Raw genomic sequence first — 287,357 nt, 5'->3', positions numbered from 1 at the left:
TTTTGACACAGTAGAGAAATGAGTAAGTCAAAATTATTCACTTCAGATTTCAAAAACTTCATCCAAAGCCACTCTCCTTTAAAAGAGCATTTCTAAGGCAGTAACCCACTACTTTGGAAATGTTATTTATTAGCTTGTTGTTTATCAGCATAAAATCACCACCTTCTTTTGCAGGTACAGCCTTGTGGAATGGAGCTGCATTTCCCAAACTCTTTCTTCTCCTAAGTCTGCTGTGGAGAAAACCAGCCCTGAGGAGAGGAAGTCAATAAACTGTGATTTGGTGATTCAGTAGCTGCAGCTCCTGCGCTGTGATGGGGCTGCTGGCCTGAGGGACCGCACAAATGCCGCACGCTGCCGGCCGTGCTTTCAGACTACAAGACACCATCCCACGCCATTTCCAAAAGTCGGCTGTGTAATGGAGGTGAGATGACTTGGAAAATAATAATGAGGTTTAATCTAATTGAAAATACTTTCTTTACCTGCGGAAGGGTTCAGGTCCCAGCTCAGCCGATGACCTTCAAAATCTGTGGTGGAAAGTCCAACAGCGCTGACGATCATTACATAAATTATCCTCCCCGAATGCAGAATAATCACCGCAGTTAATACAGTTCACTAGTTAAATTTACTTTATTGTATTTCACACAGCCCTATTTACACTTTAAGACCCAATTTGTTCCTGTCTATTAGAATACGTATTGATTTTTTCAGTTTTAGCATGCTGCAGAGCCTCTTGAAGGAGTATTTACCTCTGAGAGCAAGCCCAGCTGCCCTGGAAGATACTCTGTATGGCTGTACATGAAGGACTGCATTTTATAGTAGTTAATAAAAGCCAGAACAACAAGAAAAATGGCAGGTAAGGAGCCAGCAGCCAGTCTATGCACTGATGGTTCTTTTTGTAAGCATTTGTCTAAGGGATTCAGTAAATATTTCAAAATTCCAGAGGAGGATAAGGGGTGATTCCCTGTCTTTGAACCCCCAAAAGTGACGCAGCAGTATGAACAGGGGTGCATTAAAAGACAGTGACTTTCAAGCTGTAATTTGGGGGAGTGCTTTCATACGCTGTCCTTGTTCGCTGTCATTAATTATTAACATTGCCTTCAAACGGGAGATTTTGGAACCGAACCACACTAAAAAATTCAAGGTTTTTAACCCCAATATCAGTTCAAAACATAAGTCACTTCTTAGAAATGAGTAAGTAAACTTAGCCCAAATCTTATTCAAATTCTTAAAAGCGAAGACTAGATGTTCTCCAATGGACAGCGTATAATTTATGTCTCTCCTCATTTTTATTCCCAGTCGACTTGATAATTAAATGTTTGGAAATACCATTATGATCATTAAGGAGCAGCATTCACCTATAGAAGATTCTTTTGATGTAGTAAAGCTGGGGAAGCAAAAACCACTGAGATAGCATCCCTGCCTATGGAGAGCTTATTGATTGCAAGTGAAACACAGAAACCATCGCCATGCTTCCTTCTGGGTTTTCCTAGCATTTTAGCATTTTGCATGCAGCAAAGGTTATTTTTTGGGTAATGATCTTGTTGAAACAAATATTAAAATCTCTGCATCAGGTGCATTTCAGAGGGACAAAACTATGACTGTGAAAATTCCAGTTGAAAATAACTAGAAGAAAGCATGGAATTTTGTCAATTTTTGTCAATTTTAAATATAAAAAGTTTTTGGAAATGTAAAGCATTTTGTCTCAACATGTTCAAACTGCTGTCGGACTCTTCATTTGAAATAATAGCTTTTTTTTTTTCTTTTAAAATCTGACCTGAGCTTTTAATGAAAGAAAAAAATTAAATTGTTTACAGTGGCAATTGTTTACACACAGCAACTGCACTTGCTCTATGAGGGAAAAGATAAAATGTGATGATGATTTAAAATTAGAGTAACAGGGTAACAGACTGGGAGTAACAGACTACATTGCACCAGACATTACTAGTCCCTCCACTTTTCTCGTATTAGCTGTTTAATCCTATGACTATTAGCAGCCATGCAATGACATTTCTTTTCGATTTGAAGCAACCCAGGTTCCTCGAGGTACCATGGGACTGGAGCTCTGTTAGACCTGTTAGTCCCAGCCCTTTAGTCTGGGTCCTGGTGCCCAGCCAGCCCAGCGCCGTGGGCGCTCGCCGCGTCACGCTGGGCAGAAGTTGTCATGCACCATACAAAGGTGGAAATGAGAGGTGAAATACAGATATTGGGATATATGCAAGTGATGTTTATATATCCTACGGCACCAAATTCTTCTTTAGAATATAGTAACAGCCTCACTTGACTATACTAGAAGAGATATTTGCATACTTAAGGGCAGTATTCAGCAACACATTACAGTTTCTATGGAAATACATGGGATTTTTTCTTGATATCTGAAATATAATGGCAGACACTGCAAAATCCACACCAGAGGCTTGGTGCTATATATGGCACCGTGACTGTGTAATGCCCTGCCCTGTGGAAAGCTTTGCTGTGTGATAGAAGGGCTCACTGGTGTTCACCATTTAATTTGACTCCAGGGAAGCACAGAAGACTAATGAGCCCCTGGACAGTTGAGTGCTTACAGTTGCTATTACACAGCTCTTCCTTTCCCTAAAATGTAAAGATTTACATTGGTACATAAATTCTGATCAAAATTGTTTTGCAATATTGCTAATAAAACATGACGATTCTTGCCAGAAGTTATCTACAATTTTAACATATGAGGAGATAGGGAAAATGAGCCAAAAAAAAAGAGGAAGAAAGATGACCGGACAGAAGAGAAGAGACGACGGTGTTTTATCTGATAAATGAATTTCATGGTCAAACAACACATGGATATCACAGCTCAGGGAAAACCTCATTGTTGTGTGCGACTCAAATCTCTGTATAGACTGACACTGGCAATGACCAAGGCAAAATTCCTATTGAAATCCGCAACACTCACATGGATTTAAAATAATCCTGTTGCAATGCACAGAAGACGGTAATTCATTTCCAGAATCAGCAAAGCAACTCAACTTTCTAGAGTGTATAAAAACGTCTGTGTGGGGACAGCCCACAGAAGCTACTCTGCTAAATGAAAATGAGATTGAAAAAAAAGAAATATTCTGAAGGATTCTGGCTGTAAGTATAAATCCCATGTAGGAAGATGCACTGACAGAAAAAACAAATTTGTCACAGATGACTCTTCCGCACTATCAACACTAAAAACCACATGAAAAAAAAAAAAAGAGAAACCTCATCTCAGCTCCCAACTCTTCTCTGGAAATAGCAGCAACAGTAAATTTTAATCTCAGGGCTGATTGCATGGGAGAAAGCAAAAATAAGAACCCTTCCCAAAGCTGTTACAAAGCTTGGAAAAGTAACAAGGTTTTGTCATCAGTTCTAGACTTCCTACTTCCATCAGCATGCAGGTCAGACCCTGAGATAGGGATATCTGTGGGATAAACCAAGAAACAAGGGTGACAATAGCCACTCTGATGCGCCCCAAGCAGGGCTGAACCCTGAATGGCCCATGTGAGCCGAAAAAGCAAACTCAACATTGCAAAATTGGCCTGTTTTCATTCATAGACACTGCAAGCAAAATTATTATGTGATGGTGGTCAGAATTAGCACTCCATATTTTTTTACTGTTTTTTACGAAGATTGATCATTTTGCACAAATTCCCTGATGTTGCCAGCAGACTCGTTGCCCTGTTTAAGACACCGTTGGTTGTGGCAGGTTGTCCCAGGGACTTGCCATGGCCTCCTTCCCAAAGAAGACAGTTCCACAACTATCATGCCAAATATTTTTACGTGCCCTGCTACCATCCATCAGCCACATGTCACCACGGTCTGTTACAGTCCCACGCAGGAGTGGCCCATCCGCGCCCTCCTCTCCCACCGTGTGCAGCAGCCCCCTGCAGCGCTGCCTCAAACACAGCAACGGGCTGCAATAACTATGCTGAATATCAAGTAAGTCTGAGAAAAATCCCTTCCCAGACCATTCCAGCTGGTCTTTTTTAGAGGAGGAGGGGTTTGGATAACCTCAGAGCGGTTGGTGCTGGCTTTCTTGTGCCCATCCCTGCGACGGAAAGCGTTCCTGCATCAGTTTGGATTCTGCAAATTTCTGCTACCCACATGGGGTTGAACTACTCACATGATGAAAAACTTGTGAAAGATTTAAAAATAAATCTCTGTGCACGTGTGCCGATAACACTTAAAATACATCCCCAGAGCTTTATCTGGAGGCAGTCTGAACAGTGTGGTGACAAGGTAATGACCACTCTGGTCTTCATTTCTGCATCCTCAGTCTGTGTGACCAGCCGTGTCCAGAATACAGCAGCATGCATTAGGCCTCAATACAACACAGCTTCTGAGAACATTTCACTCTAAGCAGACACTTAAATCTTATATTAGTATCAGTGGGACATAGGCAGCTGCTTAAACACTTTATTGAACAGGAATAGACTTAAGCAGGCATTTACATGCTTTCCTCCATCAAGACATAAACTAGCTCTGAAGCAAATCAATGGATTTTCCCTTTCTATATGCCCATGCATAAAACATGCACCCGAGCCGAGCGCTAAATCAGAGCCTACTTTCTCCCCCAGTCTAAGTAAATTCTTGTTTGCTCCAGACTCAGGTCCTGCCAGATATTTTTCATTTCACCTCTACTAACAGGCACAGCAGACCCAGCTTTGATACTTTTAACAAAGTTATTCCAGTCGGCACGACAGAGCACATTCTGCATACGGTGCACAGAGGAACAGGTACGCAGGGCCCATTAAAAACCACAATACCAGTTTGCCACAGCAAGTCTAATAAAACAACACAGATGGAGAAATTAGAATCATTAATCTGTCTCTAGATCCGGACTTTTCCCAGTCTGTAAAGGAAGGTCTCTGAATTATGAAACTTTCAGAGGTGCACCTAGCTAATAACAGTAAATTCGCTCTCCCTCTGTGTGTTTTTCAGCCCAGCTGTCTCGTAGGTGTACACAGAGGCACCTACTGGCTTTGCTGCGGCTGAGGCTTTGTCAGCATCACCATTATTAAATCCTGTTTTCAGAGTTTTATAACTTGCCTCTGAAAATTTACTCCAGGCTCAGAGTTGACATTTAAAGTGTCAGCTAAGAAGAGATTAATTCTTGAAGTGTATTTTTGAATGCGTATGGCTGGGGTTTTTTTAAAGTTACATGGAAATAAAGGGAACTGGAAGTTGACAGGTTAGGATGCTTTTCCTAGTAATATTTTCAGCCCTGCAGGGAACCTTCCAGTTTTGTTTTTATTTAAGGCATAGACTTTGCTCTTACTCCCCGAGGGCTGGACCAAAACCAGCTCATTCACTTCAGATAAGTAATTCTGAGGGGGTAGAAACTGGCCTGACATGCCAGATTTCAATAGGGAATCACTCCACACGCACTGTTAGCTCCATCCTCTCACCCAGCAAAGCCCATGCAGAAGATGCTCCATGCCACTAGCAGGGATTGGATGGCTCCAGTACTGACCGCCCAGCTCCGTCCATGGCAGGAGGGAGGTGAGAGGCTGATGGGCAGCAGACCCCAGGTCAAAGCTACCCAGGAGGTTTGTGGCAGGCATCTGTGCTCCCAAAAGAACAGAGGAGCAAAAAACCCCTGCACGCAAACCAGTCTCCTCGCACTGGCGGTGCCGTAGCCTCTGCTCCCAAACTGAGACCCAACTCTGTTAAGCACGTGTGTGAATGCTTCTTACGTGGGTCTCGGGTCTATGGCTGCACTTTCACTCTCCCAAAAGCGTAAAATCAAGGATCTCAAATACACGTGCTTATGAGGAACCAGCAATTAACATTTCTGAGGTATGCAGGAAGGGCCTTTAAGCATCCCATTGATCCTACATGCTCTAAGATGAGGATCCCCTTTTCCTGTACATCACTGATAAAGCCTAGGTGGTCAGACACGCTGCTGTTCCTGCAAGTGGTTTATATGCTGGTGCTCTTAAATCAAGGAGAAGGTTCTGCAAACTGTGCAGCTTCACGAGACCCCGATGCTGATGCAGCACCTCAGTGAGACACCGTGACACTGCTCCTACCGACTGCAGCAAGACCAAGGTTTCGTCCCTCCTTTGTTCGCTGATGCCATCCTCTGTCTTTTGCTGTCCTTGGGATGCAGCCTGGACACCTGTGATATGCTTGCTGGGTATATATCTGCTTTCCAACATGATCTTCCTGCCCCACATTCTTCTCTAATGGTTTTCCTCGATGTGAATTCAAATCCACCTTGTAGCTGTCCTTTATGAGAAGCCCCCTTGCCTCCCAGAGTATTGTACTCATTTTGTGTCTTATAGTTGCTCAGGAATGAATTAATTTAGCCAAGGCCAATCTAAATAACAAACTAAGTTTTTCTCTAGTGGGCATTTAAACTTTTAAAAAAGCAGAATGATTGTAAAGACAGTCTAGAGCCAAGCGTCTGGCAGGCATTGCATTTGTCACTAGGGAGACAAGGGCCATCAATCTAACTAAATTGCTGTGTCTATATGAAATACTTGGCAATAATCAGGCAGTGGAAAAAAACAGAAAACAAGCACAAATTGTAGGCTTTACACCTCTCAGCCTTGCAGGAGCGAGAATGAGAAATTTCTTGTTGCGCCTCTCCCTCTGCCATTTCGGGCTGAGCGCTGCTGGTGCAGCCTGGCATTTGCCACCCACCCGGGCAGCAGCGCGAGCAGTGCACAAACCCCAGAAAGAGACAGTCCCGCTCCAGAGAGCTCCCTGCCCTGACGGATGAGGGAGGCGAAGGCGAGGCGGGACTGAGGAGCTGACCCCGGCTTCCTGAGCTGCAGCCACAAATAATTCCCCAGCTGCCTGTCTTCAATGTCCTAGGAAGTCAGCAGCTCTCTGCCTCCCTCTTCCAAGTGATCTTTCTTTGTGAAACATGCTGGATGACACTGCCAGCTGTTTCCAGCCAAAGGAACCAGCGATGCTCCCTCGCTGCCCACCCCTGGCAGAGATCAGGAAAGCTCGCACAAGGACGGTGAGCACGGCGTGCACCAGAACCAGGGTGCACAAGTTGTGTGATGATGATGAGGGCTGGGTGCTAAAATCTCTCTGCCTGATAACAGGAACATCCCTTCTCCTCAAACAGCGCTATCGGGAGCCTGATTAAATCCCACTGATTTATATTTGCCCAGTACCTCCCTCTGCTGAGCTGGACTTTGTGAGGGGACCAGCTCACGGCAGACATTTTTGCAAAATGCCCCCGTCCCAGGGAGTGTGCACCCAGGGCACCCTGCCACCCTTCAGTCAGATACTTCGGCAAAGCCTGTTGGTAACAAGGCTTTCATACCTACCTCTCAGGGACCCAGCACTGGACTATTTTGCAGTAGCGATGTACTCACTCTGTTCCTATTTACTGGTCAGCCTGCTCCCAGCAGGGTCAGAGCAGTCCTGTCCCTGGTGCAGAGTCCTTTGTGAGTCTGCTATGCTGAGTCGCCCTCCAAATTAGGTTTTATTCATGGCTTGTGGAGTATGCTTCCTGATGGCTTTTGCCTCCTATTCCCTTGCCTTCTTGAATATTGGAACACAAATTTCATTTCAGGCAAACTCGCTCAGCTGCTGCACATTTGCTTTCTCTTTTCTCCTTGTCCCGAGTACTCAGGGTGATTAGATTACGGTTACTTTGAGCATTATTCAGAGAAATCCAGCCTTTGTCCAGCCTTCTGCTTCTACTATATATCCCATCCCTATCCTCTCCCTCAAGCTGCCAATCTGATTTGTAAGTGATATCAATAGTTTCCTTATACCATTTTTGTCTTACTTTGTAAATCATATTCCCTTTGTGGCACGCTGTCAAACGCTTCCCTGAAATCATGATAGATGATGTCCTCTATTACACACTTCTCTAGCAATGCCCCGATGTACTCAGAGAATTCAAACACATTTGTCAGGCAGAAGCCTTCCCGCATGAACGCAGCAGTCACTCAGAAAGTCCTGGTGGTATCCGCTCCAAGCTTGGAGGACATTGATTCTGCTGCAGATTTGCTCTACTTTAGGTGTCTGTTATGTATCATTTTGTGGGGCTCCATTTTTCAGACAGTGAGAAAACAAACTGGGAGATGTACTTGGAGGGCCAGAATTCTTTAAAAAGAAGATAAGGACAACACATCAGGTGCCAAATGCTACTTTTCCTATTCCCAGCAGAGACAAATTACCATTCCTGTCATCCCAACTGTCCTTTTCATCTAGAAGACTTGTATGTGAACATCTCACCAGCACTAGTGGCAATGCGCTCCCCAGAAAGTGTGCAACACCTGCAACCAGGAAATGCCAGCAATTTGGTATGGAAAGGCACATTTTTGGGTGGACAAGGCCCATGCAGTGCTCTGTGTTGGACCTCAGCCCCTCAGGAGGTCCTGATGCCGAGGAGCCCACAGGAGACCAGCAGGGAAGTGGTTAAGAGAAAGCATCTCCAAGATGGCAAACAGCAGAGCTGGAAAACCTCAAAAGCCCTGCAATATGTAGGCTGGCATATGTTGGCTCCTCATATGGCTGGTTGGGTTACACTGTGAGTGATGATGCATTCGCATGCCGAAGTCACCGCAGACATTCGAAGTGCCATCTGTATCCTCATGTGACAACTGTCCCTTGTCAGAGCCTGTCCCACATGTACTTCCTGAAACTACTCGTGTTGCTTATGTAGTTGTTGCTCCCTGGAAACGCTTACCATAAGCGTTCTGTAAATTTGAGCAGTAATTTAGTCTTGCAGTGTTTTTATTCTCCTTTTCCCTCTTAGAGGAAGGAGGTTTGACCCACTTGCAGGTATCAGAATTTGGATCCAGTATATTGCAAATCCTGAAATATATTAAAAAATAACTTCCAGTGCCCTATTTCCTACCTGCCAGGCCCACTTTCATTTCATCAGCAGGTTGGTTTAGCTGATTAGGTAGAATGAGGTCAAAGAAAATCAAAGCAGTATATTCCATGTAGCTTCCTTGGAGACCTCTGCTGATGCTTAGTGGGAGAAAGGATGGCATCTATTCCTCCACAGAGGGGAACATCAGCAACCTCACTCCCAGCTGCGGGATGAGGATGCAATGGGGATGTTTGCACTCAGAGATGTGTTCTCCAGGACAGCTTTTGGTGGGGAAAAGTTTCTACAGCACCTCTCAGTGCAGACTGTGCCTGCAGACAGATTGAGCTCCTGGACGTTTCTGGAGGACAAAAGATGGAGGGTTTGGTGCTTCACTGCCTGATCCAGTCCTGTTGCCTACTGTGAGCACAAGACAGAGGAGATATAGGGTAGTGCAGACCACACCAACTGCCTGTCACATATTATTTGAAACAAATAAATACATACCAGGGCTTTCCACTCTGCTGGAAAAGGTGTGCTGCCCACATCTGTGGTGCTTACAGAAACTTCCCAAAGAAGCTCTGAGCATGCAGCTCAGCATGCCTGAAAAAGTTATCAGGCACTGCATGCCTACCTGTTATTTTTAATCCGTGTTTTGCCTGGAAGCCATTGTCCCCAAAAAATGAAGACAAAAATAAGACGTGGCCTGTATTGGGTACACTAAACCTAAGGGGACTTCCAGACCAAACCTGCACATGGTCTTGGTATAGATAACTGCTCCAGGGGCAGGCTAGCAGGGTTTGGTGGCACCCTCTGAAGACTGGCATGTGAGTTCAAAACCATCTGACGTCCTTTGATCTGAACTGAATTATTCATAGTGAGAGCTGTAAGGAGCAAAAACCAGAAAATGCTTTCTCAGAATGCTCCTCTGTGAACTCCAGTGTAAGGCTTGTGTGGGGACCAGCCCAAGGACGGCATCCCATCAGTGGGAAGTGGATGGATGCTCTGACTCTGCTCCCTGCCAGCTCTCTTGGGAAGTCAGTTGAGCCCCCGCAGCTCACAGGCTGCTGCCTGCTTGCTGCCCCCGATGTACTGCCTTCTCCGTATGCTTTGCAGACATCCAAGGTGGGTGCAAATTAATGTATGGAACAGGTAGTTTCAGATAGCTTCTGGGAGCAGTTGGTTTGGGAACAGAAGAGTTTTTTAATGACAGATTACAAATTGAATTTTAATGGCAAACAAATGGTGAGTTTTGTCACTGCATCAGCGGTCTCACAAACAGGCTCTTGAACTAATAAATAAATGCTGGTTAATCCTCTGCATTAAACCAGTTAATCACCAAGCAGCAACTCTGCATTTGATACCCCCTCCCCATAGATACGCCCATTTTGGTGCACCATCTCTGTGGTGTATCTGGATGGATGTCACACTCCTCTGAGGGACAGGGTATCCTTGGATCAGTGCACATATCCCTTAAGCTCTCATCAAGTGACAGAAGCAATAAGAGCAATTAAACAAAGAGGTCTAATGGGAATTTTCATCTTCGCTCTTCTAAATGATGATGGATGTCAGCAAAGAGTATGTAGAAGAGAATATTTGAATAAGCTCCCTATGCTGTATCTATCGTTATGAACAGGTTTGAGTTCATGTAAAGTTTATCTGATATAAACAAAGCACAGTACTTAGCGGGACCAACCCACAAGACCAAACATGTTTCCAACTTTTCACTAGTTGCAGTGAGGTTTCATCTTCTCAGCAACCTGATCTAGTCAGGGATGTCCCTGCTCCTTGCAGGGGGGTTGGACTAGATGACCTTTGAAGGTCCCTTCCAACCCTAACCATTCTATGATTCTATGATTCTATCTTTCAATGTTCGATTGTTTTCCTTTCCTCTGGTATCTGTCTCCAGTATTTACAACACAAGGAAAAGCAACACTAGGAAACAGTTTAATTACCTGTGTCCAGTGCAATATTGAGACCGGATTTTCAAAATCACCCGTTGGCTCAGGTGGGCTCTTCTTGAAGTCATTTGGGTGTAACATTTTAAAACTGGACATTTAACTGTCTATGTTGAAAGTTATTCACCTCCCTCTTGACAAAAATACATTAGCTTCCATAAATTTGTTAAAGCTTACAAAATACCTTTTTATTTTAAGTCAGCATTTTGTAGCATACGAAGTGGCATCATCCCACCTCTGGATCAAAGGCCTGAACAGACATTTTTGTGACATCCCAGTTACTCTTACCTCATTCTAGCAGCCTTGTGAAAGTCAAATGCAAAATTCCCTGTTTCCTCTAAGAAAAAAACCCAGCTGGTGATTCGCTGATGGCCAAGAAACAGCTGAGGAAGGCTGTAGTAAGCGGAGCACTGAAGATATTGTTATGGCAGAAAGACTGAGGTAAGCAAGGCACTGGAATAAAGAGGACGTTCAGGTAAAAAAAAAATAATAGCAAAGCTGATTAGTTACAGAGGAAATCTGTGCAAGAACTTACAAGGAATGAAAATAAATTCAGAATGTGAAATGTAGAGAGTCCATTTCCAAATTGGCCTGAAAAGATAATCATCAAAGTGAGTAAAGGCAACACAGTCCCATACCCAGACAGAAATGTCAATAGCAAAATGGCTCAAGTTCAAAGAAAAGCCAAGATGAGAACAAAAACATGGACTCTAACAGAAGAAGACAATGTGAAGTGACAGATGAAGTGTTCGACAGAACTGCAATACACACCAGAAAGCTGGTTACATGAGGAATTAGCCCATTTGAAGTCAAACAAATTGAAGAATCCCAAATTGCTAGGGCTGGGTTTGGGAGCAGGCTAACTTAAATGAGTCTGTGAGGCTACATATCACCTTAACAACGGTATTTATTCAGCAGAAATCTCAGAGACTTGCTGAGGAGAGATAAGACATTGCACCAAGATGTCTATAACTTAGCCACGTTGGTGTCAGATCAAAACAAAATGCATCTTGGTTTTTATTTGCCCTGATCTTACACACAGAAGATCTTCACTTTAGTGATTCATCAAAAACCCTCTAGACAGCCACAAAACATGAAACTTTAAACAATTTTCGCTCTCACTGCTGCCATTAGCATGGAAAATTTAAAGCAAAGGTTAGTCATTCATTCAGACGTGGTCGATAGCCTGCCTGGTGCATGGTGCAGTGCAAGGACCACCATATGCTGAAGTTCCTTGAGACAAGGACTGAGACTTTTTACAGTTTCAGAAAAATCCAACAAAGGTCAGCAGGCACAGAATTTGGGAGAGCAAGGGTGAGTCTATCTGTCCAAGCTTAGGTGCCTAAAATACCTCTGACATCTGCGGTTGTGGCCTGGGATGCTGAAGTGGGATTTGGGATGCATGAGAGAGCAATTTATTCCAAGTGAAAAAACTGGAGTCATTATGCTAAAAAATTAAACTGTAGATGAAATGAACATTCTGGAAGTAGCAGATTTCACTCAGCAATGGCAACCTCCTCTTTCATTCTCCTTCTTGGAACAATTGCCATTCAACACTGAGCAAAGCCATCACCCTTATCTCACATCATCCCTGTCTCCCAGGTTGCAGTTTCCAGGTGTTCATCTCAGCACACGGCCCTGTCCCTCTTCCCATGTGGCTCCAAGCCATCACCACGTTTTCAACCAACTTCAGTGGTTTTCCATTGCTTCCTTCATTGCTTATTTAATTCCAAAACCTTCCTTACCCTCTTGCAACTTTTCTTTCTGGGAAACAATTGCTTCTGGCATGACACACTCTGCAAATAACTTCTCTGATTTCTGCCGCCCTGACTCAGCCACGCCACTGCAATACAGCAATCACCAGCCGCTGGCAGGCCGTGATGGCTTGTGCCACTTTCCCTGCGGTCCTGAAGATGGCTCTGGGCCTGCGACACGAAAGGTGCTGGAGAGCCCAGGGAGCTCATTCCTCTCGCACATCACCAGAGTCTATTCCTCCTCAAGTACTCTCTCCTTGTGACATATTATGACAATTTTCTGCTGAATAGCAAGTGCACCAAGTTTAATAACCATTGAAGAGCTCATAAAAATTTAAACAAAGTCATGAGCTGGTGGTGGGGCAACTGTGGTTGGATTTAATACCTCAGTCCAAGAAAGCTCATTTGTAATTATCTGTCTAAAACACCCATATGGCTGGGTTTTCTACAGCAGCTGAACGTGCTGCTCTTTCCGATGTCTGCTCAGAGCACCTCTGCATCCTGGTTTTGGGCTGGCATTCCCGTTTTATGAAAGCTGCTCCCAGTCCAGCCCTGAAAACCTCCTTGAGACCATTTAAATCACTGACTGAGACTAATGGGAAGCCAGTGCTGCCAGCGGCGAGCTGCAAGGAGACGCCGCTCAGGTGCAATGCCATTTCGCTGTACTCAGGAGCAGGAGGCTGGGATGTGGCTGGGATGGGAGAGGCAACAGCAGCAGTGGGGGCAGCCAGGGCTGCAGCAGGTGCATGGAGGCTTCCCCCATCCCACAGTCCTTCTGCAGCTCCCTCAGGCCAACGCACGTCTGGTTGCTCATCTGCTCTCCCGCAGGACTCAGGCCCAGTCCCTAAGGAAAGGGGACTTGCGCCCAGGCAAGGCTCTCGCTGCCTTATAGGAAACCAACTCCTCTTGAAGCTGACACCTGGCCTCAGAGGTTTCAAGGCAGAAAAAAGTCTTCTGAACCCACTTCAGTAAATAATACTAGTTGTACAGAAGGGTATATTATTAAAATTGCTTGCATTTTCATACCTAGTCATGCCATCGGTGTGTGCACAGCAGTGCAGTTTTGTCCATTGTCTGCTGCAAGTGTGTGCGTGCTCATCTTCTTTCAGACCATCTCCTTGTAATCCCCTGGTAATTCCTGGTGGCAAGGAATCACCTGCTCTGAGGGAAGATGATGCGGGAGGATGAGGAAAAGAAGAAAGGAATTACTTGAGGAGTCCGTTTTGCCTATTTACATCTTCACAAGCCTCAGAACAGTCTAGTAGCCTGACCCAAAACTGAGTCTGGTAAGATTTCTAAAGGAATTTGGATGCTCAAACAGCATGAATTTCAGGGGGATGCGAGCAGCTAAGGGCACAGAGAGCCCTTATCCCAAAGTGCACAGAGACCCCCTTGCACATCTGTATCCACATGTGGCATCCCAGCCCCGTGCAGGTGTACCCAGTGCCTGGCCAAGGGTCTGGCAGTGCCCGACCCAAGCTCCCTTACTCATGGAGCTCATGGCAGCCATGCCCACTTACGTGCCTCCTTACTCGTGAGGCTCGTGGAAGCCATGTGCGACCGCCATGGGGAGATGCATGAGGAACCATCACAGACCTGTCCGCTTCTTCACATGCAAGAGTCGCAGTCACAAAAGGTTATTTGTCTCATCTACCAAACAAATTTTGTATCAAATCATCTTTGCCTGAGGACAGCAAGGACAAATAATGTTTATTCTCTTTTTTTTTGGTGTCGGGAGACCGTTGATTTCCTTAGGGTAACTCATGGCAGGAACGCAGACCAAAAAGGAGAGAGGTCCAGTTGTTGATTCGGTAGTTTTTGTGAAATTTTTTTCTACATTAAACAGAATGTTTTCTTTGGAAGCTCTACTCTTTTTATACTGAACAACAGCTTAGCAGCACTGCATTCTTCCAAGAAAAGCGGTATTGACAGCTCTATTTTAAGCCTCAGACCAACAGGCCAGCAGGAGCCTATGAGCCAGGTAAAACTTTGTGGGGAAGTCAAACCACTGAGGTGCACATCACACTACACAAACATGTCATCTGGGATCAGAAAAGCCCAAGATTTTAGAGGGGTATCAACGGGATAGTCAATAAAATTCTTTCTGTTTTAATGAAAAGTACTATTTTAGTTTAATTTTCCAAGTGTGATTTTCTTTGCATGATGGTATGACAGGGAAGGAATGGCAGAGGGCAAACAAATTATTTTTTTATTCTAATTAATCAAAAAGAAAGGAGTGGGTAACTCTGAGAATCCTGTATGCAGCTGGCACAAGCTCCACTGATTACAAGCGTATACTTGGAGTCTCAGGACAAAAGGGAGTTGCTCTTACAGACCATTTCTGGACAATTCCACGTGTATTTACAAAGACTCTGTAAATACTCAGGTTTATTTGTAAAGGTAGTGTCTGAATCTTGTACTCAAAGTTCCTTTAAATCTGAGTGCAGAACCGAGTACTCGCTGTGCATAATGACTGACTGCTGCCACCGGGAAGCAGGGGTGAGTATCAGGAGCACCGTTAAACAAAATTGTTTCCAGAATTGCTGGCTTAAATTTATGATAAACTACCAGAGCTGAAAAGATCATTTAGAAGAATAGCACACACCTGGCTTTTGCCAAGTCAGGTAGTGAAATGAAAATTTTAGGAAGGGCAGCATTCCCAAGGGGCAGAAAAGAGGGAAGGAGGAAGGATGAAGGTGATGTTTCTCCACCATTACACTGGAGAATGCACCACTGCAGGCGGGGTATAAAAGCTCTTTTAATGGAGCACTTAAAAAGATGGTCTGTAAATCTTCATGAAGATTAGGATGATGATGATGGCGGTGCCACTGCTTGGAGGCCTTGCTCTGTCCCATGAGGATTTACTCTTCTGCGGTCCCAACAGCTGCAGGGACCTCTCCTGCTGCTTAACTCAAAGCCCAAAGCATCCAGTTGGTTCGGGAAAGCAATTCTCCCCATTTCCAGCCTAACTGTGATTGATTTTGAGCTTCTTGTACCACTGGTACCACTTGTACCACTGGTTAATAACATAAATCCAAAGATGCCTTCTCTGGGAAAGCAGTAAAAGTTTGTAATGCTTAGAGAGATGAGCAACTGTTTAAGTAACTACAGACAGATTTATCCTAAAATTAAGTCTCATAATTGCTTGTTGGAAGCTCATTAGAGCCATTCTGGGCCATGTCAACTCCCACTGCTGTCGTGGAAGTTCTTTTGGTTGACTTGAACAGGCACTGGATGAGCACTAGGGACTAACATTGCCACTGTTTGTACACTCAGATACAACGGCACAAATATTGCCCAAGAAATGGAAAGGACAAACCAGCTCTCAGCAATACAGGAAACATGAGTGAGGTTTCCATTTTTTGTCCTGGGGGAGGCAGGGCTATGTCCAGGCTGACAAGGAGCTCAGAGCAATTTGGTGATGGGGCAGCTCAAAAAGTATTTTTCTTTTGAAAAAAAAAAAAATCAGTTTTGAGAAACTGCTTTGAAGATTTGCATCCCAAGTCAGTAAGAAAGGATGCTCATCTGCTGTTGTGGTAATCAAATGGATCACTTGCTCTCATGTTCCAGTAAAACCTCCTCCTGATTATGAACACGTAGGGACAGAGAATTTGAGCTTGGGAACAGCAAGTATAGCCAAGTCATTCTGCTGTCTCTTGACCTCTCCTCCCCTTGCACGCAGTATTTTTTGAAAAGAGGGATTACAGGGTGGTTCTAGGGGATAATTCAAATAATCATTGAAATGCACATGAGACAAGTTGGTGATCAAAGCAAAACAAGTGCTGTCATACAAAGGGAGTGTCTAAAAGCAGTATGATAAGGGCAGCTATCCCTGACCTATTTAAACATTTCTGGCCTTGGGCAGCAAAGCTTCAGAAGAAATGAAATGCATAACAATACCCAAATGAGATCCACCTCTGCAGTGCTAAATATGCTTCAGAGCTGGAATTATATTTATTTTCATTCTGGTATAATCACATTATCTCAAGTGTATGGTATATTGAAAAGAAAAAAAATCCCAACAACTTTATTATACATACCAGCAGCACATGTTTGGATAAAAATCTACATATATATAAATGCGAATTATTACATTACTGATATTTCTCTGAATTTTATCTTTTCTACCTCACTCTTGAGACACAGCAACTCATGAATATATTGCATTTCCTGGATAACCCTGAAGATTAACATCCCAGTTCAGCAGAAAGCAAAAAATAAATAGAAGGATAATGTGAAATTCAGCTCAACAGTGCGAATGCTCTTGGTCTGAAGCTGCCTCTCCCAGCAGCTGTGGCATCCTCAGAACTGGTGATACAACAAGCAGCAGAGCGACTTTTCCACGCAAAAAGTTAGAAGGATATTTTTGAAAACTGATGTCTAAATTCTAGATCCTAAATTGATACCCAGGCATCCAAATGCTAAATAATAATAATAAGAGACACAAATAGCAATAAGCAGAGAAGAATTTCCCCAGCTGGCTGATTAAAGCCCTGAAGTCCAGTGCATGCAAATACTGTATATTCATCGCTGCAGATATTTTAGCATATGACTACGTGATTATCAGTGGTCTGTAGCTCCAGTTTAAAAGTCAAACAGATCTGGGGCATGTCTACATCATCCACAATGCATAAGTCAAGGTCCTGTAAGTCAAGGTGCTTAAAATATATGCTCAATATAAATTAAAAGGTGAGTTTGTGTGCATGTTATGTTATTCCCCTGTAGTTGGGACACTGACACATCACACCTTACCCCACATCTTCCGAGACGCAGTGACTGCCAGTGTATTCTTAGCTCCAAGAAAATTTGAGATAAAAAGGCATTATCATAACCTCTGTGAAAGAAGTCTAACATTGAGTCAGCAAAATTGCATTTTAAATTACACATTTTTGGAAGTCTTGTCATGCTTCGGCTAAGTGCCCCAAAACATAGCAGGCACTTACCCAGAACTGGATAAATTGTAATATTGAATAATGGCTAAGATTTAGGGAAATCACCTCCCCACGGGCTGTACCGTACTCATCGCATTGATGAAGAAGAGGTTGCAGCAGCAGAGTGACTTCTGCTCTCAGCCTTGCGTTTCCAGTCCGGCTATGTACCTCTGTGGGGCACGGATGAGTCACTCCGTTTCACTAACGGAAGGGACATTTCTTTACGCACAGATGATGTTCAGAAAACTGCGTATATTAACTCATTTCTTCACTCCTGACTCAGGATCGGGCTTGAGAAACACAGTGACAAAAGGTTTTTCTTCATAGTCTTCATACTGGCAAGTGTAGGAGAAATTTTGTTTGAATTTTTGTATCTGATTTTTCAAACTCCAGATTAAAGTTAGACCTGAGCATGAATTACAGGCTTTGATTATAAATATATTCCCTGGAAATAACAGGTCTTCACAAATAAAACTGTTCAGGGGAATGGACTAGTTTTGCTGGATTCTTTAGCTCAAAATAGAGGAACTATCCAAAGGATTCGGCGCTGATGTTTATCATGTAGTACAAAATCCTGCACTTCATCTTCCAAGCAATATTAACATCAACTGTGAAGCTGGTTACAGAAATAAAAATTTTAATAATGGTTGATACTGAGATGGAGTGCTTTCAATAGTCTAAATTAATAACCAGAATAGTTTGCTTAGTTTCACCCATAATTGTGTTCAGTTTTTTACATTTAGTTCCAGAGCTTGCAATTACATAAATATTTATATAAATTTCTAAATATATATTTGTATAACTATGTATGTGTCTTATATATGTGTGTGCCTGTGTGCATGCATGTGTGTGCAAATACAGCTATATATCTCTCTGTGTCTCGAAGTGCTCTCTGAGCAGGTGCAGTCTGCTGAAGAAACACCTGGATGCAAATCTGGATCCTCATGCCATGCCCGCATCTTACAGGGTGCAGCTGTAAAGACAAGGTGACGGTTGCCACCGCTGGCCCCCATGGAGATGCTCCTGTTTAGAGCAGAAGGGACTGGGCTCTAGGCTGGGACCGGCGTACACAGCTCCCAGACGTTTAACTCCGAGCACACCGTCACTGGGGTGCATGCAGGAAATAAAATGGTGCTGAAACAATGTGTTGTGTTAAATAAAAATGCCAGCACTTAATGAGCCTCATCTTCTTCCATGAGATAGGCGTGAAGGAACACGGGCAGTGTGTTTTTCACACTGAAGGCTTTGACAGGAATGGAAATGGGAGGAAGGAAGGAAAAAGGATGGAGTAGGGGAACAATATTCAGAATAGGGAACAGCTTGCCAGCTTCCTGTGAGGGCAACAGGGGAAGAGAGAGATTTTCATTAATGGATAACTGGCATTCCTCTACTTTTCAATTTTAACAAACCTTCTAATGATAATTACAGACTTTCTGTATTTATAGAGACCCATTGCGTGTGTAGACAATAGCGTCATCTACCAAGTCCTTTCTTCTGCCGCTATACAAATTCAGCCATTATCTTTCATGGCCTTCATTAAAATATGAAAGGAGATAAGCAATATATAGCTATGTCATTTCCCAGTAGTAGGAGGGGAGGATCAGAATTAACTCTGGCTAAGGAGAACCAAAAGAAAATCAGAAGAGCGAGCTAGAAAGAAAGGTAGGCAGAGCTGTGCTCGCACAAATTCCTGCTGTCAGCACTGGCTAATGCTTACAGGGATGATCAAAGGTGGAAAAAAAAATGAGAGACGAGTATAAAACCAGAATGTTAATGCTGCAGAGAAGGAGACACACAGCCCACAGGGGTCTTGTCTGCATTGGCCGAATGGCAGAATTCCCATATAATCCTTTTCCTTAGTCCTCTTCAACAAACACACACCTTGGTGGGATAAAAAGCTGGGCATTTTTGCAGAATCAGTGAAGTGCCTCCTGTTTGAATTTATGGAGTAAGAAGGGGTAGAAATTCCTGATTTCAGCCCAAAGGACCATAGCAGATGCCCATCATAGCACACACAGTGGACACCTGAGCCAAATCATACTTTGGAGAAGTGCACATTTTTTATTTTATCTAAACTATTTTTGAACTTTCATTAAAAGAGATTTTAAAAAACATTTTTCCCCCATTCTTATATAATTTCCTTTAGTCACTTGCTATTGGTGAGATTAAAACAAAGCTCAAGAAAATTGATTTTAAGAAATTTCTCCCAACAACTGGCATCCCCATGTGCTTTCAGATACCACAAGCTCACAAAATTAGTAGGATTCGTAGAGCAAAGAGTCTTATGCCTGAAGTGTCTGCCAGTCTTGTACGTCTACCAGCACACCAGAAAATTTTCTGTGGATCCTGGACATACTCTCCAAAGCTCAGGCTCCTGGCTGTCTCAGGGTTGTAAACCAGAGCAGTCATCATTAAAAGGCACTTTAATCTTGGCTGTAATTTTTATAGTGCAAAGAGCATTTGGATGATCAATTTGCATTAAAGTAAGTCATCCTAAATATGACACCTGCAGAATGGGAAATTCTCTGCAGCCAATGAGCCTGCGAGGAACACGTCTGGTGAGATCGCCCCTATCCCCAGCCACCCTAAGGGCCCTCAGGCATTTTTCTTGTGCTTTTATTTTATTTTTTAATCATCTCTCTGCTCCAGGCAGCCAGAGCACATCTCCAAATCTTCCCCTTTTTGTTTATCTAAACCAGTCTCCCCACTTCCCAAAGCACAAATCATGCTTCTGGGTAGAAGGCACCCAAAACTTGTTGTCATCGCATTTGAGACTTCAAATACTTTGCTTGCTTTGTAAAATCTGTGAAAATAAAGGGAAATAGCTTACCATCAACTTTCTATGTGCTTATAGACGATCTATAGCATTTTTCAGTAGCAGGGAAGGCTTAGAGGCATCTTCTCTCTCTGGAAAGCAGTAATATGAATAAACTCATAAAAATGATGTCCTGTAGCATTTAAATTGCTTTCTAGCTCTAAAGTGTAAATATTATCATCTTCCCTGAGTGATCCTAGCTGTGTATGGCTGTTTCTTTTGGAGTGCTGAACATTTGTAGCTGATAGCTTGGGAAGAAGATGCAGTCACTGATGAGAATAACCCCTTTCCTGGGGCGGAAATGGGAGCTGGAGGGAAAACTGCCCTGTTTTGCTGAAGAGTCTCTAGATTCTGAGAGCGACAGATCCACTGCAGCAGAAGCGAGGCAGAGCCTCGCATCCTCCAGAAGTGCTGTAGAGGTTGCTTTGCAGTCAGTCGTCGTGTGCCATGCTCCAGTGACGTCGTTCATCACCTGCCCTTCAACAAGGTTATCTAATGATAGCACCTTTATTGATATTCCTAATGGTCACAGAAGAGGACGTTTGGTGGCAATTCTTCAAGAATTGGTTAAAAATAGCAACAGTGCTACAAGGCTAGGCAGGAAGGCTGTAAGGGATCTTACAGAGAATTGCTAATCCACGTCTGCAGTTTCATTCCTCAGTGTTTGGTGACTGAAGTGTTGTTCCCTTCTCCTGAGTTTATAAACTCCATCACTGTGAAAGATTTGATGTTCAAGTTAAGGAAGTTAAGGGACAAGGGGGAACCTAGACCTGACAGCCCATTTTCTGCTTTCTGAAAAATCATAAGAACTTCCAGAATTATTTTTCTGTTTAATTTTGCCTTTCTCAAAAGCTATGAGCGCTTCCAAGCTCGCAGGCATTTCCATTTTTATTTCGTGTATGTCCACTTCGTCATTCTTCAGTTTGCATTTTAATAACATTACCAGAGGAGGCTATTTAAAATGAAAAGTAACTCATGTTCTTTCTTCACCAAGATAAAAGCATGAAAGGAACTCAAGCACAGAAAGTGAATACATTATTAGGGGATGACATTTCTGAGCAGTGTTTAATGATCATCGTGGCTGCGGCTTATGGTCGTCGTCGGAAAGCCGTAGTTGCCAGTTCACTACCACCATAGTCCAAAATTTTGTGGCACAATGGACCACTCAGCAAATGTGTACTGCTCTTCGCTGACTTGTCCGTAGGGGGAAGGCATGCCTTCGTTTGCTCCTCGGCTTCCTCCACCCCTGCGACTGTACCTGTGCAGACACGGAGCAGAGCACTGCGGGGAAGGTGGACACCAGATGCAAAGGCAGGTATGCCTGTTCGAATGCTCAGTTCATGTTACAGCTGTTGCTCAATGACTTCTTTTTGTATTAATTTAACAATTACGAAAAACTGTGTTTCCTGTAGTGCTTTTGTACAGTGATGCACTGTGGTACCTTGGTCTGAGAGCAGATGTCTGGATAACAGTGAATTGCCCAACATGGAGGCGATATAAATGCTCATATGGCCCAAAAAAAGAAGAATTTTTTTTCAAGGGCATGAGTGTGTCACAGTGAAACATTGCTCCTGAGGCTGCCAGGGGCAAGGTGGAGGTGACAGCAGTTATTTCCCTCCCTGTATTGCCGGTCTGAGTCAGAAAGACCTTAGGCAGGAGATTTCAGCCTTTGCTTTCTGCTTCCTCCACACTGGCCACAAGAGCCCATGGGCAGCAGGCCGGGTGTCGTGGCCCTGAGCAAGCACTGCCAGCTCCCCAGCGGTGTCGCGCGTCTCCTCCAGTGGGGCCGGCAGGCTCAGCCCCAGGAGCCCCCTGCACCAGCGCCCGCTCGGCTGCCTCAGCCCTGCCAAAAATAACATTTTGTCTCAGAAAAGCAGCGACGAGCGACATTTCCTGCAGTAATGAGACCCACTGCAGGATGAAAACCACCCTTCATCCTGCCTATCCCCTGCATCATTATTTTTTAATAGCTAGGTTATTTAATTTTTTTCCCCCCTATATATTTTTCTTCCTTGGCTCCTGCTTTGTGCCTGGTGCTGGGCTGTTGAAACACGATGTTACACAACCACCGCCAGCCGTCTGCCTCAGGGAGGCTCACCGTAACCCAGATGTGTCACATGAAAGGAGAAGTTGGGCTTATGACAGTCGGAAATGCTTTTGCCTACTTCTTAAAAAAGAACCTTCCCAGCCTCATCCTCGTAGTAAAGCTCAGAGTAATCCCTGCACAGCGCTCTGAGTGCTGAATGAAAGGGCTTCTTGTTGCTGTTTTATGTTGCTTTTCAAACAAGATTTGGGTAATTAAGAAGAAAGTTGAAAACTACAGCACTTGGAAGACTGAAGCATCACCTCCCACACCCCCTAAGTGCCAGTCACCAGGACTTGATCAGTTAAATTGCTCAGAAGCACTGATCCGAACCGGTTTTGCTTGGGCTCTCCCCACGATGTCCCTATCCAAACACTCGCAGGGCTCGATCCATCTTTTCCCATACAAGGGAGAGCTCCACTTACGCCACTGAGTATGGCAATCCATTCCTGTGTCCAAAGTGAACTAGAATTGATACTAGGAACATACCAGTAGTTCTGACATGTATATCCCAAGGCATTGGATATAGAGTACAACGAATGATCCAGGAAGAAATAATCCTTGAAGTGTAACACAAAAGCAGAAGAAACATCAGAATAAATTGCCACATGAACCAATAAAATTAAGTCAGACCCAAACTTATTTGAAATCAATGAGTCTTCTCACTGATTCAGTGAATAGGCTTTGAATCAGACCATAAATGAACTTCTGTGGCAATCCTGATGTATACCAGAAATAAGTCTGCTAATGAGAACATTAGAAGAAAAATAAATCCAGCTTGAAAATATCTTCCTGTGATTAACTCCTCCATGCCACTGTATAATGCAAACAAGTATTTTTGTTGTTTAGTAAGTCTTTGGCATAGTTAAAAGTACAAATGACTTTTAAGGAAATTATGTTATCCCCAGCTCCAGCTCCACATCTCACTGTAAGTTATTTCTCATCCTAAATAATGACTTCTGATCCTGTTAGCCTATGAGCATAACATTCAGTCTATACCCTTAAAGCAAACCTCCTTAAAAATGAATAAAACCCAAACAAAGTCTGTCTTTATTACATGGAAGGGAAATCCGTGTGTGCACAACAAAAATTCCTAGGTTAAATGACCGAGCGTCATACTACAATTCGGGTCATATTCAGGTCTGTGGCTGGTGACATTCACAATGCAGATAAGAATGCCTGGCAATTACTTCTTTTACATAAATGGATTACCAGCAAATATATTCTTTCAGCTTATTTTCTGATATCATAATCAATGCTGTCACTGTCAATTTGCATGCACAGAAACATTTTCAACTCCGTTCAGTTTCTTGAACAGAAAAAATTCCTTGAGCTTCTCAAGCTGCCAGTAAGCAGGAGATCTTTGGACATGGCTTCCAATTTATTCCACTGCAAAAAATAATTAACAGTCTTATTGCTCCTTCCATGTCCTAAGGATTGGGGCAAGGAGACTACAGCTGCTGAGGAGAGAGGAAAACTCTGAAATCACCAAGCACAAAGGTGAAGCACAGATTATGCCTGTGGTCTGACATCTTGCAAGCACCATCTTTCAGGCCATTATGAAATTCTTATGCTTCACTTTGCTCTCAGGACCAGGGGACACGGAGCACATCATAATAAAAATGGATGAGAACTTCATTTCCACCAGGGTATGGGATTCCAGGGGCAACCCTACAGGCCTGTGATTTTAAAAAATACTTTGGACAGATGAGATAATCCTTCAAGCTTTTCAGCCTCTGGCTTGGTGCTTGGCTACTCCAACAAGAGAAAGAAAAAATAACCAGTGTATGAAATGTGCCTCTCAATAGCATCTATATTCCTAGAAGAGGATTTCAAGAAGAATTTGTGAGTAAATTGGCTGGAATCATCTCAAAATTCTGTAGTACTGGCACACACTATGACATGTCATGGCTGACCTAACCCACAGGTACTGAAGCCTCTCCAGAGCTTTGCCGTTAAATTCAGGATGAGGATGATAAGAAGCAAAGTAGGATGAGTCCCACTCCCTCCCCACAGTCCTGACTCATGCACTTGACTCCCCCAGCCAGGACAGAGAGGTGCTACACAAAGAGTACGGCTTTTTACGTGGAACTTAGTCTTTTATTTCGCTGCAGGCAAGAGAGGCGTCTACCAGTGGGACATGGGGGTGGGCGATCAGCGCGAGGGTCTGATGCCTGGCCAAGTCAGCCGGGCTCCGCAAGGGCCGACACATCAGCCGTCCCTACACACAAGCTTCATCTGAGGCAATTTACCTCCGTTTTTTGGAGGGCTGAGGGTGAGTGGGTGAGAGAGACACCGACGGGGACACACAGGACCTGCTGTAACTGAGTGCCTCTGGCAGCAGGAGGCTGGTGCTGGTGGTCCCAGGGAGATTGAAGCCGGGGGAGATAACTCATCGGGATGACAGGATGCCTGTCAGCACCGGTACTGCAAGGGGCTCTCCAACCACTGCACCACATCTAGGACTCAGTCCAGGAACTCCAGGAATCAGAAAATCAGCCAGACATGTTTGTGAAACATTATCTGACACTCCCTGGCAATAATTCAGTGGTGTCTCTTTCACGCTGCACCATCACTTCTGAAGGGCTCTCTTTTTCCTCTTTGAAAAGCTAGAAAACCGTGTTTCACCATGTCGCTGGGGAGTTGAAGGAAAGCTGGTGTATTAATTAGACTTCCCTGCAGTTTAATCAATCATTGCTCCAGGCTTGGGATGGAAATATAGCAATTAATCTTTTTTTCCTTGTTTTTTTCTCATCAAAAGATAACCATTTGAGTATCCCTTGTTAGCAGGAGAATAATCTTGCACTCAATTACCACAATTATTACCGTTATTTATGGCTTTACAATGTACCTTGCAAGTGACTGCAGAGTCCGTACAACAAAACAAGCAGTGTGATTAGGCCAGTTAAGGCTGGGATTAAATATCAACTTTAATTCTGGTCTTATAACCAAAGGTATGTGAGTGAAGGGAGAAGATAGTGCCATTTGACTGTGAAACGGAGACAGTTTATAACTTATTGGCGTCTAATTGACTCTACTTATTGGTTTTTTTAAAATCTGAGTACTGTTAAAGAAAAATATCTTTGTCCAGCAAAAGAGGAGGAAAGAGCCCAAGCCGTAGGGTGAGATATTGGCTGACGCATACACTGAATCACCATTCCTGTGACTGCAGCCCTGTGGGAAGCCCTTTATGTCCGTATGGATTTTGTGGCATTATTTACGTTCTTCATTCCCATTTTCTCTGGGGAGATGCTGTTAGGCAATTTTTTCCACATCAGCCATAAGGACTGCTGGGTCTGAAGTGCTCTGGGAAGAGCTAATGATCACGGCAAAGTTTTACACGTCTCCCTAACTTACAGGGAAGAGAGCGGCTCGGCTGGCCCCGCACCAGCTCTGCCGTACGCCAGGGCCGTGATGGATCTGCTGCCACATGCAAAGTTCAGTAGCTGGTTTATTCAGGCTGCCACGCTAATGTGTTGTCTTGACACCACCACAATATGCCTGAAATTACTTCTGTAAAAAAAAAGCAGAGTGACTGATAATTCCACAGAGGAATTATTTTAGGCTTGGCACCTTCAGTCCATGCAATTTCCAGCTGCTCAGCAGATTAATATTTTGCATTTTAACCTTTACATCCATCTTCAGATACCATTGTATCCAAAAGAAAATGCTTGGAAAGAAATTGCAGACCTAAGCTGGGTGAAAGACTTTAAACAATGCAAAACTCTTAAAGAACAAAGAGTTCATTATGTAGGTTTAAAACTGTTCATTTATTTGTAACCAGGCCCTTAAAAAAAAAATCTGTGAAGGTATGCCCAAATAAATCACCGCGTGAGTAGCCCTGACAAGGGAGGGATTTTGTTTCCCTTTCAATATCGCATGAGGAAGGCAATCTCAGGCAACCAATGAAGCATTTTTGTGACAGGATTCCTAAGTACTCTCAACAGATTGAAATTAGAAAATGAAAACTGCTGATGAAAAATGAGAACTATAAGTATTGTAAAGCATAACTCGTATTTGCTTTTACTGGCATAAACAGCATATTTCAGCTCTTTATTTACAATGTAAACATTTACAAACGGGAAGCCTACGAATCAGGCTGTTGCTGTTGCTTTGTCTTTAACATCTGATTTCTTCCAGTGATGTTTTGTTCTAGGTATGAAGCAAAGCTGAGGTCTACATTCTACCAGTTTGCTTAAACTCAGACATTGCTGTAGCACCCATTTCTTTAATAGGAAAGGCTCAACTCACCCTACAGTTCTGGAAACCGTGACAAAATTGCTGTAGTGTGAATATTTCCCTGGATGGCCCTGTGCCCTTGTCCATATACAGCTTAGTGAGCTTGGGGCTACATCCAGAGATGTGCAGTGATTAGTATATGACACTTTTATTCAGTTTAATATAATTTTGTGTTAAACACACACACAAAAAAAAGTGGGTCAGAACATGCTTGCTGCCATTAATTTCTGAAGGCAAAATGTCAGCACTTGGATGCAGGTGACAGATGCTGAGCTGAGAACGGTTAATGAATGCGGTGATGCTGCCAGAGCACATGGGATGTGGGACAGACCTGAGGCTGGGTTAGCCCAGGCAGTGGCCTCGGTGTCCCCATGCTCCCCAGGGAACACAGCTCTGAAAGCTTCCAGCTCTGGAGACAGCAGAGATTGGGCGCTAATAGTTTATAATTTATTTGTCATTTTGTTACCACAAGAAGCCATTAGTTGTGCATTAGGTTACCTGATATCTCTGCAATGCTGTCATTTATTAGGTACTTCTCTGGATTAATACTTATTGTTATTGCTGTGTTTATTACCATTCTAATGGTTATTGATATTGTTGTGCTTATTCCATGTATCATGAACTTCAGTGTATTAGCACCTGGAGTAGGGCTAGGTAAGGTCTAGCATGAGAATACTGTGAGCTGCAGGTTTTTCAAATGCTGCCTGCCCCGTGCTTTGACTTTGGTGTGGCCATGAAGAAGTCCTGCCCTAAGGTCAGTTCGTGGTGGCCAGGACATGGCCATCAGGAGACACTGGGAGGGATTTCCCTCTGCTACAATCTCTCCCCAAGGTCCACAGGGAGAAGTATCCCATTTTGCATGGGTGCTGAGCCCCAGGCTGGCTAAAGGGTGTCTTCAAACTCTCCCTGGGATCAGGCTCCCTTGAAAGAGTTCACCAGCTATTCCCACCTGCCCATGGGCAACTGAACTGCAATACGTTGCACCCAGATTGCTGATCAATTAGCTCTTCATAATTGATTGTTGGCTCTTCTCCGTAGTGCTGTTTCAGCCAAACCTGCTGCAGAGCCCAAGACGGTGAACTAAATGAAGTCTGGCTGCTGACCTGGTGGCATGTAGCAGCTCGGCCACCACAGCTGGGTTGACTGCGCTGAATGAGATTTCTGCTTTGTTTTTTTCGCTTTTAATTACTCAGCAAGAGGATGGCTCTCAACCTTGGCTCAGCCCTGTGTTCCTTGTTGTCTGCAGCTACTGCTCAGCCCAACTTCTGAGCATCCCTGGCTGCTTGCAACTTCCAGCTGTAGCAGGCTCAGTGCCGGAGACAAAGCCAGGGACCAACTTAGGATGGGGGCCAGCTAGTAAGTCCATAACAGCAACTTTCTGCCTTAACTATTCCCTAAGGCGGAAGCCTTGTATCTTTTAATATATCCTGATGTCAACTATCGAGGCAACATCCTAAAGACAATTCCTTACTACCTCATATGTCTGTGTCTTATAAAAACCTAGAAATATCTGTATTCTTAATTGTCCTGCAGGAAAAGTTGACCAGTAGATATTTTGATAAATGCTGAGTCCTTATTACAACCCACCAACACCAAGGAAAGTCCTGCTTGCAAGAGGAAAGGATGAAATTGCTCCCTGGTCTTAAATTACAAAAAAAAATGTGTTTAATAGCTTTTAACTATAATGATTTTCTGGTCTTCACTGGCATAAATCATCTTGACAGTGTCACTCAAACTTATTGAAAGCTAGGTCAAGCAAATCATATTAGACCAGCAAATTAAATTTTCTTGTGAAGAGATTGACAGAACTGAGCTCTGCCATTTGTCCTCCTTTTCCCCTCTTCATTACCAGGTGGCCAGAGCTTGTTTTTGCGCTCTTTGCTTGCTTCTTTGGATGGCCATGGTCTGTCGGTCTGTCACCCAAAGGAGCAACCACCAGACACTTTGGTGAGTTTTCCTTTTTTTCTTTTTTCCACAATGATGCATAAGGTAAAAAAAAGCTCAAGAAACTTCAGGTCAGGACATGAGGTGAGACCTCTCAACTTTCTAGCACAGTCACTGTTCAGGCAAAGGGTTTTGTTTTCCTTGTTTTTATGACTAAAGAAAGCAAAAACTCCAACATTCAGACACGTGCCTATCTCATTCCCAGTATGAAAAACTTCTTTAGATATTTTATGGATTTCCACAGCCTGCGATATTCACAAGAGGTTTCACATTCTCCTACGCATTTTTCAAAAGCTGTAATTAAAAAATTTAGAAGAACAAATGCCCAGCACCATGTAATTATGAGACCAAGTGACCTGGGTCTCCCAGCTCGCACCCCCAACGCCAGCTGCATGTCTCAAGGATGCCACTGGAGATTACTTTTAGATCACAAAGGTCCTCACAACATGATACTTCTTAAACACTTTTCTGACAGTGAGATAAGGACGTGGCTGGGCTTTGGCAGCATCCTTGCCCCTTCAGAAGAGGTCAATGCCTTATCCACACTTCTACTCCTGGACCAGTGCTTTTGGCCCGTTGCAGACTCAGGCACGTGCTAGCAAGGCTGCTTTTCTGTGGCTTGTGCTCAGACATGTGTGTGCCATTTGTTCTATATTTGTATCTTCTCCGTGATCGATACATGGAAGAATAAATAGATCTGTCAGTTAATTTCAGAGTGGAAAACATTTTGTTCTAGCATCTTTCCTTCCTTAAGGCAGTTGGAAGAGTGAAGGTATATTATTTTTTTCTGTGCCTGAGGTTACAAGATAATTTAAAATAACAGCGCGTTCCAAATGAGATTGCAATGTATGTATTGGGCTTCTTTCATTTGATTTCTTTGACTGGGATAGTAAATTGAATTGACTAGTCACATACTTCACAAGGCAGTGAGTTACTCACAGGAAAGCTTCAATTGCAGCTAATTTAGCCTCCTGCAAACCCCAGTCAAACTGTTGTTTTCATGAACAGTGACTCAGGGGCTGGAGAGTGGCAATTTTGGATCTTCTGGACTGGATGTCTGCAACATTCAGTACTTGGGGGTCCAGGGCCCTCGCAGGGATGAGGACCTGACGCGAAGCTCAGATGGGATATTGCCAAGGGTGTACAATGGGAGGTTACCCTGCCTTGCAGAAGTACGCAGATACTGGGTCTGGCTAGAGTTTAGCTGGATAAAATCTCCCAAATAATATCTCGCATGCTAACGTGCTCTCAGTGCTTGCAGAAGCAATGAGAACTGGAGTTAAAAGTAGCAGATGCTCAGCTCTGCTGAAAACTGAGGAGACTTTATCCTCCGCACAGACAGTCCAGTGCAAAACAACTCCTTGCTGTAACGGAGACAGATTTCAGTCTTTTTAGAGAAGGCCAAACCCCTCCTGCTCCACACTCGATACATCCCACTCCAGCTTTCCTCTGCGCCGTCGGTGTTGCTAGACCCTCTGTTTCTGTTGTGTACATAAGACAGCAAAAAATAAAGCAGTCGATTCTTGCGGCTCCAATTTTAGCAGTATTTTCACAGTTACTATTATGCCAGAACTCCACATGACACAAAGAAATCTAGTAGGTCAGCAGCTTGAAAATAAAGTCTAATTTTATATTTAGGCAAGTTATATAAGCGTTTGCTAATTAAGAAAAGTGTTTGCCTATCATTCTCCCAGAAGAGAAAAACATACACAGTACTTGAAAAGTCCCTTAAAGTTAAAACCAGAATTGCTCAGAAGTGCCCTTTCCATAAAAGATTTCTAAGAAATTTTCACAGGCCACATCAATATTTAAAAATAAAATCAAGTGTTATGTTTGAAAACATAGTGAGAAATGTGTTGGGTTTTAAGTAGCACAAGATGATAATGTTAGCACCTCTGCTAACAAAATCTCTGAAGCACTTGAAAGGACCCAATTAAATTAACAGAGACTTTTTGTTTTCTGCTTTTCAGGCTGTAAAAGTAATTTGGCTGTCCTCGGCTGGTAATTTCAATGGAGCTGAACCAGGAACGAATTTGTCAGCAAGAGAGAGGCCGTAAAAATTTTTAAAGGCCCCCAGTTTTCACTCTACATGAATAATTAGTGGGATTGCTTTTGGAAAATAAGCTGAATTCTGTGATGCATCTTCAGTCAATGGGGAAAAATATCGCTCAGGACAGCAGCAGAGCTGCTCCCGGCTGGAGGGTGGAGCACCAGGCTGAACGACTCTCAGCATGGCAGGGTTGGAACAGTGCTGGTCAGAAATCTCCTTCTGAGAGATCAACCCAAGCAGAGCGAGGGGGTTGATGGTGGGGGGACCGAGCAAAGTGAGCAGGGGACTGCATTTTTGTACGCAGAGGTGGTGCAGATGCTGTGGCAAACAGCACTTGTCGTTACACTTAATAATAAAGGTGAATTTATAGATTATAAAGAACCAGCTGCTAGTTTATGAATGATTAATCAATCAATTTTACAGACTGTCAGAGTTTAACAACTCAAAAACCTTTTTAAAGTCATAGTCAATAGTTACCTATATTGCATCCTATTGATGGGCTTTAATAACCGCCGACAACGCACGCTCGCTGCCTGGCTGTGCTTTCAGCTACAGGATTTAGCTTCTAGCTACACGGTAAGTAACATGCCCTGTGAGCCAGCTTTCAGCCGATATTAGTATCTTCTTTAACTGGAGATCTTCATTAGCTGTCTGCTCATCGCAAAATATTGGCAGAGGTTGCTGGAAGTTTTCTTTTTCTTTCTTTGCTGCCCTGATGAAGCAGCACAGGTTGTCTTTCTAGTTCAATGATTTTTGTTGCTTGCAGGCTTGGCTGAGCAAAACCGTTGCTCTCCTCCTCCCTTTGTACCACCACTGTCATTAGGGGACTTCCAAACCCTTGCACCACTACTGACGAACCTGGCCACCTTCACATGTTTTATAGTATTTTTTCTTTCCTCAAGGTTTCTGGGTTCACTTAATTACTCATCTTTGTTCCAGTTCATTCTGCTTGATAATTAAGTCCATTTATTCTAGCCAGCTTTCTTCAAACACGGGGAATTCATATGCATGAAGGATGCCTCTCAGCAGCGAGGAAAAGAAGCGGCTGAGTGCTCTGGCCACATTGCCAGCAGTGAAAAATGTCGGTTTTGATTGGCTTGCAGGTACCCTTCAGGAGTCATCAACTAAGGGGAAACTGTTGAAACAGTGAGCAAAATTCTTCTCAGACCTTCATTTCAATCAGCTCAAGTCTTTTGTTTAGGTGACTTCACTAGAAATAACCAGCATTGTCATCATCATACCTTCACTTTCTAAGAAAAGAAAAAACCAGCTGCCTTTCCCAGAACATCCTGAATTTTCTCATCCCTCCAGCCTGCCTGGCCTTTTCTAAGAGATCCTCACTCTGTGCCACCTTACGTCTGCAGAGCTGCTTTCCCCCTCCAGAGCTCGGTGGTCACAAACCCCTCTGCTTTCCTGCGGCTACTTCTGAAAATGAAATTTTCACAACTGCTCACAATAACCCCAGTATCTAAGAGGATATTACTGTTAACTCCCTCCTGTCGCTCTGCTACTGCTATCAAAGTCCAACAACAATTTTATGGGTATCCTTCTTTAATGCAACCCTTTTCCATGTTTTGCTGGCTGGAGAAAGCTTTAAAATGAGTCTGAGCTGTAGCTAATCTTCCCCTAAGGTCTCCAGACCTACTGCGGCACTCCTCATTTGAATGCGCCCCACGTCCATCACTTAATTTCCTCAGCAGATGAAGCACAATGGTTTCTGGCCCGCCTGGCTCTGGAGCTCTCATTACAACAGCAGCCTGGGTATTAAAAAAAGACAAATACCTCTGAGATCCTTGTCAGTCTAATACATTCTTACTAGAACTAATAAAACACACGTAGTTTAATAGATGAAGACTTACTCATTCTCTGAAAAAATATCTTGGTGGGAGTGATGATAAAACTATTCACATTCTCCCATTTTGTGCTTAGCATTATTTGTGTAGCTATGAATCACCGCCGCCGCCGAACAGGGGACGGGGGAAAGCCAGTAAGGCTCCTGCAGGCAAAGGCTTTAGCTGAATTTGTAGAAGGTTCTCTGTGGTTTATGGTTTTCTGGGAAGTATTTGTATTGCTGTCATTCTTACCGAGGCTGAGTACACGGAGAACCTGAACGACAACAGGCGTCATATCAGATCTGCAAAAGTGAACTTCAGTCTGTGCTTCCCACAGATGACAAAAAGAATTTATGAAGAAGACTTCTGATTTATAGTGAGCAATTCTGTCCTTGGGAAAGTGGAGAATTAATAATATTTGGAGAAATTACGCAGATTTAAAGCAGTGGTGATATAAATCAATGCACAGGGCTGCATGTTCTGAAGACGCCCTGCCTGTTCTGCCCGCAGTGGTAAAGAGGGGAGGACCTGATGGGAGAAAATGGATCAGATAGCTTCAAATTATCAGCCACAGATAAATCTTTCTCTTTTTTAAAAAATGTTTTATGCGTTCGTTATGACATTTTCCCTCTTTTCTCCCTCCCTTCTTTCCTTTTCCTGTTTTAATGTTGTCCTTCATTAAATAGATATAAAATCCTGCTCTACATAAAAAACTTAACACCTCTTCATACAATTTGTAACGTTTTTTTTTTAATGCTGAAGACGAAGAGTTCCTGTTCCGTACTTTGCAGTGCTTTATAATGACAAGCCAGCTTTATGAATCTGTGGGCCGTAGAGTAAAACTGAAATAAAAACCCTTTGCTGTCAGGAAATCACACCCGATGAAAAGATGATTGTTTAGCGGGTGTTAAGTAAATTGCTCATCACAGTTTGTGGATTTTCTGTACAACAGGGTGGCTGCCAGGATCCCCATGCACAGAAAGCAGCGTGCCACGGTGCCCGCCGAACAACGCAGCAGGTTAATCTCCACAATCCAATTTGTGATGGAAGGAGGTGACAGCTTTTCCACTGATTACCATGGCCTTCTTGGACATTTCTGAGGGGCAGAGAGCCCAAGTCTGTCTATATAAGAACTGTTTTAAATTTAAAGCCAAATTGTCTGATGTTTGTGTTTGGAAAGTCAGAGAGCTAAGTACTTAATTTCAATAGGGACGCTAAGTTTACATTCAGATATTTCAACGAAAAGAATATTTTATTATACAATATGTTTAATTTTTTATTTATGAAGCTCTTGTTTCACCATCTCATAATTTCTTTTACCCGTTTTGTAATTCAAGCTCTCATCTCACATTCCTCTGGGAAATATTTTTTTTTTAAAAGCAGAGACAGCTCCTTAAAAAGCATTCAGCCTCCACTTCTTTGACTCTTACCTGTAACTAATATAAATAGAGGTATAATTAGACATTTAAAAGTCAACACATTAAGCTTCTTAATTAATTATGATTTGCCTATTGAGTTAATGTCCTTGTAAATTATTCTGCAGGAGACGTGATTGCCTTTTCCAGATATAATTGCATTGTTTATCCTATAGAGGCTTTCCATAGAGTTCTGTAAAGCCGAAGGTACTTATTAATTGTAACATCATCTCACGCACAAAGCAGTCATTTGCACTGTCCTTTCTTGCTCACTACTTCCAGATACACAGGCAATTTCCAAAATCCCACAAACTGCCCACTTGCACCTCAGGCACATTTATTAGTTCTATAATCTAACCATAAACATCCTAAAATCAGGTATGTAGACTTAAGTATCACATGCCATAACTAATAACCTTTGTATATCACATTTTGAGGTCCAGTATTCAGGCTCCAATGTTTTAATAACGCAGGCCATAGGTTAGATGAGTTATATTACAGCTACATATTGCACTACTGAATTTTAAGCTATTTCTCATGGCCGTAGGAAAAAAACAGGCCTGATGAAACCCTTCCAGAGGATGGCAAGATTCCCTGTAAGCACACACACACCATCCATCTGGGAAGACTATTAATTAACAAGGCAAATATTGCTGCTACCTGATACTGCACAGAGTTTTGCAATGAGTGATTAACTTTTAATAGCTTGACAATCAAGTGAAAATTAGGAAGGGGTGGGACTGGGATGTCAGAATCATTAAAAGGTCAGGCAACCTCCCTTTCCAGCCCATTTCCTAGAGCCAGGTGTCCAAAAGGTCTTTTCCTGTAGCTGACTATGCCATGCCCACAGGAGGGTGGGTGAAGGAGCAGAGCAAGGAGACACATTTGCGTAGGTGTGGGGGATCTGTCCCTGTCCCTTAACGACTCCCCATCTGGTGTTCTCCATCTCTCTGTGCTGGGCTGCAGAAGCTGTGTGTCTATCACGGCTCACACAGGAGGGGACTCCTTTGCCAAGCTGCCAAGAGATTCAGCCTCTTGGCTCTTGAGACATGGCTTGGGTTTGCTCCTGAAGGCCAGCCGCTGTCAGGTATGTGCTTCATCAGGGTCTGGGACCACACAGAGCCGAATGGCAGGGTGTCTGGGGACCCTTGGTGGGAGGCTCTGCACCAACCCAGTTGCTTTTTCTGCATGGGAATTCACATACAGTTGGATTGTATGCAGTACTCAGGAGGGAATTCACTGGCTTTATTCTGGTTGTTTGGATGTCTCTGGTGGGTCTTTGAATTCTTCTTGGGGAAGGAAGCCCTCACCTGCACTTGCTGAATCAGGAGGTGCAGGCATATCCAGGTGATTCCTTTCCCATAAATCAGGCTCCATATCAAAGGCAGGGTGTGATGGTAGCTCCATAGCATTGATCTGGGGGAGTAGAAGGGCTTTAGTAGTATCTGTCAGCATTTGAGGTTCTCTCTGTGTTCTATGGTATGCTTTTTGATTCTCTTTTGTTCTCTGAAGAATGTGGCTTGGTGATGAGAAACTTTAGAAAATTTCTCATTGAAATTCTCTTCATTTCACCTTTTTCCCTCCTCATTTCCAAGACTGGGCAGGTCTGCTGAACCCTTTGTTTCTTCCAGCTGATTCCTTCTGCCTCTCCAGTGCTCTCTTAGCAGGAAAATCCTCCTCCTCAGATCCTCCTCCTCTTTTCTTGCAATGTTCAGAAACCACAGTCGTGGGCAGAAGGACTCGCTGTGCTGAGGTTCGTGGGCACTTTCTGTGGTCTGAGTTATTTCTGAGACTAATTATCTTATTAGCACTTCTTGACAAGGTTTGTTAATTGCCTCCTTAAAGAAAACAAAGAGCAAAAGCTTTGAACATTTAGAGAGATGTCAAATTGGGGTTCAAGGCCAGGTAACTCCCCTCCTATAGTCTGGCAAACCCTCCTGCAATCAGATCTTCCCCCAGCACCTGCCTTGTCTCAACCTGCTGTGCAAGACGTGCAAATGTTATTTTCCTTTCTGCTGTCAGCTCTTTTCTCCACATCATTTACTACTTCAAATAATGCTTTGAAAAAGGAACTCTGATGTCTGCTTTCAGATGAAAAATTACAATCCCTGGGTAACCTGTTCAAGCACATTGAGAGGAAAGCTGTAATTTCAGGATGGCATCTTTCCCTCTACAGTCATGAGATTTATTGCAGATGAATGGAACAACTGAGAAGTGATTTCTTAGTCACAAGTTTCAACAGATATGCAAGGAAATGCCCTGATAGCCCATTGAGAAGCTACATTAGAAGTAATTTGTGGAAGTGCTCTAATAGCAGTAGATCTGCCTTCCTCATGGCATGAAATGATGCCTTCACAAGTACATTTTACCAGGAAACCTCAAGGGGGTGGTTTTTTGGTTTTGTAAAATCTAATTGTTTCATGTCTTTTTAAGTTAAGCTACTGTATTCACAATCAGGTATTTTTAGGCTGTGTGTATCTACATGCCTTTGGGTATGACTACAGACAGCCCTGTGCCAAGAAGAAAATGCCATTCTTGCTGTATTTCTGTAGTAGGGCGTTCAGGGGAAACCAGAGAATGGGAAATAAAACCAAAATGTGTAATGAGGCAAGAAAAGGCGGAAAGATGTTGTGAGCATGGGTGTGCACATGAGGGTTGTTTTGCAGCAAATCCAACCAGCATCAAGTGTGGTGGCAGATTTCAAGTGGACCTTGAGGATTTCCCTCATTTTTCAGCTGGGCTTCCTTTCAAATAAGTGGAAAGAAGCATTTGAGAAAGAAATGCTGCCCAAAGTGTACCAGCTTTTTGGCTGCTTAAAAATAGAGATTGTTTCCTAAGAGGCTGAGATCAGCCAGGTGATTTTGTTGGAGAGCTGATTGTCACAGAGACAAAACTCCATGGCACACATGACACAATGGAAGCCCGTGAACGTGGTGCCGTTTTATGCCAGAGTTATGATAAACACTCTGAAAAGCACTTCCAGTTATTTAAAATTACTTTATTCTCTGGATCCCCGAACTCTGATCACTTGCAAATTGAAGTGCTCTTAAAAACTTTAAGTACTCCATTAATTTTAAATTGCTCTAAAATGTACAAGCCCAGAAACCCAAAGCACTCTTGAAAATCTGAAGTGCTACGATTACTTTGAATCACTCCAAAAATGTGGGTTCAAAATCCATTTAATATGTTTATTTTTTCACGTTCATATTTTCCCTTGCAGTGCAACAAACAGAGCACAGACATAACATCTTCAGCCCACTATGAAAAAAAAATCATTCTAAGAGCAAGTCTTTACTCAAACTATTAAATAAAAAAAAAAGGAGCAACTTTGAAAAAAATGATAATACACAAAGATCTCCAGAAAATGTGTGTGCCTTCACACACTCCTATCTATCCCAAATATTAGATATGGGCAGACATGTGCTATGTTGTTTCTCTGTTACTGATGACCATATTAAATTCTTGAAGAGGCTGGTGCTGCTTCCTCGTGCCTACCAGCGGCACCCTGGGCTGTTCCACTGCCACAACATCTGATAGTGATGCTGCTGGGCGCTGGCCACCACCATTTCTGTCCAGATTGACAATAAGCTTCATCCCTGAAAAATGGCACTGAGATTCTGATACAGATTTTAATGAATCCTAGCTGAAAAGAGAAGCAGGGTTGATAAAGTCCTGAAGGTATTGGCAGGATGTGTCCACAGATCGTGAGTACAGGGGCAGCAAACCTGTAATGCTTCCCACCCTTGGCTATTGCACACTCTGCGTACACCGCTGGCACAGCCTCCTGCTGCGGCTGAGACACTTGATCTCCATCCCCATCTCATCCCTGACAAGTGAGCCCGCTGAGCTTGAGCCCCCAAGGCTGGCTGGTTGTGGCCATGCAGGTGTCTGGAGGTGTGCACACCAGTGGGCGTGCTCAGCAACTTTAGGGCTGGTAGAGGCTGTCAGATGTCACAGATTTTGACACGATAATGTCACTGCATTCATGTGTATCCCATCCTGCCTGGGCACTCCCTGTGATCTCCCCTACCCTGACAGTAAACCTTCGAAATACGTCTCTGACTTCCACCCTGGAGGTATTTGGTTTCAAAAGTCCTAAAGCTGTGATATTTTTTAGAGAGGGGAAATAACTTGAAGTAACTTTGTGCAACGTTTGCCCAGTTCCTGATCTCTTTCTGTTCCTGAAGTGGGGGCTACAGGACCATTATGTTGTAGCAGCAGGTTCGGTCTGCACTTGAAGCTACTGGCCATGCAAGTACTTGTGCTGCCTCATTGACTTCAGTGGTGCTATTCCCATGTATGAGCGTCTGCCCGGTAGTTTTAGCGAGTGAGTTGTGACTTTAACTTCATTACAGACAGACTCCGCTATCAGCTGCACTCTCCACCGAGCCGCTCTGGGTTATTGTTGCGTAGCTCCCAGCAAATCCTGGTGGTTAGGTTGTGTCTGAGCCAGAGAGCCCTCGTGTCCATCGCCAGGGTCGTCCCCCCTCAACCATTCAGACTCAACTGAACGTATGTATTTCTATATATTTATTTATGCTATGAACCTTTTATACTTTTGCATCACATACATAAAATAGTGTCTCTCCTTATACATTTCCTGTACTGCTCAGAACGGGAACAAAACTGGTTTACTGTGTCCTGCCTGACTTCCGCACCATTTAATTGCAAGGTTGCAATGGACAAGACACTTAAACATAAATGAGCTCCAAAGATCCTCTCTGACAGGTTCCTGGCATATACTGGGAGCCTCTTCCTGCAACTGGGAGAATACTAGAAGAAATGTGGCAGCTTAAGTGCAGCTGGATGAGAAGGCTGCAGCTCCATCTTGCCTGGCTTCATGCCCATGGCTGGACTGCATAAAAACTGGGGTAGGGCACTTGCTTTTTTGATGCAGATTTTCTGAGGCCACAAAATGAAAAGGAAGCCTCATCCCAGAACACCAAACCAATCTTTCACACCCCAGCAAACTCAGTGCCACCTCTGACCCACCTGGGTACCAGATACTTGAGTAGAGTTTCTCCCACGAAGCGTGTTCCCCACTTCCATGGGGAATGAAAGGAGGAGCAGTGGAAGGTGCTTTCCTGTGACAGTTGTAGTTGCACAGGGTAACAAAACAAGCTTGCATTAACTGAAATACTGGAGGAGTCAAGCTGACAGGTTGATGTGATGCCTTGCACTCCTGCATTTCCAGCCCATGCTGTCCTTGCCCACCTGCTCAGCAGCGGGAGGTGGCAGCGCTGGGAATGTGGTGTTGCAGGGGGGCACTGGGTCCTGCTTTCCTCTTGGCTCTGGGAGCTGAGACCCCTCACCACACTTGGGTCCCAGATCACGGAAGCTGAAGTGACTCTTGTTCACATACAAATGCTCGGCAGCAGAAAGCTTCCCATGAGAAGAGCAGCATCAAAAGCAGAAGTTGTTTTTGAGATTTGTACCCCAAGAGATTGCACAGTGCATTGTGCTGGCTGCCGGGCTGGCTGGGAACTATATATATTTCTTATTACTTATGTATCAGACCACCCTCTCTGCGAGAGCTGGGATTCTCTTTGAGACGCTCAGGCCCCTGGGCTGGGCTGGCAGAGCAGAGCCAGACGCTTTCCCCGTCTCCCTCACAAACTCCCACTTCGTTAGCACAACGAGGGCGACATTTAGGAGGATCCTGCTTTCAGATAATATCGAATCAAAAGGAAATACCCTTTTGGCAAGGCGTAGGAGGAGCAGCATGGCGTTGTGCTTCACTGGGGACAAGTCATGCTGTGATCTTCAGCTGCCGGAGGAGACTTAGGGATGACTAATATGTAATAAAGCAGCACAACAGGTTTGCCCCCCTGGTAAAGCCTTTGATTTCTGTGGCAGCCATTGACAGATGAAACTAAGAAATGTTTCGTATGCTCAGATAAAGCCGTCTGAATAGTATGATAAATAGAATCTTTAAATAGACTTTGCCTTGTGAAGGGGATGAGAAATAATAGCTGTGCAGGAAAGCTTTTGGGGATCTCTGTTAAGTCATTTGTTTTGCATTTGTTTTCCCAGAATTTTTTAAAGTGGTATTTATCACAAAATAAATAATTCAGCACCTTAAAAAATATAAATAAAATCTCTCATCATTACTTCCAAGAAACAGTATCAAATATTTAGGTTTTCCTCCTTTCTAAAGTGACTGTTTCCATCACAGGATTATGGACTCCTGTGTGGCTGAGCAACACAATGCTTTCATCTTCAGTCAAAACAACCATCAAATACTTTTGCAACCCTCCCTGTCATCGGGAAATCTGCTGTTTAAAAGCCACCTCTGCTTTTAGGCTCTGATCTCTCTGCTCTGTTTGTCTGTGGAAAAAAAAAAAAAAAACAATTGGAAAAGCAATTTTTCATCTCTCCAGGGACAATTTCACTTCGGGAGCTCAGCATCCTCAGTTGCCTTTGGCGCAGCCCTAATTCCACGAATACATCAAGGTCTGACCTGGAGCCCATGTGCCCTGCGGTGTCCCCAAGACTGCATGGGGAAGGACGTGGCATCAGAGGACTCGTCTCCAGGGCACCCTGCACGGGATGCCACGTAGCTGGGGGGTTTTCTTGGAGGAACTAGTGGCAGTCCCAGCTGGCACAGATAGCACGGCGCATCCCCAGCAGGTAAAAGCAAAGGCAACCAGGTTGGTGCTACAGTTTTCATCGCTACTCCGTCCTTACTAATGCCATGTAATCAGTCAGTCCACAAGTGCTTAATAACGGCTCTAATTGCCTTTCTTCTCCTCCGACCTCCCACTGGAAGATGCATCTTCACAGAGACACTTTTGCCAAAATCCTCCTGGATACTCCAAGGCCATAAGCATGTCACCCAGCACACCATCAGACAGGGAGGTGAGCACCCTATTTTCTTTCAGAGCTCTGTGTCGGTGCCAAGGACTAATTTGGTTTATCTGCCAGTGATGGGAACATTTTTTAACCTTACAGCTGGCTGTTCACCTTGTCTGTACCAGCCGTGCATCACCCAGGTGAACAGCAGCCAAGCCTCCAGTGCCAGGGTACCCAGACCCCCCCAGCAAGGATCTGCAGGTAGTAATCCAAAGGCTGTGCAAAGTGAGCTGCCTGGATGTAAATACATCTTAAAGGACTTCAGCCATCATCAGCTAGCAGAAAGAAAAATAATCAAAAACCCATTGTTACTGTATGGAAGCCAAATGACTGAAAAAATCATTACATGTGCCAGCTATTAAGTGATGTGTGATGAGGTGCTTCAGCAGTTCACCATGGAAGAGATTAAACCACTCTATGAAACAGAGGGGAAGGAGAAAGACAGAAGAATCTGCCTACACTAAACTGAGCCCTGTCCAAAAGATGAGATACTGGTTTTGTTGCACTGAGGCAGCCACTAAAAAGGAAAACTGCTGAACTTGAGGTTGGAAAAAAGACAGAGATCTCAGTTCAATAGGTAGTGTCCTGATAGCAGCGGCTGCAGTCTCCAGCTGTGCCATCGCTCTAATAAAAGATCCTGGTTTTCACCACAAAGTCTGATGAAAACATTTCCACCGCAAGCGGATCCACCTCAGCTCTTACGAGCATGCTGCTGCGGCCAGTGTCCTCCCACTGCACAATATTTCAGAAATAATTGTATCGGGACCCCCTATGTAGTAGCCCTTTAGCCATTTTAAACCTAATTACCCATCCTCGAACTTAAATTTCTCTCAAGGGCTAATCTCCTGGGCACAGCTCCACCACCTCCCCATTCTGGCCAAGAACAAATGCCACAGTCCCTTTCAGTGCATGACCTCACCTATAGCTAAAAGAAAATGTCTGTGGTTTCATCACATTCAGCTGAGCAGGACACCTGCCCCAGCATCAGGGACCTCTCCTCTCACCACTCACACCAGCATGGGTCAGCAACCAGCCAGATTCAACGGGATTTCACATGCTTTTTTCAGGTAACCGGTAAAACATTGCCTGCCTCGAGGCCAACGAGTGATTTCTATGGAGATCCCACTTGAAACATACCCACATCAACTGGTCTTTGACAGATAATTATTTTAGCTCGTATCTAATTCACTTTGTGTGCTGTGTTGATTTTGTACGGAACTGGCTTCTTGAACGTTACATTGTGGGATACCAAGTCAAATATTTTACAGAAGCTTAAATCAACGATATTTCCTTTATTAAGCAAAATTGTAATCTCATTATAAAAAAAAAAATCCAGTTAGTTTTAGAAGATCTATTCTTCACCAGCCCCTGTTGATGGCCATTAATGGCATTACCCCTTCCTATTTTTTAATTTCTGCAGTTGTTTCTCATTGTCTGGGATCCATTATCTCCTCAGAATCAAAGCTCAGCAGGCCTATCAATATCCAAATCACTCGACTTTCCCTTAAATAGCAGCTTTTTTTTCTCCTGCTGTAGTTTTGCTTGTACTCCATGATCTACGCAAAACCAGCATTAGCAGTCCACAAAAACTAGTAATTTCGCTTCAAAACACTCCTATGCAAATTATTTAGACTGCTGATTTGAAGATGCTTAACTGTTGTTACTACTGCTTGCTCCCCCCTGAATTTCTGCTGTTATGCAAATCATTGTATCATCATCATCTGATGGGAATGCATCATTTGTGGTTGTTTTTCTCCCCAGGTTCAGAACAGGAGTATTTGTTCATTAAAAACATTTGCCTTTCTGCATAATTATTGCCATTTCTATAATTTCAATTTGGTAACAGTCCAAAGACATTGTTTGGCTTCTCTTCATCCCTAATATATTTTAAAGACTTTTTCCTACTGCTCTTTTCTCTAGCTGTAGCCTGCCTCTTGTATTCTTTTCCTTCTCTTATCTAATTTATCCAGTTTCTAATTTCCAAATTACGCTAACTGCAACTTTCCCCTTTTCTGTTTGTTTTCTATTTAGATGCAAACATTGCTCCTTTCATTGTTTCTGAGACACGTCTGATTTCTGTAACCATCTTGGGGATCCTTTGCCAGCGGAGAGACTGGGGCTTTCAGAGCTTTTGCTGCAGTAGCCTACAAAGGTATTTCTGTATTTTCTGAGTTCTGTTTCACAGTTTGCCCAGGTACATAATTGTTTTGCATTGTGAAACAGGCTTTTTCAAAGTACCAAACAGATGTGTGACTTGCTTAGATTTTTTTTCCAGCTTTTCATGAGTTTCCATATGATCAACACTTGATCTTGTGCTCCTGGAAGAATGTCTACAACTCCATCCCAGAGTTAATCCCCTTCTGCTTTAGAGGAAATAGCATCTTGGATGCCACTTGGTTTTGCATTAGGTAACCAAAATAAACTCTAGAGCAACAGTGGGTGCTGGCAGGTATAGAGAGATATCTGCTTTTGGCCAGCACTCCCTAGACACTCTCACGTTTTCATCCCCATGAGAGAGGTGCCCCGAGCTGCACACTTTTGCTGGCCAGGAGAATAAGAGCGCTCACATCAGCAGGAGCTTATTGCTGAAAAGGGGATGCCCCAAAAATGCAAACAGTTTCTCATTGCTGGGATAATCAGCCCAGGGCTTTCTGACTTTGGGTTTTCTCCATGGGGTTAATTTGTCAATTGATGAGCATTTTCTGCTGGACAGGCAGCGCATTCTCTCAATTATTTATGTTTCTGCCTTTAGGTAGCAGACCTAGAGTATCAGAGGTCACCCTACAGCCATTTTTGAGGATGCGAGCCTGGTCCAGCTGCTGCTGTCAGAGCCATGCAATGTTCTCAGTGGTAGGACTTTGAAAGAGGAAGAAAGATTGACAGAAATGTCTTGACACAGGTAACAATTTGGTGATGTGTTGTCTTCCTCCATGAAGAGTGTTCACCTCCGTGGTGGCTCTACCAAAAAATGAGTGAGATGAGCAAGGAAACCTGGCGGCCCATCCAGCATTCAGATGGGTGCCCCAGGGCTGCTGCCTTCCCCAGGCCACTGAGGCTTGCGGATCTGGGGCTGGGTTTGCAAGGGCTAGCATCTCTTGTCCTGAACTTCTCCTCTCTGAGATGCCCCCTCTCCTCTTACATCTCAGCCAAACTCTGGGGAATTGTACTCAACAAGCAGTGACAGTCTTGAGGGAACTCCCTTTTTAGCCACCTCTCCAAATACAGGCACTCCAGGTTTTTTTGTGCATTTCTCAAATAACGAGCTCCCAATGCAAAATTCAGCACATCTGGATAGCATGCAAGTTGGTCACACACCCTGCTGGTGATTTCAGCAGAAGATGAAGGCCAGAAACCATGGAGACAACTCCCTCCTCTCTGATGGAGATGCCTTTCTTTGCATTTTGCTCAGATTGTTTAAAAAATATTGCATCAATTTCCTTCACACTGCACAGTCTGAATCTTAAAAAATAGCACATTGGGGTATGAACAAACGGAGAATAACATGTTACAATCCTGAGAAGTTTTAGTGTTCTAGGATATGGCTACCCACTTTGATAACTGCTCGTTCCACACTGGAGCCAAATAAGTAGCTCTCCGCTAATTTAATGTCACTAGGTTGTAATTTTTTTTTCACTAATAGTCTTGTGTGAGGCTCTATATAAATACAAAAATAGCATCTGTGCTAGGAACTTGCAGTTCAAATGAGATAGAAAGTAGTGCCACATGAACAGACCTAGGATCATGGTGGGCCTTATCTATCCATAGTTAGTCTTCAGACCAGGCTGATATTAGATAAAATTACTTCATAAGTGTCAACTCTGATTGCTCACATTAAAATTATTATAGAAAGTCACATATTTACTAAGCCAAAAAACCCCATGAGTCTGTGTTAAGTTTACTTTAGTGCTAAATACAAACCAGCATTCTATTAAAGCAAAGCCTTGCTCACCTCTTCCTCTTCTTGTACGTTAGTCCATGCATTTCCCAACCATTGAGCTTCTCGGGAATGCTGTTCTTCTCTGTTTACACCAAAACCTTTATGTGGCCAACCATAGCTTGCTCTGCGGCCAGCAGTGTTGAGTGTGCTATCTGCAGTGACCGATTGTCAGGTGAAGGGATGCTCATGGTACCCAGGGGGCAGGGAGGAAGCCACATTTCCAAAGCACGTGGCACTGTGTGCATCTGCAGCATCAAGGTCCTTCCCAACAGGCTCTTATAGGAAGATATTTATTGGACATTTTACATTCTCAATATGATATAAGATCTAAAATGTTGTTCTCTACACAGAAAAAGTAACTGAACAGCATCTCCAGGAGCCCACTCACAACGATGACCTCTGCGTACACAGCAAAATTGATTAAATGTACACTTACTTTCCTGCAGCTTCAGCAAGGCCAGCAGGTCAATCACATTAATATCAGATGCTCTGTTTTATTGGAGATTTCTTCTGGAAATAAATGTCAGTATGGCTGCAGTCCAGAAACGTAAAGATTCACTGGAGAAGTCAAACAGAAATGTATAATATCTTGTGATTTGACAAAGCTTTTTCCGTTGATATTTCTCCCTAGGCACCTCAAGCTATGGATGCGATATGGGGTGTGCTGTATGATTAGGAGAAATGTTCTGTCAGATAAAGTGTCTTAGCGCAACACAGAAGCAAGTGAAATGCAGGCTTTTGGGATGCAGTACATCTCCCCTGACATTGGAGACATTATTACAAGCATCTCTGTCTCCATTAGTGGCATGGGCTTCTTTCATAGCTAAGAAGACAAACGCTGCTAAGGCAGGGGCTATCAGACACATTTAAGATTCCCATCATAAAAGGAGATGGACCGTAGCCTGAAAGCGCCTGCTGTGCTGCAGTCTCTGCAAAAGATGGTCCTTGTTTGTAACGAGCCAGTGGTTTCGGTGATAGATGATTCGAAAGGTGCTTGCAGCAGAGCCAACGTGATGGCCATGGCCCATCAGCCCTTCCACTCTGTCTCCTTTTGCAGACTCCTGTCTGTAGTTCATTGTCCTGCTTCCTCCATCGCTTCCTTGCCCTGAAACAGCCCCTGTGCTGTGATCGGTGTCACTGCAGTTTTGCCATCGTGGGCACATGGGCTGGAGACCTGGAAGCAGGGGAGCGTGGCGATTTCCTCTGCTTTGTGTCCCAAAACAGCTGATGGTTCAACTTCCCTACTGGCTGCAAAACCCAAAAGCTCCAGGCGATTTAAAAGTTTGCAGAGCAGTATATTAAGGACACACCACATACTCAAATGTGTAACTTCATATATCACGCTGCTATAGAATAAGGTGGAAATTAAAGGGAAAGAAAAGGTGAGTGCTTCAGTGGTCCTGTCCTCTCCTGCCCCAGCACCTCACAGGCAGCGTGACACCGAGTCTGTGCAACCCGTCAAAAAGCTCAAGTACCCGTTGAAGGCAGTGAAATGATTAAGACACGAAGCTACTAGCACAGGCGGGGTTTGTATGACTGGCAACTGCTTGCTAAATTTCATGTTTTGTTTACTCATATTCATCCTTGTCAGATTAAATTAGGTTTCAAAATGCTTTAAAAATGTTGGACAAATTCAGTATATCATTGAGGGAAGATTCATTATCTGTGTAGCATTATTAAACTTATATCTTATATGCTTTTTAGCACCAGTTTTTCATGAGTTAATTACCCAAAGCTTTTCTGCACCAAGAACACTAATGAAACCTCTAACGGGCTGCAATCAATCAATTTTTTTGTTAATATAGAAAAGGGCTTGGATTTATGTTTAAAGGCAAAAAACGAAGGGTAGTGGCAGATCTTTGCAGAATATATGTTGTATTCGCATTTTCAGAGGCTGGCTCTGTGTTCCTTGTTACTGTGTTCCTTGATGACTCTTACAGATGGGGTGAGCATGGCTGCGTGAGGACAGCGGCTTGCCAAGGCCCCCGCGGTACCTGCAAATCACAGGCAGCAGCAATTGCTTCTCTTCTTCCCTGCGGGTCTCAGCAATGTTTGCGGTCTCAGCTGTTTCCGTGACTGGTCAAGTGCCAAGTCGCCATTTCGAACAGTGTCCTGTGTCCATTCCAGAGCGGCTGAGCCGGCTGGCGAGGCACAGCCAGGCAAGGTATGGCCAGCTGCATATGGGGGGATTTGTGGGCAAAAAGAGAACATACAAAAAAATGCAGGCAAAAATAGAGAAATGACAAGAAAATGGCCCAGCACTCTTCTCAGACCAGAGCAAAGCAGAAACGGGAGATGCTCTCAGAGGACTCTGAGAACAAGATTGACACATATTTTGCAAAGAAGATAAAGCAACAAAGACTGTAAATACCAGCACTAGGGGGAATGTATTGCAGTTCCCTGTGAGGGAAATAGTGGCTCCATCTTTGTCATGGCCACCTAGAGAGTGCCAGCATTGAGATGCTCACCCCATCTCCTTGCAGAGGCTGCACATCCCAGCGGGCACCAACCCCCTGCACATCACCCCGAAAGCGGGATGCGTAAGCATATGAAACAGCAAATCTCAATAAATGCTGAGGATGGTGAAGTTTTGGAGCCTTCCCTCAAAAAAACCCCTCCCATGGGGCAGTGATGTTGGGAAGGGCTTCCCGGGAAGCTTGGTGCTTCCTGCCTGTGGGGAGGATGCTCTGCCAAGGGGACCAGGAGCAGCAGCTCGTCCGTGAATGACCATGGGAAATTAGACAGCAAGAGGCAGCCTGCTTATGGATGCTGTGACGTACGCTCTCAGAGGGCTTGAAAAACTGCAGAAATATTTGCCTAGCCACCCACTTTCTATTTCAGAGGGGAAAAGGGCAGCAAACTTTAAGGAAAGTGGCCTTGTGAGAGGTTGCTTTCTCTCACTCGTCTACAAATGTCAGACTCTTACAAGATGAGGGACAGTAGGAAGGCTAGAAATAAACATGACACCTTTATTGGTTTATATATTTTTAGACAGACAGAAACATGCTATCTCAGCTGTAGGAAATATATAAAAGAAAGGTGTATTTGCAGTGCTTTACATAAAACAATGTGAAGAAGCCAGGCAAACATTCAGTGAACAATCCTGAGCTTAGCATCTTTGGTACCTTGGGTAATTTATTGCCTTTTAAGAGGTGGCTTGAGCAGAGCCTACACGAGTCTATGCAGAGGGAGTATATGATGCTGCCTAGCAAAAAATGGTGCAATGAAATGGGAGCCAAAGCCAGACAAAAAGCTGAAAAGACAGCACAAAATGTTTGATTGGGACAATATTTAGTAAGCTATGTAGATATGCCAGCTTCCCTCATGCTCCAGGGCTTTGCATCGGGACTGGGGATCCTGAACGAAGGCACTGCTGAAGTGCAGGCATGTTCAATCAGGAACTACTGGGTGAGATTCAGCTTTGGAGGCTGCAGTAAGCCCTGAAAATCCATTCTCCTCACTTGTGGCCAAAAGACATTTGATTGTGTCCTTCGATTTCAGCTCGCACAGTGTCATTGCAGGGCAGGGACAGCAGGGCATCTTCCTACCCCTTTGCAGGGAGGTGTCCCTGCCTACCTGCCCCTGATTTTCTGTTCATGAAGGAGTGAGTAAAAGCCTGGTACCTCCTGCGTAATGGTGGAGCAGCCCTCTGGGGCTCGTCTGCTCAGTGACGGACACATCCCTGCACTTGCAGGACAGCACTGAATGGTGCTGGGATCCTGCAGGGAAAAGGCGCAGCACAAAGCCTCCTCAGCTTGCCTGGGTGACACAAGTGCTGGCTTCTGCTGTGACTGGGGAGTCTGCTGGCAGTTTTTTGTAGTTACGGTTACCCCCAGCAAAGAACTCCTTACCTCCCCCTCTGCTTTGAGCTGTGGGGTTTAGCTGATATTAGCCTTTTTCCAGCTGTTTGAAATCCAGCAAGCAACGCTGCTTTGCTTCTCCCCTCTGCCATTGCTAGCCTCCTTCGGGAGGAATATTTTGGCTGTTTTCCCATCTGAAGATGTGTCTGGAAATTTGGATGAGTCTGGGGAGCAAATTGCCTTTTTCATTCTCATCACAAATACCGCTGGAGTTATTGGGCTTCGTAGTTGTTCCTATCTCCACGTACTCGTGGTAAAACACTGCCCTGCCCTCAGCGCTGGTGCTAACTCTCCAAGGGCTGGTCCTCATTAAAATGAGCTCTCGTTTGTGGCTTTCACGTTGTGTTTTTGCCAGCCCTCCTTCCACAAACGCTCATAGAGGCTGTTGGCACGCTGGCTGGGCACCACGCAGGGGCTGCTGTGCTCATAGCAGACGTGGCACGGGCAGCACAGCGCCTGTACGGCACGGTACACGTACAAAGAGGTGTGTGCACACCGCGGTGTAGCAGTGGTGTGCAAGTACAACACGGTGCAGACAGTGCAACGTGCACACAGCGTGATGTATACGAAGCATGAACGGCACGGTGCGCAGACAGCACCGAGCACATACAGCACGGTCCGTGTACAGCACAGTGCCCAAGACCACAAGCCTCCATCAGGTCCCTCTAGAGCCTGGTGAGGAGATACCTGAGGGGCTCTGAAGGAGCTGAACGCCCCGGTAGCTTCAGTCCCGATAGCTCTGACAGAGCCAGGCTGCCCGGTGCAGCTGGGTGTCTCTCCATCCTGCTCCCAGCCCATCCGAGGGACCACTGGTCATCCTTACACCCCCTCTCACCGTCACAGCATGGGGCTGACTGACGCTGTTTTCTTCCACCCGAAGAGCTGCCGGGGAGGCACGCAGACTGGATCCCCCTGCTCTACACGCAGCAAAACGGCTGCAGTAAATCAGCTCACCAGAGATTATGCCAGCAAGGCCAATAAAGCAACGAGCATTCAAACAGTGTTTCAGCCCTGCTCTTCAAAACCTGCTGTTTAGAAGAAATAAGCTCTGTCTTGATCAGCACAATCCTATAGGAGAAACAAAGTCCAGCTCTGCAAAACTGCTGAAGTTTAGGACGTGTCCTAAAGATGTGTAATTGATTGATGCAGAGAGGGTGAAGAGGGTCCAGGTGGCGAAGCTCCCACCAAGACTGACAGGGAGCTGGTGGGTGTCCTGGAAACCCAGCACCCGTGCAGCTGCAAACTGGGATGCCCTTGTACCCAGAACATGTGCAGCCCTCCAGGCAGTGCCAGATGGGGAGAGACGCATCAGCCCGGGGAGACCGGAGCGGCTGTCCCTGTTCGATAGCAGGGCTCTGCCGGTATCACAGACCAGCTGCTGCAAACCACCGGCTGAAACGGGATTTTTCTGTAGGACAAGCCATGCCATGGCTGAGGGTGGTGGCAGCAAGTCCACACTCTGCAAAATTATGTCCTGTGGTGCTGACTACCTGTTGCAGCTTGATTTGCTGTTAAACAGGATCTTCTCTGTTTCTGTGTAGTACCCCTGCAAACGGTGTTCACTTCAGAGCACCGCCCAACACCGGGGCGCTAAGATGCTCCTGTGAATCACAGACACCATGATACTGGAGAATTGTTTTTGTTAAGTGATTCTTATAATTTATTTGAAATTAGTGTCCAAGGATCATTACAAAGAACATAATCTTCTTAAGTAATAAGCTGAGAGTTCTATAGCAATTTTACTGCTATTATCCTCTTAACCACCACTTACATATAGAAATATCTATTTGTGTGTATATATATGTATATATATACACTGCATGATATCACCCCAGGATCAGGTTTCTCAGGGAAGGAGAAAATCTTGCATCTAACCTGAAAGACACTACTTGCAACAAAAATACCTGGGGACTAACGGGAAGTGTTAAGACTGCACAAGTGCTTGGAAGAGATCCAAACAGATGCTTTTAAACTCTACATCAAACCTGCCCATCCTGTTGCTGCTGCCGTGTGATGTCACGTACAGAGATGTCAAATTACTCAGAAGGCTGAAATCTGTGGAGCTCAGCACCTTTCCCATCAGTAAATTAGAGAATCAAAGTGTAATCAAACTATTAGAGGAGGTTTCCATGGTGTAAAGAAGCATATTTCCCTGCATTAATATGCTTTTAAGGGACAAATTCACCCAGCAGGTACTTTACCAGGTTCTAAAAGGCGCAGCGTGAGCACAGCCAACACACACGGCTGTACACACCCAGATCTCTCGCTGCTCAGGAAAATCCCTTTCTCCGTGCAAATTTCAGCGGCTTGCTCAGTCTGTCATTTTACCAGGGCTGTATTTGGGCTGTATTTCTCGGTGAGCCTGGATCAGCTGCATCTCATCTCGGTGAGCATATCCCTGACTCGGGGCAGGTGGCTGCAAAGGGGTATTTTATAAGACAGAGATTTTCTTGTTTGCTTTTTTGTTTCCATAGCAGGAAGAGTGAGGTGTCAGCTGGACCCCCACGGCAGACCCTTGTCAGAGCTGGCTGCCAGGAGCAAACGGAGAGGAAAAAGTCTGGCATTGTTTTTCACCGATCTTCTAAATTTGCTCCAGGTCCCCTGAACGCAGCAGCCCCCGCCCCTCACACCACAGCCATGGGCTTCATCAGACTCACTGCTGCATATCTTACCCGTCCATAAAAATGCGCGTGTGGCTGAGACATTGAAATATCTCAGTGATTCAAAGTGAAAGGCATGAAGCTGAGTTTCTTTTTTTTTTTTTGTTTTGTCCAGCTGAAGTCTCTTTTTGATCAAACTTGGCAAGGGATTTTTAAAAGCAGCTTTCAACCTCTTTGAATTAGTGGGAGCCTAAAACTTTCCTGGGGGATTTCTCCAGGAATTTCCCAGGGAGCCTGGCTGTGGCATTGCCCACACGAATATTTAAAAAATTATCTCTTAGAGTGGTCAAAGAGGAATTCCTTTGGGAAAACTCAACCAAATCCAGTAATTCCTGAACAGCTCGAGAGGATTCTCCTCCCAATGGGCCTTGGTGTGTCAAGATGCTCACCATCGTTTCCAAAATAACCATAGGATGCACCGCAGCACCCAAGCAGCATCGCCCAGGAGCGCGCGAGCAGCCGGCCAGTATTTGTGTCAAATTGTTGATATGTAAGCAGGGAGCATGCTGTGCATTTAAATCACTTTCATACTAAATTTGGAACAGAAATCATTAAATATTTATTCTGTGCCTAAAATACTGCTCGAGCGTCCTACTTACTGATATTACATATTAATTCACACAGATTTTGCAGTACTGATAATGCATTTATTTTTAAATGGTGACTCTGAGGCATTAATTATGATTGGGCTGTTTAATAAAAAGTGAAATTCATGGCCCCAGAGGAATCCTATCAAGTCACTTCTGTAAACCTGAGCAAGTGGCTTGTGCAAAGGGAAATTCAAGGGTTCATAATTACCGTGAAAAAAGCACCAGCTGGAAGTTTTTAGTGTTCTGTTGAAGACCAGTAAAATCAGCCATTCCAGAATAAAGACACTTGAAAGCCCAGTAGAAATTAGGAGTTATTTCCTTAGCAGTGGGAGTACTGTACATTCAGAGAAGCAATCACTCAGTCAGAGCTTAAAATCCATTGCTACCTTCTCCAGGTGCTTTCCTGAAATGTGAGGACCTGTTGAAACACTACTGCAGGAAACTTAAAAACAAGAAAACTTAAAAATAAGATGCACCTTGACTTGCAGTGACCCAGGGGGATGGCAATCAGGCACTGAATGGCAGCAACAATCCAGCCCAGGTTTTGTAGGAGCCTTGCACATGCTGGAATAGATCAGCTGCAATTATTTCCAGGCTCTGGGCTAGCAAAGTAGGGTACATTTAATAAATCTCCTGTGGTCCTCCTATCTACAATAAGCCTCAGTCATTTTTAATTATAGACGCCTCAAAAGTTGGGAGCCAGTGCTGATTGGGCAGCAAAATATTGCTACAGTCCTCTCAATAGTGTTTGGAAAAGGATTTCGGCGCTGAACCTGACACGGGTGGGATGCTGTCGGTCTGGCCAGAAAGCAGAGATCAACGGCTCACGGTGGATTTCACTGAGTAGCCGCAGACATTGAGTCTGCCCTCTTTCAGGACCTGCTGGGTCAGGCTAATTTGGTGTCATTTGTTTTAACACCTGGTGTAATAAACCTTAGGAAGAGGCTGCAAAGAGGGCCAAGCGCATCCCTGGCTGCGAGCGGGCTCTACCAAGCCCAGGGGAGAGCAGCAGGGCAGCGGGGGCCCAGGGCACGTGGCACATTTCCCACCATGCTGTGGTTAAATTTCCCCACCTTTCCCCACCTTTGCTGCCCTGTTTTAGCAAAGAAGGCCATTCAACTTCTCCTCCCCTGCCCCTGCCCTGATGTCCCTCTCATGGGGCATCGCCCATTCTCTCCCCGCAGCATTTTCTCTCCTGGTGCCTTGGAGGAACTGCAGGTCCCCGGGAGAAGCACATCAGGTGGATCATCACAAGCATCAGCCTGAAGGCACAGAAGCCACCAAAGCTGATGTGCTGGCTGCCTCCTTCCCTCAGGAGCAGCGTGGGAGGCAGGGAGCTGGGGAGCAGCAGCATCGTCTCCAGGGGCCAGGGCTGCTTCAAACCCAGCCACCAGCACCCTCCACACAGCAGCGGCCGCGGCATGTCTAAATCCAGTTACAGGGTGGAATAAGCACTCCTACCTCAGCACGCATGGCTATTTTTGACTCCGGAGCCTGGCTGCTGTGGGAGCTCTCATTTTCCTGCAGAAGCTAATCAGGTTGGGAGAGCAGCAACAAGGAGGAGAGAGGCAGGGGAAAACAATGGCTCAGCCGACTTTTTCGAGGGACCAACACGCCTTCCCAAAGCGTCTTCAAACACACTACCCAGAAAGAGAGGGGGAGGTGACCTCATTGCAAGCCCCAGTTTCCCAGCGGCGTGGGGCTCTCCATCTCTCCTGGCAGGAGGGCTCTGCCAGTCCCTGGTGGGCAGCTGCGGCCAAGCGGGACACAGATAACCGGTCCCACCACGAAGACTGGCCCTCAGCCGACTGGAAGGTGCCCTCTGAGAGGGTGGTTTGCAGAAGAAAGGAAACTTTCTTGCCCAGGTTGTAATTCAGGGAGCCCAGTGCCGTAAATACTCTGTGCGCAGGGCAGGGGTGAGGCTGAGCAAATGCTACAGCACCGGTAGGAGAAACACTGAGCTGCCGCAGTGGCACCCCGACTCATGCCGTCCACAGCTGCAGCGACCACAGAAGGCTTCTGGGTAATGATTTCAAAATAGAGGGAGGTAGATTCAGATTAGACATTAGGAAAAAATTTTTTACAATGAGGGTGGTGGAACACTGACATAGGTTGCCCAGACTGGTGGTGGATGCCCCATCCCTGGAAACATTCAAGGCCAGGTTGGACGGGGCTCTGAGCAACCTGATCTGGTTGGAGATGTCCCTGCTCCTTGCAGGGGGGTTGGACTGGATGGCCTTTGAAGGTGCCTTCCAACCCAAACCATTCTGTGATTCTGTGACCCCCACAACCAGGTCTCTGGCAGTGCCTCCCTTCCTCATCCCACACTTCTCCGATGCTGAGGGTTAAGCGAGGCCAGCAGCTCTCCCTGCTCTGCTCCTGGCGCAGCTCTGATGCAGCCAGGATCCCAGTGTAAATATTGGCTGAGCGTGCGTGGACGGGTGAAAAGAGCACCGTTTTAAGCCATTCTGTTTGAAAGACACAGCCATCAATATAACACTGTTACCAAGAAACAAGGATTGTTTTCTGTGCTATTTTAGGAGACGGTGAAACAAATGGAGCCTAGGACACACCAGGATTTCTATTTCCCCTCTGTAAATCAGTGTTATTACCAAGCAGCAGCGTTTCACAGCGGCGCTCTGCAGCCGCAGACCGGACTCTCCTCCTGCCTACAAGAAAGGATGTGTTGCTCGGACCTGCCCACTCGCACCCTCCCACTACCCAGTGTTGTAACTGCTGGTCTTTCACCTGCCCGCCGCAAGGTGCAAACTGTCGGGCCCCTGGCAGCGTGTGTCCAAGGACATCACGGCGAGCCCTCGGGAGCAGGTACCCTTTACGCAGCACTACTTGTTGCACAGCCTAAGCCAGGCTGGCCCTCAGCAGCTCCTCTGCCTCCTCCTTCGCTTGCTGCTGAAATTTCTCATTTTTATGAACTGGAAGGTATTTTAAAGTAGGCTCTCTGCAACTTACTGTGTCTCTTCTTTTCCCCTTCCCTTGTTGCCTACTACCATACAAAATTCAGACTTGTATTGCAAAATCGCTTTTCCAAAACACGAGGTACAGCTGAGCAAACAACTTATTTCACGTTTTGACAGCCGGGGTTCCGGTAACAGCCAGAAGAACAAATGATCACAGATGCTGGACTCCTATACGCGCTGCAAACAGCAGCCAGCAGACAATGCGTGATCTCGGGTGGCACCGTGCCCACTTCTACGTCACTCAAAATCAGGAGCTGCTCTGTGCATCCGGTCGGTCTCAAAGCAAGGGTGAACCCCAGCCCAGGCCCCTGCACACCCCTCCAGCATTTTCAGATCCATTCCCAGCATACTGCAGGCATCAGGCAAATCACCCCTAGCTCATTTAACCAGCGCCATCCAAGCTGGGCTAGGGACAGGAGCTAGTGCGTGCGGGAAGTGACCGGCGGGGAGAAGCAGCGAGCATCCCAGCCCCAGCAGCCTGCGAGCTCACCTCGTTTTCCAAATCTCATGCTCAGTGCAAGCAACTTTCCATGACCATGGGGGATCTCAGAGGAGACTAAACAGCACCAGAGACGAGCTTTGCTCTCTCTTTTCCCTTCTAGACCATCTCATGATGCACTGCCATCTGTGCACATAGATTTTACAGAGGCACTAATTGCTTCCAGCTTTCATAAATATTCTGGTTTAGGCCTTTAACCAGGATTAATAAAAAGAGTGCGGGTTTGTATGTTTTTCATGCAAATGTGAGCCTCCCTATGGGAGCTATTCAGTTAAGCTCTCCCAAATGACTGCTTTAAATGGAGTTTACTCTTTCGGAGGGTTTCTTCTAAGCCATTGGGTCCTGCCAGCCCACGTGCAAAGGCAGTGCCGCAGCACCAGCACCCGGTGCCGCGTACGCGGGAGCTCTCTTTCCAAAGCCAGGGCCTCTGCCTCTGCTCTGCTTTTCTTTACAGTCATTTCCACAAATCATTATCTACACTGATTTCCCCTGTCTAATGGGAATAAATGGGGAGGGATACGAATGCTACAGCAGTGATTTTTTCTAATATCAGCAGGTTCTTCCCTATGACACGGTACAAAATGGAAACAAATTATAAACCTTTCACAAAATACTTCTAATATTCTTCAACCGACACTGCTTCCAATATCTGAGGCCACCTGAGATCTCCTTCACGCAGCTGCAGTGGCTCCAGCCAGGAGAGGTGAGAAGCCGCCCGCCGTCCGCAGGGATGGCACAGGCGCTGCCGGGCTGGTGCGTATCCGCTGCTCCTTGTTTGCCGTGTAAACACGAGCAGGCATGAAGGTTGAGTATTCCCGCACGGCGCGCATTGCCTCTTACTGGAACCCACAAGAGAGCTGGCAATGCAGGCACTTTGGATCTCATTAGGTAATTATTCTGGAAAGTGTTTCAGAAGAAGCAATTAATTTGCGATGCTGGGAACAAATAGGTAGGGGCAGATTTTTTGAAACCTCCTGGAGCCTGCTCCAAAGTGATAAGCTAGAAAGGACCATGGATTTTGCAGCTACGTTGCATCTTATAAACAAACCACCCAGCATTACACATCCTTTTAACCCAAACAGCCTCTGTTTTGGTAGCCTGAGCAAACAGCAATATGCACCAATACAATACCAAAAATTACTTAGCTAATGCTCTCATTTGTCTACATTCACCCACTCATAAGGGGTAATTACACAATTACCCACCATGAAATATTACCACTGGAAGTTACGCACACGTAATTTTCATGATCACTCCACTCACTTCCTGCACGATGCTGCCCAGCCGTGCCCGTTGCAAGGCTGCTTTGGAGGCTCACCCAGCCATGTTTCAGATTGTCTTTCCACATGCAAAACTCAGGGTTTGCATGCCATTCATGCTTTTAATGGGGCAATATTTCTTGGGATGTTCCAACACCATGGAAGCCCTCAGCTCCTGCAAAATGTGCCACAAAGTCGGGTGCAGGTAGGCTAACACTGAAAGCTTTTGAAAATCCTACTGCTTTTGCTGTCGTCAGAGAGGATCTTTCCTGCAGCTGGAGATGCTGTAATAGAGCCACTTTGCAGTAGGATGCAAACCACTGTAAGTGGGAGATGTTTTAGAGGGAGCTGGATACACCTCTCCAGATAAAAATGGCATTTGGAAAAGGAAAACAAGAGGTGTGAGACTTTTTGACTTTGTTCTTTCCTTTACTCAGGAAAAGGCATTAATGTTGTAACCATACATTCAGACATAACCACTGGGAAAACACAGCTGTGTGAATTAAGGAAAGAGAAAGCATCGATTACTCTGAGGGTGATGTGTCCCTGCTTCTCTGGACCAGAGGCACTTCCAGGTGAACCTTGACTAATCCTTGCCTGGATGTCAAGTCAGGCCCTTTCAAGCACATCCTATTTCAAAGTTCTCCAGTGAGTAAAATCTCACCCGCTAAAGGATAAATATAATTTTGAAAGCTCCTAAAGAAGAACACAATTTTTTTTTGTGGTTGTATGTATCTATTTTACATCAATTAATTTAAGAAATCTTTTCTGACAATCTGTCAGAAAAGTCAATCTGTCTCTATAGATAGATACGTGATGTCTGTGATGTTCCTACCAGCTAAAGTTGCTTCTGTCATCCCAGCTGCTTTCCTCCAGCAAATCCACCTCTGCAGAGTTACTTAAACAGTTCAGAGGAATCACCACTGAAAGAAAATCTTTCATAAAAAATGGCCCAATTTTCCTCTGATCACCTTAGAGAGTTTCATTGCTGTCATGTCTGGGACAGGGAAGATGGAGAGCTGCAGCTTTCGAACATCTACTTCCTCAACGGTGAGGAAGAGCACCTGCAGCCTCATGTCACAGAAGGAAATTTCTCTGTTCTCCAGTACAATAAAGAACATTTCTGTCTAGAACACCCCAAAGAAAAAGGCTTCTCTGTTGTGGGACTACCTATGGATAACACCATTATAGGCACGGCAGCTCGCACAGCAAGCTTCCCGCCAGCGCGAGCACCAGCACCGCACACTCGGTTCACGCTGTTATCCCCGAATGGCAGCCGGGACGAGGGGATGGCTTCTGCCGGCTTTTGTCAGCCCGTGGGTTGGATTGACAGGCCTGGCAGCAGCTCCTGATAAACTGGGCAAGAAAGGACCGTTTCTGGAGGTGGTCTCAGATGGAAGCGGTAGCTGGGCAGAGCAAGCTGTGTGGCTGTTCCAGCTCTAGACATCTCCAGTCTGGTGCGGAGTATTTATTTGGTCTGCTGACTGTGCTGTTGCAGAAAATGCAGCGTTGCTTTCCAAGAGTTGCCAATGAGTGACGCAAACAAGAAGGGGGGAGTGTTATTCCTCCCCAGTCTGAAGGTTAAAAGGGGCTGGAGCTGTGTTTGCCTGGTGTGTTGGTGCGTGCCAGCACCTGGCACTTGTAGAAGCCCACCCACACCCAGTGGGGTCCAGGGCTCCCACGCAGTTGGCACGCTTGTGGATGGAGAGGGCTCGGAACTGTGCCTAGGGCAGTCGTCAGGGATGATGCAGGATGGAGTCATCCCAGGCAGGATGCCCTCCTGGGGGCTGGTCTCCAAAAGACCAAGCCACGGATGTCCCCATGCAATGCCAGTGATGCGAGGTTCTGAATCCCAGCCTTGGAAAACAGGATTCCCAATGGGGAGCACAGGGAAAACTTTGCTCCAGGAACTTGACAACTTTGCTTTTCCCCACAGAGAGCTCAGCATCTCCAGGGCTGCTCACACCGCAGGGCTGCAGCCGGCTGCTGGCCCCGCTTGTGCTGCTGGTCTTCTCACCGGAGAAGGGGCTCCCATGGCGGCAGCAGTGAGCCTGGCCAGTGAGCGTGGCTGTGCCTGCACGCAACCCTGCGTGGGCACGCAGCTCCAGCAGGTACGGCTAACAGAAACAGGGAAAGCCACTTTTCCCCTTCTGCACCAACTTTTCAGCTGCTTCGCAGGGCTTTTGGAAATGCAGGGCCCTGAAGTTTTTCCAGACTCAGCTGCTACGCTAAGCTTTTAATTAGAAGCAGGCAAGGAGCTCAGAAAGCCCAGCTGATGTGAAAATCTGGAAACACGTGGTCTGAAGCAGTACCCGTCTCCACTCCCATGAGCTAATCTCACAGCCCCATCACCAGGATCGATGTTTACCTGTTCTCCCAAGAAGCGAAACAAACAAACATTTACTAACATGTACAACAGGTGACAAGTATTTTGACATTTACAAAAGAAACACTGCTAATTGAGCAGAAAAAAAACCCCAAACCTTGAAACACCCACCCACCACAAATGCACACCTATGCGGAAATTAAGTCTCAATCAGATCTGAAAATCACCAAAAATTGAAATATTAAACACACAGGATCTCTTCACTGGTTCATCCCTCAGAGCTGCTCCCGAAGTCCTCGCTCGCTCCAGGTAATCTTCAAAGCAAAACACCACGGTATCATTACACATGTAATAATTAGTGGCTCGGGTGAAATATTTATTGGCAGTGTCACTTTGCAGTTAAGATTTTAAGCTGCATTGAGGCGCCAGAAAAGCTGCTTGGTGGAAAGCAAACTTGCCAAGATGCCTCAAGTCTGCGGGGATTCGTGTGGTTTGCGTGGCTGTGGGGATACAGCAGTGCCTGCGTGGGGCTGAAGGGACATTAAGGGACAGCAGCTGTGGGGACACGGTGGGATATTTGTGCGTGGCCGTGGGGACACCGGGGACACAATGGTGTCTCCGGGGACGCCACGGGCACACGGATACGCTGGAGCCAGAGAGACGGCGGTGTCTGCGGGGACACTGTGGGCACAGGGATATCTCAGTGTGGCTGTGGGGACACTGAGGACACAGCGGTGCCTGCGCGGGGCTGCGACGAGGACACACTTCCCCGACCACCATGGCGGCACCCCCACCCCCGGCCGCGCCCCGCCGCCCCCAGCGGGCATGCGCGACGGGGCCGCTCCCTCGCGCTGGCTCTCTCCCCACCCCGCCCGCCCCTTCTCGCCGTGCAGCACCACGGCCAGCGCCCGCGCGCGTGGGGCGGGGCGAGGCGGGGCGGCGCGGGGGCGCGCGCGCGCGGGCGCGGCGGCGAGCGCAGCCGGAGCCGGAGCCGGAGCCGGGGCAGAGCCGCGCCGAGCCGAGCGGAGCGGAGCCAGCGCAGCCCAAAGCCGGCCCGGCCCCGGCCGAGCCCAGCCGCCGCCGCGATGCTGGACCCGTCGTCCAGCGAGGAGGAGTCGGAGGAGCTGGTGGAGGAGGAGAGCGGGAAGGAGCCGCTGGCGCCCGCCGCGGCGCGGCTCTCGCCCAGCCGCCCCGGGGAGGGCCCGGGCGGCGGCGGCGGTGCCGGCGGCGGTGGCAGCAGCAGCGGGGGGCTGCAGCCGGGCGGGCGCGGCGGTGGCGCGGCTCGGCCCGCCAGCCCCAGCCCCTCGGTGGCCAGCGAGAAGGAGAAGGACGAGCTGGAGCGGCTGCAGCGGGAGGAGGAGGAGAGGAAGAGGAAGCTGCAGCTCTACGTCTTCGTCATGCGCTGCATCGCCTACCCCTTCAACGCCAAGCAGCCCACCGACATGGCCCGCCGGCAGCAGAAGGTACGGCCGCGGGGGCTGCCCGCCCCGCACGGCCCGGCCTGCACCCCCGCCACCCGCCCCGCCTGCCCCCAGCCCCGGCGCCCTCCTGCCCCACTGCGCGCTCCCCTCAATACCCTCCCGCTCCCGTCCCTGCCTCGCCTCCCGCCTCCATCCCGCTCCCCGGGCCCGCAGCCGCCCGGGCACCCCAAGGGCAATCCTGGTGCAGGGCACCTTGGGCCCGCACGGCTGGGGTTTGCTGGCAGCACCCCCGTCCCGCAGTCGCCCCTCCGCGCTGCTCCCCGCCATGGTCTCCCGCCAACATATGGCATCGCTTTTAGTTACGCAACGTCGGGATTCAGGAACTTTGGGATGTTGGCCATGTAAAGGTTGTCAAAAGGAGAGAAGTGGGTTACGTTGCTGGAAAACACCAGGCGCATGCCCTTGCCTCCTGCAAAGGGACTTGGCAACTCCGTACTCGCTGCAAAGTTCGCTTAACTGGGAGTGCCGGCACTGACTTGGGGAGTTACCGAGTCTCATTTCAACTTCTTGCAAATGTTTATGCGTGGTGAGTTCCCTGATGCCGGCTTCCCAGCAAAACGTGGCAGCAGAGCTTTGCAATGAAGTCGCTGCCACAATCCTGACTCTTCCTCCCTAAGCGCGTCACCGCGGCAGGGCCGTGTGCTGCTCTGGGCAGAGGCTCCTCACCTGGGCTCCCCATCCCAAGCAGCTCTCTTGGAGATTGTTTCTCCACCAAGACATGAGCTCATGGGCCAGGGCAGAAATTAAGTTTCCCCAGGATGTGGAGATGGACGCCTTTCAGACACATGCAGCCAACTTTTTTCCCTGTGGCAGCCAGAGTTAGGTCCGTGATGGGACGTAGTTGTCTGGAACGGCTGGCCAGTTTTTTTCCCCATTTTCAGTTGAGTTTCTTAGACTGCTGTTTTAGCCTTGATACCATTCTGTGTTCACAAATGACCTTTACAAATCAGGCAGACTCCTGGATGTATTGATGCAAACGACATTCAGTTCTGCTACACCACAGGACTATTATTAGTCATTGCAACATACGGAGGTAGGAAAGTGTATCCGTACTGCATGTAGTTTAAAGGCAATATAGGACAATCTGGTGTTGCTGGAAGGTTGAATGATCTGCTTTTGTTTGCTGAGCAAAGTGCACAGCCGAAGATATAGCTAGGTCTGGAGAAGTTTTAATAGATGTTTTTGCCTACAACCCTTTTTTAGCAGACTGTGGATTTTCAAAATCAGCTTGGTGTTTGTTTCCTGTGCAACTTCTTCACGTTAGAAAAAGATGATGGAATTTAAGTAATTGCTCATTTTGCAGGAATTAAAACAAGCAAACAAGCCTTGCAACTATTTCTCACATAAAAGTGAACTGAGGTTGAAAATGAGTTTTTCCAAAGGAGCAGGCAGAGTCTTAATGGTCTGGAGAAGAGTGTCTGGGAAGAAGGGTGATTCATAGTTTCTGAAATCAAAATACAGTGCTATGAAGGGACAGAAAGAGGGGAGGAAAAGAGAAAAGGGGAAATAAAGTACAGGTGAAACAAAGAAATGAGGAGTAATGAGAAATATTATGAACTGGCAGTGATACTCGAGGGAATGGGGAAGTTACACAGGATCTAGGGAGGAAATAATCCATTCCCTGAAATGAGGAACGTAGGGAAATGCGTCTGGCTTACTAATACGAGTAGCTAAAATAGGTGTGTCTCGGGGGCTTCCCGTCTCCCCTCAAACTTAGCAGTGAGATGGAATTGGGAAAGCTAAATTTAACTTGACAACACATGTCAAATTGAATTCACCCCCTTTAAAGGTGAATTCATTCTGGGTTTTCGTCTTCTGTATATCCATATATTCAGCTGTCACGCAGGCCCCTGGGAGTAAATCCTTGCCCTTTTTCCTTAGCTGGGACTTCTATTAAAGTCAATTCAAGGACTGCCAGAGCCTGGAGTTTGCTGCTGGACTCCATGTGCTCCTCTGCTTTCCTTGCGCATCCCTCTGGGAAAGCCCACCCTTCCTTCTCTGGCTTGAGGGAGGGAGGCTGGAGAGGCTGTGGAGGGAGGCGTTTGATCCACTGCGTGCCTGGATGCCCTGGAGAGGTGAGGGCCTGACCCGCTGCGGTCGCTGCCCGCGGGCAGGACGCCAGGGAGCCTCGCTGGGGCTCAGGTGAGGCCAGGATGCTGCAGCTCCCCGTGGGAGGCATGGGGACCAGCCGGGCTTCATATGGGGCTGCTTGGAGCCCACGCCTGCATCAGGGAGGTGCCGAGCAGCCACCGCAGAGGTGCTTTGGTGGAGCTGTGCAGCAGTGAGGTCTGGTGACCTGTCCCCTGCCCTGCTCAGCAGGTCCTGCCCAGTGCTGGGAGGAACAGGAGGAAAATGAGGTTTGGCTTCACCTGGCCCACAGCACGGGAGATGCTGCCACCTCTGAGCACAGCCCAAGCAGGGTGACCATGTCTTTGCAGGCCAGGCTGTCACCCTGCACAGCAGCTGCCTGGCACAACCCAGCACCTCTGGGTTACCTGATAAGAGTCAGCCTGTCTCCACGGGAGGACCACAGGGCCTGAGATGGGCTGCATGCATGCAGCCCCTGCTGAGCTTCCAGAGCCCGAGCTGCTTCTGTAGCTTCATCATCTTCTTTGCAGTTTTCTCAGAAAAGCAAGCAATTGATTTTGTTGCAGTCACAGCACTGAAGTTCATGCCTGGGCTGAAGATCCCCACAGTACCTCCCCTGAGGTGTGTAATCCTCCCTCCTTGATCCTACAGCGCTGCTGTATCACAGCTGCCTGGTACCCTGAGCCCCAGGGCTGCGTGTTACGCAGCGGTGTACTGCACAGGCACCGCGGGGCGGGTACCGGTTGTGTAGCAGCACGCCTGTGCGTAGTGCTTGGGAGCTGGAAGATGCAGCCTGGTGTTCTACAGCGCTTGTGAACCACCTTGGAATGAAGGGAAGTGTGTACTTCAGATATCTTTCTGTTGCAACAGTAACTTCATGTGGTTTGGTAAATTATAACATATATGAGAGCGAAGAGAGCAGTGGAGATGTGTGAGTGAACGGTATAGCCGGGTATATACTGCACATGGGCATGACAGTGTTGCTTGTTTACACCAGTAACAAACTCTATTTCAGATTTCAAGATGAATTCAAGTAAATGCCACTCAGAGCCGGTATTTTTCTGATACTAACACATCAGAAATTTCAGCAACAGAGTAAAAATTAGTTTTTAGATCAGTGTGTTCAAGCCTACACCTCTGCTTCAGGTTTATCTTCATGTTTACATGGTAAGGCTTCACTTGAGTAACTACACATCTGTCTACCTGTAAATTCTTTTATTTACATCTCACTAGCATTGTTTCCTAAGGGGAAAAAAAAAAGTCGTCTTAGAAGGCTGCCTGTGCCGTCTTACTTCCTTCTTGGATTTCTTTTTTAAGCCACTGCTGAATTCCAGGCGCATTTGACAGTGGTCTGCAAGATACTCATCTTTTAAAAGCTTGGTGGAGATTGGGAGATCTGTATTTATCTCCTACCCCAGGTGGGAGGAAGGTGGCAGTGTGCAGGCAGCCCTTACTAGACACTCGGGAATCTAAGCAAAAGACCTACTGGATGCCTGGCAGGGCAGAAAAGCTCTGTCAGAGCTCGCACCTCGCCGGACACCGAAGGCTTCAGCTTGGCGATGCAGCTTAGGAGGAAAGCAGCTTTGCCAGCTCTGTTGCTCTTAGAACACCGTGTTTTAGTACCGCAGATGGCACTTAGCTTGGTAATTGCTTGCCCAGGATGTATTTAGTCTTTTCTCTAGCTCATGCTGACTTGTTGGAAGTGGAGTTGAGAGAACCATACATCCTCTGTGCCTCTCCCCACGTGAGCCCAACTGTCTGGAGCCTTTAGGAGGAGAGCTCAGCCGGCAGCCCAGGAAAGCCGGGCAACGTGTGTGTCTCTGTAGTGATGCAGGCCGAGCACCCTTGGATGGGGGTTATACCTCTTGCTAAATTCCTCCAAAACACAGCAGCCAAAAGGCACACTGCAACCCAGGAATTGCCATTTGCTCATTCAAAACATCATAAACTCAGAGATTCTCTCCAGATTATCACCAGCCCCTTGAAAACACTGGTTGGGAGAGGGGCAGCAGGAGGAACTCGTTAGGAGATAAAATGTGGAGTGCATGTTAGGTCAGGCATCTCTGCAGCTGTGGTTGCTATCACCTGTTTTCCATCACTGCTTTTCCTCCCCGCAGAACGAGGGAGCAGGCAGGCAGCACGTGGGAGAGTAAATCAGTTCCCAGCGGGATAAATGCGGGATGAAAAAAGTTCCAGCTTAGTTGCAGATTACCGGAGCTGCTCCTGGGAGAAGTGGCTTGTGATTCGGGTCCTTGTGTAAGCCTGTGGGATGACGTCGGGTGCTTTAGCAAAATTCTCAGTCAAATTCAGCAAAGCGCTTAAGCTTGTGCTTTGCTGAATGGTGATTGATTTAAACGTGGTGCTTAATGCGGAACAGGTGCGAGGGATCGGAAACTCTGCTAAATTTGTTACGATGCATCTTAAAACTTCAAATTTCTGCCAGTTTGGCATGCATGCAGATACTACAACAGTTAGGAATACAGTAGAGCTAATGCAGCCTTCCAAATAATCACATACTTCTTCCCTATCATGGGTTGGGTTGTTACTCTCAAATTTACACAAGTTCTCTCTTAAAACCACCGACACATTGTTCTTCTGGGACACACTGTGACTCAGGTGGTGTTGGGACTTGTTTTAGCAGCTTTCTGCTGCAGGAACTGTGATTTTTATGGTCAGATTCTGCCTTGCTAGCCCCAAGAAACCCTTGGAGGTGTGGTTACCTCAGCTTTGCAGAACAGGAGAGGTAAAGGTGATGCTCTGCTTGTTTTCTCTCTGTTCCTCAGTGGCTCTCTAGTGCTGTTTAAGAAGGAGATGCAAGGTCCAGGCCAGTCTTAAGCGTGAGCTGGACCCCATGCAGAGCTCTGTAGTTGCAGCAAAGCTTGCAAGATAATTATTAGAGCTATGCCCATAAAAACCTGGAGGAGTAGTCTGGGGCTGCCTTCGTCGCTTGGCTGGCTCAGCGTGGGCATCGGCCACTGCCACCAGCAGATGAGAGCTGTGTGTGTGGCCGGGCTCTCGGCTAGGGCTGGCCCTGGGTCGGCTCTGTGCTAACCCCGAAGATGAGCCTGCCCGCGTTTCAGTGCTGCTTGGAGAGCATCACCGTGGGGGAGGAGGTCTGGCACGTCTGAGGTGCAGTGTTCCTTAGCGGCGTGGAGCGCAGAATGTGGTCGTCATGCTCAAATTGTCTGGAATCTGCAGAAAATGGTTATTTTCAGTTAAAACACTTATAATTTATTTTGCCAGTGCCTTATCTTAATTTAATTCTAGCAGATATTAAATATTTGTCGTACTTTGGCTATTTATATACTTGCAGCTTATTGGATTGGGAACTAGGTAATTAAATAGGCTGTGAGCTTGGTCTTTGGCTGTTGTAAAACTTCGCAGTTCCTGATCCGTAGCCCGGTGATTCAGTTACTGTGGGTGGCACCTCTTGGACCAGAGATGTTGTGAACTAAGAGTGGGGAAGACTCACCAGATTGTGCAGCCCCAACCCCTGCTAGAGCCCGCCGTTTCCAAAAGGTATTTATGGCCTCACTTTACGTAGTCTAGACGCTCTCCCTGAAGCACTTTGCCTTTTGCACAATTTGTAATTCCTTCTGCTGAATGGTGAGTCACTCGGTCTCCATTCATCTAAGCGGGAAGCGGTCAGCAAGTCATTTCCCTGTGTAATTTTTTGTTAGCTGGAGAAGTATTTAATTTGTTTTTAGTGCGGTTTAGCAGCAAGAACCCAGCCATCAGAACCCTGCTACTAGCAGTGAATGCATACAAACCCCATACAGCTCTGTTGATGCTTTAGTCCAGGGGGGTACAAGGAAAACACCCTATTTCTATTTAATTATGTAAACCTGATCGGTATGTTAAGACCAATCAGTAAAGCTGTTCCTTGGTTGGTGTTGATGTGAATTTGGCTAGTGAGCCCTAGCAGTGCCAGGTTTCGTCCACAAAGTGATATCTAGGAACTGTGTATAGTTTAGTGTGTCTTTAAAAACTAAGACTAATTAAAACAATGGAGTTCCCTGAAAACAGCAGATGAGGGAACTTTCCCTGGTGGTGAGCAAGTCCTCTCTGTTTGTCACCCAGGAGGATGGGTAGCTCCTCAGAGGTGGGGTTTGATGGGTGGCCCTCAAAGGTCTTGCCTTCCTGGAAAGAGAGCAGGGTGAGGTGCAAGGGAAGGTGAAACTTTGCTCCCTGGTTCTCAGAGAGCATCGTGCAGGCACAGGAGGACAAGCAGAGCTCATCCCCTTGCCTTGGCCACTCCATACGGCAAGTGGCACCACCAGCTCCCAGCAGGTCAGAAGTGGGCCACCCTCCTACTAGGGCATGCTTTGAGGTCCGGCAGCAGGGTCCAGCTGTGTCTTCATGAGGGTGGGAGAGGAGAGATGCAAGAGATGGCAGCTTCCTGGGGAGTTTCCCTGTGTCATTACCTTGTAGGAACTGGAAAAAATACATGTTTGATGTGAACAACTGAAATTGTTGTTTGCAAAGGTGCTTTTAGTGATAATATTTGGTATTGTTTGTCTGTGATTCAGGCTGGTAGTCAGATGTTTTCTAGAATTTAAACACCTGAGTCAAAATGTCATGCAAATGTTTATTCAGCTTGTGGTAAGCGACGCTGTGTTTGTAGCTTTCATAGTTCAAAACATGTCTGTCTACCACACAGTAAGGTTGGGAGCTTGGACTTTCAGTAGCACGAGGTATATAATGACCCTTGTGAGGGGATATTAGTACAGGTCACCTCCAGCCTGGAGGGGCTGGAAAACTGCCCCTATGCACAACTCGATGACTCGGGCCACACAACTCAATTACTTCACCTATGTGATTCAGGACAGCCGTGTGACCACGACCGTTCCAGTGCTGAGCGTCTGCCCGTACCCAAATTTTAGTGTTTGATAAAGAAACTTAATGAAATCTAGATGGGCTGATGCCACAACGCGTTTGTGCAAATACCCTGGCAAACAGGACTGCCCACTGATGGTCCAGCAGTGGGCTTTCATGATCTCATGTATGAAAATAGGGTGATGTTCACCAAAGGGCAGGGTGCTCTTTGTCTTCAGAATATGAGACAGCCTTCAGGTTTTTGTTTGTAGACCCCTTGTATACACCTTCCACTCCCTTTTGAGTGGGATTTACAGCCACACTCAGTGATTTCGGATGAGAACCAGGTATGAACTGGATCTGGTCCTGTACAAGCATGGAGCAGAGTGACTGTTTGTCTTCAGTCTGGGGAAGGATCTTGAGGGGGGAAAACCTCAAACTTTCTGGTAGTGGAAAAGAGGAACTTGGTTTGGGTGCTGTCATTGCCTAATGTACTTCTGCAGGAGAAAGAAGCCCTGCATCCAGAGCAGCCGCAGCACCACGCCGTGCACAAGTTCAGCTCTGTCACTCCGAGTAGGACTCGAAGGAGATGGTTTGGCTCTCAGTTACCTGTCTGGTGCAGGGGAGGAAAGTCATAGAGAGGAAAGGCCAATTTCCAGACTCACACCCTGAGGAAGTACTGATAGGAGAAGCTATTTGTTAAGAAATGTCTTATTGAAACAGTCTCACACGTTGCCTTGTGAAGAGCATCGGCAGTGTCTGCTGTAGCATCTGAATTTGATCCCGAGCGCCCACTGAGCTGGAGAGGATGGCACTGGGAGTTCGCAGATCCTGTAAGTTTGTAGTAAACACTGATGTTTATTAGTTGCAACGCGTGTTTGCAGTCGATGAGGTCCACCGGGCACGCCGACTCCTGTGGGAAGCAATTCTCCCTTCCCTGGGGAATTTATCATGTTACCAGTTCAAGTGATGCTAAGCAAGCTAAGGTACAGAACGCTGTGTGCTGGGGTGCAGGATTTTACCAACTTAAGCGCCTCAACATGTGGCCACAGCCTTCCCCACCTCCGCGCCACAGGGACACAGCTCCTTGCTTTCCTTGGAACCACTCGGAGAGGGGCCGCGCTTTGTCTGTTTCGGGAGGGATGCAGGTGTGCATGCACGAGGGTCGTTTTGGAGCCCAGGGAGTCACAGCTGATGTACAGGCTCCATGTGGGAACAGGAGCAGACAAGCTGCTTGGCTGGTGGCACCCTGGTGAGATGAAGGGACTTGGGTTTGGTGTTTGGCTGTCAGAGGGCACGTAAGCCGATGCTCCTAAATACAGCACCATGCTCACTGGAGTGAGATACGATGTCAGTTCAACAAGGAGGCAGATTTGGGGTCAAAAACTTATTTTTTCTTCCTTTAAAGAGAACGCATTTTCCTGTACATGACTGCACTGTTCGTTCTACCATCCACCTCACTTCAACTGGTGCTTTGCTTGGAAACAAACTCTTATCCCAAGGAGAGATTTAGGGGAACCCTTTCCAGCCAGTTGGCCAAGTAAACCAAAATACTGCAAAGGCATTTGGGGAAGAGGTTTCTGGGCTTGCTCTGTCCAACCTTGGCATGTGGCTGGCCGAGGTGGCTGTGGAAGGGAGAAGCTTCCACAGCCAGCCAAACGTGCGCCCCTCGGCGCTCCCCTCGGATGTCCCTGTCCGATGGGTGGGGGCCAGGAAGGAGAGGGGTTCAAGCATTATGTTTTAGGCACAGAAAATACCGGATTATTTGGGAGCAATTAAGTGAAGCTGTTCAGAAGTTCTGTTGGAACTGCTGTTGATGCTGACAGGGGCTAGCTTTTGTAAGAAGGGGATTTTGCTTTGCCTGGTGCGCTATGGGGAGGGTCAGCTGCTCTCGCACCTCAGCAGCAGAGGATTTAGGCTGCTGGAAGGTGATGCAGGCACCATACAAGCAGAACATCAAGCAAAAGGCAAATTTCATCTAAGATGCCTAATATCCTTTCCCAGTTCAGCGAGAGGGCACAAATGCTTTACGTGTTGCACACACCGAGTTTGCTTTTACTGCCGACGCCCCTAGATTTCCCCTCCCTCTGAGCAGACTGCTCCCACCCTTCTTGCAACCAGAGATGACAGACTCATCGGTGCCTCGGAAGGAAGCTAATGGGGTGACGCAGCGGGAGCCAGCTGCTTTGCTACCTGCATGGTGACAATGCAAGGATGAAGGAAGGACACAGCCAGCACTTCTTCAGCCACGTGGCGTGACCCGCCAGCGGTACGTGCCGCAAAAACCAGCGCTGTGCCTCCCATCCCCAGCACCGCAGACCACCCTCTGCCAGCGAGACCTCTAGGCAGAAGCCATCTGCTGCTGTTATCTGGGGACGTGCAGCTGTCTGAGCTGCACGGGGTTGTTTTCTGGTGCATAGCCAAGAGCTAGCTGGAGTTAGGACTGCAGAGACTTTGTGTGTGCTCAGTCATTCGCGAGGGCAGAGCAGCTCCCAAGCGTGAATCGATGCTGATGCTCTGCGGTGGGAAGGAATGGGGAGCTGGGAAGGGCAGCAGGCCTGGCTGAGGGAGTTTGGAGCTGGGAAGTGGCAGCTTTGCTCCTTCCCTTTTTCTGGGCTTTGGTACTTCAGTTTGCAAATTTTCCCTCTCCAGAAGGGTTTCTGTGAAGCAGTCGGGGTGGGGAGTGGCTGTGTTTTCCATCTGCCATTTGCTTTGCAGCAGGCATGGCCTGGGGCCCTGCAGAAATGGTGCATAATAGTACTTTTCTAGCTATCCCAGGAGAGAACTGATGTCCTCCAAAAACTCAAGTTGATCATGTAGTGGTGGTTTATATTGGCCAGGGATCTACCCAGTATGATTTGTGCTCGTTGGCGGGTTCCCTGGACTTCGGTGATGCTTTCTGCTCTTAATGATGTTGACTGCAATGCTGCAAAGACTCTGCCCCTACTTTCAGCTGGGATCTCATGGCTTTTATCTGCTCTGAGGGCTCCTTTTTTCTCAGGAGCTCTCGTGGCACATTCCCCCACGGCCTGAGCTGTGTGCCTGGCAGGGAGAGGGCCTCGCGTCAGTCAGTGCATTTGCTCCAGCCTAGCTGGCCTGGGGAGGGAAGGCTGGGCAGGGAATGCCATCGGGGAGCTTGTTCTTTAAACACTGACCTAGCTGCTTGCACTGGCTACCATGAGCCTGTACCGACAAGGCACGGGCATCCCCTGAGGGGTTACAGCAGCCCGGGGGAGAGGGTGTCTGCGGAGCGGTCGCACTCCTCGCTGCGGAGCGGAGCGAGCACACCTGAGGCACAGGTAGGAAACAGAAAGAGCGTGCTGGTGGCAACCTGAGGAGCCTGCTCAAGTGGGTTTGGCATTTGAATTTCACTTTTCAACCTCTCTTTTTGCTTGCTGTTAAATGCTGTTACAGGTGCGCGTGTGCACGTGCGTGTGCAAGGGCGCTGAGCTGAGCAGGGCAGGAGAGCAGCGTCATTAGGGAGTCTCTCCAGCAGCAGCGGCAGCCGCTGAACTGCCTGGGCTCCAGTGCCATGCATGTTCCTGGCTGGCATAAAATGGATGTTTCTTTCTAAAGCTATTTTGAAACTCTGCTGATGACCTTTTATTTGGTATTCCTCAAGTTCAGAACTCCAAAGCCTCCATTGTAAAGCTCCTGCTTGGTGTTTATTTCATGTAGAGCGATGCGTGTGTGATAGAAATTCTTCCTGTGATCTCATCTCTCTGTAAATTATGTTCTCTCAGCTTCTGTCTCACACCAGAATATTCCTGTCTGTTCAGAATTCACCCCAAAAGTGAATCAGATCCCGCTGAGCGGGACAGTCTTCCCACCACCTATTTATAGTGTGTGCAATTACCCTCCACGCATCTCAGAACTCTAATTACCTTTTTATTGCTGTTTAGCAGTGTGTTAAAGGTTTTTGAATGCTCATGCCTTGTTTTCTCATTAGCTCTATTTATTCCTCCTCTGGCACCCTTCCTCAACCTCGTCAAATTTAGCATCTTCTCTTTGCCGTCAGGGCCTTGGGCCACTTCTTACATGTTCTCCTGTGTCCTTTCTCGTGCTGCTGCTCCAGATGCTCTGTGTTCCCCGATCTCGCTCCAACGTGCTGTCGGGGCCCATCTTCTGGAAAAGGCTCAGTGCTTGGTGTGATGCCCTGCCAGCAGTCCCTTTGCTGGGCAGGGTGGCTCAGGCAAGACATATTGGGGTCTCCTAAGGCAGCTGCCTTCTGTCAGGCAGGGCTGGTTAGCGTGGCGAGGCTGCCAGGGAAATTAGGGGCAGGTACACGATCCGAGAATGGGGAGCAATGGTTAAGAGTCTGGAAAGGAGCTGATAACAGGGACTGGGTAAGCAAAGCAGGAGGCAGGCACTGTGGCCTGAGATCCCCTGCATGGATTTGTTTTGGCAGGATGGCCCAGGAGCTGCTGCATCGCCAGCGGTCCCCACGTGGCACAGCCCCTCTCTAAAGACACTGTTTTGGACTGGGGGCACTTACTGGTATCACTGGGATTGCGTTTTTAATGCTTCATGTGCACCCTGTACCTGTTTTCACCTATCTGCTCTCTCTGATGGCTGTGACAATGTTTGTGCTTGTACAGCATCTGGCACCCTGGGTGGATAAATGGGAGCAAGCAGTGGCCGGGGTTTGTCTCTCATAGTCTCTGAGAGCAAAGTCCTTTTCAATGTTATTTGCTTAATGTTTTAGCCTTGTTGTGTGGCATTTCCATGGCTTGAATAATTTAATTATCCCCCGAGCTGCTTGCTTGCTCACAGTTGTCCAGGACTTTATTGCCCTCCTCTTGTGTATCGAGGAGCCTACACAACTCTGAATCATCAGTAAATGTAATCACAATGCTTGATGTTTGTTTTTCCAGGTCCATAATACGTGCAATAAATGAAACTGGTCTTAATACCAATCTGTGCGTCCTCTTTCAACACCTGTTATGTTCCGAAACGCTTCCTCGTTGCATACGGCCCTGCCATTCAATCTTAATAGCATTTGTGTTGACCAGAGAGATTAATATTTTATGTAAAACTGTATCAAAAGCTTTCTCACCCTATAGGTAATTTATGGCCAGAGCTTGCCTCCAGCAGCCTTAGTGCATCTGCTAAGCATGGTGTTGGCTTGGCGAGGGCTTGGTGACTGGGCTGAGTTAAACAGCCTGTGGCGCTCTGCAAGTGGTGGGCTCGGGACAGGCGAGTGCACTGTGCTCCCTGCCTGCATCCCTGCCTGCATCCCTGCCTGCGACTCAGTGGTGCTTGCGACGCGGGCTGTGCAGCACTGCCCTAGCCTGGCATCCTCACCAGTGGGCTCCAGCTGGCTGCAGGGGTTTATTAGTCAAAGAGAAAATTACTGAACTGAAGCAGAGACCAGAGCTCCCTGGTCTCAGAGGGAGTTTGCTGTTTCAGGTTTCTTGTGCTCCCAGGTGAAGGCAGAGGCAGAGGCAGGCAGCTTGGGCGCTGGCTGGGGGCTTGGGTTTGGGCGAGGTTACAGGCTCAGCTCCCTGCTCCCTCCTTCACAAGCTCACGCAATTCTCCAGGTCTTTCTCAAGCTGCCACCAATCAAAAGGTGATGAAAATATTTCTCTTTCCTCCATAGAGCACTGGAAGACGGTGAAAGCTTATGAGATGCTGAGTTAATTGCTTAGTACAGGATGCGCGGGTCCCTGGGAGCACCAGGACTGGATTGTGTGAGAGTGGCCATGTTGTAGCGCACTGAGCATCCACAGGCTGCCCCTTCTACAGCTGCTCCCTCTTATAAGACAATAATAGTCTTGCATTATTCATGTTTACAAGTTGTATGCACTGGATGATAAAAGGAGCCAATGTTTAATTTACACATGGGCTTCATATAGATCTTACCGACTCTATGCGCTATAGCTGTGCACCAGTTCCTCCTCTCTCTTTGCGTTTGGGAAGGTGAGCAGCAGGCTGCCTGGTGTTCCCGTATGCAGGGGAGCGCATGGCTTGCCTGCAGCTCTCTCCTCTGCCATCTCCTGAGCTTGTCACGGGTGCTGCCGTCCTTCAGGAGGGTGCAGCAGGGAGAATTGCACTGTAGTGCAGAAGCAGGACAGGAAAATCTTCAGCCTTATTGCTCCACTTTTTTCTTTCCTTTTTAATGCTCTCAAAACCCAACTGTTGTATGAAGGGAAGGCAGCCTGGAGCGCTGAGCCTGGTTTTGCATGGCTGGGAGCCTGCGAAGCACGGCTCTGCTCCAGGCGGGCTCTCCGGATGCACATGCATGTGCTCCGCCTGCCCTTGCTTAGGGCGTGCTCGGTGCAAACCACGGCCTCCAGATCTTTGTCCTGTGGTGATGGCTAAGGCTTGCAGGAAAAACCAAAATGGGACTCGCCAGAGATGGGGGTTTAAACTAGCATAGCAGCTCACCTGCCCACTCTAAGCACATACAAGCACATAGAAGAGTGGGACCCCTAGTTCTTTCCTATCAGCCAAACACGGAAGGTTCAGCGGCCAGCCAGAAGCAGATGGCTTGCTATTTCTGTGCCCTTTGGTTTGATTGCTGCAGGTCTGGGAGGGAGTTACAGCTGCTCCAGTAGTGTGCAAATCGCCTCCATTTATCTTGTGGTGTTACGCCTCCGTGATGTCAGACAGCCCCTTTACGTTGCGTATATGTTCAGACTAAGCAGATCGCGGTGTTTTTTCCTTTAAAAACTAATGATGAAAGATGACACTATAAGTGAATTTTTTTCTTTTTTTTTCTTTAAGCAATTGTTTCATTTGCTGTCTAACCCTCATGCTAATGCCTTGCTGTGGCTCAGGAGAACAGATGTGCCTTTTGAATTTTTTTTTTCCTACCTAGACAGAATCATCATCATCTTTTACAGCTTCGCAGTGCTGTGACCTATATTCAAGGTGAAACTTGTAATAAATATTTGCTTTGAGAGGGAGGCACAACTGTGTTTTTGAGAAGATTAAGGCCTGTCAGGCAGCAACCCTCATTTCAATTAGACATCAAAATGCAAATCATTCAGGCTTCAGAGTATGTCAAGGTGAGAGCAGAAAGGACTTTAATCCATTCTGAGATTAAGTTGAAAGCCTTGTGTGCTTTAATTGTTCTTGGTCAATTATGCTGGCTAGGAATGGTGTGGGGGTAAGTAAAAGTTGTGCAGGAAAACCCTTCAATTATATTTTTGTCATGTGTTAAAAGGCTTGCTGGCTACATGTAGTACTTGCTGGCTCAAAGGACTGTCATCCCTGAAATGACAGAAAAATGACTCTGAAAGTTGTGGCTGTAATGATGGCTCCCCTGATTTTAATGTCTCTATTATTATTTATTCATTTTTGCATGGGGTATTAGCAGGTAAGTGGTATGTGAGCTGGGCTGCAGTTTGCCTGACTTGGGCTGCAGTTTTGGGTTAGCATCTTTGCATTGCATCTGGGGTACACCGTGAGAGGCTGTCGGGTGTGCTCTTAAGTCTTGCCATCTGCCTCGTGATGCTGCTGGCTCTATGCATTTTGACCAGAAAAGCAACGACAACAACAAAACCTAGAAGTTTTTTAAGGCTGATGTTGTGGAGGTGCATCCTGGTTTGGGCATCCCAGCCAGCAAGGTTTCTCTAAATTGCCTCTTGGTGCTTTTGGTTAAATCGGCTTCTTTCATGGGGACAATCTTAAAAACACCAGGCACTTTCTTAAAGCAAGAAAAAGAAGGCAGGTGCAACATGGGTGCTACAACTGGACCTCCCCAGGTGACCTGTGGGACCAGCCAGCCCTGCATAACCAACCCTGGTCCCTGTCCTGGCCAAGAGCTGGGGTTGCTGTGCAAACACTGATTGCGGGATGGCAGGAGCTGGTGGCAGCTCCTCTGGATGCTCCGTGGCTTGGATGGGGCAGCGATACTGAGCGGGGCCACAGCCAGAAGTCACTGAGCATCAGCATCACTAAATAGCAGGACTCGGGGTTTTCCCCGTGATGCTGGTGCCTTTAGAAGAGATGGTGCCTGCAGCCAAGAGCACAGTTTACTAAAGCAGAAAGGAGCACGTTAGCCTCAGGAGTTTGGGGGCTGGAGGGAGGAATTGCCCACACGGATGCTTGGTACGGATCGGGTAGGTGCTTGGGAGGCTTTACTGGCTTTGAAAGGGTAAATCAGAGAGCTCGGGTAGTGGGAAGGCTCTGAAATATTTAAATTCTCTCTGCTTGAAGAGATAAGTTACAGTTTAGGAAAATGTAAGGTAAATGAAAGATGGTGTTTTCACTCTCCAGTCTTTCTCCTTTTCATGTATCTGCTTCTCCTTCTGGCTTCTCAGCAAACATTAATGAAAAATATTGGGGGTGAGAACCAGCAAAAAACAACTTGTCCCTGTTGAAACCATGTGTACAAGGTCGTAGCTGTTTATGTAGCAAATCTCACAGGACTTGAAAAATGTCCTTGGTGTCATCTTGTGCAATTTATCAGGGGTGTTTATGGAGTCACAGCACTACTTTGCACCAGAGATGACAACCATGCGCTATGGTTGTACATCGTGCCTCTTTTTGTACCCGGCTTGGATGACTAGGATTTGTAGATACAAGGCTCATAAGCTCAATGAAAAAATATCAGAAATGTGGATTATGCAGCTATTTTCATAGCAAAACACTTAATTACGGTTGCGTGTAGACTTTGCACTGGAAAAACTGCTGTAGACCGAGAAGCTATATAAATGTCTGTGTCCTCGGGAGCTGGACCTTGCCTGAAGGATGTTTGCAGGCACCCACCCCACATCACCCCCTTCCCGAGGCTGCTGAGCAGCCGCCGAGTCCCCTGTGGCTGGCAGGTCTCCTCTGGCCCCGTGGGGTTGGGCTTGTTTTTGCAAGGCAGACCTGGGCACCGCTCCTGGGAGCTGCTGGGAGTCGGGGACCGAGCCGAGGTGGGAAGGGCTGCACGCAGGGAGGCAGAGGCAAGGGAACAACCTTCTGCATCACGCGGGCTGCTGCTGAATCACTGTTTACGCTGTTTCTGTACCTGCTGGCTCGATGCATGGAAATAGGGTACCTCTATTTTTAGCTGTTACCTTGTGCATTCATGCACACAGATGCTGAAATTAGACTTTTTGTGATGGGAGCAGTTTCTACACTACACGGGGGAAAGTGTTTCAGAGTTGTTGCACAGTAATGATTTCCTATTTCTTCCCTTCCTAACATCATTTCCACGAGATGAGAGTGGGGAAGAGCTGTTTGCTTTGTGTAGTAGTAAAGTAGCGTGGGATGGACCTGAGTGCCTCGGAGCTGCTTCTCCCATCGGTGCCTTCCTGCCCTGCTGCCTTTGTGGCACTAGAATTGCAGCTGCCAGATTCTGTTCCATATCCTGCTGGCTTCCTTTGCCCTCTCCTTTAGAGCTGATCTGGTACCTAAATATGATCTGTCAACTATTGCAGCAGGACGAGGGCCAGACACTATGTCTGGTTTGCTGCTGTCAGTTTTTACTCATCTGTGATTTCTTTTGCCTGTCTTGTTGCTGATGGAGCGATGTTGAGCTGTATCATTAGAGGAGTAGGTCCCAAGGTGAAACCAGCACGTTTGTGTTGGCAGCAGTTGTATGTTGGGTCTTACCTGCTGCTACAGCTGATTGTGCTGCAAAAACAGGCACTGTTTTTGTGTACGAGCTGGGACGTTGAGGTGTGGTAAAGCAGTGACTTGTCCGTGACGAAAAATCCCATTGATTTCACTGGGGGCAAGACCTGGTTTACTTCAACACTGCACAGAGCAGGAGTACAAAGGTGGTTGCTGGTGGAATATTCCAGTGAAAACAAGACTTTCTCATCCTAGTGTATTGGGACTGACAATGACATTTTGGGAAGAGAAGAAATGAAAAGCAAGTGCTCTGCTTTTTAAATGGCTCTGTCATCCGTGTGGCAGCAGCTCTGTCAGGAAAAGGTGGCAGGGGAGACCCTGCTGCTCTTGAATGCTGGGCGAGGTTTGGTGTCGGCTGGTGGGAATCACGGCTTTGACCCCAAGGTCTCTGTAGCGTTGGTTTCGGAGAAGTCTGGTTGCTAAACTGCCATCTCCCAGGTCTCATGTCCTAAACCGCTTGCAGCAGACCCTTGCAGCAGTCCTGCTTTCCTTGCCCAGCTCGCTCAGAGAGTTGATATCCAGAAACTGACATTGCCTCCAACTTCACATTCGTTTATCAAATAACCATTACTGTGCTGTGAGAGTTTGGGAAGCCAGAGAGAATGACTTAGTCATTCTGGTACTCACTCTGGCTCAGCAACGCCTGATGTCTTTTGACTCCTTTGCTGCCCTTCGTCATTACAGTGCATTGGCACCTGTGCCTAGGAGAGTGTGGTGTCTGTGTCAAACCCTCACCGGGTGAGTTCCTCCCCTCATTTCAGGGATATCAGGAGTGAAGCAGTCACTTGCATCGCTGCAGGATAGTTTTCTGCCTCTGGAGCTGCGCATAGAGCTGCTGGACGTTCACTCCTTGCTGCTTGCGTAGCCCTGGCTTTTTCCCGGTATGAAAAAAAAATCTGCTGAATTGTTTTGAAACTTCACAGCAGGAAAGGGCTTTGTTTCCGGTACTCTGTCAAATTTGCCAGCCCAGCCTGTGAGCTGTTTGCCAGAAGTGCACACGTGGGTATAAATGCATTGGCTTCACATGGACTGGTTTTCCGCACATTTGTGGCTGCCCTGCGGAGGGGCATCACCAGTACACTACCCAAGGGTATGGTGGGTACTGAGTGGGAACCCACCCAAACCCCTGGCCCAGGCATTGGAGCGTGGTGCCTCGTATACCCCATGCTTTTGGCACTGTGATGCTGGCATAAAGGGATGTACTCCTCCCCTGTTGTTCCCTCCTTTCTTAGAGAGTACCCGCAGTCTTATGAATATCTCCATAGAGGAGCAGGATTAGAAGTCTATTACTAAGTCTATATTGAAAAACCTGTTTGTTAGGCAGATTTTTCAAAGTTTTTAGAAACAGATGCACAGTACCTCTCTGTTTTGGGGAGAGAAGCACTGAAGGTTTGGGAACTTGATGTCCTTTTTTTCTGAACCCCAAGATGCAAATCTTGTCTCTCCAAGAAAGCCAAGCATCCTGAGGCCAAAACTGCGTGCAGAGAGCCCCAGCTGTCCCCGAGGCTTCGGTCTCCAGGATTATTCAGAGATTTGCAAATCAGAAGGGTGCTGAAACCAGTTGCTTTGAGCTTCGGTGGAAAAGTATTTGATGGTATGTGGTATCTCACGGATAATTTCCCAGGCACCATCCTACATCGACGGTACTTTTCCATCATTGATGCTGGTGGTGGCTGCAGCTCTCTGCTTGGCTTATAGCCATGCTCTTATCTAAGGCACAGAGAAACCAAGGCAAGGAGAAGAGTGGCCGAGCACAACCTGTGTGAGGAAGGTGCTCCCAAATCAGTGCTGGGCTCGCATTCTCTACCCACCGTGTCCGGGGAGATGCCAGCAGCTATACTGGGGATGCTCCGTGTCTGATAAGACGTCACCTATGCCTGTGCAGAGGGCTTGTGGGTCAATACCTTGTTATAGCAAATCCATGTGTCCGGCTTGCCTTTTTGCTCTCTAATTGCCACCTCCTGGTTTCCTATCTGCATCCAGTAAGCAAGCTGCCGTGATAGTTAATTACTCTTCTGGGCTGAGTGCTGTATTATAGTCCGTTCTGTCAATACTAATTGTTTTATAGAAATATGAAGTACCACTTTCCCTTCCCTCCGAGGGCTTTGAGATGCAATGTGGACTTTAATGATATCATTTGCCCTTCTGTCCAGCGTGAGCAGGAAGAAAATACGCCCTCCTATTTGCAATGGGCACTTAGGGTTATCTTTTGGAGAGCCGTGAGCACTCTGCTTTAGGGGTCTGTTCCTGTGCGTTTCCAATAAAACTCTTTCCCTGCCCTGGTACCTGACTGGTGATACGTATTTATAACCAATCAATTGCAGCCCAAGATCAGGGCGATGGTTATCGTTTGTCCTGGTGAATCCAGGTAATCCTTTCGTACGTCGTTCCCTTTCTGGGTAGGGTTCCTTCTTCTTGCTTTTCAATCTTTTGGTATAATGAATAGGTTGGGCAAAAGAATGAGTAAGTAAGAGTAGGTTGTAGATGGGTGTCTCCTGAGAGCGCACACAGTAGCATGTAAGGATGTCACATAAGGAAAACTCCCCTTCTCATGCATGAAAAATGTCAGCCCTTGGCATTCAGTTGTGTCTCCGCTTGCTTGTGCTGGCTGTGCTGGTCAAGGTGGACATCCACTGGTGATGGTTCTTTGCAGGGACATTTATAACTTTGGATGTGTTCTTATTGCTCTGGAGTAAACACCAGATAAACCCACATTCATTCATAATTAAAGAAAGGTAAATTCAAATGTGGCCCATGTTTGTTCAGCTTCAGGTTAGGTGGTGTGTTTGCAGTGACTAGTGTTTTGGGGCTGTGTTCTGGTTCTCTTTGCCTCGCTGGAGGTTTTGCTGTTAGCTTTTGTTGTTAGCAGTAGTGCACAGAGCAGGATGAGCTCCCGGATGAGCACCTGAGATCTGTGCTAGCTGTCATGCAGAGATGAAACAGGAGAGCAGGGAGAGGCCCTGGCACCGGGATGCTCCAGGTCTGATCCTGACTGCTTTGCGTACCCACAGCTTTCCACAGAAATGAGAAACGAGTGTGTCTGAGGTGTCGGTGTGGTTTTAACGGAGACGGGGAGGGTTTGTTGGCAGAGTCACGTTCCCTGGTGGGGCGAGGAGGGTGAGAGGTGTCTCAGCCCTTCAGAGCGTAGCACCTGCCTGCTTGGCGCGTGCCTCCGCATTGCTCGGTGTGGCTGCAGGTGTGTGTCTCGGCACTTGGATCAAGGCTTCGTCTACTCACGGCTGGTTACTCTGAGCAAAGGAGACGGGCTGTGCAGGAGGGCCAGCTGTGAGGTTTGATGGTGTTCCTCTGCCTTCCCAGGGATTTCATGGAGCAGAACCATGCTTAATTAGGCTTGCTTTCAGAAGATACTCCAACTTCTGTTGTTATCCACACTTTACAATGGCAAGCACAGAAGGGCACGCAGCAGTGGAGGGTTTGTGGGGCCAGAAACACTTGGAAACTGAGAACTGGGAGGCAGGAATACTGATCTGCAAGTTGAATGGTGCCAAATAACTGCCAGCTACTCCCACCGGCGTGCCACAGTGCTGGACACACTCGGTGCATCCTTGTCGGGCTGAGGAATCTTGATGGAGAGTCTGAAAGTGCTGTATGCAGCGTGAGATTAGGTGACTGTCAATACAAGCCATGAACTGGGAGGTGACACAGCTTTTTCCCTGGAGAAGGTTTTTTTTTGTTTTTTTTTTTTTCGCATGTCATGCGGAATTTATAAACAAAACTTACTCCAGTATGGGCTGAACCTTTCCTTTATCCCATTAAAATATGGAGGGTGGGTAGGGTGGAAATAAGCTTTTTAGACTTGGTCTCTACCCTCGTCATCTCAGTTGAGGGCCGGGTGTTTTTGTGACCGAGGATTTGTTGTTTGGTTTGGAGTTCCCATACAAAGGCTCCCCATCGCAGCTGAGCACCTTCAGTGACCTTTCTGCTGCTTTCCTCTGCAAAAGTTCAGCAGAGCTTGGTGTGCTGCTGCTGGCACCTGCAGAAAGTCTGTTCTGTGACCTTAAAGCGCATCCCAACTTCAAACCTGCTCTGTCAGGGGCTCGAGGGAGCCTGCGCTGTCCCATCGTCCAGGCTTGTGGAAGGCTGCATGTAAATTGGTCTCTGCAAACAGTTTTCTGATCTCAGCCACAAATCTGATTATGGTTACATTAGGGAATAGAAGCATGAGAAGCCAGGTCATTGCTTTATATTTTAACATTAAAGGTCAAGTTCAGTTGATTTTTAATCCTTTGACAGCAGCAGCAGCCTCCTAGCTCGTGTACCTGCAGCTTTGCGTGCGTCTACCAAGGCACAGGCAAGAGCTCAGAGATCAGGCACCAGCAAGGCCAAGCTTTGCCTCTCAGACTTTTTTGGGGAAAAGAGACAGGAATGTCTCCTCGGGGCCTGTGGCACCAGGACATGTGTTTTGGGACAGTGCGGGGTCGCGTGCTTCAAAAGCGAGCGAGGCTCCCGCGCGCAGACGTGGGGATGTGCAGCGGCTCAGGATGCCACCAATGATACCGTAGGCTTAATATTAATCTCCTGTGTTTGCAAATCTTGGCGTGAGCTGTAGATTCTTCTGTTAGTATTGTGGGACTGTTTCCTCCAGTTCCTTATTAAAATGCATGTGTTTTTCCTCATTTAAAAAGATCATCTGTATCAAAAAGCTAATGATCACAATACCTGGCTTCCTTTTCCCCAACAAAGATGACAGCAGTGATATAAATCATTATATTGCTGATTATAAAATTGCTACCTTCAGGCATGTCTTTATTTTAGGGTTGGATTTTTGGCTGCCACAATTTACAAGAGAAAGACAGTAGGAAATTTTCTCCTTTAATATGTAGTTTTTACAGCTCTCAAGTCTCTTTATCGAATCAAGCTGCATTGACTGCCAGGCTGGAAAGAGCAGAAGATTAAAGTGCCTTTTTTTTTTTTTTTTTTTTCCATAATACACAGCTGTGCGTATAAGTATATTGTGGCTTTCCTGAGGTAAGATAAAGTCATAAAGATTTCCTGGTGGGCTTTTGCAGTGCTCGGCTATTGTGGTCCTTGCTGAAGTAGACAATGAATATCCTTTCCTCAGGTCTTTTTGCTCTCTGTTTTAAGCCCCAGTCACCTTCCTGCAGTTCCTGGCATGGTCATTGTGGGACTCTGGACCCTCCTAGCACCGAGCTGCAGCAGCTGTGATGGTGCTGGCACATTCAGGGTCTTGCTGAGAGTTTGCAGCCGTCAGGATTTTAGTTGCTAGTTTTCAGAGTGAAATCCCAGTGACATTTTAGTGCAGCATCATATGGAAACACTAAAGATTGGGGTGTTTTTTCTTTTTTTTTTTTTTCTTTTACCTCCCACCTGTGTGGGGAGACATACATGCCTGTCCAGGAAAATCAGGAACTGCAGGGAATATCAGAAACGCCACCATCTGCCCACCTCCCAAACGTCCGAGATCTGCGCTGGGTGAATGACGACAGCAGGCCTTATCAAGGATATGGCTTGTATTTAATGCTGCGTTACAATCCCTTTAATCTAGGATTATATCCAGTTGTTTTCTTCATGCAGGGTGTATGCTGTCAGATAAAAGCAGTAGCAGCTGGGAGGAGAAAAATGGCTTCGAACAGAGGCTGAAAACCTTGAGTATCTGCAGATGCATTTGTCAGAGGCATGAACCTATCTCCCAAAAACCAATCCAGGCAGGTGCAGGGGCTGACAGGACCCTCCAGCTTTGATAGATGAAGACCCTGGGAAGGCAACCAGTTGCAAATGAAATCGTAATTGCTTTCCCCTCACTGAATGAAATCTTCTCTGAGGCGATTACACAGATTAAAGCTTCCCACTGCAATGTACCAGAATAAATATAGCCCGTGCCTCTCGCGGGGGCTGCTGCGGAACAGCGTCGGGCTGCGGGGTGCCTCATGAGAGGTGTGGCGGGGCAGCTGGAGTCAAGGGTAGAAATCCTGTGAAAATAAGGCTGGAAGGACCTTAGGCCATCTGATCGCCCTCCTCCTTTGAAGCAGGACTGAGTGTGCCCGGGTTGTTCCTGGTGATGTTTGTCCGGCCAGTCCCACTGGGGATGCGGGGACGTGGGCTCCTGCGCCCCCTCCTCCTGTCCGTCTGCATCCTAACTAGGAGAGGGCTCTTTCCCTGGTATCAAGCCTGGCTTTACTTTTACCTTTAACCTCTTGTCATGGACTTCTTTGCAGCAGATTTTTCCATACTTTGAGGACTCTTGTTCCCACAGCCCTTCCCCAGGCTCACGTTCCTCACTGTGCTCCTGTTCCCCTTCTCGGGGCTCCCCACTGGTCAGTGCCAGCCAGGGCACCCCTTCGCTGCTCCAGGGGAAGGAGGTGCAAGGGAGACTTTGCCATGCCTACCCAAAATTGTTTTCCTCGCTTGTCACAGCATGATTTAACTACCTGGCATTGTCAGTGTTGTTTGATTAGGTTATGTGCCATATAATTCCAAGTACAGTGTGTGCACGGTAATTGCATAACACAAATTAAAAATCTCTGAAGTACAGGAGTCATACATGTGAGAGTCATAGAGATCCTTTTCCACTCTAATAAGTTCCTTCAGAGAAGAAAAGGAAAAAAAAAAAAGCATTTAAAAATGCAGCGCACTTCAGTGTGTCGTAAAAGACAACGCGTTGTGTGGGCTTGGACAGTGCCACATGACTGGGTGGCACAGAGCTGTCTCTTCCCTGCAGCAGTCTGCTCCCAGGAAGAGTCTGGATTTTCTGAGGCGCTTGGCAAACCTGATGTGGGCAAGCGCAGGTACGGCGGGAGGGGTGCCCTCTCCCTCCCCTGCACCCAGCTTGTCTAGACCCCATCGGCGCGAGCTTGGGCTCCCCTCGCAGCTCATCAGTCTGTGCCCAAGGGATGCAGATGTGTGTCCTTGACACAGCCCTGTGAAGGGGACTGCTCCTGGCTCTCGTGGATTATCACGCAAAATTAGTTGAGATACGAGTACCTTGGGACACGGGCTGGTGGGATTTTTCTTTACTTCTGTTCTGCACAAAGTGGTACAGGGAGGCCATGAGTCCTGTTATCGGCAGGAAAAATAATCCACGGAGCTGAACTGGGTGGGAACTGGACAAGGCAGGTCCCTGGGAAGCACAGTGGCAGAGGCATTTGCCACCAGAGCGAGCGAGCTGTTGGGGAGCACTCGGCAGTGCTTTGGGTTGTGAAGGTGATCTCAGCACCTTCACCTCCCATCAAATGAATCAGCAGGAAAAAAGTATTTCTCTGGCTCAGGGCTAGTTAGTTTAATTAAGGGTCTGTTGCCCTTGCCAGCAGTTCAGGCAGATTTTGATGTAGTCAGCTAAGTTGGTTGCTTAAATGATGTAATGTTGTTATGCCTATTTTTCCTCAAGTCTAAATTTCTGTGGTGTAAGTAACAGCATGAAATGATCTGTTGCTGTCCGCGGAGAGCCGATGAGAAACAAGCGGTGGAGGTGGTGGGGAGACACTTCAAACTGGCAGGGGATCTGCCATGAGACCTGATGGTTTTGTTGCAAATTGCAAGGGCCGAGGATGTGCCAGCGACTCGCCTCCTGTGGCATGCTCGATAAATGGCTCCAGCACAGGCTCAGCACCTGCTTATTAAACTGTTTTGAAGAAAATAACCTTGACATCTAGTTTATCCACTCTCAAAGGACTGTGGTTTGTATCTGGCTTTGTCTCTAAAGAATAAAAAGCTATATTTATATCTTGGGGATTAATTTTCTGTAGGCTTTTGCATATCCAAAAGCCTCAATGACTTGAAGTGATGGTTGTGATGATCGACTTTTCCTTCTGTCTGAACTGCTAGACCATAATGGGGGATGTAAAGTAGTGTTTTTAAAGTGGGATTTGTTTCTGTAAAGGTTCAATGGTTGTATAATTGCTATCTGGTAAAAAAAAAAAAACAAAAAATGAAAATAAGAGCAACTGTCTTTCCCTTGGTATAATGAATTTACAAGGCAAAAATAACACTGAAGTATCACTCTTAAACAGAGGCAGGAACAGCTCTTGATGTGATGCTGTGTTTGAGCAAGGATTGTTAACTTTTTCAGTCAAAATCTCTGTTTTGGAGATCCTGAGCTTCAAGGGATCTGAAAACCACAGGGGTGGCTGTAGGAGGCAGAAACCTGAGTGAGTGGGTTGCACAGCAAGGACTTTGCAGGCTGCTCCCAAGAAGATGTTTATGTGCATTTAGCTAGGAAGCAATAATACTTCCTTCTGGTTGCTTGTCGCAGGGCTGTGCAAGTGAAGCTTGATATAGCCAAAAAAAAAACCCCAAACACCTTCTGATTTTAAGCTCCTCTTCTTCCATACCTGTAGTTTTCTCATGGACCATCTTATGTTTCTTGTTATATCATCTCCTGATTCCAAGCCCTTGTTTTTCCATACCTATGCTTTTATTGTGAACTGTTTTCTGTTTCCACTGGGAGTACAAATGCAGCCCCCGTGCCCCATCCCAAGGACCTTGGCAGTTGTTGACAAGACCTGTTCATCCAGTAGCCACAGGAAATGCTGTGGTGGCCACCTGGTTCCTTCAAGCTTGTTCCCAGGGACTGTAACCGACCACCACATGGACACAGGACCGAGGGTTGACTTATGGCATTGCTGACACTTGGCTGGCTGTTTGCGCTGCTCCAGCTCTGACTCCCCATCTCCCCATCCCAGCTGGATCCAGCGCTTCTTTGGAGCCTGTTGAACTGGAGTCCTAGCTGTTTTCTCATACTCGCGGCCGCGATCGTTTGCGTGATACAGCTGCTGGGACTGACTTAATGCAGTTCTGTACTTATCAAAGGCGATCATCGAGATTGGAGGCTTTTTGGCTTCTTGGATGCCGCTTCTGTCAGTAGTTCCTATTAACACTAATGGAAATCGCGCTCTGGCATCTGCAGCTCAACACCCCCTGCGCCGTGCTCCGCTGCCTGATAGCGTGATGCTGCAGGATTTGAGGGAATGGGATCGTGGAGGTAATTCCTTCTGCGTCACACACAGATTTTACTGCGAGGGGTCTTGCTGTCACTTTGTACATGCTGTGCCAGCTTAACGGTCTGTTACTTTCTTTCTTGTGAAGAGCCCGTAAAGCTGAAGAGTGTGGTGGCAGTTAATGCTGGTTCTGCGGGCCTCGAGAAAAAGGGAAGAAAAGTCTTACTACTTTTGAACTCCAGCCTTTGACATGGTGCTTCAGAGGGAATGTCAGTCTCTCTCCAGCAGCAGCCCCTGAGCAGGGAAGGCTGCCTGTGTCGCCCACCCAAATGTCAGCCCGTAGGCAGAGGGATTTGTGCAGAGGCTTAGCAGAGAGCTCAGCTACCAAACCCATTCAGAAGTCTCCTTGGTCTTCCAAGCGGGATGGTGGGTGCCTTTCCCTGACTCATGCTGGCCAGATTGCAGGTTGCTCAAGATAAGTGTCTTTGTTCTATCGTGCTCTTACTGCGTATGTCTGTTTACTGTTAGCCTGCAATGTGGCAAAGACATCTATCTTTCTATGTTGTTTTCTTCTGATGCTACCTTCAGTTCCTTTGCTTCTCCGTGGTATCTGGATGAACTGGGATTCGTTTTGCTTGCTTAAATCACATTTCTGTGAAAATTGTCGAAGGAATTAATCACAAAGCTCAACAAAATAGTACATGCTTTGAAAAGAAGTGGTCACAATGTTGAAGATTAAAAGAAATAAATTATTTTTGCCCCCTAAGTTTAAGAGGAGCTTAGGTGTACCCTAGGAGATAGCATGGGAGAGAGAAGAGAAGTGGCAAAGATGACAGACGCATCAGCCCGACTGTGTCCAGTCGCGCTGTGCTGGGGGTACGTGCTCCCGATGAAGCGTTTGACTTGTCAGTGAGGGGAAAAGTATCTTCACCACTGGAGCTGCCCCTTTGCTTCCCGATGGGCAGTGATGCTGAACTTCCCACGTGACTTCTACTGCTGGCTTCCCTGGCTTTTCTTTCTAAGATTTCCTGTGGTGACAAATTTGTTGCTGCTTTTTGTTTGCCACAGCATGCATAATCTGTGGCTTTCCAAGCCCGCAGCCAGGGTTTTGGCTGGAACCTGTCAGCTTTCTGCTGCGTGGGTCAAGCCAAGTGCTGAAGCCTGGCTGGGAAAGAGTTGGAGGTGGAAGAGAGTTTCACACTGGTTTGTCCTTCTCCTGTCAGTGTGGGCAGGATACTTGCCCACTCAAGTAACTGAAGTCTCTGAAGTTTGGAAACTGCAGACGAGGAGCGGCTGAATGACGAAACAATGCTGGCATCACTGACAAAAGCCCTGCCAGTGTGAAACTGCTACCGCACCGAGGGGTACGGGGTTGTTCCTCGTGCTTCACCGGCGCTTTCCTTTTGTGCGTGCCCCAGCCTTGCCTGGCTTTCAGGACAAAACCTACTTGTCCGCAGTTCAGCTTGATCCCCTCTTCTTTGTGGGGTTTTGAGGCTGTCCCAGAGGAGCTACACAAGCCAACAAAGCTGGTGTGATGGTTTTTGGCAGCGCCTGCCTTCACCTGTGCACCCCAACAGCTCCCCGCTCCCTCCCCATCTCTCAGCGCACGCCTCCTCCCTCGCCCAGCTGCTGGGGAAGCTCGCTGCCATTATCCCAGAGGGGTGTGAAGGCATTTGTCTTGGAGACATCCGTCAATCAGGGACGCCTCCTCCCCAGCCGGCTGTGTGGGCCACTTCTGCAATATGTCTCCAGGCCGCGTGCCTGGGGAGAGGCGATCGCTGGCCATGCCGGTGCCTGCCCATCCATTAGCACCATGAGCCAAAATCCAAACTCTTTCAAATATTTTGGGGCATTTTCAGGTAGAAAACTGGTTTCCTAGATCTTCAGTCCTGCAGCTTTTATTTAAGTGATATTTAAGATAAGTATTTTTCCTTCCAGCTTCTGCAGGTAACACTTATCTCTAGTTCTTTGGCGTAGGCTGAGGCTTCTAATAGGAATATTTGAGTTAAGAGGAAAAAAAAAAAGCAATCCACACTTGTAGGCTGAGGTGAGCTGAGTTGCCAAGACTGCGTGTGCCATGTAGGGTGCAGCATGGGATCTGTTTGGTGGGATCGGAGCACGCGGGGTCCTGCAGTCCAGCTGCCACCGCGCTCTGGGATCTGCCACTTGCACAGACCTGCGTTCAGGATGTAGCCTGTTCCTTGTACTTGCTGGGAGGAGGAAAGTAAGAGTAGTGATTCTTTGTGCTCATTTTGGGAGCTGATTTTCCCACTTTTTGTGATTTTTGACCCTTATGATTTTAGTGACCTCTTCCAGGGCAGAAATGAAGCTCCAGGACAGAGAATGCTCTAGGCAAATTCTAGCACAGCTGCCTTTTACGAAGAATAATCTGATTTTGTCTTTTCCTCTTTCTGTATGCCCACGTTTTCTGCTCCTACAAACGCTCCTCTGAAATTACATGCTTCAAATCTGCAGTAGCTGTGTGTTTTCTTGTGTGGATCTCAACTTGTACTCTCAATGTGCAGACAAACTCATTACCAGATGTATTAGCAGGCAGTTTTTCCCTCCTGCCCTTTAGGACTACGCTCCGCTACCTCTGTGCACAACCCCCTCTCCTCTCTCCTCCTGGGCTTTCTCAGCCCAGAGACATGAGAGACTTGGATTTTGGGCTTGGACAACGTATTCTGGGGGTGTGTTGAAGAGGGTATTTGCTCCATTTGTTACATCCCCCTCTGCTGCAGGTCACTACTCTTGCAGCATCAGCTTGCAATTCTTCTCGTCCACGTCCACACAACCTGTGGCAAGTGAGGAGCAGAGACAGCTTATCCGGTGGGAAAGGGACAGCAGGGGCAGGAACCCTCCTGGCAGAAATGCCCAGAGCTCATCACTCAAAGCCCTTAGAAATATCCTGCCTCAAGCCCAAGGAAAAAAAATGACTCTCTCTTCTTATTGAGACAGCCTTCAATATATTACATTGCCCAGGAGTCTGTACAGCAGCTTTCCTTAGCTTTAAATGAGACCATTTTTAATGTGTTCTCATGTGTTTTTGGAAAGGATTTTTATGTAGGGCCATATACCACTGTTGTGTTAACGTAGTTAAGGTATAATATTAACTTATTGATATAACAAGCTGTGCCAAGCTTGCTTTTTGCTGTGTTTGTTAGAAAAACTGAGTATTTCCAACTAGTATCTCACCCTTGGCCAAAAAAGGCACTACAGACCACTGAAAGGCACCCAAAAAGGCTCTACTTATGGGATTTTTTTACTTGCAGCTTACCAGTACTGTCTCCATCTCCACGTTGGGTTGCAGATGGGTGCTGGGAAGGTGGGTTGAACTGGACCAGATTTGGCTGTGTTTGCTCTCTGTGACAGGAGTTGGCATGAAATATTTTTGCAGTTGGGTCCTGCCGCATGGGGCTGGATGGCTGGTTCTGGGTCACAGCAATCAGCTGTGCGGGGTGTCATTTAGCTCTAATTAAGCTTGGCAGGAGGTGACAGGCAAAAGGCATCCAGCATGCCAGCTAGAGATACCAAGGGCAGAGGGATGGTCACTCGAGAGGCTGGGATGTCCCTCTTGGCCCTGGCAGATGCCCCCAGCATGGTTCTCAGCGCACATTGGTTATGGCATTGCTCCTTGAGCTCTGCCAGTGGGTTCTGCTGTGGGGAAGGTCCTGGAGCCAAGGGCCCCTCACCCTGGAGGTCCCTGTCCTTCCACCGGTTCCGGGGCAGATCTCCCTGTGTTGCAAGGCTCAGACCTATCGCTGCAGACTCCAGAGCCCATCAGCCAACAAATGGCCTTTCTCTTATCTTAAAAACCATTTTTGAACTCCACGCCTAATTTAATGCAAACAGCTAATTGTCCTCTTTTCAGATGCCAGCGTGGGACCTGCACGCACGCTGCATGTGCGCTGTAGTGAACGCGAGTTCCCTGCCTACGTTTCATTTATATTTACAGCCCAAAGCTGAGAAAAGTCCACTGCTTCCCCCAGCCTCCCCTGCTGAGTGAGTGCACCCCGAGCCTGGAAATCTGAGCACTTGCTTGAGGTAAAATAGCCTTGGGCATATGTCCCCATGGGGCTCTCACCTCATCTCTCTGATGCATCAAAATTTGCAAGATTTGTCCCTTTCATTTTCAGCCTCTTGACATAAACCAGGTCCAAAGCTAGGGCTGTGGGGAAAAAAAAATGGATCATTCTAACCATGCATTTCCCTAAAATAAACAACAATAAATCACCCCAGTGAAACAATGTTATTGCAAATAACGTTCCCTGCTGTCTTTGAAGGAGCAGACGTTCATCCTCAGCTATTTTGGGGACATACCAGCCACCATGCAAAGGTGTATTCATTCCCACGTCTCTGCACGGCAATGGAGATGGGAAGCTGAAATGCTGTTTTCCTGCAGTAGTTTGCTGCCTCAGAACAAATTACCTTTTACCAAACTTTTTCTTCCAACTCCAAACAACGTGCCCTTGTAAAACCAGCTATTACTCACTTTAGCAGGAAATGTGAGGAGGAGGTGCACTAGAGTTTCACACCTTTCTCTCTTGTTTTTCCATCTATAAACAAGTTCTGTTCTGGCTTGACTGATTGATTGAACCTTTTTCAAATGCTGTCTGAAGGAGACAGCTTATCTTTTACTGGATCAGAGATATATTTGGCTCTTAAACAGATTTTCTTTAGAATCTGGAGTATTTTCTTTCTTTTTGTTTGTTTCCTGGAAATCATAGCACATGCACAGAATAAGGGAAATTTCAAACATGAGAAGTTGTACTTATCCAAAGCCCCAGCATGGAACAGGTCAGATCTCTTGATGGGCTGCTTTGAAAATGTGCATTCTTTGGAAAAGAAATGTTGCTCAGACCTGTGTGTGCTTTCCCTTCTACCTCACCAGCCCAATTTCAAACTGGTTTAGACTGCAGCCCCCTGTTGTGGGTGGTTGGTAGTTTCCTCAGCTCTCAGCGAGGGTGATGGGTGCGTGCAGGATGCCCACGGCAGAGCTCACAGCTTCAGCCTTGTCTGCCTGGAAGCTTCTCTCCATTTCTTGCTATCTTGTTCAGTCCCATCAAAGATATTCCCTCCCTTGCTAACTTTGCCAGGCTGAAAATGGCCCTTTGACAGAGGCTGGGACACCCCAGGTGTCCTTGAATCTCTATTCATTGCTTCTGCTCAGTAAGAACTGTTTTTAAAATAGCTTGTGATATGGAGGAGAGTCAGACTTTCATAATGAAAATGGTACAAAAATAACTCCAGTGATGGTGGATGTACTTTTATTATTATTTTTAAGAAGATACAAGATGGGATTTTTTTGTTTGGAGATCTGAAGTGTCAGTAGGAGGTCTTTAGCTCTGGTTGTTTAATATTTTCAAGTCAGCGTGAGCTGCCGTGCACATTAACCAGGAAGGACGATTAGCTTCTGCGGTATGTGAGGTCTGCCTGGAGTGGGAACATAGAGATGAAAATAGTTCAAATAGTAATTTAAAAGCATCTCTCTAAAAGTAGCTTGCTTTTCTTCTTGGATAGCCGACCACCAGTCTTTTCATGCATGCAGTCACTTCTGGAGAGAAGTGAAGTGCTGTTATTCATGTTTCAGAAATGGGAGATGAGGCACAAAAGAAGTAGAAAACTGGGCTGTTGGAGAGCAAGGACTTGCCTAGATCCTAGGACGCTGCCCTCCTCTATGGAGGACCCACCAGCATGGACCAACTTCATTTAGCTTATGGATATTTAGCTGTGGTTAGGTTGTGCCTGGGATGTCCTGGCTGTCTTCAGCCCAAACGTGGGGTATGCCAAGCCTTGTCTAGTCTCTAAAGCGGTCCAAGAACAGAGATGCTCAGGTACTATTGGCAGCAATACAGGTTACTGATCTCCAGAGTACTGTGTTGTCCAAATAACACTGAGCAGGGTGGGGGGAAAGAGGTTGTGCACTGTTAATTACTACTCAGGAAGGGCAGATGGGGTGTTCCTGGTCAAATGGGCTCTGGCCACATTGATCAGCTGAGTAAAACCAGTCACTTTTATACAATTCTTTCCTTTGGGCACTGGGGCATCATTTGTGAATGTACCTTTGTAGTGCTTGCAGGTGATTCTTTCAATATATAATTAAATGAATACAGTATTAGCTATCTATTGCAGATGATTGAAGTGAGAGGTTTTACATGCCTGTCTCAGTGACAGAGCAGGAGGCTTAGGGCTTTGGAGCCACTGAGCAATAGGTGACTGAGACCGTGTGGTGTTTTCCATCCAAAAGAAAAAGAGGAGGAATGAAAATGTTACTTTCCAAAGCTGCCTGTAAGGCTCAAGAGGAGAAGGATGATCTTCCCTTGATCCTTTTTCCTGGGCTAAGTTTCCTTGAAGGTGTCAGAGCAGTAATGGACTGTACCTGCCACATGGACTGCACTGTTGGAGTAAAAGGACAGGCCAAGCCATTCTATTGCATTGCAGAGTGCTCCTACACCCGTCAGAGCAAACGTGACTTGACCTGTACCTCTGACCATGGCCCTTGCTAGCAGGATTTTCCAGGGGAGTCTTTGTAAGTGGTTGTGTTAGCGGACCTCGAGACTGGGAGAGGGAGCAAAGAGAGTGTTTGGGCCAGAGAGAGGAGGAGGAGAGCCAAGTACGGAGTCCAGCCTGGAGGAGACCTCAGGGAAATAAAGGGATTTGTCTCCTGTTTTTGGAGCACCCAGTGTTAGGGGCTTTGCATGTCGCTCTGCATCCTACACAACCTCCATTCTATTTACCTCCTGGTTTTCTTTGCTAGCTGTATTTCTGCTAGTATTTTTATGGGTTTGTTTTTTTTATTATTTTATTAACAGAACAGCTACGCTTTTGCCACAGGCAGGTTGATGCTGGGCTTTCTAGTGAAAGCTGCCAGATCACGATGGTGGGTTTGACCCAGCAGAGCTCACCAGGCTGCTGTCACAGCAGAAGTCACCAGGAGGGTTTCTTAGAGCAGCAATCACCCCTCAGCCCATGCTCAGTCACTGGCCTGGTATTTAATAACTGCTATTTCTTGCCTGTATTTTGTGCTGACTTCTCCATTCTTCTGAGATCAGTTGTATTTTTATTAATCAGTAAAAAAATAAAGGCACATGTCTGTTTGATCATACACAGAAAAATACCCAGCAGGGCTAGCTGAATCTCCTGGATACATTGCAAACTCACTCTGCTAATGGCTTGCTTAGGTAAAATAAGATCAAAGCTGGGAGAAGTTCCAAGTTTTCTGTGCTCTTGTCAGGTGGCTCCATCTTGGGGTTATTCACCAGCACACCAGCTGCAGAGGGACCAGCCGGGAGGAGAGGGAGGCGGCAGGAGAAGGAGACTTGCAGACAGGAGCAGAAGTTCCTAAAGGTGTCAGAGCTGCTTTTTCCGATAAGGGTGGTTGATCTTAATGGAAAAGGGGAGCCTTTGCAGAGGGGAGATGCAGGGTTGGCATGTGAGCGTTGGATGGACACAGCTGGTCCAAACAGAGGTGGCAAGTGGAGCAGTCAGTGGCAACGTATCTTTTGATACCGTCCAGACTTGTCCTGTGGTGGCAGATTGCAGAAGGAAGGTATAGCTTGGAAAGCACCAGGGAGCAGGTCGTCATGGCAAAGGCCCAGTCCCAAGTCCTCGCTTTGCTTTGCTTTCCTCTTTTAGCATTGTGCATCACTGTGTTTCAGAAAATAGGAGCAGCCATAATAACGTTTTAGGTCTTTTCATGTATGTCAAAGAAGTGTGCCTAGTGAGTCAGAGAAAAGAAATGCACTCGGGGTTTGAGAGGACAAAAAAGAGCATCCACGTGTTTTGAAGAGAGCGACTCGGAGCCTGTGCTTTGTCTCTTCTGATAAAGCTGCTACTGGATGGAGTCTGTGGCAGTGGAGAGGAGAGATCTGCTGTGCTTGATCTAGAGGCTCTGTGCCTGCCGCTGGCCTAACCAAAGGGATTGATGCTTTTACTTCCCATTACTTATCCAGAAATACTCAAGCCTCTTCAGAGAAGAAATGTTCCAGCAAGTGCCAAAATCACTCAGCACTCGCTGCTCGTGCTGCAAAGCTGCTGGAGTTTGCCCGTAATAGCGGAGGTACCAGGAGGTCCTGGCAGGGCCCTGGCTGGGTGGTAGCTCTGTGGCTGAGCAGGGGAGGGGGCTTCCTTCCTCTGCAGGCAGCTCGGGTGGGTTTTCCCACCCCTTCAGTTGTGTTACTGGAGGAGGGATTTACCGTTAGGTCAGGAAATATTATTCTTGTATTGTTGGGCTGCTTGAGTGAGGGGTTGTTTCAGTGTCTGAGCTGCAAATCAGTGCTGGATTGGTGTGTAAGGGCCCAGGGGCTGTTAGCATTGCTTGTGCCCAAACCCTACCTGATTTCTGAGCATGGGGAAGGTGCATACATAGGAGTGTTGCTCCTTGGAGGGTCCCCATCGCCCTGGCCCATCCCCACCATCGCAGTGGGGCTGAGCGGGCAGGGCATGAGCTGCTGCAGGCAGAAGGGGTTGTGTGTGCCCGTCACTGCTCCGTGCGTGTAAACCCAGGTATGGTGATGGCCCAGTCGTTTTCTCTGCAGCAAATCAACGGGGCACCTCTTCTGAGAGAGGAGAAGGTGGCACCAGGGTTTGTGGCCGGGGACATGACCAGTGCTTTTCTTGTTTGCCATCCACAAAGGATGAGCGTGGCTGGAGAGGAGGCGGGCAGTGTGGGTGCACCAGGGCCTGTAAATCATGGAGAGAGCGGGGAGGCAACAAATCAAGCACCCACGAAGAGGGAATTGTGTAGACAGCAGCAGGTCAGTGGGTGTGTGCACAGCAACCCACATATGGTCAGACTGTGAGGGGAAAAGGACGTGCCGGCTCCGTATCCCCGGAAAGATGTATTGTGGCTGTCAGAAACCAAAGCACAAAGAGCCCTCTCTGGTAACAAATTTAAACTTCTCTGAAACAACCAGAAAATACACTGTTAGGCAGCTGGGAGAAGTTCCCTGAGACTGGCAGTTAATACTGGTTGCTGACATTAACAGCGAAAAGGCAGGGCCATTCAGCCGTTTGCAGAGCAGCCGCGTCAGCCCAGGGCAGCTTGCAATTAAAACCCCAAGTGCTGGGGATGTGAGTCACCCCCCCCCCGGGTGGTCCTCTCTCCCGTCGGGGGGAAAGCAGCATCAGTGCAGGGAGAACCTGATGCATTTTCCCAGCGTAAAGTAACCTGACAAATTTGGTTTTCTTGTCTCATGCCCATTGCTGAGGCCTCTGGCCTCTCCCCTGAGGCCAGTGCTCGGCTGCTCTGGCCCCTTCCCTCCCTTCCGCATCGTTCGTGCTGTGACTGGTTTTCTGATTGTGGAAGCAGCGATGATGACAGGTGCTTGTTTGGTTGGTTTAGCTTTTTCCTAAATCACCTGGTGCTAAGGGGTAATAAAATATTTATTAGATGTTACAAAACCAAACCCAGAACAGCAGCACAGTGAGCAGTTAAATATTCCTCCTTGTGATGGTACCTGAACAGCAGATGCCCTACGGAGGAAGAGCTCTGTGTGGCTCTGTGGTGTGCTGCAAGCTGGTCTCTGTAGACAAAAGACAGAGGTGCTTCCCCTGGGAATTACCTGCAGTCCCCAGCTGAACCGATTCCTGCGAGACACGGGTGATACTGATGGGCTGAGCCATCAGGGACCGGCGTGCAGCGCCGCGGTGCATCCTCACCAGCTGCAGGGCAGAACCTTCCAGTGGGATGTGCCGGGTGCAAGGGCACCGTGAGACATCAGCGCACTGAAACACCCGGTCCTCGACCAGAGGTGTTCAAGCGTGGCAGTAAGGGAGTCACCTCTCCACCACAGGGATGCCTTTCACTTGGAAACCTCCTTCTACAGAGGTAAAATCTGACTGCTATTCCAGCAGCTGTCATGTTGATGGATGTGGCTTTACTAGCTGGTTTGAGTACACACCCAGCTGTGGGTGGGTTATTCTGTAGCCTGCCACTGACAAATGAGCAGTTAGCCTTAAAACATCTGGCAATCTACTATCTAGGATGGCCTCTCCTTGCAAATCTTCTGTTGGGTGTGGTACTACTGTAGCGTAATGTAGGTTACAAGGGGCTTCTGGAGATCTCTGGCCTAATTCCCCTGCTCAAAGCAGGTCTCCCTCCCAAACGAGATCGCGTTCATGCAATCAGGTTGTGAAAATTTGCAAGGCTGGGGAAGTCACTGTTTCTCTGGGCCCCTGTCTCAGTGCTGGACCACCCTCACTGCACCATTACACAAGCTTATAAATTCTTGTGAAACTCTCCTTTCTGCTAGCTTTCAAGGCATGTCATCTGTGGCTCTTGGACATTTCATACTGTTGGTGTGCATCATAGAAAGCTTGGAAAGACAACCGTCCCGTGAGTGCAAGTCATCTTGTTTTCTTCACACATGCAGATTTGAAAGTTCACTTTAAAAGAGTGAAAATCTGCAGAAGTTGTTCCAGTTTTTCAAAGTTCAAAGAATGTAAATCTGAGACTCTGCTTTGAGCTCATCCGCGGTACAGCATGGGGTACAAAACCCAAATCCAGCTAACGTGGTATTACTGTGTAACATAGACCCTAGGCATTGAGCTGTGCGACCGTACTTATTCCTGTGTGCTCGGACACAGCAAAGCATTTTGGAGAGAGGCTGGATTAGTGAGGCACTCTGCCATGTATAACTTTTTCCAGAAAACTTTTGTGTGGCAAACAGCTCCTCTTTGCAATGCTTGTGCTTCCCTGGTGTAGGCGAAGGAGGCTGGAGACGATGTGCAGAGATGGTGCCAGCTGTTCGCTGGCTGGGACAACTCTGGAGAAGGTGCCATGGCTCCATGCGTTCGGGTTTGTGTTTGGCTCTGAGTCAGATGGGATATGTGCGAAAATAACACGTAGCAAGAAAGCTGCCAGTGAGTGTTTGTCCTGAGGAGGCTGGTGTGCCGTTTGCTGCAATCTGCATCAGGCAAATTCAAGGAATTGCCTCTGTGATTTACCTGTGACTATGGTGGGGGCACAGCACAGGCCAGAGATTGTTCCATCCCATCTCTGAGGTCACCAGATTGTGCTGGGCATGCAGTTTCTCTTAAAAAAAAAAAAAAAAGTTGGACCGAGAAAGTAAGAAGCATTTGGATGCCCAGATCTAGTCACAGATGAGCTCTTCCCCATAAATTAGTCCATTATGGAGAAGACCTCTGCCAAAGCCATACATTCCACTAGGGATGCCAGCCTAAAGCTCCATGGGTGCCCTGCCTGATACCTGTGCCAGGAGTTCATCATCCCTGCCTCAATTAATTAAATTTTTTGTATGCATGTGTATATCTGGCAACTTAGATATTCATGTACTTTAGAGAGTTAAAGGCTGTGAAACTCTTTGCTGCGTAAACACGCCACAGTATTAACTTGGGAGAGTTTGTTGGGTCCAGAGTCACCGTATGCAAGTGGGGTGTTCTGCAGTCTCTGTGAAATGCAGAAATGACTGTTATTTCTTTAACAACTGTCACACACTGAAAGCAGTTGTGGGGAAAAGCAGCGAGAGTTGGAAAGGCAAGGGGAGGTAAATAGAATAAACCTCTTCCACTCACCGCAGAGCTCCTGCTTACTCCCAGCTCTCTGCATCTCTCCTGTGTGATGGCACCTGGGTTTGGATTTGCATCAGGCATACCCACCAGCATCACACCCGCCGGGCTCGCAACGCCACAGGGTTTCACCTTCTGCCATAGCTGCTGCAAAAGCTGTGATATTGCACTGACGTGCTTCAAAGGGGAAGTCATTCTCTTATTTACTGCTATTTGTGAGCACACTGTGAAAGGTAACAGTGAGAAGTGGTTTGTGTTTGCCCCTTAGTGGCCTTACTGGATCAGCAGAAGCTGTTGGCTTGCTTTGTATGGATTTCTAGCTGATCACTGGTGCCTCTTATAGGGAGAGATAAAGTAACAGCCCTGTCTTTAAAGCACTTAAGCTGCCAGGTGGGTGTTCCAGGGCATCTGCTCTTTTAAGCCTGGGGATGGGCTGGTGGCATGGCTTGACCCTGGTTAAAGGCTCTGGAGTGTGGTGCTGAGGCTGCTCAGCCTCTCTGCTGCCCGAGAGTCGCTTCTGGGGTTCCACAGCGATGCCCTTGGTGCCTGACGGGGAGGGGAAGGGGCGTAAAATGGGAGGTAGAGCGTGCTGGGCAGATTTCATTGACCTGCAGGCCTGGTCTGCTCCGCTCCCTTGCTGGTGCTGACTTTCTGCACCAGGCGTCTGCTGCTGTGCTGCAGAAGCTAAATTTAATATGAAAGCAGTTTAATTTTGGCTCAGATTGACTGCTTTCTTGATAACGTCCATAGCAGTGGCACAGACACAGGTCGATACGCCAGTGCTGTTTCACGGTCTGGCGGGGATGAAAGAGGGAGGGTCCTGTTAGCCGGGGACTGGGCCGTGTTGCTGCCTGGTGCGATCAGAAGGAATTTCCTTTTCCCTGGATGGGGAAAATACTTGCATAGAGCTTGGGGGTGAGGAAGAGGCAACTAACACTCTGGTAGAGACAAACCGGATGATTCATTTCTCCAGCCCCCAGGAGCTCATGTGCCAGCTGCGTGTTGGGAGTTTCAAGGATCGTCATTTGTTTTGAAGGTGGCCCGTTCAATATTGAGGAAGGAACATAAAATATTGCTGCTAGATAGCATTACAGGAATTGAACAAGCAAGGACTTCTGGAGGTTGTCCTAAGAAATAACCTGGAAAAAAAAAAATATGCCATGCACATTGTTAAAATCCCAGATGAAAAGCTGCTTGGCTCAGAGTATCTGTGCTCTTAGTGTGTCTTCCCTTGTGCCTCGACACTCTGATTTTGATTTTACCTGTAGTTTTCCTGTTTCTTTTCTTGGTTTCTTATGGCCTCTGTCACCCTGTTGTTTCTGCCTGACATTTGCAATGGTTGCTAATACTAAATTGTTAATACATTTCATTAACATGTTGCTTTTCCATTCTTCCAGATAATTAAAAGCATAATAAAAATAGAGCCAGCACCTTCCCACAGGTGTCTCCCACTCGAGCACTACATTGTCTCTGACTCCTCTTATTGCTGACCCAGTTTTCTTTTCAGTTCTGTCTGGAGCTTCCATCAGCTCAGATACCCTTGGAGCCTGCTTTACGTCTGATGCTGTGGGTGTTGCCCAAGGCCTTGTGATATGTAGGGTGCTACTGGCAAACACCACAAAGAGTTTTAGGTACCTGACTTGGCAGATGGACTCTTAGAGCCCAAAATTAGATCCTGAGATCTTAAAGCCAGGAGCTTTTGTCAGTGCTTTTCCACAGAGCTCATTGTAGATGGTGACCAAGGCTGAGGTGGGTCAGGTTGGAGGGATGGTCCTTGCTCCAGCCCTGTGATGCTGAGGCTTGTTGCATGTGGCAGACCCTATGAAGTGTGGGCTGCTGTTTTGGGGGTGGGAATGACCCGTCTTTCCAGCACCCGCAGGCACGACAAAGGCTGTTCCATGATTTCTGAAGCAGAGCATACTGAGTCTTGCTTTATGTCACTTTGATGAACACGTCTCTGTAAGCACCAGGATAAACTAATCCCAGATTATCACATCAAATGGCCATTGCTCCCTAACCCTCCTTAGCATGGTGTTGCAGAATTAATTACCAATATTCATGATGTTTGTTACCACAGCCCCTAAACACCCTGCATGGCCCATCATCTAGATCCAGTGATATTTATCGTTGCATTTTCCAAGTGGTCCCTCTCCTGCTTTTTATCACTAGCTGTGTTTACCAGGCTTCATTATGCTCTAGTTGTTTGGACCTCTGTAGGTTTTGGTACTTTATTCAAAGCCATTTAGACACTTAGAGCCATTAATTTTATTTTTCTCTTCCATTCTAATGGGCTAGTTTCTTCTGCTGGCATACAAGTGGGAAAAAAGCACTCTTCTCTAAACCTCTTGGTCATTAGTAAATAGTTGTCCTAATTCTTCCTGCTCTCTTTTCCCTCTAAGTTTGAAGTTGTCATACATGCATCTTGTTTGCTTCCTTCTCTTTTGTCTAAATTAACTCTTATTCTCAAACCTGAAGTAGCCCAGTGGTAAACCAGGTGGCACCGCTGCATTTAAATCCCTGCAGCCCTCAGCCCGAGTGCTATCTGCATCTCAAGATGTTATGCTGGCACTGTAGGTACATGACTTATGTGCCTGCTGTGACTTTGCTGCACTACAAGCTGAAGAGGTGAAGTTTTTTAGCTATATCTGTTTTTAAACTGACAGATAAATTGGCAAAATAACAGCGTGTTATCTTACAAGGCTGGGATAAACCCTTGTAAACTTTCTGTTTATGTCATTGTGCCAAAATTAGAACTGTCTTGCAAGTTATACCAGTTGTATGCTGGACAGAAACTGTTTGGAGCAGCAAAGAGCAGAGGAGAAAGCGCTTGCTAGGATAAGGAGAACAGGTTTGCCCTTCTGTGATTTCTTTGGCATTAAATTCTGCCACCACTACTCCTCACTAGTGTTTTATATGTGACAAGCCAAAAGAAATGAGCAAGGGGAAAAAAAAAAAAAAAAACAAATCAAAAACCCACAAACCAAGGAAAGACCGAGGCCCCAGCGTGCTCATGAGTGCTGTCTTCAACAGCCAGCTTGCAAGGCTTCCCGTTTGTGGTGAAACCTCATCTTCTGGAGGGCAGGAGAGGCTAAATGGGGAAGAGATTGCAGTGAAGCAGTGTCTTCCAAGCATGCCCGCAGCAGCTTGCCTTTGACTTAGGTATACATGGAGCGGTAAAAGTCTTGGGTTTTGTGGCAGCAGAGTTGTTTAGAAATGATGTTCAGGATGATTTTAGGGGCTCGTGATTCTTAAATGAACTTGCTAGGATGAAGAGTGCAGGTATGTGTAGAGTATCACGTGACTGATTCCTGTTGCTGCTGTCCCCAAAGGAGAGCAGAAGTGCACATCATAAGTACCCCAGTGAGATACTGCAGAAGAATTAGTGGGGTTTTTTCCTCATATGTAAACCTTTCTTGACTAATTTTCTTCTTTTGCATGTTTTGCAGATAAGTAAGCAGCAGCTCCAGACAATCAAAGATCGTTTCCAGGCTTTTCTCAATGGAGAAACCCAGATTGTGGCAGATGAAGCTTTTATAAACGCTGTTCAGAGCTACTATGAGGTAAGGAGAGACAATACAGTGTTCATATGAATCCATTTTCTCACCCCAATTCACAGGTGGAGTCGAATCCTGATCTAATGGATTTCTTGTCCTTTGTTAACAAAGCCCAAAACAAAGGCGAGTGCAAGGCTTCTCTCATTTGATGTCTGATACATCACAAGGTTCGTGAGGGGTTTGAACATGCAAACTTACGACAACCATGGCAACTCCTACACCATGGTGTATCCTGTAGCTTGGTTATGAGGAGGATTGTCCTTCCTTTAAGCTGAAAAATATCCTCCTAATACTTTAAAACAATGTACTCTAAAACAAGAAAGATAGCACAAGATAAAATAAATGCCATGTGCTCCCAAGAGAAGACTGGGCAGCACATCCAGTTCTCGCTGAAGCTTTTGCGTTGTGTCTAATTGACTTTGGGATTTTCAGCAAGAGTCTTGTCTTTTCTCTTTGGTGTGACAAGTGCTGTAAAGCAAAGGAGGAGGAAGGAGGATGTACAAAACTAGATGGTACCAAAGAACATGAAGCATCTTTCATAATTGTGCAAAAGAATAATTATGCATGTCTGGTGTTTTGCTCCTCTTTGTATGCAGCCCTTTATGCTGCCTTTCATATCTTTTCTCGGAAGGAAAGAGCTTCTGTTTTTGAAGTAAATCAGTGCTTGTGATTTCTATGAGAAGTGTTGCTTATTTTTTTGCCAGCCTTTCTGCAAACCATTTCTCTTTCTCCCTAGAGCTATTCTGTCATAAAAGGTGAGGATTTTGAATTGCCTACATAAAATATTTTTCTGGAAGTGGAATCTAAGAGGGGTCCAAAATCAGATACTAGAACTGAAGAGAATTTTAACTCTCTAAAAAATGGCAGCAGCTGCTTCTGTGTAAGGAAAGCACAAATTATCTCTGGATTTGCTCTATTAAACCGGCCTAGTAGTTACTGCTCCATCATTCTCTGTACAGGAAGGAAGCTGAGAGTAATTTACATCTCTTATCAGAAAAGTAGTTGCCAAGGGATCATCAGTTTATCACAGCTTCACCGAACAGATGCTCTCAGAGAAAGTTTTCAAGATGGCGTGAGCTGCCTTTTAGGATGTAAGAGCAGCGTGATCTGTTTAGATAAGACTATTAAGCAGGAAGGGGAAACTGCTTAAAAACAGGCAAAATCCATCCCTGTTTCGCTGGTGGGTCTGGCTGAAAGCTTGTCCTGACCAACTCCAGTGTGTGCACCCACACTAGGATTTTACTCGAGCAATTCTTGACTCCTGGCAGTCCTACTTGGGCAGTCACACAGCCAGGCAATTCACCTGGTGTTTTCTAAAGAAAGCAGCTCGCTCTGCAGGACAAAACGCCTCTTTTATCCTTTTTTTTTATTTATTTTTTTTTTAATCTTCCTGTTTCACAGTCTTTTTCTGCTGCTTTGTGTCTGACTGGTGCTGCCCCATGCCTGCCTCCTCTCTGCCAGGTGCAGCCCTCCTTTCCTTTGCTGGCTGCTGCTTGCAGAGGAGAAATCGGGGCTGAGGGGGAGCGGGGAGTCAGGTCCCTCTGCTCGCAGTGCCATCACCCCTCTGATGGGGATGAGGACCACGGATGACAACAGCCGCTGGCGGGTGTGGGAAGTCATTAGCGCTGTCACGCAGGCTCAGGCCAAAGGCTCCTGGAGCAGATGATTAGAGAGGGGATGTGGGAGCCAAGGATGCTGCAGCAGGGCCGTTCGCCGTGACCTCCCATGGCTTCCAGCAGTCAGTGTGCTGGGGACTTCCTCGGCTGTGCCAGCAGCTTGGATTTTGATAGCTCTCACCTATTACCTAAAAGCATCTGTGCACACCCAGAGTGTTATCACTCATATTTTACCTCTGCAAGGAAACAAAACATATGCTGGTATCGTTTCAGCATGGAATGAGGAGGCTGCTGGTGGCATCTTGCCTGTCTCATCTACATGGAGCGTTCCCCAGTACAGTGATGTTGGGAGGAAACAGCCCACCTCTTCCTCAGCAGCATTGCTGGGCTGATCCTGGAGCAAAACCCACTACTGCTTCTGACAGATGCCTGTGCCATCGAGCATCTGGGAACATGGAGTGCCATGTTGCTGAGTGGTATTTAAAAAAAAAAAAAAAAAACCTAGCATGTCCTTAGGTCATCCTCAAGCTCTTTAATTATTGAGAGCTGACAGATACACCCTGGTGCTGGCACAGCTTCTTCCCAGCCTGCTGCATTCATCCATTCTTAGCATCATTAATAAAACAGCAGTTCTTGCCGGACATCGATTGCTCTCCTGTGTTCAGGGCTTGGGAGAGGAGAGCCAACACAATATCCCCCTGGCCCTCTCTCACCCTTCAGCTCTGCGTTGCTCCTGTGGCATCTCCTGGTCTGCAGGAGTCTGTTAGGTTTTGACCCTTCTGCTACTCTTGCGCTGGGAAGAGCATCTTCATCAAGCACCTTCTCTCTCCTGCTGTCAGTGTCCTGCACCTCGCAGGCTGCTCTCTCTGCCAGGCCTTCCCAAGCAGCCTCCAGCTGTGCTGAACCATCCTGTGCGACTTCAGAGCTGCAGCAGGAAGGGATTTGGCCTTGTCCACCTGTGACCGTGCTGCCTTTTAGTGATTTGAGTTGACTTGTGGTTTACCCATCAGTCTGCAAAGATCAGGCCCTTTGTCCTTATCCTTTCCCAAGGCGTTTTAACGGTGCTTTTGCAGTGCTGGGTGCCCAGGTTGGAAAGACCTAGGGCATGGGAAAAGTGGGGACACACATTTTATTTAACTGAAGATAACATTAAATTCATTAATACAGTACCTTTCCTATCATCTTGTGATGGCAATCTGCAAAGATCTCCTTCATGTAAGCCTGGTCATTGCATTGGTCAGAGGTTTCCCAGAGGCCTGGCTACCAGGATAAATACAATGCAATGCTGCTGGCTTGAGTGGGATGACTGGGCTCCCTCTAACCAGGCAGAATTTGGCTAGGTGAATATAGTTGTGCAGTAACTTCCTTATTAAAATGTTCAATAAAGCAAAATATAATCCTGCTTTCCCAAAGGGCATTTAGGTATCTGGTGAGGTGCGACCACAACATTGCATGAAGTCCTAATTGCATCAAAATGTCCCGTTTTAGCAGATGCAAAGCAGAAGCTTCACCTGATTTCATTACGCTTCCCAAAGTACAGCTGAAACCTCTGTCCATCTGGCAACATGTGGTTTTTGAGTGAGGAGCTGGAAAGTGTAGTGCTAGCCAGTTAGCGGGCTGCCCAGCAGTGAAACCACATTTTGTGGTGTTTAAGGGGGATTGTTTTTTAACTGGCACCATTTGAAGTCACCTTTTTCTTTTTTTTTTTTTTTTTTTTTTTTTTTTTTTTTTTTTTTGCAGGTATTTCTGAAAAGTGACCGCGTTGCTAGGATGGTGCAAAGTGGAGGGTGCTCAGCAAATGACTCTCGGGAGGTCTTCAAGAAGCACATTGAGAAGAGAGTGCGCAGCCTGCCAGAAATTGATGGCCTCAGCAAGGAGACGGTCCTGAGCTCTTGGATGGCGAAGTTTGATGCTATTTACCGTGGGGAAGAGGATCCTCGCAAGCAGCAGGCCAGGATGACGGCAAGTGCTGCCTCAGAGCTCATTCTCAGCAAGGAGCAGCTCTACGAGATGTTCCAGAACATTTTGGGGATCAAGAAATTTGAGCATCAGCTTCTGTACAATGCATGTCAGGTAAGGTCCTTCTCATAGGCTGGGTGGGAATGGAATCAGTTTTCTGCGGGAAGATCTTGCCAAGGGGAAATACTGCTGTTATGAACTGGAAACTTTGGGTCTGACCAGACTGGTTTTGAGAGAACTTACACCAAGGAAGGGGGTTTTGGTTCATGGTGGGACTTCTGCGCTGCTGGTTTTGTTGTGGCTGTCCAAGTGGTCCGCCTCCTCTTGTTCACGCGTTTTCTCGTGGAAATCCCATAGGATTGCTGTACCGGGGAAAATTTTATTCCTCCCTCTCTGTCTGGATGAGCAGAACTTTGGTGGTGCCTAAGTGGGCCATTCTACTGTGACTGGCTTGCCTTTCTGCTGTCACATCACCAATCTAAGTGACAGAAGTACATTCCTGCAGCCTGCAATAACCTTATTAGTACTCGAAGCTCAGATGCCCCCAGGGTGAATGTCTTACGTAAACTCACTTATTGAGGTTGTACGGGCTCTCCTTAAGTAGAGGGAGCCTCTGTGACCTCTGCGTGCCCGTGCTGGAAGGAGGGAGCATCCCAGACCTCCGTGACCTTGGCTCAGCTCCGCATGCACTGAGTTCCCCAAAGGTGGAAAAAACCTTTCCCATTCCTCTCTTCCCACCTCACAGCCCAGAGGCTGTGATTCTGCAGTGTGCTTGCCTTTCCAACAGCTCTTGTCGAGGGTTGTCGGTGGCGGTCCAGGCTTTCTGTGACCCAGATTATGGTTCCCTGCTATCGGATATAAATACCGCAGGCGGGATAAAGGATGTCAGAGTCACGGGGAGGGTAAGGTAATGCTGTGGAAAGTTTTCAGAGGAGGAGCAGACCTCAATCTCTTCCCTGTAATTCAAGGGTTCAGCTTCTTATTGAAATCAATACATTTGAGACCAATTCTGTCTGTCTTTTGTCTAGACGTTTGCAATTCTTTTCAAGACATAGAAAATTATGTTTTATCTGTTTTTTCTCCTGTAAAGAGCTTAATTATCTTGCATTTGCTCTTCTTCATCTCAGACCTTTATGGCAGAGTTGGGAGAAGATAATAAGCGTCCTTGAGTAAGGTGTCTTCATGGCAAAAAGGCAGTAGCAAGGACTGCATCGGTCCTCATAAATTATGTTTACAAACCAGATTTCATGCCTCCGTCCCCTGATGGAGGACTTGTTTAAAATCAAAACCATAGTATTTTCAGTGATGTGTTGAGAGCTGAGTCAGCTCTGCAGTTGTTTTTTTAACTTAAACCCACTCGAGCCCTGTGTCTCTCATTCTCCCTTGACCCACGCTCGGCTTTGGAACTAGAGTGGTTCTGTGTGTGCGATCCGACCCTCTTACTTTGTAGTTCCTAGTGATGCAGAAAACAGTATCTAAGCATGGCTGCCCTGCTTTGTGACTGATCTCTGCTTATGAGAGCCTTTCTGGCTGACACTGTGAATGCAGTGGCTGCTCCCTGCAAATTGCCCTGTTGCATCGAGCAGCCTGTTTCCTGTGGGAGGTCCCAGCTTTACTCTGGAAGAGAAGGATTTAATTCTGGGTCCTTTCTAATACTCTGAGGCAGCAAACCTGTAATTTAAGCTTTTAGAGAAAGACATAATTTCTTTTGAAAGCGAGCATTAGCACGGGGGTTACTCTGGTTTTAATACCTGGATAGTGAGGATTAGCTATGCAGACAGGGAAGCCCTTTGTACAAGGCACGGCTCAGAAAGCTGCAAGGCCAGCAGTCGTTCAGCCGTTTGCTTTCCTGAGGTCCCAGTGCCGGCGTGATGGGGTGGGAGCCTGCGCAGTGGGGAGCAGAGCTGGGAGCAGGTCGCTGCTGCTCCTTCTCCTGGGTGCCGCAGGGAAGGCGGCAGCCAGCACCCAGCAGAACTGCAGGCTTTGCTGTGGGGACACTTATTTGGGTGCTGCCTGTGGTCATGTCATCTGGGCTATACCAGAGGGATCTCTGGGGCTCTCTGGCCACCAACAGTCCTTAGGAGAGCAGCAGCAGCTGCTCTGTGCTTTCAGTATCGCCATGAAGAACCAAAATTGCTGTTGACTCCTGATCCTTCCCGCAAGGTCCCAGCCATCGCTGGCAGCCAGTCTGTTGCAGGATATAAGTAAAACCTGTCAACCTAAAAATGTTTTTGTTCGCCTAGCTTATATGGGGAGTTCCTAGCACAAGTTGAAGCTGCACACCACTTGGCTAGCATGTATTTTGCAGCAAGAGTGGAAAATGATACACAATGAGGAGTGATTCAGTAACCTGCCCCTTTTCCCCACCATGAAAACTTCCTCCTCATCTCTCTTGATGCAGCATTGGCATCAGCTCTGAAACAGATTTTCCCTCCTAAAATTCAGTAGCAAATTATTTCCTACTCCTACTCTAACTCCAAAAGCTCTTGGTGTTCACACAGGGCAGATTTCAAAGCCACAAGAGCCGCTCCAGGCTGGAGACGCAAGTCAAGCCCTGGGCACTGCCCTTTGAGACTTGGAAACTCTCCGGTGTTGTAACCCCTCAGACTGTGCTGGGCTGCTCTGCACCGGTGGCATCCCTGCCATGGGAAGTCTAACTCTGATACAGCCAGAGGCACCTGCCAGCATCACAGCCCTCAAACCAGAGACGTGTGGAGAGAGGAGAATCATGTGTGCAGCCCTGCACCCGGATGGGTGCTGGGTGGGAGGGGACTGGAGGAGAGGGCTGGATCCCTGTGTTGCATGTACACGTGCAGGACTTCCTTCCAGCCGCTCCCTCTCTCCCCCACCACCACTTTGCATTTTCATAAATTTTCATTTGCTGCATCTGTCTGTCTCTGTTTGACAAGCCATCTTCTGTAAACACCTCTGCTCTGCCTGCCTCTCCTGAACTCAGCAGCGAGCTCGGGTGGGTTTGCAAACACTTCTCAGGCTGCGCCTGCAGCCGTACTTGCAGCACAGATCACACCCGCTGAGCTTTGTGACACTGGCCCCATAACCCCTAAAAATGGTCCTTTCTTTCCATCATGCTGTTTTGTTTCAGTCCAGATTGTGTTTCAGTCAGAACCAACCTAAGCAGTGCTCATTTTCCTCCCTGTGAGGATGCACTGACTCTTGTTGGCCTGGCTCTTGTCTCATCAGAGTTAATTGGAAGTATAACTTAAATCTTTTTCTTAATAATTTGATTGAAGCTTCTGTCGCCTGTTTCATAAGAACAAAATATTTTATATATTCTGTTTATGAATAAGCTTTAAGTAAAAGGAAAACACTGTCTGGCATTTCCCTGGATGTGCTGAAATTCTAATATTCCCAGAAACGCTGTGTGGGCTCAACTTGCGCCCACGTGGGTGATTGATATGTTTGCTTTCCAACGTGCATAGCTTGGGCAGCTCCTGCCAGAGCCCACCACGGACCCTGGCGCGCAGCCCGCCGTGGTGCCAGCCCCAGGCTGGGTGCTGAGACCGAGCAACCTCCCAAACAAATCTGGGGGCAATAACGAGCTTCCGAGCAGTAGTTTGGCACAATACAAGCTGCACTTATTTTTTTTACTTATAGTTGTCTGCCGTGCATGGGAGGAACTGGGAGATGGAGCCTTAGAAAAGCAAAGCCGATGGGCTTCTCCCATTGCTGCTGTTGGGTGGGAGTGGAGGGGCCGGCTGGTCTGATGTGCCCTCTCTGGCGTTGCTGTGCAGGGTGAAACTGCCCCAGAGGCTGCACAAGGAGGCAAGGGGTAGGAAGAGTTAGCCTGGTTGTTGTCCTCCTAAAGCAGGAATGGTGCTGAGAGCCCTAAACACTTGCTTGAATGTCTCCTGTGGTCTGGAAGAAGGTGCTTTTCTCTATATGGCCTTCTATTACATCATACTCAGTAATTGCGTGATGATTTCATCACTGGGATTGTGCTTTCATTCACTTCTGAAATAATATTTTGTTTGTGCAGAAGGAGGATGATTTCTAAAGGGATTATTTTTTTGTTTAATGCAATATCCCCAGGTGGTATGAGATAAGTGTATTCTTAATGTGATAGCGGTGATACGGCAGGATCTGAGATAGCGAAAGGGATTGATGCGGTTGGAAAGGCTTTTAGGAAACGGAGATGGGAAGTGGTGTTGTAGCAGAATGGCTGTGGAGATAAGGGTGTTAAGAACAACCTCTGACTAGAACATTTTAAATAATACACAGAGGCTTAAGTTTTTTGCGTAACACACACTACGTGGCTTGGTGTTTCTGCTTCGCTGGAGTCAGCGTGGGAACTGGGTATCTCCAGCTCCGGGAGCGAGCTCCTCTGCTCTGTGAGAGGCATCGTGGAGGGAGAAGGGTGTTTGAATCTGGGCTTTCTGATCCAGATGCCATTGGCAAGGCTTGGTTTTAGCTCTGCTGCTTTGTCATTAACCCACGGCTGTGGAAGAGTCGTACAAGAGCTATTTTCTATAGGTGTGGGGCAGTTCCAGACTTGGGTCTTTGCTGTAGTTGGCGTTTCCATGGGCATGAGCCCTGTATTTCCCACTGACTGTCATGATGGCTGAACTGCAGCAGCATCTCTGAAAATCAGGCTATGCACTCTCCCTGTCTTGTTCTTTCCCAGCTGAAGGGCAGTAATTTACTTTTCTATCTCAAGCTGGGTTTGAAAGTCATTTTTAGCTACAGTGAGAAAAGAAGCTGGTGTGGTGCTGTTCAGTTAATCCAGCCGCAGTAGCTGATGTCCAGACCAAATCCATGATGAGCTGCACACTTCCATCCTCCTGCTCTGGAGGGAGCGCCGGGCTCTTGGGCTGTCCCTGCAGAACTGTCTGAATTCACAGGCTTCACAGTCAGACCTCCTCTTCTTTCCTGGGCCTAAAGTGTCCCATACACTGCGGCATTCCTGTTACTTGTGCAAAATACTTGTGCTGAGCTTCCAATTTTATCTAATTGCCTTAGATATTAGATTTTAAAACAAATAGCTAAATATATGCACGTCAAACCTTCTGAGTAATACATAGTAATACATGGTCATACGTGGTCATGGTTTTTCAGCATCTGTTTCTGTCCATCCAGGTAGAAGGAAAAACATCAGAGAAGCGTGCGTGTGTGTGTGGGCTATAACACAGACCAAGTCTGGTGGCTATTTCACATACAGGGGTGAAAGTCTCTAACCAGTGCAACTGGAATTGTTTCATAAGTTTTGAGGGTCTGTGATTTTTAGCTAGGAAACATTTCAACCCAAATTTTGCTGTCCAGAGCTGGTTTAAAGCTAGAATTCGCTGTTTTGACACTTATTTTTGAAGCAGAATTAGGACACTGTGTCCAAAGACTGATGTTTCTCACAAAGCGGAAAGTTTCCCTGCCAAAAAAAATTGTTTAGAAAGTGCTAGCAGAAAAGATATTTAGAATTTCTCTCCTGAATCAAATGTTTGATTTTAGCTCAAGTCAGTATTAGAGATGATGTACTGAGGTGGTGTCTTGCCTTCTGCACCTCTCTCGGTGGTTTTCCCAGACTTTGTTTCTTGACTTGCTGCAGTGCATTGAGCCCATCACAGAGATGCTGCAGTGGTACTTGGAAGATGCAGCCTAAGTTAGGGCAGAAGAAAGTAAGGACACAAACTCCTGTGGAGCATTATAACAGCTCAGGTGGTGAGATGAAGGTTAAGGTGACTTCCGAATAAGTGTTTGGTTGGTGTGTATCCTCCCCAAACCAAGTGTTTCATTTAGTTGTGATGAAAAATTCCCAGCTATGCTTTGCAATGAAACTGAGCCGAGGGTTGTGGCACACAGTGTGGAGTTACCTGTCTGTGCCCATCTCTGTGTCCCTTCAATGCACAGATACAGGAGTTCAGTATCAGATCACTCCCTTCTGCTCCCTGTTCAACATTTTTGAGGAACATAAAGCAATTCCTTTTCGTTCTAGCTTCATCTTGAAGCTCAACACCTATGAAACGGCCGTCTGTGGTTCTGGGCATTCAAGCACTGAGGCTGGCTATAATGACCCCTCCGAAAAGGCAGGAGGTTTGCTTCAGCGCTGGAGCCCCTGCAAATGGGCCGTCATGGGGATGGTGGTGGCGAGCCAGGGATGCAGGCAGAGACCAATGAGCCTCCACAGGCTCCTCTCTCCGGGGCTGGGTACCTGGATGCTGTGGACAACCAGCAGCTTCAGCCAGGACTGCTGTCCCCCTTGCAAATCCCCAGGGCATCACCCAGACCCTCTGGCTTTCTTTTTCCTCCTCTTTCACTCCTTTAAAACACCGTTTGGTCACTTTACCTATTTCCATACTGTGAGCTTTATTTCCACCCCCCCTCCAAAGCCACCACCAATAAAAATGAGTTAAGGTGGTTTTGAGATGATCAAAAGCCTCAAAATCCATAAAGGATCATACTCTGTTTTCAGTAATTCAGTATTTATTTCCATGGAAACAGAAATGGCAGCCTGGAGCCTTCTGCAGGGTTGTAATTACTCCTGTAGCAGCCAGTGGCAGCCGCGGCATGCCTGTCGGCGCTCGAGCATCTCCCAAAGACAGCAGTGATTTAGCACCTGATGGGAAACTGAAAAAGGAAAACGCTTTGGGAAGTGAACCTTTCATAATAACGCGACGTAGATACATGTGGTCTTTTGGAAGGGAGTGGGAATTGCTCTTCTTCATCAGCTCAGGGTACAGTATTTTGAAGAATGATGTTGACATGGGAGGGGGGGAGAGGCCGAGAGGGACAAGGCGAGTGCCAGCCACCCCATGTGGAAGAGGTTTGCTGATGGAGGTTACCCAGGAGATACAGAGAGGTCCCCTGATTGTCCCCACTGGTCCCATGTGGTGCAGAAACAGTAACCCCAGAGGTGGTGCATCATTTAGCATCTTTATGATTAAGAGCAGGAGAGGTGGTTGAGAGGGGACATCTGTCTGCTCCAGCACCCGACACCTGGTCTCCTCCAACATCCAACGGAGAGCTACGGGGAAGGGCTCAGCTGATTGGAGGGGGACGCGGTGGCAAGCCACTGTGCTGCTGTCGGCACCATGTCTGATTTGCACAGACACGTATGGACCTACGTGTGCATCCATTAGCTGTGGGATCAGCTTACGTCCTGTGCTGTTATGGACTTAGAGAGCAATCTTGGCCCCTGTAATTAAATCTGAAGCAAATTAGCTCTTCTATTAAACAAAATAAATCTGATGTAGCCTAATGCTGTGTTCTCTAGCTATGGCTGATCAATCGCTCCTGCAAAGAGCAGGCAAACGCTGCTGAGCAGATGGTCTTGGCTGAGGCATGGTCAATTAAACTAATTAAAGATGCTTTCATTTAATCAGAGGGTGTTTTAACCCTGTTAGCTGCCAGTTGGGGAGGTATGTTGTCGTGCACTAGGAACTTCGAGTTCTGGCCCTGCTGCGAACTCGTTCTGGTTTTATGGTCCCTTTACAGAAACCTGACTGGAGCGTCCATCCAAAGAGCAGATGTTTAGCAGAGAAATTATAATGTCATGAAACAATGGTGAAGACTTGCAGAGGGGAAGTCAGTCATTTTCTTCTTCGAGCGCCAAGCAGAGATGTTTATTAGACTGAAGAAGTCTTCTGTACTGAATCCTTCCCACGCTACCTCCTGCCAGTCTTCCCTCTGGGTTTAGGGGTGCGGATGCCTCTCTGTAGCCTAGCCAAATGTCACTTGTTCCACCAAAAGAAGCGGTGGCTTGTTATGGTGCGTTATTTAAGGGACAGAAAATAGTTTTGCCATGTAGACAGGTTCTGGAGTGGAGGAGCAGCCTCTTACTTCTCTTACTGACTCTCTGCTGCCATGCAAAACGTTTTGGCTGCTGGGAGCCCCTCCACCACACGGTTCTGGAGAGGGATTTGCTTCGTTATTTGCTGCAGAAGTCCATGGGGACTCCTCTGAGCCAAAGCCCTGTTTTAGTTTACTTAATAGAGCACTCAGTTGTTAATTGTCACGTAACTGGGCGCCTTCGCCATTTCCTGTCCCCCCATTCCCATCTGCTGGGTTGCTCCCCTGCCCTCACTGTAAGGGGTGACACCACTTGCCAGCAAGGTAAGTGCGACCAAGAGAGCTCATTAGTCTGATGGAAAAGCATGAAAATTCTCTTCAGAAGCAGCAGTAGAGAAGACAAACGCATCCAGGCCATTAGTGACCCCCTCGCTGGGCAGCACCGAGGGGCTGCAGCACACCGGGACCAGCAGTCCTGTGCATTTCCGGTGGCTTGTACAAATTAAATTAATCAGTTGTGCTTTATCCAGAGGCAACACGGGCAACTTCACACATCAGGCCAGATCTATCCTGCTCCAGCAATATTGATCCCTGCAGGTACATTAGGGCTAAAGTCAGGGTGATTTTCAAGATGTTCATCCTTTGTGAAATGGTTTTTATTTGTCTGTTTAGCGAGAGGATTTTGTGGTGCGATATCAGCTGAACACTCTTCATTGTCTGTGTGGACTGATTAATTTCCACAGTTAAGGTTTAAATTACCATCAAGATATCTCTTGAGTTTTATTTTTGCTTCAATTGGCCCGTGAATACTTTTCATCATCTGCATTCATGCTGCAAAGGAATGCATAAAAAATAACCATGGTTGCCTTATAAAATATCAATAACCTGACATTTTCAATCTACCTTAACCCCTCTATTTAGAGACTGCTAATTCTCTTCTTTCACTGAAAATCTAGTTGTTGGCATGACTTTCTTGCTGCTTAGCCAGATTTTTTTTTTTTTTTTTTTCCATCAGATCAGGAGCCTCATTTCAAATGGATGTTTGTTAATACAATTCATTTTCCCTACTACCACCTTGCATTTTGGGAAGAATAAGTTGAGCGGTGAATTCCTGGCTCTAGGTAGGAGCAACTGGGGAAAAGTATGAAGGACTGAAGTAGCTGATGATGTGCTGATCTCCTGGTGCTGCACCCCAGGAGATGGTGGTGGTTATGAACTGGGAGAGCTGTTCTGGTGTCTGCTGCCTCCGCAAGCGCCTAGCTGTGTCCACCTCTGAGCTTCATTATTGGACAAGATCAGAGCAGAGGGGAGGGTGAAGAAGATGGACAGTTCCTGGAACAGCTGTGCAGAGGGAGATGCTGAAGCAGTGGGAAGGTTTTGCAGGAGCTACAGAAATAGGAAAAGTTCTTGAGCATCATTAAATGTGACGACATTTGGGAATTATAGCTTGAAACCATTTCAGTGGAGAGGAGATTTGGGATGGCACAAAATCTAAACCCCAGAGGTAAGAGGAGACTACTGGTAGAAATGGGGGAGAGAGTAGAGAAGAAGTTGCTGAATTCGGGGAAAACTCTTTGCTCTGAAAAACCCAATAGTCTCATGGGGCACCCTGCCACTGCGCAGGGTGGCCCAGCCTCACAACATGTGCTGAGTCTGCCCAAACATTGTCATGGGGGGCAGTAGCCAAAGGTGATGCATAAAATCAGATGTTTAATGCTGATCTCTGAAAAAAATAACCTAAATGTAACTGAAATGGATCGTGGGGTGGGTTCCGAGTTGAGCTTCCGCATGGTCTGGTTCCCAGAGGTGGGACTCAGCTCTCAAAATGCCATGTTCATTTTGAGTCGTCTCTCTTGGTTCCCTAACTTTGAATTCAGTGCAAACCACTGTACATAAAAAACAGTTCCTCAGCCTGTGCTGTGTTTTATTAGGAAAGGAAAATGTCACTCCTCCTCTTTGTCTTTCCCTCAACCAGAGATGGTGAGCAGAAGACACGACAAAGAAATGACCCCACTGGCCCTCTTCGGAGAAAGTAATCTTGTTTTTCCTTTGAGCAGCATTTTTTCCCTGCAGTGCATGTTCCTGTCAATCAGCCCGAGAGGCCCTGGGAGACAGAAGGGGTGTTATCCAGACCTCTCTCTCTTTAAGCAAGGAACTGCTAACTGCAAAAGAACCCATATGTGATGCTTACGTTAAGGAAGGCTGGAATACTTAATAAGACATAACTGGTACATGCCCTAGCACTGTGTTAATGCCTCTCTTTCTCTTCCTTTTAACTGGAAATACAATGTAGCTGCTAGAATTTAATTTTGCACATAGGTCTTTAAATCTTATTTGAATTCCACATGAATTCCGCCAGTGCTTTGCAGCACTTCAACCCTCGCTCGTGTCTTTTAGCACTGCAATCCTGGTGCTTTCCTGAGGAGCTTTCCATGCCTATCTCATGAGGAAAATGGAAAGATGCTGTCGTAGCTGCACATAGCAGTGGTTATACGTGGAGGCTTGTGCCAGAACTCCGGGGTCTTCATTTCAAACTGCAATGTCTTGTCAGAGAACCTGGACTGGTTTTCACTGAGCTGCAGTAGCCTAATGTGACACACTACTCTCTCAGTTTTCTTTTTATCATCTTAAATAGAGAGATCATTCTTGTGACATACGTCATCCACTAAGCGAATATTTTGAAAGTTCTGTATTAATATTTTACTCAATTTTCTCTAATCTTATTTCTGAAAGACGCAGTTTCTCCAGGCTGCTTCTGCCTCTTTGCAATCCATATTAAGTTCAGTACTCCAGAAAAGTTAATTATTTTTTTTAAAGATGTGTTATATTCACCAGCCCTTTCCTCCAGTTTCCATCCTACATTTCTTTCTTCAGACTACCAGTATTTCTGTGTTACTTGACAATTGCTTCATGCCACAGCTTGGGATGTGATAGACAGTGTCATTTTAATTCAGAAGAAACTTTGGGAGTCAGATGGATCAGGCCATAGAAAGTACTGCATGAATATAAAATACAGCTGGGTTAATCTTCCAGTTTGCATCTAAAATGTACAAAAATAAAAAAAAAAAAGATCTATTTCTTAAGAGAAAGGAGGTGCCAAGAATTTTCTTCAAAAGGATATCAAAGTAGGCACATATTTGTTTCCAGTGAGCTGACTATAAATTGGGAAATGATCAACAAACTAGATTTCATGCATTTCAAAAACTCAGTCTCAATATCCCAAACTACAGGGAATGCAACTTATGTAAGCTGTTATTTACCTCTATTTCAGCGTTGAGTTTTCATGTTCAATACATTATGATTTTTCTGGAACATCTGATTCTGCTCATGTTTTGTGAGAAATTAGAGTGCAAGTTCAATGGGGAACTGGATGCAAGACAGCTTCAAGTACAGCCTTTCATGTATTTAAAAGGCAGCTATGATAGCTTAAAGTCATCTAAAAGCCATGCTGACCTCCATCTCACAGACCTTGCTGTATAATGCAGGGCGGCAGTGATGTTTCCTAGCAGGAATGATCTATGCCTGTGTTTTTCATGTGTTGTACCCTTTAGTCCAGTTCTTTTGTCTCTGAAAGAGGACAGTAAGAAGACGGGGAGGTGACGGCACAATATTCTTTGTCACTCAGTGTGAAGTCTTTGTAGAAACGTCATTGCAACAAAAGAGGGAAAATGATTGCATCTCCCTGTTTAACAGAGTATGACGGTGTAACAGCCGTTCCTTCCAAAGAGTATTTTGAGATTAAAGGCAACATTGAGCTGAAGTTCCACATGTGATATGGGAAGATTTAGGAGGCAAGGGAGAGGGGTGTAAACTCTGGAGTCGGAGTTCAGGGACACGTGTGTTTTGCTGTAGATGCTGTAAAGTTGGAGATGGTAGACGTTAAACATTGAAATGTACCTGCTTGTTCTTGTGGCTGCTGGGATGTACCCCGTGCTCATTTCTGCATCTTGACCAACTACTGCTTGTGTTTACAGCTATACTGGGGACAGCAGCCATCTTCCAGGTCTCCAGTCATCGTTAGTCCACAGGAAGGGAACTTGGTCAAGATCTATGCTAAGGGTATTTTGCTCCAGGTATCAGCATAAAAAAAAGTAAAATGTAGGATAAAGAAAGTAAAATACCAGGTCACCAACAAAGCTAGGAGATCTTGGCAGGTAACACAGATTGTGGTAGGATGCTGGCGGGAGGCATCAAGCGTACGGCTTTACTCCTTGACTACTCCTTAGCAGAAGGAGCATCAGTGAAGAGTTTCCTTGTTCCCAGGTGGAGGACCATGAGCTGTTGGCTTTTGTGGAAGGTTTTGCTAAACATAACTAGCTTCTCTGGTGACCTACCTAAGTCTAGAGACAACAGCAAGAAAGTCCTTTGAGTGGTTTAAATTATACAATTCTAATAGTAGAGTAATTAAATGGTCTCTCATTTGTTCTTGACAGCAGTCATTTATCCTGTTGGTATTTCTGCCAGTTTGCTGGCGAGCTCATGTTGTGCAACATTGGTGAAATGAGCTGTAGGCATGTGTTCGGCTGCCGTAACCGGGAGTCTTGCATGCTGGTGTAAAGAGCTGAGACCAGGATTGATAAAATAGCTGCAAAACAGAGATGCGGCTTCATGGAGAAATTATTGACACAGCAATTTTATTAAATCAGAGGAGGCCTGTTGTGTTTGATGAGAATGTAATTTGCCAAACATTTATTTTGATTTAAAATCACATTTAAATCTAGTTTTCTTTATTTCTGATGCAGGGTGTAGTATCAGCAATAGTTCCTCACCACTGTACCCACTGTCTCCTCGTGGCTTGCAGTCTCTTTCCCCTCCCTGTGCATATCCAAATTGTCAAAAATGTAAAATATCAATCAGCCATTTTTAGTCACCTTTTAAGTCAGTCCTTTGTTCACCTTTCCACTTGAGGATTTTCTCTTCACTTGGCCTTTTTCTCCCTAACAGTAGATTTTGACTGGGAGCAGTTGTGCTCAGATGGTTAAGTAACAACTGCAGGTAAATCAGTTGAAGAAGCTGCGGCTGCTGCTGCTGAAATGATTCCAAAATAATTTTGTGGAGGGGAGTGACTGTTAGGTCACAAGAGAGCAGCACAGTTTGGATATGCTTGGGGGGAACAGAGTTGGAGAGGACAATACAGGTTAGATTAATAGAAGAGCAATGCATTCTAAGTACTGGTTTGAGATCCGTAATAAAAATTGCAGTGACGACCTGTGAGTATGCAGCAGCAATGTTTGGGAAGGGGTTTGTTTCAAACTCTGCGTTTCCCATGAACATCTGCAGTATTCATGATGAGGACCGCGTGGTTTCTTCGAGGTTGGTACAACAGCTTTCCTTTGGGAAGTCCCTGCTGACAGCATGGTCCTTAGCAAAGCAAAGGGAGAAAACTGGCCACCAATTTGGTTTGGCTAATGGGTGTGCTGCTGTCCTCCCCTGTCTGGAGCCCGGCTTTTCCACCAGCACCGCCTGGTCAGTGGCAGGAGGTGACTCTGCTCCTTTTCCGTGCATCATTTTTGCCAGCCATATAACTCCTGATCTTCTTTATTACAACTTAACGTAGGCAATTGTTCAGGATCACTGCTTGGTCAATCTGTCGTGCCTTTATGTACGGTGATTGCAAAACAGCTGAGGTCTAGCAGTCCGTAGAAGTCTTATTTCTGTGGATGAAAATAGCCCAAGATACATTCAAGGAGATAATTGGGATCATTAAACTTGCCTAGCGTAATGCCAGTTGCGGTTTCATCCGTTGAATGGCTAAAAACATAAGCAGCATCAAGGAAAAGCAACCACCAAAAGCCCCTGATATCCCAGATATGCCAGCAGAAACACTGTTGTAATGTCAGAGTATGGGCCCCATCTGAGCATTGTCATTAGTGATCTTGGAAAGACCTGGTCTGCTTCGAAATAAGGGTGTTTTTCTGGATGAGGCCAAAATATGTTTTGTTTAAGGCCAGATCAGTGATTTTTTGCCACGTAAAGTGACACGGCGTCAGGGAGTAGTGGTCTGTCGGGTGAAGCACCGTGTGAGCCGCTGCAAGTCAGTAACTCACCCGGGTATCTGGGAGAGCTGGAGTCTCAGCACCTCAGATGCTGTCTCGTCTGCAGGCAGGGCAGTGATAGATGCACGAGATGATTTAGGCAAGGGCAGCGCAGGACGCAAGGGCAGGAGAGCGAGCACATCTGTCTCCCTAAGGCTTCGTGCCGTACCGGCGTGCTGCAGCAGAAGTGAATCTCTCTCCGCTGTTGCGTGAAATTGCTGGATGCCAGACATCAATCAAAAGTAAATCGCTCCTGTTCAAAGACGGGGAGTTCATAAGAACCATCAATAACAGAATTCCTTCTGTGCAGAGGCTGCGGAGGAGGAGTCTGTCCGACTGCTAGGGAGGGGTGCTGGTGAGCAGAGGGAAAGAAAAATGGGTCAAATAAAGTCCTGCTGGAAAAGGAGTAAATGCCCATTGATAGCATTAAATCAGAGGTAACTGGAAACCAACAGGGACAAACTCTATTAGACATAAATTGGCCCGGGCCAACACGATCACCCCAGAAGGGAAGAGCAGTGCTGGTACCACAGCTGACAGCAAATAACAGCAAGGGCTGAGCTCAGAAAAACTCACCAAGTGAAGCAGAGTTCAGCGTGAAATGGGAACATTGCCTTTCAAATGTGACATTAGCTGCCTGCTCTAAAGCTGTCTGTAATGATTCCTGCCTTAAGATGGAGCAAAAACCATCACTCTGGTCCCACAGCAGCGTGGAGAGGTTTTCCAACTGCCCTCGGGTGTCCTGGTGTGACAAAAACCCGGCTGCCTCTCCTGGGGAGGACATGTGGAGGCAGTTGAACTGGAGATGGGGCCAGTCTTGCTTTGCCACAGCCATTTGCCTACTCTGTTTTTCAGCATCTGAAACAACTGTGCTGGCCCTGCTTTTCTTGGGATGCAAGCCTGTAATCTCTGAGATAACTTCAAGCAAAATTGAGAGGAATCATAGAATCACAGAATGGTTTGGGTTGGAAGGGACCTTCAAAGGTCTCTAGCCAAACCCCTCCTGCAAGGATCAAGGACATCTTCAACCAGATCAGGTTTCTCAGAGCCTCATCCAACCTGACCTTGAAGACCAACTCCTTTTTTTTTTTTTTATCCTTACTCACCTCTCCTCCCCTCCCCCCCCCCCTTGTTTTTTTTTTTCTGCTTCAACAGAGACTCTAGAGAGTACTTACAGAGAAGGCAGGCAAGGAGGAAGTACAAGCTGCCAGAAATAATGTTAAAGCAAGAGTCAGACTTGCAGTAAGGTAACAAGATGTCAGGGGATGTGATGACTGAGTTGTGATGGGTTTTCAAAGTGCTAATGCATGATTGATACCTTGGGAGCATCAGCTGAGGGATCTCAGGGCGTTGGTGTAAGCAGAGTACAGAGTACAGCTGCAGCCTCAATGGGTGTGCTCAGGGACGTGTACCTCTCCAGCCCTGGTGCCAAGCCTTCAGCACACATGAAGGCTTGTCTCTCGCAGGAAAGCATGACAGAAGAGCCAGGCTTTGAACTCTGTGCACGGAGCCATGAGGAAAGCGGGGCCAAAGATGAAAAGAAGACTGAAGGATTGAACAAGGCAGTGGAAGAGCATATATCTCCAAAGACAAAGTGAAGGGAAGAGCACTGAAGAAGGGATGGGGATGAGAGGATGTTCTGGAGTGTGGTGAGCATAAGTTAGGTACTAACCACCCTTGTGGGATGCTGAACAAACTGGAGAGGATTTGACTTTCGGAGCAGCCTCTGAAAAGACTGCGAGGACAGTTGTGCATGAATGAGTTTGAGCTCATGGGCGTTCATATAGCTGCAGTGGCTACTCAGATCTTGGCTAGATGAGCAGAACAACCTCAGGAAACACTGGGGGAAGCCATTATCCTTCTATAGGGCAGCAGAAAGACCTCTACTATATCCAGATCTGGGATAAAATGTGTTGGAAAGGTCCTGGGAGTCACGTGGAAAGATAAGGAAGGACTAACAGTTTGGCTTGCCTGGGGAAACGGTCCAAGTAATTTGATCTGTTTGCAGATGTATGGGAGTGATCTTTAACCATGCATGTACAAGTGCAGTAAAATCGTGGGATCAAAGCGGATGCTGTCAGCTGTGCTTCTCATAGTCAGGGCTACAAGAACTGGGCAAAGGTTGTGACAGCCTTTCTCTCTCCTGAAACCAGATACTGTTCTGCTGCATAAGCTTGAGTTTGCGTGGAGGGTATGGCCCTGACATAGGGCTGAGATTTTCGAGCAGTATTGTCATAGTTCAGCCCCGATCGGGACCAGACTACGCAGTCTCTCTCTCGCTCCCCCCACCCTCCGAGAGAATAGGAGGAGATGATATAAGAAAAACGGCTCAAGGTTTGAGATAAGAACAGGGAGAAATCCTTAAAGTTACCGTCACGGGCAAAACAGACTCAACTTGGGGAAAACTATTCATTTATTACTACAAACAGCAGGATAATGAGACAGAGAACAAGATAACCTCCCCCCACCCCTCCCTCTTCCCAAGCTTAACATTATCTCTACTACCTTCCCCCCAACGAGCGGCACAGGGGGGGAAGAGGGAATGGGGGTTGCAGTCAGTTCATCATACGTTGTTTTACGCCGCTGCTTTGTGGTCGGGGGAAGAACTCCTCACATTCCTCCCCTGCTCCATCGTGGCGTCCCTCCCACGGGCCACAGTCCTTCATGGAACTGCTCCGGCGTGGGTCATCTCTTCCACGGGTGCAGTCCCTCTAGAACACCTGTCCCAGTGGGCCCTCCACGGGCCACAGCTGCCTTCAGGCATCCACCTCCCCCGGTATGGGGTCCTTCACGGGCTCCAAGTGGATCTCTGCTCCTCCGTGGACCTCCATGGGCTGCAGGGGGACAACCTGCTCCACCATGGTCATCACCACAGGCTGCAGGGGAATCTTGGCCAGGAGCCGCATTACTCCTCCCCCTCCTTCTGAACTGACCTTGGCGTCTGCAACCGTTCCTCACAACAGGCTGGTAGATGTCTCTCAGGATCTTTTTTTACATCTTATTCACTTCTCATCTCCTTTCCACTTCTTGCCACCGGGCTGGACTGAGTTTGGCCCAGACGGCTGCCTGGCAAGAGGCCAGAGGGTGAGGCCTGCAAGGCCCATGAGGCCTGCGCCTCCCCCTCTGCACCTCTGCCCCCGCTCAGCTTCTTCACATCTTCTCTTCTCTCTTTTTTTTTTTTTTTTTTTTTTTTCTGTTTTCCCCTTCTTAAATACGTTATCGCAGAGGCGTTATCACGGGACATTCTGCTACCAATTGGCTCAGCCTTGGCCAGCAGTAGGTCCGCCCTAGGCCTGGCCAAGTCCACTAAACAAAGGGGAGCAACTTCTAGCAGTTTCCTACAGAAGCTGCCACCTTAGGCCCCCCCTCACTAACAAAACCACGACAAGTATATAGGAGATTGCACATGGAATGGCTAGTGGTTCATTTTGGGCTGGGAGCACATCAGCCTCCCATGGCTGGGCAGGTTTTGGACACCGCAGAAGTATCAGTGTTATTGCTGAATATGGAATCAAAATAGTTCAGTTATTTAACTGAACTTTGTCTAGGCTGGTTATTTCATTTTAATCTACAGCAAAATTGCGGTGCGCTCTGAAAAGGAGCCCTGCAGTCAGGTGGAGTGGGGCTGCTCCCTGGTCATCCACAGCCTTTGCTGTGGAAATGCCTGGGTTGGGAAGCAGGACTGGGATGCACGATGCGCTCAGTGCTGCGTGGCGGTGCAGATGAGGTGATGGCAGATGAGGGGACACTGCTTTGCCAGATGAAGTTTGTTATAAATTCCCATCTGCTCGGAAGCAGAAGCTATAAGGTTTGTGCTGTGCAAGTAATTATTTGTAATACATTTTAAAACATGAAATGCAGTCCAAACAGCAAATATTTTTAGGATGTGTCATTGTGCAGTCAAGAAAGCTGCCAGCACCATAAACCTGAATAACTCTGTGTAATGATCGGGGTGGGCACGGGAGGTGATTACCTTCACCTCAGTGCCAGCCTTGCGAACCAGCTACTGCAAGATGTCCCCTGCGCTGATTTTGGAGGGCATCTGTGAGGAATGTGGTTCATAAGGAGCGGTGGCAGGCTTGTGCCAGGTTTCTGTTTGTCCCTCTAATGGTGGCGGTGAGCATGTGGGGCGTGCTAACACAGCCAGGCGCTCTGCAAGCAGAACCGCAAGTGGGCATCTCCTCTGCTGCCTAGTTGTCCTTGCCTGCTGGGCAAATGGATTTAGCTGGTGAGGAAAAAGAAATAAATTTGAAGAGAAGGATTTTCTGTTTTGCCCATTTTCCCCTCCCCACGCTTCCATGCTCATCCCATCTTCAGCTGGTCTGCTCGCACAGGCAGCAAATCCCAGAGCCAGCTGCTTTATCACCCACTCCGTTCATTTTACCTGCAATGGAAAATGCACATCTGGCACAGCTGGGAGATGTTCTGCCAGTGTGAAAATGGCTCCGGAGAAGTCAGGAGAGGATTGCTGGTTTCTCCCTGTGGAATACAGGAGAGGCAATCTCACATCTCTCGGTTTTCAGTAAACACATCCCGTGGAGTGAGCCTGCACGCAGTTTGTCATGTAGGCAGATTTGGGATGAATGAAGCATTTTTCAGATTTTCAAGGAACTGGTTGTGTTTTTTCAGCAGTATTTTACCCTTCTCTACTCCTCCAACCCTCCTCCTCCAAAAAAAAAAAAAAAAAAAAAAAAAGAGTGAGAAAATGCATTTGAGGTGGATCTAAGCATTTTTGGAACAGGACAGCTTAGGGTTTTGAGATTACAGAAAATGCAGTCAGGAAAACTGTCTGAAAATGAATGCTTTTTGAGGGGGTGGGATCTGTTGTGGATTTTGCTCAGCCTGTAACTGTAAGCTGAACGATTCAGTTATCCCCTCAGCTTCATGTGAGGTCACAGTGTGATCGTCAGCTGATTTCCTTGCATCTGCGAAGCAGGACGGGCAGGTAATCAGAGCATTTCCCAGCTGTGCCAGTTCCCAGCAAGAGCTCTCTCGCTCTTCCCCACCTTCCTCAACAGCTCACAGCATTTGGGCTGTCAGTCCCTTCGGAAGCTGCTTTTTCCTGTTGTTTTTCCCCATAACTGCAGTTGGAGGGAGAGAGGGATGCAGAGGGAGCTGCTCTTCTGCACAGGTGGTGTGCACACACATTTAGCTTTTTTTCCTCCAGTGCCCTGAGCACTGCTTTCCTCCCCTTGATTTCTGTAGGTCTGCTTTAACAAAATACTTGATTAATAATATGAAATGGGGGGGAAGAGTTTCAGCTGTAGGTTCCATACGTGTATGCTCCCATGGTTTTACAGCCAGTAGCATCTGATGGTACCTGGATTTGAATTAATAGGGTGGCTTTAGCAGTGCAATTCTGACCTGGTTACACAGCAGAGTTGGGGGGTCGGGGGGAAAGGCTGAATCTCATTAGAATGCTTCAAGCATTGCTTTTCTCTTTAATCTTTTCATTAGTGTTTTTTCTTAGTTTGTAAAAAGAACCACAGGTGCCATCTGAGATGGGCAGGTGCCAACGCTGCACCTGCAGTCACAGTTGCACTCTGGCTCACAGTTGGATTCCAGCTGCATATTCTGCACTGCTTTGCATGTCCTTTCTGCATATGACATGCATTGCCCTCAGTGGAAGCTTAAAGGGAAGACTGAGGTAGAATAGAGATGAAATGGCAGCAGAGAGCAGGTTATCACCTTATTTCTGCAATGTACTGCCATTCAGAAAGCACCAAGAGACCTCAACAATAGTGGAGGCTATAATGCCGTGCTCTGAGTGTCCAATATATTTTCCCTAACTCTGTAAGCAAAAGGCTCCTGCCCTGGTAACAGTTTCAAAGGAAAGAGGTCATGCCTTGCTGAATGCAGTTCAAAATAAACTACATTTCCTCAAAAAGCAGGAGATGAGAGCACTCCTTCCACAGAGGAACTGTCTGGAATAGTTACCATGCAGCTACAGTGAGGCCTGACCCGTCATCCAGCCCACGTCCCATTCTTAAATTGCTCATCTTTTATTAATGAAGCTCTGCTGCGGAGCACTGTCATCTCCCCCAGCATCCCAGCCCTGTCCCTGCCTGTCCTCCTGGGGTGGGCTGTCCCACCAGGATTTGGGGATGGTGGATGCTTCTCCCTCTTCTCCAGCTGTGTTGCCTCCTGTGTGCCAAAGCTGAGGTAGTCCAGCTTGGGTTGGGATGAAGGTGTTGGCCAAGTAGTGTTTTATTTGGCTTTAAATGCCAAAGAGTAGTAAAACAGTGTGAAAAACAGCTCCCCACCCTGTGGGGATGGAAAGGCTTTGCCTGGAGGCTCCATCTGTACTGAGCTCTAGGGAAAAATAATTTAGAGGTAAAGCTTGGGTGGGGTCTGGGGGAAAATAGTCCATGCTTTTGGGAACGCAGTACAGGACTCTCAGGGCAGCACCGGGCTGTTTTTCTGCCCCCCATACACAAGACGCTGGGGTCCGTGTCGCACACGGTGTCTGCAGAGCTTCAGCGCCAGCGGCCTGGGGCTGCGGGCAGCGTTTTAAAAAGCTCAACAGCAAGCTGGCTCCATTCGCCATCTCGTGGTGATGGCTCCTGGGGCTGAGGTGTGCAGGGTGGCGACGGACGGACGGACGGACGGACCTGTGGCCCTGTCCCTCCACTCTGGCCAACAAATGGCTCTTCTGCATCCGCCGGGACAGCAGAGCAACTCCAAAGCTCCCTATGATAACATTGCACATGGAGAAGGATGTTAATGACAGGGAACGTGATTGACTGCCTTTTTCTCTTGCCGCTGTGTTATCTCTCTTTAAATCAGCTCGCATTAGCTGCAGTTATATTTAACGCTGTCTGTCTACGCGGCTGAATTTTTACGTTGTTAATTTTCAATTGCAAATCGCTTAATTATGTCTGACTTTTTATAAATATTTGTAATGTGAGTTAATATTTTCTATTACGTGCGATACACATTTGGAAAAAACTAATTGTTCCCACTGCTATGCACCGTGTCTGGCGGGAGCCCCCGAAGCCTCGATGCTCTCTTATCTAAAAGCCATTGCCTTCTACAGCTGATGTGTCAGAAATCGAGGTCTGTAGCCAGCCCTGAGTGTGTGCTGTGGTCAGGAAAGCTGTTAGGATTCATTCGGCTCCCTGCCAAGAAGAAAAGAAAATGTTTATTGTCCACAGCGTGGTAACACGATGAAGACTTGATGTTTATGCCATTGTGTGTATGTATTATCGCTGCACTCCTGGAGCCCCCTCTGAGCATCAGCGTGAGGTGTGGAGGGTGATGGCTCTTAGCTTAGGAGGAATTTTAAGCTGTACCATTTTCAGGGACTTTGAACCTCAGAACCCCAAAAGCCTGTTCCTGTTCTCATGGTGGGGGATGCTCATTGCCCATCCTCCCTTGCTCAGGCAGGGCTGTGTGTGGTGTGTGCCCAGCAGATACAGATGTTTGTCTTGGTGGATCTCCTGCAGGTTTTATGTAGCGAAGGATAAAAGACTGAACATCTCAGCTCTGCATCTGCCTGGCTGTCAGCCACGGCTCCTCCGTTCGTGGATGCACTGAGCGAGGTCCCTGGGGCAGGCAAGCAGAGGAGTGCCTCTCCAGCGGCTCCGAGGGCAGGTCCGCAGCCGCGTCCACCGTGAGGCTGTTCTGCAGAGCTGCCTGGGAGCCTTGTCTCGCAAACAAATTCAGCGGCGTTTGAAAAACCTGCGAGGTGCCAGCCTATGGCAGCAGCTTCCAACCAGGGCAGCAGCCTCCAACGGCAGGAAAGGAGGGAAGCACAGAGCACCATCTGGACCTTCGTGGATAATTGCTGCTGGGGTGCATCTCCCCGGGGAGCAGTGCCCTGTCCTTCAGGGTGCACCCACAGCCCCAGGCAGTGCCTGTGCTGCTGCGTGCTGGGCGACTGCAGCGGGTCTGGCTGGAGCCGCGAGCATCAGCGTGGTGGTGGTCAGGGGTCAGCTAGGTGTGTGTGGAGCCCAGATTCAGGGTGGGAGGGTGCAATACCCAATCTGTGTCCCAGCTTCACGCCTGCCACAGTTTGAGCTGGTTAGAGCAAAGCTGATGCAGGCTTGGGAGCAGCAATGCTGTGCTCCCCAGGCTTCCGTGCAAAGGAAGGTGGGGTGTCCTGCTGCATGGCAGGAGCTGCTCCTTCCAGGCTGAAACATCTCCTTCTGTAGTTGTTATAGTATCTGTACACATAGATTATTTATCTTACATTTAGTATGGACACATAACAGCATTTTCCATACTGTGTAGATGACTTGCTAGGCTGACCAGTAAGGTAACAAAGACAGTGTACACCATGGGAGGACTTGCCTGATCTGCCAAGGTGTCCCCCTCCATGGTACCTTGTGCTGAACTCCTCCTCTCACCTTACGGACTGGCTGCTTTTAAAAGCATCACATTTTGGCTTTCTATGTTTGTTTCATAGAATCATAGAATGGTTAGAGTTGGAAGGGACCTTCAAAGGTCATCTAGTCCAACCCCCCTGCAAGGAGCAGGGACATCCCTGACTAGATCAGGTTGCTCAGAGCCTCATCCAGCCTGGCCTTGAACGTTTCCCGGGATGGGGCCTCCACCACCTTTCTGGGCAACCTGTTCCAGTGTTCTATAACTTGCATCGTAAAAAAATTTTTCCTAATTTCTAATCTAAATCTACCCCCCTCTATTTTAAAACCATTACCTCTTGTCCTATCACAACAGGCCCTACTAAACAGCCTTTCCCCATCTTTCTTGTAGGCCCCCTTGAGAAAGATGGGGCCTACAAGATGGGGAAAGTTTCTCCGTAGCTGTGCCTCTCACTGCTTTTCTGCGTCTACTTCAATTCTTCTCACGTCCTTGATCTTAATGCATGTGCCAGAACATCTCGCAAGGGTATTGTGCGGGGTTAAATCCCACACGACAGCTTGTGGCTTCACATGGCCCTTCTCAGAGGTGCTGTGCATCCGTTTTGTGCCACTGGTTCCTCAGGGACAGAATAGGTCCTGTTGGAGGGGATCAGGCAGTAAAAGAAGTGAGGGATGTTCCCAGTTAGTGGAACTAGGATTCCAATCCGTATTCGTTGTGGTTTTTTTTTTCACGTTGTTGAATGCTAATGATTTTAAAAAGAAATGGCTTTTCCAAAATGCAGTGATAAATTAGGTATAATTGGTATGGCTAAGAATGTTGCTTCTATTTAATACCAGGAAATTCTCCTCAAGGTAAATCTCTCTGAAACCTTTGAATGACTCAGAACACTGTCTAAGAAAGGCGAGGAACTGACCTTTTAATTATTATTATGCTAAATTACTATGTTATACTAATGATTACTTATTAATCATTAATAATTGTTGTTGTTGTTGTTATGTATTGGCCAGAGGGATTTACAGATGTGATGTTTCTGCCTGGATTTTTATAACACTCCACTAATTGTTATCAATTGAGATGCAGTCTGGGGGGACTGAAAATTTCCGACTTTGCCGTGGAGGGCAGGTCCCTTCCAGTTCTCCATCGCTGTAGGAAGGGGTCTAACTGTGATGTGTGCAGAGATTACTGGAGAGGCGTGATCCTAGTCACAAATGGGACCATCATCCTATGCACGAGCATTGCCCTGACCCTGCCAGTTGCATAGACGCCATTGGAGACATTCCCATGTCGTATTCTGTCACCTTTAATCCTGCTGAGTGTCAAGGTACCGCAGCTTTGCTGGGCCGGGTCGTCATGCAGGTTGATTTGACCCCCAAGGCCAAAGCCCATTTTGAACTATGTGACAAATGTATGTGCCATTAAGCTTTTAATCAAAAGATGAGGATTTGAGGATACGCAGATCTTCCTTCCGTGATGATTGGGATGAGTTGATTGCAGCTAATTCTGGCTGTAAAAATTATTTGGAACTGAACAGTAGTTTATTGTTGTGTGCAGGAGAAGTCCAGGTGATTCTCTTCCTGTTAACTGATGTGCAATTTAGCATGTGATAAGCTGTAAGGAAACACAAGCAAGCTGAACACAGTGATCTACCTCAGGCAGCATCAACCAGCCAGAGCTCCAGTTTCTTTTGTGGTGCCGTAGCTCAGCGTGCGCTGCCCACACGCCTTCAAGCGTCCTTATGCAATGCTGTAAGAAGAGGGTATTAAGGCATGCTCAGAGGTCAGAGCCTCTGGACAGCTTAGTTTTTAAGCCCTTTCAGTGTTGTGCACCTCGCATGGATGATCTTGGCAGAGGGATTTGCAGGGTTCAGAAGCTCTCTGGCCACAGATGGAAAGGACATGCGTTTCGAGTTGAAGTGGTCCACCATCCTTTTTTTTTTTTTTTTTTTTTTTTTTTTAACAGCTTGCAAAACATTTGCAAAGGCAGGCAGCGCTTTTTCTTCCCCTCCTCATTTTGCTGAATCTGTTTTTTCATTTAGTTTGGTTTGTTGTTACACATAAATCCAGAGGTCTCTGTGCACAAGGTGCTGGAGAGCTGCGAGCTGGGTTTGCTTGTCTCAGCTTTCCTCAGCCCCGTGGCACAGCCTTGCAGAGCTACGAAGGGGTATGGTGATAGCGGGTCCGTAACAGAGACGGCACGGGGCTGTATCCACTTTTCCTACACGGGATCCGTGCCGAGTGCCCGCGTGTGCTGGCTGATTCCTCAGCACTGTGCAGATGGACAGCAGGTACCCATGGGCGCTGCTGCCAGCGGCAAGGAGGGCGTGAGAAACCTCTGCCCGCACGTGCCACCAGTGCTCCTCTGAAATACGTTGGAAATCAGCTCAGCTTGTGGGATAAGCAGCTGTCCACAAAGGCAGCATCTAAACCGGAGTTAATTCGAGGGTGGATCCTTGACCTTGCCTGGTGAAGCAGGCATGGTCCCAGCATCTGCTGGCCGATGTGATGGGTGAGAACCGACGCAGCTCGGGTGGCTGGTGAAGCAGAGATTATTGCGGTGTTACAAGATGCAGTGCTTGAGTGAGGAGGGGCCACTGCACATCCTGGAGTGTGTTTTCACCAATGAGTCTCACGCAACCCTAAAGTTTGTGAACCATGAAATAAGATTTCTCTTAGAGTGGGAAGTGTCAACCCTTACCAAACTATCCAAGTCCTTTCTGCTGAATCACCCCCCCAGGACCCCCTGACTGCTCTCTCACAGCAGTGGTAGTTCATTAGATAACCCAGGAGCTTGCCAGGATAACGGGAGCGGGCATCCATCTGCAGCAGACAACCGACAATGTGCAGCTGCAGTTGGAAGCAGCTGAATTCCTGCAGCAGGGACGATTTTACCTACACAGGAGCAAAATGGTGTGGACCCTTCTCTAGGAAAGGGGGTTTGACACTTTTTGGGATGCTGGAGCCTGGGGGCTGTGTGAGGAGCTGGAAACAACAGGAGGGGGAAAAAAATGTTTGTGAAGTAATAGGCATAGGTTGTAATTCCTTGGATTCAGGGGAAATTTACATTGTGCTAGAAATATTCTGCACAACTCTGAGCCTGAAAGACTGGTTTGAGGAAATCTGACTGGCCAGAGGAGAAATGGCCTTGAGCATCCCTGTCGTGCAGTGGCATTGGGAGAGGCATCCTCCCGGGATACATGGGGATAGTACAGTGTTGTGATCAAGAGAGCTGGTGGAGAGGGCGTGTCCTGCTGCTTCCCTCCAGCTCTTCCAAAATCCTCTCTCAAACCATGAGTGACAATTGCTGAGTTCATGGTCAGGCTGTGCTGATGCTGCTGGTTTTGCTGACACAGGGAGGTGCATAACATGGGGAAGATGTCCATGCTTCCTCTTCCTCCTCCCCAGTTCAGATCCCAAGACAGCCAGTGGTCCGCCGGTTGCAGTTTTCTGCTCAGAGGATTAGCGTGTCGCCCGTGCCGTTAGTGCCTTACCCTACCGAGGCAGCTTAGCATCGTTTGTGTTCCCGAGCGAGTGTTCAGATCCTCCTCCTCTGCTTTCTGCTTCAGAGATGTGGATAGAGATCGGGGCCTTGAGCTGTGGGCTACCTCCCTCCTGCCCTTTGCCACTTGTAGAGAAGAATATTTACTGTTGGTGGGAGGAGGATGCTAGAGCAATCCGTGACGGTAGCATGGAGCGTGTCTTAGGAAGCTGTGTGTGGTTCAGTGCTGCTCTGTCCTGTCTCGTGTCACTTTATCTCCCAGAATAGTGGTTTTCTGATAAGAAACTGAGGGTTTCCGTGCAGTGAGTCACTTTGGGGTCCATGTTTCTTTCAGCTGGAGCACTCTGTGCTGCTGATGCCATAAGTTGTGAGTACACCTGGACCGATAGATTAATTATTAATTGATGGGGGCTTATGAATTTTTCAATTTTTTCTCTCATTGTGCGTCACAAAGCAAAACCACCTTTTATGAGACAAAGATCTCTCCTAAAGCCCTACATCAAAGCTGCAAAATTGTCACCCATGTTGTGATCTTGTTCAGCCTTCACATGCAGCATGTTTGCTTTGAAATATTTAATCAACCGTTTGCTGAGCTACAGAGCTCCCAGCATGTCAAAGGATGAGCGCCTTGAAACTTTCTCTTTGAGGCTTTTGGCATCTGTAACCGTACATGACAGAGATACTTGGCTGCATTAATTATTTTGGGAGGATTTAAGCCAGGCTTAGGAAGGACATCAGTTGGTCACGGCTTTTATCCTTGTCCTCCACCTAAGGAAGAATACTCAAAGTGGGATTTTCAGACCACTCAGCTGCATGGTGGTGTGCTGGACACAGGGACAGAGAAAATTAATGTTGGAGACCGGAGACAGTGCCCCCAGCCAAGGCAACCCCTGCTCGGTAGCAGCCCGTCTGCGCGTGCCTTCGGCTGTGCAGAAGGGATCACCTGTCCCCAGGTGCTGACGCTGCCGCAGGGGAAAACCGGCGCAGGCGGTGGCTGCGGGTTTCATGGGGACGTGGACTAAGTGCTTTCATTTCCAGAACGTGAAGAGCTGGGTTTGTTTCCATTCCTGATGCAGCGCAAAGCAGGTTGCTGTAGCTCAGCGTTCACGTTCCCAGAGCATTTAAAATGTGGTTTTTGAGAACCCTGTTGCAAATGGCTCGTCCTCTGCAGGAGCGCGCGGCACAGCGGGGGATGGATGAGTTCCCCACCACCTTTTAATCTTTCTCAAAGGGAGGGGAGATGCTTTCAAGGCAGGCCCCAGTTATGCTTCAGGAGTGAGGATGCTGTGACACTTGCTGCTCTGACTGGGAAGCGGGGATCAGCATTAGCAGTGACTGGCAGGGAGGGATTAAACCGTTAAATGGTCCCAGCGGCTTGTGGCTGGGGCTGATGGCAATTATACCGACAATACCTGTCATGTCCATGGTGCGTGGCGTAAATGCCAGGCTGATCATTGAAGGTTGTATCTGTACGTTGCATCCTGTCATTACAAATCCTCATAGCTTACAACAATGTCATTTCATTATAAACGCTCATAGCTTACAACAACATTATTTCCAACTCAACTCAGAGCATCGTATTTAACTCAGTCATGTCTGTTGGGAGCATGCCACAACATTTGGTGGCACAGCCAGATTCATTCTTCTCTTACCGACCGGCTGAGTGCCGCATACGGTGCGTTCCTTGTGCCGCTGCCATCGTCCCCAGGCCAGGCAGGTTAGCCCTGGCTGCGGGCCTCTCGCTGTGGCTGACGGCACAAGGGCCATACCTTGCTTGGTGCCCGGTGTGTTAAGGTGTTAAACTGTGCAAAACGGCTTTGGACATCGCAAAGAAGGGAAGAGGAAGATGGCGTCGCGTTTGGAACCAGGGTTGCGGTTGTCATGGTTTGGCTTCAATCTGTGATAAACCAGGGCTGGAGCTTTAAATACATAACGCATAAACTCCAAAAAACCAAGAATGTAAAGTCTCTCTAAATACCATTAATGTCCTTGAACTGCATCTGGTGTTTTCAGGGTGGGTGGAGGTGAGCCTGGGCTCCTGGCTTTAAAACCTGCAAGGCTCGGGTTGGGCGGCACGAGGAGTCTCTGACAGACCAGCCAAATAGTTCAGCCTTGGATCTGGTGGGTGCCTATGCGTCTTAGTGCAGATCTTATGACGTAATGTGGTCCACTTGTTTGCCTCTGCCTTTCCAAGGTGTAGTGAGATGATCTTCCATCCCTCTGGGATAAGATGAGGAACAGTCTCACAGTGAGTTTGTTTCAGGGTCATGGAAGCAACAGGTTTCTTCTGCAGAGCAGCGACTGGTTCTTATTGGGATTAATACTGTCAAAATCACAGGATGAACATTTTTAACCTCTTTCTTTCATTTACGAGTGCCTATTAAAAATTATCCCTTATTAGCTGCTTACATGTAAAACCCCTGTATTTTGCAAGGTCTCTTTCTTGCAGTGCCTTCTGCAAAGTGCTGGCTGTGGTACTGGTAGGTTTTGGGTTCCACCCAGAGTCTGGTCTACATAATTTTATTTTATTTTTATGGTTTTACTTTAGCAACTGTTACACCAACGTAGCTAACCTCTGCACGGCAAGCAGAGAGAACTAACGTCGTATGCGGGCAGACGTATGAAAACATCTAATTTACCAGCGGGCAGCTGGGTAATGATCAGTTGAGAATTGCAAATTATGTGCGTCGTATATTTGTGGCATGCTGCTGAAGAAAAGTCCAGTGCGTATGACAAATCATATGTCTACTGAAATTTATAATACTTTTCACATTTAATTGACTGGGGCAACCTTATGATTTATATCTTTGCTTTATTCATAGCGCACCCATAGCATAGTCATAATGCAGAACGAAACTAATTCGATTTCTCCTTGACTTTGTAAATCATGTATATATTTGGCTGTCAAGTATTTGAATATAAAGTGGTCATACATACGGCAGAAAATAAATAGCTGATTCCCTAGTTAAGAAATTGAGTTTTAGTGATATTAGGGTCTGTGTTTCCTTACTTGGATGTTTGGTCTTGCTTAGATAGCATGCCTTACCTGTGCCCCTTGCCTTATTTCAGGAGCAAAGTGTATTTTATGGGCGCCAGCATTACTGTCCTAATGGCCCTAGACAGTGGCTGTGACTGTAAAGGGCACCCGGCTTGCTTTGGCGGCAGCAGGAGCCCTTCCCAGCAGTGGCTGAGCTGCTGGGCTGCTCCTCTTAGTCCCACGAGGTCTGCATGGATGTGCCAGGAGACACAGCCTGGAAAGATTTTTTTTGTTTGTTTTTTTTTATTTCCTTTAAGTAGCAGGTTACCTGGCTTGGCATCACTAATTAGTCTTGGGAAGCACAGCCCTGAAAAGCGGTACCTTACCCACTCGACCGCAACCAAGGAGGCTGCCTAGGGTGCTTGTTGCCGCCTAAGAAAAATAATCTTCTGCAGTCAGATCTTTCCTTGACATGGTTTTTGACACCTGTAGCATCACTGGAAAACATCTGCAAAATCAAGATAGTGCAGAATGTATGAGGCGGTTTGCCAGCTCATTATCATACTGCAAAAACAGCTCTCCTCCACAGCAGCATCCTCAATTTCTAAATTTAGCGTCTGAGTTATTTTGGGTAGTGTGTGATTAACCTCAATTACTGTAGCTCGGATGGAGTTCAAATAATACCCCCTCTTTTAGAGTCTAAAGAAATGAAAATCTGGGACTGTGTATTTCCTACCCTTAATGAGGCAGCTCTAAGACATGCTTGCACATCAGTGGAAGTCAGTTACGTGATGCACTGGTTCGTGGACAAATCAGTGGGGGCAGCTGATCCCAAAAAGTGCTGGTGGTCCGTGACTCTGTACTGGGTTTGGAGTAAGGAATATAGAGATTGGGGCAGCTGGTGTGAATGAAACCTGGGTGGCCACAGCAGAGACCACTGAAGCTTCGGTGGATTTGGATCACGGTCAGGACACTTTGTAGTTTTCCTACTTGAATTAAAGCAGTAACGGACACTTTCAAGAAACTAATCAAAATATACTTTCCCTCAATCTCAGCTGAAATGAACGTTAGCTCTCTGGAAAATCATCGGTGGTGAAGCAATATGGATCTACATGAGTGCATGCAGGAGAGGGGAGATGCAGGATGCACGGGCAGACGAGAGGATGCCACAGAAAGCAGTGGGTCTGGGGGGGAGCAGCGTATTTTGGCTCATCCAGGGAGCACTGACAGACGAGCTCATCGTTCGTCAGGCTGAGAATTGAAACTTCCGTCCTCGCTGTAGCTGTAACTTTCCAGACTGCACTGCACCAGCCAAGCCTTTCTTCTGTCAAGCAGTTTGTCTCCAGAGGAGGATAAAATTCAGGGAGATGGTTAGCACAACCCCAAGCCAGCAGGTAGAGCTCCTTTATGTGCAGCAGTTGGTGGGAGAACTGACCTACAGCAGCTTGTGGCAGTTGCATTTGCTGGTAGCCAGAAGGGGCCATCACTTTGCAAAGGAAGGCAGCGTGTGGATGGAGGAGCCACCCCTCCAATCTGGAGTCAGGTTTGCACAAGGAAGTGAACCAAAACTGTGAGGTTTTGCAGCAGGCTGGGCTTGGGTTTGTGCCTCGTGGACGTAGCAGTGCTGTGACCACCCCGCTGCTGCACATTTCTAGCCTTGTGCCGTGGCCGAAATGACCCTGAAGGAATTTAAAGAGTGGTTAGAGTCTGGAAAGCAGCTATAAAATTGCCACCTCATTACAGCAGCTATAGACTTCTTTGGGGGCTAGTTTGACTTTGTGCTTTTTTGGTTGTTTTGTAATTTTAGGTCCGTGTAATCCCGCTAAAAATAACAGATCTGCCCCGAGTCCTACCAATGGGAAACTGCTCACAGCAGTCTTTGTGCTTCTTCCACATGTGCTGTAATTGCTTACTTAACTGGCAGAAACAGTATTTTACCCTCAGAGACGTTTCAGGGCCAGGCAGACGCTAAACACTCAACCACAGGGCTGTGGGCAGTGTGTTGCAGGGGAAAAAAAAAAATCTCTGCTGAAGGCAGCAGGAAAACTGGTTGCACGCATTGGGTGGTAGCAGAGGGACACAGTAGTATGGGGGAAAAGGGAAAAAAAAAAAGGAAATGCTGTTGGTATGCATTTCTGCTGAGCCACTTTCTGTCTTTTTCAGGTGGTAAGCAGGGACCGGGGGGTGTTTGGCTTGGTGATCTGGAGCTGCCGTGTGTTGCGCCCCAGCACAGGGGGCTGGGGCTTCCCAAGCAGCAGTGAAGTGAAAGCCTTCTGGAGGGCACCCCACTTTTCAGGGGTTCAGATAGTCACTCTCAAGGCTTGCTGCCAGACTGGTTCTCAGAGCAAAGTAGGTGTGAGACCTCTGGGTGAAGATGCTCAGCCCTGGGAGGCAGTTGGGCAGGCGTCAAAACAGGGTCTGCACAGTCCCCTGCTCGCGTCCATCTTGGGACGGTGAACATTGTGTGCGTCCTTTGGTGTCAGGGGGCTCTGTCCCAGAGCAGGGCCTGTCACCACTCCCTCTGTGCTATACTAAATTGGTAATGTAATGCTGATGGTCAGCCTAAAGAACCAAACTGCTTGTAAAGGTGCTGCATTGGTTAATTTTTCACCTTCATTTGGTTTTTGGTTTTTTTTTTGCAGCTGGACAACCCAGATGAGCAAGCAGCACAGATCAGACGCGAGTTAGATGGACGTCTTCAAATGGCAGAGCAAATTGCCAAGGTAAAAAAAAACAAAGAGTCTTCTATATAAGTAGTTTGATGCAGCCCCCAGATCCTGTCCCCTTCCCTCATCATCCCTCATGGGATCTCGAAACAGTTTTCATAACTAAGCACTCAACTAAACTCCCCAGAGACCCTTCTGTAAGGAGACATCTCCCACCCCAGTGCAGATTTACACGGCCTCTGATAGACCAGAGATGGAGGGAAACCCTGGATCCTGTTGACATCAGTATGGCTGAGATTTTATCCTTGCCTCTAATCGGATGCTCTAAGTCACCTTTCAGCAGCAAGCCTCCTGGGACTGAGCTGTACCAAATGGTGGGGTTTTATGAGAAGGGTAATATCAGAGCTGTTTGCAACCACTCTGAGGTCCCTGGATGTGAAAAGCAGAGAGCATTCATTTACGGTCAGGCGTTAGCAAGGATTCTGGTAGCGCCTGCGCAGTTCCTCCTCGCTAATGCTTCTGTTAAACAGCTGCTGCTGTTGCATCTTTGAGGAGGTAGGTTCTTTTTTTTCCCACTTCAGTGATAAAAATAGTAAGGTGGCCAAGGACCATGTGGTACACGATGGTGCAGCAAAGCAACAAACTGACTGCAGCTGCTTTGTTCAGCATTTGGCCCTTCGCCATTTTATTGTCGAGAAAACTGGCAGTATTTTTTATTTGCGGCAAAATGTAAGCCCCTGCGTGGAACGCTGCTGCTCGGGTTCTGAGACGGGTAGCCAGGCACTGGGTGCCAGAATGAGATTGCCTGGTTTCGTTGTTTCATTTTCTCTTTACGGCATGTGGGACAACAATATGCATCGTTCAGTAGCAGCCAGCAGAAGCTGGAGCTTCATGAATTATTTTTTGCAAACGAGAATTTGCCATTTCCATTCCTCCCCCAAGGGTGCTGAAAACAAACCATGCAACTGCTGGCCGTGCGAGAAACAGTCAGGGGAAGTACTTAACACAACCTGACATTTCCCCATGCAGAATTCAGCCTTCAAAATACAGCTGTGCAGCTTGGAGCACGGTTAGAGTAGAAGTGACCTACCTGTCATCCAGTTGGCAGGGACCGATATTTAATCTCCTTCACATGACTGCTGCAGGCCTTCTCTCCAGAATGCCAGATCCCACCAGCACCTGCCTACAGGAAACCTTGTCCCTTCAGAACCATGAATTCCATCTTCTGGAGGCATCCATTTGAACCCCTCTCTGTATCCTCCTTTCTGAGGAAGGTTACTTTCCCTCTAGCATAGGGCAGGTTCACAGTTCAGCTCAATGAAAGGGTAGCATTTCCAATTTTATCTCCAGTTTGCAGCTTTTAATGCGCGTTTGCTGCACAGGGAGACTGTGCTTGTGAAACCAGCCCTGAGGTGGCCGTCTTGGAGATTCCATGCTAAGGGCAAATTAACACCTCATTAATAAATTAAGAAATTCACACTAGGACACTTGTATTTCAGAAGCAACAAAGGCTATGAGGTCTAACGGGATGTAGGATCACGGTGTTGCAGAACTGGTAGCTCTGCAAGCCCTTGTCTGACCAATTGTGTGACCTTGAACAAGTCACCGTGCACACCGGTTTCTCTCAGTCACCAGTTCTTGTGTCTGGAAACCTGGGCACAGCTCTGGGTCTCTTTGCCTCCCGAGGTGCCCAGGAGAGTGCGGCATTAGGCAGAGTCCTTCCCTGAGCCTGACTCCATCAGAGCACATAAGCCCAGCCTTGGACCCAGCCAGCTGAGTCAAAGCCAGGCAGATGTTTTAAAGCTGAGTCTGGACAGGCTTTTCCCTCTGCGTGCTGTACTTTTCCAGCAGCTGAATGAGAGCAGCATTACAGCTGAGAGCTTAGTGATGCCGAGGCAAAGGGATATTTTTCTCTGCCATAGCAAGTGCTCTGCTGTCCTGTGGTGTCTTTCCCCTCACCCAGTCACCTGGCCTCAAGGGCAAGGAGGAGCATATGTAGGGGCAACTCAATGAGACCTTGTGATGACACCAGAGCGATGTGTCCATCTGGGGCTGAACCCACTCTGCTTCAGTCTGCTGGACTGGTCATTCCTCGCAGTCTCTTAACTCTGTTTCTCTCTGCACTTGTCCCCATTCCTGGTCCTCTCCCTGCTCCAAGTACACATGGAGGTGACTAGCATCCTTTCTTGCTGTTGTCTGCATCCCTTGATTGTTTCTTCCTCCAGAATTCCCCCAGCTCCATCTCTGGTCCGATGGGTAACTTGGGACCACACCTGCAGCTCTGCATTTCCATCATCAGACGCAGTCCCAGTTAAATTGTTATGCATCACTTCAAAACACCTGGTTTTAGCCTTACTATGAGAAGTTGCTGGTGGCACACAGTGAAATGTCTCAGTCCTTGCTGCATTTCTGAAGAGGTTTTGGGGGCAGTGCCAAAATTGCAGTCCCTGGAGAGAAGAATAGCAGCAGGGTGAAAAAGCAATAATGTTTGAACGTCATTGCTTCAGCAGTAGTTCTCAAAAATCCACAAAACGGTTGTTTTTTTTTTTCCTAGAGGTGGCTTGCAACTTATGTAATGCATAGACAATAAACCAGGCTGATTAGATAGTTTATCTTACGCCAGGTCTAATTTGCATGAGGGGAATTGCTTCCCAAGACTGAGACTGGAAACAGAAGTCTGTATTTTAACTGCTTGGTGCAAATGCTGCTGTGAGCTTGTAATGGGTGAGCTATTGAGGAGTGACGCAAAAACTAGTGCAGTGGAGTACTTTTCCAGCTGCCTGATGGCAGCCTTCTAGAAGAAACATGACCTTGTTTTCTTTTCTAGCATACATTTTACAAACTGCTTTTTACAATATTATGGATTGCCGTTAAGATACTTTGCATATCAGCCTCAAGTTCCCTGGCTGCAGATGCTGCCTCGCCGTCGTACGCCTTGCACAGTCTCTCATAACCTACTGAGGCATTCAAATCCTGAGCAGGTGTGGGGCATGGGAAGGGTTGTCAGAAGACGTAGGGCTCAGACCAGTCATCCTAACGGAGCTGGAGCATGGGCAGCTGAGATCTGGCCTGGAGTGTTTGTAATTGTGAATACATATATACAAGGAAGGCCATTTGCAGATAGAAAAATGAATGAAATGCAAGTGCGTGCAAGAAACAGCAAAGTTGGATAAGTACCAAGTAGTAATTCTATGGGAAGCTAACAATAATGCTTCAACATTACACAGGGGGAAGCTGTAATTTGTCATCTGGTTTGTGGGAGTTCCCTGCTTACAAACCTCTCTGCAGATGCTCCTGGGGGATTCTCCCAGTGCAACAAGTGGTTGCTGACTGTCACCACAATTAATTCTTTTGGTTTTGTTTCCAAATCCAAGGAGCGCAAGTTTCCGAAGTTTGTGTCGAAAGAAATGGAAAACATGTACATTGAGGAGCTGAAGTCATCTGTCAATCTCCTGATGGCAAACCTAGAGAGCATGCCTGTGTCTAAAGGAGGCTCCGAGTTCAAGCTGCAGAAGCTGAAACGCAGTCACAACACCTCAATAATTGACATGGGAGAAGAAAACGAGAACCAGCTTTCCAAGTCAGATGTCGTGTTGTCATTCTCCCTGGAGGTAAGCTTCACACACACAACAGTGTGCAGAGTTTGTGGGAATAAAAAGCACAGCAGCTGACTTCTGCTCAGTTCAAACCTAAGTTAGATGGAGAGAGTTCAGTAGAAATCACTTTCTGATCTACATGAGGAATGGCTCCTTTCTGAGTTACCAGAAGCTTTGCCTGTGGTCAAACGCCGTGTCCTTTCTGATGTCTCACCATCTTGTTGGAACAAACTGTGTGAGATAAACTGTCTGGTGTTTCCTGCTGATGTATCAAATAGCTCAGAAATCTGCATCATAAACTGACCTCTTCATGCGGCTTGTTACTGAGTGTACCCCAGTAACCCTGAGCCTGTATTGTCCTCGAAACCAGTACAGAAATACAGCACCATAAACGTCAGTCTGTTTAATTATTGCCAGTTAGGAGTGTTGCTGTATTTCCCTAAAAGCCTTGCTTCCTCTCTGGAGAATTGTTAACAATGGCTGGGGTTTGAATGCACCCAACAGATTGGTTTGCCATTTGTGTGGAAATACTGTGCTTTGCTGGCTTGCTCTTTGCTTTGCATGGAGCGCTGGCTTTCTGCTCAGTGCGCTGTCGAGCAGTTTGTCTGTACAGCCCAGGGGAAGGCAGGGTGCTGCCGGGACCCGCCGTTACCTCTGACACACACTGTCTCGGTCCTGGAAGCAGTGTTGCTGCAGTAGCTGTTTTCGTCAACTTAATGGTTCTGTGCAAACATATTTGCAGTCTAGGCAAGATATTTGCTCCAAGGAGTCATCATCACCCATACAGAATTGTTGTCTGTCAGTGAGTGGGTTTATGTTACATTGTCAAAGCAACTACCAGGATGGGTCAAAAATGTAGGATGCAGAAAAATCAGAAAATTCTATTTTTGTATTCTTTCCCATTTATTTCTCTTCTTCAGGGGTCTTGTTATATATATCATGCCTATGCAAAACTTAACAACGCTGGTTGTCCGGTCTTAGAGTTTAACTCATTAGATGTCTGAAACCATCTTTATAATATTCAGTTCAGTCTTATTTTAAAATAGAGCTGTGAACCCAGAGACGGTGCCTGCAACAGCAGCATCAAATAAAGCCTGACTTCTGAGTGTTCCCGTGTGGAGGAGCAGGGAACTATCACAAAGCAGTAGACCTCTCTGTTGGAAGAGGCTGTGCAGTGTGTATAGATGTGGATGAAGGGACTCACTCTTACAACAGGATGTCTCAAATGCTTTGCTCCAGCTGAACCCCATCCAGTGGGAAGCAGAAGCTCAGTGAAGCACTGACTTCAGGAGCTGGCAGGTCTGTGCAGTGCTCTGTGCATTAAACTCTTGCTGCAAGAGAGCTTTGACCAAAAATGTGTGCTCATCAGAGGGTCTGTGGAGCTCTGTGTGCCAGGGAAGGAATCCTCAGTGCAAGGACAGCTCAGAAGACCTGAGAAGAGGAATTTTAAACCCCTGTATATTTATTTAATAGACAGCTGTAATAAAACACAAGCAGAAACTCCTGCTGTGTTTTATGTAGAAATGTTTAAGGTATGTTGTTAACACGATTAATGACCTTTTAAAAAAAAAAAGTAATTACCTACAAGAAACTTAGATGGTGGTTTCTTAATAAGAAAGATTTCTTATAACAAAGATGGAGAAAGACTTTTTACCAGGGCTAGTAAAGAGGATAAGACAAGGGGCAACAGGTTTAAACTGAAAGAGAGCAGATTTAGATTGAATATAAGGAAGAAAATGTTTATGATGAGGGTGGTGAGATACTGGAACAGGTTGCCCAGAGAAGCCTTAGATGTCCCATCCCTGGAAGTGTTTAAGGTCAGGTTGGTTGGGGCTCTGAGCGACCTGATCTGGTGAAAGATGTCCCTGCCAACAACAGGGGGGTTGGGCTAGATAATCTTCAAGGGTTGAACCCAAACCATTCTATGATTAATCTTGAAAACAGGCTTTTGGCACAAGCTGAGTAACTGTGGTTTTTTCTAGATTTCACATATTGAGGCACTTGCAGGTGTGGCAGGACTATGTCTATGAAACCCACCTCCTCAAGCTTGGTACAGCCCTGGGCACCTGAAGGCTTCAACAAACTCATGTGCAATCAGAGAGAGAACTCCTGGTCTTCATACAGACCCCACTCACCTGGGCAGTGCCACCGTCCCTGCCCACCTGCCACCATGAACATCCAGCAGCACATGGAGGACCCCAGTGCTGGCTGACCCCGCAGGTTCAGCAGCCAGAGCGAGGTCCGAAGGAGGCTGCTCCTCTGACTCTCCTCTTTCTTTGCCCCATAGGTTGTCATCATGGAGGTGCAGGGTCTGAAGTCGCTGGCCCCCAACCGTATTGTGTACTGCACCATGGAAGTCGAAGGTGGGGAGAAGCTGCAGACTGACCAGGCTGAAGCCTCAAAGCCAACGTAAGTCTTGCTTTGACTTTTGCTCTCTCCACCATGCTCTCCTCCACCCCATCTGTGCACTGCTGAGCCTCTGCAGATAGCTCTGGCTAGGGGGGACTCTGAGAAGCAGAGGAGAAGCGTGGCTTTCCACGTATGCAGAGCGTCATCCTGCGACTAAGAATGGCTCAAAGCCCTGACTAAGGAAAAAAAAAAGTGTTAATGACAGGCTTATGTCTCTTGTAGCCATAGAGACATAATTTTGTGTCTATGCGTAAGTACTTTGCTAAATAGGGATGGAGTTAAGCATGTGCTTAGATAAATACTTGTCTGAGTGTCCACCTGAACCAGTGCCATCGTGTAGGTACATAAGCTCATCTTCCCTGTCAGGGTTTCAGTGGTCCTATGAGAAAAGGAAACAGCTGGTGAGGACATGCTCCAGCAGCCAAAGACAGAAGTGGAAGAGAAGAGTGGGGACAGCTTCAAGTCACTCAGTTAAAGCTTTATCTAAGGCCACTCTGGCCTGGTCCAGTTCAAGGGCAGAGTCTTGTTCTGTCCTCTTGGACCTGGTCCCCAAATCCCCAGCCTTGGCACCATGCTTGGTTTTTTTTATTTTCCCCAGGTGTTGTTATAAGCCTGCTATTAGTGATTGATCTTTGTTAATTTGGAAGGAGAAAATGATGAATGGCTTATTTCCTTTCCGATTAGTGGGATTAGTTAACTTGAAACACTATCCGTATGGATTTGAGGCAATTTTTCTCTGTTTCACTGCAGAGATTTCACACTTAAATGAAATTCTGGGTATGCTTCCTCACAATGGAGAATTGCCAAGGTGACATGAAGCCTCCTCCGGCAGTGGGGAGCAATGCAGAGGGGATGCTGTTGGGATATTCCCTCTCTGTTCCCATATCCTGTTCCCTCCAAGTGACCGATCCCCCACGGCATTTTACCAGGAGCTTCCCAAGCTCGTGGAAGGAAAGCCAAAACCACGCAGCTGCGTTACATGGGTGTGCACGAGCACTGCAGGCAAACAGTTCAAGGCCAGCGGATGCAGGCGGGAGGAGAGCAGAGCCGAAGGCAGGCTGCCTTCCTTCGGTGGTTGTCCTCCCGCAGAGGCACAGAAACTGCTGATGCCTTTCATGCTGCGCTGTACTGGAAGAGCAGGAATCTGCAGTAAGCGGTTTAAAAACAATATTCCCAATCAGGGAAAGTGCTGCCGCCTGGCTTACTTTTCAAAACGCTTTGAAATTTGCTTCAGAGAAGGAAGTAGGAGAGCTGTGCTTGGGAGAAAATTTCCATAAGAACCTGCGGTTGTCACTATTTTAGGTGTTTTTATTGCTTCAGTGGAGAAAGTTGGGCTTGATTTAGGGGAAATTACTACTACTCGTACTAAAAAGCACACTTCTGCTGGGTTACACGTGCTTGTTTAGCTTGGTCTGTTCATCCCGCTTTTGCTCAAAGGGTCTGTCCTTCCTTGCACAAGCCTTCTTGCTGATAACCGTAGGAGCATTTATACAAGTGTTGTTTTGAAAATAAGGGCTGCAGGAGTGAGCTCTTTAATTGAATGGGTCTTTTTATCATAATGAAATGTACAGTGTCTGGGCATGAAGCCATCAAGCCCTCAGGAAAATGCAGCCAACACTGAATGCTGCGGCATGATATGAGTTACGCAAGTCCGTTGCACTCATCCCCTCTCTGCACTGGCTTCCCATAGAGGTGCAAGTCAGGCTTGAAGTCTTCTGGGTCGATCTATCGCTTGGGCTAGTATCTAGGGAAATGCCTTAGGAGGGGAGTGGGTTTGACAGTTGCGTTCCTGGAGGATCCTCGGATGTTTTACTTCCAAAACCAAAGACTGCCCAAGCCAAGGCTCTAAAATAACCTTGCACAGAAACCAGAGACCGTCACAGAAAGCTTGTCCTTTTTTCTTCACTGCCTTTAGAAGTGCTGCTTTCACCTTGTTTCCCCTCCCAGACACAACAGCTCAGGCAGGGAAAACCAAAGCCTGATGAAAGCGATTTACTGCACTTACATTCTCCTCTTCAGAAGAGAAGAAAAGAGAGAATGAACCAGATGTGACATGTTTGTCATGTTGCTTAATGCAAGACCTGAAGGCCCTCAGGTACTCCGGTGATGACGGCGGTGATAGAAACAGCTTAGACAAGTTCTTGGTGCGTTTTTGATCTGTGCTGCCTTACAGACAAAAGATCCCTGGTCAGCCAAAACAGCCTTCTGGAGCATCTTTTTAGTGCTGACGTGGCTCTCACCAAGGTCTTTCACGCTGTGTTTGCTTGTGTACTTTTTATTGTAAGCAGGATACTCATTGATAAAGAACTAGATCAGCAAAAGCACGCTGGATTGCTCTCCAGGGGAGCTCGCTCCCCAGGCGTCCCAGGTTTGTGTGCTTTGGCAGGGGATGCTGCCTGGCCTGGGGTTGAGGAGCACGCTGCGGTGATTCTGAGCCTTGGCACTACAAAAGTGCAAGTACTGAAGCAGGTTACTCCTGTACATCCCAAAACTTTTACGTCTCAGAGGCTCAAAAAATAGAAGCGCAGGTTAAGTGTCTGCTTGCAGAACAACAGTTCTGGAAGCAGGCAGTGTTTTCTCAGATTAAACTGTAACTCTTCAAACTGCCTGAAATTCACTTTTACCATCATTCTTGAGGTTATGCAGACTACAAAAGACTAATTTTCTCATACACGTCAAGGAAAGAAAATTACATTTGAACAGTAAGATTCACTGGGAAACTTCCTCTTTTTAATGACAGCCCTGTGTCCTGGGGAGTGGAGAGGAGAGTGTCACGAGGCCACACAACCTTGTAGGACATCTTTTTACCTAAGAATGACTCATGGAGTTGTTCACTGTGTTCTCACATGTCCTTGAAACGCCAGCCCTCAGTTAAAACACCGAAGGCACAGCACACCCGTAGCAGGGGCTGCTCTTCAGCTCGGTGCCGTGCAGGGGTGCTAACCTGGGCTCTGCACCCCTCATGGACCAAGGCAATTTCTCAGTTGGGAAGGATTTCCAGAAGTGCTCGTCTGGTTGTGTGAGAGGCTCACCTGGCTTTCCCTGGTGCAAAACCAGCAGGTTTTTGCGAATAAGATGCTTGAAAGCATCTGATTGACTTTGGAGCTTGAATCTTGTCTGTTGATCTTGAAGGAGGCAGCCACGCGTACTGAGCGATCAGATGAGTTGTGTGCGACAAGCGTGGCTTTCAGGACGGCAGTAAATACTGGTCATCTTTTTTCCTTCTCAGGCTCCACGTTGAATTCCTGACATTTTAAGCCCGGTCCTTTCATGTGAAGATTATCTGCCTCAGCGTGGGTATGAGGGATGGCACAGTTCTAGAGAAAGCCAGACCTGAAATAGCAAGGGTTATTTCAGATCAGGCTTGCAGTGTGTTATTAGTAGTGCTTTTAATAAGTTGTGTAAGAACTTTGTATTGTATTGTATAACACAAAATGCCTTTGTATTATGCCCTAACCCGCAGATGCCTCTACAAAATATCCCAAATCCCAGTGCAAGCGGGATTTTAACTGCTTTTCATGCTGGAATCGTATTCTTGCAGATCTTTGAGGGTTTTATGGCCTGATGTCTGCTCTCTGCAAAGCACGAAGGGTGATGTGGCTCTGTGCGTCTCCAACACTGCCCTTCCAGGAGCTGCATTAGTAATGCTGCTGTTTGCACGGCCTGAGAACAAGGCTGGTGAGGGGTCTGGGAATAGCACAAAAGGTCCAGCTGCAACACCCCTGTCCTGCAGTCTCTAAAGAGGCTGGTGGGTATATTCAGTGACCTGTGCTTGTAGCAGTGCTCATGGGCTTCTTATCATATTGTCTTTCTCTGACGTGAGCAGAACAAAAGAAAACAAAGAGACTCAAACAACAGCAAGGTCCTATGTGCCTTGTGCATAAACACTGTATGTTCACCTGGACATATTTCAGCATGCAGATGAGTCTCATTCTCCCCAGCTCACAGGAGTGAAAATCAGGTGCAGCTGCACTGAATTCAGCTGAACCATTTGGGTTAGAAGCAGTGAATAACTGGTTGGGGGAGAATCTGGCCAGCCTGTCTGGGCATTCTGGAATGCCCAAGAAGGGGCAGAGGCGTGGGCTGTTCCGCTGACTCTGGAGGTGGCTTCATTCTGAGGTGGTATCCCCCCTCGCAGAGCAGCCTCTTCAGTCCTGGTGCAGGGGTCATGTAGTAGCTCAGAGTATGAGAACTGAGGATGGAGTTTATTATTTTTGAAGGAGAAAAGATCACTGTTTATTGCCTGGCATTTTTTTCTATGCAGTTTTCTTGAGCATGTGCTGTAGGACAGTGCTGGAGAGAGGACACTCAATGGGTCTCATTTGACTCCATGTCAATTTTTATGTTGTGTGTCGTGACCAAGAGCTTGATCCTCTTGCCCTCTCCAGAAATTCACTCTTGATAAAGTCATGTCTTTGGTAAACTTTAAAAGCTCTCCATTTCTGTTCCCTTAGCCACTGTGCTAGGAGACAGGGGTGCCCTGTTTTATCTTTGTGCTCATTCCTGATGCTGCTCCCTGATTTGCTTTTCAAGGTGCTCTGGCAACTCAGCTGCTTATCTCTGCTGTGACAGGCTGCCCTTGTTTAAATCCCTACAGCAAACCAAGCTTGTCATTCAGCTGGGGTCTTAGTTTCAAATTGCTGTGCCGGATCCATCAGATCCTACTGCGAAGAGGGACAGGAACTCCATAGCATCCTTCTCAGCACCTGTGGTGGCCGTCTCCTTCTGGGAGGTGGACACTGAGCAGCAGAGGGAAGGGAGGCTGGCGAGCAGGGATGCCCTCTCTCTCTTTGCAGAAGGGGAAAGTCTGGTCTTTTAATTCAGGAATCGCCTGCCTCAGGCCCTGGAGTTTGAAGCGATGCTCAGCGGCTTTGCACAGAGTAGGAGCGTGATAAGAGCGTTGTGTTGCAGCCAGTGTTTTGCTGCCACGGTTAGTTGGGAGATGCTGTGAACACTTCCCTGTGGCAAAATGAGAAAGGTCCTTTTGAGATGAGCTTGCATGTATAAATTACACATAAATATTCCATAGCCTGTAGAACAAATTTAACTCCACTGAACTGAAGGGGTTTATACTGATGTGAGTGGGAGCAGACCTTAGCCCATAGTTCATGTTGTGTATCGCTCAGCACAGAAGCTGGTGCCATGCCTGGTAGGTCACTTCCAGACACGTGTGGTTCTGCAGTCCAGGAGGCTGCCCAGAGCCTGTGGCACTGCTCTCCTGGCTGCTGTGGCAGCCCTGCGGGCTCTGCAGACAGGCAGCAGAGTCAGCCGCCTTAGACTTCCCAACATCACTTGTGTGCTCTGAGGCCGTGCTATGCTCAGAGCTGTTGCTGTGTTGCAGAGGTGTCAGCCCATGGTGAAGCTCAGGCAGAAGGCCTGGGTGGCTACACGGTTTTAAGCGGTTGTTCGTATTTAGGTTTGCATGCCTAGCTAAGCCCTGTGTAAGCAGAATTCCTAACGCTGGGTAAAAAATGAAGCAAAAGGAAATTTTAGGAGATAGATGCTTTTTTTTCTTTTTTTTTTTTCCTCCTTTGTCTTCTAGTTGGCTTCAGCATTAAATATAAGCTGTCTTAATTACCCAGACTGATTGACTTGCCTTTCTAGTTGCATGATTTTGTTTTGCAGCTGTGCAGATGTTCACAGCTCTTTTTCCTTAGGAAACCTCCAGGAGCCTTATGAATGTGTCAGAGTAGGTGACTGAGCCCTGGATACAGCTAACATCAGGCACTGTCACTGCTGGGATACGGCCCTTGTCCCTGGGCTGAGGGTCTGAGCAGAGTCAGTCTGCCCCAAGGCATCTGATAGGGAATTGTCTTCCAGGAGAGATCTTCAGCTTTGCTCTCTGCGATCATGATGTGGATGTTTTGAGCTCATGATGCTGCTAGGCTAAGGGATGACAATGACAGGGACAGGAACTTCAGGGTAGCTGCTTTTAGCTCATCTGTCTAGGGCTGAAGGATATAAAGTGGTGTCCAAATCCCTTACACAAGATTTCTATTTAGCTGTTTCACATCTCTAGGAGCCAGTTTTCTGGTGAGACTGTGCATGGCTTTGCACCTGAAGGTTTCAGCTGTTAGTTCAGTCTGACCTGCTCTTCACATCCCCTTTTGTGCGTGTGATAGTATTTCCATAATGCTCCTGAGATTTATGCTGTGCTATTCCCATCTTTGAAAGTGGAGGCTGTGGACAAGTCATTAAGCACAGCAAAAAATGCACTGAAAAGTTATTACCCAGGTGCAGGCCTGTGATCTATTATGGGAAGTCTTCACGCAAGTGATTTAGTGGCCTTTTTAATTAGAAATTCAGAACATCTTCTGATGCTTCCTCCTAGCTGCTCTGCAGAAGTGATTCCTGGACGGCTCAGCTGCTGCCCTGGGGACCACGGAAGGCCAGAAAAAAACCTGCTTTAGATTAAGCAGCTGAGTTTTTCCCTAGAATAAAGGCAAGGCTCCATAGGGATTCCCTGGCCCCGTGTATCGCTCAGACGGCCGCGTTGCCGTGATGCAGCTCCCTGGACAGCAGTGCAACAGTCTGCTGGGACTGCGCGGTGATGCCAGGTATGGACCTGCTCCAAAGGGCACATGTGCAGTCCCTCCTCTCTCCTATCCTGTAAATATTACACTAGAAACTGTGTTGAAGAATCATGAACGCTTTGTATCCATGGAGTTCTCTCTTGTGGTTGGGTTCTCTGGTATCAAGTAAGTGAAAGCTCTGGCTGTGTTTTCCCTGACCTTTAGGGCATACATAGCATTACTTTCGCATGGATTCTCTGGTGTCTAGTAAGGGTTGAGCTCATGCACCTTCTCTTTCACAGATGAATGTCTCTCTTCTCGCCAGCTGTCTAATTTCTTGAGTGTTCCTATGCACTTGGGAATTATGTATTCCTGTGATAGCACATACATTCAAATTTAAGTATTCCAGAAGGTGTGATGATGCCCAAGGCGATTTTCATCGACACCCGTCTGCTTCGTCACTCCTATGCATGCAGCCTTAAGATGGGATAGTAAAGACCAAAAGGCCATTGAAATGAGATTGAGATTCAGTGATCTGAAATAGTGCTAAATTAAGAGGAGGACTGCAAAACAGAAGTCCTGGGATACAGTCAGTCGTCTTGTTTAATGCTCATGGTAGGTGTTTTAAAAAGAATTAAGCCATGCCTTAGTGCAAGTTCTGCACGTCACTTGCTGAGGGAAGGGGAGGGGATGAGACATGTGAAAAGTGCCCAGTTGTTAGTTTATTTATCAAGTGCTCTGTACAAGTAGTGCACATTATTATTTAATGAGGGGTACTGCTGTTACTGATTGCAAAGCAGCGTAGGGAGTTAGAGTGCATGCTTTAAGGAAATGGCGCTATGCCTGCTCCCGCCTGGACAGAGGAAATGGTTTAATGGGAAGGCCAATGTTGACAGTGACTTCTCAACATTTTGGTTGTCCTTTCTGTGTAATGAAGGTAGGGAGGCCCATTGCCTTTGTGAATGTGCTAGGTCTCCCAGAGAACAGCAGCACTATGTGCGAAAGCACTTAAAGGGAGCTATGTGCTGTTGTCGCTACGTGGGCAAAGAGGACAAGGCACAGTCGTGGAGAGAGGAGCTTGCGAACGTGGTCAGAGTGCAGAGAGACACAGCAGCATTTTCTTGAACCCATTCCAGAGCAACTCCAAGGTGTTTCAGATTGAAAAAGTCCATGAAAGGCAGGACACAGCACATAGGAGTGTCTTGCCCAGCTCACTGGTCTTTCACACCTTTGCCAAAAGGCCTTGCAAGTAAATAAAACTGAGAGCACCTGCAACAACTCCCATGCCGTGGCTTAGAGGAGGTGAGAAGGGCGATCCCAGCTGCACACAGTCACTGGTGCTGCGGGATCTGTCAGGATGTGGAAAGAGGGCTCACCAGCCCCTGATGGTTGCTGAAGGAAGGGTGAATCCTGCAGGTCAGGGATTGCAGAGTCCCGCTATCTTTGTCAGGCCAGAGATACAAAATGGATGTCTAGGAATGGATCTCCCACAGAAACAAAGGGCATGGTGTTAGTGTGTTTGCTCCAGCCCTTCTCAGTGGCTGTGTGTCCGGTGAACTGGTGGCTGACTCAGTCCTTACTTTGGGTTCCCTGTCCATGAAAGTAGACCAATGCTTCTGTTTCACAGCAGAGAAAATGCTCATAACTGAGGTGGCTGGATAGGCATCATCTGTTGGAAGTGCCCACTCATCTCCACTGACCCAGGAGATGCCAGGATGACTTTGCTTATAGCCATCAGAAGTTAGGCAAGATAAACCCCATCCCTAGTGTCTGGCTGGATCTGAGCTTCCTGTCCTGGATCCTGGCTTAGAAAAATATAGGGCAGCAAAAATGTGAGTGGTTGCAGAACTACAAGAGACAGTCTCACACCTCTTGTTCCTCTCTCTAGCTGATTTTGGAAGAGTACCTTGTGCCATTTTCTGCTCTGTCTAGATTTAGAAAATGCTTCACTGCTCTTCTCTACGGAATTTTATAAAGGACAGTCTAGACTACGTTGGCACAAAACCAACAATCTGTATTTTCAGGCAGAGGGTTTCTGTCTCCTTTTGCGTGATCTATGCTTGTGTGACACTGAGTTTCTGTATAGCTGGCAGTGCATGACCTTAGAAAGTCTGAATCATAACCAGGCCTCACCTAGCTGCAGTCCTTTGCCGTTGTGTTTTCTTCCAGGGTGATAAGATTTGATAGCAGTGATTAACCACATCTGAATGAAATAATGGTTCTATGAAGTGAGCAGCTCTGCGACTGGTTCAGTGGAGCATCTTTGGCCAAAGCAAACTTTGATTAGCATGTGTGTGGCATCACAGCATGTGTGTGCCATCACAGTCACCTTATACAAGAAGTGGTAACAACCACACATAGTAAATGCACGGAGACCTATTTTGTGAATGAAACTCTAACTTGTGCTGTGTCCAGCGCAGAAACGCTGATAAAGTGCATACAGTAGGTAACCGTTGTAAAAGCGATTATTCTTTCAGTTCCAATCTCCCAGTAAAAGGTTGCTGGGCTTACGTTTCCATTTCCTCCTGCTGAGCTTTTCTTCTCTAATTGTAGTATCAGCATTAAGCGAGAGCACAGGGCCTTTGAAAAGCAGCCGTCGTTTAAATCATGCTAAGTAATCACACTACTTATTTTCGAGGATTGTGGTGAATGGCATTGCCATAAATCCTTACCCACACCCCCGCGGGATGCCCGCAGTACAGCACAAGGGAGAGGCAGCTGGGAGGGGTGCGTGGTCCTGGGCGCAGGGGGTGAGGCTGGGCTGGGTTCAGGCGTGGCACAGGGACATCTCTGGGGCAGGAATGCCATCTCGTGGCCGTGAATAGCTATTATGCGATGAAATCCATCTCCCATCCCTCCTTACAGCTTCCCCGTGATGCTCACCCTGTGTATCAGCTATGCTCAGGAAACAGAAATCAAGCTCTGCATTTTCTGTCTAGCAAAGCTCATCCTTTTTTTGGGTTCCTAAAGCTGCGCCATCGGCCTCAGCGTCTCCTCTTGGCTGCGGTGCCCTGGCAGCCGAGTGACACGGTGCTGGCACGGGAACAGGGTCTGTGGGGACTGCTTGTGAGCCACCAGCAGATCGAGAGCAGACCTTCACAGGTTTTGCTTTGCTGCAGTCTCCGTCAGCTTTACCCTATTCCTTCTGCACCTTGCGCGCTCAGACGCAGATGTGATGCTCTCCTAGACATATTTCTCTCTCAGCCGGCAGTCGTAGTGTTTTCGTAGCCAGTTTGAGGATGTGGGAGTTGCAGCTCCTGGAAGGAGAGATGGTGCCTTTTATCAGCTGTCTGGTACTGCCGGCTGCATGATGTTAGGCAAGATGGTGTCTGCGTGCGTGACACTTACATCGTGTCTCAGCAGTGGAAACAAAAAACGGACAGTCTGTGAAATGCTGGAGGTTGGAAGAAATCCTTATGTGCTGCCAGGAGGAGCGTGGTGCTTTAAGAACGTGCCGTCTCTGTTCACCTTTTGGATAACACCACAGTGCTTTCTGCAGTGGTGTTTTTGGGTAAACGAGAACCCTTTTCATAAGCAAAAGAATTGCTGATGATGCTGGTTTTGGCAGAGGAAGTATATGCTCAGCAGGAATTAGGATGTCACGGGAAACCGTGGATTCACTCTGCAAGCCCCTGGGTTATCCCATCAGTGGAGGTGTCAGTGCTCCGTGCAGAGATGTGGCCTCACTCGGTGTTACGTAGCCCCAGGGGAAGGCAGGTACAGCCACCACTGCCGGCCACTGCGTGCGGGGATGCTGGCTTGTCGGTCACTCACATTGATGGAAGCAGGTTTTACAGTCATTGTAAAGTCTGTGCGGGAAAGTCTAGGAGGAACCAAATCTGTTTGCACTGTCACTCCCACTTCAACTCGGCTTCTTTTGAGGGGATGGGACTGAAAGGCTGTTCTGTCAGCAGAAAGGGAGGAGAGGAAACAAATGTGAACAAAAATAGGCCACGTTGTCAATCTGTGTCTGATCACTTTGATTATCCTGCTCTGAAGGTGAGTAAACACATGGAACTTTTATCGTGGGAGGAATCCCAGAGGAAGCTGAGCAGCTCTTGGGAATAAAGCCATGTTAGGCATGCAAACCGCTCTCAATCCGTTTCTGCAGGCGAATGGAAAGGTACTTTTCTTAGCACCTGAATTGTATCCCTTACCCCAGGGTATTTTCACACGAGCAGAAACACAGAAGGTTCTCCACATCTATGTATAGTATTTGAGATTTTCATTCCAGATCTTTTTTGTGCACCTGCAGCAGTCACCCCTAGCACCCCTCTTTAGCAGTGGAAAGACAGGGGCACTTTTAGGGTAGGCTTCATTTCATCTGCTTGCTGCCTCTAAATTGGGATGAGGCAAATTAAGGCCTAACTCCACTGACTATTAATTAGATCTCTCCTTATTACAATAGCAGGAGCCCAAGGCAGGTGACATGGGCATGTGTACCCGATAGTACAGTCCCCTAAATTTGTGTTTTTCCACAGTCCCATGTCTCAGCATCCTCTCCTGATAGCTAAAGATCAAATCCTTTCATCGGAGCTGTAGTTCCATTTGAGGCCTCTGCAGCATGTGAAATCCAAACTTGGTCCCACAAAAACCACCAAATGGATTAAATGACTTCTGTTTTGCCGATGGATGGCTCCTGCTGGTGGGAGGAACTGACACCTCCCGTATTTCATCCGCAGCGCAATGCACTCGCTGAACGCTTCAGGGTAGGCAGCAAGTGCTTTCTTCTTTGTTTGGTGTCTTTACTTAGCGCTTTATTTTGTTTCTGACTAAACCACTTTTTATCTTTCAATAATGATATCTCTTGAGATGGTGTATCACCCACTGGGATATGTTTCTTGTAAGAACTTGGCTCACCTCAGTCGAGGTTTGTTGCAAACCAGTTGGTAACTGTCATCGGCCCAGCATCCCCAAACTGGCTGTGGTTTGTAGCATTCTCCCACTGAAACAGAGCTGTGTGTGGAGCTGCACCCCGCAGGTCTCCAGCTGTGGGACCCAGCCTGTGGGTTTTCTTGGAGATCCTAAAAAAAAAGCCCAAATTCTTCTGTTACAAACCAAAAACCTTTTATCGGTTGCCATTACCTGTTAGAGTTGCAAAAAATACATATTTTCCTGAAGGCTTTGGGATGCCCTACTTCTTTTTATTGTGGCTTTGTGACCCAGCTGGTGCAGATGTGAGCACCTGCTTCCACCGCGCATTGTGGATGGGTCTATGCTGCCGCATCCCCTGCGAGTTCGGTGCCTCACCAACATCCCTTCCAAAGAGGAGCGAGCTGTCTGCTCTCCCAACGCCGGCTTGTGAAGGGCTCAGCACATGGGCAGCGTTGTCTCATTTATGTCGTTCCTAGAAGTTCAGATACCCATTTCTGAAAATGAAATAAGCATTTTCATCCTGGTGGAATTTATACCATCCCTGCGTCAAGTTTTGCTGTTGAGCTGAGTAAGTCTGTGTGCGCTCCGTTGTAATGAACTGCAGCCTCAGAGTGTGGGCAAGGGAAGTTCAGAAAGATCACCGATAACCGTAATCTTGTTCGTCGATCTCTATTTCATCTTTTTGAATTGCTGATATAAGTAAAGCATTAGAGAATACAGCAAAAAGCTTTCCTACATGCTTTTTCACGCACAGTTAACTGTTAAACACGTTTAAAAACTGTTTGTTTTCCTCCTTGCTTGTATCTAGAAATATGTAAAAAAGAAACACACCTTAGCGTTGCATTAGAGGAGAAGGTGTACTACTTCATCAGCTGCACGAAGGTAGGTTAGCTCAGTGCCTGCTGTGCTGCTTCTCTGACTTTGTTTTTCCCATTGCTCAAGCTCTGAGCATACATGATTTACGGCCCAAGATTTAAAGCTGTTTCCTTGAAAAGTCTCTTCTGGGAGGGGAGGAGTGGGCTGAAGAAAGAAAACCGTCATTTGTTAGACGGGATTTCTGGAAGAACTAAATCAAGACTGTACATAGCATTTCAATCTCCCAGCAATGCAGCAGGATCAGACCTCTCCATCCTCAGAGCACGATCCAGCTCCAGGAACCACAACAAGCCAAGAAGCCAGGGCTGGTTAAAAGCATCACACCCAGACAAGGTGGCACGTGTTTCCTAAAAAAAAAAAACACACACACTGGGGTGAGCACCAGGAGAAAAGAGATAATGAAGAGAAGTGCATGAAGCACAACCCTTTCCTGCCTGCACCAGCAGCACACAAGGGATGCAGCTGGACCAGCCTATCATTCCATTCTCACTGGATCCCATTCTGGAAGCAGAGGACAGCAAGTGGGGTTAAGATGGCCTTGCAAATTTTGTCTCAGGCATGGTCACACACATCAAAAGCCTTTTAGATGGACCTCACTGCTTCCATACACAACCACCTGGATGCTGCAGGAGGGCGAGTGGCTCTGGGTGCTGGTTTAGGTGGCTGTGCTCCCTGCAGGGATGGAGACAGCTGCATGCTGCCTTCTGTGTTCCCAAGGACGTGCTCCTGGCCTGGGTGGGGACAGGCAATGCTGCTAATTCAGTTACATTTGTAAAACTGTACTGAGCAGGTGGCTTAATAAACTACTGCAAATTCGGCAACGTGCAGGAATGTTATTCTGCAAGATTTTTTTGTTTAATGGGTAAACTTGTGGGAACAAGGCAGAAGGGCAGCATCTCCTGCAGAGATGTCCTAGGATACTGCTGTGTACGTTGAGGGTAATACACACCTGGAGTGAACCCACTGAGGAAAGCACACAGCTCCCCTTTAATACACATTTTAACTTTCATTTCCTGCTTTGTTCACGTTTGTGTCATGCAAGCTGGCAAGTAAACTTATTCCAATAAATATATCTGGAGAGGGAGAAAAGGTGTCCTCTGGCAGTTTTGAAGCCCGTGACAGCTGGTCATAGATCACGTTTAAATGTCAGCCCCGTCGAAAGCGCATCACTCTCCAGCCGCTCCCATGTTGGCCTACTGACAGGCCGAGCTGGTTGGCAGGGCTGATTCATGGCCCAGCAATATAATTCAGTTGCGCTTGTTCATTATTTATAGAAATCACAGGCATCGATGTTCTGGCTAGATCAAGTTACAGGAGCAATGATGGACGAAGGGTTACTATTTCAAATTAGGCAGGGGCTAAGCAGACTTCCTGGAGACAACAGTACATGAATGAAAGATTTTAATGCATTCTCCTGGGTACTGCCATGTGCATTCACTTTTGGGAATAGAAGTGGTGTTTCTGTGACATGAATTGTGGCCTTACGCTGAGCATCAATATTGCAACTAATGACATCACCACGGGCTTCAGCCTGCACAAAACACGACTTCTGAGGGTCTCCGTTTGTTGGTGCAGGTCTCTTCAGGGCTTTTGGGGGTATGAATATGTAAGCACCACAGTGTTGTCAGGGGTTTGCTATGGATGTTTACTGTCGTTTAAAACATTTATTCCCTTTGTGGTTAATGTTGTTCTCATGAAGGAAACCTAATGAAAATTACTGTTTGTATTTGGTTGGTAACATTTGTTGATAACATATGGTCTGGGAATGCTTCAGCAAATAAGAGCTTTTTAATAGTAAACAGAGATATGAGTTCTAGAAAGCAGATGCTGTCAAAATACACAGTGTAAGGTTGGATATTTTCTTACTTTTGCCTCTTACCCAAAACAAGTTTGTCTTCCTGCTTTCCCTGCTTGTTACAGCGCAGTTTTTCTAAGAGGGAAAACACAACCTGTGACCTGAAGCTGCAATTAGAAAATAAGATTGTTTCTTGGTTCTTATGCTTAAAACGTTTGTTAGGTAGCTGATGGCTCACACATGAAAAAGATATAATATTGATGATCTGACTGGACCTGTAGTGCTGTAGACGATTTATGGCAAACCTCAGCTCCCTGGCGTTGATGGCAGTTTGATGCGTTGTCGTAAAAGATGAAACATGTGGAACAGTGACACTAGGAGAGAAAACTTCAGAGCAAAGCTGATGAGGGAACCGAGTTCGTTAATCAGCTCTGCGCTGAACACGCTCATCTGCTATGCTCAGTTGGACAAGATTTGCTCAGTGGAAAGCAAAGCATAAATCTGTACTCCTTGTGCAAAAGAAGGAGTTAATTATTTTGCCTGGTAACTTTGCAAATGCCAAACCTGCTGTTTGGTATTTATGCTTGAAGAACATCTAGTTGCTGGACCACACGTCATTTGAGCCTTTTCCCATTCATTTCAAGGGAACTGCCTTTCTTCAGCAGAGGATCTAGTTTGAGGACAGTGTAAAATGAGAAAGTGTCGTTAATAGCATGAGGGTGAATAGAAGTGGTAAGTGAGATATGGTGTAATCTCTCATCTGACTTGCAGTAGTCTAGGTTGCAGCGTGTGTTCCGTCACATCACTCAGAGGCGTTGCTTACGGCACGCTCTTGGTTTCTTCGAGTTTACAAAGAGCACCTTGTCTGCAATTATTCTTCAAGCTTGCTTGCACACTTTGCATGAGATTGGAAGTGTGATGGATTTTCAGGGTCTCTGAGAACAACTTAGAAATCTAGCTGACAATGAATTATAAAAAAAAAAAGACAAAGAGAGAACAAAAAAAAAAAGAAAAAAAAGAGCAGTTCTTATCTGCTAGTTTCGCGTTGGGTCTCTGCATGATCATATGTTCAGGGGCATCCTCCTTGCAGTGGTGTGTTCTTCCCCAGTCCTTCCTCTGCCCTTCATCTTTGGCTGAGCTGTTCTCTGCTGACAAGGGCAAGTGCAGTCTTAGGAGTGCTTTGCTTAGCTCTGTCTGGAAGTTTTTGTCTGGCTTTATTTTAGTAAGTTTCTAACTTTCTAAGCTGTAGGAACAAAGCTTGAAATGCAACCGCAAAGTCTCACATGTAGAAGTATCGTAACTTTTTACCCCTTGGTATAGAAGGTATTCCCTTCTCTGCTACTTTCAAAATTGTTTAAAGCTTACAAATAAGCGTTAGTTCAAGTATCACTTGATTTTTGGTCCATGACCCTCTTCAGTCTGCACCTCTTTGCCAGAGGGAAGCATTTTCCTGTGTCTCTAAAACCTTAGCACAGGTGAACAATTTGACACATTGGTGTGAGTGGCACCACTTGTGGAGGCTCTTCTTAAGCCTGTTTGAAAAGCTGTGACCCTTAGGATGTTGAACAGACTTGGTGTTTCACAGGTTTCTTTTCCCTACGATCTCTCTAAATCAAAGCTGCTATGTAAGGTCTGGGTATCTCTAAGAGAACCTCACGAGGATGCTCACCAGCACAGCTCAGGTGAGCCCTCCTGGGTGTCACCACGCAGCGGCTCCAGCTGCACCACACTGCTTGCTGGGATGGGAACAGGGCCCAGGAAGAAAGTCGCCAAAACAGAGTGCAGTGGGCTGTGGCCAAGCTAGGGCTCTGTCCTCAAAGCTTCCCAAAGTGTCTGGGTTGGGAGAGGAAACCTCTAGCATGACATACTCAGGCCCGCCACCAGACCTCTCTCGGTGGGCTGCAGGGCTGCTGCAGTTTCCACATTCACATGGGGAAGGTCAGCTTCAAGTTGGGATCCCCCTGTAAGACTGCCAAGTTTGACCACAGATGTTGGAAAACTGTGACGGGGACCCTGTGCCTGCAGGGTCCCACATGGAACAAGTTCATGTTCTCTGCATACTCAGGCAGCTTGTGGTTGCAGGAGCTTGGAGATGTCTTCTAGAAACTTGCATTCTAGAGGGAGTTTTCGCATATCGTGGGTCTTTCAGCCCCATAGCACTGCTTTCCAAGCCACAGGACCACCTGAGGGATGACTCATGAAGTACAAATAGGAGACAGTGGTCTCAGTTCATTGCGGAATTGGAGAGCTGTCTGCTTCCTGGCCACTGTCATCCCATCCCCAAGGAGCCAGGGTCCTGCTCTGCAGTCCCAGCAAACGAGAATTACTCTAGGTGTCATGGTTTGAACTTAAACCTGGGCTAGGCTGAAGGGCTGGGCTGTCTTCTTCAGAGAAAGCAAACCTCACTATCAACCTGGAAAGGAGAGATTCATTAGCCAAGAGAAGAGCAGAGGCATGAGCGATTACAGACGTCCTAGGTGCAGATGTCGTCTGTAGCTGTCACTACAGAAGACGTATTATTCTTTCTAAACAAAAAAGTTCTCTAAAATTTGGTTTAATGCTGCTCCCAATTACTCTTTTGGTTTTTTTTTTTTCCTCAAAGAACCATCATGGGTTTTCCAAACATCTGTCCCACATTTCCCTAAGAAGATAATTAATGCCTTTGTTACTCTGACAGCTCAGCCTTTGGCTTCTGCCAGACAGGACATTTTTTGTCAACCATTGCACGCCCAAGGTGTAGCACTGCTGACCTGCCAGTGGACCTGAACATCTCTCTCTCTCCTTATTTTCACAGCTGGGGCACCCAAGGAGACTTCACAACAACACATGCGCTTCCTGCAGTGAAGGTGAAGCTGTTCACGGAGAGCACAGGAGTGCTGGCTCTGGAGGACAAAGAGCTTGGGAGGGTAAGGAGATTTTGAGTTTAATAATGTTTCCATCTGGCCCTGCTTTTCTAGAGAAATCTCTCCTGTACGGAAATATCTTTGGAGCACAACATGCTCTGCTTTTCTGCCAAGCTTCAGGAGGGGGGAAAAAAAAGCAAGCTCTCCACTGCTGGAAAGGAGTGCATCTCGCATGCTGTCTTTGTTGTGAGTTTTTAATGGCAGCGTTTCAGCTGGCTGTGCCTGCGCTCCGCAAAGGCAGAGGATCTTGTGTGCGATATTGGCAGGCCGGAAAGCCTTAGAAGTTGCTTTCGGAAATGGACATTCCTGAGGCAGAAAAGGGGATTATGCTGGAGCAAAAAGAGGGGATTTAAGTTTGGCAAGAGAGCGTTAAGCTGCTCTCGTATCTGCCGAGCAGCCGGTGCACGGTCTGAGCATGTGAAAGCACTGATTGTGGTACTCACCGCAAAGGGCTCGAAATCCTGGCTTCCCTGAGGATTGCAGCTGAACTGGTGGCTTCAGTGGGACTGGACTGGAGAGTGAAATGTGGAGGTTTATTGCCCCCATCAATGGTTTTAATAGCAAAGAGCTCAAATTCCCAAGGTATTGTCTACAGAGCCGATCTTCCCACCCCGTCTCTGCCCCTCACCTGCCACCTCTAAACCAGGGCCCTGGGAGTGGTGGCCCTCGACTGCTGCAGCCCACAGCTCCAGAATATCTGCGGGCAGCGCTGTTCTGTGGCTTTGGGACGCTTCAGTTAGACTCCATAGATTTTTTGCAGCTGTATAATTTATGTTAGCCCCAGGCATAACTGGCAGCAAACTTCCTGCCATCCCTTCCTCAGCTCTCCAAGGGTGTGAGATCAACACAGTGAAGACCCCATGATAACCAGTTCATGAGAAGAGAGGCTTTATCTTAACACACAGGCTTGGCACCTCCCATGCTGTGGCTCAGCGTGGCCTGAGCGATATCCAGGAGCAGCCAGGGCTCTGTCTGCCTGGCTCTACACCGCCCCTTGCTCTCCACCTTGTCTACCTGGCCATGGCCAAGAAAGCCACTGATGCTGTGGCAAGTCCAAGTATGGTATTTCCAATTATGGACTCATCTGTTGTTGAGGTGTTTCTTGCTAACCCCATGGCTCTTTGTGCCTGGACACAGGAGAGCCTGTGTCTGTAAAACAAAAGTTTTTCCTAATTAATGTGGTTTTGTATTCATCCTGTTCATGCAAGTTCAAGACGTTTTTCCAGGTCCTAGTGAGCTGTTGATCTAATTTATATCTTTATGGTAGAGAGCACTGCATGTGATTCAGTCTCATATAATTTATGTTCATTTTAACTATTTGTATTTTCACATTCATGTAACATCCTTTGTTCTTCCATTTGAGAGAGAGAAAAGCAAAGTTACCTCTTCTTTTCTCCTGTCAGTCTTCTCTTCAAAGAGTCACAGCCCCTTCAGACTTTCCTCATCCACACCTTGATGCTTCCTTTCTCCCTGCCCTCCTCCTCTTATCAAAGAGGGGATGTTCCTACCAGGCTGCAGTACTCCAGCCAAAGAGCTACAGCTGCTTTGCCCCATGCATCATAATATTTTCAGGATTATTTTCAAAACCTCCTTCTTCAAACAGCCTGGCACTCCTGCCTTTATCCGCTGCAGCATGCTGAGCAGAGCTTTTCACCCAGCCGACCGCGATGCCATTCAGGGCTTTTTCCCCTGAGTGGTTACACTCGGTGTGGACCTGCTTGCTTTGTAAGTCTTGTTTCCACTGGCAGCCATGAGCGGTGCTGACTTTGCTGGTCTCGGGAAGCAATTAGCTGTTCATGTTGTTCTGAGAAAGACGTCAGGCCCCAAAGCGACCTCTCTTGCCCTGAAATGCTGATGAGCCAACCCCACGAGTGCACTTCAATTCCCAGTCCAGCGGGAAGCCGTCCCTTGGCTCTGAGCTTCGGCGGGCCGAAGGACGTGGGCCAGGAGCGGCAAGTGCAGGGAGCCGGGCGGTGATTTCCCCTGGCCCGTGGCCACCAATGCTTTCAATCAGCCGAACTTCAAAGGGATGCTCAGTGTGCCCGGAGCGGCTAAGAGATGACGCGTGTCTGCTCAGGCTGCATCAGGATTTCTTTTTTTAATGAAATAATGAAATGAGGAGCATGTTAAGCCCCTGGTTTAGCTACTGGAGTGGGCACGAACCTATCTGCACTGAGAAAGAAGGGAAGCAGGTTTTACACACAAAACCACCATGCTCAGCTGCCCTTTGAGAAGCGGCTTTGTGCTCTGCCAGGCATGTACAATGCCCACTTTCTGTTGCAAGTGTTAAATTGGCAACTGGCCGGCGCTCCTCATTTCACCACTTTTATCCAAGGGAGAGCTAGAAAATGCTCTCAAGCCCTGAACTGCTGGATGGGCAGCTGAAGGCATGGGAATACATCCTGGCCCTATTGAAGCCGGTGGCAAGGCTCCCATGGATTTCAGCCATGCCAAGACTTCATCTACTGAGAGCAAGGAGGGGAAGAGCCATGAATTACAACAACACTGAGCAAAGTTTATGCGCCTTTTGATGAAAAAGAGTTAGAAATCAAAGTGGGGAGCATCCCAAACACCAAGAGTGGCTGCTGCTTCGCTGAGAGATGCGGTTTAGTGTATGACCTGCCTTGCAGTGGGTGCTTGGAGGCTGCTCAGAGTCTGAGTCCATCAATATTTCTGACAACACCCCGCATGGAGGACTCACTTCTCATCTTCAGGATTTGCTTAGATGTGTTTTTTTTTTTTTTCACCAAGAGTGGTACAGCAGAGACTGGCATTGCTCAGTTATCTATGTAACTAATAACAGCTTCAGACTCCTGCTAGAGAAAGCATTAGTCTAATTCAATAAAAGAAGTGATAAATAATGTTGATGAATAACGGTGAAGTCGAGAATCTACTGATATTAACCTCAGGCTTTGGAGGAGGCAATAAAATAATTTCTAAAATCATTCATCAGAGGGTAATAGCATCAGGGATATTTTAGTGGAAAGCAGCCCCTAGGTTGTTGACTCAGCAGTAAAGTTGAAGAGCAGAGGAATACAGGATTATAGCCTGGGCTGGAGTTCGGCAGGAGCTTGGACTAAGTGTGAGTGGGCAATGAGTGATGGAAGGACAGCAAATAACGAGGGTGAGTTCAGTTCATTTACCATGGTCTTTGCTTAAATGACGGGAACTGATAATGCAGTTCTGTTCTGCACAGCCCCATGAACAATGGCATGGTAGATAGAGGAGCCAAAGAATATATGAAATAATCTCAAAGTAAGAAGCTGTACTCTAAAAAGGCAATAAAAAGCCATCCTCACTGATATGAATAGAAATTTCCAGACTGACTTTTAGGGGAAAAGAAGCTCATCTGATGTGCTTTTGTTTCCCATTAAAACACATTTTGTTAATAATTTTTCTCTTTAACATTGTTGATTTTGATGCTTGCAGGTTGTTCTGCACCCTACTCCCAATAGCCCAAAGCAATCAGAGTGGCACAAAATGACTGTTTCCAAAAACTGCCCGGATCAAGACCTGAAGATCAAGCTTGCCGTGCGAATGGATAAGCCTCAAAACATGAAGCACTCTGGGTAAATGCTTGTCTTGATCTGAACTGAATTTGTTTTGAATATGCATTAGAAAAATTCTCTTTCTTAAGATTCTGGAAGAGAACCTTTTCTCAAGCTCACAGGAGGTCAAAAGAAAGATAAATATAAAATGGCATTAGTTCAGTCATTTATAATAACTTCCCATATTCATAGCATAATCTTTTTAGCGCATATCAGCCAAACAATTTAAATTTTAAACAGTATTCCGTGGGAAACTACTTGGTTATTTTTTTTTTTCCTGTAAGGAAATAATAGGTGAACTGCCTGACTCTCTTATTGAGAAAGGTATGATTTCCTAAGTTATTTTGTGTTTCATTGTATTGACTGCTCAGAACCAAAAGCACAGCACACCTTCCACTTAAAATAAACTCCAGCGTGATCGTCATTATTTATACAGAGATACACAGCACAATTAGATAGCAGTTGCCTGGAGTAAGACTAATGATCTGGAAGGTTAAAAGGGAAACCTCTCCCCTCCAGACGTGAGTGTCAGAGGATCTGGGGCTGGAGGATCCCTGACCCCCACCCCTGGCTTCCGCCTTCATGCCCTGCGATTAGAAATTGGATCATCCTTGGGAAGATCTAGCTAACGCCACTGGCAAGGCTTTCCTCTGCTCTTCAGAGCTGAGGATGTGACAGAAAATAGAAACCATCCAGGAAAGTCACTATTTTGATTAACACTTTCTCAGTATGTTTTTGATGCCCTAAAAGTGACTTTGTTTCATTTTTATTTTCATTGTGTTTTGTTAGATTCAATCCATTATTAGATGGATTGGATCACTCATCTTTTCTTAAATTCCTTCTCCTCCTCTTCCTGTCTTCTCTGCTAATGAGGTCAGAGCCAATAGCCACATGTGAAGTTTAATTTCTCCACCACGATCACGGGCACTAAAACCAAGAAAGGACAGTTCACCTGTCATACTCACTTCCCTGGCTGCAGCTGACAGCAACAGGGCTGAGCAGTCCTGGCTTTTCTCAGGCTTTCTTCAACTAACATTTGATTTACGAGATGCTGCTTAAAACTGTGCGGTTTATGATACTACCTTGCTATCAGAGCTGAAATGGTCTTTCTGTTGAGGTTAGCGGTAATAGCAAAAAGGTCAATTGTTTCCCTGTTGTTGAACTAGCCAAGGACTCAGTGCCCACGTTAGCATGACTTGGGATTTTACGGCTTAAGCGTTCACCAAGAGTATGCTGGATCTTTTCTGGCATAAGGAACCACTAGCATAATGAAAAAGGAATTGTTTTTCTATTGTATTGAGCCAGAACTAAAGTAATTAGAATTATACATAAAACATATTAATGCTGGATAGTGTCCTTGTGTTTATGATTAGTCTGGTGCTGCTACTATTTTTGCCAGTGTTTCTGTTACAGTGTCACAGTGGCCAGTTCATCACAGAGATTAAATACTAATGTTGACATTAATTTTAAAAGTTAATTCCTCCTTTGTAGAAAACAGTAAATTTTCTCATTCTTAGAGATTATTCTGTTTGCTTGAATATCTGTAGCCAAGCACTTTCTAGAAATGAATCACTAAGCTGTTCAGCGTGGTGTCCTGGTTTGGTCAGTCCAGTGGATACTGGGATCCTGGGTACTGGTTTTGATGTGTCCCTTTCCTTGACAGCTCCACTCAGCCAAATGTTTTTGTGAAGGCTTAAAGCAACATTTAGGGTTTCTCTCCCTTAATTCTTCCGTTGCAAATGTATTCTTCATGCATCCAAGCATGCCGTAGCTATTCACTGGCATTAAAGCGCTTCTAAATCCTGAGCAAGTTGTGAAAGACAGAGAGGAAGAGAGAATTAATACTGTGTAACATTAAGACTCAGGGAGCTTTTTGTGTCACTTTCTTTACAGATTATTTGTTCAGGCTAGAAATAAACATATTCATGAATGCTGCTGAGCTTAAAAGTCTTGTAATTCTTCCTGCTTATGTATTAACTTCAGTTTCTAGGTGTGAAGAAAACATACTGAGAAGCAAGAGAACAACATATAGTCACTTATGTACTGAATTCACCTGTTCTTTTCTCTTAGATATTTATGGGCCATTGGTAAAAATGTTTGGAAGAGATGGAAGAAACGATTCTTTGTCCTGGTCCAGGTAACAGATTTAACTAGAAGTGATCTTAAATCACAATGTGGAATATTTAAGTCTTTCCCCAGCGATATTCAGCGCTGTGTAATTGATGCAGAGCTGTGGTTCTGTGTAGGGTGTTTAAGTGATGGATTTTTTTTCTAAATGTATACAACTTCTTAAGGATATCCCAGTTGCAGACATCTGGTCATGAGTTTCCTGATGCAAATGAATGCTTGGTGAATGGAGAACCAATTTTAGTGAGGAAATAATGAGAGGAGGAGAAACCTCAGTCTGTCTTGACTGGAGATACTTGGGTACAAATGCTCCCTTTTGAGCCTCCAGGTAAAATTCAAAGTCCGTTGAAATCTACAGAAGTTTCATCACTGGCTACATCAGAGTCAGTATTTTGTTCTTGACGTTTATCTGGCCTTCACGTTCATTACTGCCTCTCATTGCCTGCAGCTCTCATCAATCGTTTTGCCATGTCTCTGTTCCTTTTTCCCTTTTTTCTTTTTTTTTGCTTTCTGCCCTTCCAGTTTCAGTAGACCATGGTTAAGAATTTCAAGGGAATAGGCAGCTGATGTCCTCTGTGACCTAAAAGGTCAGTACTGGGGTGTTAGATTTTCCCTCACCTTCCCAAGGGCAGCTGAAACCATTGCATTGGCCACAGAAGTTTGGGGTCCTGGTTTAAGCAGCTCCATCTCCGCACTAACCTGATAAAGCAACAGAGCCCTTTTGGGTCCATCTCTCCCTCCCTCCTCTCTGGGTTCCCCAGCGTATGTTGTCTCCAGGTACAAGTAAGAAAAGCTCTGTGCAGGGTCCTGTGGTGAAAGGAACACAGAGATGCTCTGGTGGAATAACACGAGATCCAGCTGAGATCTTGTGCCAGCACAGAGCCAAAGTGATCAAGTCAGAGGGTGAAATCCTACTGCTGATGAAGCAGATGGCAGGTCTGCTGCAGGAGGACCAGGATTTCACCTGTGTGTAAGGACTGAGATGGTATAAACCAGATGTACCAGGCTCCATGTTTGGGATCGAGAATGCTAGTGTGCTGACTTTCCTGTGCTGGTAAGGGAAGAAGTCCATGTAGTCCATCTTCCACCTTACACAGCTGGCTTCTCTGGTCCTAAATCACCTAGTGTAAAAAAAAGAAATTAGTTTATTGTGAGTTAATTATTACTCCAAGTTCAACTGTCTCAGAGGAAGCTTAATTACATTCCCTGTTTGCTTGTCACTGCTGACCTCCATAGCGGTAAACTATGTGGCAGATAAGAAAATCCATCCTGGGGAAGTAAAAGGGATTTATGATGTGTGTGACCCATGTAAGTAGGAGCCCATTTGGAGAGACCAGTTGAGTGCCTAGCCCAATAACCAGGTGTGATCAGCAGCGAGAGTTAAGGGTCGCAGTGGCCACAGAAATGGGGGTGTTGGTGTAGAGCAGCCACAGGAGATGTCTGTGTCTGCCCAAGCCGTATGTTTAGATTTAGATAAAAGTGATGGGTTTAGGATCTGTGTAATCCATTCCTAGAGGCATCTGGTTTGCAAATGCACTCTCCATGCAGGAACTGGCCAGGTCCCTGGTGAGGTAGGGTGCTTGACGCCTCGGGGGGAGCCCAGTGTCTTGCAGAGCTACACCACTGGAGGTGCATCTCAGACTGTCTCCTGGGTAAGAAGCAGCAGAGGCTGCCATTACAGGCCATAATGAAGGAAAAGGCTTTTGGGAACAGTATGCAGTGATGTTGTACTTGGGCAGGGTTTGAGGACTGCTTTTCTGTGTGTATTTCCTTTATTATGTTCTGAAATGAAGTTAAAAGCACTGTGGCAGTCTATGATCACCTGTAGAACAACTAGTGTTGCTTTTCCTTGAGACACAATTAATTCCTATTACACCAAGTTCTCATTCAGTTTTTCTTGTGAACAGGGATTCTCCAAAGCAGAGAATCCTCTTTCCTAATATAGCTTCTCCCATAAATAACTCTATTGATGCTCTTCTGTGCAGGAGTTTGCAGGTTTGGACAGGGATTCCCAAGGGGCCTTTCTTTTGGCCATTCTATGTGGTTGCAATCACTTCTCTCGTTTTGTTTTCAGTTGCTATATATTCTTCAGCTTGCTGTGGAATTGAAGCTCTCAGAGTTACTCCATGTTTTCTCATGTTACTAGGTCTGTATTTGTCAGTTGGCATAAAAGAGCAGAATTTGGCCAGAAAAGCAATTCATTTGAATAAGATGAGCAGACTTTTGCCCCCAGAGAGTCTCTGTAGCCCACCTCAGAAATTCCAGCTGCCACTGCAGCTTCTCTGTTATGTTACCGTTTGCTCAACATTTGGTGCAATGTAAAGTGTTCTGCCGTACATCAAATATAAACAAGAAACACTCTCTATGCAGTCCCTCAGATGTAGTTTGAGCATATTGAACATGTCAGCAGGCAATAAAGATGGAATAAAAATACTTTGCTGTCCGTATGTTTGTCATTTGCTTTTCATGCAATGCAAAGGATGGGTGCTGATACGAACAGGGATTGGCAGTAAAGGTGCTGATGTCCAGAATGCTCTGAACTCTGCTGAACCACAGACAGAGAATAACCCTGGCAGGAAGGGGAGCTGGCTCCGTTTCATAAAGGACAGACAAGGAGCAGCCCCTGTTTCAGGAGGTCACTCATCAGCACAAGGCTCCTGCTTGCACCCGAGCCGAGAGATGGAGGCCGAAGCCTAACGTCCATTTGGGATATAGTGGTCTAGTTGGTCCGTGACACTACCCAGAGGACAAGGCTGTACGTTCAAAGGAATAACTAAACATTTCCTTTCTGATCCCTTGTCTCTGTCCCTTACCTGTAGCATCTTCTATTGCAGCTCTGTCTCCTCTCCCTTTCCTTGCAGAGTGGCCGCCTCCTCCTGGTCCTGTGCCCTCTCCTGCCCTCTTTCCCCATTTCAGGTGGGCGCTGCCTCCATTCCTCCAGCCCTAATGGGCGGTACCGCTCCGCCTTCTGGTAGCAGGGGTTAAGAAATTCATGGTAATAAATACTCAAACTCTTCATAACCATCTAAACAAAGCACAAAGGTGCCAAACTGCATGGGCGGCACCAAGGAGGAAGGTGTTGATGGCAGTTTGTCTCTTGTGTCAGTGATGCCTCGCCAGTATGAACGGAGGCTGTGGACATGTATGTAGAGAAAGGAGCTCTGCAGGGAGCATTTCCACTGCTACTTGGCTTGTGTAAGCCCTGGAGAGAAGGGGAAAGGAGCAATAACTGCCTTGTAATTTGGGTGGAATAATCCCTCGCACCTTCTGTGTCTGTGTAGCTGCGAGGGTTGTACAGGAGTGGAGATGGTTTGTTTGGGTGTAGTGGGTGAGAGAGATTCCTTTGTGCCGTTTCTAGAACTGGGCCTCGCCTCTCCAGCGCACACATTGCTGGGTGGACTTGGTTCAACCCCTCAGGGAAGGTTTACAGCGTGGCGTGGCTGGCAGAGCTGGTGCGTGCACTCCTCCAGCATGCACCCGTGCGTTAGGAGGGGATAGTTTTCTCTTCCGAATGAATCGCAGTCCTCTCTGCACGCTGCCCACCCTTCTCGTAGACACCCTTTGAGATGAGCAGCAGAAGAACAGAATACTGATTAGATGTAAATTACATGGCAGAGACTCGTTACTTGCCTAATTTTAAATCCTGAGATATGCAGCGTGAAAGTGATGGCAGAATATGGCCCTGAGCTTGGATGGAAATGGTCCGCAGCATCACAAGTGAGGAAAATGCTTCGTAAAGGCAACCGTTACGCCAGTGGCAGTGGTAAGCGAAAGCAATGGAGCAATTTTAGGGCAAAGTTCTCTGTGACTGGTTAGGAAAGAAGATGTGCATCCATCACAGATGTGTTTCATAAGTTGCTATATCAGCTGCCTGAGCACAGCATACAAATTTCAGCCAGTTTGCCATTAGACCCTTGATTGTGGAAAAGCTGAGATTTTTGATAGCTGACAGAACTTGTATTAATTCTTTGCAAGGTCTAATGTGCTGTACTGGCAACAACACCATTGTTGGTTCTGGTGGGCTTGCTGGCTTTGTGATAGGAAGTGTCTTATAATGATTCTTAAGGGCAAGTGAATTAATTACATTGAGATTTCAGACTGAATCTGTTCATCTCTTGTCATAACCCCATTTCTGTGCTCTGGCAGCATATGGGAAGTAACACTGCATGGTACCTGGATGACATGTCTGCTGAGTAGCTTGAAGCAGTTTTCCACTGATTGTGTCTGATGGTGTTTGCAGAATGTTGTTGGAACCAGATCAACTCTCTGCAGATTAAAACCAGTTGCAGTGTCTACGCCTGGATCTATTGTTCTAGTGACAGACTCCTTGAACGCATTATAATTTAGACTAACAGTGACGGTTCCTGCTTTTAGCAAAACTCAACTGTCTTGGGATAAAATGTAATGAAGTAAATGTTCAGTAACTCCGAATAACCAACAGAAATTGAAAATAATTCAGCGAAATTGCAATATACAACACCAACGATCCTAGACTGTGGACCTTAAGTCAAGGTAAATGACCCATAGCTGGTCATGTTAAATCCTGTTTTCAGTTAGACCCTCGCTGAGAACTGGGCATCGGTGGTGATTCTTGAGAAACCTTGAGTGTTGATGATAAATACAAGATGTTTGGGAACTGCTGGTTAAATAGATGGCACAGCTCGTTACACCTGGCTCTGGCAGGTCCCGACTGTCCCGTCCGTACTCACACAGGACGGCTTCCCATCACACAGCCCTGCCCGAGGAGAGCACCGCACACCTCCTGCTTGAAGGAAGAAGTTAGGACAACTGCTATCTGCAATTGTTTAGGGCTGAATGGATGTGCTGAGATGTGAAAACTGTTGTTTTCACATTTGTTTCTTTAAGCTAGATCATTTCCTCTGCTCATTTGTGTCAGGAAAGGGCTTGGGAGGCAACATACAGCTGCAACCAGAGGACAAAGTCTCCCATCAAAGTGGAAAGCTGTATTACAGCTGGCAGTATCTTAGCACAGTTTCTCTCCCTTGGGACAAAATGCTTGCTGTTAATCTAGGAAAGGTCCATTTAAGAATTTAACCCAAGTGGGGCGGTGTTCTGTCAACAGTGAGAAAGGGGGAGGCGGATGACTGAGCTCAGAGTGTGAGGGACGACAATTAACAGGTTTGAGCAGGATCCGGGGGAAAGCGGTGCTCACTAGAGCAGGAGTCTCTGGTGGAAAAACAAGGACGAAGTCAGGACTGGTTAATACATATCTACTGTATTTATTAATCAGTCGGATTATATAGCTGGTGACAGAACATGGTCGAGCGCCAAAAAAGTCAGATCTAATTTAGCAGCCTGGGAATAGTGAACTTTGGCATTTGTCTCCTGCTGTCTGCTTCCCCTTTCCTGAATTTCTTTGTCTTTTTCTCTTTTTTCCCCACTTTCTTTTCCTTCTGTTCCTTTGTCTCAAATTATTTCTCAAAGCATTTCCCTTATTCCCATTTTTGTAATGAATCGGCCAGGGCAGCCTTGGATTACTTCCCTTCCTTCAGTTTTGCTCAGTTCAGCTTCCTTAGATGCTCCTTTCCTGGCCCTCATCAAGTGCCTGGATGAAATCCCAGCTGCTTTGAGAGTTTGTCCCTCACTGGGCAGAGATTTCTCCTCTGTCTTCCTTCAGTTTCCTCTCTGTATCTGTGTTTTTTCCAATTACTCAAACCATTCATCTTGCCCATCCCATCTGCTCGCTCGCTCTCATACTCAGCTATGATTCGGTGTGAACTCAGCAGGCTGTAAGATTAATTTCTGCTATTAACTGTTTCACTTGTCTGGCCACTTCTAAGCTTGTGCAGAAAGCAGGCTCTGTAAAGCGCAATATTTTAGAGGACTGATGAAAGGCAAGCTGCAATCTCCGCTTGACCCTGCAGTGCTGTTCAGCAGTGAAGTGCGATCGTGACATACCGAGCTTTCTAGAATCTCATTTTGTCGGGTTTTGCTTTACCACCGCTCGTAAATGGAAGGAGCCACATTGCACTGGTAGCCAGGACATCAGTTTCTTTCTGACCCCAAGCAGTGAATGCTTGAGGCAGTAGGACAGGACAGACAGGCTGGTATCCCAGTCCTTGAAGGCAGTAGCTTCAAGGTTTAGGTGCAGGCACTCTGCATGGCACGGTTGGCACCTTTTCCAGAGGCCATCGATAGCTGTCTCCTCCCTCCAGGCCGATCCTAGCCTGCCTCCTGCCAGCAGGCTCCTGGGCATTCCTGAGCTTGGGCTTCGCAGTTGAGCTGTGTGTGAGTAGAGAACCCAGAAGAGCCCTGGCTCATCGCACGTTGTAGACCCACCTGTAAGCTTCCCTTGGAGGTCTCTTCTAATAATGATGTAGAGCAGCTTCTTCCAAGGAAACAATGTGAGTGCTAACAGGAGAAACCAGTTTGCTTTGCCTCTGTCCCAGGATGGCTCCACCAGAGGCTCCTGTCTACGTCTGATCTTTTATAACTTTTAACACAAGAGGTATAAGCTCTGAAATGCCTGCATGTGGTTCCATGCATTACTGTTGCGTTGACATGGTTGGCTTATTGATAGGATGAGGAATGTTTTCTAGGTGAAATATGAGAGGAATTATTTGTACATGAAGAAGAAGAAGAAATTCAGACCTCATGTCTGGGGTCAGAGAAGAAGAAACTGAACTACTGAATGAATTTTACCTGTTGCCGCAGCGTGTACACGAGAGGAAAAAAAAAAAATAGTTCTATTAATGTTTTCAATCAATGTCAGCATAGTTTAGGACTGACTCACTTAAGGAATTAAATTTATCACTCAGTCCCTGAAGTTAAGGCTGTCTAACACGGAGAAATCAAATTCTCAGTACTTAGATGAAATCTCTGGGATGTTACGATAAATCCAGCACATTCAAGAGTTTCTCCAGGAGATGGCAGCAATATTCTGCGAGTGTGACTGAATGAACACTGCAGGAGTCCTCTGAATATTGTGCGGTGGGGCACCAGGTTATTTTTAGATTTCTTCGTGTTAATCTTTTTAATTTTTGTGTTGCCGGTACGATGGTATGCATTCAAAGTTCATAGCATAGAATATGCACTGGTGTGCTCCTGCTATTGGTCTGTTACTTGTCAATCTTTCGTCAGCTCTGGTAGTTTTAAGGAGGATGCAAGATGCTTAAAGCATCGCTTTTAGTCTTACTCCCACAAATGTGTTAATGATAGGGTTTATTCTTAGGTGGCTTTTGGAGCTGTTCCTGGAGGAAGGCAGGGCTGCTGAGAGCAGGCTGGCAGCGAGCAGAAGCCCGCAGAGGGCAGCAATAAACCGAGCGCCGGCTGGGAGATGAGGCTATGCCAATAGACGTGTCCCCGACTTCAATAAATGACATTTTATTAGCAATAGATGCCACCAAAATAGGTGCTGCTGTGTATTTGTAGCCAAGCGATTTGTCTGGAGTTTGTAGGGAAAATGCCCCAGCCCAGCCGCTTGCCTGTCTTTCAGGATCTCTCCCGACTTCCGAAAAATGACGAGCACGATCCATTGCCACCCACTAGAGTTTTAAAGTTTCCTCCAGAGGTCAAGAAAATGTCCAGACTAATAAAATTACGTCAGGCGTCCAGGATGTGACACAACCTTAACAAAGTCATTTGAAATCATTTGACAGTAAATTTCCCCGTGAGTTCCTAGCCTGGGGTGCGGAGAATCCTCTCCTCTCCTCTCCTCCCTGGTTGAGCTTCTCGCCGACCATCCAGATTGCAGCACGCCGAGTACGCGCGGGGTCTTGATGCGGCCTGATGGCCTCCTAAAGGCGATTCGGGAGCCTGGCAGAGCCCCCGCAGCTGAGTCGGCTTCCGTCAAGAGCTTGACATTGAATGTATCGTGTCATGCAGATGGTACCTCAGAGGAGTGAGAGCTGCCATTTACAGCACTGATGACAACAACTGCCGAGATCAGTGGGATCTTAAGATTGCTTTAATATGACTGGCACCTAGCAATTTAGCTCACATTGTTTGTGACAGGGTGTCACTCTTGCACTTGTCTGGGGATGAATGATAGAGGGTTTTTAAAGCATGGAGCTTCCTCTTTTCGAGGAAATTAAACCGCTGTATGTAGCGATGCGGAGAATTAGATGCCTGCCACAGCAGGGTGCGTTGGGAGAGAGATTTGTAAAAGCCTGGTAAAAACTTTAGTCTGTCTCATAAGGGCAATGACTGTCAAAATTACCCCACCACCCTCTGTCCCTGTAAACATGCCATCAGCGTAAAGCATTTGTAAACGCGTTGGATTGCCTTGTCGTGATCACCCGGTGCCATCTTAGCTTTGTGGTTTTCTTCAGGTTAGTCAATACACATTTGCTATGTGCAGCTACCGGGAGAAAAAAGCTGAACCTCAGGAGCTGCTCCAGCTTGACGGATACACTGTGGACTACACCGACCCGCAGCCAGGTACGGGGGCCGACAGCTTGCTGCTGCGCCCGCGGGTGCTCATGCCCCTACGCTGCGTACGGCTCCCAAACGGGAATCCTCTCTCTCTCTCCCCCTGCTTGCAGCTGAACTGTGATCAGCATTATTTTAAATATGTTTGTGTTTATACTGATCATTAGTTATGCGTGACTTTACTATAAATAGATCTAAGGAACTGAGCTAGGAGTTGCACTAGAGCAGGGAAAGACTCACCTTCTCTGGGGAGCCTAAGTGAATTAGATGCCTAAATCCCAATAAAATTTGATTGTGAACTGAATGTTCAAATCTGGTAATGATCCTAACGTGTACCTTCAAATTATATTCTCTAAATAAAACGTTGATTCTGATGTTAGGGAGATGGGAAGATGGGTGCCGAATCAGGGCAAAGACAGAAGTAAGCACGTCACCCAAGCACGTTTTGTGCAGCGTGAGCACTGATGTGCTTACTCTAATGGGAAACCTCCCACTCCATCCCCTCAAAACTAATTTTTAATGGGGCTCCAGCGGTGCAATCCATACAGGACCTTCACTGATGGGGCTGTAGGTGAGAAAAGCAGTTAATCTGGGTGTGTAGGAGCATGTTTTAGTAATCACGGTGCAGGGTGCTACCTTGCAGACTCTCTCACAGGTGAGTTTGGTGCAGGGGAGGGTACTGAGCTCAGCCAGGAACTGGGGGCGGTGCGGGGCTGACTGCGGACACCTGGGGTGGCGGTGGAGTGGGAAGCTAGGAGAGATCCCCTGGCCAGCCTCAAAGTCTGCAAAACTCCGTTGTCGCTTCCTCTCCTGCCAGGTTTGGAGGGTGGCAGAGCATTCTTCAACGCTGTGAAGGAAGGAGATACAGTGATTTTTGCAAGTGACGATGAGCAGGACCGTATCCTGTGGGTCCAAGCCATGTACCGAGCCACCGGCCAGTCTCACAAACCTGTGCCACCTACCCAAGTGCAAAAGCTGAATGCTAAAGGAGGAAATGTACCCCAGCTAGACGCCCCAATCTCTCAATTTTGTAAGTAAATAAGTTCTCCTAGAGAGCAGAAGTCTTTGATGGAAAGGTTTTTCTGCACTGATGTAAATCAGTATTTGCATACATGTTTCTGACTCCAAAATGAATTTCTTTCCATTATCATTAAGCTGCTTTTTACATCAGTGAATCCAGAAGCAGTTAACTTGTGTGTTTAGCACAACCAAACCCAAGAAACAAAATTCCTTGGGAGACTTGTCAATGAGTATTTTAAAGTGCAATACTTGATGGAGGAGAGACTGGGATCCAAGAGCCTGAGACCCAGCTTGCTTTCTGCAGCCGCGCATTTTATCCACACACAATAAACTGCACACCCAGATCAGAGCAATTCATTAGCGCCATTAGCTGTCTGTCAAATGCGTCACGTGCTCAGAACTACAGGTGCAAATCTTGCAAGTATGAAATGCACACACAAAAAGAGGTCTCCTGTTGAATATTCAACTGTAGGAAAACATATGGTATTTTTAACAGGTTGCTTTGCAGGCCAGTTAGATGTGAATTTAAAGCAATCATCTTTTAAGTCGTAGCTATGCTGCATGTCCTGTGCAGTTATACCCAGTTTGCTTAATTTGAAATTTAGAGCAATTTCTTTTGTCTTGCAAATGTAATTTGATTATAAACCAGACAAATGTCTCCTCGTTCATTTTTCTTGAAGGTCTCGATCACACGTCTGGAGCCCTTTTGTTATGTAACATATAGCAGTTCTTACTGGTTTCAGCAAAATTTAAGAATTAGTATCATTAAATATAAGTAAAATAAGGAAAAGTGATACATATTAGCAAATTCTTCCAATTAAATCAGATTTTAACATTTAAAATAGTCTGTTTAAAGCTGTTATGGAATAGTGTGTTCTAAGGAACTCAGAAAATCTACCCCTTGCTTAACAATATAATTTGACTTTCTTTTATATTGGTTTAACTTCTTCATGTCAGTATTTATAGAAAGTAACAATGCAAGACATACACCTGTGCCATCAATGTTACAGCTGAAGACCTCTACTTGCAGCTTTTTTTTTTTTCCTTTTTTTTTCTTTTTTTCAAATCCTCCACATGCCTGCATATTTTGGACTCCCTTCAGCCTTCCATTGCTGCTGCTGTCAGTGAGGACGTAGCATGATGCAGCGTGGTAAACATGTAGTCAGTATTTTCATTTTGGTGACCCTCATCATGTTCATCCCAGTCAGGTCACTGGCTTTGGGGGTGCAAGGTGTGAAGTGCTGGGGTCGGGGAGGAAGGATGCCTCTCAGAAAGCCAAAATGGGAGGTAGGAATTGGGCTCTCGCAAGTGGGAAATGTACTGGCTGTGTTTAGCCTCTAGACCTGGCTGAGTCGTGCTGACCTGAGAGCACTCCCAGGGGTTGTATGTCATTCTGTCCAGGTTTTTGGATGTAGCAGGCACAGGTCCTTCTACATGCTAAAAGCCTTCAAAGTGTGGGAAGGGAGAGCAGCAGAGAGATGCTGCTTGTGGCTCCCTCTCCTAACAAGCGATGCTGAAGGATGCTCCTAGCTGTGTGGCTGGTGCAAAGAGGATGCACTCCTCGTGCCAGCATGATCCCTGCAGATTAGGACAAGGACAGCAAGAGAATATCAAACTCGGTCCTTGCCAGGGAGCAGCGAAGTTGGTGACTGAGCCCAGGAGTCCTCTCTGCACCTAACCACAGCCCAGCACGTCCACCGGAGACTTGTGCTGCTTGTGGTCCTGCAGACCTGTATCAGCCTCGCTGTGCTCAAAGCTGTAGAAACGCCACAGGTTTGACCTTGCTTTTTCCATCTCACTTGCCTGCCAGGAGGCAGGGATTGCTCATCCTTGCTGCTGGTGAAAACAGCTCCAGGGCATCTGAGAGGGTCAGGACCTGACCTCAGTTTCTCTCACTTGTTCTCACGCTGACACCCGCTCCAAATCTGGTTCATTTGGCTTTTTCTATGCCACCACCCTCTTTCCATCCACAATGCGTTTTCCCCATAAGCTGGTCGACTTCAGGCTTCCCCTTTTTGCTGCAGGCACCAGGAAACCCTTTTGGCTATGTTGTGCCAAAGCATGGAAGGGGGAAACCGTTTGACTCCTCAATCTGATTATGATAGTCTTGCTAATTCAGCCTCCTCTGGGCTAGTGTGTTTTGTCCTCAGTCTTCCTTCCTCCTCCTCCCTTGGATCTAGATCCCTCAGAAAGCTTTTTGTGCACTGGGCCTTCGTGCTACAAGAGGAGGAGGGCAGCATGCCATAGCACACCATCATCTCAACAACAAGGCCTACTCATTTTTCATATTTCAGCGTTTGTACATGGCAATGCTCGTTGCAGAAGTCATTGGGCACAGCAGTTAAATAATCAGAAGCAGAAGTGAGTCATGCATGCCGCACATGATGGCTTATCGGGAGTCTTAAATGCACAAATACGTATCTCAGCTCCTTCAGCCTTGAAATTCAAACATATCAAGTATTGCATTTTTTACAGGGTCTTGGTTTGTTATTGGGTTTTTTTTTTGCTTGAGTTTTTTGGTTTTGTTTTGTTTGGGGTTTTTTTTGCCTGCAGAAAGGTAAGGACTTCTGCGAGACATTTTATTCTTGTATATTTATCTTTATAGCTGTCATATTTTTTGTGCTTATTAGAGGCTGTGGTGAATAAGGGTATGCAAAGAAGTAAATGTTAAGCCATTTGACGAGTAACTGTTGTTACAGCTTTCATATTGTAGTGGTCCGAGATGGCACACGCGCATGCATGCACATGCAGAGAAATTCCAGCCCTCCACTCCTGGGATGGAGCTGTCTGTTCAGCAGAAACTTGAGAAGAACATATTTTGCTTTTGGGGAAACTTGGGAGAAATAGTGAATTCATTTGGTTCCCACCTCTTTTTGACTTAGTCAACACAAACTTCAAGCAGCACTCGAATTCTCGTCTGCAGTTCGACAGCAGCCCTTGATTTGGAATGAAACAGACAGCTCTGAACCAGGGTGGAGTTTATTTTATTTGCAATTTAAGTACTGAAAAAAATAGATCCTGCTATTCATTAATTTTTGTATGACTCTACAGTCCCTTTTATGTGGGTGAACAATACCTGTTAGAGTGAAAAGTTTTGCTTTTTTTATTTTGCTACAATTTAAAAGAAAAACTCCATTCACGCAAAGCTGTGCTTTTCTCCAGTGTTTGCATTATGAAAGAAAAAAACCCAAAACTGTTCTTGTTTACTGTTGAAGTCATGCACAGTATTATAGTCAATAATGCTGCCAATACATACTACACCTTTTGGCGATATTTAAGCTTCATAAAAGTGGTCACTTGTCTGAAAGCGCCAGTCTTTGTTCGTTCTGTGTTAGTGATGCATCAAACGAAATTCCCAAACATGCTCAACGTTCATGTTTTTCAAAACTCTTTTATTTTTACCATGAAAGATTGGTCCGTACTTGTTTTACGTATCACTTGTGCTTATATTTTGGTTTTTAATGTCTGTTTATATTTAATGACTGTTAATCACACCATATACAAAGAGTTGGTTGTTTTGAGAATTTGTAATTATTTGTTCCCTCATAATACGTAGCAAGGTTTATTGAGCTGCTTAAGAAATTTTCAGCTGTAAGTGGGTTGTTTTGGTTTTTTTTTGGTTGGTTTGATTTCCTTTAAGTTTCTTTTTCATTCTTTGCTTGAACCCAAATATTTAGCTGCTAGGTTAGGGCTCCTGTCTGCTTTCCTGAGCCTTGTTGCTAGTCTTTATGTTATTCTGGTTTGTTCCTTCTTACCCTGCTAACTTCTAGCTGGACTCAAGGGTAAGTGCTTCCCTGTAGCTAGCACAGCTCAGATAATCAGACTAGATTATCTGACATATGCAATGTGCTTTTTTTTTTTTTCCTCTTAAATCTTTCTCATGTTTAGATTTTGTAGTACAAACTTTCCATGTTATTTTCCTGAATTGAGGTTTGAAATGTAAGTTTCCATACTGAAATGAGGATGCATGTGATGTTTGCATAATTGCCTTCTCTCCCTGGCTTTCACATTGGCATCAAGCGATCCTCTTAGTAAAGCCAATCATTAACATTTCTATTTTTCATTCCAAGATGTAAATATTAATTAACATCACAATAAAAACTGTAAGTAATACCTTCTTTTGTTTCATGGAATTTACATCTAGTTGACTGCTTCCTGCCTGAGAACAGATCATTTTGCACTCTGACAATATCCTTTCTCTCCGTGCCGATGATTAGCTTGGTGCAGCGCACCGGCGTGCGGGGCTATAACCGTGGACACCTCAAAGCGTAGCAAGGTAGGACAGGAGACCCCGAGAGACCTAGACAAGGTGCAGGACTCCACAGAAGCCCCCCCAAAAAAATCCTCCGCACATGCCTTGTGAAAACGAGCCCGAGTCATCGAGGTTTGATAGTTCCCTCTCCCGTAAGCTCGGTAGGGGATGACTTCGGCAGCAAGTGGCAGCTCTCTGCGTTACCCCAGGTTTGGAGATGCTGACCCACTCCGACTTAAGTACATTACTCATGGAGGGGTGCTGCTGTTCCTCCGAATTATGGTAAATTAATGTTTTAGCGTGGGTCTCAATCAGCAAAGTAATGCTTCCCAAAGAATAAGCCAGGGGAATTTTTATGTTACCTTTTCCCCCTGGAATACCTACTTTGAAAAAGAGAAAAGCACAAACTTGTGCTGTAAAAGAGCTTCTCCTTGGTCTCTGTACAAATCCCTTACTGGTGTGAAAAGCTGCTTCTCTAATACCTGGTGAGTGCCTGCTTTCCTTAGGAGGGAACAGCATCAGTGGGTCATGAGAGCTAGCAAATATGTATCCAGAGTATCTGAATGCAATTATGAGAAGGAACAGGCGGTGTCATCCCTCCTGGCCATCAAACAAGACTCTTTTTTTTTTTTTCCCTTCTTCCTCCTTTTGTTTCTCTTTTCTTTTTTTTTTTTTTTTTTTCCTGTGTGAGAGTATGTGTGTGTGTGTATAAATATATCCCTGGGTAGCAGGCAGAATTCCTTCTCAGCAGACACACTTTCTTTTTTCTTTCTTTTCTTTTTGTTTTCTAAATGTTTGGATTTCCAAAGAGGATTCTTATCAGACTTTACCAAAAAAAAAAAAAAAAAAATTAATTTGACGGAAATACAGATTTTTGCCACTTTGAAAGAAAGAAAGAGTGAATGAATGAATGAACTTGGGTCTGGCAACATTACATGTGTTTGCACTACAATGCATTGCTATCCTATTAGATTATTAGTTTTGTGCTTTAATTGCTTTATTTTTTTTAGATAGTTAGAGATATCATGAGAACGCTGCTGTGTCTTCTGTATTGTCAACTTGCAGATGCTTCATTGCAGGAATGCAGAATTGCAGAATTAAAATGTTAATTCAGTTCTCACATAACTTGCATGAATTTAAAACTAGCCTGTAAATCACTTCTACGTGCTTTAAGAAGCATGGGACTCTAACTTATGAAATACAAATTCATAGGTTTCCGCAGTCATCCAATTCAAATTATTTTTAAATAGTTATAAAGATGCTGTGAAACAATGCTTTGCATTATAAATAGCTGTTCTAAAACTGTATTTTTAAGTTGCCACGCAAGGAATTATGTAAGTGCATACTACAAATTCTTATTCAATTAACTACCAAACATAAGATGAGTTAGATTTCAATTTAGTGCCTAGTGTGTCTGGTGATTTACAGGAGCATTCATAATTGTTTATTACAATTGTAACTCGAGCAGAAAAGAATTTGTTTGCAGCAGGGGGAAAGCCATAAACCACAGGAATAAACAGCCAATTAAATTAGAAGCTATCTTCTAAGGTGGAATAAGATGAAGAAAAAACAAAGGGCTCTTAGCCATCCAGCGGCGGGGCGAGTTCAGCCTGCTGCCGCAGCCGCGGCGCGGAGCAAGGAGGAGGTTTGCAGAGCCCCACAGGCAGGCACACGCGCACGCACATCACTTTTCAGGGGTGGCAATGCCGGAGTGCACGGCGAGGAGGGGACTTGGTAAGTCACCAGCCGGCACTGCCAGCGGCTCGCTCACAAACAGCCTGGCATTTTAAGTCCTGGTACAGGGAGGGTTTTTTCACCTTCCCAGAACACCGGTATTTGCTAGCAAAGCCTCTCGCTCCACACGGATGAACAAAACGAGGTTTCCAGGCACTTCCCCTGGGTATTTCTTTGACGAGTCGCAGCCCAAGCGTGTCCCTTAGCTCCGCGTCGGTGGTGAGAGCAGGAGGGGACCCCACCGCCCCTCCGAGCACGCGGCAGGTTGCGGTGGGCTCACCGTCACCGGACGCTGTGGTGCATTGCCAGTGAGCACCGGGCGGGATGGAAAACTTCTCCCACTTTGCCCAGCCAGGCTGGCAAAGACTCTTCTGGAAATATCTGTAAATGAATAGCTGCCATCAATCATTGTCATTCCTTTATTTCATGTCTCCTGATGAGGTTGACTAGTGTCATTGTTTGTTACTGTCCAAACCACATCTTCATTCTTGTAATGTCAAGCAGATATGACAAGCACACATTTTCCAGATGAGTAAGATACAAAGTCACCTTTTAATTTACAGTTGTTTGGGTTTTTTTGTTTGTTGGTTGTTTTTTTTTAATAAGCAAACGTGTTGTAAAATTTACTGGATGTTCAGTTGCCTTTGGTACTAAAACAAAGTCACTCATTAACGAAAAGAATTAAATCTGGAGTAAGAAATTCTTACAATAAAATGGCTACCTAAAGCCTTTTATAACAAGAATTCTTTTATGGAGCTTGTCCCCCACTATTAACTTCACTGCTTTCAGAGCAAAATCTGCCAAAATTATTGCTGGAGCAAAAGAAATGCAGAGGGCAGGGAAATATATTTTTAAAAAAGAATGAGAGATTTGAATGTTTTGTCTCTTCCTTTTCAAATAACAGTTAGATAGAGAGAAGTGCAGCCCTCAGAGGACCAAATGGTGGGACAGTCCTTTGGTTTTCGTGATTATTGTTGTTGTTTTTAAATCTTTGTGTTCCTGACACTGGCAGATTTTTAAGACTCTGATTTCAAACACTTGCAGGGAGTGTGTGTGTGACAGGGGGCTAGTTAGTGGAGTCAGTATAAAATGCAAACTGGATAAAAATGGGACAAAATAAACCCACCAGTATTTTAAAAAGACTGAAATGTCAGTGACCAAGTGTAATATAAAAGGCCAGAGTCTGCAGTTTTCCAGAAGAAAGGTTTGTGGAGCCTGTGCTGCCAATTTACCTCCGCTGGCAGCCTCCCTTCTGAGACCACCAGCGAACACCTTTCAGCTGCCGTTGTGTGCAGCTTGTCTAAATATGTAAGATAACTTTTGTGGGCCCGCAGCCGCATTTTGGCTGGGGCCTCGAACAAAGAAGCACCGGCGAGCTTGGCACAGCACCTTGGGAAGGGATTGTAAATTACTGGAGCATCATATAACTTTCTTTCTTTGGTTTCTCCTTTCTTTTTAGCTAGAATAACAGAGCAGGGTCAAAAAAGCAGCCGTATTTGGCTGAAACAATTAATTTAAAGCACTTGCAAATAAACTGTACAGTCTGGGTGTGAATATTAGCTGTTCTTGTTTTGCAGTTTGTTTAAAATCTCATTCAAACTGTATGAGCCATTTTGAAAGAGGATAGGTTATATATAAAACTTACTTCATTTGCAGATGTCAGCATTATTTTAAATCTCAGATCGGCTGTCTGGAGCGGAGAAACAATGTATTTAGATCTATCCTTTTCTTTTTTGTATCGCCTAGGAAGTTTAATGCGTTTGGTATAATTTGATTCCTAAATTTCATTTTCAAAAGCAACTCCATTGGAAAAATCAAGATGCAAAAATAAGTTGCAAGTTGCATGGTGTGTTTGTTTTCTAACAATTAATTAAGGGAAGGTAAGTTTAGTGTAGGGTTGTCCTTTTTAACCTGCTCCTGGTTATTCTTAAGAATTTTGAGCATCTAGCCCAGAGCAGATATGCCATTTGAGAGACACATGTGTGTATTACCATTCTCCAGAGACATCTCCAGTTTGCACCATGCCCTGGGTTGGCGATGTGCGCCCACACAGCTCCGCAGCTCAGCCGATGCCAAACGGTTTCCTCGCGCTGGAACGGCAGAGCTGGGCTGCTGCAGGGAGAGCTGCAGCCGGTCACCTTCCTTCCCTTGGCAGAAAACCACATTTTAAACTACTGACCCAGCAGAAGCCATGTGGCTCGTACTTTTTCGGTCACTTGAGCTCCTGCAGTGCCATGCCTGATGCCTCTCTGTTCGGGCAGTTGTTCCGAGATGGGGAGATTTGGGGCAAATGGGCTTTCGAGCAGGCACTCCAGAGGATGCTCAGTAAGGTGTGGCTTCCAAGTGATTAATGAAAGGAAAATTGCCCCTGAGTATGGACAGTTGCGAAGGCCACTTAATCAGCATGTCTGTTCTCACGCTTGGCAGGGAACTGTCTGTGCTCTTGCCTTGGGCAGGGAGAGCTTAAAAAGCCCAGGACAGACCCTCAGCTCCATGGAAGCCAGCGGAGCTTCAGTTGGTTCACACCAGCCGAAGGTCCGCTCTGTGCCCACCTTGTGCAGAGAACATAAAGTGAGGAAAAGCTTATTTGGAGGGAAAAAAATGTTTATTTCAAGCATGCTTTCTAGCACATCTGCTCAAAAAGGTTCGCCAGCTAAAGGGCTAGAGGACTCTTCAAATTTCCAGCTGATTTACTCAGCTCAGAGCCTCGGTGGCTGAGCAGGAGCATTGACAGTGTATCAGGGCTCCTAATTGAAAAGTAATAAAATCTCTGAGCAAAGCTGGCAAATGAAAGCCTCCAGCCAATTTGTCAGCTTGCAGTCAACTCAGAGAAGCTAGGCAGAGAAGCAAGCCATTAAAAATAGTCTGATAATATCTGTTCAAACATTTTGCGGGCACTAGGGCTGGAATTGAAAGCAACATATACAAACTCTTGGGGAGTGAACTCCATCAAATAGATCTTGGCCCAAAGGGACAGAGACGATGGGGCCGAAAGCTATCAAAACGGAGAGGAGCCAGTCCATGCTGTGAGCCCCAGGGCTGGGTGGGCTTCACATCCCGTGCCCCGGGTTGCAGAAGAGGTGCTGTGGAGGCGATGTGCTCCTCAGGGAGGTTGTCCCCGTATCCTGAGCCAGTCCTTACGCTGCCATGTCCCTCGGTACCGACGATGGCTGCTTCTGTCCCCATGCTGAATGCGCAGAGCTGGCAGCGGAGGGGAGATTTGTGACTGGGGGGAGGAGGCAGCAGGACCCAGCACATGGAGCAAAACAGGGTAGCGGACCCTCAAAAATTAAACAGCTGTAGGAAAAAAATCAGTGTTTATTCAGCAGAGTTTTAAAGAGGAAAATTGCCAGCTACTGGTGAATTAAGTATTGCTCACAGCTAATTGAAATGTTACAAGTTTTAATTTCTTTCTGATTTCTTTCCAATGGGTGATAGTATTTATATAGTTTGTATATAGCTGATGACAGACTATACAGAAAATGTAAAGATTGCTTCCAATGATCAGTGATATCTGAGAGCACAGATATGAATGACATAGTTAGGAAGACATGCCATCCTTCACAGCTTAATATTAAATAGTAAAACATGCATAAAAGAACACTGTCTCATTATCATTTACAGCTCCTTTTATTCTTTTAAATTTGTTTTTAATTCTGGATTTTTGTTTTTTTTTTCTGGTAAAGAGGGATTTTGTTTTAAAACAAATACAGTTACCATATACGACTGTTGCGGAAAACTGCATTTTTGTGTCCTTTCAGCCACATTGTTTCGAGGCCACCCAGTTCCCCTAGGAGGCTATAAACAGGGGAAGGATTTAAATCCTATTCTCTTTGTCAAGGATTTGGCAAGAACCCATATAGTAGGAAGCTGAGCACGGACAAAACCGAGTGAAAGGTGTCCTTTAATTCCCCGGCCGCTGGTAGAACAAAGCCTGCTCCCAGCGGGGTCCTGGCTGGCCGCACCCAGGCCGGCTTGGTCGGCTTCATTTCAACTGCTGAATTCGGTGTATTTTTAGTTAACCATGTTGAGATTAATTAATTAGCCCCTAGGAGTTAGTGCCCGTAAACGTCACCCAAAGCAGAGAAGTGTGAATACGTTGAGGCTGTTAATTCACCCAAAAATGGCAGCTTGTAATCCAGACAGGGGAAATGCAGTCCCTCCATCGGGATGACTGGCAGCTCCGGCACACTATCGGGTTCCTGCCTCAGTGACAACAAACTACATGTCAATTCAACTTCTTAGCGATGCTTAAAAGAGCATCTTTTTATTTCGGTGAGGTAGCATTTAAAGTTGTCATTAAGAAAAAAAAAAAAATTGCCATGGGGAGACAAACATTGGCATTTGGATAAAGAACAACGTAACTGGTCCGATACCTAGAAAACCTAGTACATGTAGAGAAAAATGCTACGGCTGTAACTTCATTAGAATGGCAGAATCTATTATAATTAACTGCAACTATCTAAATAGGAGCTAATTTACATGAGCCAAAATTCTGTTAACTCATAGCGTATTGTAAGATACAGAGTAAGTTCTTGGGTTTGTGTTCTGGTTTTAAGTACAGAATAAATGCACTATAATGAGCACTTGACAAGATGTTGGTTCTAAAATCTTTTACCTAAATGCAATAAGAGAGTCTATACCTGATGCAAGTTGACAATGGGAGGTGAGAAGTGTACTGTGTAGCCTGCCAAGAGAAAAGTTAATGGCAATGGAGGGAAGCAGAGATATTCAGCTTTCATGCTTCATACTGTATATTTTTTTCTGTTGTATTTGTCAACTAAAATGTCTTATATCTCTCTAAATGGTGTCTTTCTCTATATGTATAAATGAACAGATGCAGATAGAGCTCAAAAGCATGGCATGGATGAATTTATCTCTTCCAATCCCTGTAACTTTGACCACGCTTCACTCTTTGAGATGGTTCAGCGCCTCACTTTGGACCACAGACTTAATGATTCCTATTCTTGTCTGGCAAGTATATTCTTTGGTCTCTAGTGATATAAACATCAAGCAGCAAAGTCAAAGCTAGTGCGAGTGGGGGCTAATCCCCCTGTTGCTGGAAGATTGACTTCTGTTTACACCAGGTTTGAATCTGGCCCAGAGGTGTTTTCTTTTGAGAGGCTACCTGAGTGAACTGACTGCTGTTCTTCTCCAGTTGCACTGTCTTTATCATTTCTGTTTGCAATGCTTAAAATGTTTCTTCCTGCAAAGACAAACGCCAGTGTGGGGATGTGAAGTAGAGAGCAGTGTTTTGCAGTCTCCCGCACTGCCTTCCAGAGTCTTCTGGATGAAAGAACAGGGGAGAGATGACCGTCTGGTACCACCTCCCATGTCAGTGAAGTCCCACCAGGAGTAACTGTGGCCCAGCTTCGTGTCTCTTTACGAGCAGGCATCCCAAGCAGGTAACAGATGGGACTAGGTGGATAACTGCAGTCATGCTGCAGTCTCTCCATGCTCACGCAGTCGCACACCCATCCTGATTACTCTCGTGAGCACAGGTAGCAGCTCTCAGCCCACTGTGGTGTAATATGGTCTGTAGGACAGTGGCACTGAGATGCCCCAGGACAGGTTGTAGCCTTTGGCTGGGGCGCAGTGCTTGAGGGCTCTTAGGTAGTGTGAGGATTTAAATGAGAAATAACCTTTAACAATACGATTTGAATAATTAATTTTTAATGGTTTTGGTGGGGAGGACAAAGAGGCTTGTAGGTTTTGAGAAAACAACAGGATGAAGGCTTTCTAGAGGGGCCTGAAATGCAGATCCTGTCCTGAACGTGGCATGGGACAGATCCTGACCTGCTGCCCTCCTCATGTTGCATAGAAACATCCACACTGGGTTCTCATCATGGCCTTCTTTGGCAGAAGGACTGTCCCATGCCAATAGCCTTCACCTTTTGCCAGCTGTGCAGTCCCAAGAGCTGGGGCTCTCAAGTGGCTTGCTGTTAAAAGCAGCAACCTGGGAACACAGCGGAGCAGTTGGCAGTAAGGCTGTCGGTCTCAAGTCCCGTCCTCCACATCCCCCTCCACCATGGTGCTTCTCTCACCAGCTCCGCTCCTTGCACCGCATGCAAGGGCTGATCTCTTCAGAAAGGCTAAGATCCAGTAAATGCCATTAGCAGTAGGGAGTTGCCACCTTCCTGATGAGAGGCAGGGCTAGGAGGAACGGTTGTGGACGTCCCCTGAGGTAAGGATGGGGTGGGGGAAGGCTGCAGGGTGCACTTTACCCACAGTTACCCAAGTGGTACAAGTAGGCTTGGTGGGAGCATTGTCAGACCTGCAGTAGATTTCTCACTGGCTCCATCGAGGTCTTTGCTCCAGCAGGCAGTGAATTTGGCATGCAGCTTCTGCTCCTCACGCATGGCTGACCCTAGGAAGACCATCCCCATCCATGCATGTCTGACAGGTTGGCTTGCAGCTGGTTTGTCTCTGCGCAGTTTCGGGCCTGGTGAGAGAGATGTGGCCGTTGAATTAAATTCATGGAGAGGTGCAAGACTATAACTGAAAATTATTAACAATGTTTGTCTTCAAGAAACCCACCAGCCACACTTCTGATTGTTATTGAGATGTTCAGGCCCTTGCTAGAAGCTACTGGAGTGGCGGAGCTCCCCTCAGACCAAGATTTGTGCCTCTTCAGAGCACAGCATCACCAATTAACCATCTTCTTTCAAATCACCCATTGCAGAGTGTTACAAAGAAGAGAATAATGGGCTATATTCACCTATGCTTGGATTTCACATGCTTCTGTACTTATTTTAATATGGTTTTGTCCTGATTATGGTGTAAAAAAACAGACTGATCTCAAAATTTGAGTTCAACTGCAAAGAGCTCCCATTGCTCTTGATATATCTGTGGGATGTTGGTGATACCACTGCGCTGGCTTGCCTGCAGGAGCTGTGAGCCCGTGGTAAGCCTGCTCTGTGTGCCGCTGGGCAATTGTTGTTCTCCCTACAGGACATTCCCATGCAAGAGTTTTGCCTCGTCAGACCTCTTCTTGTTTTCAAACGTGGACATGAAGGTGCCAGGGAAGACTTCCCCAGACACAGTGGCTTACCCTGACACAGAAGATAACTCGGCGTTGCCTCCTTTCCGTGGAACCAGGTTAAACAACACTATTGCGAGCCCACTCGCTGGCTGAGCCAGGCATCCTATGAAAACAAACAGGCTGGCTGACTAATCTGAGCTATGGCAGAAGTGATGTTTGCTGGCAGAGAGCACTGTGCTGGGGAAGGGGAAGAGCGTTGTCTGCATCGCTTGCTGAGGGCTCCTGCCCATCGTCCACAAACTGATAGGACAGTCGCATTCACAGCTCTTCTGGACTTTTGGAAAGAGAATGCAGCTCTTCCAGCTTAATATGGACCCCACACACATGGGTCATCTTTCCTTTTGGCTTGGACATGTACATTATTGCTGAGACTGTCTTTCAACCCTTTCCAAGACTTCCCAACCTATTGCCAGCATCCAGCTCATGCAGCTGAGTCCCTTCATGGGATTCACATAATACAGCACATCATGTACTGAGGAAAGGTGATCTTCCAGAGTGCCCAGCTTAGCTAAAATGATGTGAAGGAGTCAGATTAAAAGGTCCATGAAGCAGGCTACCAAAATGAAATTGTTTTATGTATGGTAGATGAGAAAATTCAGCTACTAAAAAGTGAAAAATTTCCATCAAAACCCTGGTTTTCACAGAAACTGCATTTACCATTAGAAAAATTGCCAGTGAGCAAGCCTTGCTTTACCCAGCTCCAGAGCTCCCTTTGCACTCCCCGCTGGGGCCTGGGACACGAGTCCTCTTCTCAATGCAGTTTGGCTTGTTTACTGTGGTCAGTGGAGCTCCCTGTGCTCTACAGCCTTCCTCTAGTGTCACCTGTTGGTTTCCTCGTGCCATTGAAGATCATCCGGGAGACCAAACTCGGCTACACGTAGCTGTGCTGGGGTGAGGCACCTCTTGTGTCACCCCTGTCAGCTGCGTTTGCCAGACTGGCTGGTTGTCAGCTGGTGGCACCAGGCAAATCTCAATCAAGAGCCAGGATCTGCCTGAAGATGTGGGGGATTTGTCTGAATACCACCTTTCATCAAACTTTAGATTTTTTTTATTCTGGGGCTGTGGGGAGAAGCATTTGCTGCTCCTTTGGAGCCCCATTCAGCAGCAGGATTTTTATTTCATACCTCTGCTGTGCAAAAGGAGACCACCTGGTCCTCCTGGGCTCAGGATCTCTCCACCCACAGTCTGCTTGCCTGTGCTCTCATCAGGTGTTGTGGTGTGAGGCTCATCCCTGAACCTCTCAGTTTCTGCTCAGGCTTTCCCTCAGTGAGCCATGGCAGCGATCTGGAGTGGTTGGTTACCCCCATCCCTTCTGAGGACAGGCAGTTCTCAGAGCCTGGTGCAGGGGAGCAATGCAGGGCAAGCTGGGTCCAGCCTCCAACTTCTGTTACCCCAAACTGTGGGTTTGATACCTGGCTCCAGTTAAATTAGTGCCAGCCTTCCCGTTGGTGTCAGTAGGGACAAGATTTCACCCCACAGGGAGGACTGAGTCCTTTCTATGTATTAGGTGAATATAGCAATTTCAGCTGCTTTTCTACCCCAGTAACCAAATGCACACATCTTTCTATCACAGAACAGTCCCAGTATTTCTATATTTTCACCATGCCTGATTGTCAAAACTTGTGTGAAGAGAGGCAAGGTAAAGAGACAGTCCAAGGATGTAACAGGCAACCTAAAGAAATCCAGGATCAAGCATAATACTAGCAACCCAAAAGCAAACAAAAATACCGTTAAAAGCGGTGAAGGCAAATATACCCCCCCCTGAAAAATAGCCTTCCAGGGTGCCGTCCCATCTGCATTGTTCTGTGGCTTCATTTTGAAATGTGCACTTCTAGTGATCCCAGCACTGTAGCTTCTCCCTATATCTATCATTTTCCCCTCATTATTTTAATTCTTTTCTCAATCTGTTTTGGAGTTGGCCCAATAAGGATGAGCAAATCCTTCTCTATGTCTTTGAGCTCTTAATTGATATTTCTTCAACTCTTTTCAAAGCAGCTATTTTGGCATCTAGAAAAGATTTGGTGTCATCTGAGTGGTAGAAAATATATTTTAATCTTTCACAGCAGTGTTGTTTCTAAGATGTAGCATTTGGGGTAACAGATGGGGTGGCAAAGAAGTTGCCTATAGGGGCAGTGCTCTGCCTCAACTACTCTCCCGCCCGCTGCAGGAACTTTTCAATTAAACGATGAAAGATTTTGCAGCTTGATGCATTCCAGAGCTGCGTCTTAGCAATTGTTTAGCACCCAAATTTCCATGTAAATATTGACGGTTTTGCAGCATTTTGAAAAGCAATCTACAAGAATATTCTTGTTCTCACTAGCGCCCTTCCCGAAGGCAGAGGCGCACTCTGTTTCTGCTGTCCCGGGATGTTCACCAGAGCCATCCCCTCGCGGGGAAGGGCATCCTCCTCAGGAGCATGGACGTTGCACCACAAGCCGTATGTCACCAAGCCCTTAGGACCGACAGACAGAGATAGTCTGAGGTTTCTGGACGTGTAAAGAGACCCTGCTCACAAGCAGAGCTTCCCTTTGCTTCGATGCCGAGGAGGTGGGCAATGGCAGAGCGCATCGCCAGCGATACACAATAAGGACAATGGGAGACATCCCTTTCTGATACTGCGGAGCTGCCTTCCTCCATGTGCAGGACCTTCCTACCTGCCAGATGCAAGAGGAGTCATTATTCAGTGTAATCCTCTATACTCTCCCCCAGAGCAGTCTTCCTGGGGAGTGTGCCTAGCTGAATGTACAATCCCATCCCTGAAACGAGTTTACTGTTTTACGCTGTTTAAATAACCAAACCTTTGTCATCTCTTAAAGGTGTAAGTCTTTTTTTTTTCTTTTTTTTTCTTTTTTTTTCTTTTTTTTCTTTTTTTTCTTTTTTTTTCTTTTTTTTTCTTTTTTTTTCTTTTTTTTTTCTTTTTTTCTTTTTTTTTCTTTTTTTTTCTTTTTTTTTGCTAGGCTCTGACATGAACTGGCCTAACTGTTCAGCATTTTAAATGACATTTCCCTTTAATAGTAGCATAATATGTTTTTATTAACAGTTGCACTGAATATCTGCTGTGTTTGGGTGATGATATGCAGACTGTGTTGTTTAAGAGTGACCTCTCTCCTTTTTCCTTCACGTAGCCTTAGCTTTGTTTTTCTTTTATTAGAACAGTTGACAACTACACCTCCGAATCTGATAGCCTTTGCATTTAATAACTTATATTTAAAATCAAGTCTCTTTATTTCTAAACAGGGCTGGTTTAGTCCTGGCCAGGTCTTTGTGCTAGATGAGTATTGTGCACGTAATGGAGTGAGAGGCTGTCACAGACATCTCTGCTACCTCAGAGATTTGCTAGAGCGCGCAGAAAACGGAGCTATGATTGACCCCACCTTACTTCACTACAGCTTTGCCTTTTGCGCATCACATGTTCATGGCAACAGGTAAGGAATTCTTCTCGGCTAGCGGCTCCCTGCCAGCAAGGGATGACTTTGTCAAATATAGGTTTCCTTGGATAATGCACAACAGTCCCCAATTTGTTTTCACAGCGGATGTTTGGCAGCAGCGCTTCTAGTGGCATAGTCGGTTTGTTTGTTTGTTTCGTTGCTTGTTTAATGTAAGCAATAAAAATGCACGTAGAGGATCCAGGAATCGGGGTTTTTAACTTTCTTACCCAAGCACCTGCTAGATGCAGTTCTGGACAAGATAGAGCTGAAGTACACGTGGCTGTCACGGGTTGAATAAATAGAAGTAACTGATACACTGTGCTGATTTAATTGTTGTGCGAGAGGATCTGACAAGTTGCAGCAGTGAAATTTTCAGCAGTATCAAACTTCAGTGTTCAGAAGGGCTTTAAGCCCTCGGGCACCCGTGTCTCATTTAAAGTCGCATGACGTCAGTTTGGAAATTGCTTAGACATAACTGAAAATTTTCTCTTGCTGCTGTTGCAAAGCAATTTCAATTTCCTAAGGAGCCCATTCCTGTCTCCCAAATGTGGCAAATCCTTGATGGGAGGAAGCAGACCTGTGCTTTCTGCTTTTCTGTTTATTTTGTTGACAGCTGTAGCATCTATTCCAGCTTCTTTTTCTGCCTTTTTTCTGTTAAGTTGCATTATGTACTTTGAGATACCACTCTCTATCCTGCATATGCTGCTGAAGGAAGGAATGTTATAAAATAATTATGTGTTTTCATAAACCCTCTGGTAAATACCATCCCAAATGATGACACACATTGCCCAGGTTTCGCGTTGCAAGGCTGCCGCTTGCTTTTGCCGTTACTTTCATACATCTTGTCATGGAAACCGCGTTTTGCCTTTCTTAGTTTCTTTTTTAGTTCTGACTTTCTTTTGCTCAGTTGTTCCTTCTTTGCCAATTGTTAATTTGATTTCAGTTGTTTGCTTTCAGTTTAGTTTCCTTTTGTTTTATTTTTGAGTTGTTTCATGCTTTCTTCTTGTTTCTTTCACTTTTGCTGCTGGCCTTGCCCCCCGCGTTTCAATCACTCCCCAAAGCCAACACATGGCAGAATTACTTGGTGGGTCACAGCCAAGTGCAGAAGGCGAGGGGGGCAAAGTGTCTCATGCCCCTGCCGCTGAAACGGAGACAAAAAAGGATTCCAAAAAGGAGTCCAAAAAAAGGAAAGATTCCAAATCCCAGCCGAATCCAGAGCCGAAAAGGTAAGCGGAAGCACGCAGTGCACAGAAGTGTGTTGTAGAGGGCAGCGGGCTCCTCCGTCACTGAGCACACTGGGCATTTTGGGTCCCCGCGGCATGCGGAGGCCCACTGTGGCACCGACATTCGGGCCGCGCACTCTCCTGGGAGTTGGATGGCATTTGGGCACTGAAGTCCCGTAGCAGGTCAGGACCTTGAGTTTTTGAGGCATGTGTTTAAGAGATTGCTGACATGACGTGTGGGGGTTGAGACCAGGTAGGGGAAAATGGCTGCCCCCATCACCCCTCCTCCATAGGCAGGGCTTGTCCCGGCAGGAGGATGTTGTGGGGACAGGACCTGGCTCAAAGCCTGTTTGGCTCATAAAGGAGAGGAGGTTGGACGCTGGTTGTGGCTACCCTGTGTACACCTTCACAGGGTCCAGCATAGCCAGAGCTGGTGCCTCCTCTTTGTCGGCCTCAGTGGCAGGAGGTATCTCAGTGCTGGCCGTGTTGAAACCCTGCTGTTCTCTCTCCATGGCACTGGAGAGTTGTGGGCTCAGGAAAATATCTTGCTTTAAAACCCATGCGGTGTGTAGACCCCAGTGCCATGCCAGTTCAGCTGCCCAGGGCTGCGTGTGGCTGCTGTGCCATGCTGGGGGCTGCCAAACAGGCAGCTAGGCCACGGCCCGGCTGCTCGGCTCCTTTGACTAAAATATTCCAAGAAAGGAACAAGGTGTTTTGCTATGATTTAGCTGTCTTTAGCCGACGGTTGACTTCACATCAGAAGGCTGAAGGTTCATATTCCTTCTTGGTTGCTGCCGTCTCTGTGTTGCCTGGGGATTACGGGAGCTGCAAGGCTGCACGTTGCGCTTTCCGACCAAGGGCAGGCTCTGCGTAATGCCCGGGAGCCAGAGCAGTTTGGTACGGAGACTGCCGAGCGCGGTTTTTGGCCTCTGCTATTGAGAGGTCACAAAAATGGACCGCAGGGGGTCTGAGAGAAAATACAACTCTGTATCTTTCATGTCTGCTATCAGAAATCTGAATATCTGAGTGGAAGAGTCACAATTTCTTTTCAGAAAGCTGTTTAGGCCACATGCATGTTGCATGTGCGAGCTGACTGTCAGGTAGTGACGGAAAGCCAATATTTAGCCATGCAGTCCTTACTGGTAATTGCGATGTGTGTTGATCCGGGGTCTCTTTGGCTGCGTCCCTTCCTCCCGCCTGCTGTGACCCACCCTCACTCCTTGCCTTAGGGCTGGCCGTGCTCTCCCTGGGAAACCTGTAGCTCATGACAGAGCTGAAAAACTTTCCCTGTTAAATTTGTAGAGGTGGCAGCATGCCTGCCCCAGGACCCAGCACAGCGTCTGATGAAGCATCTTGGAGCAACTGTGCATCGCGTTGTTATTCATACGCATAGTGGTCTGGGAAAGATTCAAGTTGGAAGGCATTTTTCTGTTTAAGAAAGGCTTCTTTTTCTCTCAAAACTGCCAAAGTGTTGATTTTCTTTACAAAAGGAAGTTCCTTCACTTTTAGACAGTAAAAAAGCCCAAGCCGGTGGTTTAGCTTTCCCCAGAATGAGCTTGGCTGTCAGTCAGGATATGCCACCTAGTAATGAAGGTCGCACAGGGAGATAATTTCATGTGGCTATCAATCTCCTGTATTAGCAGCAGACAGTGATGGAGCTGAGGTGGGCTGTCTGTTTGTATCGTGTTTGTGTAAGGTCAGGCAGCAAGACAACAGTCGCTCGCAGTCAGCGGGGAAGTGCAGGCGGGCTGCGGTGCGGATGCTGAGGACAGCCTGAAGGTCAAGGCTGACAGGATGACAGGCGTCAGCGCGGGGATGATGCCTCCTCACCAGTCCGGCTCCCGCCTCAGCAGCACGACCGCCGCACCACAGCCAGGGCAGGAGCAGGACGCCTGCTGGTGGAAATGCATCTCCAGCTTGGAGCTGATGCCACGGCAGGTGAAATGGTCAAAACGAGATTTTAGGGACATTCTGCAGCCCTGTTGCTTTATACATCAAGATTTGGTCTCCCCTGCTCCTTTGGGCTCAGGTAGCTTGTTCAGACCCCTGAAAGCCTTGACATAATCTCTCCAAATCAAGGCTGTAAATCACTGCTATTTGCATGACAGTCCCCTTAATTTTTCTGTTAATTTCATCCTTTTCCAAGTAAAAATGCAGTTAAATGTAAATCGCTTGTCCCAATTTTCACTTCCTGCAGATACCTGAATATGTAAGGTGCAGGCTGTCAGGAGGGCAGGGAGCAGCAGGGACTCTGAATATCTGGATGGTTTTCTGCAACCCAGGTACTTGTTGTTCACTGAGACTGAGGAGCTTCAGGCTTTGTCACTGTTGTGGTCACTAGTGAGTGGGTAACAGGGTTTTGTCCATCAGGTATCACTGGGTGCCTTTTGTAAAGTCCTGCCATTATGAAAGCTGTTGTGATTTCTGATTTATTTACCTACATATGCATAGCATTACTCAGGTATCTGACAACACGCGCTGTGTATTTATTGATGTCTTTTGCTACCACCACTATAGTATTGAGGCTGTTGCTTTCCTTTATCTATAGTCCTCCAAAAAACTAGTGAAGGCAAGGAGCAGGAATGGTTTTGAGAAGACATCATGATTTTGGGTAAAATTATGACAGGTCTTACATCATCGTCCAGGCCTTTCCCCGCCTTCTGTTTCCGTGTTTGTCACTGCCCTCACCTTGGAGGGCTGTGACAGTACAGCTGGCGTTGTTTGACACGCGGACAAGTGATGTGTTAGAGGAGCCTCAGTGCTTCCCTGTCTGTGCACAGGAGAGGCGTTGCGGAGCAGAAAGTCCAGTTCAGCTTTCCCAGGCCCAAAGTTAGCGCATAAACCTTCAGCAGGGATTCCTGCGTGTTTCAAAGGAGTGGCTTCCAGGAGTGACCTTGGTTTCTCATGTGCCTTTGTTGGATTTAGCCATATGATAACTTTCTTTTTAAATGTTCAAGTTAGCACACAAAAAAAGACTCTTTCTATGCTTGCTAATCCAAACTTTTAAAAATAAGACTAAAATACTGATTGTGTGCATGCCAAGTATTAGAAGACATGGAGCTTACCAAAATCATGATGCTGGACTGAATCCCCTCCAGCCTAATAACAACTGAACATCATTCGCTGCGAGTTGTTTGATGACTATTGAACCAAGGTCCAAGTAGTGATAAATCTCTCTATTAATAAACTTGGTATATTAGTGACTTACCCTTTCCTCTATAAGCTGTATTTTACAGCATCAAACTTATTTTCAAGAGGTATCTCTTTTGTTAGCTAGCATTAGCATTAGCTTTCATTAGTTTTTTACAACTGTAAGCCAGCAGAAATAATGTTGTTGTCATAAACCCTGAGGAACTGAAAAGTCTGCGTAACATATTTGTAATTTTTTCCATTGTATTCTAATTACCTAGCTGGCTGCTCACATAAAGGCAAGATTTCCATACAGCTAGTTGAAAAAACAAACCAGGATCGTTTTAGTCCCTTAAAAGAACTGGTGAATGTATGAACACTTCATCACAGCATCTTCTTATGCTTCCCTAGTACTTTGTGTTTAGTTTCCACGTCTCATTCAGATGCATAGCCCTGGCTGCAGGAGAGCAGGTTAAAATCTGGTGGGGCATAATGCCATAATCTTTCATTAAGAGCCGACTCCGCGTCCCGACCAGCCCCGTGATAAGTCTGCGGTGACACGGCGTGCGTTACGGCTGTCTGTCGGATAGGATCCGGTGTCTGTGCTGAAGGGTGGTGGGTTGCCAGCCACCAGCAGATAACCAGCCCTGCGTGGCCGGCTGACGTGATTCATTACAATGGGTGTAGGATGGCAGTGCTCAGAAACCATCCGGTTCAGCCGCGGTACGTCAGGGGTGTGGATCGCACATGAGAAGCGATGAGCCGTGACTTGGCTCGGTGCTGCGGCGTGGAGGAGAGCCCAAGCAAAATGAAGGCAGGAGTTGGGAAGCTGAAATGGCTCCCATGCTCCACAGCATCTCGAGCGGGCGGCTGGGGCAGCACCCAGGAGAGCGGGCGGAGGGCTGGGCTGAACAAAGGCCTTTCAACCGACATCTCACCCGCAGTGTGAATTCCCAGAAGAAAGGAGAGTCGGGCAAAATCGACGTTTGCTGAATAAGCTTTTTTCAAGGGATCTGAACAGGTGGGCTCTTTCAGGTCAGATTTGCTGAGGGAGGTGTAGGAGGCAGCAGGCAGGCAGCTGTGGTCCTGCCCACATCCCCAGAGCCAGGCCCTGTGCAACCGGTGGGACTTCACGCAGGCAAGTCTTCCTGCGAGGGATCCTTTGAAAGCCGCTCCTGACACATGCCGTCCAAGGCACTAATCATCGATGTTTACTGTATAGCTCATATGTGCTGCACCTGGCAGCCAGCAAGGGAGCTGAAGGCAGCACGTGTTTTATATTTGAGTTGTTACTTAAAAAATCAAATTATTTGCATCAGTTTTTGACATTGTTTTTTTTTCCTTGGCTCTGTATGCCAGGGCTCACAGTGCGTGCAAAGATCTGTTTGCTACGTGTAAGCAATATTTTCCCCAGTAAAAAAAAAAGTGTAGACAAGTTAAACATAAAAGGTGTAAAAGATGATGTCTTTTCATTTCTAAGCCGCCATGGTATTTCATACAGGCTTATGTCAAAGAGATTAACCCACTGGGGCTATACTGTATATTTATAATTGCATACAAATGCGTGCTATTGCTTCATATATTAGTCTTTGTTAAAAAATCATTTTGATATATTTGTTTTAGCAGCATAACTAGCCCTGGGGGCACTGGATATAATTAGAAAAGGGCATGGGGGGAGGCGGGGCTTGTAGAATAAAGCAGTGGCCTTAGGATCACAGGTCCTAATTATAATTTATAATTAACCCTGGAATTTGCACAAATCGTCTAAGCTAAACAAGGACTATCATTTTTGCTGTTTAGATTGTTTAAATGTTGTTGTTTTCACAACTTAAAAACAAGGAGGGAATTAGGAAAGCTGTATTTAAAAGTTTTCTTATGAAATATTTACAGTGGGAATTTACTAGTTTAGAGCCAATGGAGCAAATCTGCAGCAGAAAGAGTGATCTGAAACTTGTTTACTTATAATTAAAATTTTCCTTATTTGTTTTTCTTGCCTTTTTTGCCCTTCTGCTACCCTCTCTGCCGACAAGTTCTGCCATACACCTCAAGTGTCCTTGAGCAGGAGCTATAGAGAATGGGATGAAATTGTGTCTCCACACAGATTGAGATGTTTGTGTTGTTTGTTGACCCAAATTCGTAGACCCAAACCCATTTTTTCCTTTGTGCATCTGAATATACCAGGTACATACAGAACTGTTTTTCACCCTTTTGCTCTCCTCTCATTACCCATCACTGCTGCAGTGTGATGATTGCGTGTAAGAGCATCTGTTTCCTCCAGCTGCGTTTTAGCTGGCCTTGCTGCAGAAATGCTGCTCGGTGGAGGAGTCGGCGCTTCTGCCCGTGAGATGAAATAACAGATATCAAAGTTGAGGTGAAGACCTTTACTGAAAACAAAATTGCCGATAAGAATCAGAACGAGTTGGTGTGACTGGAGCTTCTTCTGCAGATTTTTTTCAGCCCCATCAGCCATGTACTGGAATTGTCTAGAGCACAGACGTGAATCTTAAATTATAACGATGCTAAGCTACATACCCTTTGTGTTCTTGCAAAAGGGAAAATAAATATGTTCCCTCGAAAAGATTACATTTTCAAAGTATATTTGACTTGAATATTTAATTAGGTTTCAAAATTATCGAGCTAATAAATTAAGTGCAAGGCTTTGGGTAGTGTTTTTCCAGTTCTATGTATATCCTGCATTTGTCGCTAATTAATGAGTTCCTAATGCTTCAGCTTCTGGGAAGATGAGCAACAAAGATTAACATAACTAGTAAATCCGAAGATGTGCAGCTGGGTTATAGTATTTGAAATTTGACAAAAACATTGGAAGTATTATTATTTGTGACATGGCTCAAGATGGGGGATTGTGAGGAAAGCAGAGATGACAGAACTGGTGCTAACCACTGTGACAACAACTTGAAAAGCAGCCGACATGACATCTTTCCTATCATGCTGCCGAAAATGTCAACTTTGTGAAGGACAGTGAGAAAATGGTTTGCCGAAAATTTGAAAGGTAGATTCAAGAGATGCTCATCATGTCAGATGCAATATAGTCCACAGCTGGGTGAGAAAGGGAGTCCTTGCTGTGGTGATGGCTCTCGGTTGGCAGGCCCTTCCAGACATCCACGCTGCTCCAAAAATGGCTACAGCTGACCTGTAGATTGTCTCGAGTTTGCAGTGCATGATACGCAAGAGCAACGTGCTGTTTACACCATGCAGTGGGCCCTGTGTGGAGGGAGTGGTGGCTGGACCCACCAAGTTTCATGTCCTCCTGGCTCACAAAAGCCCCAAGAAAGGCAAAGACCAGGAGTTAAGCCTACGTGGTCTATGTGTGCCTCAGAGTTTGTGTTGGCATCTCTCGGGGCGTTGTGACTTGCGAGAGCCATGCTGGCCATAGGTGTCCTCTCTAGAGCCCACCCTTCATCTTCGTGTGGGTCAGTGTTTTCAAAGAGATGCTTCCAGACCTGCTACTGCCCAGCCGAGACACGACTGATGCTGTCATGTCAGCCCGTTTCGGGTGTCCAATGGGAGTCGTTATGTGGTGAGCACTGAATAACTGGTTCTGGCAAAACTGAAGCCCTTTGCATACAGTGAGAAACTGTGATTTGTGTGAAGGGGCTGCGACCCAACTCAGGCTGTCAGATCTCGCCATTAAATCTCTCCAGTTGGGGTTATTGACCCAGCAAAGGGTAACATAACTTTCAGACCATTTCCAGTCCATCAGCAAATCACTGCCAGGGCAGGCGGCTTTTCCTACCTCGTTTGTCAGCACTGATACAATTAACCTAGCGACACTCTGTGAGCTGTTATGGGTATGGGGGGGAACGAATGCCAAAAGTCAAACGAGGGCTTCAACTCTGCCCCTTAATGTACGGCATTTGTCTGCTCTCCTGCTTTGAATTATCTGCTCTTCTGCTTGGGAGCAAACCAGGCGCTGTGAGGTGCAGAGCATCACAAAAGGCATGAACATCTCTGTCTGAATATTAAATATTTTATGGAACTTTGGAATAAAAATATATTAAGCATGTTCAGACATTAATTTTTGCTCAATAACTAATTTGGGGTTTTTTTGTGGCTTGCTCATTTCTTCAAAATAACTAGTCCTAATTAGGTACTAATGAGACCAGATCCATACTTCCAAAACTGTTTATGAAATGTGTTCCCCAGCTGAGACATTTTATCCAAGTTTCAGCCTGAATCTTTTTTCCTTTTTTTTTCCTTAATACACAGCAGAATTTGGCAAATAATCAAGTAAAGATTTCTGATTAAATGCTGTTTAAATTTAAATACATCCCCTGGTATTCAAGTCTTTATCTGTGTCCATGTTACAAGTTTTATTTAATGTATATTTAGCTTTAAAATTTTGCAGTAAATATCATGTAGGGTTTGCTAGTTCCTCTTCTGAAATGTTTAAATTGTTTATTCACCTGTGTTGGAATATCGGAGTTCATATTTATGATATTAAGAGCTTACTAAATGCAGGGTCGAGTAGAAGTGATTGTACAGATTTTATAGCTTTTAATTTTTTATAGGGTTGGGTTTTTTTTTTTTTAAGTTTAGGGCCTTTGATTATTTAAGAGGAAAATAAAGCCAACCAATTAACCCCTGACAGGAGGTTCATTAGAAGCTTTGTAATCCCTTGCCAAGTCTTTTGTATAGCCCAACCAGTCTAGTACTGCGGATTTATGCAGCTTAAGCTGAACACTGGAGGAGGCCTTTAAGTAAGAACATTTGTTCGATTTTAAGACGTCTTACGTTACCTAAAGAGCGCCTGTGCCAGCAGAGTTGCCCAGGAGTACACAAATCCGTAGACTTTACTCGCCGGCAGTGGGGAGCGGTGCCGTTGATTGTCTGCCTGGCCGATTCCTTTGGTGGATGGATTAGACGCGTGCTCTCCTCTCGCCTGGGATTCTGCTGCGCGGCGTGTTTTGCCGTGTGGGTGTAGGGGAGAAGGAGGGGATTGCTGCTTTCGGCTCTCGGATGGGTTGGCATCGGCAGAGGAACGGGGTGGAAGAGGGCAGGGACCACCGCATCATCCAGCCCCGGGAGAGTTTCAGCAAGGTTCGCCTGCACACTGTGCTCTGTGAAGGATGAGAAATCCCCCAAGGCAGCAGGACCTGGGGGTCTCGCAATGTGCTCCTGTGCACTCCTGAAATACAAGGGTGTCGTAAATAGCCCGAGAAAATCTCTGATAAATTGTATCAATGTGTTAATTTTTATAAATGAAATTAAATGCCTGAAAAGACATTGCATTTTCAAATACAAAATGCATGTTGCGCTCTAGGCACATCTTGGCAGAATGTGTTGGAGACGGTTCACTTCAAGAAATCACTATAATGGAGTGATTCAGCTGTTGTGAAGGAGAACAGAATTTTATATTCTGTTTATATATATGCCTGTGGTCAATATTCTTTTATACTGTGAATTGTGTTAAATTAGCAGCTGAATTTTTCTGCAGAAATTAAGTCTCTATTTTGCCAGCAGTGGGCCCAATCCTGCATTGGGAGCTGGCATTGCGCTCCCTGTCATATACCTGTATTTAAAAGGGGATTCTGCTTATTCTGACTTCTCTACCACAGAAAAAAAAAAATGAGGGGGGATATGTTCATATCTGGATTATCACTCTGAGTGAAGATATTTCTTTATTTGTTTATTTTCGATACCTCGGCAGTCGTGCTGCCGTGACCACCCGTGTCTCCTCTGCCCTGGGTCTCATAGGTGACGACGTCCCTTTCCGAAAGGGCAGCGTGCTGTGGGCTGTGGGGATGAGTTACCAGGGTGGTGAGGTAGAGCCTGAGTCATTCCTGGCATTTCTCCTCCAGGCCTGACGGGATAGGAACTGTGACCGTAGACGAGAAAGAGCGTTTCGAAGAGATCAAGGAGCGGCTTCGTTTACTTCTGGAGAATCAGATCACGCATTTTAGGTAAAGGCAGAGAGCCCAGGCTGAGTGCGAGAGGACTGATTTCCTCCCAGCTCCCTCCTATAAGCAGCAAAGCCAAAAGGCAGGTTTTGAATGCATACAGGAATTTTGCGTAAGTGGCACAGACCTACACAGGGCAGTGAAGCTTGCACTGTAGCATGTTTGTAGCTGGAGAGTGATCTTAAGTATATAACATTTAAAGGCTATTTCAAACCATCTTGCTCCCATAGGCGTGGTAATGCTGTGGATTTTTTTCTCAAATTTAACAACAACAAAAAAAATCCTTTATCTTCTTATTTCTCAGTTCCCCTCTGCTCAGTTATTACCCATTTATTTTCCCTTCTCCCTAGTATTCAGACAGACGGGGCTTTCTGCAGGGATGTTACAGTATAGGAAGGATGGGTACTGCCCCCACAAAAAGGGGTGAATTGCCCCTGGTGCACATTTGCAGGCAGACGGGTGATGTGCATTCACACGCAGCATCCCTGCGTGAGCCCCTCGGAGCTGCCACTCACCAGGGACGGTGGCTGGTTCAGCCGGTTACCTACAGCTTGGTGCATCACCTGGAGGTGAATATCCTTTCCAGAGGGGCTTTTTTTTTTTCCCATTTTACAGGGAGATGATATTTAACTCTCTCCTAGGAGATCTAAAAACTCTCCAGGTTACACCCAGATTTAATAAGCTGCTAAAACAATCAGCTTATTACTGCCTTGTATTGTTTTGCTGCCTTGCTGTCCACACCATCAAACCCTTTCAGAAAGTTACCCTCTAGAAAGACTGCTCGTTCCAGGCAGAGGGAGTAGAGAGTTGCTTGGGCATGTTTAGGAAAGCATATTTATAGCGCTGGAAAGCCTTGTTCATATGCACCTGGTCTGATGTTAACATGATGTGTTTTTTCTAGGTACTGCTTTCCATTTGGCCGTCCAGAAGGTGCACTAAAAGCTACTCTGTCACTGCTGGAAAGGGTAAGCATAAGAATAATGCAGAGTCGTTAAAATTACCTGTATTCATGTATCTTTCCATCCCAAAGAGCTTGAGGAACTGTTATTGTAGCGTAAGATGTGTAATTAATCATAGTTAATATTGAAATGTGGGATGTGAGGAGGGGTTATTATCTCTCCTGCTTCAGCTCGGAGGCAGGGATGTAGCCTGGCCGCTAAAGCAGCACAGCCTGCGTCTCTGTTGATAGTGGGGGATCTCGCTGGCAAGCATCTACGCCGCAGACCCTTGTAAGCAAAGCCTGGCTGCTGCCCGGTGAAATTCCCATCTCAAGGCAGCCTTGTTCTCCCTGGGCATATGAGACTTGCTCACTGTCATCCTCCCCATAACTATTTCAGCATTCCTGCTGCTCCAACAACCTTCTCACCTCCGCTAACCCGCAGTATGGCCAAGCCCAGACCTAAACCCAAGTCAATCATCAGAGCCTGGGAAAAGCATAACATTGCCTGGCACTGGGGAAGTTGTGATAGATCTTAATGTCATGCCCTAAAAAATCAGAAGCACAGATTTCAGGGCATGCCATAGGGTATAAGTACAGAAGGCAAATAATACGGCAGGGGTAGATCCCACGTCTCAAGCTGGCCAAGGTGACCTTGTAGTGGGTCGTGCATATTGTACACGTACCCCGAGAGCCACGCAGTGCTAGTGTAGGAATGGATGTATGTGCTGGGCTTGGAGAAAAGCAGCTCTGTGAGCCCGATGCCACAACAAATCAGATTTTCTTGTGTCAAGGTTCTGATGAAAGACATAGTTACTCCGGTCCCTCAAGAGGAGGTAAAAACAGTCATCCGTAAATGCTTGGAGCAAGCAGCTTTAGTCAATTATACTCGACTATCAGAGTATGCCAAAATTGAAGGTAAGGCTCTTTCTTTGTGAAATTATAATTTCTGTTGTATTTCTAGGTGGCAACTGTGCCTGGGAGCTATTTAAAAGAAGCTCATTTGCAATTTATTCTCTTGTCAGTAAAGCTGATGTGATTCTGAATCATTTTTGTGGTGTTGGCTTCGGAAGCAGTTAAGAATGGAAGCTATGCAAAATGTTTCTTTTTCTGGAAGAGAGAGGAAATGGTTAAAAGGAACTGTATCTTTTTTTTTTTTTTTTGATGGTTAGTGCATTTGGATTTGGCCAGTGGTGTAGTATTCAGACTCATGTCGTGGTTTTAAAAAACAAATTGAGAAATACTTGGGATGTCATCTTTGCAGCTGAAGGTATAGTGCAGCTAATTGCTTGTGACAGTGGAGTTCAGGAAACAAATGAAAAATAAGAAGCTGAAAAACAGTTTAATCTATGCTTAATCATTTGTAGCCAATTTAAAATGTCTTTTTTCTGGGAGTGTTTCATTGTCTTTGAAGTTTGCATAGCAGTCATTGATCAGTGATCCCATACTTGCATCAGATTTCTTTCTTGTCACTCTAAATCCGCTATAGCTGATATTATTGACCTTTAAAGTTATGGGAGAATAATAACCAGTGACCAGAGACATGTAGCCATCAAAAAGACATTTTAAAGCTTGCTAGAGGATACGTGTTAGCTGAAGCTCTACAATCCAGTCATTCTTTACATGTTAATCAGTTTATGTTGGTACCTTGTTGGCTGCTATATCCAACTTGAAACTCACACCCAACTTTATCCAAGTTCCCAGTTGCTTAAACCTGTGTGTTCCAGATGAATGGTATGTCCTGCTCTAGACTTTGGGTTTCTGTCATGTGTGATGTGAAGCTTTCCCACAGCTGAGATTATCGTTGTATGCCTCTAGGACAATATTGAGAGGAGAAAAAAAAAAAACCAAACCCCAAACTCCCTCTGATTTGTTCTTAGTTCTTGTTTACATGAAAAATTGGGTTATTATATGACAAATTGTCCAGGTTCTGTACATGACATGTCCTCTCTTTTTCCATTTTTTTTTTCTGTCTAACGATGCAAATTGTGTACCAGTGGTAATGAATTCATTGTTATGCATCCAGTGAGAAACACTTAAGAATTGGGCACTAAAAGGATGTTTATCAACTCTTGACTTGGTAATGAGTGACAAAAATAGAGAAGGAACAAAGGTTTCATAAGCACTGTATTATCAGGCAATTTATCAAAGTACTCAACTTCACAGGATATTTTAATTGGTGCATTCTGTAAAATGCAATGTTTAAATATACTTGACAAGGATGGAGAAGGACTGAGAATCAAAAGCAGCTTTTCTGTTGATGGATGCTTCTACCCAGGGCTGACTCCCTTAGGTTCTCTGTGTAAATATCACTAACTCATTGGTAAGATTTGCTCTCTTCTTTCAGATAAATCTATCCAAAAACAAACTTTATGATCTGTAAGTAAAAATGCATTCATTTCCAAAGTAGAACAGTTAGTGTGTACTTTTCCTTTTGTGCCTCAATTCTTCTTGGTTGTGTTAATTATCTGCCCTCTTTTTTGCACTGTGACTTTTAGGTCTGGGAATACTTTGAAGCAACAAACCTTTTTTATTTTCCAGCTACCTTTTCAGAGAAATAGTTCATTCCACACTACCTGCTCTCTTCTGCTTTTCTCCTTCTTTATCCGTGATTGGCCACAGCCACTTTTTGATACTATCTCTATAAAAGTGGTTGTAACACCAATTCCCAAGCATGCTGGGATTGTTGATTTGAACAACCCAACATCCGCCAGCTGCATGCATCAGGTTTTCTCTCATGAGCATAGTCTACTATGAGTTCAAACACTTCTTTAGAAGAGCAAGTAACAAATTTACTTTGGTGAGATGTCTTCCTGCGCACTGTACATGGCTTTGAAATCTTGCTTTTGAAAGCTGACATTTGAACAGCCACGCATTTAGGAGAGTTTTGTCAGAGGTGCAAAACCAAATCGGTGACAGCGGGGCTTGAGGCTATGCTTATGAAGAAATACCTGTGAAAGCCTTAGATACTGAAGGCTGAAATCCTTAGTATCTCGGAGCCTTAAACCAATGAAATTCTACTTCCCTCTATTCATGATGTTTTGATCATTATATTCTTGCAAACAGTTCAGAGCAAACCTCTGGAGTCATGGTCACAGCCTCTCTTGTGACTCATGGGCATGCTGAATGGTTAATCCAGTAGATCTCCAATTTTAACCCTTCTTTTTTTTTTTTTTTCTTTTTCTTTTTATCCTGTGCGTATGCCCAAATACTCTACGGCTACTTTCCTTTTAACCTAATACAAAGTTTTCCTCTGACCTATAGCCTATAACCTCTTTACCTCTGACCTAAGCCTCTTGCATGCCCAAATCCTCTTTTATAGGGAAAAAGAGAGAAATGTATGAGCATCCTGTCTTCTGCTTGGCCTCTCAAGTGATGGATTTAACCATTCGTGAGTACCTACCACCCTCCTCTCCATGCTGTCCTCACTCTTTCTGTTTTCATTACCTCAAGAAAGTCCAGATCCAAACCAACTCACTCTCCTTGCTTCAAGTCTTTTAGCATTGGCTTGTCTGTTGCTTCTGTCTGTGAAACCCAGTGTGAGAAGTCCAGTCACTTTTTATCAGCCTAAACCAGGTTAGACAATTAACTCATCTGTTTGTGATAAACTCAGATCGTCTGTAAGTTTTTTCAGTTCTTCTTTATGTCTGTGACCTGAATGCATTTTTACTTTGCTTCTGTGTAACCCCAATTTGTAAAGTGCTTGTCACTGGTACACAATGGAAAGGTAGCAGTTACACCGGGGAGAAGTGAGCTAGAGGTCAGATAAAGGACACTTGGAAAAAGCCATCCCTTTGCCCGTGTACAAGGTCTTTACCCAACCCTGTGTATGAGATTGCACAAGGCTGTCCTTTCTCTGTACATCAGATCTTATGTGTCTCCTGTCTGTTAGCTCTCGAGCGGAAGGATGCGCTTTACTTGCTCTCCCCCTCGATTTTTTCACTGACTCCTTTGCACCAAGCTCTGGAGGGGACGTCCCAGCCCCACTGTCACTTGGAGATCCCCTCTGTGTCCTCAGAGCTTGCCCTCTCCGGTTTTCTATTTGTGCAGCGTTTTCTTTCACCTCCGTGAAAGGAGCTTCTTTTGGTAACCCCATGCCTTGGGGGGGCGGGGGGCGAGACGGGGCGACTTTTCTTCTTTTCAAATGTCATATATCACGCATAACTGGGGGGCTGTGCAGTCCACTTGCTCATTAATCCTGCATATCTGTTCTTGTTTCTCTCTTTTCTCTCCTTGTTGCTTTCTCTCTTTCATATAGAGAATCAAAAGGACGCAGGTGAACAATTGTATATGCATTATAAATTGCTAGGACTGTTGAGTTATATTTATTTTGTTTTCTTTTTTCATAGCTCCTTAAGATATGTACTCCTTCAGGCTGAAAATGGAGATGCATTCATACTTAAGGAGTTAATTTGTGCTGTCTATGTAATCTCCTTTTCCTCCTTCCTTAGAATAGAGTGTAGATTAGAAATACCTTATAGCAATATAGTGTCTTCTTAGGAGACTGTTTTAGAGGAGAATCTAGCCTTTGTAAACTGAAAGTTTCTTGTTTTCAAAAAAAAACTGCAGCTCATTTGGGGTGAAAAAATGTTGGTGATTTGGCCGTTAATTTAACACACCTAACAAGCACTAACGTTCATTTTTGGTTTTCATATCTTCTGTTTTATGCCCTGACGGGAGGACTGGGTTTATTATTTTTTTTTATTTTCTATTTTTTTTTTTTGTTAATGTGTAACAAATGATCTGATGGGGCAGAAGTCATGTTTGTCTCTCGTTTATAACCTGTGGTGACATGTAATGAGGCAAAGGCTCAGCTCGAGTGCCCGTCTCTTCAGAAGGGGTGGTGGAGCTCCGCAGCCCCTGTTCTTGTTTCTGTTGTGCACCAGAGTCCTAGTTTGAAAGTCCTCGAAACCTGAACTGTTCATCTCTTTTTGTGAGTAGATTGTTTTGTTCTGTGGAAAAAAAAAAAAAAAAAAAAAGAGGATTGGGTTGATTTAGCTCTGTTTGCAAAGGGAAATTGCTTTTACAAAGCAGCACAAGAGGCTTGGCCAAGTTCAGCTCAGATTTGGCCCAGGATCTAGAATGATTGCATGACACTGAAATTAATTTTGAATAGCAATAAATATTTAGAAAATTGAGAATAATTTTTCCCTACAACTATGAGAGGTGCAAATAAACAAATTGCACGTAGAGCAATCCCAGCTATAACCATTAACCGTAGCAGACTGGAGTAAGCACCAGCTCTTGTGCATTGAGCACGATAAATGCTCTGAGTGTCGCGCATGCTGGCAACGGCTCGTCATATGCTTATAGCTTAGAAATTAAGAAGGACATTTCTATGGCCCAGCTCATTTAAAAATAAAACTGCTGCTTCTTGATGCTTGGAGCAAGTGAAAGGACACAGGGAGTTGTGACTCTGCCGCTTCATGCCCACAAATCTCCTGTTGTCTTAAATGAAAAATTTTCAGGCAAGGTCAGCAGAACTCAACTTGAAACCAGTTCCTCAGCTTAAGTGGAGTCAAAAGTGACTGGGTTTTGACCTGACTTTTTATTTATTTTGCCAAAAGCAAGCATAAAAATAAGATACTGAAAACAACTTGTTCTTAAACACATGAATGTCACCCTTTGATGTCCTTTCTCCTGAGAGGCGTGTAGTCTCTTGCCTCACTTTAAAAATATTGATTTGAAATAGAACATTAAGCAGAACACTACACTAAAACAATTAAAGATGAATGACTTGTTTTAATTATTAATCAGACAAAACTACTAACACTCAGATTAATAAGTGCAACCTTTTAATAAGCATTCGTCTGCTTATTTATGTAAGTCGGGAATCTATCATTCCTTTAGAAAAGAATAACTTCTCCATCCCTTAAGCACAGGATTTGGGAAATGTGCTGCACTGTGTTGGAGTGCTGTGGCACCGAGGGATCCCGTGAACACATATGCCGCTTTGCACTGCCGGAGTTGGGTACAGGCAGCTTTAAAGCTGGTGCCAGCCAAGGCAATAGTTGGCAGTTTGGCAGTTGATTGTGTTTAGTAGAAGACCTTTTTTTTTTTAGTTTTCAAGCCCACTATTTCTGAGGTTGTGATCTGCTTTTGGTCTCTGGAAAGAGAGGCTTCTCATGGTGCTGCTGAGTTTAGACACAGAGAAGCGGAGAAGATGTGGGGATGGAGGCAGCTCTTGCCTCGCTGCTCGCTGCCGGGGTGGTAGAGCAATGGGAGGCTGCAAGTGGAAGGTAACTGGAGAGCAGATGGACCCACTGAAGTCCTAGTGCTCTGGCACCAAGGGAAATCAGCTACTCTTGGACTATGAAAAATGTCAGATTCTTGCTTATCCCACTACCTCCCCAGCCCCTCTCTAGGGAAGCAGGGCTCCGAAGACAAAGCATCTCGCCTCACTGCATTGCTGGCATGCACTGTCCTCCCCAGATCTCTCCCTCCCAGCCATGCTGGAAGGGAAGCCTGACTCCCCTGGAAAACACAGGTAATGAGGTGCCAGGCCGGGTCTAAAGCTGAAACCCAGTCAGTCTGGGGGTCAGTGCTGCCCACAGAGCGGCAAGGGGCAGCCACGATGCCCGTGCAGAGGCAGACATCTCTCAGGTGTCTGCATCAGGCTGGGGACCTAGTTGCACCCACAGGAGAGGGACCAAGCATGGCAGCTTTGGCTGTGTCAGCCTCAGCTGGCACTGGCCATGGAGCATCTTGCCTGTAGCGCTGGCCCCAGCAGGCATGGAAAGCGTCCTCAGCCGAGGCAGCGGGTGCAGGAGAGGTCAGGTTTTGACTAGAGCAGTACAGCAGGTTGTTAAGAAGCAGTGGTATTTTTCAAGGCATTCGTACTGGCCCTTTTCACAGTCCCCATGCTCACTTTACGTTACTCGCCTTCCCAGTTTCTGGATCGCAGCCTGGGAAGCTCTGCGCACATATCCGTAACTCTTAGCGAGTGCGCTGAAGTGCTGAGGGCTGAGCTGCCTGCTGATCCACCTGGTCCGAGACAAGGAGACGGCCTCTGTGGTTTGTCAGCCCAGCCACTGCTAGGCAATCACTCCCAGCATTTGTGACAAACCACAAAGCTTAAAAAGGAAACAGAATTACATTCCTCAAATAAATAAGGATGCGAAATGTATGAAAACATCAGTCTTTGTATGCGGGAGTGGAGACTGAAGTCATTAATAACTCAGGCATAACTACAGCCTGCACTTGTGTGCTGCTGAGCTCCTGCTTTATTCATTTCTTTCCTTGAAATGGCATTCAGTTGTGTTTAACAAAGAAGCATTATGCAGCTTTCAAGATTTCCTCTTGCCCTGTCAAAGGCAGTGTTTAAAGCAGCATCAAAGTTATTACAAGAGCTTCAGAAATCGCCAAGATCTGCATCGTGCCGTTATCTTTCTACAAACCTCTTACCAACTGCAGAGCAACTTGCTGCCTGAGGCATGAGATATAATTCAGAAATGCAAAAATTCCTCACTAGGCTGAATAATCGTCAGAAAGTCAGGAGATCAGTTCTCTTTTCAGTATGCTGAGTTTTGAGAGCTGAATTAGTGTCTCTTTCTGAGTTGGAAAAAAAAGGTCTCTGTGAATTTTTCTTACTTTTAAGATAACGCGTCTTATTTTGAAAGAAAAAATGATATCATCAGTGAAATCCCTTTCAGATATACATAAATTCATTTCACAAGTATAGTAAAAGGCTGCTTTGCCTCGTACTCAGGCTAAGTCCATTATTTGTTATAGTTATCTTGAGAACAGCAGCTCATTTTAACATTTTCATAATTGGCTTGCAAATGAACACACACATAGCACTTATATACCAAAGCCTTTGGCAGAGGTCATATATTTTTGATTATTACAAGGAAATCATTGAGTCAGTGCCTACGCTTTTAAAAAATACGAAAAGTAGCCATAGTGTTCTCCTATTGCAAGTGTCATTCTCACTGTTGCTGATGTGTTAGTAGCCCATCTAGCAGAAATCATGGTGCTGAGTGAGAAATACGTAGTTTGAAAATCTTCCAGTCCATAAAGAGTTGCACAAATCGAATTGTATGCAATATACATACCCGAAGTAGCATAGATTTTTTAAAATGCCCATTATACTCATTGCAGACTGAAGCTTATTGCAAGCACAATCCCAGAATTTGCTAAGCAATTTGAGTTTCTGCAAGTATTTGATTTGCAAATACCATGCAGAAGCGTAAAAGCCTTTGGAAGAAATTTGTCCAGGAAAGCACTTTGTCAGGTTGTTTGTAAGGAAGAAGCTGCTCCTGTGTCAGATTTCCATGATGGAGGTGTTCGAATGTTATCCCTTTGACACACGTGAGCAACTGACACAAGAGCATTTCTGATGCTAAACTGGCTGTGACAAGGGATTAGAGAGGGAAAGGACAGGGAAGAAAGAAAAGCCAAAGAGAAACAAAACCTGCCACGCACGCTGCAGCTGATCACTGGCAAGTGCCGTAAGACCCATCCAGCATTATGCATCTCCCTCGCTCTGAGCAGGAGCCGAGACACCCCGGGAAAGGGACCTCACCTGTCGTCTGGAAGACTTGGACCCAGAGAAGCGTGTAAACTCCAGTGCCTTATGGGGTGTTGCAGTCATGGCCCCATTTCTATTTAAATTTACAGAGGGAATTAGTAACTTTCCTTAGCCGGACCTTAACCTTTTAAATTTCCTTGAAAAAAAGAGGCAACAAAGCAAAGCATGGGTCAGAGCTCAGGAGGTGTTCAGTGGCCTCAGGAAGGGAGAGGGCTCTTCCTCTCCTCTCCTCCAGCTCCACATGGTTTTGCAGCCATCACGCAAGAGCCTGGGTTTGGGTCTGAAAAATTTAAATGAACAAAAGAGCTGAATATTTGTGCAAATTGGGCCAGATCAGCATTACATCAAGAGTTTGTTGCTGAACCTGCTGTACTCCCTTGTGGAAGCTTGTTTTCAAGAGCTGGCGGCGGCAGGGAGATGCCAGGAGCAGGGGTAAGGTGCCGGGGGGGATCTCAACGGGAGCCTCCCCCAAGCTGTTTTGTACATGCTGCAGTAGCAGTTTGTGCAGTACCGGTGCTGCTGCATCTCTTGCCTCTTCTTCCTCTTCCTTCTCTGCTAATGAGTTTTCCCTAGGACAGAAAACACTTGCACAGGTCAGACCCGTTCGACACTATGGGGTCTGGATGTCCATGAAGTCCGAAATCTATTTTTCTATGGGTAGCTGTTGGCGATGCAGGGGCTGGACTCGCATTTAAGAGTGCATGAGGGTGCGGTGAGATGCAATTTTCCCCTGGCTTTGACACTCTTAGGAAGGGCTCTCTCTCTTTAACTCTCCCAGCTTTGGAGCCTGATGGACTGCCCTAGGTGGCAAGGGGCTCCCACCACGCAGTTGCCAGATGTGGGTGGGAGGAGATGTGTGGTCCCTTCTCTCCACAGTCCCTTCCCATCCAGCGACCTTGGCACAAACTGCTCTCCATAGTGATAGGCGGTAAAATATTCTTCCTGCACCTACATGTTGAGCTCAGGAGCCATCAGTGAGTAACCAAATTTAATTTTTGCTTGTGTTTTAAATTAGAGTGAAAGTCATTAGGCCAGTGCCCCAAAAAAGCAGTTATTTTTGTCACTTTAGGTTGAGGTTTAGTTTCTGGGGACAAAGCCACCCTTGATAAACATTGAACAAGAATCAGGATGACTCCAGAGATCAGAGAATCAGAATGGTTTGGGTTGGAAGGGACAATAGATTTGGTTTTCCTGTTATCAGAAAAGAACCAAAAAAGCCAGAAACCATTAACTTGAATCTGAGAGTCTGGATTAAATCATTACACAGCTTAAAAGACTAAAAATATGTGTGTGTGTGCGCGCGCACACGTGCGCATTGTGTGTGTGTTTGTGTACATATGTATATCTATCTCTGTGTATGGAGAAGGGAACAAACCTCACTCATACTCTTTAACTAACAGTTTACTCAAATATTCTATATTATACTTTGATAAATGTTATAATTCTGTGAAAATTAAAAGCAATCAGAAATCTACTTTGCACAAGCCAACCAGTTTTTTTTATCCCCCACTGGAAAATGCAAGCAAAATGGCAAGGACTTTTGGCAATAGAATGTCCAGATAAATATGCCAGATTCCTTGCAAATGGCATTATCAAAAATAGTCACAATGCTACTAAAAACTGTTATTAAATGGAATAGAGACTATTGTGTTAATATATTCACAGGATATAATTTATTCACTGAGTGTATTTAAAAGGAAAGGCTATTTTCTTTGAATTTTTCCTATGCTGATATTGTAAACTATATGACAGATGGGTCAAGTCCTGATTGCAGTATTCTAACATTTGGAATAGCAAGTAACATATTTGATAGAGCTGGCAAGTTTTTATATATGATTCAACCCAGAATATAAAAGCCACTAGAATTCCAAGTTGAAAATAATTAAATGAGCTGGAAACGATCAGGAACCACACATTTTTAAGTGACAGATTTTTTTACATGTTTAAATTGCACAAGAATATTTTATAGCTCCCTTTAACCAACAGTGACGTTTAATTCTAAAATGTGTAATTGATATTTGCAAAGCAATTAATTCCTGTGGCTCATTATTCTATTGCTAAATGTACCTAAGCACTGGGGCGCTGACTTAAAGTCATCTTTTTTAGTTCACCTTTTCTGAATTCCAGAATTTTAACTGAATTAACCTATTTCAGTTTCCTCGCGTGGCTGCATGAAGTGCAGTTTCATACTAATGTTGAATTTTTAGCTTTCTGATTGCACAGTACCGTAGGGTGTTCGAATCTGCTGACTTCTAGAATACGTGTTGTCAAATGGTGTCATTACTCTGTAATAGTTCCAGTACCGATAAGCAAAAACCCAGCAGCTTATTCCATTTATATTTGATCATTTCTGCTTATGTTCCTTTCAAAGTTTCCATCTTTTTGTCACTGTTTATGAAGTCATTTGTCTCTTTACTTTTGGCCTCTCTCTCCGTCATGCACAAGCAGCCCGGCCGTCCAAGCCTAAGCCACCGGCTGGGCCACCATCATCTCCTCAAACGCAGACTAACATGATAAATCATATGCTCAAAGGCATGGCCAAACAGCCGCCAAGTACTGTAATAGTCTTCCTTCCTTTTATTCAGTGGTTTTCTAGTCTGGTAGTTGCTTGCGTAGCAGTAGAAAGCTAGTTCTCACGTGCAGCTTTATACAAAATACCTAGCGCGATGGTGGTAGGTTTTAGAGATTTAGAGGTAGCATTTATTTCAAAATGTCCACATTTTTTTGTCTAGCAGTGTCTGACATATGCAACATTTTCAAATATCAACGTCAGCACAAAATAACATTGTTGTTGCATAACATTTTGCATGAAAACTATAAATATGTATGAGCTTTACATGATGTTGGATGAAATGTTTGATAAGTATATCGTATACGTTTCATGTAACTGTCAGTGCTCCAGCTATCTTAGCAGAATATTCTGATGTATAGTAACTTAACCAGGGAAATATTTAAAATAAGAAGAAAAAAAATTAAGATTGACATCTGCTGGCTGCCAAAGTTGTATAAGCATCAATATTTTCTTTAAAGACAGCATCTCTGAGCAGTTGTTCTTATTAACACTTTTGTCTTTTAGTTGTATTTGAGAGCAGATCAGTGTTGCAAATGAGAATGGGCTTGATGCTGCTCTGATCAATGGAGAAGCTTCCCCTTGGCTTCCGAGGTGCAGAAACAAGCAGAGTTTACTGAGGGACATGTCTTTGGACTTCTTTTGTGAAAGGAAGAGATTTCTACCTCTTGGAGCCAGTGAGGTGCTGGAGTGAATGGCAGAACAAATAAGGGGTTAACCGGCAGTTCTCCAATTTCATTGTTTGCCCAATAGATTTTATTAAGGGGAACCCAGATTTTTTTTGTTTGCAGTGATACAAGAAACAAAAGGAAAACTGGAGAAGAAGCCCTCAAGGTCCCTATCTGTGGTATAGGGCAGCACAAAAGTGGAGTTGTTTGCATGGTGCTTTGCCATGTTACATCTCTCAGCCAAGCTGAGCACTTCCAATGCCAGGCTTCAGCTAACCAGGTTGCTGACCTCCTATGAAAACCAACCCATGTACCCCTTGCTCAACCACCCAAATGTGACTCTTCTGAAAAATATGACTTTCCTTGTGGTGGGAAACTCATTACCTGTACACAGGTATTCAAGGAAAACTAGGAGCAGGCAGGATTTTGAGGCGGGGAATTAAGTCCTCAGAGCTCACCGAGCCTTCAATGAAGCAGGAACTTCTCCCTCAGTGACCCAGTAGAGCAGAGCGGTGCCACCTGTGTGCAACCACAAGTTTCTGTCCCATCAATGAAGAAGACCCAAACGCCAGCAAAAACCTAGTGCCTGTGGAAGGCTTCAGCAAGGTGCCCAGCCAGCACCTTGCGTGTTGGCATGACTGAAGCTGCTGTCTTAGTTGGGCTCCTTGGGAAATCCCAGGGTGGTTGCTAGTCACGACACTTCAATGCATCCTCTGCTAGCATTTTGATGTGTTGGACACATACGGTCTTTTGTTCAGTGCTGACTGGGGAGGTTGTTTGGCACTTCACCCATTTATGAATTCTCGAGCTTTGTTATCTTGGAGAGGCCAAAATCTAGATTGGTGCAGAGGTATGAATTGGCTAGTGTAGCTACCAAAGTGCGATGCTGTTCTTCACCCTGGCTGTACTGGAGAGCCGGGGTTGGCACCTGGTTGTTAACTGGAGGGACACGTCTGTAGTTAATGTGGTGACATGCTGCAGCGTAGGTGGATTCCAGGGAGCAGGTCTCCTGCTCCGCTCCTCCTTGCGACCATCGCAGGGAGATTTTGCACACCTGAGGGACATGAACTGCAGGGTCAGCTTGTAGAAACCTCCTCGGTTGCGCTCACCCAGGTCTGTCATTCTGTGAAAATGTGATTTTCTTTTTTTCTATATTATTTCTTGTTAAATACTCTAGATGTTCCAGATTGTTAGCACCTCAGATGTTTAATATGTTATTAATAATATAAATTATCTAGAATGATATCATGTAATTATTTTTTAAAATCTTCAGAAAATGCTGCAAAATAGCTCGTAGCTAAACATAGCTGAACACCAAGCTCCAGGATTTAAACTCTTGGTTTGTTTGCGGGGTTTTTGCTGTAAAGTTGCATCTTTTCCCGTATAAATCTTACCTATGAACGCGTAGTGGGATTTACCACTTTCCACTCCCTCCAGCATGCGTAACTCCTTGACCCTCGTGGAGTTAAATCCTGGAGCAAGGCAGACCTGCAATTTTGGCTTTCAGTAGCAGGTGACATATAAATTGCGCAAGTCTGACAATTTATTGAAAGTGCAAACAGATTTGTTTGAATTGATCTTCTATTTTAAAATAATATAGACATGATTTTCTATAATAGCATCATCTACACTGAAGGATACATATTGTTCTTACATTAGTGGCCAGATGCTGTCTTTAGGGAATGCGATGTTCTTATTTGAGCTAATAAAGTGCCACCATCTCACCATAAAGCAAAACAACTCTGACAGTATTGTGAAATTTGGAGCTGGAGCACTGTGTTTTCATAGTATAATAACGAATGTGGCTTTCTGGTTTGCTCAGTACTAATTATATAAGCATTTAACATATGCATGAAAAGATCTTTAAAGCCGTAGAATATTATGAGATTTTTTTTTTTAAAAACCTCTAAAATAACTTACTGTACATCTAGCTTTTCATCCTGCCTCCCTTTTAACTCGACTTCTTGTACTACAGAAAATGTAGGCCGGTTAGTCACACCAGCTAAAAAGTTAGAAGATACAATACGTCTGGCAGAATTGGTAATTGAAGTCCTACAGCAAAACGAAGAACACCACGCGGAGGTGAGCAGCGGTGCCCTGCGAGGTCGCGTCCCCCAGGTCTTCAGCAGGCTCCGGCACCTTGCTGGGAGCTCGGTGTATTTGTGTGATGACTTCCCAACTGGTGCTGGGTTATCTTCTTTAAAAGCCAGAAGTATTCTTAAATACTGGTGCTCGAGTGCGAGGAAGGCAAAGTACAGTTCAGGAAGATGGCTTTTGCCGAGTGGAGGGAGGGCTAAAGGAGGAATTAATTCGGTTCTGCTCTCCCCTACTTCAGTCTGCAGCCTTTCATACAGCGCCAGCAGGAGCCGAATCTGGCCAAATATATTCACCACCAACTACACGCAAGAGCAAGCCTGTCCACTTCTCAGAAAGGTCGTACTTCCAAAAAAAAAAAGTTGTGTTTGTGCCTCCAGGCAGCATTAGTGGGGTCCCTGCAGCAGCTTAATGCTCCTGCTTCCAGAGCTGGGGCGAGGAAAACCACCACAAAACAAAACCATTCTTCTTTTGTCCCTTTCTGAGTGTTCAAGTTGTTTGCAGGGTTTTCCCTGGGCCCCTGCGGTACATGATTAACTCACCTGCCTTCCTGTTGGCCTCTTCTGCCTTGGCTTACTGGGAACACCTCAATTACTAGCCACAGAGGTTAGAATGAATTATTCTCTGTTGTTCATTATTTGGGTTATCTAAGGCCTAGTACAACTACTCTTAACTCTTCAAAGCACTTTAACGCAAAGATTCATGGTTTAAAACTCCTTAAACCATACCATAGTCAAATATAGACCAGAAAATCATGAGGCTTGATCCTGGAAACACTTGGCCCTGCAGGCAGCTGACATTGCTGGCTGTAGTCCTCCTCTCAGCACATCGGGACATTTCTGCCCAAGCAGGTGACGTTGCGTACCCTCGTGTAAGTATTTGCAGGATTGAGCCCCGAGTTCTCTGTAAGTCTGGTGCTCTTGGATACGTATTGAAATTTTAAAATTCAGAGTGAACAGTTACTGTTTATGACTGTAGGTAATGTAACACTCATTCACTATTTTCTCTTTTCCTTCCCATTGATATATATAGTCACTATATTTTGCATTAAAAGCATTTGATAAATAATTTCACAATCACCTAAAAATCATTCCAGTGTATATTAAATTTGCAGTATAATTTAACTTATTGATAATACACAACAATCCACAACACCCAACTAATGCCTGATTGCATATTTAAATTTCCTCCCTGTTTTTCTACTGTTCATTCAATCTTGGATGATCCTGGCAGGGGAAAGAGGTATGTGACTAAACCGAATGACACGAGTCACTCCTGTCATATTTCGTGCATGCCCTCTCAGTGCCATGTTTCCTACTGGGATTTTACCCGGGTTGCCCTCGCTTCTGTAACTTTGATCGAGGAATGTTAACAGCAGCTTGGAGTTGGCTGCTTGCGGAGCTGGTAGCCTGACACAGGAGGGTAAATGTGGCATAGCAGTCTGGTCCATGCATGTAGCAATGGGTATATTTTACGAGCGCTGCAGTTACATCCCAACACAACCCTACCTGCCTGGACTCTCTCCTCAGCCTGTTGTTACCTCTGTCGTTTTGCATTCACCCAACCTCTAGTACACTGTGGTGGAGATGGGCTAAGTACTACACGAGTGCCTAGAATGGTAGTGATCCTCCTCTGGTTTTGTCTGTATGTGCCTTGTACTGGATATACAGTATTTATATGTAGAGAGAGAATACATGGGGTGAAGAGTGAAATAAACTTTTTTACAAAAGTAAGGGGGTGCTTGAGAGCGCTGCTCTTGTGCACGAGCTGTGGTAACCTGTCCAAGGATAGCAAGTGTTTTATTCCGCTCATCACCAGCACAGACTGGATGTACAGCCAGCTGGGAAGGAGCTGTTTTAAAATGCAGGTTATTTTGAAGACAGCAGACTTCTGAAGGAAGCAGTTACAGGGCTGGTCACGTTCAGCCAGCCACGCTGCTGAGATCCTCACCAGGAGGAAGACTCAAAACTGTTCTCCAGCATCTTTTGTGTCACGAGGTTTTGATTAGAGACAGAAGGTTAATGCCAACACGGATAGGAGGCATCTCAGTCCCTTGTTCTGAACGGTGACCTGGAAGGGTGAAATCCATCTCTCTCCAGAAGCCCGGCACACTGTTGGTACGTTATTGAATCCCTGTCCTGGGGCTGGCTGTGGCATTTCAGCAGTGTACAGGCAGTTGGCCAGCTCTCTGCACCCAAAGGAAGAGAGAGAAGAGTCTGAGTGGTTTATCACTGATTTTTATTATGCATTGTAGCCACACTGTGCTCTCACTGTGCAATGAGAATTGCTGAGGCATTGCACATTTTTTCTTTCAAACTTCTTTTGACTTGTTGTCCATTCACCTGGAGAAGGTTCGACCTGTGAGGTGCAACTCTTCAGTCTACTTTGGATGTTCAACAGAAAATTAAATTGCACCGCTTACTGAAGAAATGCGTTAATTTACTGAAAACCGATAGGTTTTGCAATTAAAACATGCCCCTTTTTTACACTCATGGACATCCAGGCAGACTCACTAATGAGAACCCAGAAAATAATGCTCAGAGCATGGAAAATGTTCAAGAAGCATTACAACAGAAGTACTGTGTCTAGTAAGTGAGATTTGTCTTACCCGTAAGAGAGAAGCAAACCAGCGCAGGCAGAAATGCACCAGAAAGCGTGTGCCCACGTCTGTAATCTGTGACAGTGAGAGGGCTCTGTCATTGTCTCATCTCTCCCATCAGATGTCTCCTAGCTCCCGTTCCCTTCCACTGGATGACTGATGACAAATGCCAGAGACAATGGCGTTCACCTATTTTTAACTTGTCTTTTCTCTCTCTATGTATACATATGTGTATATGTATATATGTATTTTAACTCCTTGAGGTCATACATATATACATGTGTATCCATGTGTAAAATATACAATAATAGGTGTGTGTGGCTAGAAAGCACACTTTTTTCCCCCCTTTACGTTGTGTTTTAAGCAAAGCAGGTAAGTAGATGGTAAATAAAGGAGATGTTACCATCTTGAAGGAGATTTTCAAAGTATGGTGTTACTGCTCCCACTGCAGCAAGGTCCTGCTCACCGAAGCTAGGGAGGAGGAGGTTGAGAGGATCCTGACATAGGTTAGAGACTTACGGAGCTAAAATTTGACTTTTCCAGCAAAAGGGGAACTGTGACTGGTTTGGGCATATTTTTTTTCCACAAATGATCACATGCTTTTTTTTTGTAATTTCTTTTAAAAATAGCAATTTTTTTTTCTGTTTTCATGGAAGCAGGTTTTTATTGCAGGACTTTGAAGTGTTTATGTTGGGATTTGTTGCAGAAGATATTCTTTGGCCTCCCCTCTTTTCCCTCCCCCTAAAATGCCCAGTGCTGTTGGTCCTTTGTCACAATTGCTCTTTGCCCGCAGACGTGTGGGCAGTATCTGATGGGGACACAGCGTGGCAGGCTCTTGGCAGGGAGAGGCACAGCCAGAGAAACCATATCAGAGCAAGGACAGCCCGGCGCCCTCCTTGAAAAGCGCAAAGGAGCGCTGCTCATTTTAAGAGGACCTTCCACAGCCCCATTGCTCGGCATCTGCTCGTTTCCCACCTGTGCTGTGGGGAGAAGGTTTGAGCAGGCATCGGGAGCAGACCTGAGTCTTGACGTTTTCAGTTCCCATGTGGTTTTGCAGCATTTCAGCACTAACCAATGCAGGACTCCCAGATGTCCAGCCGTGCACTTGGTTGGACACCAGCACCAAATGTGAGAGAAAGAGCTGAAGATCATTGCCATGCATGTTCAGCCCTCTGGGCTCCCTCACCTCAATTTCGGCTTTTCCGGAGTAACAGCTCTGCAAACGCCAGGGCCACCATCGCCACTGCCCCTGAGTTTTCCAGGCACCCCAGGGCAGGTGTTGTTGCACCTGCTGGCTTCCTCCTTGTGCGTGGGGCCTGGGGGTGGTTTGCAGACGAAGGAGCCCGATGAAGCCACCTTGCCCCCACGCCGTGACCACAGGGATGCTGTAACCTGCTGACATTACTGCTCCAGGCATGGCGTTTGCCCAGCCTGCCCCTGGGTGCATCAAAGCTGTGCCTTCACGGCACAGCCCACTTCATCCACATCTTCATCGCCATGGCAGGACAGGCCTGGTACTAAGATTAATTTGAGTGTTATTCAATTATTTTTGTTGTTTTACATCTTGGATGTGCTGTGGGCACAGAACACCTAGTGCCACATCCAACCTATGTATGTCTTAACACCAGCTTTATGTCAACTTATGCAATAATAGCAGAGCAATGTCAGTCTGCTTTGTATTTTGGGGGAATGAAGGAGTGGAAATAGTCCCAAAAACCCACTGCCAATATCACTGGCAGCTGAGAAGTCAGGCCAAAATAGGAAGAATCAAAGGGGTCCATGGCAGTAACCTGCTCTGGGGACACTGCTCCCTCTCCACGGCCAAGTGAACCAGCAGCTGGAGTTGTGCTCTGCACATCAGCGCAGTTCTTCATCAGTGAATCAAAACTGAGCCCTGAGAAAGTGAAAGTCCGTTCTACTTATTCATGTCTGGTAAAATCTGCAAAAAAATTACCCCTCCCTGACTGGCAATTCCTCTTCAAACTGATTCATCTATTCCCAATCTTTTCCGTTTCATCTCCAGGCTCGTGCCTATGCTAGAGGTTTCTTTTTCTTGCAAAGTGCCGGAAAGCTGTTTCTTAGATCTTTTAAGTCACTGAGTAATTTCCTATCACTTCAAAATGACAGCACATGGTCCTAACGACAGCACTTCTCATATTGCATGTTCCCAGCCAGAAGTGATTACTAAACACGCATGCATGCGTTTGCAGCATTCACATCTGAGCCATGTATGATGTGAATGTCACGTCAGAGAGCCCGTACAGTGAATTTTAAGGACCCATGTGCATGAGAATGAATTACTTCACTGATATTTTTTCGTTTTCAAGTTTAGATATATTTTTTCCTGCCTCTGTGAAAATATAGGCTTGCCGTAGATTTTTTTTTTTTTTTTTTTTATATCTTGGCATGTTGATAATAGAGCTTTGTAATTGGTTTCCTAATCAGTAGCTTTCTGAAGGTGGTAGCATTTTTCTCTGGATGGGTATAGCCAACCATGTAAAATGAACAGTGCTGTAATAACTTTCACTGGTGATACTTGAAATATTTCTAAAGAAGAGTATGAGTGATTTAGGACAGATTTTAATATCTTAGGCTTCTAGTTTTTCAAGACAAATAGAAGGAGTGAATCCAAATAAAATTTAAACTGTTGAAAAACATAGCAGGAAACCCACAAGCACAGTGAAGAAACTCCCAAAATTCTATACTTTAGAATAAGAATTAGTTGATTTTTCTGATAATTAGCATGATGAATGAAGTCATTTATTGTAAATTGAACAGATGAAGCCTTCTCTGCGGTGTTACAGCTGCGTGCCTTTACGATGGAGCTCTGAATAGATCCTCTACAAGAAACCTTTGTATTAAAATAGCAGTGCCTAATTCCTGTGATTAGCACTGTCTGTGCAGGCTAGCACTCTAAAGCACTGTTCTCTTTACAATAAAGGTAGTTTCCATGGGATGCACTTTTTTTTTTTTTTTTGAGATATGTGGCCTAACATCTTTCCCTGTGCTTTATGAGAACTAACATACTTCTTTATTATCTTTTTCTACCAACTCTGAAGGCCTTTGCTTGGTGGTCAGACTTAATGGTTGAGCACGCGGAGACCTTCCTGTCACTGTTTGCAGTGGATATGGATGCTGCGTTAGAGGTGCAACCCCCAGACACCTGGGACAGCTTTCCACTCTTTCAGCTTCTAAACGATTCCCTCCGTAGTGACTGTATGTATTGTATTTTGATCATTTATTTCTTTTTCAGTGGGCAGCTCAGGTTACTGACAATACTTTCAGCCTCTCCATACTGCACAGAGAACTGAGATGGGTAGAGATGTACATACTCTTTTAGCATCAGCTTGATTTTGTTCCATTTCCACTAGAAAAAAAAAGCACACAGACACCCCTTAAATCAAATGCCTCTGTCGAAGGTGAGAAGTTGAACTTCTGTTTTGCTTCATCTTCTCACATCTCTTGGTAATGGCTGCCTGATAAGCAGGGAATTAGGTACTCTATCTCACTGTCATTAAATGTGTGTGTTGTTTTATATGTGTGTACTGCATTTATTTAACATGGAGTAAAACAGTCCCTGCTTTAAAATATTTTATTGAAGGGAGGAAGATATTAAAGTAAATGGAAGCAGGAGTAGTTCAGAAAAAATACTGCTTTGTGAAACAAAGTTATTCCCCAAAGCACACAAGCCCGTGCCTTCAAAGCCCTTGGGGACTGGGCACTCTGCCGGGTGGTCCTGCCGCTCCCTGGGGACCTGGTGGCGGAATTGATGTTGCCATCAGTTAGGTCCCAGGCCAGGGGCTCAGTTAGCTCTCTAAGACCACACGAAAAAGCCAGAGACTCATCCTCAGAGAGCAATTTCCAACATCATGGTAGTGAGTAACCAAAGAAGAAACAATTCTCCTGCCTGCTAAATGTTTGCCGTGCGGTATTTCTTACAACCGTTTTATTCACAGGAAGTAGTAATGTACTTGTAAGTTTGACATTAATGGAAAATGTCTGTTTATTCATTTGGAGTAAGAAGCCATTCCTGCTGTCTTTGTCGTGAACACTGGTGCCTGATGCCAGCTCCTGTTATGTTCTTGAAGTTTCCTGTTCGCTGACAAATTCATTGTGTAATGAAGTGCCACGTTGTGGTTTGTTACAGAGTTTTTAGTAACAGTAGTGTCTTACTATACTTTTATTTATCTATTCTAGATAATTTGTGCAATGGAAAATTCCACAAACACCTCCAAGACCTGTTTGCTCCACTTGTTGTTAGATATGTCGATCTGATGGAGTCCTCAATTGCACAGTCAATTCACAGGGGCTTTGAGCGGGAGTCATGGGAGCCAGTAAAGTAAGGAAACCTCCTTTGATACAATCGGAATTTGGGTGCAAATGGATGGAGATTCATACAGAGATGAATTAGCAAACAGTAGACTGGACATGCAGAAAGTGCTTTAGATTTTCTAGTTTAATGCTAAAAATAGAAGGCCTTATCTCTTCAGGGTTTTCAAGTTAATGAGGGAAATGGTATTTGCTTTTTGAAATGCATTGCTGCCTCAGTTTGAACCGTGTGCCTTTGGACATGGAAGCGTGAAAATGTGAAAACCTTCTTAGCTGCCACGGCTTTTTGGATCCTATTCTAAAAGGCCTTTTCCAGTGCTGCTTTTGAACTCAAATAGCTTCTTTTCAGAACAAAAAAACTTTGCTTCACTGTGTTCAGTCCGGCCCTATAACCTGTGTGAGTCATTGCTGTGCTTATTCTTCCCAGTACTCATTTTTTCCACCCACTCCGTGGAGGGACAGTGCAGCGTTGTGCTTCTCACACCAGCCCCGCGGCTGACCGCTGCACGTGTCCCCGCGTCCCAGGACGGCTCTGCCGCGTCCCAACTCCTTTGCCTGTAGGATTAGGTGTGCAGAAACCATAGTGAAACGCAGGCGAGATGATTCAAGCAGAATCAATTATTAAATATGGAGAACTAGGAATTTACCAGCAAGAAATGGGTAGCCCGAGAGAAACTCAAAAATTGAACTCAAGAGCTGATGAATGATAAAAATGTGGCATGTGCTTTGGATTACTGTTGTTATTTCACAGGTTTTGAAGCATTGCTGAACCCTGTCATGCTTGCTCTAAAAAGCCAAGTCAGATCCTACGAAGGAAAAGAACTGACTTTTCCTTCTAATAAAGGTATTGAAAGAGAAAGATCGACACTTTGCAAACAGCATGAGTCTGCCGGTGCCCCAGACAGGGGATTGGGACCAGGTGACCTCTGGAGAGACTATTTTCCCTGGTTTTTTTTGTGATTCTCTAGGCAAAGTTAAATGGCAGTGCAGTCTCAGAGGTTGCTGTATAAAAGAACGTGTGGTCTTTCAGGGCTTTTCACACCAAATATGTTCCATTTACAAGGAAAAAAGATTTTGTTCAGCAGCCAGCCTCCCATATGCAACCTGGAGTCTGAGCACCCAGGTTTTTTCCTTTCTTTCTTGTGCATTCTCAGCATCCATAAGGATTCTGCCTGCCAAATCGCAGGCCTTTTCTTGACACCTGATCATCCCCTCTGTTTTGAGTGGGGTTAAGTGGCTGGCATTCAGGATTCTCTCTCACTTTCCATTTGCTGTCTTTGGTCTGCAGGCTAACAGGATTAAAAATCTTAAAAAATCTTGTTTCAAATAAGCAGATGTGACCCAGAAAACATACAAGAAATAGATCTTTCGAGTAGGAGAATGCCATTTTTACAGCCACTCCTTCAAGCAGAATTGCACTCCGAAGTTAGCATTAACTTTAGTTTCATGGCTCTGCTTATAGTAATGAATATGTTTGTATTTCCTTGTCTGTTATGAAACAGAGGCAGTTAACTCTGTGTACCTGTCCTCCTCAGTCAATAAGCAATTTGTTCTGCTTTTTTCTTTTGTCAGAAGATGACATCATTTTGGCTTTTAATGACTTTAGTGGCTTAACTGTAGATGTCCATAAGTACTTGGCTGTGGTCCTTGCCTGTCAAAAATGCTTTGTCCCTGGCTATACCATCATCTATCATTTTCAAGTTATATTTGGTAGTTATAAAAGATCTTTTCTTAGTTCCCTTGTAATGGTTACTGGCTTCCAGAGTTTTAGTTAACAGAGTGCTTTCAGCATTGCAGTTTCAAGTAAAAGCCCAGGATAGACTATCTGTCTTACAGACTTGGGTGTTTAAAAGATTTCTTCCAAAAGAAGAAATCTTCCAAAAGGGATGCTTTCCACAAGAAGCTTCTGCCCATGCACTCTGGGGTGTTTTTTTCACTAGTTGTTATTTTATTCTTGTGCCTCGCACACAAAAGCGCGAGTTACAAATGCTGGTTTAACGCGATGTGACCCCGTGAAGGCAGGTACCAGCGAACAGGCAGAGGGTGGCACACACAGTGTAAGGGAAAAGAGGGGTGTCGTTCCTAGGATCTTATGACAGTTCAGATGTGCTGTTCAGAACTAAATGTTGAGGCATCTTCATCTTTTGCCTCCTGGGCAGACCACCTGCTCCTCACTGTCTGATCGACAGTGAACTTGCAGAAAAACTCAGGTCAGAGACTTACTTTGTTTGATTTGCCCTCTTGCCTTCCTCCTCGACATGTCCATACTGCAGCACCATTGAATTTTTGGCCGTTGATTCTCAAATAGTTTGGACCAGCCGATTCCCATCCAAGTCTCTTCCAGTGAGCTTACTGTTGTCCTGCTTTGGATCTCTACGGTGAATTTTGAGAAGGAAGTCTCGTTATCTCCTGTTAACCAATAAATTATTCCACAATGTAGAGTCTTTTGAAAGGATTTCTTTATGCTCGTGCTTGCAATCAAGGCTGAAATATGTAGCCCTCCATAACCTGACCAGATGGCAGTTTGCAAGCATGTATTTCTTCTATTTTCATTGCTGAGTACTCTGCACCTTATGCTACAAGGAGTTAGGTATAGAAATCACAAACGGTGAGAGAGATACTGTTAAGTATTGAAAACACCGGCGGGGGGAGGGGGGGGGGGAAGTATCGATGTCATGTGCTCATGAGGGCTCTGTAATCTGCCTCTGCAGAGCTGCTGAATTTGCAGGGGGTCCGTGCCCTATAGCTAGAGCAGCTGGTGTGCTTGTGTGAATCCACGCAGAGAAATGTGGAACACTTGTCCTTCGCACAGTCATCCAAATACGGAGGATACAGAGTAGGTCTGTTCTCTGGTGAGTTGAGAGGTCTTGGAAAAGTAGGGTTTGCAATGGTTTTTTTTTTTTATGCTAGCTTCTCAGAGAACGCTGATTTATCTCGCAGCCAGCAGACACATACGTGTGTGTGTGTGTGCGTCTCTGTGTGTGTGTGTCTGTGTTGGAAGATCTTTTTGAGCAAATGCTAAAGCCGGTGCAGTGACAACCAATTTCAATCGCTTGACTAGGACATTACTCATTGACCTATGGCTGTCTCTACCACACTGTAGTCCTGGCTTTAGCGTCTATCAATTGCTCACTAACCTTTTGCAAATTATTTATAAATGTATCATTAATATAAATGTAAGAAACTGAACAGTATGATTATACTAATCATTTTATAAGATTGTGCTGCTACAAAATACTAGTGAAAAAAAAATTTCCCCTTAAAAGAAGCACCATTATAGTGAAAATGAGTGTTTTTGTTACTATTCTGTTACTATTCAGTCAGAGGAAGAGCACAGATTTGACTGCCTACTTCACTATCAAGCTCTTTGCTTCACATCAAGGCTTTTGTGAAAAGATTTGCTCTTGAGCATTTGCTCAGCCTAGGCAGTAAGGTTTGTAAGCATTTACAGTGATGGAAGAGACAGGCGTTGGCATCTTCCATCACTAAATCATTTCAGGCATCCCGTAGGAACTGAGCATTTAGGTATGGACAAGGCTCTTATATAGCTCTATTCTGAAACCAGGAGACAACTCAGTAAAAATACGGTGATTTTTCCACCCTCCTTACAGTACTAGGGCAGCTCTGCAGCAGCAGCCCCTGTGCAATTGTACTTGTTTCCTGTGACCGCTGCTACGGTACAGTGCAAGCATTGGGATGTTGTCCAGGGATATGTTGCCAGTCTGTTTGCAGGGAGAGTTTCCCAGCAGACAGTCCAGGTGAAAGCCATTTACACAGCTACCAGACGCAAACAGGGGTGAATCAGAAGAAGCCAAGAAAACAAGCAGTACAGCTCCAGAGAACGCGTCTTTTATCAAACATATCAATTCTGAAGCCGAGTCGTCTTAAATCAGACAGCCCTCATCTTGTTGATGCAAATGCCCACATTCCCTGCCTGATGGCTGAGGTTATATTTAGCCATCTATATTAAATAGGCATGGCTGGCTTCTAGAAACAGTTTCTCATCTTGGACCTGTAGTTTTATGGTCTGAGCAACTGCAGGCTAGAACATTTGTTGGTAATATTAATCATTTTTTACAGGTCTCGCTGCAACTGTTAGTCAGATAATTAGATTGGTTGAACCTGCAAAACTGTGCATGTCAATTCAGGAGAATATTTTTAAAATTAGTTACTGTATGTTAACATAATATACGCCATTATTTTGCTGTTTTGTTTTGTTTTAAGAGTACTAACTTATTCTTGCAACATATCCTTGCATCAGCAAAATAATGTGTTGTATAAAAGAAATATGTTTCCGTGTGAGTATAGTATACTGTTTACTCTAGAAGTCATATTTTATTAATACAGTGTTTTTATTAATATAACACTGTCACTTCTTGAATTTTAATATTAAAACCAAAGGTCCTCTGATTTATGTATTTACCATCTGGCTAAGTTATTTAAGTTGCTTTTCCTTATACATTTATATGTTGTCCACCTCTTGCTATTTCTTTATTTATTCCATATCAGCATCTAACCACATGCACTGCCATTTCTGAAGATTTGACGCTCTCTCAATCACTATGGAGTCTGTGTCTCATTCAATAATCCTATCATGTTAATAGCAGATATTGTATGAATGGAAACAATGGACAGTGTTGTTACGTTGGTAAATTCTCATATCTGCTTACTGCCTAACAAAGAGAACAAGCAGATAGTGTGAAGTCAGAGCTACTGAGAATCATAGAAACAAAAGAAAACAAGAACATACTTTTTTCGCTAGAAAAATACTTTGAACTGTGGTTTTCCTCCCCAACAAGGGATTTTACTCAAAAAGGGAGAATGAGGATAAAGTCTATTCCCTAAGACTTGCCAGCAGTGACAAGCTGAGCTCTTGCAGAGATTCCATTATTTTGTTTCTGATATGTAAAACTTGTAGTAAGAAATGGAGTTCAAAATACGACTCAAGGAAGTTGCTAAGATTTTAATATGCCTTGAAAGACGTAGTGTATAATTGGGTTGTTTTCCATGACTCCAAATAATGCCACCTGTACAGCAACTAATTGAATCTAGGGGAATGGGAGAGACCTCCTAAAGTGGCATGTCCTGGTGTGGTCGCTAAGAGTAGGCAAGTTTGGATGCTGAAGGTGCATCCGTGCACATCAATGGAAAAGTTTTCAGTAGCTTCAGCAGTGCAGGATGAAGCTGCAGTCCTGAAATCCATACTCCATTTTCACTGAGCCCAAATAATGATCCGGTGAAAATAGTGTCAAAGCATCTCGTTTTGTTTCTCGAGTGGGACTGTAAGCCATCTATGGATTGTGTCTAAGTGTGCCATACAGTATTACTAGATCAAGGCAGAAACAAGATAAATTGCATAAAATTTAACTGTGGTGAGATACTCACTAAAACAGAATTAGACCAGTTTTAACATCTAGAGACGGTAAAATGCGTCAGGGTGTTTTGCAGACTTTGGACATGCAGTGCTGTTACACTGCATGTAGCTTCAGGAGAGTTTGTTGCACTAAATTAATACACTGGCCCACTTGTAAAAGATCTCTATTTGCATAACAGTTGCATGACTGAAAATATTTATTGAATGCATGATGCCCAAGTACACATGCTTGATAAATTAACCTTTTAATGTCTTAAACGCCCCATGGCCCATTTCCAACCAAGAAACATTCACCTACCCATTCTGGAGTTGCTAAGTGCAGTTCACTCAAGTGGACCTGTAGAGCTGGGCAGCCTCTGGGCCCATTTTCTCCGCACCCAGGAACGCAAGGCCAGTATCAGGGCATGAGTCTTCACTGAGGAAGAACCTCACAGTTCGCCATTTCATTGCTCCGAATTAGAACATCTTTGTTATTTGTAGAGTATAAAATAAACAGAGAGGTTTTGGAGTGAAGCCCCAACTCCCGAATTTGGTGGCAAGACAAGCTCTTATGGATTTCTGCAGGGTCGGCATGTCAAACTCTGGTTTTTATTTTGAATCCCAATTTTCTAGTAGATCTCGTAGTTTAGCTCTTTCATCCCACCTGACTGAGTGTGTAAGAACTGAGGCCCACTTCCTCACGAGAGAGATTTTTCAGAGGAAAGGCTGCTCTCTGCACTCTGAAATGGTATCAGGACTTGATGGTGGAGTTACCTTTTGTGGGTGTTTGAGAACTCTGTTGATTTACTGCTTTGTGATTCTCCTTCTTTTCATTCTGCTTTTTTTTTTTTAAGTAACTTGCTTTTTATCGCAGACTGCAAACCCAGCACACTAAAGCTTCCATGCTCATGCTTCTTTCCGAAATGTTTTGCTTTGGTTTTTTAACTGTCGTCGTGCTGTGAACTTTGCAGATTTGTTTATGAGTGTCACGTGCTTCTGCTACATCTGCATTGTCACTGTTATGGTATTTTTTCTTTCTGTCTGTTTCTTCCACAGGAGTTTAACAAGTAATCTGCCCAATGTGAATCTACCAAATGTGAATCTCCCTAAAGTACCAAATCTACCAGTTAACATCCCACTAGGCATCCCACAAATGCCTAGCTTTTCTGCACCGTCATGGATGGCTGCTATTTATGATTCTGAGTGTGTATTCAGTTCAAATTAGATCTCATTTAAATTTAAAGTAATCTTGGCATGGATATGTATTGTTTGTTTCTGTGCATTATATAAAACTTTAAAGAGTGATACGGTTAATTAGATGTTTTCTGAATGAGACACTAGTGAATTTCTGGCATATGTATTTTGAGGTTTTTTGTATAAATCTTGAAAATTTGTCTTACTCCCACTGAGAGTTTGAGCAAGTATCTTGCTTTACAAAATAGCTGTCAACAATGGGACACGGTCGGAACAACATACGAACCACAGAACATACAATGTGACATTATGTGTCTCAGCAAAGAGTTTTGTCCAAAAGAATTTCAATGCCAGTCAACCAATTTCTGTGGACCAGATGTAGATCTAAAAGTGAATTTTATTTAATTCAAGCTCCACATTTCCCAGATAATTTTTGTCTTGATCTGATGAAACAGTTTAACAAAGAGGAACACCCTGCAATGGTTTTTATTCATGTTGGAGTTGGCCCCAGAGAGCAGTTAAAGCTCCATGGCCATCATTACAGCCTGAATAATGCCGTGACCAACTAAAGAAAGATATTTTCAATGTAAGCTTTAGATTATGGCCTGGAAAATCAGGCATGGTGTCAAAGCAGTTGATCTGTAGGAGCCTCACGTTCTGCTTCCAGCTCCCTGTCCAAGCATCCCAGGGTGCACGGGTGGAGCTTGGGGGGGACATACCACAGATCCTGAGCACAGATTAGGCCAGTTCTCTTCTTATAGCAGATTTCCCTTTAAAGTTCCAGTGGTGGAAGGTGGTACACAGTGGGCTCAACCAAAATCTCAGTGTGTGAGGTAGCTCACCTCCCAAGATGTCCTAGCAGAGGAACTGAGATCTTGACAGTTCTTCATCTAAATTTGTAGAGGGTTATTTAGGGTTGGCATCTCAACCAGCACTGCACGGATGTGTTACTTTTTCCCTACCTTCTCACTTAAAAGATAAAAATGAAAAAGCCCCCCAAACTACCCCATCACTGTTACTGAAACACCCTCGATTACATCTACACCTGGAGTCCACCAAAATGCCTCTGCCATTAGCCTCGCGCAGGCTGTATTGCAGAGCAGCTGTAATGACCCAGAAGTAAAACAAACACTGCTGTTTGATTTTTTTTTAATACATTTTAAGAACTTTTTAAATATTAGCATGGTCGTTTATGTATCAAAGCTATACAACTCATATTCATGCTAAGATAGCTCTATTAAAGGCTAGCTTAGGCAGTTGTCTGTAAAGAGTTCTTGAAAGTTTTAATCTTTCTCTGTGCATGCTTTGTGGTATTGCCCTTGAAAAGATAAGAATCATGTCATGACAGAAAATTGGATAATCCCTCTGAAAACGCTTGAGCATCAATGGTGTACTGCAAGCTGCCTGCGTGATTAGAGTAACTGCAGTGCTCACAAGTGAAATATTAACATTGCATCTTGGAAATGAATATACTGTATTGTTTACTTGCATGGAACCCTAATCAAAAGTGAGAAAAAGACCAAGAATAACACTTTTAAAATTTTGAAACCAAATGGATGTCATAATGTTGCTGTAGTAAATATTGATTATAGTATTTGTATGTATTTAATTATTCAAAACATAAATTCATGCCGTTCCAAAACTAGATTTAGACTGTTAAAGCTTATTTATACCCAAGCACGGGTTTGAACCAGGCAAAACTAAAAACTGGTGGTAGATGAACTCTTGAGACTGTTGTACAAACTGGTCCCCTGATTAAGGGGAATACCTGATTCTTTATCTTTTCATCTCCCTGGTTTCCTCTTACTCACCCTTCCCCTCCATCAAGGACATGTCACCTGTTGCTTAGTGTCAGATACGTTTCTCCTACAACCGAGATGATTCATCCTTTATCTCGTTAACTCCGTTAGCAGAGGACCCCGCAGGACCCCTCTGGCATGTTGGACCGATGGTTCTCACCTCGCAGTAGCCGTGTGTGCATTAGCTCCGATCTCCTCTAGCATTAACTCAATGCAGCTGGCATCTGTCACAATAGAAACACTCTCCCTCATCTGTTTCTATAGATGATGTCAGCACGAGTGGTAATGCATGGTGTGTTAAATATCTTCTAAATTTCCGTGTTAGCATTAGTGGTATGCGAGGAGGGGGTTGAAACTCTTGAAGCTCCCTTGGTAATCGTCCTGGAAAAAAGTGAGGGAGAAGGAGAGAGGGAGAGAAAAGGGTTATGGATGCATAAATTTCTCTGCACAAACAGAGCGCAATCCAGTTCTGTATTTTTATTCTGTAAGTGGAGGTTTGAGATATAATTATACTGTGAAAAGAGCCAGTGTAGATACACGCAGCAAGACCAAAGACTTCCATCTGGGCAAGGGTGTGGGTATGAGAATATGTGCTTGGGAGAGAAATTCAGAGTTTTGTGACAGACCAAAGATGTTGCAAAATAAATTTGTTTTTAAATGGAAATTTCTTGTCCTGTAGATGCCTTTGCAAGAGGCAGATCTGTGAAAACGTGTAGCGGTCAATCCTGCCAGAAATCCTGGATATGATGTCTAGTGCCCTTAGCTCAATTGATTTACCCCAATTTTTTTCCAGCTATTCAAGAGATAAAGTGTGTCCTCGCTCACCACTTGTTAGCACTGTCCCTTACCTGGAAAAGGGGGCCTCACTGGGGGGGACAAAGCAAACTCAGGGTGTAATTCGGAGGGGGGAGAATTGCATGAAACCCTAAATCTTAATAACTGCATACAGTCTAGTATGACGGTTATTATTGATTGAGGATTTTCTACCACAATTTCTAGCCTTAATTCTTAATAATCACATACGTTTATGTGGTTATTAACTAAGGCGGATTTTTACCATACACACATTCTTCCTGTTAATATATGTAACTCATAATGTTGTCTTACTCATCTGGTCTGGAAAGTTTTGTGGGTTATGACAGCAAGGTAGATTAGGCAACTGTATGGTAAAACTCAAAATCCTGATGGTGGAGATTGCCAGCGTTGTCCTGTGTATGAAACTACTGTCTGCTCCACACTTGTTGCAGGAATGGTCTCCACATCAGGTTACAAAGAGCCTGATGCCACTCATGACTTTTGTTCTCATTTTGCCCTGCCAGCAATGGATCAGGCACCTCGGAAGATCTATTCTGGAAACTCGATGCCCTACAGACCTTCATTCGGGATTTGCACTGGCCTGAGGAGGAGTTTGGGAAACACTTAGAGCAACGCTTGAAGCTTATGGCGAGCGACATGATTGAGTCCTGCGTGAAGAGGTACGTGCCCATGAGTGAACCAGTTGTTTCTCATAGAAGCTCACAGGATGCAATGTTTTTTTCTGCCTTATTATCAATGAAGCTTCACTTCAATCATTTATTAGTGACCCCAGCTCACCTCTGCCCAGCACAGGGCATGGTGGAAAGCCACCCTATTGCTGTGAATCATGAACTCTCCCAAGCAAGCACTTCTCTGTTGAGACTCTGGAGAATGCATATTCAAAATAAGGCAGTAAATTGCCCATTCTTTCAAGCTTTATAGGCAGTTACTTATTTTTGATGCTGCACGTGTGGTCAATTCTTTGTAAATGCAGTTTGGTGTCGGTGGGGTTGAGTGCTGAAGGCATAGCCCTAAGTAAGATCCCAGCACCCACTTGAAAAACACAGATCTGGGAAAAAAAACGAGCAAAAAAGTGATCCCAGAAAGGGAATATTATGTAGCTTGACACACAGGCTTCACATCTGCCGTTGACTGAGAAAAGGTCCTGTATCATCAGCCCCTTCATAAGATACTCACCTGCAGATCTTCTGAAATAGAGAGGTTTCCCTAAAAAACTTTTAAACATACAGGTAACTGTCATTTTGAATGCAAAATATTAAGCCTAAATTTCCAACCTTTGCACAGTCACTTATGTCCCTTTACCATCAAAGGTGATTAGGCAGGAGGAAGAAATTAACTTTACGTTCCATTGTGCAGAAATTAGTAGACAAGAGGTGAAACAAGGGAAAAATGGGTGCCAAATAGAGCTGATACCTGCTAATATTAGCTACAGTGTGTGATGTGGCTGTTCTGTACCACAATTACCTGGCCACTCTGCAAGTGCAAGCATGGCATTTATTGTTCGCACATTCCCCACAGTCTGGATGTGCAGCATCGCCGTAGGAAAAAGCACGTTCAGTCCCCGAGATGTAGGCAGGAGACTCACCCGCTGCAGGGCAGGCAGCTTGAGGCTTTCTCACTATTTTGGAATAAACCCCAGTGCATTTTAAGTGCAATGAAATGGTTGAAATGTCTTTGGCATTGAGCAAGGCCCCCTGTATTGCAGGAGCTCGTCTTTGGTCCTTTGGCTGGCACAAGTGCTGAGCTTCGGTTGTCCAGTTGTCAGACCGCTCCCCAGGAGGAAACCCAGTGCTGGAGCTCTGCTCTCTGCTCTGCCCCCAGCATCACCAGCAAAACACTGATTTTCTCTCTCCTTTTTATTTTTTTTTTTAAATTGGAAACAAGGCACCTTTGCTACACCTGCAGTGCGGTTATCACTGCAATGGTCTATAGAAATCAGACCAGGTTAGCTCAGCTGAGCCAACTGGGAAAAATAAGCCAGTTTCCAGGTAAAGCTGAAGAAGGGCTTTTATGCCTGAAAGCCGGGGTTTTTTTTCCCAACTGCTTCAACCTTTCTTCAAATATGTTGCCCCTGTGTAAAAACCTGGCTCAGCTTGTATTTGTATGACTATATATAATGGTTCTGAGCATAAGTAAGTAGGAACATGCTCATCTCTGCGAGGAGATGGAAAATCCCAGTCACTTTGGGTCCTTTCAGTAATTATCAAGATTCTAGTCCCCGAGTCCAGGCTAAATCTGGCACTGGTAATTAAATCAGTTCAAATGCCACTGCTGATGTAAACCAATATGCTGCCTTCCCTATTTATATCACCTGCAAACAGGGCCTGGCTAAGGTTTCTTTAGCAATTTCAGTTTGACACAACATTTTTCTTCGCGTCTGTCTCTGAACTGTTGAATACCATGGAGGAGCCACCCGCCTTCCGCGCTCGGTTGTATTTCGGTGCTGTCAGGAAAGCAGCCCTTGCAAGGAAGGCCTGTTCCGCTAATAAATCTGGGCAGGAGGACCTGTGTACCATCTCAGATCTCATCCCAAGAACGAGAGCTTCACATTTGTAAATGAGTTTTCATTTGCATAACCCTTGGGGGATCTTTCAAGATCAGAGTTATTCCTGAGCTGCAGCTGATATTATTTGTTATTTCTAAATTGAAGCTCCTATGTTAATTTGTTGGCAGATTCTGTCTGATGTGATAATTGTTCTGTGTTAGGTTAGATTAGTGAAGTACCTCAGGAACCTGCAGAGGGGCTTCAAAGAAAGGCAAGGCAGTGCCTACAGTAAGGCAAGTATTCCCCACGCTGGAGTCACAAATGCCTTGGTATTTTAAAATACAACACGGGATTAAATCCTGTAGTCTTTGGCCCAACAAAGCTTCAGTTTGTAGCTGCCAGGGATATCAAATCTGAGCTCAGTGCAACCTCAGGAGAGCGAGGAGGCGCGTGCTCGTGCGGCCTGTGTGCGTGTGCTCATGCGTGCACGACTGCGCCCGTGCATATTTTGCAGACATGTTCTGGTGAGTATGTGAGCTTCAGGGAAACCACTTCTATGAATTTAGGAGACAATCAGGAATTTTCAGCAAGCAAATACAACCATGTAGACCTGAAAACGCAATGATCTGGCAATGTCCTTTCAGTCAAGCGATGAAAGGACGTTCTGTTATTTGTAGTTGATGTCATGGAGCAGTAGGAGCTTCCTTTAATGCGTCAGATTTGCTGTTTGTCTGTGGTTATAAATCAGCTAATGCAACCAAATTATAGGTGTACATTGTCACTGCTGTTTGTAACATCATCACACTGTTTATCAAGCATGAGAAAGTCATAGTTTCCCTGAAACCGTTGCACACTTTATAAATAGTGTGTATTCTGGAAAGTGGGTTTCTTTTTAAATTGGAAGGTCATTTTTAGTAAAAGCACATTTGTAACAATTGCACTATAATGCTCCTAGTAGCATTCAGCTTTCATTCTATGATTCTATGAACTCTTCTCAGTATTACTTCACGTTGTTATTAGTATTATCTTCAGTATGTTTAAAAGCAACTGAATGTCTTTTTCTCTTTTCCTTAACAGAACCAGGATTGCATTTGAAGTAAAGCTGCAAAAAACGAGCCGATCAACAGATTTCCGAGTCCCTCAATCAATATGCACCATGTTTAATGTCATGGTGGATGCCAAAGCTCAGTCAACAAAGCTTTGCAGTATGGAAATGGGCCAAGAGGTAAGAATGCAGGTTCTTCTTTTCACAGCTTTTAAAGGCAACGTCATGAAATTTCCTGTCTCCTGTTGTGCTGGTTTCAGAGAGGTTATATCAGTTATGGATTTAGCCTTCCTTATAGAGTGTGCAGATGAATATGCAGGGGGTTACTCTCAAATAAATCTAATGAATACAAACATTCAGAATCCTTGTCACTTAGGAGTGACTTTTTGCAAGGACTGTGGTATGCATAAGGTATCTCTTAAGCTTGGTTGATGCACAATGACCCTATATATTGAGTCATTAACTGCACCTTGGAGCCAGGTGTCAGCAACACACTTTCTGGATATGATTATTTTCTGAAGAAAAACATAGGGACAACAGAAGTGCCAAGTTGTTGCCGTGATGCTTCTAAGGAAAAAAAAAAAAACAAAACAAAAAAAAACCCACACCAAAAAGCAAAACGCCAAAATAGATAACTTAAGTAGATTGAAATTCCACCTGCTGTGACTTACTCGAGTATTGGCTTTAATCAGCACGCTTGATGATCCTGGATTTCCAGGTTCTTAATGACTCAAGTTTCCAATCAAAAAAACCTGTTTTAATTAATTGCTGGTTTTTTTTTTCTTCTGAAGCCATAGTTACAGGTTGAAGTTTCTGTGAATTGGTCTATGAATTAGAATGACATGGTAAATTGGACTAGATTAAATGCATCATCATGATCATTTTGCTACAGTGGCTTCAAGCCAAATGAAATATTCATATACCAGTCTAGAATAAATTCACAAATAGTGTCTGACTCTCCTATCCTGCTGCTTGTCAGCATTTCCTAGATACGCTCTTTCACTACAACTTTCCATGGTCAGATTTTGCAATGAATCATTGCAAGTTGTTTGGTTTTTTTCCTGTTCTTCTGAGAGAACTTGCTCCAAAAGCCACTGGATGCAGCAGGGTATCCTGATGTCAGTGGTGTTTGGATCAGACACATCTATTCTTTTTAATTTTTTATACATGTTTCAATTATGACATGTTATTTGTGACAGTCACCTTGCAAGAGAGGTTTCATACTGCTCATCATCAGGTTCTTCCTTCATCCTTCAGGTCAGCTGAGGCAGATCTCAAGTAGCTTTTGATGTCCAAGCCTGGACATGAACTTCTCTACCATTTTCTGTTCCATATTCATACCCATTTATCTCCCCAAATCCCTCAGACTGCAGCTGCTGCAACATCTGCCCTGGCAGTGCCCCATCAGCCAGAAAGGGCCATGGGTGCGATGCTCCCCACTGCAAACCGCAGTCAAACCCTTGTGCATTATACTAGCACAGTCCCTGGGGACAGGGACATTTTGGAGATCAAGCAGTCTCTGATATCATGACAGAGCAAGCTCATTGCAGTCATAAAATTGTCAGGTTAAGTACTGAGATGGCACGAGACTGATAATATCAGCTGCGTCTGCATAGAGTGTGACCAGGCACTCGCTGCATCTTTCCATGCCAGCTTGTGATGCTCTGTGCTTGCCACGGTTTCCTCAAAGTTTTGAGCATCAGCCACATTGCATATTCAGCCCAAATCAAATTGCAAGTGAGAGGGGAGCGGGCAGCAGCACGGTTGTTTCTCCGCTGTAGGGAGGATTAGCTCTGTAAATCTGCCTGCGCTGCTTCAAGGTGCTTGGTACGGCAGCTCGGAGACAGCCTAACTCCTGTGGCAAGCAGCAGTTGTTGGGCATGAGGTTTTTAACAGATAGCTGAACTAATAGACCTGTAAAGTAGATGTAAATTATCAGTGCATAAGTTACCGTTTAGGGCTGCAGAATTTTATACACCCACCCTTTTTCTTTTCTTCCTTTTAATGAGTGTTCCTACCTCCCCCTCCATTCGCTTGTGCCACTCCATATTTCATCTCCCTCCATCTCCTCTTCTTGAGGCTGTCTAAACCTGTGCACTAAGATTTAGACTGGACATAAGGAAGAAATTTTTTACCTTGAGGGTGGTGAAGCACTGGCCCGGGTTGCCCAGAGAGGTGGTGGATGCCTCATCCCTTGAAACATTCAAGGCCAGGTTGGCCGGGGCTCTGAGCAACCTGATCTGGTTGGAGATGTCCCTGTTCCTTGCAGGGGGGTTGGACTGGGTCACCTTTAAAGGTCCCTTCCAACCCAAACCAAACCATTCTATGATTCTGTGGTCGTGCTGGGGAGGGTAAAGGTTAAGATATAGATCTGTTGTTGCAGCCCATGAGGGAAGGACAAAATGCCACCCCACCTCTTCCAGTCCCCGCTGGAAATGATGAGACAGTCAGCAGAGGGATGAGAAACCGGATTTTGAGCCTTTGTAATCTGGGGAGGTGTGTCTGTGCATCACTGGATCCCTCTGTCCCCCCCATCCCCAGGTGTGGCAGCCGCACAGCTTGGCCAGGGCCACCTGCAGCTGTGCTGGGCAGGGATGGACAGGGAGGGAGGGGCAGAACCAACTCGCTGACAGGACCCTCCATCAGTGCTGCGGCTGCCACATGGCTCCTAAAATACATGGTCCCTCTGCAGATGGCTCAAAAGCGGCAAAAAGGGCTCACGTTGCCCACCGCAATGTTCAGGCAGGGACGTTTGCCCAGCCCTAACTGGAGAAGACATTTTTATTAGACACAAACCACTGATTTTTGTGACGATCCAAGCTGTACGTGGGCAGAGACTTTCTCAGCACATTATCTGACCTCGCTCCTGCGGTTTCCCTCCCATCCCAAAGGCCTTCCCTTTCGGAACACCTCCAGCTACACTCACTTTTACAGATACTGGAATGCATTTTGTGAGCATTACCCTGTGAAACAAACACCCATCATTTCATTTCCATTTCCTTGTCTCTAAAGGCAGCTGTTAAAACATTTGGTAAACATACTTTACCATCTTAAATATTTATTTTTCCTCTGAATTTTTAATACATCTAAGGGGATAAATGTATATATTAAATGCTTCTCAGTTGGTCTAGTATGTTTCTATTTAATATCTAAGGTCAGATGGTCCTTAGAGAAATACAACGTACACACAATCTGTTACATGACAAGGCAAGATACTCATCACATAAAGTCAAGTTGAATCATTGTAGTGCACCGATTATGGATTGTAATAATTGAGCTAATAGAGAGCTGCGATGAACTCGATCGGAAGCGGTGGCTACGCTGGCTAAAGCAAACCAGCTATGCGATCTTTAACCTTCAGCATTTTCGTAAGAAATGTAGAAGGAGCTGTTGGAAACGCTAGTTTACGAGCCAGGCATCTGTGAAAGCAGCACCAGGCAGTCGTTTTCCAATCCACCGCCTTCTCCAAGCACATCCTGGCCAAGGTTCGTCTTCCCGAGCTGGAGCTGGGGCTGCAGCACCGACAGCGTAGGGTGCATGTCGCTGCGGCTGCCCAGGGCAGGACCCACAGGCTCACTGGCCCTGTTCTGCGTGGTCACTGGCCCTGGCACCAGGCCTGGTCTGCCCCAGGGATGGCAGCCGCGATGGGAATGAGCAGGCAGAGTCCAACCAGCACTGCTTTGGTGCATGCACGGAGTCCTCTCCTGCTCTCAGAGCTGTGGTTTTATTCCATCAGGGCTCTTATTTGCTTTTCAAACAAGCTTTTAATTGAAAATGCATCAGTCAGTACATTTTGCAGTGCATTGTTTTGCACGTAGCTAGCCATTTTTGAGTTAAAACTCATGATTTACCCAGTAAAAGCAGTTAGCTAAATCCTCAGTTTCAAGGTCTTCCATACACACAGAAAATGCAGCAGCAGAAGGAAAACATCACGGGGAAGACAACCCCAGTATACGCGCAACCCCTTCTTCATCTCCCTCAGGCGGTTCTGGCTGCGTATGCTGAGGATGCCAGCAGCCTCTACCCGTACCTGGCTGTTACGGGTCCCCATCACCCCACAGCTCATCTCCAGCTGTGCTGGGAACAGCCAGGTCCATCCTGGGAGCTGATCAGCCCTACCTCTGCGTTAAACAGATTAATCATAACGGTGATTGCTATAAGGGACTCATGTATGTTTTGACCTGCAAAGCAGGACATGGAAATGGGAACTGCAAATGCAAATATCACTTGCTTGTCCATGTCTGTCTTTTCCTCTGAGTGGGCTCGGCAGGTCGCAGGCTGTGGCGCGGCAACGTCAGCCTGGGTGAGGCTCTGAGTGGCCCCAGCCGGGACCAGGTCCCCCAGCCCTGCCCCTGCAGCCGGGCTCACCCCTCAGGCCCATCCGTCCCAGGTGAAGGGGGTGCAGCTGCCACGATGCTGAGCCCTGCCTCTCGGCAGCCGGTTGCCTTCCGCTTTGGAGCGAAATAAAATCATAAGAGACTGTCAGCAGTTAGGTACAATCTGCTCCCTTCCCCCTGTTTTACTGCCTGCGAACACTACAGGTAGCGGTCTCTGATATTTCAGTGAAAGGAGGTTTTGATCACATTTCATTTTCCATTGCTTATTGTTTCTGTGCATGATGCTGCTGTTCTCATATGTCCCTTTTTTTAAAAGATTTTGCTTTATTTATTGTTTACCTTCATATGTTCTTTTTCCTGTCTTTTGCACTTTCCTCTTTATTTCTGTCCCCAATCATCTGAAAAGTTTGCTAAAGAGTGGGTAAGTGAATCCTACTTTTATTTTCTTTTTTTTTTTGCAAATTCCTGTATTAATATTTTACTGTTGTAGGAAAAAATCTCCAGACAGTAGAGCAGTTCAGAGACTACTGATCAGGCACTGAGACCAACATCTAGCATTTGTAAAGCCCTTGCAGTCTTCCTTCCCAAAGTCTGATTAGTATTTAAAGCAGATTTGTCTCTTTCAATGTGATTTGATGTTAACATTTTAAAACAATATTAATGCCAAGTGGTAATGAATATAGTGACTAGCACCAGTGCTTGAAATGTTTGACTGAAAAATCAAATGTTTTGTGTTGGAAAGCAGTCATAATCAGTATTTTCTCAGTCCATTGAAAATAAGAATATACTGTATGTTTTCACTAATTAAATCTTGTATTGGAAACAGGTCTTTTCTAAATTAGTAGAAGACTGTATTTTAGTACCTATCCTAGCCATATTGCAGCTGATTGCATCAGAGCTCCCAAGCTAAGGAAGGTTTGGCATGTGCAGAAATTGGGTTGAAGACTCAGAAACGCTGACGCTGCCGGTGCTGGCGTTGGTCAGCCAGTTCTGAGCTCGTGCCACGGGCTCTGCTAACACCCAAGGCTCAGGGCTGCACTGCCTGCTGGCTTTTGCACGGGAAAAAAAAAGGCTCCTCTTGGTTTGTTTGGGTTTTTTAATCTCTCTTATGGTTTCTGAGCAAGGCGTTTAAATGAGTGCTTAATTTGAGCGATGTGCCTGACGAACCCAAGGTGTAACGTGCATTCAGGTGCTTTGCTGCAGTAGATGGGAAGGGTGCAGCCCACTGCAAGCTCCCCTGGCGTGGCAGATCCTCCCCGCTCCCCTTCCAAGGGCTGTGTGGTTTGCGGTTCCCTAGGTGAGGGCTGCCCCTTTCCCTTGCCGGCATGTCTCCTGGTCAGGTGTGATCCATGCGCAAAATGAACAGGATCACTCCTGCAGAATGGAAGCAAAAGGACTTAAGGGTCTCTAGGAGCACTGGCATGGCAAAGCCTCCCCTCCAACCTGTGCACGTGGCTCCCGGAGCTGCCGGCACACAGAAGAGGGCAAGGCTTACCCATGCTTCACGAACTGATGTCAAATTCTCCTGAACTCAGGGTCTCTCGTGTAAGTGTAAGTAATCACTGGCCACTGTAGTGGAGCGCAGGGTAATAAGCTGCAAAATTTTTTTGTTTAATACTACTGCATATTGTGGTTTACCAAGGGAAGGGCTGACAACCACAGAGCTCTTGCATGCAATTGATGCTAATATTTTCCTCCCCCTCTCCTTTTTTTTTTCTTTAGCACCAGTACCATTCAAAAATAGATGAACTAATTGAGGAAACCGTCAAAGAAATGATAACACTCCTAGTGGCAAAGGTAACCTTCGGCTTCAGGTGAAGTGATTCACTGATAACATTGCATTTTTAATACATGTGTTTCCATTAAAATGTGACACATTAAGATGTTGAATTGGCTTCTTGTTTCTCACAGGCAAGATCATACATCCCCCAGGCCTTTCATGGTGAACCTTTGATGATAGGAACTGTGTAAGAGCAGGATTGCCATACTGGGCCAGCAGTGGTTTTAAAGGGATGGGTGTTCTGTTGATGGGGTAACACCCTGTGGTCAGCATCACCCCACGGCACTGAGGGTAGCTGCAGTCAGGGGGTGGCACCGCAAAATGGTGCTGCGTAGACCTTGGGGTGGCACGCAGAGGTGGTCACCACTCCTACGCACAAGGTTGTGCGGACAAAATAACTTGTCTTGTGCAAGATTGCCATATGTTCTTCCAAGAAATTCATTTAGAGGTGACAGTAGTGGGAAATACATTCCAAAATGTCAGGTTTAATTGTTTGGAAATTGTTTTTCATCAGTTGGCTCTTCTAGCTCAGCTGCCAGCATTTCCCTTGGGTTGTTGTGTAGGTCTGCCGTGCTGCACTAACACAGAGGGGAATTGGTACATAGGGAGAAAGATGGTGGGGTGTGTTTTCCTCTAGTTTCAAACTTTCTGAGAACAAGTCATCCCTATTATACAGTGGAGACCTTTAAACATAATCCGCCAACATATGCCAGTTCGATTCTTCTGCTAGAATACCCAGCTAGCTGTGTGCTTGACACGGCGTACTGGGAGCAAGGACCACCAGCATCCCCATCTGGAGAGGCCGTGCTGGCTTCCCCACGCGCTGCACCCACCTCCTGTCCACAGCATCACCCACGATACCGAGGGGTGATTCCCACCCAGCAAGACGTAGCACAGAAAAGGCAGTTCTCCTTGCTCCCCGCTCCCCGGCCCACTGAGCTCAGGGACAGGTTGTCCATTCCTTTGGCAATGCTGAGAGCTCCACTGACTTCTTTGAACCTGATGCTGATTTGTACACCCTTGTTCAATTATGAAAAATAATTGCAGTATTTTTTGTCTTCATAGTTTGTCACCATTTTGGAAGGAGTCTTGGCCAAACTGTCTAGATACGATGAAGGAACTTTGTTTTCTTCTTTCCTGTCATTTACTGTAAGTACAGACAATATTTTCCTCTCTTCCCTTTTTTTTGTTTTTCCCCTGAGTTGTAATCTCCTGCTTTCCCAGGACTAGATCAACTACATAATAATTCTGCCATTCTCTGATGTTTGAACACTCTAACACCCACATGAATACACAACCTGTATGCAGATATACAGTCCATAAACACCCAAAATGCATAGGCCATCTTACTATAGCACAGTGTAAAGTTATCTCTAATTATTCAGGCTGGTGGACTTTATTCTGTTGAGGATGCGTATGAATATTAAAAAAAAAAAAATCATTGCACTGTACACACAATTTCCCTAACTAAAGAAGTTGCTTCATTGCCACCTTGCATGACAGGTGCAAGGTCCTTTAATTCTTCTGGCCATAACAATGACCATCTTAAGAAGTATACAACAAAATAAGGGCGACCTAGGGAGTGCTTTCATGTTTCTAAAAGAGAACAAGGTGGGGGAAATGCCATGAGGTTATGCTGCACAAGGTGCCTCTCATGCCACATTTCTCCCTGACTTTGCAGAACCAATCCACAGCTTATCCCATTACATATTTCCTTGAAAACTACAGGACAAGGACCACATCCATGTAAAAATGGCCTCATTGTCCACAAGGGTTTAGCAATCTGAGCTGTATTCCAGAGAAATGTTGTGACAGCTTCTCGGGACAAACACATAGCAGCCGATTTTCAAAGGTCTTCTGAAAATGCATGCCAGAAAGTGTACAAGAGCGTCTGTTTGCAAGCGTGGCTTCTCTTAGCTCGTCTCACAGACAGGTATGCACCCAAGTGCATCCGAAAGTTGCAGTAACAGTTTCACCCACTGCTCACTTGTTCACAGAGACTGGGCAGGAGGCAGAAGGCACTGCGCGGCAAACTGGGAAGAGATTCCAAACTCTCTTTCAGGAGTTGTCTTAGCTACTCATCATTGTCTGTTGTTTGCTACTCTTGGGCACGTTTTGCTGAGTTTGAGGCAGTTTTGTAGCACCCGTTTGGAAATGGGGATGGTAGGAATGGATGTAGGAAAGCTCAGCAGCTGAGGCAAGAAACTGCTCACAGGCAGTGCACACCCAGTCTGGCAGCTTGTCTGAACTGCCATGGGGTTCAATCTGAGCTCAGGACTTTCCAGGTGTGCTGGAGGCACTTTGTCCTTTGGAGAAGGAGGGGAAGGAGGGATGTCCTACTCGCTGCCCCGCAATGCAGCTCCTCTCCCAGGATAAGCTGTGTGTGGTTACAGCCCGGGGGCTGCGCTCACCCTGCTCGGGGGGATGCAGGGGATGGCTTGGGGTGGATACCTTCCATCGTTCCAGTGCTGTGGAGGGTTAGGAGATGCTCCTGTGCCAGCAGCAGAGGATGTGGAGGCGGCAGCTTTTCAGACATCGGAAATACCAGTATCAGCCTGGGTAGATGGTGTAACTTCCTTCTCCGTGAGCCCCAGCTGTTCCTCGGCTGATGCTGCATTGCTCCCACATCCTATGTTTACGCTGCCGGGTGGTGCTCCCTTCAATTGCTGAGCGAACCCCAGGGCCACACTCAGACTCTGGGCGCCTGAGAGGAGGCAGCATATAGATGCGAGGCGGGTCAAGCATCCTCACTCTGCTGCTCTTCAGACACTATTGACTTAACAGCAGCAAAACGGTCTGTCCCGCTCCGATGGCCCCACAACCTTTGAGCCTGGCCCCGCAACTTCAGTTTCCTGCGTTTCCAGTCAGGAAGGGATGTGCATCCACATAGTTATTGTGTGGGCGAGTTGTGGCGTGTGTGCATCCTCAGGAAGGTGCTGAGCCCTTCCTCTCAGCAAGGAGGCTGGGCACACTGCAGAGGAGCAGGATTGGTCCTCTCTGGGCAAGGGACGTCTCTTGCTTTGGCTCACTTGTTTGCTGGGAGCCACTGGGCAGCACCAGCCGCAAGAGGAGGCTGAGGAACAGCCCCGACCCCTTTGGCACTGGTGTTAGAAAGTCTCCCTTCCCTGCAGTAGTAATGTGATTTGCTGTGTTTAGTCTCTGCAACGATAAATAGAGAATCTCTCTCTTGTTTCAGCATGCTTGCACCACCTCCCACGTTTTCCCTGTCTGAACAAATACAACAAAGTGTGATGGTCCAAGCCGCTGAGCTCTAGAAAGCATTAGTCTCCCACTCCCTTCCACTGACTTCTTTCATCGCGTGTTTTCCAGGCGCTCTGCGAGTGACATGTAATAGGGGGTCTTGTGACAGACAGTTTTATCACCTAGTAGGATATCCTCATTTCCAATTCTTGCCTCGAAATTCAAGATAAAATTAATGCATCTGTTGTCCTAATAAATTCTCACTAGCCACTTCTCCTTGCAGAGCACTTTGGGAGGAAAATACCCTTCTAAATTTGGCCAGACTCTTTTTTTTTTCCCTGTTTGTTGCTACATTTAAGTGCATCTCAGCGGCAGCAGCCCAGGCCCTGGCTGGGCGTCTGCATGTGCAGATCCACTGAGTCACAGGAATGACAGCTGCTAAAATTCCCTTTAATCTGGATGGCCTCCGTAGGCGGAGAGTTACACCTACGGTAATTAAAGCTAAAGACTGTATATTATCTGAGGGAGACAGAAGTAAAAGATCTTATTTTTGTTCTGTGCAAAATTTGTGTGGTAAACTGAGACGTTTCATGGCAAAGTCACATACTTTGTGAAAAACGGCAGCCTAGCAAAAATCACACAACATCCGGCAGTTTGGAAATTTCACTAAATGTAGCCAAATCTGAGTTTAAAGAAAAACAAGTAATTATTCTGATTAAAGGGGAGTGGGCAGGAGAAGCAGCTCAGTTTTTTTGTGGGTGGAGAGGGGAGATCGCAGGAAACCGACTGAGTTATTCTTGTCGCCTCTTGGCTTTGGGGAAGAAGGCAGCTTGAGACGCTGGGGCTAAGCTGGACCTAAGAGTGCAAATCCACACTCAGATTGCAGGTTTCCCGGGGTGCCGCTGCATTGCTTCATGCCCTGTGTGATATTTGAAGGTACAGGTGCATGGCACGGCGCAGCGGACAGCGGCTTCAGTTCTGTGGGCGTTGGAGCTGCATCGTCTTCCGAGCTTTCCTCCTGGTTGTTTAGCTTTGCTGCTGAGAAAAAAAAAAAAAAAAAAAAAAAAAAAAGAGCTCTTTTGGAGCAAGTTTGAGTAGCCTTGCCTGCGGCTGCTCCACGCCGGCGTGGGTGTGCCGTGACTGCCTGCTCCTCCGGAGCTGCCACTGTTGGCCGGGCTCCAGCCGCCTTCAAGCATGGAGGCTGGGGCTCCTCCACTCCCGTTCGGCAGGAGCGAGGGATAGCGCTTTGCTACCTCCCAAGAAAGTTGTGAGGATAAATGCAGCGAAAGGGCAAGGTGTCCAGACGGCCGGCTGGAAACGGGGATACCTGGAGGAGAGGCAAGCGTTCGCTCTTCGCCAGGAGCAAGGGCTTGGCGCTGATTTTGCTACCTCCTTTGTAAACTCTTGCGCTGGGACGTGCCCCGTCCCCCCCCCAGCCCCTTGAAGAGCCAGACCCCGGGTTGCATCGCGGCGGCAGGCGCTGGGTGCCCTTCTCCTGCCCTTCCCTCTGTTCTTGCCCCCCGGCTCGGCAGCCCGGGCGCTGCCAGTGCTTGCAGCGTTCACCTCAGCAATTACCACCAGTCTGGTCTTTTGTATCGCCTCATTGTGCTTAATTATGCACCCCCCACACACACCATATGAGTGCTTCCACCCACTCTCACATTCTGTCTCACACATACATTCATTCTCTCATTCGGGACACATAATTTATTCATCCCAAGATGCAACTGTGTGCGTGTTATATTTAGGCTGTTTTAATGGTAGCTTTAGAAATATTTAAAAGCAGGTGAGCTTTTACACCCAAACAAAGATGGCCGGCAACGCTTACCCTAATTAAAAGCAGGAGCGTTGTGGAAAATCCCAGCCGTACTCTTTCTAGACACGGTGCCTTATGCTGCAGTGGGAAAAAGGTCTCTCTGGCCAGCTGGGCACTGCTCAGTTGGAAAAGTTGGCCCTGATATTCCTGGTGATGGGCACCCTGCTGCATGACAAACCGGAGACAAAGTAAATTCAGAGCCTTTGCAGTGCCCGCCAGCTTGTGAGACACTGCGGAGTGCAGCGTCCACCCTCTGATACCCTCCTTCGAATAACATCTTTTAAAAGGGGAACAGACATCATAGGAAGCTTTAATGTAGCTGTTCATAGGCTGGGAAGCAGAAAAGCTTTGGGATGCTTCTTTGCAGGATGGCACGAGCATGCTGCCCCAACACAGTCTGCAAGGTCCTGCCAGCGTCAGGGCCAGCAAAAAGGGGAAAATAATGTCCCAGGCTGCAGCCTGCAGAGCTGGGGGAAGCACACTGCGACTGGGACTATGGGCAGGGGGCAAAATTAGGGACCTTCGAGTGCTTTCTCGTGGCTGCCTTGGTGTGGCTGCCGGCCAGCCTCACCATGCCGTTGTGCCCCCGCTGTGGGAGAGCTCCCACAGTCCCGGGGGTGTGGCTCCCAACGGGAGGGACACGCGCATCCTTTGAAGACACGTGGCATCAGGCGGAGAATGGGGCCTCTGAAGAAAATAACGATGTCTACTTACGAAGCCCATCTTCCCCCGCTCACTGAAGTAGAAGAGGGAGAAGCACAACTCCCACACTATCATCTGTTGCTATTAGAGCTTTAGCAGCAGTAAAGTTACCTCTCCAAAACAACAACAACAAAAATATCACCCTTGCCTATTCTTTTAGACAGGAAACGTAGTTTTTATCACCCCTTTTCCCCCTACTCAGCATTATGTTGTCCCAGATCTTGGCTGGAGAAGCTCTTACAGGTGCTTAAAGAAAAAGCAAAGACCTGAAAACGTACTGGTGGTGTAAACTCTCTTCTTGTTCCTTTTACAGGTGAAGGCTGCTTCCAAATACGTGGATGTACCCGTAAGCACAATTTAAACAACTTCTGTCATAGTAATTTGCATCGTGCTTTGGTTTGTGGCATGTGTAGCAACCCACGTTATGCATTAACAGCCAAGACTGAACCATGGGCCTTCACACTTCTAACATTTGAACTGGAAAGAATATCTCCATGATATTCATAATGAGCAGTTACCCTCTTGTGGAGACCTACGAGGCTGTTTAGGCAATAATTTGCAGATGGTGTCAAAAAGGTACCATATTTATGCAATTGGCTTGAATCGTATTTAAAAAAAAAATAAAAAAGGGAGCAGTGCATTCTGTTAATTCTTCATTTGGACTTGTACAAATACAGTATAATTTCCAAACAAAAAGGTCCAGACATCTTAGAACTGAGCCAACACACATCTAACACATTAGCTAATCTATTTTATTTTTGTTCTTCTAATTGTTGGTTTATTTTACTCTTTCAGAAAATGACTTTTTTATTACTTTGGGGAAATGGTGATGAGCTAGCAACATGTGCTTGGGAAATTGTTAATGAAAATAATTTTTTCCATTTTTCTGTAATTGGTATAGGAAAACTGTGCATCGTCTCCTCTAATTAGACCTTGATTCATAAGGAAAAGAGCCCTTAACATTCTTAGATAGAGCACTTAACTTGCCAGAAATTTACATTTAAATTGAGTTGAAGTGTAATGTATGAATGTTGGCTGGAATTAGGGGTTACTGTAACATTTACAGGCAGAAAGATCCTGAGCAGTTACAAATGAAAAAAAGAGTAAATCTTAATATACCACACCAGTTCCTGCATCCAGTTAGACTGGGCAGTGTAGATCCAGAATAACTCAGTTGAGTTTGATGACCTATATGTATGATGTATATATGTACATTTAATGAAGATGCTATTGCTGTGCATGCTCTCACATGAAAACATGACGAACTTATCAGATGTCTTGGACCACGTCATCTGCATTCGGTGTTTCCATCTCTTTAGCCCAAGATAAGCCTTGCCTACAAAATTATCATATCTTGAGCCCAGCATGGAAAAGACAAACTCTTGAACACTGAGAGGTCTTACTTGGTGTAAAATATCCCAATGCAGAGACTGGCATCCTGTTGTCTTGGAGCAATAGAAGCAGATAGAAACAAAATAGAAACAAGACATTGAGAGCATTAGGAAGAGACTCAGAATTCCTTTCTAGCCCTAGAGCTGAGTTGAAATTCCTAGTTGATTAAGTGCATCTTAAATATTTAGTTGTCAGGAGTTTGAGCACAGAACAGTTATTTTAAGTAGCTTTTAGGGCAAAGTGTGGCCTTGTCTGAGACCTCTACGTTCCTGGCAGTGATCTCAGTAAAATGCTACCTAACCCTTTCAAGCATTTCCAAAAGCACTGTACCTGGGACACCCTTGGGAGGTCCACAGCGGGAAGAGCGGGGTCCACTCCCGTCCTCAGCCAGTCAGATGCTCCGGTTCTTTGGGTAAAATAGAGCAAGAATCATTCCTCTAATTTATTTTTTGGTCATTTCCCCACCTCCCCCTGGAAAGGAAGCCATGTTACAACTGCTTCCTTGACAGCCTCAACATATTTAATGAAGTCAGCCACCAGCCCTGCACAGCTCCCAGACCTTTGCAGGAGGCCACCCCGTGGTCCCTGAGCCACTGCCTTTCCAGTGGAAGGAGAAAGAAAAACCTTTGACCAGAGGACAGAGGGGAAATCCTAGTGTTGAACAGAAAACCATCGATTAAATCTAATTCCACAAATGCCGTTGCCATTGTCTGGGTACAAACCAATCCGTTTAATGCCACCTTGAAATGGGCACGATCCGCGTACTGAAAATTGCTTGAAAGTGTAACACTTGACTACTGCCACATTTGTGTTGTCCTCATTGTTTTTCAAATTAATACCTTGTCATTGTTGCAGTAGGTGTTAAGAAATGTTACTGGCTTCCCAAGGGCCAAACACTGGCCCTTGCCTTGATAATTGTTTGCTTTGTATTAAAAAAAAACTCCCTTCCTACTGCTTTCCAAACTGTCCTCATTTTCACCCTGGAAATTACACAGATGTGTTAACTAACTTCAATTTGCAGCGGCTGACAATCGTATCTTGCAGAGAAATGATACTCTGTGATCTGAGGTAAATCACAGTAATGGAAACTAATGACAGTAGTTATTAACAAACTTACAACGTGCCATGGAAATTTAAGATTTTTGTGGCAGCTCCTGTAATGACTCATGTTACAGTATTTTAATGGGTTTTCTTTGAGGTAAGTTTGATTCCAATATATCAAGCAATGTGAACTCAAACAGGATTTTTTTTTTTTAAGTATTTTCCCTTCCACCTGCCTCAGTTCCCATTTTCTTTAAAGAAATGCTCTTATCTCAAAAATCTTGCACGCTTGCAGGTTGCTGTTTAAAATCAGTTAAATTCTACAGAGAGCCATAGAGATGTGACAGCACGGGGAGGCTTCCTGCAGTTTAGCAGCAGCATAAGCATTCATGTAGATATACATTCCCTGACTTACCATTTGCCCGTTTTATTCTTGAGAGCAGCACTAAACGTGAGCTAAAGTCAGGGGTCTAAACAGAAGAAGAAAGGTGACTTTGGCATGCCTCCTGCAATGCCAGCTGCTTGCTGCACACACCCTCACACCGTAGAAGAAGAACCAAGAGCCCAGCTCTGGCCATTAGCTTTCTTCCCTCAGAAACCAGAGGGCTTGCTTAAAGAAGACGATCCAAGAAGACAACAAATCCACAGCCTGGCTTGCTGGTCCACTCATTAGGTCAACAGCACCAAAGGTAGCAAGACAACTTCCCAGCGTCGGGGGAAGTTCCCAGCAAGTCAAGGAAGAGTTTTATTCCTCTGACCAGCTTCACTCTAGGCAAAAGAAGAGAAAGAGCAAGTTTCTTTGCATGATCTTGTGCAGCATACAGGACTTTGCTGGGCATGGGGCACAAAGCCGCGAGACTTGGTATCCGTCAGGTAAGAAAAGCGCAAATGGCAGGAGGACAGTAGGAGATGGAGGATAAGGAAAGGCAGCGATGAGGCTACATAGAGGAGCTGCCCCCTGCGCCGCTGTTCATGTTTTTCTCTCTCTCTCTGTTCTTCTCTCCCCCATGCAGAAGCCGGGGATGGATGTTGCTGATGCCTATGTGACATTTGTCCGCCACTCTCAGGATGTCCTGCGTGATAAGGTCAATGAGGAGATGTATATAGAAAGGTTATTTGATGTAAGTAAATGCCTTCTCCTCCTTGGACACCAAGCAGGAGAGACCCAAAATGTGACAAAATAAGACAGGAGGATAAGTCACATTTTGAGAAAATTTATTGGTTATAGCTTTAAATAATAAATAAATCTTTCCTTTCTTTCTGACTAAGGCTCGTATCTGCTCTCTGCCTGCTTTAAATCTCTACTCTAGTCTACTGTGTCTTGGTCTGTCTGTGCGTGGATTTTAAGGGAACAGCATCTTCTCAGAGAGCCCTTTACTATGTTTAAGCTTGTGGAAAATCTCTTTGTAACAGAACATCTTGGTCATTGTTCTCACTGTTAAAATTTGAGCCGGGTTTTTGGCAGATGCATTTGCTAAGGGCCATCTCTTCTGCACATTTCGCAGTGTGTTTCATTGACAAGCATTCCAAAACTGACAGCAAATTGAGCATACTAGATTTTAATTTTAAAAGCTAACTGAAACAGAACTGATTAGGGATGGACTTCTGTATTCCAGGAGGACCATCTTGTGGTGTCTGACACCAAAGATAAAGTTGAGATGTGGTGTCCTTGATGAAGATAACATGGTAGGAAGTGACCCAGTCATTCAGAGCTATTTTTCTGTTGCACAATATAAATTTATTGGACTGTAAGAGAACAGTGACCTGTGATGCCCATTTGTTTTGGATTTGGATGCATGTTAACCAGTATCTCTGTTTCTGTTGCTTTTGTTGTGTTATAGCCTTTCTGTCCTCGTAGCTGTTCCATAGCGAAGGTTTTCTGTTGATGGCCAGCCTGTAGCATTAGTGTTTCAGTCTCCTTTAGGGTATTTGTCCATATATCGATTTCTGTTTGAAGCAGCTTCTGTTCCTACTTTCCTTCCTTTCATCTCTCAGCAGTGCCATTTCTCAGTCTTCCAACTCTGGAACTGTAACAACCTTCCTCGCTTTCTTTACTCGCTCGTTTGCTTCCTCAGTGTGCAGGGAAAGCTGCTTTTTTTCCCAACCAACCTCCTCCTTTACTCAATACCTCTCTTTCTGCGCATTACCTGTCCCTTAGAAACCTCTTCCTCCTTTACAATTCCCACTCTTTCTTTCCCCCGTACCTTTTCGGATTAAAATGGAACTTATCTCTCATGTCAAATGTTTTATCACATTATATCAAGTGGCATGAATTAGAGTCAAATAATCTTACTGTGTACATCTACTAGCATGACCCATATCCACTGAGAATGCCTCATTCATGCACGGAGCACGGCAGTGCCTCCTCCGGGCGCCACGCGTGCTCGCTCCGGGGAGAGTTTGCAGCGCGGAGCACCAGACGCGAATCACCCATCAAGCAGGCATGGGGAGAAAAAACAAAACACAAAACAAAAGACTGTCGCTTCCATCTGCAGCGGGCCTGCGAGTGCATTGCTCGTTTGTGTTGAAATTTGTTCCATGAGCAGTTAAATTTCCAGAGCTCATCTGGACTGTTCTTTTCAATGCCCACACTGCCTTTTCCCTCATCCTTTCCCTATGATTCACAGTTGGTGTGTTTGTACCCTTTGGGCCATTATTTCCAATTTTCAGAAGGCTGTAATTAGCACAAATATTTATTTCAGTTTGATCTACTCGTACTTAGTTTTACCAAGCCATATTTTAAACAAATTAACAGTTGACATAAAAAAAAAAAAAAAGAGCGGCTACCTTGGGGAAAGCAAAAAGCGCCAAACCTTTCTTTCCTTCTCTGCTTTCCTCAAGTCTCCCTAGTCTGTGCGGAATAAAATAATCCAGAGTAGGGTTTTTATATCGCTGTAAAATGTGGGTCTTTTCTGACCCACACTGACACAGCGTGTGGGAGCTGTTCCCGTTCCTGTTCCCATTCCCATTCCTGTTCCCATTCCCTGCACTGGCAGGGCCGTGTTGGGACCCAGTACCACTGGTGTCTTCGCATGTGTCTCGCATACATGAGTGTCCGTCCATGAGGGGGGTAAGCTTCAGGGCCCTTGGTTTGCAAGGAGAGAAGGTGATGTGCAGAGCCCTAGCCACTCAAAAATTGGAATTATGTTTTGAGTGTTTGCCAGGTTGCAGCTGAAGAAGCTAATTGCTCCTGAGGTCATCTCTAGCATGGCCGAGGTGCTGCTGGCGGGTCAGTAGCAGCAAGGTTTGTGAGTACATGGGGGTCACCTGGGCCCAGACCCTGTTTAAATCGGTGCTGTGTTTGCTTACGTTTCAGTAAGGACAGGAGGAAACGCGTAACACTGTTGTCCCAAGCTTGGTCTCAGCCACAACCCTTTGCCCTCCTCACCTAACGCAGCAAAGCAGCACGGCCACGGGATCTTTAAGCTTCTTTGGTCTCTGCACCGATGGTTTTATTTTCTGAGGACATTTTATATGCTAGCTACCTTTTTAATAAGAAAGAGAAGAGGAGTAATCAGAAATGGTATTTATGATGCTGAATTAGACTTGGGCCTGATTTTGTTCTCACTTCCCCCAGCGTGGCAGAGGAGCAATCCTCTTAGCTGCGGAGTTTCTCCAGGCAATGAGATTATTAACGCTTTCAAGGCTGGCTCGGTGCAGCAATGCTGGCTTACCACAGCCGAAAGCTTAGGCCAGTTTTAGGACGTTACATGTTAATACGTGCAGCAATGACAGGTAAACAGCTTAAATCTGCCTGCAGGCAGTTCCCTCACTCTCAGTGGGGTCACATTAGAGACATTTGCTACTTAGGCCTAAATCCCCACTCTGTGTGGTGGGGAGTAGCGCAGGAGCAGAGGTGCACCATGCAAGGCTGCCTATCGCACGTTCGGCGGTGTTTACAGCTCCCAGGATGTTCCTAATCCCCACATTTCTCCACAGTCCTGTCCAGCGTTTCCATTCTTTTCCCCTCTTTGTTTCCACCCAGGAGCAGAGGCTGCAGAGTGTGTTAGGCCATCTCCCAACAGAAGCTCGGTTAATGCATCTTTTTTGGCATTTGGCATGATTTCTTAGCGCAGAAACCATCTCTCTTCCCCTGCGTTGTGTGCCCTGCTTGCACCTGCAGAACAGGACTATGCTCTTTGGGAGATACTGATGTTTGCAGAAGATGATTGCAATATTTCTGTGTGGTCTGTCTGTTAATCCTCTTAATTCTGCAAATTAGTCAGGGTTTGGGTTTTTTTTTTGTCCCCCACCCTGAAATAGCGTCATCTTAATTTTAAAAATCTGTATTCTTGGGATCATTGAATGAACAGATTGATCGTGGAGTTCTGCTGGTAATCAAAACCTAACTAGCTTTTTGGCAGTGCTGTTTACTGCAGAGTAACATGACTTATTTACTTGGCCTGGCTCACTAATTTGATAACATTTAAAGCTAAAACACTGTAATAAGGCCCGTTGGTAGAGAGCAGTGGTAACAGAAGAGTTTCAGAATAGTATCATAGCATCCACTCCCTGTGTTCTGTGCATGGCTGCGTACTTTGGGATTTAAACTGTTGTGATACTTTGCATGCAATGCAGAAGGATGGCAAACTCCGTGTAGTACCTGATAGAGAGTGAAATTTGATCACTTTTTCCCCAGAAAAGAGGCATAGTTGACATGCAGAATGTGACTGTTTAAAGGAACAATGAGGCAGAGGCAGGCAGGTGTATCTTAAACCTGGGAAAACATCTTCAGAGTGATCTCGAGTCTTCAGACCAATCTTGCAAAATTCAGTCCGCTTTGCTTGAGACACTCAGAATTTCAGAGGATCAGAGTTTATACATCTGTAATTTTGTTTGAAGGCAGTGGGAGTTTTACTTGTAAGGGTTTTGCCCTTTGGTGGAAGTTATTTATACGTGTGTGCGTGTGTGTATCTTACATACGCCCTTAGATACTCACAGTATAGGTTTCAACCCGTCAGAGCATATGTGATCCAGAAAGTCTGTGATTGACTAGTAGATAGTGTGAATGCCAACCTTTCTTCTTCATAAATTGGTAAACACTAATGTAAAAAGGAGCATGAATATTTCCTCCCAGCCACAGGCGAGTAGCACATACACAAAAGGCTGCTGAACGTCAAGTGAGCTCCCCGAGATCCTGCAAATTCCAGCATCCTGATGCAGTCCCTAAATAGCGCAGATGGCATTTTTCTCTCTGATGATTAATTCAATATCTTACCGAAAAAAAAAACAAAAACATGCTTTTGATATGAGAGATCAAAACACCAAGAGAAGCTCCTAAGATTGCGAGGACTAAAAAAAAAATTAATTTATTTTTTTCCTCCTTGTACTTCTTGAAGACACCAGCCTGAGTAGAAGATAAGGATTAAAACAGATGTGCTTAGTGCTAGTTCATCTGCTTAAATCTAGCAGCCTCTGAGATCAGTGATTAAAAAGCCATCTCTAACTTTGATGAAATCCACTGCGATGGTAATACTGTGTCTCTGATCGCTTTCTTATGGGCCTCATGTCTGCCTAAACCGGACATAGAAAACATTTCACTGGAGATGATACATGGATTATATGGGTCAATTATACACTTAATCTGCCTTCTGGGGATTAAATGTGCATAGATTGACCCTGCGTATTTGGCTTGTCCTTGGCAGTTATCAGATCAGGGAGGTTGCCTTTACCAAAAAGTCTGGTAAGAACTTAATCACGCAGTGATACAGCCCGCGGAGGTGGCGGTAGTCACGGTGCTTTTTTGCAGAAGGCAGTTTTACCACTTCACTGTCACTGTGTGTGTTCGGCTTCCTCGAAGGGCTGTGTCACAGCCGGGATACAAGGCGGAGTATTTTCTCCTGAAATGAGAAAGTGAGCCCGGTCGTCTTCGCAAGACAGAGGCAGGTTTTTTTTGTCTTGATGGCAGGGTGAGATCGACGGGGTCCAGGTGGGCATAGCAGGGAGGATGATGGGGGAGACCGGGCGTTTGCTCTGCCCTGTGTCATCCTCGGTGCAGAGGAACAGTCACTCCAGGTCCTCTCCCAGCAGCAAAGGGGAAGCCACAACTCAAATGTTAGAGGAGCCATCATCTCCTTCCCAGCACCCTCGGGGAGGCACAGGCCCTTGGCTGGGGCACTAGCGCCAGGTCCCATTCCTCAGGTTCAGCTCAGGTGGGTTTTAGGAAGCCCCAGCGATAACCCAAGGCTGATGTTGCAGCTGGTGGATCTTCATTTCCTTTCCCCAGCCAGGAGAGCAGCAGGAGCACCGGGCCTGAGCACACGGCTCAGGACTGTATTTCCAAAGGTGGCTGCTCTCGCTGGTAGCTGACTTCTGAATATCGGAAATATTGAGTAATGAGGATGCAGGGCACTGTGCGAGTCTCAGACTTCAGCAAAATCCGTATACAGATTTCCAGGAACCTGACAGAGCACTTTTCACGGGTTTACTGGAGGATCCCCCGGCAGCCCAGTGTAGGGTTTCAGTAGCTACTGATGCAGAGCCTGATAATCACACCTGAGTATAAGGAAAAATTACAAAACACAGATTGACAGCTAGATCGGTTAATTCACTGAGTCCTCTGCAGACACTTAGGCATTCGCTTATTCTTAAAATTGAAGCTTTTGCCTTCAGCGGAGTTACCCACTTGGATTTTGGCAGCTCCTTCAAAGCGTGCTTGCAGGATCACGGCGTTTCTTGTTAGAGTGTAAGCTTACACGGCACAATCAAATGCTAAAAGAGAGCCCTCCTCACCCTCCCTTCTCCTTCCCCTCCTCGAACCCAAAAGCCTGGTTGTGAGTCAGTGGAGCTACTCACTGCGAGTTAGGATTACTCACAGGAGGATGGGTTGCGGGATCAGGGGAAGAGCGGATATCAGACTGTGCGCCGGGCTCCCATCTCATATCTGCTTGCAGCCGCGCTCACCACTTTCTCTTAGACAGACAACAACCTGTTTCCCTCCTACGCAGCTAGACTGCTCATTAGGGCACTAGCTCTCTCCCACTCCCATCCTGATATGGCCTCCACTGAGCTATTTCTTCAGCGTTGTTTTTTGCTTTTTTTTCTCCTTCTTCTTTTTCTTTTCCCCTCTCCCCACCTTTCCCAAGTGAGTTGTGAAATGAAGACAATTAGGCAGATTGATCCCAAGGAAGTGCAGCTTGCTTTTTTTTTTTTTCTCCCATCTTTGGAGAAGCATCTTTGGAGGAGCCAGAGCAGCGCAGCTTTCGCCGCAGAGGCTGTCGCAGCCCTTGGCTGGCTCGGCAGGGCTTGGACCCGGGCCTGGAGTCAGTCCCACTGCAGGGACCTTTGCTGGGGAAAAAAGAACAAAATTATGATAGCAATTGTCGGTGTGTCTTCTAGGAAGGGACAAATTCTCTTTGTCCCGAGGCGGCACAGCGTGCACCGTCCTTCTGCAGCGTCTTCTTCTTCCCACATGCTATCTCGGAGCCACGTGGGAGCAGGGAGAGCTTAGCACGGACGAGCCCTCGTCCTTTTATCCTCCCATATGTGAGCTTCACGCGGCCGCAGGCATGCACTCGCGCGCGGCCTCCTGCCTCTCCCACATTCCCTTTAGCGAGGTTTCTTTCCTGAAGTGCTCATTTAAGTAGGCTCCATTTAATTTATTTTAGGGAGAGTCTTAATAAAATAAGTCCTAGATCTGTCACTGGATTTTACATGCTTGTAAGGGGTTTTTTTTTCCCTCCTAAATGTCTTTATTGGAACAGCTTTTCGTGTTCCAGTAGACATTTGGTTGAAGACAGTTAATTTGATTTCTTTTCCAGAGGAGATTTTCCATTAATCATTCTAAGAAGGCAGACTGATTGCTCTGTTACGTTAAGGTCAGCACAGGCTTGCTAACATCATCCGCACAGTGCTTTTGAGCGTCAGAGATTTCTGTTGTAGGGCTGGCGCTGAGTGACAGATCGTTTATTTCCCGATAGACGTGAGTGGCCAAGGTAGGTTTTGGGGAAGAGGTGCCATGGCACTGTGCTGCAGGCAGCAAGGTGTCCTCGATCCAGAGAGAGCCTTTTTCCGAGCAGCCTCTCTGCTGCCTGTGTGTGTTCGTAACTGCGTACGCGTCGCACAGTACGCTCTGAGCTGAAGCTGCCTTCCAGCTTCGTTTAAGAGGTCTTGGCTAATTGAAGCTCCAATCTTGTGGGCTTTCAGGAAGGAGAGCCTGAAGGTGTTGGCGTTCCCCGAGAACCCCGTTCCACGTGGGTGCCAGCTGAGTCTGGGAGTGCGAGAGTGTGGGAAGGGTCGGGACATCCCGGTGCACGCAGATGTGCGGGGCTGAGCCCCCCGCTGCCGGCGGCTTTGCTCCCTCTCTCCGGGCTGTGCAAAGGGCCTTTGCCCAAAGGAACTCGCGGCGCACACAGGGGTGAGCCAGCGGCCCCTGCACGGACAATGGGGAATTGTCTGATTTCCAGCAGCGCCTCCAATCCCTCTTTTCCTTTTCTCTCCCTGCAATCCAGCCCCACACAATCGCTGCCATTGCCTGTGCCAGCCAGCAGTGCGTGCGAGATTAGCCGTCCCAGGTCACTTCGTTTCTCTTGATCTGCAGCTCTTTCCTTTCCCGGAGCTCCTCTAAGCCTCGCCCTGGATGTATGATATCAGCGTTCAAAAATGCTGAGCAGGACTCGGGCAGGGAGCGCGTTTTCTCCAGTGTGTAACCCCAGGAATGATACCCTGGCAGCCTCTAGCTTCTCTTTTTGAATTTGCAGGCTATAAAAGCGCCAGCTAAAGTCTACCGAGTCCCCCTTTATGAGGACTTTCAATTAATCCTAATAACAAGTATAATTGAAGTGTTCCATAGCGCTACCTTACTGCATCCGATTGAGCAACTTTGCATCCAGTTACACCAACACTGCCTTGCACTAGCAGAGCCCTAGAATTGGGATAGAAAAAGTCTGCACGCTGTGTGGATGTTGTGTTTTTACTAAGCTGCTTTATATAGAAACTCAGATTTTAACGTGTCAGCTTCATTTCTTTTTTGAAAAATGGAAATAAGCAGAGAATATTTTATAGGTTAAAAAAAAGTATTTGAAAACAGGCATCCATACAGAAGTGGTATTTTGTGTGTGTGTGTGTGTACCTTTGTATTTTTTTTATGCAGAAGCTCTTTCATTTAGGAAAACCAAGGTCTGCAAAATCCAGGATTTTGGGGGTTTTATTTGATGGTTCCCAGCAAACGCTGTGCACTTTGCGAAGCGAAGGGAGAGAGGGCCCAGCACCCCGAGCCAGCCTGACCACTTACCCAGGGCCCCGTTAAGAGCAGGTACATGGGATGCTGCCTGTCAGCACAGCCACTAAAGGCAGGGTCCTTCAGCTCAAGGATGCTCGTAGCCCGGAGACGCTTTACCTGGTACCTGAAAGGCAGTGTTTTCTGCAGACGTGTAATGCAGTGCCCAGGGGCTGGGGCTGTCCTGTCTCAGAGAGGAAAGGAGGCACCTGCCGAGCCTCTGAGCCTGCAAACCTGCAGGTTTAAGCATGGGGTGTCCCTGGTTTGAGGATGTTGTGAATGAGAGAGGAGTTAGAAGTGCTGCCAGGACCGATGTCAGCGGGATTCCTTCCCGGATCACAGTGAGCATTGGCTACCTCATCCCCCCCTGCACCCTGCCATAGATAAACAGCTGTTTCCATGCAGGTCTCCCTCAGGGTTTTCTCTGCCTGCTGCCCTCCATCAGGCCCTGACCGGCACATGGTTCGAGGGCTTTGCGCTCCTCAGAGCTAGTGTTTCGGCACGTGGCTGGGCTTTAGTTGGAGATTGTCAGCACACAGGTTGGCGTTGGTGTTTGCTTACAGCAAACCTTGGTGTGCTGGGACCAGGGCATCCCCGGCTGTAGGAGGAAATGAGCCAACGCTGTGGTAGCTCTTTCGATGAGATCCTCCCTAGGGGAGAAAGCTCAGGGAGACGTTAGCATGTCCAGCCTGTGGCTCGTCCCCACACCTACCCTGCCTGCACCTCTGCCAGGGATGCAAGTATGCGGCTCTTGCACGGGCAGAGATTTTGACATCTGGCTAGCGGGGTACAGCACCCTGAGGTGCAGCCTGGAAATGCCTGAGTAAGTACAAGCCGTTGTATCCCCAGCCTCAGAGTTGTTCCTTCTCCAGTGAAGGGGCGGTACCATCTGCAGGTCCCTTTCTGGCTCTGTCTGGCTGCGTACCTGCAGCAGGGAAACCTTTGCTCGTGTGATGAGAGCGCACGGATTGCCTGCAAAGCCGCTGACGGGCAAAGTAAACAAACCTGCACCTACCGCAGTGTGGTGTAGGTGTTAACTGACTTTACGCAGCACTGAAAGTGAGGAGTGTTAGAGATTAGCTTCTTGGGCATGTTTAATTGCCCCACTGATGTGAAAGATATCGATCCTCCTTGTCCTCCCCAAAATATATGGCATAATATATGGAATAAAATTATTTTGGCTTAACAGCCAAGAGAAATTTGCAGCAGGGAGCGTGCAGGATGAGTTGTGCCCCTTTGGCAAGCGGGGAATTTGTGTGATCCCACCAGCGCACGCAGCAAACGTGTTCACAAGGGAGCCCCGCGCCTCCCTCCCATTAACACCCACGGCACCGACCTGCCGAGCCCCGTCGGGTCCAGCTTTGAGCCAATTAAGGGTGAAGCGCCAGCCTGAGCGCACCCTCTTGCCGAGATCCCCAAGCAGTGGGTGATCTCAGGTACCATATGTACTGCAAAAAGCATGCAGCACTTCCATGCGCCTGCGTCTGTGCTTCAGCTTCCATTCTGAATTCTCTTCCCTGTTTGAAGGCAGAGCTCTTAGGCGATTCAAAGTTTTTTTTGTGATTTATTTTTGGGAAGAGAAGGGGGGGAAAAAGAAGATAATGTAATTCGGTGATGCCATTTGCATCCCAGACAGATGATGAGTTGCACTGGCTAGCAGCTTAACCCTATTATGCAATGCTAGGACTGTGACTTTATTAAATAATAATACAAATTATTTTAATATCAAGCCCCTTTGACTTTGTAACTTCCTCCTGTAACTACATTGTCAGTGTGAATGAAATTTCATCATTAAGGAATATAAACTAGAGTAAGAGGCATCCAGAAATCACAGCACTGGGGTGGATGTTGAATACACTGCGTGTACTTGCAGTGATGGCATTATAGTGATAGGAAAAATCTCAGGAAAACACAGTGCAGCCGTTTATTTCAGTAATAGCTCAGTGTGAGTGTGACCTGGGACACTCCAGACAGATTCACGAGGCTTTGAGAGAATAAAGTAATAAAATTTAAGAAAAAAAAACAAAAAAACAAACCTTGAGGTTTCAGGGGATTTTTGTTAAATTGTTAGCACTTTACTAGATCTCTAGAATTTAACGTAGAGTTTAATAGAGAGGTTTACTGTAGGAAGTGAGGGTCGTGTTGCCTCTCGTGAGGATGGCTCGCCCGGGCGCAGGCAGAGCCCAAGCACGGTTGGTGGAGGATTTGCTCGGACGGGCAGGGTGCAAGCACAGAGTCCAGAGTTTGGCGACGAGTTCACACATCCGAAATACTTCTGATCTGTGTGCTCTCTTTCTGAACATACCAACCCAAAGACCCCATGGAGAAGTTAAATTAGCACAACGCAATCTATTTACTAAAACTTAGGTTTATTTTCTGAAAGAGAAGATGCTTTCAGAAGTGTGTGAGTTGAGGGGGAATTACCTTCTAATAGCAGCCAAGGGCTGGCTGCAGCCCCGCGGTGCTCTGCCGTTGCGTGCTCCGCAGAGCTGCCCCAAAAGCCCTACTCGATGTGGAGTTTTGCATACCTAACAAGAGTATACGCGCTTAAAGACTTACGTGCCATAGAAAAGCTACCTAATGACCGGACGGTGTTGTTATCCGGCATGCGGCAGCGTAGCAGAACGGTAACTATTTATTTACGCTTTGCGGATAATGTTCTGTTATTTTCGAGTCTCTGGCAATAGCAAGAGAGCATCTGATATATACAATATTGGTGCGTATCCAATTGTTTGTGAACATCCCAAGTTTTGAAACATGGTTGTGAGAGAGGAATATCAGCTTAAGCCTGAAAGGCTAAAAAGCAGAAAGCCCCACACATAAATGCTATTATGCACTTAATGAGGCAGGGTTTAAAAAAAAATCAGCCACACAAGTTGGTTTTATCAAAGAAAATGTATAAATAACAACCAGTGATTCAAACCGCCTCACAAAGGGAAAAGCAGGGACGGGAAGCTAGCACTTCACTTGTGGCATTCAGATAATAGTATTTACTACACTAATCTTTTGGGCTTAGCAATTGACAATCAATATATTATTATCAACAAGCGTTAACACAAACAAAAAGCTTCCATTTCTTTTTTAAATGTGGCCCTTATGTCCCTTAAATTTAATTAAAACCGGACAGGTCTCCCTCTAGTACAAATTAGAGTTAAAATCATACTAAATATTTGTTCTATGCGAAAACAAAAGTGTCAGCTTGTGCTACCAGGTTTGGCTGCTTTTTTTTTTTCCTCCCCTTTTTTTTTTTTTTTTACACACAGAGGGGAAAAAAAAACCTACCAGCTACTCAAAGTTAAAATAAAGTCTCTCTCCCTCCCTCCCTGTCTCCCAAGACTACTGTCTATAACATGTTGTTCCTTATAGAAAGTGGGATATGGTGGCATTTGCTTGATTAACTTGCTCGACAAAAGTGACAGCTGCTGTGGGTGCATGTAGCTAAGCTGCACAGCGCAGTTCCGCCTTTGTACATCTGTCAGCAAAAAAGGAGGAATAAAGAGTGAAAAGAGACAAATTGGTCCCAAAAGGCAATCCATTCAACTCAGGAGGTTTGCTCTATTCAAGCACTCGCTGGGAATCTCAAGTGCTAGGTAGCTTATTCAATTTCATTCATTCTTTAGAATGAGCCCACAAGTGTTTAATTTCTTATTCTGTTGAATTAAAAGGGGGAGCTTTTTTTTTATTGGAAGCATTAATTGTAAGACTAGCTGATCAATGCCTGCAATATTAACTCATTGCTTATTTTCTGGTTAGCTGCGTGCTCTTAGATCCACAGCCGCTAAACTTCATTTCTGTTATGTGGGCAATGCCACACCAATTTCTCTGCTCCTGGACAAGCCAGGCACTCACAGAGATGCAATAGTCTGTACCCTGAGCCCTGGCCCCACCAGGCTTGGGGGAATGGGCCAAACCCTCGGCAGGTGTAAATTGAGAGAGTCGCTGGGTTATTATTGATGCCACCTGTGGCCACGGCCAGGACACGACCAAGCCAGATGCTCTTTGCCTGTGGGGCCGAGCTGCTGACCCCACCGCAGGTTTGGCCCTCTGCACCAGAGCAGGTTTTGTAGCTCAAAATGTTGTTCTGCCTTTGGATGGATCTTCTGGTCCCTGGCAAACAGCAAAGGAGGGGGAGCCTGTAAACAGGGCACCATGGAGCGGTACTCAGCACAGAGGATGGGGTTTGCTGAGTAGTGAGAAGAAGAGCTGATGAACATGTGGGATGGGGATGGCTGTGTGGATAGGTCTCCACTTGCCATCCAGAAAACTTATGCTTGTAGGGGAAAGATGTGCCTCTTCCTTCTTCACTGTGTGACAGGCCTGTCCCCATCTCCTCGTTGGGATGCTACGTGTGTGCCTGGGGGACCACGACTCTTCACCTACCTCGGCTGTGCCACATCCTCCAAGGCCACCACCACCTCTCTTAGCTCAAGAGTTTCAGATACACCAAGGCCCTGTCCCCGCTCTTCCCCGCTGCTCTTGGCTGTGGTTCAGCCTTGGGAATGACCCATCGCCTTCTGCAGCAAGACAGAACCCAGGTTCCCGAAACACAGCCTGAGAAATAGCCAGGGCTCAGCTCTGGCAGTCCAGCCAAGCTCTCACTAACAGTGGCTGGGAGGAGGGCAAGAGGCACGCTTTGTCCCACCACCGCTCTCATCCTCATCCAGCATTCAGGCTGAGCTGGCCTTTGGAGGAGGCTCTCAAACAGGGATCACATGCACTGCCATGACGTTCAGGCTTGCTGGGAACATCTTTTTTTTTTTTTTTTTAAAGAAAAGAGAAGAAAACCGCATTGGTCATGAGTCTCTATGCTTCATGCTTGCTGTCTTCACCAACTTTTTGTAATTGCAATGATTGCCTGGAATCAACAGTGGAAGAAACAGAGAGGGAAGGCCGAGAGGAATGTTTAGGTGGCCACAGAAGATTGGCGGGACAAGAATGGGCCTTGCATGAGTGCCGGCCAGCAGCCTGGGCTTTGGGTTGCAGGCCTGCAGCCAGCTTTGTGTGGACAAACCTGTCTGTGTGTGCGTACAGGGCACACCATGCGCGAACACGGGAGCACATGCTGGTCCCTTGGGCAGGCAGACCTCACCAGAAGAGCTCCTTTCCCATTCACCCAGCAAGTCTTCACGCAACGCTGGCAGCTGTGTGTGGAGAGGTGGTCCCCAGAAAGTGTGGTCCTGAGCTGCTGTGGCTGCATCCCTACCTTCCCTGCGGAGGTGACACCTGCCAAGGGGAGGTGGCTGCCGTGAATGCATGTGACAACACCGAATACCGAATTTGATCTCGAAGCTGCCTGGGATGGGGATGGACACAGCTCTGTCAGCTGTCACGTACTGTCAGCAGTTGTAAATCAGCCCCACTGTGCTTTCCGCCAGCTGAGCTTCTGGCCCATCGGACGGGGATGCAAACACCAGATACAAAGAGTCGGTAATTTTTAATTTTTTTTTTTCCCTGGCTGATCCGGTTGCTTTGAAAGAGGGCTGTTGCCTGAGAGCAGGTTCAGTTTTTCCTTTGGGAAATAAGACTGGCAGCCAGCCCGTTCCTTTCTCCCTCCCCACCTCTGTGGTCCCCTCACTCCGTGCTGGCCGGCTCGGGGATGCTGCAGAAGCAGCCGCCCGACATCCAGTCCCTCACCTTTGAAACACCTTGGATTCAAGGGTTCATTTCAAAGCTGCCTTTCAGCATTTCAAAACAAGTCCGTGTCCCGGACAAAGAGAGGGAGCCAGCCGGCGTTTGGAGTCTCCTTGTGCAGTGTGTGTCACAGTTTTAAATAGATTGGTCCTGCTTGGATTGGTTCTGGTTGGAAAGCGAGTACTGAGATGAGAGGTCACAGGGGAGAGTTACTATGGTAATTGAGTAGTATCACCAGTAGTTTTGCTCTTATGAGCATTAAAGCACACAATAATAGACAAACAACAGTGGTTAAAGCAAGCAGGTAGGATTACTATGTTCTTTTGTCAGAAGTATATAATGTCTTGTAGTCAGTTTTAAAGACTTCTCAACCCCCAAATCCACCCAGCAGTCACCTGCTGAGTAATTTTGTATGCCTAATCTCCAGCCCTTAACTACAAGCTTTCTGCTAATTTGAGGCAAATGGGTATTTTTGACACTAAATAGGGCAGTAAAGAATCCCTGACCTAGAAAAACTCCATTCCAAGGCACTGAGAGCAGAAAAATATTCTTTCAGCATCCTTGTGAGACCTTTGGAATGACATAAAATAGCTTTGACTAAACTGTGCTGCAGCCTTCGATTAATGGTTTGCAGAAACTTGCTGAACATCCCCACTACAACTTCCCCCATAAAACTTGTCACTTCAGATTGCCATCAGCCACCACAACAATAATCATTTCATGCCTATTGCTAATTGCAAGCACAGCTGAGGCTCAGCGGGGTGCTCTTGCACAGTCCCAGGCCTTTATACCAGCCTCAATCTGTTGTATGGCACTTGTTCACACACAAAAAAACTACCAGTAAAGGCAGAAAGAGGCAGAGTCACAGGTTCCTTGTAATCCCTCTGCTACCCTGCTGACAGCCCAGCCCTATAAGCATTCCTGGTTTTGTCCCACTCTTTACAAAAGCTGAAGTGACCTTAAGCTACTAGTATGTAAGCTTTGAATGGAGAATACGGCTCCTTCAGGTGCCTTAAGAAGCGGTGTTGCATCTGGCTTACGAGATTCTGTTTGCAGCACCCCTGGGGTGAGCTGTGGCTTCCTGTAACATGTAAAATATGAGTGTGAACTCAAGGTTCATGGCAAGGAACAGGAGGTCATGCTTCCATTCAGCTCACACCAAAGAAGACGGGGGTTTGCAGATGTTCCCGGGTATGTGTAATGACACCACCTCCCGCAAAGCGCAGGAACCCAGCACAGGGCTTTTTTATTTCTGATAAAATGTGCCACACTCAGTGCGTTACTTGCAGATTTATTCATATCAATTTTTGCAATTTATGTATTCAGAGACAAACTTGCTATTTCAGCAACTTATTGATCATGCATTTGCATTGGGGAAAAAAAAAAGGGCAGGAGGGAAAGGAGGGAAACGAAGCGTCTTGCTCGAGCTGGTTGGGATGTTGCATGGGCAGCCGTGGCAGCCCACCCCTTGGCATGGTTCAGCTCCTCGCATGCCTATCCAGGAGCATCCCAGCCCACCCATAGCCCTCCTCATCTGTCCGGGCACCCAGCAGTGAGGGTCGCTGTGAAAGACAGAAGGGGAACAGGAAAACTAACTTGAAAGAGGGATTAAATTCCTGGCTGTGCAAATATGATATCTTCTTGCTGTTACTGGGATCTGATACCATCTAAAGAGCGTCAGTGTGCATTTCCTCTGCTGTTAGCCAGGTCACACCGTGCAGCAGGCAGTGGGAGCTGTGATGCACCTCCACAGGAGTCCTGGTCCCTTCCCTGCTGATGGGGTGGGGTGGCATCCACCACGCATCCCCCGGGATGAACCCTCCACAGCCAGCCCTCACCCTATGCCCCTAGACTGAGTGTAATTGTCCTCTGAGTGATGGAGGGGGATACCAGCATCAGAAATGTGTGTGTGCAGTGGTGAGATATACGGAGTTGGGGTCCATGGACCTGGAAGCATCAGTGAGGGCTACTCGTTCTTTACAACCTGGTGTGAGGAGTTTTCAGAAAATATATTTATACTGGTAACTTCGGTGTGCCCGTGCCACAGCGTAGCTGGTGCTGGGGCTCCAGAAATGTGCCTGAAAGGTGTTGCAGCCCCACAGCAAGGCCCCAGAATTCAACATTTGGGCTATGCCCTCTACACCCTGTGTCTGGGGACAAGCTGCAAGGCTGGAGCCAGAGCCCTGAGGAACCCCGTGTCCCTGGCACGTGCCCCGCTGCCCTTTGGGGAGTGGCAGATCCACCTGGGGGGAGCGAGGTGGCCAGTGTCCTGACAGGACCGCACTGCGCTCTTTTGTCTGAAATCATCACGTTTCCGTTTCAGAGCATTTGGCTTTGTTGTTGTTTTTTTAATAATATAATCATATGCAAATGTTATCTTCTTTGGTAGGTTAGTCATGAATCAGAGGGCTCGTGCGTCTTATAGCACATCAACACTAGTGATAGCTAAAGGGAACATTTAATTTATGGGCTAACTTATTTTTATGAATATGCAGGGCTTAAATTCAGCAGTTGGTGTGTGCTCTATGAAGTGACGTGACGGTTTTGTGTATCAAGATCAATGAATTAGACTTTGTCTTTTTCTCATAAAGCAGAAAGTCTTTGGAGTAACTTAGCTTTGAGAAAGAGCCCCTTTCACGCAGCTGAGCAATACGCCTGGCTGAGCCCTGTCTGCGGATGCTCCGGAGGAGAGGGGTACGATTTGGATTTGGCTCAGAGGAGTTTGCGTCTCCCCAGAATCCAGCATGTTGGAGTGTCTACCAGAAACACAGAGAAATGTTTCATTTTGCTTAATTGGAAGGTCTCGCAGCAGCAAAGTCACCTTGCCAGTAACCTCCAGGCAGAGGTTATCGTTTCTGTTGCGGATCCGTACAGCTGCGTGGGTGTGCGTGGCACGGGACAGACAGAAATGGCAGGACCTGCCCCCGCCGGGGACTTCTCATCTCGTTCCGAGGTGACATAAACACCCGGCAGATCGTTTTGTGGGAGACGAGAGGCAGCAGTGGAAGAGCGAGGGCGTGCGTATCTAACATACGGTCGCTTCATTCCTCCGTGGGTTTTGATTTAAAGAGGTGCTGGAAGGAGACATTTGGGTGACCTGGGCACCCATATGCCAGCAGAACCCTGGGTCACAGCTCACGTCACCCGAGAGCATGACTCATTTAAGTATGCTGATTGCAGAAAAGTAACATCGCAAACATTACGATTTCTCTGTTTTGCCCACGTGGGCCCCCAGCATTACCAGGGAACCCAGGCAGATCCCCCAGTGATAATAGTCACTTTTTGCCACCCCTCCGCAACTGGCTTGCTGTCTGTCCTGGGTCGTTGTCCCAGCACCTGCAGGTACCCAGGGCTCCCTGGTGATATCCAGGGATGCTTTGACCTCTCAGACTAGTCTGAGGGACCTGAAGGTGCGAAGACCCACCAGACCTCCATGTCTACTATGCTGGTCAGATCTGCACCAGCTAACCAGGGTGCTTCACTCACCATTCAACCCCAGTCTGGTCAGGACCTCAGGTGACAGCCAGCAGTATCTGCTCTTGACTTCTGTTACGGAGAGAGCTCCTGCTTGCCTGTCTTAATTAGTTTCATTTGAGCTCTTAGCTCTTGCCAGATCTCCGTCCTGGAGATGAAGAGCTAGCAGGAATCTGCCACATGTTGCACAAGGTGTGTGCATCCAGCAAGATGCCATTTCTTTATTCCCTCCATTTTATGAAGAGGTGATGTAGAAATAGCAGTACAGGAGCGTCTTCATTGAAGTGGAGGGGGGGGAACCCTTCCCCATGCAGCGTGACTAACCTCTGCTGTCTGCTCCTGGTGAAGGGGGGCAACGCCAGTGCATTGCCTTATGGTTCAGCAATGTGTGTTGAGCCCATATTTTTGTGATGCTGGGCTGGTTTAGCTCAGACTCATTTCTTTGCTTTGGTGAACCTTGTGCCAGCCTGTGAGTGCTCCAGGACAGTGGTGCCGGTGTTGGAGCCGCACGTCGAGCGGCACCGTCCCCGCTCTGCTGGCAGGCAGGCACTGGCCTCTCAGCCGGTGTTGAAGGATGGAGGGTAACAAGTCACCAGCCTCACTTTTGCAGTTACAGAATATTCAGTTGTCTCCGTTCACCTGCTGCCCTGGCAGCTGCAGCAACTGGAGGGAAGAGGGCACGTTTCTGCATCAGAGACCCCACCCAAAAGTGCAGTGAAGGAGGCAATAATACCCGCGTCGGGCTGATGCAAGGTTTTTGGCTAGTTGGGAGGGAGCTGCATTTCCCACTAAACTGCATGGAGCTCGATCAGGATTTTTATAAACTGATCCAGTGTTTCAAGGTTTTTTTCATCTTTAATTGGTTCTAGATTAATTGCAGCTCATCTGCAGTATAGGTTTTCATGTGTGTATGTAAGAGAGATTGCGAGAGAAGGGTGTGACTGCATACAGAGGCGTGATGGGGTTCTGTGCGCAGACCACTTTGTAATCAACCCTTGTGTGGAGTGCTCTGGGGAGGTTTTTGTGATTCCCCCCCCCCCCCCCCCCCAAAACAGCCCCTGCTTTTCCTTCTCTCGAGGGCTCGCTGCTCGTCTGCGTGGCGTCAGACGTGCAATGTCAGCCCTGCATGAGCGGGGCGCTGATCCACAGCCCACCGGAGACATCCTGCACTGCGGGGCTGGCAGGCTGCTGCCACACAGCTGCAAGCCTTTTTCACAAACAAGCAGGAAAATTTCAGCCCCTGGAGGGGCCCTGTGAGTTCAGCAGCTGGAAACAAGCTCATTTCTGTGCTGCTTTTCCATCTTTCGTAATCATGAGGGTGAAACCAAAGCATTTCCCACACAGCCAGGCGCCTGTAGGTGCCTCCGCCAGCATCCTCACCCACACGAGGATTGCCCCAGCATCCTTGCCCCACACAAGCCTCCCCTCTGCTCGTTGGGGAACCAGACTCACCCCACGGCTGCTTATGGTTAAATTTCAAGACGGTAAGTAGCTGGAGTGTGGGTCAGACACACTTAAAGGCAGGACTGTGCTCTCACTGAGGGGGAAATCAGTTAAAAAATGGACTGGGCCAAACGCACACCGCTACTGGCAAGTCTCATCAACGGCAAAATCAGATTACAAAAACCTTGCGCCGTTGCACGTGGCCATTACCTCTCCTGATAAGCTTATTGTTGTTGTTATTAAAATTTAAAAGCTCATGCATGGAAATTCTGTGTAAAAGAGGGGGCCTGTCTCCCCTTCTGAGTCTGTGAGATCCCGTAAAGAGGCTGGTTCGTGGGAAAGGTGGGTGCTGACTGTATGGTGGGTGCAGCCCGCAGCCCCGGCGTGGTTGCTGGAGAAGTCCTGTCTCTCTTGCAGCAATGGTACACCAGCTCGATGAATGTTGTCTGCACCTGGCTGACAGACCGCATGGACCTGCAGCTTCACATTTACCAACTGAAAACCCTCATTAGGATAGTAAAGGTAATCGAATGACGTGTTTTCGATACCATCGTGCTGTCGGGAGGAGCGTGTGTGTATGCCTGCATGCGTGCAGCATGTTCTCTTAGGCAAACTGTTGCTGGCAAATAAATTAAGCCATTCATTAACATTCTTAAAAATTAAGATACTTGTGTGTGTGGCATGTAGTGAAGCATAAACAGGAACTTAAAATGCAAAATACAGGTGTGCACCTGTAATTAAAAATAAGAACAAAGTAACTGCTTGCATGAAAAAAAAGTAAAACTCTATTGCCATTTGCCCCTACCTGTGCAGTAATCACACCAAAATTAGCTTTTTTTTTGTGAACAAACATGTTGGTCATGCCAATGAACTCCAGTGGTAAAATGGGTTAAATCAAACCAAAAGTTTTTAACGCTGTTTTACTAGAGACATTTAAGCCCAGCTCTGGCTTGTGATTATTGTCAGAATGCAAATGAGGATTGTTCTCATAGTTAATTGAAGTTGTTTCTTTTACAATGGGTGTATATAATCAACTCTAAGAGATCACAAAGGTGAGATAACATACCCTGAAAGTAACATTTTTTTCTTTGAGTGCACGTGTATGTGTATGTGTGTGTGTGTGTGCGTGCCTTGGACTGATGATAATTATTTCAGTGTGAAATCGCAGTGGTTTACATGAAATAATAAGAGCACAGAAGGGGGTAAATATATTTTTGATCATTTTAGGTTCTATCTAATGCTTTTGGTCTAGCATTTTATAATGTTTATGGTCTTGTGTTCAGTGAACACATTGAAGGCATGAATAAATTAAAACCGAAATGTATTAAATGTGCTTTTCATAACTGAAAACAACAGGCACAGACAAATTATTTCTACTTGTCAGCTAGCTGAGGAAAGCTTTCTTCCCTGTGCTTTATTTATACCAATATTACATTCAGAAGCAGCTACAACAAATCCAAGGACTTTCTGAAATAGCAGAACAGTAAATAGTTTCCACCCAGAGCACAGTGCAGAATTAAATGAACTACAAGGCCAGAGTTCTGTCTCACAGAGTCGAGAAGTTTTTAAACATAAATGCAAATGATAGATATTAATTGTAGTAAGGGAAATATAGCTAACTATGGAAACACAACCCCAGTTTCAGAATTAGGTGAAGAAAGAGAGATTTAAGAAACACATGCTGTGTGCTTATGGTTTACACATCAATTATTTTTCCCAGCATCCTAGACTTAGCTTATTTAATCCCAATACTGTAGGTAGGATTATTTAATACAGAGCATTCCAGGAACGTGTAATCACGTCTGGCGTTACGGGCGATACGCATTCTGCTGTGTGAAGAAAAATAACTGACACTACAGGCAGATGAATGCATCCAGAAGCAAGGAAAGTCATTTGGAGCAGAGCCTTTATCTGGGGCTTCGATGTCTTTCTAGACCCCAGCGCACGCTACGTAAAGCTCCCCTGAGCAGCCCCCAGTACATCCCTGCTTGGGAGCCTTTATGCAGCCACACATCTCACCGCTGTGAGCCCACCAGAGGCAGGGCTGGAGTCGCAGAGCCCTGATTTGTTGCTGAAGGCACCCTAAAGCGATGGCCAGCAGAGATGTCCACACTGCGGCTCTGTGCCGCCCAGGGCAATGCAAAACATCCCCGGGGCTGGGATTTCCCAGCCACATCCATTAGTGGCCCCAAATCCCGAGCATGAAGGGGCACAGGGTCATTCCTGCAGTGAAATGGGGGAGCTGGTGTCAGCCCTGACCTCTGTGCTGTCTCCTCCTTTCCCTGTGCCTCTCCCTGCTTTAGAAAACGTACCGGGATTTCCGATTGCAAGGTGTGCTGGACTCCACCTTAAACAGCAAAACCTACGAGACCATCCGGAACCGGCTGACAGTAGAGGAGGCCACAGCGTCGGTCAGTGAAGGCGGAGGGCTCCAGGGGATCACCATGAAGGACAGCGATGAGGAAGACGAAGAGGATGACTAGGGAAGATGGCCCGGAGGACCGGCTGGGGGTCGCCCGGTATCCGTGCATGTACCTCGTCTGTAACTCAGTTAGCCACATTAGGAATTCTTCTGTCAGCTCTAAATGCCCATGAGAAGTTTACCAATACAAATGCCATGTTAGCTGTGTGGTAATAAGATTAGCACCTCTCTCTTTGATTCATCGGTTTCCTAATTTCATATCTATATGTTCATAAGCAATATGGAGCACCATTGTTTAATACTGTTAATGGAAAAACTACATAGAAAACATGCTAGGTGTGTCCCTGTTATAATTAAAGTTTAAACAATGCTTCATTAATGTACTGTATATACATTGATGGTAAATTGTTGTGAAGATGAGTGAATCGAGTCCTTTCATTTCTTTGTTTCTCTTCTGTGGATGCCAACTGCTTAAAATTAATAAAAAAAAAAAAACAGCTTTGTTTTTAAAAGAAGAAAGAGGCAATTACAAATTATTTTTTTTGTTCTCTCTGTTCATTTCAAAACCAGAAAACAAACAAACCCAGACAGCCGTTTGAATCACTCTGCATCCTTGTTAATGTACCAGGCTCTTCCCTTCAATATGCAGTTAACTCCATGGAGGCTACATCCCAAAGGATTAGTCATTCTAATTGCCACACCAGATTAATCCTATCATTATGGATATATCATGCCACATTACAAGTCCAAAGCAGTTGTTTTATGTTGACGTTTGCTCCTCTAAATGTTACATTTTTGTTTAAATTTCAAATAACTGTGTATGTACAAAGACAACTTTAATTACAATCTTAGACTATACAAATGTGTTTATAATAATATATTGAATATTTATTTCAGTAGATTGTAACCATAATTTACAATTCCTCTGTTTCACAATGGTTTTTATATATGTCATGTACATTGCATTTTGACCAGTAACTGCATGTCCATCAGTCCCTCTTCCAGAGCTTTTACTTTCTGTGTAAAATAGTGATCCATCTTGCTTTTTTTGCCTTATACAAGCCGACAGTTGTAAAAGTGTGAGAACTGTGGCTTCTCAATAAATAACTATTCAGATGTCCTAAGAATAAATTATGGAGTCTTTTTATGTCTGCCTTAGAAAAAAAAAAAATTACAAGCTGAGATGTAAGAGCCCCCACCTCTCAGAATAAAGGCATTTTCTTTTCTCATGGGTGTTTTTACAGTTTCTTAATTAAGAAGATGGTTTCTGATTTGTTTCCCAAGGTCAGGGTGGGACCAGACTGTCTAATCCCCAGGGACAAGGGCATTTCTGCTGTCACCTGTGCAGTGGTTTCCACCGTTATGTGCACTCTACACCCTCTGATCTGCATCTGGATGTCCAACTGATGGTCCACTCTGGTACAGCCTCTGCTGTTACATGGTTATCAGCCCTGCCCAACACGTACCAAAAGGCCTCAGTTTCTATTTTAACTTTTCCCAAAGCAGTCAATTGCACTTACAAACACATCGTAGGGGCAGAGACCCCTAACTGAAATTAAAAATTGGGCTGGTTTGATGGAAATCATGTTAGATTGGGAGGTTTTTTTTTGAGACCTCTTGCAGGCACTCCCGCCCATCAGCCACTTCAACCTGAAAATGAATCCTCCTAGCTCAGGTTTCAGTCAGTTGAGAGAGAGGCAGAAGAGCTGATGTCCTTAACCTCCAAGCACAGCAACCTGTTGCCACTCTGGGGAACAAGGACAAATGTTCACCAACAAAAGATGGGGAAATCTTGGGGAAAAAAAACTTCCTGCCTGGATGAACTGTTAAACTAAACCATCTTCCAGTGCCCAAGAGCCATGAGACACTCCCTGGACATAGGGGAGCAGGAGGAGACCTCTAAGAACAGACAGTGAAAGGATCGTTGAGTCCCAGATGGGGCTTGGATAGTTTTGGAGTCTGGAGCACATTCACCTGCAATGCTGGATTTTTTGGGTCCCTTCCCTCTATGGCAGAGTTTAGCACCTGGCTTGGAGGTGCTCTGCAGCCCCATCTGGATGGCCATACCCTACACATTCAACATCCACCTACCCGTGACGACCTCGGTACACCATTCCCCTCTTGGAACAAGGTTCCCCCTTGGAACAACCACTTTGGGTGGTGGGCATGCACATTTAGCCCCATTTATGTGTTGATAAGCCATGTGATGCACTAGAATAGACAAGTCTTGAAGCCTGACTGCAGCCCAGCAGACCACTTCTTGCTTTTTGTCTTACTCCATGATGCTCGCAGAGAGAGGTATTGCCAGGAAAAGCCACCTCTGAGGACTTAGGCAGGAACATGGCCTTGTGGGCACTGATACAGGAAACTCTTCCTCCTTGTTACATGTCCTCCAGCTGTGCAACTACTTGATCCTAAATCCCCAGAGGAACTGAGGTAGCAGTTGAGTGTTTAAGTCATACTGAGTCTAACAAAACCAGTTCAGGTACCTCGGCAGGTCTGTCACTGAGCCACATTTTAAAAAAAAAAAAAAAAAGGTCTATATCTTGACATCATTATGCTTGGAGCCTTCAGTCACGCTCTGAAGCCTTCACAGGACTTGCCCAACAAAACAAGTCTCACAAGACATAAAACAAAGAACAAACTGCAAGTACCACCTGGTCACTTCTTTCTAAGTGGCTGAGATCCACTTTAGACCCATACACATACTGATGCATATGTGGGCTCGTGCCCTCTTCACCTTCTTCCTCAGCTGTCCCAAATATTTATATGAAGGGCAACAACTCCAAGAGGAGGCACTGGGAAAGCTTTTCCTGAGGTGGTCGCCAGGCTGGTAGCAAAGAGCACTGTGGGAGACTCAAATGTGTAGCTCTGCTCCCAGACAGGCAGACCAGAGCTGGAGAAACAGCTTGATTCTGCTCTGGAAATGGCTCCCTTTTTTTTTTTAACACTAAATATTTATTGGGTAAAAACACAGCCCACTTCCACCTGCCACCTTTCAAAATAGTGAGCCCTGCTCAGTTTTTTGAATGGAAGAGTGTGGGCGCAGCCTTCAGGAGACGATCCTTGGCTGTGCATCACTAACACACATAGGTGCCTCCCTGAAACGCTGGTGATGGACACCCTCGTCTGAGTTTCTCTGTCATTAGCAATGACCCTATAGCCTGTGGCAGCTTTTTTGTGTGTCCTCAAACTCCAATAAATCACCTCAGAGACTCCATAAGCACTGTGAGGATATGTCAGGCTTGACCACACACTCAAAACAAGGCAGCATTAGCCAGCTTACTTCTTTTAAGGAGTTTGGACCCAAATTATAAGCTTCAAGTTATGTACTTCAGTTTAACAGGGAGAAGAATTCATGTATGAGCAATGCTGGAAAGCAGGATTTAACCTCCCGCTCCAGAGCCTGCAGCCCGTGGTTGAGCAAAGGCGCGTGTTGTACCCAGACTCCCACTGCCTTTAATCCTGCAAACGGTTACGTGGGTGCTGGCACCCCGATCCTGTCCTACACGGGTGCTGCACCATGGTAGCAGGAGCAAAAGTGGCAGTTTCGGTTAATCTTCCATAAATGTTGAATCCAAAATGGTTTGGTTTTGTCTGAAAAAACGTAAATCAGGGTTTAAAGCCCTCCTGGCCCCCAGACCACGCTTCGGACAAGGCTCAGGCTCCTGCAGAGCAAAGCTACACCTCAGGCAGCATCTAAGAGGGCTTCCTGATGGATGGGAGCACTCTGGCAAAGCCAGCCGAGGAATGCAAAGGTCTGCTGCTGGTTTCGCTTCAACCCATTGCTGCGACGGAACGAGCTCCAACAGTCAAAGGACTTTCTGCCAGTACAACTGCACCTAGATGAGGAAGCTGCCAGTACAGTTATGTCAATCAGTTTTGGGGAAAGAGGAAAATTTCATTCTTCTGCCAGCAAAATTTTAAATGATAGATCAGGCCAAAACTTCTCTCATATTTACAGGGAAGTCCAGCGAAAATATCCTTTTTTTGACAGACTTACTTAAAGCATGTGGCATGGAGACTGAAAATGCTATCAACTATTTGACTGACAAGTGTCAGCAGCTGTTCATCCAATTTGTTTTATATTTCAGCAACTAACAGATTCTTTCCTCTCTGCTGTAATGCATGTCTCCTGGCCCATAGGCATCTTAGAAATTGCTTTTCTGCCTCTCTAGTGACCAAAATGTCAAAAATATTAGAAGACAATTTGTGTTCAGAAGCATAAACAGGCACGCAGCAAAGCAAAGATGATTTTTGTCAATGCTCAGGCTGTGTTCTTTTTAAAAAAGTCACAGCAAACCTAAGGCAAAAATTACTTCTCTAAGCTTTAAAATAAAAAGCTAAAGCAAACAAAGCACCCGCTAAATCAGCACAGGTTAAACCATCAGCTACCGAGGGGAAAAGCACTCATCTAATGGCCATCCGGAACGCAGCTGAGCCGTACTTCAACCTCTGCACTCTGTGAAGTTCACAACGCTGCGTTACCGCCACCATCACCAGCATCTGTTCAAAAACCTGCTCCGTGGTGTCACGATTCCACGGAGCCACCAGCGCTGAGTCCAGCTAGGAGAGTCCCTTAAGCCATTCACAAAAAAAACAGCCTTCTTCATCTTAGGTCTAGCAATGCTTTCAGAAACTCTTTGATCCCTGAATGCATATAAGTTACAATTATGGCAGTCGCCACCCATTCTGAACCTGCTGGACTGTTCAGACTTTTTTTAGCCTGCGTGACACCTCTCTCCGGTGAGCTGTATTCAGCCCTATTTCCTTTACTCAAGCACGCTTATGCTCTTGAGCTAAACCTGAAGTGATATTTTCCTCAGCCTTTCTAAAAGATGCAGATTCCATTTCAAGTTGTAAATCTGCATTTGTTGTAACTATGCAAAATATGGGAGAAAAAAAGTGCAGAGATTATATGCAATCTGCCAGCAGAGTTGTGTGCCATGAGGAAAATGCCTCACAGGTCAAAACAAAGAAAAACACTGAGCAACAAATTAGTTGCAGGCAGTAGCTAATATGGAGATCAAAAGATTAAAATCAACATACAACGATGAAATCACTGGAATAATAGGAGCACTTAAGAAGATTAAGTCAATAACAGAGTCCAGTAGTACAAAAATAAGATTTTGATTATACTGTAAAATTTGATATTGGGAGAGCAAAAGCAATTACAACCACGACATGCTTCGCTCTCCCCGCCTTAGACCATCTTGGCTCATTTCCTATGCAAGGAAATACAGTTGTTGGAATAAACAGAAATGTTGTGACTCAAGTGCTCGATTCAAAAACAAACCAGGTGGTCAGATCAGACTGGGGACTGACAAGACAGGGTCTGTAAAACGAGGACTTGTTGCAGATCCTGGAGGATCCGACAGCTGGGGGGAACGCAGGCCACACCGTTTAGGACTGCTTTCGGCACAGAGAGCTCCACCAGCAGCTGATCCCAGGGGCTGTCCCAGGCTGTCAGCTGGAGAGGAGAGCCATGCACTGGAAGAGAGGAAGGATGAGAGAAATGGCTCAAAGGCTTGAAGTGCTGGTGACCTCTGATAACAGGGAAGGATTTTTTTCTATCCAGCGGAAACAGAAAAGACTGCAGGTTTGGTTTTGCGATGGAAAGCAGAGGCAGAGCACACGGCAGCCTCCAAGCCCATCTGGACCCTCACGTAAGGGACAGGAACATGTCCCATAGCCATGTTCACCAGCTCTGGGGGTCACCCACTAGCACAACCCAATGGGGATGGGAAGGACAACCTGCCGAGGGGCAGCTAATGCTCGCCATGACAGATCTATCCTTGGTCAACCCAGGTGTGCAAGCAGGAAGAGATAAGCCAGCCGCCGCCAATGCGCACTGACCATGGCTGTAGGACACCAGCCTCATCCATGGACTGAGGGGACAAAGGCCTATAGGTCCCCTGGAGAAACAGTCATCCCGGTGGGGGGCTCCTCACCTGAAAAGTCTCAGAGCCCTTGGTGGGTTCTGCCATGTTCTGTGAGGAACAGCCTGAGCTGCTCCCCTGCTCCCCAGAGCTGATGACTCGCCTGGGCTTTTCTCTAAATTGGTTCTTCAGCATCAGTAACTCCAGCCCTACCCCAACTCCCCCACCCCAAAATCACAAGCTAGGCTCATAATTAAATCAAATAAATAAATTATTGGCTATTTTTACAGAATTTGTGGGTGTTCTTGAACATTCAGGGAATATTTGGGTCGTGCATTGAAGATTTTTCCTGCAATAACAAGGTCTGGATTTTTAGTTTGGGCTCTGATTGTTGGGGGGATTTTTAGTGGTTCTTCTAGATCATATCTTCTGGGGTGAAATCAGCACTGTTCTTGTGCCCAAGTGGCACAGCAGCAGCTTCACCAGTCAGTCTGGGAGTCCTGCCAGGCTCTCTCTGACTTAGCCACCACCACCAGGGACGGGGATGCTGCAGCCCAGCCGGTCTCGCGTTGCCCAGAGGAAGGAGATAATGTGCTGCCGTCCGCCGGTACCTCTGTACCTCACAGCCTGTGGAGTTCTGCTCTGCAGTGGATGAGGACATTTGTGACAACAGTTCAAACAAGGGCAAATACAAATCTTGACCAACGTAACACGTGGCATAGCCAGAAAAGCTGGTCAACACCGACTGGGAAGGGAGTTGCAAAAGGACAGTGGAAATGGCAATTGTTACTGGCTTTGAAAAGATTCTTACCCTATGCGATTTTTTTTCATTGAAAAAGCAAGTAATTTTGAAAATGAGATGGTTTGCTATCTCATTAAGGGGAGAATAATTCAAAACACGTGGAGTTTGTCCCACTTATTTTTTTGGCCATCCTTCTTTCAAGCAAAAAAAGGAAGGAATAGGAACACAAAACTGAAGTGGGCTTCTACCCGTTTTCACTGCTTTTTGCTCCTTTTTCTGAAACGTTTTCAGTGGGAAAGTGAGAACAAGGCCATCCCCCCATTATATTCTCCTTCTCTACTTCCTCCCACCTTTTCTCCTAAATAGAAAATAAGGGGAAAAACAAAACTAGAAAAACTTAAAAGCTCCCACTCCTTCAAAAAGAAAAAAAATAATACAACATTTCAAAACATTAGCAAGGGACATCTATCGGTTTCAGCATTCAGAAATGAAATGCAGCATTGCTCCATTACTGCAACGTGATGAATTACTATTTCCGACAATAAGGATGGAGAACAGCAGCTCACCCCTTCAACAATTTCTTGCTTGCCTTGCTGGCCAGGTTGACTTTGGACATGATGTGGACTCCATCAACTCCTCGACTGCCTCCTGGGCCAGACCGGTCTCGCACCAGGAGCTAGACTTCACCCATGATGTCTCTCTCCACTCCTCACAGGCAGGCAGTGTTTTTGGGGCATAAAACCTGGCTGGGATCGAGCCGTTAGTTACCATTCCTGTTGACAGGCAAACTAGAATAGGCTCTGGCTCACTTTCTCCGAGCTGCGGAAGGAGGAATGAGCCGAGAAAAGAGTTCATTCAATTGCTTCTGTTTGGCAGCTCTGCAGGACTCTCCGCATAGACAGAACGAGATGTGGCAAGTAAGGAGTTGCCATTTTTAGAATTACATAAGCCAGTTTGATTGCCATCGAGGCACTCTGTGCAGCTCCTGCCACGGTGCCCTGCCGCTTGCTCTGCAGCGGGGCTAGATTTCAAACAGCTTTAGGAGCAGGTCAGATACCAGCTCTTAAAATTAGACTCGGCTTAAAAATGTCAATGCTACCCCTGCCATCACTGACAAAGTTGACTGACCAGCGCAGCCATGCCAGCACACTCCCAAAATCACACTAGCTGCATTTGCTCTGGGACCCATGCACTGCTTCAAAACCTAGCTCCACGGTAGTGTTTTATTATGTTAAAAAAAAAAAAACACTAAAAAAATTAAAATAAATTAGAATTATCTGCCTACATATACACAGTAACGTGTGCATGACTCGGTGAACGGGCTGAAACAATAGTCTGGAGGGACTCGATGCCTCTGCTCCAGCCAAGGGGGCCTCTCCATGCGCTGCCCCCGCCCCACGCACAGTGGTGGCGGTCACCATTGGGCGACAGTGCAGCAGGGTCACCCCACCGACCCCAAGGGCCCTGCGGGATGAAAGGGACTGCCTGTGGGTGCTGAGGCCTTGGCACCGCTCCCGTTACACAAGGTACCGTGGGTTCAAAGGGGTAAGGGGAAGCAGTCAAACGTGTAACAACTCCCTCTTCACCCCAGTCCCAGCTTTGCTATCTATCTTGACTTCCCTGTTCGTTGTTTGGTAATTTGTCCAAAGAGTGCCTGTCTCTGAGCGCTGTGACCGGAACTCCGTCCAGACACCTCGAGGCCATCCCCGGGGTGCCCTCCGAGGCTGTCATTGCACCGAGCCGGACCCAAACGCAGCAAACCCAGCCAACACCGCAGCCTGGCTCTCCTCCCAGCGCGATCCCGGGCCCCTCTGCCGCACCTTGCACCAGCCACAAAGCCACAGCAGAAACTGTCCCCCTAGCTCACAAAAGGCAGCCCCGTCCTAAGGGCCTGGGCTGGTGGCTTGCCTGGTCGTCCATCACTTTCTGCTATTAGGAAAAAAAAAATAAAATTAGGAAATACAGATAAAAAGCAAAGCAGCAAAGAAATCAAAGCCACCATTTCAGAGAGATCGAAGCATAATGCTAATAACTTTCGGCAGCCTCCACTGTGGAGTTTAAGCAGCTGCCAAGTTAAATAACTAGGAGGATCCTAAGTTATCTTCCACTGGACCATAAACGCTCAGCGCCGGCTGCCCGGGCAGGGCCGGCCCGAGGGGTGCGGGGGGCCGAGCCTGCGGGGCTCTGCGCTCCCCGCCCGGGACGGGTCCCCCGCAGCCCCCGAGCCCAGCGGGGTTTAGTTGTCGGAGGGCGAAAGGGAAACCCCCGCCGGTTTTCGATATGAGGGGCCGGGGCTGCCGGGCGCGGACGGGACCGAGGGACAGGGAGAGGCGGCGGGCGAGCTCCGCGCAGGGGCCGGGCGGGCACCCCGGTCGTTGTTCGGAGGGGGTCGGCGGCGCAAAAATAACCGTGAGAGCGATGGCGTCTGCTTTGCGGCGTGCGCCTTCCAGGGAAAAAAATTCCTCAAACTATTTCCCCGCTCCAAACGTGCGGGGTAGGACTGAGGGGTGAAGGATTAAAACTCCACGGGAAAGGCAGAAAGCGGCGCCGAGCCGGGACCCCGCAGCCCGCCCGACGTGCGGCCGCTCCTGCCCCCCTCCAAAAGCCGAGCTGGGCCACCTCGACCCCCTCAAACCCTCCAGCCCCGGTTCAGGGCGCAGAGAAGGGGGAAAAGGCGGTGGGCAGGGCGGCGGGGCTGGGGCAGCTGTCTCAAAGTCAGTCATTTGAAATGCGCTCGCCGGAACAGCAGAAGTCGAATCGATAGAGACAGCCTCCAGCTGTGCCTAAACCTGCGATTTCAATTAAAATACTGAGCTCGGATGCTCGGGTCGTAGCCGGGATCCCAAAGCACGGATGCACAAGGCGTGCGGTAGCTCGGTTACTTGCCGGTCGGGAGGCAGCGGCCCGGCCCGGGGACCGGTGCTCGGCCTCGTGCTCCGCGGGGGCTTCCCCGGGGCTGCTGCGGCGGGTCCCCGCCGTCGCTCCTCGCCTCCGGGAGCCCCGAGGCCTGTGGGAGGGAAAGATCCGGCTCGGAAAACAGCCGGGCCACAAAACAGCCCGGGAAGGACGAGGGCGGCTCGGGGGAGCTGGCAGCGAGCTCCCGGCCCCGGCTCCGCAGCCCTCTTTTATCCTGCCCGAAATCATCTCGTTTACAGAAAATATTTGTTTGCACTATTAGTTGGTACTGGAGTTAATTACTCAACGTGTGAGCGGGGAGTAATATGGATAAAAGCAGCCCCAGTGTTTATTGTGTGGGTGAGCTGTTGAGCGGTGCTTGAATAAACTGCAATTAGGGTTAGATAGAGATTAATTAACATGTGAGTGGCAAGGTGTAAAATAGTTCCCAACCCTCCACTCAGTATAATCTGCAGGCGAGGAAAAGAAGTTTGTGGAGGCTAATTAAATACTTTGCTAAAGCCGGCGAGCCCCGGGAGCGAGCGGAGGCGCGGGCTGGGCTGGGCTCAGGCGGGCTCGGCTCAGCCGGGCTCTCCCGCAGCTTGTGCCGGTGCGTGTGGCTCACCGCGGCCCCGTCCCATCCTCTTTCCTCAAAAAAAAAAAAAAAAAACAAAAAAAAAAGAAAAGAAAAGAAAAAAGAAAAAAAAAAAGCAGGACGGTTCCCTCCCTTTCACACTGACCCAGGCAGGAAGGATGGAGCGGGCACGGCCGGGGGGACGCCAGCACCTGATGGAGAGGGACCCCCCCCCCAACCCGAGGCGGGGTCTCCCCCGGAGCAGGGCTCCCCCCCCCCCGCCCCGGCGGTCGCTGGCGTTTTCCAAGTTTGTTTCTGGAGGGTGTTGTGGTGCGCAGGTGAAAGGGCCAGTCTGCAAACAGGGGTCGGGGGGAGAGAAGGGGCGGCTCTATCAGCGCCGCACAAAACCCCCAAATTCCTCCAAACTTTCTTAGGTGTGCTAGGAAGGCGAAAAAAAAAAAAAAAAAAAAAAAAAAAAGATAGACATATATAGGGGCCTTTTCATTGCTTGCTTTACCTCTGGCCAGGCTCAGTCTAAACCCTTCGCTCCCCCCGCCTCCCCTCCCCCGGATAATCCTCCCCTTTATTTTAGAAACACACAAAACCAGGTTCCACGCAGCGCTATAGTGGCTACAAGTGAAAGAGAATTGAGCGCCCTGAATCGCTGGGGGAAAATTGGTTGGGCTGAATAGCCCCGGCGAGGGACGGGGCGGCTCATCGGGGCCGGGGGAGCCGCGGCCGGCCCCCCCAAAACAGGTGGGCACGGAGCGCTCCCAATCGCCGCGTCCTCGCACCTCAGGTTTCTGCAAATCCTCCCCTCCCTCACCAAGTCGTTTTAATTAGAGAGAGGAAGGGAAGAAACCCCGGCATCCAGGCGCTATAATGTAGCGTCGCCTAATTTTTTTTTTTTTTGGGGGGGGGGGGTGGGGCACGATCAGGGTTAGAAGGGAAAGAGAGAGCCTCCCGGGAAAGCGGGCGCCTTTCGGGGTGACAATTTGCAAAATTCCCGTTCGCAGCGCACGGGTCCTTCTCTTTATTTATTTATTTTTTTTTTTTTAAAGCAGCGAAAACCCAGCCCTGGACTCGACTCCCTCCGCGTTTATTTAAGGCTAATCACCAGCCACCCTGAGAGGGGAGGGGGGTGGAATTAAACTTAGTTTAATTAACATTAATACACTGTCCTAATTAATGGGTTGGCTATTAATTTATACATGCTGGGGAGGCTCGCAGATAAGTGACAATTTATTAATTATCTTCCAACTCGGTTGCAACGGAGCTGATTGCAGATGGGTTGCCAAAATAACTCGAGCATGGTTGCGTGGTAGTTGCTTTAGGAAAAAAAAAAATAAATTCATTCTCTCCCTTCTTAAAAAAAAAAAAAAAGAAAGAAAAAAAAAATCCTCACGCTCACTCGGAGTGGCTTTTCTAACCCCAGCAAGAACTGGAGCACTCTTTTCCACCCAACTTGTGAATCGCACTTGCCTTCTAATTTGCCACATGCAAAACGATTCCTCTGCTTTGCAAGTTGCTTTTTAAGAAGGGAGAGAGAGAGGAAAAAAGCCAGCTTGCACACGAGCGACTTGTGCGTCTTAAACTGGAAGGAAATTGTGCGTGGAGAAGGGGGGGGGGGGGGGCTCCTTTTCCTCTCTCTGCCCCAACCCACCGCGCTCCAGCCCGGCGCCTCGGCTCGGGGAAGATCCATGGTGGCATCCCCATGTCATTCTGCTCCAAGTGACTTCATGTGATGTCAGCTTTAAATGTACGAGACCGTGATCTGACGCTCAGGAAGATGTTTGCTATCAAAATGTGACTGTGACCACACTCCGCTGCTTGGATGCCTCTCGCCGGCGCTGGGCAGAGGTAAGTGGTCCCAAGGCGAGCCCCTCGCCCCTGCCCCCGCATTTCCCGGGCCGCGGCCATCGGTGAGGCTGGGCTGGGTGGCACTGGGCTTGGGGAGCTTTTTTTTTTTCTTTCTTTTCTTTTTTTTTTTTTTTTAATACTAACAAGGTCTAGCTTGCATGTTACTTTAGCATGTTCCGCTTAATGAGCAGTAATCTGGTACCCTACGTGCCATTGTTCTTGGATATGTTCATTTGAATGTAAATAGGGAGGGGGTGCCGGTGGGGGGGGAAGTTGGAGGAGGGGGGGGAGAACAAGGTGCTTATTAAATTGATTTGTCTCCTGGCTTTTCTGGAATGCAGAGCCGAGAACGGGAGCGAGTCGCTGCTCACACCAAGTTCCCGCACGGCGGAGCGACATGGCGAGCTCGGGGTCGCTGGAGACGGTCATGATGCCTTCCTCCTGCCCCCGGCACGACGGCAGGGCCGCCGCCGCTAACCCCTCCAAAACCCTGGCCTTCTCCATCGAGCGGATCATGGCCAAGACGTCGGAGCCCAAGCCAGCCTTCGAGCAGAGGCACGGCGGGCCGGAGCCGGAGCCGGGCAAGAAGCCGCTGAGCCTGTGCTCGCCCCTGCCTTGCGTGATCCCCATCCCGCCTCTGGGTTACGAGGTGCCCTCCAAGACTCTCCTCAACTACTCGGAGCTGTGGAAGAGCAGCCTGCGGGGCGGCGCGGGGCTCTGCAAAGCCAACTGCGGTGTCTGCTGCAAGGCAGAGCTCGCCCTGGGCCAGCCCAGCGGCCGGCTCATCAAGCCGCAGGTCATCCACCAAGCCGGGGCTGTGCCCGCCGCCCCCCGCTCCCTCTACTACTTCAACTACCTGGATGCCACCTACCACCCGGCCGATATCCTGCACGGACAGCTCTTCCCGGCCGGGCTGCTGGGTGCCCCGCCGCCGGGGGGGCTCTCGGCCCACCAGAAGCTTTTCCTGCTGGAGAACGCCAAACTGGCGGGGTTGGCGGCCGAGAAGCTGCCGCCGCCACCGCCCTTCGCCCATAAGGAGCGGTTGCCGGGACACCTGGACCAGGTGATGAAGGAGGCGGCGGCGGCAGCGGCGGAGCGCGGCGGCCCCCCCAAAGGCCACGCCAAGCTGGGAGGCGGCGGCGGCGGGGCGGCGGAGGGAAAGCCCAAAAACTTTACCTGCGAGGTCTGCGGCAAGGTAAGAGGGGTGCCGGCGTGGGGAGGAGGATGAGGAGGGGGTCACGCCGTGCCTGACCTCGCCTTCCCCGCAGGTGTTCAACGCGCACTACAACCTCACCCGCCACATGCCCGTGCACACGGGGGCCCGGCCGTTCGTGTGCAAGGTCTGCGGGAAGGGCTTTCGCCAAGCCAGCACCCTGTGCCGGCACAAAATCATCCACACGCAGGTAGGTGGGGGGCAGGTGGGGTCCGGGAGGCGGCAGCTCCCCCCCCCTTTCCCGCTCCCCCCTCCTTGACGGGCCTCTCTCCCCCCCGGTGCAGGAGAAACCCCACAAGTGCAACCAGTGCGGGAAGGCGTTCAACAGGAGCTCCACGCTCAACACCCACATCCGCATCCACGCCGGCTACAAACCCTTCGTTTGCGAGTTCTGCGGCAAGGGCTTCCACCAGAAAGGTGAGCCGGGCCGGGCCGGGGGCCCCCGCGGGACCCTCGCCCATCATTAGCGGGGATCAAACGGCAGCGAGTCCTGCCGGGCCGGGGGAAGCGAGGGGCGCGGGCAGAGCCGCCGCCGCTCCCAATTACCTTCCCCCTAAGCCGGGCCCGCATCGCCGGCGACTGCTGACGGTTCTCCTTAAATGCCTTTTTTTTTTTTTTTTTTTTTTTTAAAAAAAAATATGCCGGGCCTCGGTCCTAATCCTGAGCCCCTCCGTTTGCCGCGGGTCACCGGGCTGACCCTGCCTCTCATTTGTGCCGTACCGGTTGCGCGCTGCTCCGCGGTGATGCGGACCGAGTTTGACAAGTCGGGGTGCGGGGGGGAGACGCTTCCTAATGTCCCCCCTCCCCTCCCCGTCCTGCCCTGCCTTACCTGTTTGCCGTGCGGCCCGGGCACCCTGGGGTAACCCCCTTTTCCACCTTTTTCCTCTCTCGCAGGCAACTACAAGAACCACAAGCTGACCCACAGCGGAGAGAAGCAGTACAAGTGCACCATTTGCAACAAAGCCTTCCACCAGATCTATAACTTGACTTTCCACATGCACACCCACAACGACAAGAAGCCCTTTACGTGCGTCACTTGCGGGAAAGGATTTTGCAGAAACTTTGATTTAAAGAAGCACGTCCGAAAGTTGCACGACAGCGTTTCCAGCGCTCCCCCCCCGCCACCGCGGGACCCCGGGCGCAACGGGCAGAGCTAAGGGGCCCGGCCCACCGCCCCACTCGGACCTGCTCTACCAGGCCAGCACTATTTATCCAAACCAGCCTTTGCTTCTCTGTCTTTTTTTTTTTTCTTCTTCTTTTTTCTTTTTTTCTTTTTTTTTTTTTCTTCCCCCAGCGAGCTCAGCCGCCGGTAGCAAGCGATCCCGAGCCGCAGGTGTATATAAGAGGAATCTTATTTAACGGCGGGTTGTGCCGCCGGGGCGGGACAGGTGCCAGGACACCGCTCTTTATACGTGTCTGTAAATCTCCATTTTAAATGTACGCTCGAATAAGTGAGGAATATATATATATATCTATATATATCTTATCATGGGACAATAAACCGGCCCTTCGCAGGTGTCTCATTTCCCACCTCGGCCCCGGTCCGAGGGGGGACGGGGCTGAACGGCGATCGCTATCCCCTGTGTTAAAGGCTGCTTTGCGGGGGCTGCGGGAGCCGGGTCCTCCCGCTCCAGGGCTTGCCGCGGGCCCGGAGGAAAGAGAAGGAGGGCGGGAGGGAACCGAGCGGCTTTAGGAGGGCTGCTGGCCGCCGGGAAAGGGGGCAGTGCCGGTGCGGGACCCCTGGCGGGGCTGCGGGACCCCCGGGCCGGGCAGGGCGGCTCAGAGTTTCCCAGCCCCGCTCTCCGGGGTCGATTCGTTACAGCGCGTTTAAGCCGCTCCCGAATGACTCTCTTTTCCCTGCATGCAGATGAAATGATCTCACGCTTGCTTTCCGAGTAATGACCCAAATTAAGAGAGAAAACACAGACCCTTCAAACCGCATTACATTAATCTAATCACTCCCAGCAGGCCTCAGAAACTCTTTTTGATCAGAATATGGATAATCAAGCACTTGGATTACACTAAATATTCCCTTCTCAGCTCTCCCCCCTCCTCACTTTTAATATGCAACTGTCTATTCCGGCCACGTCGTTAGGAACAATATTATTCTAGCGGAGAAAGGGGATTGAGCCGGCCGTGCGTGTGCGTGCTGCTTGGGCCGGGCTTGCCAATGAAGAGGGGAACGAGCGAGGCACCGAAATGCCTGGGGACAGCGTTCCGGGGAGCTCACCTTTCTCCGCTTAATTGAGTGGTTAAATGGTGGGAGGCGAGGACGAGCACAGCTCGCCGCCGAGTGCAGGAACGGGAGGCGACCCCTCGCTCCGGTTGTTCGGGATTCATTATTCGGCTGCGACGCTCGGCGCTCCCCGAGGAGCGGGCGGTGGGATGGGGCCGATGGGCTGACGGGCCCCCTGCTCCCGCTGGAGGGACGGGGGCGATTTCAGAGTTTCCCGGGGTTTAACATTTTTAAGAGCCAGAAGTATCGTTGTGACGGTTTGGGTCGGGTGAGGAGCGGGGAAGGATGTTCAGTGATCCTGGCAGCGGGGAAAGATGGTGGTAGAATTTTAATGTTAAAAGACGATTTAAAAAAAAAAAAAAGAAAGAAAAAAAAAAGAAAAATAAACGCAGCCCCTGTTGCCGTAAGTCACTGCTCTGGGAAACCTTGGGGGGAAAACCCGTTCCCCGAACGAAGGGGCTGCAGCTCAGCCCCTTGCAGACGGGTTGGGGCTGCGAACCGCCAGCCCTGCTTCCCCGCCACCGACGGGGCGGGACAGCCCGAGGGCCGGGGACAGCGGGAGCCCTCCTCTCCTTGAGGGCACTGTGCGCGGGGGAGACCACGGCAGGACGAGGTCTCGGCGGAGGGGAGCCAGGCGTGCGGAGCCGGTGCCACTGCCAGGCCCAGGGGAAGCGGCGCTTCCTCCGCACCTCGGGTGCCGGGAAGGGGTCCGGGCTGCCAGCCGGGTGCCGAAAGCGGGGGCCGAGCCGCTTCCCCAGCCCTCCTGACAGGCGAGAG

General features: G+C 46.5%; 2 protein-coding genes across 11 annotated transcripts; both read left to right on the top strand.

Moving 5' to 3' along the window:
- Positions 1–59,852: 59,852 nt before the first annotated feature.
- Positions 59,853–272,410, top strand: CADPS (calcium dependent secretion activator). Of its 10 annotated transcripts, XM_086755866.1 has the most exons (31): positions 59,853–60,230; positions 100,612–100,725; positions 104,076–104,408; positions 135,506–135,586; positions 138,904–139,140; positions 141,413–141,534; positions 158,387–158,498; positions 161,925–162,064; positions 164,114–164,180; positions 172,462–172,570; positions 173,379–173,591; positions 184,405–184,541; positions 189,847–190,034; positions 191,099–191,263; positions 200,209–200,310; positions 201,209–201,272; positions 202,039–202,162; positions 204,567–204,635; positions 205,503–205,520; positions 214,987–215,093; positions 220,764–220,920; positions 221,902–222,043; positions 228,443–228,589; positions 231,699–231,854; positions 234,758–234,905; positions 240,785–240,859; positions 241,908–241,991; positions 246,875–246,907; positions 250,008–250,115; positions 269,177–269,281; positions 271,063–272,410. In XM_086755866.1, the coding sequence occupies exons 1-31, from the start codon at positions 59,853–59,855 to the stop codon at positions 271,240–271,242; spliced, it is 4,215 nt and encodes a 1,404-aa protein (XP_086611992.1). In that variant the 3' UTR covers positions 271,243–272,410. The 10 variants fall into 10 exon arrangements, with proteins under 10 accessions (XP_086611992.1, XP_086611984.1, XP_086611986.1 ...); XM_086755858.1 differs by lacking the exon at positions 191,099–191,263; XM_086755860.1 differs by lacking the exons at positions 191,099–191,263; positions 204,567–204,635.
- A 9,864-nt stretch (positions 272,411–282,274) lies between these two features.
- FEZF2 (FEZ family zinc finger 2) lies at positions 282,275–285,912 on the top strand. Its single transcript, XM_086755585.1, has 5 exons — positions 282,275–283,131; positions 283,473–284,326; positions 284,400–284,534; positions 284,629–284,761; positions 285,239–285,912. Exons 2-5 carry the CDS (start codon positions 283,529–283,531, stop codon positions 285,499–285,501), a joined length of 1,329 nt encoding a protein of 442 aa, XP_086611711.1. The 5' UTR covers positions 282,275–283,131; positions 283,473–283,528; the 3' UTR covers positions 285,502–285,912.
- Positions 285,913–287,357: the final 1,445 nt, after the last annotated feature.

The sequence above is a fragment of the Chlamydotis macqueenii genome, chromosome 10 (genome assembly GCF_036417535.1).
Source record: "Chlamydotis macqueenii isolate bChlMac1 chromosome 10, bChlMac1.mat, whole genome shotgun sequence".
In the NCBI taxonomy this organism is placed as follows: Eukaryota; Metazoa; Chordata; class Aves; order Otidiformes; family Otididae; genus Chlamydotis; species Chlamydotis macqueenii.
The sequence above is the reverse complement of the archived record's forward strand: the minus strand, read 5'-3'. Positions and strand labels throughout refer to the sequence as shown.

Bases quoted from the DNA above. Each gene is read 5' to 3' on its own strand.
- FEZF2 (XM_086755585.1), top strand. From the start codon at position 283,529: ATGGCGAGCTCGGGGTCGCTGGAGACGGTCATGATGCCTTCCTCCTGC. The intron at 284,327-284,399 runs GTAAGAGGGGTG...CCTTCCCCGCAG, and splicing joins CCTGCGAGGTCTGCGGCAAG to GTGTTCAACGCGCACTACAA. The intron at 284,762-285,238 runs GTGAGCCGGGCC...CCTCTCTCGCAG, and splicing joins CAAGGGCTTCCACCAGAAAG to GCAACTACAAGAACCACAAG.
- CADPS (XM_086755866.1), top strand. From the start codon at position 59,853: ATGCTGGACCCGTCGTCCAGCGAGGAGGAGTCGGAGGAGCTGGTGGAG. The intron at 162,065-164,113 runs GTAAATGCTTGT...CTTTTCTCTTAG, and splicing joins CAAAACATGAAGCACTCTGG to ATATTTATGGGCCATTGGTA. The intron at 184,542-189,846 runs GCAAGTATATTC...ATTTCTAAACAG, and splicing joins ATGATTCCTATTCTTGTCTG to GGCTGGTTTAGTCCTGGCCA.